This window comes from Anopheles stephensi, chromosome 3 (genome assembly GCF_013141755.1).
Source record: "Anopheles stephensi strain Indian chromosome 3, UCI_ANSTEP_V1.0, whole genome shotgun sequence".
NCBI classification, from domain to species: domain Eukaryota; kingdom Metazoa; phylum Arthropoda; class Insecta; order Diptera; family Culicidae; genus Anopheles; species Anopheles stephensi.
The window spans coordinates 62,254,620-62,534,012 of record NC_050203.1 but is presented as its reverse complement, the minus strand read 5'-3'; the positions used below and the strand labels follow the sequence as shown (position 1 = coordinate 62,534,012).

The 279,393-nt window shown below is 43.4% G+C and overlaps 2 protein-coding genes and 1 long non-coding RNA gene across 5 annotated transcripts; 1 reads left to right on the top strand and 2 right to left on the bottom strand.

Moving 5' to 3' along the window:
• The first annotated feature begins 101,629 nt into the window (after positions 1–101,629).
• LOC118509321 (protein tiptop) lies at positions 101,630–257,397 on the top strand. Of its 2 annotated transcripts, XM_036049784.1 has the most exons (6): positions 101,630–101,995; positions 104,128–104,154; positions 121,450–121,657; positions 190,705–190,773; positions 222,088–222,517; positions 252,683–257,397. In XM_036049784.1, the coding sequence occupies exons 3-6, from the start codon at positions 121,603–121,605 to the stop codon at positions 256,590–256,592; spliced, it is 4,464 nt and encodes a 1,487-aa protein (XP_035905677.1). In that variant the 5' UTR covers positions 101,630–101,995; positions 104,128–104,154; positions 121,450–121,602; the 3' UTR covers positions 256,593–257,397. The 2 variants fall into 2 exon arrangements, with proteins under 2 accessions (XP_035905677.1, XP_035905678.1); XM_036049785.1 differs by lacking the exons at positions 101,630–101,995; positions 104,128–104,154; positions 121,450–121,657; positions 190,705–190,773; positions 222,088–222,517 and adding an exon at positions 242,504–244,701.
• On the bottom strand, positions 182,699–184,698 carry LOC118509322 (protein Cep78 homolog). The gene is made up of 5 exons (XM_036049786.1): positions 184,309–184,698; positions 184,040–184,230; positions 183,382–183,959; positions 183,164–183,316; positions 182,699–183,102 (listed from the first exon to the last, which is right to left on the bottom strand). Exons 1-5 carry the CDS (start codon positions 184,592–184,594, stop codon positions 182,805–182,807), a joined length of 1,506 nt encoding a protein of 501 aa, XP_035905679.1. The 5' UTR covers positions 184,595–184,698; the 3' UTR covers positions 182,699–182,804.
• On the bottom strand, positions 223,627–226,903 carry LOC118509323. Of its 2 annotated transcripts, XR_004905862.1 has the most exons (4): positions 226,297–226,903; positions 226,127–226,227; positions 223,795–226,050; positions 223,627–223,723 (listed from the first exon to the last, which is right to left on the bottom strand). It is a non-coding gene; the product is annotated as an uncharacterized LOC118509323 (long non-coding RNA). The 2 variants fall into 2 exon arrangements; XR_004905861.1 differs by having other exon boundaries at positions 226,127–226,903.
• Positions 257,398–279,393: the final 21,996 nt, after the last annotated feature.

The window sequence follows — 279,393 nt, the reverse complement described above, 5'->3', positions numbered from 1 at the left end:
TCAGGCATGGTGCGGAGGCTTCCGGCATTTCAACCACAGGAAGCGTCGTTTGATACGGTGAAACAAGTGAGAAAGCAGTGGAAACACGTAAAAAAATGGCACACTGTACAATGTTCACTTGAAAATGGCCCGAACGTGCGGTGTTGCGTTGAGTTGTGACATGGACAACCTGCCAAGCGACAGTTATAGGCCGTCAAGGATCTATGTATGTCATTCGTGTTTCAAGCGTAGCTTTTTTTGCCGTTGCAATCGTGTACAGCACCAGTTCACTTGTGGTGTCGCGCACCACACAATCTTACTACAATACGGTTCCAGGGATATGGGTGGGGAGTGTTCGTTTTGTTCCCGGCGTTCGCTGCACGTAATGTTTCACACCACGTGTCAGCTGGTAGTTTCATTCACTCGATTCCCAGGCTCCTGTCGCTGACGATGTGGACCTCACCTACCCTGGCAAAGAAGTAAATAATGAAAGCCGTTTCGTGGCGTGGTTGCCTTGTTTTCATTTTTGATTTCGCTGCGTCTAGCCTCTCGGTGACATTTCGGTGTCGGTTGTTGAGCCGGCTCGGCTATGAACGATCTGTTTGTTTATGGCGTCAACGACGGTTGGCATGCTCCGGAGGGTGTGATGATGACGGAGGCTCGCTGCGGTCATAAACAGGACCTCGCGGTCCGTGGCTTATGGTGTGACAGGTAGCTTACCTTCCTATTAACCCCAGCGCTTACCTTGTTAAAGGTGAGGGGAACACAGCGGTAAACACGGCAACGCAACGTCCACGTGGTTGCTGGCAACGATTTATGTTAGCATGCTGGTGGTGATGCAAGGCAAAAAGGCTCATTGCACATGATTTACATCTCGGTGGATGACTTTAGTGAGTGAATGGCACGTTGTGAAGCTAAAGGTGTGCGCGATCAGCTGGGCACTACGATTCAGGAGCTGGCTGTAACTCAACAGTTGTCTGGGCGATGTTGGTTGTGTACAACGCAGTGCGATTGGTGGCTAAATTAAATTAATCACTTAAACATTTTAAACAGAAAACAAAATTGAAAAAAAGTCAGGAATGTGGTTTGTTTTCCACGAGACCTCATAATGTCTTTCAATCGCGCTTTGAACTATGTGGCGCTTTCTAAATAAAATCCTACGAACGTAATTTGCTCACGATAGACGTTTGGCTTGGCGTGATTTTGATTTATGATATACTTTCAGCCTGCCCACCTCAGCATTCGATTATTTGAATAAGTAACATTATCGAAGCGAAAAAAAAACTCCTTATCACAACCACGCTCAAGTGTCCATAAAATGCAGGTACGCTAGCTGTACGGGCATTAGAGACCTGAACTCTATAAATCTTTGACCCGTTTAATGTCCATTGGTTTTTTGAGGGCAAGTGAAGAAAAAAAAAGACAAAAAAGCGATAGAATCAAGCATCAGAAACCCGATTCGATAGCAGATGAAAACATTCGAACGGACCAATTCGTCATTCACCGCTCTAAAGGCGAAGAAGAAAAAACAGGGGAGATATTCTGCAGAAGGAAATCTCCAGCTAAAAACGGATCATTTTATGATCGTCTTTTATGTGCTCCGGCGCGGTCCTCTTGACATACATTCGCACGCGTCTCGGACTCTCGCCTATCATGCACTTTCCGTTTATCATTCAGCCGGACACACTTTCGTTCGCCGCTTTTGCCCACTGGAGATAGGTCAGGGCGCTATCACTTTCCTTGAAAATCGGCGAGGAATGCACCAACACCAACCCGTTCCGGCCATCGTCTTGGGGTAGGACGGGCAGTTACCGGCCGTTCGTGGAGGTGGTGGGTGCGTGGGTGGGTCATGATTTACGACGGTGCTGGATGCCGCACCATTCGTTATCGATCAAATTCTAGCGCGTGTCAGGCTGGCGAAGTTTTATTATCACATAATTAGTTTGTTTAGTGTGAGGAAATGATTTGCCGACGAGTCCCAGGGTATGCGATGTGAACACAGTCACACACACACCGGCCTGTGATCATTTCGTGACAGTGACAGTTAATGGCGCAGCCGGTACGGGTATGCGATTGACTTGATTTTCGAAGATATTGAAGCGAATGAGCTCATCAGGCAGGAGGTCCCACGCTGGAAATCGGACAGATTTATGGCGCTCGATCATAAATCAGAGGCAGCTAATATTAAACTCCGTCAAGTATATTGCCCTTGGCATTTTCCAACGTTCGGCAACGCGCTGTTTGGGGTTCACATTGTGCTCCCTCTGCTCCTGCTCGGCTCTCGGTCCAGTTGTGGTGCATTTTGGGAGGGTCGGTATTTTGGCGAGGGGCGCAGACCGACCGACCGGAGCTGACGAAGCCGAATCGATTACGATGAATAAAGAGTGATTTGTGTCTTCTTTACCGCACACAGCACAGCGTTACGCAGAAACTGGGCGACATTTTCTGAAATGGACCGGCCAGCCCCGGAGACGACAGTAAACAGTTGTTTCTCGTACGATTCTCGCATCCTACGCGTTCGCTGCGCTGATGGCATAAATTAGGTAACAAATTCTCGTACAAGATGTATCGTGAGGTACAGTTGCGGTCATGTGTTTTGCTCCGTAAATGTCTGCGAAACAGTTTGGAATGGCATGGCAAAATATTGGAAAATGATCAGTAGAAGACGAGTGCAGTTCACAAAAAGGTCGAGATGATGTTAGCAATATGAGTATTACATTTATTATAAATAGTTAAACATTATTACTATGTTTTTGCTATAATCAGAGGTGAGGTAAATCAAATGAAAAAAAAAATCCTCTGTGAGTCCTACCATCCAAATAATGCTGATATGAACTTAAAATATTTCTTTAGTGCTTTCACTGATCCAATGGACTTTGTAGCTGTTCAAGAATGGCTTCCAACATCTAGTTTTTGGGTCATATTTGCTGTTCCGAACCAGATATGCGCCACTCGGAGAAGGCACCCTAACATATTGAGACATGCTTTTCATGCCACTCCAGAGCGCTGTTTGCTAGTGAGGGTGGCCAATTAGTACGCTATTAGGTGATGATATCGAGCGTTATTGAGTTTCAAACAGATTCGAGAGCATACTCTTAATTATCGCCGCGTAATCACCGTGGTGAGTTGCAGCCTAGCCGAGCAGCAAACCGCACCAAGTCCAGAGGCGCTGACCTTCCGGTCCCAGTGCAAAGCTCCCGAACAGCTCGGGTGGACGGCGCGAATGGCAGCAATATATTAGGTCATACCGAGCGTCGTGGTTTGAAGCTTGTGCCCTACTCTGCATCCGATCGAAAGCCGCGGCTCGGTCGTAGTTGAAAAACGAGTTTAGCAACTTTTGTTTGGGTGCGGATCACCCGGGGCCCGAAGCTCTCCCATGCGCGCGGGGTTTTTGCATGCTGGCTCGCCTGCAATCGAACACTCTTCGAGCAGGTTTGAATCGTCATATTTTACCGTTTTCCTTACCGCAAACCGTGCACGGAAGGAAGAGGAAGCCACCTGTGCGCCTCCTCGACGGGTCTGTCCTAGTTCGCGTCGCACGCGGCAAACGCGAGATGGTAAGAAAGTGAAGTACCGTAACTACGTGTCAGTCTATCAATCATTTTAATTGACAATTTTATAAGATCGTCGCGCGCCTCTCGCCCGTCTTTTACGCCGCGTGACTCATTTTATTTCCGCTTTCCGATCGCTACCACAGTACGGGGAGCATCTGGTTCCTTACCAGGCGCGTGTACTTGACCGTTTCGGTGTGCCCACACGGCGAATCGGCCAAAGGATGACCCCTTTGGCGATCGTCCTTCCGTTCACGTCCTACTGAGCGGGCTCGTAAATTAAAAGCCACCTTCGCTTTCCCTCGAGGGGGTCGCAAAACATAAACGTCACAGCCACAAACTAATTACTGACAATCGATGATTTATACTGACCGTAAATTTAACCCTTCTAATCACTTCCCGCTACCGTCCCGCGAAGACAAGGTTTCCTTCGCACCGGGTGCGTCGGGAAGAAAGCAAAGAAAGTCACCAGGACCAGGCTTTCAGGCAGTGCGAAACCTCGCGCTCGGGACACGGGCGCTCCAGTGGTGCTTCGATTAAAAATGCACTGTTCCAGCGTATGCGCGGGTGAAGCTATTCTTAGCCGATGCTGATGATGATGCACCGACCCGAGGCACCCGCCCGTCGTTTAAATTGCTACCATGTGCTGGCGCGTACCACGGAACCATCGGGTGTTAATGGTCCGAGCCCGAGCGGCGAACGGTCCTAGCTGGGTATGCTTGTGTGGCCACGACGATGGGCCATAGTTTTTGAAGCGAATGTGAATTATTCTATCCATTGGCACAATAAATAATACGGCTGCAGTGCACGATATGAGTTTAAGTGCAGTATCGGTCGGAGCAACGCTTGGGCCGTAGTGAGGCTACGGTTCCTTTGGCCTTCTACGGAAGTGACAAGCTTTTAGCACCCTGCTAGTGTCGATAAATCATGCCGGTGTGATTCACTTTGGACGTGGCGGCCGCTGGGCTGATGTGGCCGTTACAAGGACCGTCTGCATTCGCGTGAGACCATGAAGCCATGATGATTGATGGGATACCAAATAGAGGCAGGCACACGATATTTTTGAGCCACCTTACGGGAATGGGAGTTGTGCAAATTTTCGTATTTTAAAACCCACCAAGGACGAAACGGTTATGAACGATTAATGTGGGCGATTCACAGTGTGCGGCTTGATTGGCTTAGTCGAAGGGTGGTGTGGGGCAAATTTTGAATAATATGATTAATTACATAAAAAAAGAGTTGAATTGGTTGGTTGATTGGTTGAATGTATCTCAGAACTTGTTGTAGGTTAGGAAATTAATCCTTACCTGTTTTGGTAAAGACCTTATTTTTAGGAGCATTTAAAATATTATCCTACTTCTGGTGCTGATGTCAACTAATGGACGCCCATGCGTGAACAAAACTACAGCCAACTTAGCGCAAGTTCCGCCTGGAGGATGGCCGATTCCATTAGGCTAATATTTATGATGATGGATTAGTGTCCACATTCGCTTCCCTTTATCCTGCCCAAATGGGTTCAATTAGTAGAATTCTAGATGGACCGATCCATAGCCACTACCGATAGCATCGTCGTTAGCAGTAGGCATTCGAAAATGAGTGGATCCTTCGAGTAATGGTAGGTTTGCATCGATTTTGATGCAATGCCTCGACCCAGGCTCGTTACTTCGGGACCATACGTGGGAGCTTCGGCAAACTTACCCATATCGATCGAAAGGCACCGGACGGCTAAGCTTACCATTCTTCAGCCGAAAAGCGGAGCACACAGAAGAATCCATCGGACCCTCGGTCCAAACAAATTGCCGTGAGCGGTGTACATTATCACGGTACATGCATGACTATATTATAAGCGCCAAGCATCCAGTAAATTATTATGATGCATGTATGGCCATACGCCACTACGTTGCGGCTGCTTGCATCGAAGTCGTTCGTGGACGATTCTTCGACAAGAGCCGCAGAAGTACACCACATTGTACGGATTCCTTTCCCCAATCGTTTGCCACTCTCGGTCAGTGCTTTCCACTGATGATTTTCACATCAGAAAGCTCTCGAGGGTGGTTTCAAGGTTTTTACTGCTGCTGCTGCTGCTGTGGTTGCTCCCGATGGGATGGGGCTTTGTTTTCTCATTTCGGGAAATCTTTACGTCCGGCTGCACGCTGTAAGAAACGTTGTATAAATCGTTGGCTTCTGATGTATCAATGGTAATAAATTTCAATGGCATCAAATGCCTCGTTGTGCTATGGCCGGCAAGCGGGAACAGGGAGCATTATTCCCTGGGCAATGTGCTACGATCCTGCCAATGAAAGATTGCAGTTCGACAATGCAGCTCGATGCAGCGCATTCAGTTTGCGCCGAAGCGGTAGATGTGAGGTGGTGGTGGTGGTGGCTGCGTTGGTGCAAATTTGACACAAATTGATCGTTTCGATGAAAGGTATTATTTAGCTTTCTTCGTCCCTTTCCAGCAGGCGCGCCGAAGCGGAAAGTGTTAGGGGTTTGTGTTTTGCATAGTGCTCACCGTACCCGCAAGGGTGACTATTAATAATAAAATGATTGTTGAGCTGTACCATTAGGGGCCCGTATACTCTTCGGGGCAAAAATCGATAAAACGAACAAATAATATTTCATTATACTTGAGATATTTTTCATTTCGCATATTATTATGGACCGAAGGTGTATTTTGACTTCCTTTCTATTGTTCGTTAACGAGCTTGTTTAGTGCGGATAGGGTTGATCAAATCAATTTGCAGTTTGCACCCTTATAACACTTTAAAGTATCAAATATGTAGGAGATAGTACTTAATGTCTTTGATCATAGGAGCAATCGGATAAACAGAAATTCTGAAGGAGTTTTCGGAGGGTGATTATTGACGAATAAGAGACGAGTGTTCCAGACAAGAGACAAGAGAGGTTTTCTATATCATAAAGCATTTACTATTCCTACTTATTCATAGTTTATTTTTTTGTATTCATATTTTTATCGAAGTAAATTCTAGATTTGGTTTAGATTCATTGCATAAATAAGCTGTGAATATTGGAAGTAATTGCCTAAGCTCGTACAACGCGTAAGCCGTTCGATAATCGATAATAATCACTTGCCCCAATAAATACAAGCTCACCACACACTTACACACACACGTCCTACCATTCCGTGGCAAAACATTAGATTTGTTTGCAGTAAATAGCAGCTCATTCCGATATTGCAAAACGAAAACTTATTACTATTACACACAATAAAGAATACATTTTCACCCCATAATCACCTGCAATTAGATTGGTCCATTAGGTTTTGCGTTTGCATCCGTGTGTTTTGCATAAATAATTTACGGTTTCCGATAGCTTGTCTGTTCCGAACGACTAACACCAGCAACCCCGGTAGCTTGCCGAAGTATCGTAAGGATACGGTGTTGTGGGAGCACTGGGCGGGCGGCCGGGGTACGTGTCAATCGAATGCAAATGCAAGCGAATCAACAACACCACAGGCCGTGCGTTCGGGACCGCTGCAGATTCCAATTGCGACGAAATGAAATGCATCATATCCTTCCGTTACGTGCCGTTTCGCTTGACCTTTTGCTGGCCCGGCGCAGCGTATCGTCAGGCGGTAGCCACGCTGTTTTTCCCGGCCACCAGCACTCGAGGAGCACTCGAGCATTTTTCCACCATGCGCGGCCGCATGTTTCACATCCTTTCGAGCGGGCGTGTGCGAAACGAAACGCGGCGTGTGAGATGTTTTCCGCCACCAGGCTGGCAGATATTTTCCCGAAAGTCCCGGAGAACCCGATAAGTTTTATTTATATGCGTTTATATGTGACAATGACAGTTAATTATTATTAAAACGACATCTATATGGACATGACATACAATCAGTACGCGATTCAATGCGTACTGGGAGAAGGACCGGGCGCACAACTACCCCCAAAAAACCCTGGACGAGGAAAAGGGTGAGAAAGGGGGTTCGAATGGTGGGTGTGACACGGGAAGGATGGGTACGAGCCACGGAAAAGCCATCCTTTGCCAGCGAGACGGTAGGAATAAAATTAGATACGGCTAGGTTTCACACCCCGGTTCAGGACATATCCCACCAATTCTTTACCCATAGTTTGTGGAAGTAGTGAAAACGGGGGGGACAATCGGTAAGGGGAAGATTGGCATGCATGTTCGGGCGTGCGGGAGATCCCCGAAAATGGGTTGTTTCGTGTGGCTACCCTTCCTGTGTGCTACCGCTGCTGAGATACACCTCCTCCCTTTTGGCGCTATCCTGCTGCTGCCATCTTTCATCGCTACCAAACAGCTATCTGTTTATGCTGATTTGGCAAACAGTGTTAGTGCGTCAAGCGGAGATTTGGTGCAGCGGAGAAGGTTGCATCCTCCGGGCATCACCATCGCGGGGGGGCTAAATTTTCCCATTTCGGAAAGCATTGGTCGGCTAAAGGGTTGCGATTTAGGGCAGGGTGCGCGGGCAGTTATGCTATTATAATGTTTTTCGGTCGACCAACCGCGGTGTTATTTTATAATGGACGACCGAATGAATGAATGAATGAATGAACGGATGGAATGTACGGTAGGTGGGATGGGTGCGGGAAGCAAGGCAGCATTATAAAATTGCTCGCTGGTAGCATTATTTGGATGGTGGGACTGGCCATCCGAGTGGAGCTAGAGCGCGCATTATATTTCATATCAAAAGCGTTCAGCTGTCGGAATTGTGATTTAAAAGATCAGTTGTGGTGAGCAGCAATGGTCGAGTGTGATTCTGTAGGCTCGCTCGCTACGTCCACTTCCATCCACCGAGGAGAGGTGTCCGTATGTCAGTGGCATAACCGCGATGATGAGTGGGTCGTCCAGCTGCATCCGCGCGCATTGGATCGAGCCTGGATCGCGAGCATGTTCTGCGGACGAGCCTTCGCGTGTTTTTGGAGGTTACGTTGAAGTGGCGTTTATTTTTGGCACATTTGGATGCTGTCCCGATTTGGCAAATGAGCTTTCGGGGCCCTGTCACCATCAACTGTTAAATAAATGAATGTACAAGCTTCCGAAACCCGGACAACGGTCTGTGTTTTTGGCGGGATATCTTGACACATTAGTGAATAGTGGACAGCTATTGCATGAAGAGGGTTTAGTTATTTTTCAGATTTCAGTCCTAGATGCCTGGTAGTCACAGTCTCCGCGAAAGGCAGGTTGTGAGTTATAACATTGGTTGTTAATTGGAAAATCGTTCAATTAATTGGATCTCGTCTAATTTCAGACAGCCTAGCGTAACTTTGCGAATAAATGGTTAGAAACGTACTTCGTAGTATAGAACTGTGGAAGCCTATTCCGTTATAACAATATTTTTGACGTTGAATTATATAAATATTATTCAATGGCATCAAAATTGTAATTAGAAGAGATGTTGATACACGGTTAAATCCCGCATGTCTCTACAGCGCCACAAAATACGAATAAAACCCGTAATGGTAATGCCAATCAATCAGCTCCGCTCATTAGTGTTAATTTTCTGACGTTCTATCACCGTCCTTCTCATTTCCATTACTAATACAGGTCTTCCTTCTTTTACGCTTTAATCAACTGTTTCCCCACATGCGGTTGTTCGGTTCGCGAGAGGCAGATGAAATATGTTGATGTTGTTGTACAAACAAACAATAATATTTTACAATAAATTAGAAGCCGTATCGCACACGAAGATCGTTTGAGCTAAGGTACAATCGAAACGCAAACGCCACGCGGTTAGGTGGGATCTGAAGACGATGTCAATTAGCTGAAAATGAAACGAGAATCGAAATTTCCCGTGGTTTGACAAATCATCCATAATTCACCATTATGATCTGATGGTGATGATTTAGTGACCGACCGTTTTGGACGAGCGACTTCAACCAGCACAATTAGGCGGAAGAGTTATTGGCAAGTGGTACTCGGTTCAGTTCGAATCAACCACCAAACGAACAACAAACTTGGTTATCTTGGAGCAACTTTCGGTATCTTTCAATCTATGGAATTACTGACGGTTGTACAAAAGGGAATAGGAGTTTCTGTTTTGTAATACTTTAGGCCGGGCGATCCGGTGACACCGTGGTAAAGGCATCAGTCTATCATAAGGCAGAATTTCGTATCGAATCTCCTCTGGCCCTTTCCTCCCTGAGTAGTGCAGACTATCCAGCTAAAAGTAAAATTAGGACATTGATCTACCATCTACCAGACCTTCAGTGTTAATGTAAGAAGTTTTATATCTCATCGATTTCGATTCAAAAGCTAAAACTAAGTTCAGTTTTAGCAGCATTACCTGAGAAATTGAGGAAAAAGATTCATAAACTTTTCGGCGTTGGTCTGGCCCAATTTATGTCGGTTTTTTTTTGCCTCGTAGCAGCTCCGTTTTCCAATCGGTTCCGTGCCTTGCTTCAAACCGCATTCTAGTTGAACGTACATCGGTATTCGTGGGCAGAGAAGCTCGCCAGATACCAACCATTTAGCGTTGGTTCAATTATTATGAGCAGGCCGATTGATGGCTGCACCATAAAGCCTTCGCACTTGATTAAACATAAATATAAGGCTACAAAACTCCTCACACCCGCTTTGGCCCGCTCCGGTCGGCGTTTGAATCATTCGATTAATCCACATAAAGGTATTGATTTATGGCAACAGGCGGTTGCGTACCATCTCGACCGGTGTGGATTTAATCACGGCCAGGCGCAAGGTTTCGCACTGTAAACGGCGCGCGAATGTCAAGGTTTCTGCAAACGGAGCGTGAGCCAGGTTTATGGCGTGGCAGGAAGCAAAGAAGCGTCGTGCATCGGAAGTGCAAAGGAAAGCCCGAAGGAATGCTACAGCTTTGTGTTGGTGTCGGTTGGTTGCGGTGGGGTGGCGTGCCAGAATCATGAGTTCAAAGACCTCACATTTGGCGGGGCAGGAATAGTGGTCATGCCTGATCAAACACGCGGCTTTCCGTGGGGCAAACTATGAACGGGCCAAGAAGTTTGTCACTCGACGAATGCAATTTTCTGCAACTCTGTGTGATGCGCGCCGGGACTACACGTTGAAAGTTGAAGATGACGGTGCTGCTATTATCGAAATGTGGGTCGTAAACTACGCGAAATGATTACCGATTTCTGCGGGATGCACTCACGGGCTCTGACTCGAGCTGATTGGAGCTGTTTCACCGCTTATTAAGTAATTATTTCCGATACAGATTGAGTTTTATTTCAGGATGTTTATCGAACGTTGCACATTGTTGAACAAGAGCAATTTATTGGCGGTGTGAAGCGTTTTATGGTGTGGCTAATGAAGTAATTAGTTTAACACGTGGGTTTGTTGCGATGTTCCTCGATCCAAATAGAAAGCGGTTTGAGTTGACACCAATCACCACAGAAGATTTATTTAAACTCATGCATGAATACATTTGGTGGTAAATATCGTGGCTGTTGGAAAAAAGCTCATATAAAAATGTTTCTTATTCAAATAAAAGCTCTTACTCTCTAACTCATTAAATTAACAAAATATGACGAATCGAAAGACAACGAGGAGCCTGCAAATGTGCTCGGAATCGCGGTCTCGAAGCCACTTTGCCGCCAATGCAAGAATGCAATGCAAGGAACGAAGTCAAAAAAAAAAGAAAACACAATGTCCAATAAATGCAATCATCAGTTTTTTCCCGTGTCAAAATTAAGACAAAGTCGAGCACTCTCGACAAACCGCCAAAAATGCGGCCATTTTTGTGGCCGTTATTATTTTTGGTTGAATGTCTTTCGCTGCATTTTGCCGTCCTTTATAGGCACATTCGGTTTTACATCCTACTCTCTAACCAGTTTGAGTCATAAAATTAACTGAAAAATTGCACCAATAACTTTAATCAATGTGTCAACGGGGATCCTTTTTGCATATTGAAGCCGGCATTATTTCATACCAAAATGAAGGTTTTGCGGAGTCCAGCTTAAAAGTGGGTTTCAGGTTTTTATTGTTTTAGGTTTCTGGTTAAATGTTCGCCGTAATTTACGCCGTGTGCTGTTGCAGAACCGTCGATCAAAGGTAATCGAGTTTAAGAATAACTCGCTGTCCGCTGTCGCTCGTAGAGTTGGGTTATCATTTATCGATATTTATAAACTTTAGCATAAAAGCGAGCACCTCCAGTTTGAAAGTTTCCAAGGTGTTACCCTGCAATCAGATGTTTGTGCTGCAATGTCAAACAGCGTACGTAATATGTATTTGCGAGCTATTTAACACGCGCGCCCGATGTGGCAAAGGATTGTCTCTCTGGTGGCAAATAAAGCGCACATTGAAACGGCGACACCGCTTTCCCGCGGGACCTGGTATGTCAACAAACGAAAAGAGGAAAAGCCTTTGCTTGAAAACGAACATAAATTATTCGCCAACTAATTCGCAAGATTGCTCCAGTTTGCTGTTTAGCCATTGCGAAGCCAACGAACCGTGCAGCGTAACTGTGCCGCGCATAAGGACGGCGAGGACACAAACTGTGCGACGGTGCAGCGGCATGAAGCGAGTGACCGTTTGGCGATTTACAATAGAAAACTGTCCGCATAAATGATGATTAAAATCGTACATTCAATAATTTATCAATATTATAATAATATTATTTAGTTTGCAATAAATACCGAAATTGCGTGAATAGAAATGAAATTTTGATGATTTATGGTGGTTCGCTACGGCCGAACCGGGCACACTCCGGGTGACTCCCGTGTCCGAGACGCCTCGATCACGTCGGTGTGCTGCAGCGTGAAGTTTGCCGTGGCGGTGGCCACGTTTGTACTGCAACATTTGAAATACGACGCTCGCCACTGCACTAATCATTCCCGCTCTGTGGAGGGCTCCGCGCTAATCGGGCGCGGTGAGCAAGGTGCAGCGAGAAATTGGTCAGCCTGGGATAGCGCTGTCGATGTGCATTTGGAAGTAAATCCTCCATCGATGTCGAACCAGGGCGGCGGATGGTACGATTTTTAACTCTGGGTCGGTGGTGAGGTCGGAGTGTTTTGTGCGACTAAACCGCTGCCGCTCATAAATATCAATAGCGGTGAAAACGGATGTATTCGAGAGGCGGAGAGTGTGTCCGCCAGGGACGCGGCTGGAGGGAGAGGGATTGAGCGCGTAAAAGCACAATCAATTCCAAAACTGGTGCTGTATGGCTGTAAAGCGTGTGGATATTAATAAAAAAAACGGGATACAGTACTGAGCAATTCTAGTTCTGCTGGGGGGTACGGATGGAGCGGGGTTTACGATTTGCAATTTTCCAACGATTGTAACTCAACCGTAACCAGAACAATCGTCATCGAAATGTTTTGATAATTCGTTTAGTTTTTGATTTCAGCTCGAACAGTTTCCGAACGGCTGAGTGGACGGTTCGAGGGTGGTAGGGTCCGGGTGTTTGGCGCATGAGGATGATATGCGTTTGGCCGAATGTGATCAGGTGGGAAACATTTTTATGTTCTCGATGTTGGACTAATAAAATTTCCCCCGCCTCAATGCCATCCCCGTGTTATCTTCCCAGTGGAAGTTCGGCAAAAGCGATTATAATCTCGCGAGGGAGTTGATTTACATCAGTGCAGTGCCATGTAACGAACAGCGCCAACTGCAATGTTATTAATATATTATTACGGCGTCAACTGTGCTTCCGGTTTTGAAGAGGTAACAATGGAATGCGAATTTGTGTACAACCTATTTAAACTATGGTAATAAATCGTCAGTTTATATCTGAAGTTAATCAACAAATTTGGTGAGTTTGCTTAGTTAAGTTTGCAAGAAACTATCCTCTATATTATTCTTAGTATGACTATCGTTTTTCAATATTACAATGACTGTTTTAAACGATGACTTGCCGTATTGTCTTAACTTAGGAGCGACAAACAATACTTTGAGAGACATTCCGGAAGCACAAAGCGAAGTTGAACTAAGAGTGACAATGAAGGTTTAGTCACGTTTCCAGGGAACAGGATACTCTAGGATGAAAGGATCGGGAAGGAACACATTCACAGGTAAAGGATATTAGGTCATCAGCGTCTGTAGATCCTATTCGTAAGCCACATAAAAATCAAACCTGAGTCACATGCCGGAAATTGGTGATTGAGCCAAGACCAAATAAAATTCGACATGATTCATACTTGCTTCCGTATGCTTCCGTAGGTGTGTGCCTTAAATCTTAGAGGAACCTTTGAAGTTAGAGGAACATCACACGTCCTAGACACACTCCAACATGGAGCAAACAAAACTGAAAAAATCTATAGAAAATTTAATGATCACTTAAAGGAAAGAAAACCAAATAAGGATTCGAAAGTAGTGAGTAGTCTCCAGAAGAAGAAAATAACACCTAAGATGATGAAGTCATCAGCATAGAGCAGATAGCTGCCAGGGGGTATGAAACTACCCACATCTTTCACTAACAAAACAAATAAGTTAAGGTTGAAAATTTCAAAAGTACTAGAAAAAATCTAAAAGACATGACGGCAAAGGTTTTACTTGGCTGGAATGATTAATCACATAATTGGATAAATCGATTATCAATTCACCATAGTATAAATATTGTTTAAAACCGGCTTAACAATTTTGACGAATTGTAGTATAAACAGACTCTTACATATGACCGCTATAGTTGTGAATAAGACATACTACATTTATTAAAAGTCCTTTCACAAAGCGAAACCTGTTTACACCGCGGTGCACCACCGATGTGATACCGATCGCGTGAATCACCGTAAAAAACCCATGCATTCCTCACTATCTTTCGGTGACACAACTGACCCATTCGCAAACGTGATGTGACAACGTTCAATCATCCGGCATTTCGCAATCCGGTTCGTCCCACTGCGCAGCGTGCACCCTGATGATGCTCACAATGATTTATACTGTCCATCATAAATCAATCAAACCTCGTGCGATTGTCGGCGCTATTCGGCGGGCGCGGTACGAACATGGGATGCATTTTTGTTTACTTTCTCATCGTTCGATCATCCCACACACTTCAATCGCCTTTGCCACAACAAAGAAATGTCTCCTTCATTATTTGATAAAAAAATAAATAAAATAACATTAATTTATCATGAATCTTAATGCAGCAATAAATCGCATCACCACCATCGGTTGACACATTCGCGTCGTGCTGCCTCGCCTGTGCTCGCCTGTGCGATAGCAATGATTGAAGGTTTGTGCGAAAAAAAAGAAGCAAGTGAACCGTGGGAGGGAGAGAGAGAGAAAGCCAAATGATCGCAAACGGGAAAATTATTGGTGAATGTTGATTTTGACATTTTTTCTTCACCACCATCGGCGACGGTAATCCATCAATCAGCTGGCACCTTTCGCGGTGCAAATGCATCCGTACTGGAATGCTGGACAAAAACAAGCGGACTTTATCGCACGCTGCCACCGAAGGGAAGAAAAATAGTGCCAGATAATGACTGCGGTCGGGCATGCCGTCAATCACTCGATGCGCCGATCTGTGACAACTGTGCTAAAGTGTCCATCCCGCACACAGCCTCCTGGCGCACGGTTTTCCTCCCCACTCCGAACGGGATCACGTTTCTCGCAACGGAGCAAGGGGCAGTGAGACAATGGGTGATCCTTACACCCTTGTCTGCCGGTTGTGTGGTTGCTTTTGATGGGGTCCCAATCTGTTTCGAAATGCTCCCAAAGGCAAAACGCACCTTTTTTTTGTTGGTTGCGAATTTCGAATTGCAAAAAACCCTTTTTTGCTGCTTTTCGGCATGAGATCAATTGTTTTCGGCTCGCTGTGGATCATTCGTTCGTTCGATGGTTCGAGGTTGTGTGTGTGTTCTGTTTTCTCGTGTACCTTGTCCAGTTGGACACTTGGCTGTCGTTAAGCGACGTGTGCCGGTTGTCCTGCAGGAGTCGTTTTCGTTCCATCAATGTTGGGAAAGCAGGAGCGTAGAATAATGATTCAATCAGTCTTTGACTTTGAGCTTCGTTTTATCAGATGTCTCATCGATAGTTTAGAGCTGACAGGATGCAATTTGTCGATGTGATTGAATGTTGATACCGGGGGTTTACAAAAGAGACGGTTTATGCTAATTTTATAGCTTTCATCAATGGAACCTATTTTAAATAAAATGTTATGCTGTTGTAATGTAATACAGGTTTGCATAAATATTAAATCATGTATTTTTAGCAATCATTTGTTCACGTAATAAGAAAGAAGAGAAATATGTGTGTGAATAAGTTTTGCATAACGAAACTCCCTGTTTGCTCAACATTCACAGCAGGCAGTCGAACCAAGCTACTTTTACCACACATGGTGACGGATGTCAATTCAAACTTTCACTTTCTTTCTTTCTTTTTTTTCGTTTTATGACGCATCCAACCGTACGGGTTCGGTCGTAAATCAGTGCTGCAAAACTAGTCCAATCAACCCAAAACTGGATGAATCAGCTCGACAAGCTGGTGGGCCTTTGGGTTGTAAATCGTGTGCAAAGGAGAAGTGACATTCCTAAGGCTACAATAACTGCAGACCGTTCGTTTGATGCTTTGACTGATGCCCAAAAAAGGGAACGAACAGAATCGGTGTACCTCGCGGCGGGCACACTTTTGTGTGCATCGGGGTAATGAAACGCCCAAATTAGCTTGTTTTGCAGGAAAACAAACTTTGGTTTGGCCATGCGTTCGGTAGAAAGTGTGACGTGTTGATGCTGTCCTGTGATGCTTCAAGGAAAGACCGTATCGACAGCGGTATCCAGCTACCCTTGTAGTAAGTGTGGATTGTCAGGAAAAGAATTTAAATTTATTGCTCACCATATATTACACACATGCGTGCGGTGTGGTCGAAATTTGCGAATGCAATTGCGGACATCGACCGTTTGTTTCGGTGCGAATGCGAAAGTTGGTCGGGTTTTGTCTTGGAGGCGTAGGAATCGATACAATTCTATGGAATTCAGTAGAGCGGCAAAAATTGTAACATTGCTTCCAGTGGGCTTCCTCTGCCGCACAGAGGACAATGTTGATGTTTTTGGTCATGCGTTAAGCCCTAGTTCCAAATCAAACTCGGCTGGAATCGGTACAAGTTGTAAGGAAAATGCTTCTTTTCTAACCAATTTAAGGGTCGGTAAGTGTGGTATGTCTGTACGTTGAATTTCGTTGTTTTGCCAAGCTTGCACCACCGCCTGAGGTAACCGATTCGTTCTAATACTCCCAAATCAGGGAACGATGTGAATGCATGCACGGTAAGTTCGTTGGTACTCGCCGATCGTACCAACGAGAAAGGATTTACCGAAGAATGGCGTGCCCCTGTCGAAGAGCTCGCTCATTGCGGTGCTCGTTGCAGAGTCAACGAGTGCCGATCGGGACGGCCGGTCCCGAAGGTGGTATCGAAAAACCGTTTGCGGTTGCACACTGGCAACTGGGGTGATACTACAAATTGATAGCGTTTAACAAGATTTGTGTTTAACATATTTAATTAATTTAAAAGTACACGATTGTCTTCTGCCAGACAACATGCACGGTGGCTAGTGTGCGCCCAGTGACTGGAAAGGTGCAACACATGGAACGCACTGAAGTCAAAAAAAAAGAGAAACATGAAAAAAAGAAACAAAAATGGAAATGAAAACAGTTCTCACTCCAGTTCTGCAGTAGCTGCTTCAGTAGTAGCTGCACAAGGAACAAGATCGAGGGACGGCCACTGAATTGGACATTGAAAGGGGAATACAATATTCTGTTAAACAATAATGAGTCCACAGGGCATTGAAGTTTTTGCTGCTGTGGTTTCGAATGTGTAAAACCTTAAAAAGAAAATAAAATGAACTATAGTTATCTTTTTAATGCTTAAAGTAGCAAAGAACACCAACACAAATGTATCCATCCGACTAACGATATCCTGATAGAAAATACCTAAACCTTCAATAAATCCTATCCTCATCAAAGTCAATGTTACGCACGATTTATGCCAAGGTGCAATAAATGAGCATAAAGTATTGCCAGCTCTATCAAATTGCATCATAAATATTGATCCCTTTAACTGTTTCGTGTGATTATCTAGTGTCACCTCACCGACCATCCGTCCAGCCCTGTAGAATGCAGATGCATCACTATCCGTCCTAACGATAGCACGATGCCCTAGCACCATCACATTCATTGCGAAAACAAACACAGCCTCTGGATGATACGGAACGAGCCAATGCATGTTGGAGTCATCAAATCTTACCTTCCCCAGAACTCCAGATACACGCCAAACGCACCGACTCTAATCTGCCCTAAAATTCATCAGTCTTGTTTAGTAGTGGCTCGTCCTTCTCGGCAGGCGGCTCATCCGTACCGGGGCAAAAACAATTCAATCTTCTGGGTCTTAAAACCACAATGATTATTTCATTGTTTCTGTTCCAGTGTGATTGTTTTACGATTGGTTTGGTGCGTGAGGTGGGCGAGCAATGCTCGAGAAATGCTTTCCTACCGAACCGAACGGACGATGGATGCGTGTAGCCATGGTCTGTTGGTGCATTTTTTTCTGTGTTGCTTCCTCCTTTCGATTTATTCCTGCTGCTTTGGAACACATTTCCGAATCGTGTCGTACATTGCATTGCGTTTTGCATTTTGCACTGCACGCCAAGCGGTCCCCCAATTGTTGTCATGTATGCGATCCGTCTAACAGCGGGTTAGTCGTATCAAAACAGCAGCCTAGGAAAAGGAAGCATCCGAAACGAGTGAGTTGACATCTTCGTCGGTGTAGGGCCGTTTGGCTGGGCCCCAGGACGAAGACAAACCCTTGGAGAAAACGGCCCCAGCCAGTCCGGCATTCGATCGTTCAACGTTTCCCAGGACATCGCTTTTTCCCCCGCGGGTACGGGCGTTTGGCATCCATCGAGGCTCGATGGATGGTGTTTAAACTGCATCAACAGGAATTATGTATTTGCATAAACGCACTACACAATCCCCCTTGCGCTTGCAAGCAAAATCCGGGCCGGAAAGACTGTATGTACCATGGCCGGAACACATCCGAGTCATTCAATTTGAAGTTGACCGTGAATGAGCGAAACAACAAGGCTGAATAGGCCGATGCAAGGGCGGTTGGGCGGATGGGGCGGTCCGGGTGCGGTCATCTATCTTTTGCCAAGCACGGTCAACGAGTGCCTTGATGCACCGAAAGAACTCCTACTCCGGTAGTGCCGGTATCGTGTCGTTAGTCTTTTTGGCGCGGTGTCGTTCGAAGTGCATCGTTCGCCTTGCCCCACGATAACGATGACGATAAAGATTTGTCTGACGAACGTGTACGGGCGGCTACGCACCACGACGACGACATCGGTTAAGAGGGACGGCAATGCTTTTTCCAGCTGTCAGTCAGTAGTTTTGGTTTGTCGCGTGCCCGGCCAGCGCGAACGGGCGAGCGGGTTTGGGAAAATAACAAAAGTGTCTGCAAATTGGCAGAGATTTCCGTAGCCGTGTCGAGTGGGAAAGAATGAGTGGCTAAAGTGGCGCACGCTGATATACGGCAATGTGCACCGTGCGAAAGACGCAGCCAGATGCAACGTGCCCGCACAATTTTGGAAGGCACTCGGTGGATTCCATTCATTAGACGCCTGGGAAATAAATCGCAAGACTGATGTTTCCCTGCTGTAGGCTCATCAGGATGTCCTGCTCTGGTGGGACTTTATGGATGCCGGTCTCGACTGGACGTTGATGCAATTGAGCTCAACACCGAAATGCACAATGTTCAATGTTCTTGTGCGTGTGTGCGTGCATCAAATGCAATAGATTCATGAGTATAGGCCGAAATGAATGGACAGACGGTCGAATGCTGACCGCACTGCGAACGGATTCGTCTGCATGTCCTTTTTTTGTGTTCAACGGACGAATGAACAGAATCCTGTGGCGATACGTTCAACACACGTTTGTAGACTACTGTTTGCTTTGCCCAGCCAAAAAGGGTTCAGGAAGGATTGGGCAAACGGGACCGTGCACAGGGAGCGGCACAAAATAATAAACCTTAATAGGACGTCTATTACTTGCCGTCCTGTTATTGGTTTCTATTATTGAAAGTGAAGTCGTTCATTGTCCTGAGCATGCCTACACCGGCTGTGGGGAACGCTATTAGGAGGCGTAGCGAGCGGTAAAGCAAGTGTTTAAGGATGCAGTTCTCGCTTCCGATGTACTCGTGTGGTGTGATCACTGGGACAAGCAGCCAGTAACTGTAGGAAGAAACGTGCAGGACGGGGGAGAAGTTCGAGCCGGTAGGATGTTTACTTATTTTGCCGCAAATGTGATGACTCTTCGGACCAACGCACTTCAGTTGTTGAGTTTTTGGAGTTGAAGAAGAACCTCTTTCCCAATGCTTCGTGCTCGTAGGATATGTTTCGTTTCAGTTTTTATGTCGAAAATAGTACTATTCGGTGGAAGCTTGCTGTGGTTGTGAGGATTGCCCCGTTATGTTAGGCTAACGGAGGGATACGAGTTGCTGCACGCAGTGAGAAGAATGACCGTATGTAGGCATTTAAAATGAAAAACACTTGTTGCATTCGTACAGTGCTCCTTCAAACCTATCGGCACAGCTCATTGGATTCATGTTCGTGTTTTCTAAAAGCTCGTTTCAACCTCAGTGCAGGTTTCCCATGTTTATCTTAAGTGAATGTTTAATGGTGTTTACATTGCTTGAAACCGCAGGGAAGCAATGGAAATGAAAAAAAAAAATGAAAAGCTAGATAGAACATCCTAAATATTTGGTCGAAATCTTTGAAGCCCTGTTGGAGCTTGTTACAATCGTATTAAAATAATGCAATTGTATAACACCAAACACTTCTTGACGATAAAATATTTCTTGTTGACAATCTAAATAAAATTGAGCACCACCCTGAGCTTGCGAAACTGACATGTGTGACATGAGCGTTTGTTTTTCGGATACTGTTTTCACAGTCAGCTTTTCTAGTTAAAGCCTTACAGAATGCATCCGGAATGATGCCTTACGATTTTTTTTCGAGGTTTCTGCCATTATTCAACAGCAATGCATTGTATCAGCATTTATCAGCTGACCTTCAAACGCATTTAAGCGCTCAGTTTTAATTATTTAAAAATAAATAAACGACCAAGTTATTTAAACGACGTTAGATAAACAAAGGCAAATAACTCGACCGGGCAGCATCGGGCCCGTTTCACACGCGTGACGTCAGATATTCTTGATGCTATCGCGTCCACGAATTCGGCAAGATTTATGCGTTGCCTTTATTGTTTAACCGTTCGCTTTTCGATAGTCCTTCTGCTGCCCGCACCGGCAGTTGATTACGGCAGCGCACTTACCCATGTCGAAAGGCAAAACAAATCCAGTGATTGGATTCCTCCGCTACACTCGGGCACTCGGGTTGCATCCGAGAAGGCGGCACGCTGCATAGCAGCATGTGACTGTTTTCCGCGCAGGACACATCGCAAGACGTGGTTTTTGCTGCATTCCTACCTGCCTCGGCGGGCGAGATTCGTGACGGTATCGGTAAATAGTATTAATCGCAAACATTGGGCCGAAGGATGGTAAACTTCAAGGCTCACGGATAAACAAAACTCGTCCACGAAACGGTCGGTCCGTGGACGGTTTTGGTGGTGTGGCAGGGCAGAACAAAAGGGATACATCGGACCGCGGTTCCCGCGATCTACCGGGATGCATGATCTTCTCAAGCAAAGGGTTGCGCGCGAGGATTTATGGTGAAGAGCCACGACAGGTGAGCTTGCGACAAGAGTATGCGAACCGGTGGTACGGTGGACACGCAGCCTTTCTTCGCATCAAACGGACGGCAGGCTTGCATATCACAGTGGGCCGAGGGTCTGTTTTTTTGTTGTTGTTGTCCTCTGCAAACCTCGCCGGCACACGAAGCGAAAGGAGAACGTCTTTCTCAGCATTTCGGGACATAGATTTACCATTATGGTGCTATGGTCTGGTGAAACAATCGATAATTTATTGAAAATGAAACAATACCGAAAAGCCAACTATCGGTAAAGTTGAAAAGGTTTCGTTTTCTGGAATAAAGAGTAGTGGACACAAAAAAAAAAAATCGACGCGAATCGGAAAGCTCTTATCTCGTGCATTGTGCGATCATGTGACGGGTTGACTCAACGGTGGAGGCGATGTGTTTGAGCGAATCTGTTTTTTCTTCGTGTGCTGTTAGTACGGCAGGCTGGCTCCATGATAAACAACATTTTGGAGGATTTCAAATTCTACGAAATGCACACGGTACTCATATCATGATGCACTGGTTCTTTTGGGAAAGCATTTGAATGGTTTCCTTACTGATGCATCAAAAATGTGTCTCGAAAATGCACCAAAAGCGGTCTTGTTTTAGTTGCTTTAAATGAGCTGTTCGAAACAATTGAAACCACGGCATCTTGGTAACGCTTTTACGGAGCATACCAAACAAAGCAAACAGACAAACGGTTTTGTTAGTTGCTGTCCTAATTCAATGCATTCTTAAACTTTGAAATAATAAATCGATCGTTTTGGGCGTTGAAGAACTTACTGCATCATCATTTCTACAAATTATCATAACGTTTGGATTGCGTGCCCATAAACACTTAATCTTGAGTGGTCGGTTCGCATAGGTAGTGAATCATGTGTGTCGGAATTCTATTTGCAGCAGCGCGGACAACGCTTGCACGCGTTTCCGCAAACGAGTTTTGCCTGTGCGTTTGCGATTGGCCGCAGATACTTGCCTGGAAGATGCATTTAATAAAGAAATTAATTTCAGATAGCGATTGATTTACGACAATTTATATGGCGATCGGCTGCAGGCGCGCTAAACCGCGCCAATGCTGTGTGCTGTGCAGACATGAGAAGTGCTTCTTGTTTTCGGTTAAGTGTGATCGTGTGGTTTTGAGTTAAGAAGCGGGAACCGATTGCTGTGTAAGTAGAGGAAAGATAGATTTAGTTACTGACAGGTGTCATCCATGGCTGACACGGTTCCGAGCGTGATTAAAAGAAATATCTGGTTTGGCTCGTATGGTACGGGATGAATGGATTGCTTTCGGCACATCGTGAGCGAATGCTGCGAGCGCTAGATGGATCGGTATGTGAAACAGTTTTACATTACGATCGGATCTGAATCAACTTAATGAGCGGGATTTGGGGGAAACATATTGATCGTTAGCTTTAACTATTATTGTTTCCTGTGTAAGAGAGCAAAAGCTTCGATGCGCCATGTTGGAAATAAATTCTACCCAGTGCAGCAGATTATTACTAAACAATTAACCCGTTTTATGGCAACCATGCTTCGCCACATTCGCGTCGCGTGCTTGACAAATGATCAAAAGAGCTATGAAATGTGAATGATAAATTTAATCTCATGATATACGTTGATGAGAACACAGGTGTCCCGCGATGTTAGGATGGCAGTAAGATGGGGTTATATACATTTTTCTGAAGTCTGGCATAAAGAATCTGGTCCGGAAATACTTTGGTGTCCGAACCGGTTATAGGAATCATGGTGCGAAGCTGTTAATGATCACTAATAGGCCATGATTAGAACGATACAACCGCTTCGAAGTTTTAAGGCGTTATTTGTTGTGCTATATTAATACATAAGGAATTGAATATAAAACGGCCAGCAAAAAAATCGTAAGAAATTGTTAATCAACTATAAAGCTTAAAGAATATTGATATGAAGTAAATTGTTTTGTATTGCAGTTTTCGTTTAATTTTTTTTTCATTTACATCAAATCAAAGAATTCTTATTTATAAATTTGTCTGTAAATTGCCATTGCTATCAGAAAGCAATCATCATCTTAATCATCTCCACTTCTAGTGCTGTAAAATTCCAATGCATCACTTCTACTGCAATTTTCCTTCAATGCTACAGCATTTCAAAGCCAGACTTGCCACAGCAAATAGTTCCGGGAGCGGAACATCAAAAACAATAGCAAACATGCAATACATCTCACACAAAGTTGGCCACTGCATTAATGATCATTAAGATGCAAACTTGGCGTGGTGAAAATTTACTGCCCCAAAGTTTATCGCTATATTTTAATCTACAGCAACATTTTCCGATTGTTACTTCCGCTCGATAAATTCCGAACAATACAAACCCTGCACTTGTGTGTCTGTGTGTGCAAGTGTGTTTTTTGTTTTAGTTTTTCTCACCCATTCATACGACAAGGTTCACTGTTTCACTCCACTCCCGCCTACTACACCTACACGATAAAAGGGTAATGTCAGACATCCTTCCGGCCGAACGTTCGAGGATAATTGCAAGTGTGTATTGCATAAATTTATGCAATCCATGTCCTGCTAGCACTGTGCCGCCACAGCCGAGCATAAGGTCACACAATTCTTAAACGAGTGGAAATGGACCGGAGCCCTCGGTAGGGCTCGTTCTCGTAGAAGCAATCTGCATTTTGCAACGCACACACATGCGCTACACGTCAAAAACAAGACTTCTTACCAGACCATGCTTACAGCGTACGCCATGAAGTAACATGAGTACTCGAAATCTCCCTCGTATTTGTGGACGTGAAGGCCTGGCGGTGGAGGCGGTGGAGGCTGTGGTGAAACTTCAAATATTTTAATTAAAAAATTCTACAGAAAATTAACCACTTAATGCAACTGATGACTTCTCTCGGATGGATTAATCTGCATGGGCTGCGAGCAACAGGCAGACTGGCAAGATGAAACCGAAGCAGACGATCATAAGGCGAAAACAAGAGCGACACAGCCACTCGTGCGCGCTTTTTTGTTCCATGCCGTTTCTGAATTCCGTCACGTCACAACCGCTGTCACTCAATCCATCACTTGTTGGGGTAGGATTATCCGTTTAAGATGTGTGTGTGTGTTTTTTTTTCTTAATAAACTCTCCTTGGTCTCTTGAAGGCTCTGGAGAGCAACAAAAAATCGAACAGCGTCTGGGATCATGTTTGACGATCGTGTTCGTACGTTTGCAGTTGCCTGATTTAAATCAGATTAGAGTTGGGTTTGATGGCAAAACAGTTGGCTAATCCATTTATGCTCCGTTATCTACAGTTTATATGATTCGTAAGGATTGTTACTGCAAATACCGTGAAGTAAGAAAACTGTATCTGGTGAACTGAAAAGGAAACTGATACTCTCCAAGGAACATGCTTAGTGCATTGGTTCTTTAGGTCAGCATTACAGACCGATGGCACCGTAAACTAGTTATGTAGTTTCATTTTCATTTACTACGACAAGGCATGGAAGGCGTTATGTTTCTCTTTTTACATGCCAATCTTCTTACTGCATGGATACAGTTATTTGTTTTATATGAAGTGCGCCTGCGGAATTGGCTTTTAAGTTTGTCTTCAACAATTTATTCATTGATGGACTCTGTATTCTATCTGCAGGAAATGAAAATTGACCTTGAAATGTGTGATGAAAGGTTCGCATGCTTGATAACCGCTCTATAAAATTGTGGTCCTCATCAACCCATCAGTTTGTCTGCATCCTCCTCAAAAAGGGATAGTGACCGCATCTGGTTCGTCTGATGTAGCGATGAACTTCTAATTCCATAACTAAAGTAGAACGAGCCCTCAGGTGCAAATATCATAATAATAAAAAACAGACCAGAATATCCCTTCTTGCAGCAGCATTCAAAGCGTGCTAAACGTGCATGGGTTCGTTTTTTTTGTTTTAAATATTTTCAAACAGTTTTTTGCAAGTCTTGTCACTCAGCTGTCCAGAAACTGTTTTCTTCCGTCAAAAACAGGCTTATTTGCAGTGAAGTGCATTGCGAGAAGGGTGTTGCTTGGAAAGGCTGAAGATGAGTGGTTTGCGCTGAGGCGGTTGTGGTTTGATAGACACGTTAAGCCGGACCGAGAGTCTCGGCTGGTCTGGGAAGACGTGCATGCAGCGAGCTGCAGGAGAGCTGCAATTCCGTCCGGTTGACGGTTTAAAAGTGATCTGACATGGATGTGATTTGCGAGAGTCGAAGCATTCCTTTCCGAAAGGGGCAGAAACGTCAGGTTTCGAATACCCGTTTCCAGTGTTTTGCCACCACAACGAGCCATCAACGTTCGTAGACAGATGTGCTGACCTTGTTTTTCGTGCCCGTGCCCGCACATCCAGTGAGTCACCGGCCGCCGTGGTGTTGAGGAATCTAATTAAAAATATGCACTGAATGCGCAGCACGCGAAAGGCTGTGGGTGCCAATTTGCATATGTTTTCCGCCTGATGTACCGTTGATGTCGAGAGACGACGGATGATGTGGTTTTTACATTCGGTTTAAATGCAACCACTCAATCAAAGTGTTGGATACGGTCGGGAGGTGGTCGATGCAAGCCGAACGAATTGAGATGAAAACGAGAGGGGTCGCTTCAAGTGTTACGGATCGGATCAAGTATCTACCGGCTAATGTTTGCACACAAACATATTAATGTCTGCGGTCAAGTGTTGCTCGTACAAATATCAAGTGCATTTAGAAAAATTGAGGGAAGAACTTTTTAACAACTTCAACTTTCATTATTTGCGACTAAAATTCATTTCAAAAGTAAGTGTGACAACCGAGCAACATTGAGCATCTTGTCCTTCCCTAGACATCTGCACCAGTATGGGGCAGCTCCTAAAAACAGGCTGCAATTAAACAAGCAATTTACCTCAAAAACGAACATAAATTGACGAATAAATTACTTACTCTAATTAGTCGCCGGTATACACGCGCATTACCCCGTTCGCTCATCGCGCTGTTGGCGGGAGTAATCCTCCTTAGTTCCGGCTGTCGGGCGGAAGAAAATTTGGCTTTGAAGATTTATATCTTCATTCCGATGGTCGCTGGGAGACTGTTAAAAAGTTCGGTACCGCTTCCGATTTCGCACACATTCCATCTGTCCGAGATTCCTTCGGTACGCTGTCACATACCGAGATCTGGCCGCGTCTGCCCGGCTTTTGGCATTTTAAACTAATCACTGTAAAGGGGCTAATTTTATAGCCCCCTCCTCACGACATCATCTCTTCGTGCCGCAAGTCGGCGCTACGGCGGAGGGAAAGCGCACGAGCAAATATCTTAAAGTTGGTTTTTCTTTCTAGGAGTGTTTTATGCTTCTCCAACTCCGGGGGGAATACTTAATTCGCGTGATTACAGTGGCCACGGTTCGTGCAGGTGCTTCAGTTTGGCTGCATAAATAAGGGTTCCGACATTTTGCACGTTAATGTGTGCATGACCATAATGCCAAGGTAAATGGTGCATAAAGAACGATCTGATTGAAGCAATAAAGTTTTAGCATTTAAGACCAAGAAAGAGGGTAGAATCGATTGATTGTGTAACGAAAATGGAGCAGTTATTAAATTATTACTTTGTTTGGGAATTCGTTGTTTGTACGATTTAGTGATATGGTTTTGGCTATGTTTTGCTACGTGCAGTTTTATTTAAACAATGGAGAAAACGATACGAAGAAAGCAATATTTGAAGAACTTCACATCTGCACAAAAGGATCCGTTACGCTGAGTACGCCAGAATTGGGAGGAGTCACGAAATGCACCATTCCGTCCATCCATCTAACACTAACAGATTGTATTGATGATAGTTTTTTCGTTCCACCAAGTTCGGTGATGCACGGGGCAAACATGAGAAAATGTGCATCAAACGCGACCATTCCACCAGCCATCACCGCTGGAGTTTGGCTGGAGTTTATTTCGCTCCAACAGAAGCGTTGGAAAAAGTGTACGTGTGCCTTTGCTGGCAAGCTATCTCTTTCTCTCTCGTCCTAGCCAAGCATTTTGGACGATGGAAGATGAAACGCGAAACGGATAGCAACAGGAAAGTGAAAAGGATCGACGGGTCAGGACATTTTCCGGACATGCCGGGGAAGAAAATTCTTATATACACAATATATTTGGATTTTCTGACAGTTACTGGTATCACTCTGGTAAAAGTGTCGGAAATTACAAAAAAAGACACAAGGAATAGTTTACACAACAACCAGCGGAGCAAAGAAACCGAATGAAAGACAACGATTAAAACTAGAAAGAGAAGGATTGGTTGCGACGGTTCAGGATTTATTGACACTGCTGAAAGCATGGTGCACTTTTTTGCTGCCTCCTGGCGGAGTCTTCCTTCGTAAGGAGCGCTGATGTTACTCGGCGCAATTGTAGAAAGTGTATTTCACGGGCGACCATTTTCTGGTGAACTGTCTCCGTTTTGGTGCTGTCGGAAAATAACGTCACCGGTGCAAGGCGGCGTGGCACACAGCTTCTTGAGCAACGGGAATGATGCGCTTGAAGGATGGCTATGGCTATTTGTCGTTTCGGAATGGGAAGCTTTGGGCCTGGGTAGATGGCGTTAGTTTGTCTCCAAAGAGCATGATCAGCATTTCTAGTTCCTCACGGATGGGCTACTGTTTACCAACTGGCAACATAAAGGAATGTTGCAATATCCGTAATGGCCGTTTCGAATTCTGGCTCCTGGTAGTGGTCGTGGTATATTTATGCATACAGCTCACTATTTACTGTCTACGGGCACCATCAATCATTTGGAAGAAACACAATACTTTGCATAAAATATAGCATAAACAAAAACAGAAAACATGAAACATTCGAGATTCATGCAATAACACGTCTATGCATAGATAAAAATCTTCAATCAGTTGTTAGATTCGATTGATTTAATTTCTTCCGAGAAAACAGTTTTTTTTCGAAAGTTTTGTTTGTAGTTTTTTTATCACTATTTGTTTAACTTTTTAACTTGAGTTTGTGAAAAATCATATCCCGTATCGGACTTGTCAGTTGCATCATTTTCTTTTACCGTATAGCTTAATTAGTTCATCCAGCACACGTGTGCTGTTCGTCTGTCATACGCAACAGAAGTACACGATTCCCGAACGCGGCTACATCAAACGCCGGCGCGCATGGTATGGTGAAAAGTTTTTCACAAAACAATTGCTGCAGCTGATGTTACCAAAAGTGGAAAGAAATTATGATTTCATTGGAATGTCTTCTCCTACTGCTTCGCGATACGTCACTGTTGCTACGCGTAAAAGTTGTACTTCTGTGTTGTGGTATGAGCATGAGCCGAAACCCAGCGCCCTGAAATATTCGATGAAAAGATGATCAAACGAAAATGGAAATCATTTCGGGGGCAAACTTTCATCCCGATATCTTAAGACGCAGCGCTACATTTGGCGAATATCTCTCTCTCTCTCTGAAAAATAACCTCCCAGAATGCCAAGCACAGGAGTTCATCTTGAGGAAAGCAACAACAAAAAAAAAAAACGAAAAAGAAATAGCATCAGACGCTCGCATATGGGCTGCTGTCACTTTTGGACTACAGGGAAAGCATTAGATTCGTTAAGGTGGGTGCGAGAGTACTTGTGGGCACGCGTTGTATCGGAAAAGTCTGGGGTAGGAGTTTAAACGAAGGATAGCAATGCTCCGGGGCAATGTTCCGTTAAAATCCTCTTAATACATTTGCTATCAACGGCCGTCGCCGGTGGCTGTCAATGCATAAGAAGATTTTCATTTGATTTTCGTTTCACTGGTGGTGAAAATGTCAACTCGCTTCGAGAAAGATATCAAACTCTCTTTGAAGTTTGTCTAGGGCGATTTGAAAATATTTTAGGAGTGTTTTATTATTTGTTTAGCAAAAAGTTTAGGGTTAAAGGATTTGATCTAATAGTCAGATATGAGTGATTTAACATGCATTAAAACATTGTAGTTCAAGTGCAGTATTCTTGCTATCTCTCTGTTTCTTAGCATTCGACCATGATGTTTTCCATGATCTGTCGGCTTCGATCTATTACATCGAAGCTGTCAAGGCGACTTCCTACCAACACCAATGCGTTCCTATACCTATTAAATCATCGTTTATAGTGGCCACATCGATTACGAATAATTAATAGCAGTACACATATTACTTTGATTGATTTATTGGATTTCTCATCGTCCGGTCAAGATCGGCTTGTGTTGTGCACGGTGCACTTCAAGACACTGAATTCCATAGACACACCGAGCACCGAAGCATACTGTTGACGAGCGAGTGAACCCTCAATCAACGCTGCACAATGGTAATGCGCTCCTGCACAAGACGGACGCTACACTGGTATTCTCGGGCTACATTGCTTCCCATAGCAATGTAATGCCCCGAATGTCGTCATAGTTCGGTTTGTCATCTTTATCGTGCATTAATAACTTTAATGATTAAGAATATGCACGTTGAGTGAGATTAATCCATTCAATTTATAACGCTTGTGGCCGTAAATCAGGTGACGGGTTGCACATTGTGTGTGCGTTCTCCACCGATCGATGGTTTGCTAAGGACGGACGGAGAACCCTAGCTCTAGGTTGGGGTTGGCGAAAAACAAGACAAAGCCGTAAGGCGGAAGCCTTCCGAACTGTACCTGGTAATTCATAGTTGCAACTAGCGCCGAAGCTTCAACAAGCTCCTTCAGAAGCTTCATTTGGGTCGCAAACGCCGAAAGACGCCACACAGACACACACACGAAAGATCGACGGGTGGCGTAGACCTTACGGAATTAGATGTTTATGCATAAAATTCAAATTAGACGCAGCGGACGAGGTGGCGCCGCGAAGAAGGTTCCCTCGCTACATAAATGTGGCGTTGAAAGGTGATTTCCGGTGGAAGCTGGACAGTGAAAAATGACCGGCAGTGTTGGGGGCAGTAGCCAGTCAACAATCGGTGGTTTGTCAAGATGGATGTCTCGGTGTACCTGGCGAACGATGTATCAACGTTTTACCACCCGTGGAATGGCTGATATACAAGAGTGGTGTAGGAGATACACATAGTTTTTCTTCGAGCAATTCAAGCGATGTTGTGTTTAGATGTTGTTTGTTTGACTCATACGTTCGAGAAGATGAATATCTTCACGGTTTAATCGGTGGATTCCATTTGCTTACGGTTATGTTTCTAGGGTAATTAATGTACTTCAACTACAAGCACGTCCAGCGCAGTGTGTTAGTGAAGAGTAATTGAAGGCATGATGTTGTAAACATATTTATTTCGTCCCGAAAACCTTGGGCGAACCATTGATAAAGGTTTTACTTTATGAATTTGAGGTAATCAATATGTTGACCCATAAATATTCTGATCATTTCATCAAAATTCAACAAAATAAACTATCGTTTGTTGCAATGTTATAAGCTCACCTTCCTCACAGCTCATAGCTCTCACATTTTACTAGAATTCCAGAATCAACATTGTTCGATTCATAGAAAACAGACCACGTTAGACAGATTGTTCCTGAGATGCTTTATCAACACCTACACAAATGCAAATATTATTAACACGCTTCCCGAGGTGGTCAATGTCAAAAGGTGTATGAAAAACTAGGCAGTATGGCAATATCCAACCCACCCTCTCCAGGGATGTAAAATAACACAGCAACGTGAAGATGATCACCCATGAAGGTGTCTATTGCAGCTAAATAAATTCACCACCGACGAGCAATGTTCTTATTGCACCTCAAGCAATTGGTCTGATCCGAACCGAAATGATGATGCAATAACATTTCTCGCTTGTCCATGTGCGAACGATATGCCGTCAAAGTTTATGAGAACCCATCGTTCGTCGAGCTGGCCAGCAACGTGGAGAGCCGAGCCGAGTCGGGTGTGTGTGTGTTAATGAGTGCAATTCACAAAGTGTGTTCAATCAAGCAAGTGGTAGCATTTCTATTTCACCCAGAATGACGGACCGTGTGCGAGGGTGCCAAGTGAAGAGAACCACTAATTCCTGCAAACTAATCTCAACCGAGCACGGGGCCCCAAGAACCCAACTGCTGAGAATGAGTTTGATTTATGGGATAGAAATAAGTATCATTTGGTGTGTCTTAATCGGCTGCAGAACGATCTTTATGCATACACCACGTAGCGGATCTGGCGAGTGGCCTCCCGCAAGCAAACCCCTGAACCAGCGTTCTGGGATAACCGCGAACGACGCAATCCGTTCGTCGAATGCTGCGACTCCGGTCTCACACGCTCCGGTTCGGGGATCTCAGGCGGGATCAGGAGCGTGTGAGAGTGAAAATTGAATTAGTTGATGGGTTAAATATTTATACATCGATTCGACAGTGAGCAAACAAACGCAAATTTGTTGGGGCACACCGAACGCGAGTACGCGTCTGGCGATACAGTTTCGGTACAATGCATATTATTTTTAGTATTTGACAGTGGCAATCGGTACGGTATAAATTGCACCCGTGGCCAATCGCTGGAGACGGATGTTGGTGGTTTCAAGGCCGGACAGGTGATATTATGCACCTTGAAAGTAGTGTGTGTGTGCGTGTTTGTAGAGTTGTGCAGAAGCAACCATCATCGGCGGAAGAGATAAATTTTGAACGAATTGTGGAGTTTGTTTTCGTTTAGATCTCTGGTAGAAATCGACCAAGCAAAAACTTTGTTGTGCGAAATGATGGCGTAAGTTTCTCTCTAAATCATACCTGTTTATCGATAATGAACTGTTGCAGGCGAATAGTCAGAACGATTCATCGCAAATATTTGCCTGAGAAATAGGAATATGTATCATCAATGTTCTGATTTAAAATCTGTTTTGTTAGAGCAGTTATTTAATGATGAACACCTTCAGAAAGCAAATCATTTATGAGCCAAAATTTTGTATCTTTAATTTAACATTCTTCTTCTTCTTCTTTGGCCTAACGACCTCTTAGGTAATGTCTGCCATTTCTGGCTAACTGGACTTAATGATACCAAGCAGTTGGGTAGTCAGCCCTCATAGCCACTACGGGGGAACGATCCGGATGGGATTGGAACCCCGGTCCTATCGTATGAAGACCAGCGACGTTGTCGCATCTACCACCGGGCCGCCATAATTTAAAATTATGGCCCATCAAATTGTTTAAAATATTTGAAAATATTAACGGATTGCAATTTTTGTTCAACAACGTTTAAACCCTTAATCATTATTTTATAATTTGTGATTTAATGTCACTATTTTAATTTTGAATTTAATCTGTCACAGATTTTGAAATATTAAAAAAAGAATCAGTTAAACTTGCTTTTTTGAAACTCATATCTTAATGTATATCACAAATTTTAATAAAAATATGTATAAAATAGAAAAAAAAGAGGCCCGACTGACTGATAAACAACTCTAACGCAATATTCCTTTGTGATGCCGTATACACAGTTTTTAGACAACCCATGGTCAAATCATTTTTTCAATCCATCCTAATGACAGACTATTGGGGTAAAACATGGAAAATAACAGAGCACCCAAAACTGCGATAATTTTCTACAACACAAGCCTCGGGAAGCATGGCCCATCACTAACCGGCTGGCTCCTTGTTGACGTTGCTGGGCTTATGATTAGTTTGGATAAAGAACTGCGCCCTCAGGGTGTGTCCGTCATCGGGAATCTGGCAACGTGGGGCACCATTCTGAGAATCTCTAATTTTCTCCGATGGTAGCTGCAAGCCCATGACGGCGTTGATGGCGATGGATTGGGCAGTAGCAAAACTATTTTGTGTGACGACTTTGCTACTTCTGAAGAGTATCTGAAGAATGGTTGAAGGCGTTGAAGGTGTCTTGCCCGTGCACCACAGCACGGTAGCACATAGCGAATGAATGGTGAGAAAATGGGGCGCAACTTTGTTGAACGAACGAAATCTGCACCACACCAAGTGGGAAAAGATCGCATCCCACCAAGAAGCGAACGGAAAAGATGGATCGCAGTGGCTTTAAGGTCACAACTGGTAGAAACGATAGGAACAGCTAATGGCAGTAAATTGGTCATAAAAATAATAACATAATTGCTTGGAACGGAATCGCCACATTTGAGCCTTCGGGTGGGTTTTGTTTATTTTGGGCATTTGTGCTATTTGGGCAGATGGATGTGTTCGCATGGTTGTTATTCATCAAATCATGTTAGGCGAACAACTAGTTTCTGACTTTGAGTAACGTGTGGACAACCGAAAGCTTAAGTATTACACTAGCAGTTTTAAATTAAGTTAAATAAATCCTGTTTTCCAGTTAAAAAGTATCGTCAATTTTTATTCCGTGATTGATTTGGTGCATGTTTCGTCCGTCTTGCTGTCTTTACTACAGTCTGCTTTGTTCATCTTGTGGCTCTTATATGAGTCAAGCCTTGTCGTAGCTAGCCCTACTACATGGCTCATTTTTTAATGGATCCCATTCTCCGTTAAGGTGAGGCCTTAAAACTCCCAGTAGCTACGGTACAAAGAAAAATTATGACGATAGAGTGTAAATGGTTTATTTTTCAACGCTTCTTGTCAGTCCGGCCGGTGGTGTGGCCGGGAAAGAAGTTGAAACAAAACATAATATCTAAAGCATCGGCGTTGTGGCTTAATTAACTGATTCTTTAAAGACAAATGCTTCGAGATAATGCAGTTGTTATTGCGTTTGTTTTCTTCTTCTACAGCTTTTTGGATAGCTCTCGACAGCGTTATGGCACACATTTCTGTCGGAGTACGAATGAAGTGAAGTGTAGCGAAGGAAAGACACATAAAGTTTGACTGTTTTGGGATAAATTAATGTACCGTGCATGATTGTGGGCTGGGTGAAAGCCCGGTGCAAAGCGTACTTGATGACTGATGATTAGACGGAGGTAAATGACGATTAATATGTATCTTGGGAAGAATGATCTACCATGTTTGATTTCCCTAATTGAGTAATGGTGGACGGAATAGAATCACATCATCATATTCTGGAACTGTAAACTGTGTTGTTTTCATCATAGTAAAGTTACTGTAAAAGTTCCATCTTTCTTAAAGTTCTATCAAACTTCTTGTATGTTTATTTGCCATTTACAATTTTTTTTGTCAAAAAATTGTTTGATTTAGATTTAAAACAGAAGACTAATAGCTTTCATGGTTACAGCAAAAATCACAAAATAAGTATTACAAACGCAGGAGCTTTGACCTAACTGTGGCTTGATTATTAGTTGAATTCATTGGTTCTTGGTTCTGGGATGGTTTAATATTTTTCAAAAAAAAAAATGTAACGCTTTTTCTTTCTTAAATTTTGCACTGTAACACCTGCTGTCACAGGATGAGAATATTATGGATTGTATAAAAAAGATAGTTATTCTTATTTTATTATTTTGCTGAAATATGAACACAAAATCAATATTTTCGTAAAATTTCTTTTGTATTTCGTTTATTTACTTAAAAAACTGTAAATCTAATTGTCAATTTTTCGTATAAGTAATTTATCAAAAAGCGTGCATGCTACAAAACTAAAAGACTCTTATTTTATTTATCATTAATATAATTTCTAATTTAAGAATGGGTGGTCCGGTGGCCCGCTCGACAGTGGCGCCGGTCCTCATTAGGCAGGACCGGGGTTCAAATCCTGTTCGGACCGCCTTCCCGTACGCAGGGTTGACTACCTTGCTACGGGTAAAATCCAGTCACAGAAAGCCAGGCCTTCCAAGGTTGTAAGGACACCGCAGAAGAAGAAGAATTTAAGCTTTTTGCTTGAAATATACATAAATAGAAGAAATTGTTAAACTCCTCTTATCACATTTGTTCTTTCGGTTCCTTATTTTCTTTTATATAGACTTTTTTTTACGTTAAATAATCATTGTTAATCTACACTCATTTTGAAGTAATTGATCATTGTTTCTCTTTCCGTTTAGTGTCCATTCACCGTTGACTATTCATTTAATACTCATTGCAAAGATTTATTTTATTTTCTGCCATGTTAAAATTTGATTTACAGCTCCTAATAAACGGCGTTTAGCCTGTATTTGAATCGGATGAAAATGCCGTCGGCATTTTGTACAGCTAAGGTTTATCGGCAAGAAACAGTATTTTGATCCTATTTAAATAAAATCCATGTCTGACGTTTAAATAGTGTCATTTGTGCTTAAAAAATCACTTACGTTTGCAATGGTAACACAATGTTTTGATTTGATTCAGTTAACTTATAGCTCCTACAATTTTTAACCCATTGATCCTCATCCTTGTGTTTTCCGTGGTATGTTTTCTAAGCTAATAAAACAAATTCCTCTTTAACGAAACAAATGATTTTCTACACCGAACTGCTGTTTTAGGTTTCGTGCAAAGCGGATGGGTTCGGGAACGCCGCCTGCGTGTGGGAACGGCACACCGGAAGCGCCACAAGGACGGACGAAACGGAACCATAATTCATTCATTTTTACAACCATCACTTAGGGCGCACGCTCCACTTTTTTCGTGCGGGCCCACGTACCCACGTTGATGTTTGGGTGATGAGAAAAGATCTACCAATACCCCTACACTGGCGGAGCGTCTGTACACAGCAACTCGCTGTTGGGAATGCTGGTGTGCACAAAATACATAACATAACTAGAAAACCCGCCTGCCGACGGTACTTTGCGACAGCGGTGGTTCGTCTTACTCATCGAATTTTGCCCACGAATAGACGTTTGACGAAGACGCGCTGTACTGAGCGCGATTGATTGAGGGTGAATCGTTCACTCACCATCGTTGTTTTTATTTTTCCTTCCTTTGTGACGATTAACCACTAAAATAGGGAAACAGCGTTCAATCCACACGGACTCTCGGACACGGGATACGTTCCTTCCAGTAGCTTTACGATCGTTGCTCGTGTCGTTGGGACTTCTGAAACGTCACAACGTAGGCGACCTTTATGCTTTGACGAACGAATGAGAGGGGCAACTGGGTATGTTAATAATCTTTTCTTTCTTCAGTGCCGCGTGCGTGTGGGTGTAATGTTGCATAGCTTTGGCAATGTTTTGTTCACCATTTCCCCTTTGAACACGCTGGAGGAGAAACATTTTTAGGTGCTGTTTGAATGAGTGTAAAGCTGTAGTAGTGTGTGTGTGTGTGTGTTTGTAGAGGCATAGCACGAACTTCCCCTTGCACGATGGTTTAGATTCGTGCCGAAGGGGAAAAATGGCCCAATACGTGTGTGTGTTGGTGCCGTCCGCTAGGGGTGAGTTACGGATGGAAAAGACACCCTCGTCACCTCGGCATCCCTTAGCGGACAGTCGCCGTGCCGTTTACTACTCCTCTTACTTACAAGTGCAGCACTCATTCAAGATGCGCAAAGGGGAAATGTTACCGGTTTCTTGGCCACGTTCTCGGTCTTTCTTAGCAATTGCAAAGAAACCAGAAACAGTCCTCACGGTTTCCAGTCCACCCAAACTGGTCAACTTGGGAAAGCACGGTGGTTGAGTGCTTTTTTTTTCTTTCTTCGACATGACCAGAAGACGACAGGAAGGAAGTATGCGCGGGGACGTATGTTTGCGTCCCAGCGCAACAAGACGGTTCGTTTCGCGATACGCCGGCTAATGAACGAAACGGGGGCTGGGTTGGGCTGGGCAGGGGTTGAAATTACGCGTGGTGAGAGTCATAAAAAGAAACACATGATTTATATCGTATCGTTCGTCAACTGTCTGATCAAGCACGACCACGGGACGGAGCAGTTTTAATGTGGTAATTGTGTTAATGTGTTTATGTATTTGTGTGTGTTTATGTACGCGTGTGTGTGTGTGACAAACATAAATTCGAACGAGTTTGCTAAGAGTTATTATCGATCCGTTACTGGTTGTAAAATAATGTTAAAGCAAAGAAGGGTTCTCTTATATTTCTGTTGTATTGTTAAACTTTAAACAACAATATTGTTTAGACATAACTGTGTTTTCAAATATCTTGAACCTCTTAGAAATTTCATCTAAAAACGGTAATATAGTTGTTTTGTATTTAAATTATTTTGTTTAGCAGAATGTACAAACAAAGTTATAAGATTTCCATAAAATAGTAAACAAGCGATACAAAACGAGCGCAAAACGAATAGAGTGATTCGTAGCAAGAGAATGAGTAAAACCCACCCAAACACACAGCTGACTTCAAAGTAGAAGTAAATCGAAGGAGGAGAGAGAGACCAACACTCAACCTCCCAACCTCCTAAAATCCCATAGAGAATCGATTAAGAGATGAAAGGAATGAAGGAAGAGGTGCAGAAGGTCGTTGCAGCCGTCGTCATCATCTCTACGCAGTAAAATGTAACTGCTGTGCGTATGCCGGGCTCACACCACGGCGGCTAGATGTCGAGAGTGTGTGTAGCGTTTCCTCTCTGCTCCCGAAGTGTTCAGCTTCACGGACTCTCGCGGAAAATCTACGTGGAAAACAATGTTTGATCGGAACGTGTGAATTTATGTTTATGTTTATTTTGTTTGTTTGTTTTTAATTGTAGTATTTGGCAACTCATTGGTACAAGCCGGTTGTGTTGAATTTCACGTCCTTTTGCAAACCATCGTGCCCTTTTCTTCTTACCAGGCCTAGCTTTGACAGTGCGTAATTTATTTATTTTTTTGATTTTGTGTTATCTGTACATCATCATATGTTTGTCCACAGAATAAAATTGATTAATTTTTAATGAAAAAGGATATTCGATTTTTATAATTAGAAAACAAACACAGTTTGACGTTTCAGAAAACATACATAACGAGTTTAATTTCTTATCCCGCCAATAGATGGCAGCACAGGTTATGACTCGGTATTTTTAAACAATTGTCGTCGATTCATCAGTACGAAAGCAACGATACGTTTTTATTATAAGGATATAAGGAAGGAGGTGTAACAATATTAGCCTTTATTATTTTTTTTAATCCAAAGGTAGTCTATTTTTGAATTGTGTTTATCAAATTGTGTATATAAGTCGCTTTATGTTGAACGAAAGCACAAGTGTTTCACTTGGATTATAAAAGAAAATGACGCACAAATAACCAAAAACAAAACTTATTACATCTCAACAAGGTAGAAAATACATTCGTCTCCAGCAACAATTCTTTGGTCATTGGCCAGCCACAATCGCTGCAGAAAGTCCGTCAAGAACGAGCGCCACATCACTTCATGCTATTTTACGAGCATGGAACCATAACAAATAACTTCAGCAGGAGCGCTAGAGCTAGAAAGAATGCGCCAGGGTGAAAGCATTTCAATCCGTCCCGTGGTGGATTTTCGTTGATGTAACGAATTAGCGGTGCCCTATTTCCATCATTTTGAGCCCGCTCGGCTCGTTTGTTCGTTCGTCAGTTCGGGCTATGAATTTATGAATATTTCTTGCGGTCAAACTTGACGACATGATTAGCTTGCGGTGTGTAGCCTTTTTCCCCCGCGGTATGGTGGTAGGCACTTGCGAGCCACAGCCCGAACCGCCAAAGCTGAAAGCGAGAAGGAATGTGCTGGAAAGGTGCCAACGTATGCAGAAGAATCATAAAGCAGCACGTGAATTACATGAAAGTTTGGAATGCATAAATTCTAGGTGAATAAAGCGCTGTCAGGTAAAACTGGGGGAAAGTAGAATGCGGCGGGACGTGAATTGTAATGGAGTTGGGTGAAGAAAAGGCAAAATTAACATTGAGAAATTATTAGAACGATTTTCCAAATTTATATCTCGTTGTATTGAACCTTTGAGTGAGTTGTGGAGCTTTGACTCTGAAAGCGGGAAACCTACTTTCTGTTACATAAGTTAGCTGGACATGACAGTCGGTTGAATCCTAACAAATAAAACAGGGGTTTAACGCCTCAAAAGAAACAAGAAAAACATTGCAAAATTAAATTCAACATATATTTTATAATACCTTGGTTTGTTTTGGTTTTTTTTTCAACTTTTTTGTGGTCACCTAATACATCGTATAACTGTCATAAAGTTCGAAAATCCTTACAACACCTCGACTGGAGGCTACCATTTCAGGGTGTCCTTGCAGTCCAATCGTTGCCACTGCTGATTATGATGCCTTCGCTAGGCTGGAATTCAGAGGAGCAACGAAATTAATTTATCAACACACTTTATACGCGTTGATCACGAACATTTCCCATTTCGGGTGTGCAGATGGCGGGAAGGGGGGGGGGGGGGGGATGGCCAGCAAATGGAGCGTGAGGTGGCAGTTTGTTGGTTTTTCCAGCTTCGTATTTACTGTGAAGGACTGTAAAGTGTTGAAAAATATGACCACCAGAATATTCTGATGAGGACAGATAGAAGAGCTCCTGCGGAACGAATAATTTGGTTGGGGTTTTCAATGTATCCTGGTTGGAAGAGAGTTTCCGCACTGCTCCAATCCGAGCAGTTTCCTTTCGCACAGTTCAGGTGAAACCTCATTTCATATTCTGCTGCTCACCAGTAATGCAACCAGGTCGACACCACCAGGGACCCCCTCGTCAGTTTTTGGGGGCAGTAATTATGATGGCTGCATAATGAAGTAAAAGTGTCTGAGGTAATCAGCTAGCAGGAATTATTTCAAGAGCGTTTCCATCCCCAACAGACGCGTCCAAGTGTTTACCGGTGGTACGTGACAGTACACGGGTTGATGTAAATATGGATTGATTTGGTACCGAAAATCTGACCCACGGCACAACCATAACCCTTGAGGAACCATAATTTGTCTGCATCAGATTGTTTAATTGTAACATGATTGTGGTTGCTTTTGTGACTGTTATGATTTTTGAAGCATTTTAATGGAATGATGTGAAAGCAAAGAACATCCAAATAGGATGCTATTGCTACACTTGCGATGAAAACTGTATTCTTTAAAGAAAATGAGGATTGAAATTCGTTTGTCCTGCAGTGCTCCCACCACCGGGACATTTGTTTGATCAATCCACCACAGTCGCTACATACGGTTCTCTTGAAACAAACCACGCACCAAAGTGAGCTACATTAAATGCTCATGAAGAATAATTCGATTGTGCTTTTTTCAATTAAAGCACACTTCCGCTTATTTAATTACAATATTTTTATCCATTCAGGGTCGAACATAAAGGATTTACATTTCCCATTTATTTACACCTTTATTTATGCACACGCTGGAGCTAAAAGGCCTTTTTTTGAATATTTAATTAAATGACTGCCATTAAAAAGTTGACTCAATAAAAACTGTGCTACAACGTTGTTTTTTTGTGAGTCGTGACAATAAATCAAATAAGTATTTTTGATATTTAATATAATAGAGATCAGCGAGAAGTATTATGTCTACAATATAGTAACGCGAGAAAACTTTTTTATCTGAATTGCGCATTTCATTTGAACCAACCCGCACGTAGCCGCTTTGAAAATGAATGTCAACAGCTACAAATAAGTCAGCAATGCGCTTGCAGGCCGGCCGGCGAAGACGAAACATATTGAAACACACAGCTAAGGCGTAGCGGAGCAGGTCCATAAATTTGCTTATCAACGTCGTCGATTCGATGCGCTTTTGAAGATCGGTGTCGTTTGAATGGAACCGCGCTGCTCTTGACCGTGTGAAATCGCTCGCACAGGTGAAAAGATTGATGGTGTCTTGAAGGCAGAAAGAGGGAAAAGTCTTCAGATTACTCCGATCATACTGGAGCCGTTTTGATGTTCCTTACTTCCCGTGGAATATAATTTACATTAGTGATCTTTGTTGTTGTTGTTGTTGTTGTTTCGCGATCGATTTGAGATTCGACGTGTCGTTTCATTTCGTTTCATATTGTTCCATTTCGTTTAATCCGTGTGGCAATTTCCTGTTTTTCGGTTTTCAGTGAAGACAATCTCGTTCCATCACCCGATCGTGATCGTGGATTGGATGTTTAAAGGGGAATTGTATGAGGAATTGATAACGATACCGCTTCAATAACAATAAATCCTGCGACGGACGCATCCTCTCAACATCTTTGCCGAGCGCTGGAAAGCACAGAAAGCAAAACAGGTTGATTGGATTGGTTTGGCAATCAAAGAAGAGCATGGATAAGATAGGCTCTTAATTTGTGATCATGGGTCGATCGGGCGACCATCAGAAACTGTCGGTTGGCGCTGAGGTTTTCTGCTGATGACGATGGAACAGTTCGATTGATGCGGGAATTGGAAGGGTCAGTGAACGTTTTATGCCAACGGCAAGGAATGGTATTTATTTATTTATTGAGTATTACGGTCCGATGCCGTATTGTCACCACCGCATGTGGTGACTGTGAATTATATTCACGCATAAAAAACAATTAACAAAATTAACTAGGCATTTCCTCCTAGTTATTTGCCATATCCCGGGCATGCTCGGTTGTGCAGGGAAAATGGGTGGTTGCTGTCCATTTCTATTATGAGGGTATGTGTGTGTGTTGTAAGTTTTTTTTGGTCCGGTTCTATTGCTGTGGCTATGGCTTCGATGGGGGTTGGTTCGCTCCGGTTGACTATTGAAGTGTGTGATGTGGGTCTGGACTGAAACAAACAAGCACAGTTATTTGGACAGTACAAACATGAATTTTTCTGCGTGCAATGTTCTCCAAGTAGCCCAGCCATGACACAGCCTATGATCGACCAAGTCAACATCGGACTCAAAAGCGATCGGCGGATTCCATCTCGCAACAGCTGGAGTGACTCCACTGTTTACGAGGCTGTACCCGCCGACCACTCCCGAGCCCAGCACCAACACAGGTGGACCCGCCGTATCAAAGCTGGGCTAACTTGCAGCACACTGCTACAGACGAAAAAGCCCGCCTCCTTTTACGGCAGTATGGACATCGCCCTCGAATTATACAGCCCGGTCAACGCAATACCCGTTGCACTACATAAAACTCTTACCACAAAGACAACACAACATATAACAAAAGGAGTGGCGGATGTGGATTGGAAGGATAATAGGGGGCAAGGAATGGTATGTTGGTTAAGTTTTTGTGAATTTAAATAAAGTTTGTTGAATTTTCCGAAAATTGTTTGAATAGCTTGAAAATATTCAATCCCCAATCAAACCTCACATCAAAACGATGAAAGGTCACTTTCTATAAAGGTAAAGTACAGTATTGTTGTAGTGTTCTATCGATGGTAAACTGTAGAAAAGACAATAAATCCTTCCTTCCTTGATGAAGGATCCTTGAAGTCCTTGATACATCATGGTATAAATATGAATCTCTTCGTGGCCTCCGACGTTTTAGGTCAAGCCTGCCAATTCTGGTTGACTAGACTTAATGATACCACGTAGTTGGGTAGTCAATCCTCATTACGGACTAACGATCCGGATGAGATTTTAACCCCGGCCCCGCCATATGAAGACCTATGAGTATTCGCCTCTACCTCCGGTGCGCGGTATAAACATGATTAACTTGAACCAGATTTTCTATAAATCAGACACTGCTATGCCATCATGAAGTGAGACCTTTATTGCACATATAATGTAAAATACGGATTACTAGCTTTCTGATTGATAAGTTTATTCCATTTTATTATTATAATGGTGTTAAGAAGGAAAGGGATTCATATAATAAGTAGGACTCACTCTCCTGCTAAAGGTAAATCAAGTCAAATAAGTCAGAAGGTGCAGGCCAAGCACTCTGTAGATCTCACAAATTCTGTCACTCTTATGGATGTGGATAAGCCAACGAGTTCATCCTTGACTCTATCACCCCAAGAATTGCCATTAGTTGATATCTGTTCCTGCGTACGGAGAGAAGGTCCGTTCAGAATTCGAAGACTTGCGACTCTGAAGGCTAGGTCACCGAAACGCCCTCTAACTAGTTAACTAGACAAATACCTGGTTAAAAATCACACAGTTTGTATTCCGCCAGTCGCTCAATTACATCCATGAATAAAAACTCTCAAGCATGGGTCGATCGGGCGACCATCAGTGTTTCGTTGTTCTGGTCAGTTATCAGTGATGAATAATTTCAACAGTTATTCTAAGCATTAGATGCATCTGGTCGATCCGAAGTGGTTCACGGTTCATTCATTGAGTCATGCGATCAGCGAACCACTGTCATCTGTCAATCAAAGTTGTTTTAATGATTAGCTCTTGGTTTGGTCTCTAAGCCACGATATTTAGTCACGTTTGAGTCAACAGTCCGTCTTCATCAAACAAAGCTGTCCTTTACTATCTCTCGAACGTATTCAAATACTGTCAATATGCATGGTACTATTGATGCACAAATCAATGATTCCAAAGTCGAGCGAGGTCGATGCGTGCAGTTCTCAGAGCGCGGAAGCCCAATCCATTTGTAACCACAATTTGCGTTTTATTGCCTCGTGTTCCTTCCCGGCGACTGTGATCCAAGCAAAAGTCGCTAGTCGTTAAGGGGCGTACGACCGACCTCCACCGTCGTGAGCAGCGCCTTCATCGAGCAACAGGTTGATTTTCGCGACTGTTCGCATGAGGGAATAGAGAGCCGGCTCGAATGTCCTGTTGACGTGAGAAAACTCCACCGTGCGTGCGGGGGTGCATGCGTGTCTGTGTCTTAAAAGCTTCACAAATATTTCGTATAATAAATGAGGGCTTTGTTTATAGATTCTACTTTATATTCACTGAGTTGCAGCATGTTACAACTTATATCTAAGTAATAGAAAAGAATTTGTAAATCTTCTCGTCTGTTCATTTAACTAATAAGCTCAAAGTGAATCAGCCGTTATTACGGTTGAAATGAAGTGTCTGGCGTTAAATCTATGATAACCTACAAGATATCGGTTTACTTGACTCACCCTACAGGACACCTTCGTTGGACTGTGCATCCAGCCAAACCACTCGACATTTTTGCGATTTGAGCGATCTGATAACCTGAGTAGCGTTTGTCGAATGACGCATTACTTTGAAAACAATTGGTTTTTTAAGATGTGGTATGATAGCTTTTCACACCTAAACCACTGACATAAGGACGTCCAGCTGAACGAGAAGCCAAGTTGACCTGCTTATAAATAGAGCTCACCATCGATGCAATAATGATCGATGCACTTGTGTGAAGGTTAGGGAAAACGAGCACAGTCGATAACAAGAATCCTTTTGTGTGTAGCTGCCCTGCTGTTGGTACTGCGGCTGACACACATGTCAACCAGGTTTACACGTGAAAGGATCAATATTGGCTCCTTCCATCGAGCGCTAATTGGTATGAAATTTGATGGCTAATGAAGCGCGTTTTCTAGCTGTTTTTGCACGAGATAATGAACGAGTTTGTCAAAGGTTATCGGTGTACATGAGCGTACCTGTAACGGTCAAACGGAACGATGCATCGGGCAATGCAGTCGACAAGCGGGCGGGGTGATTGCTGTAAAATTTATATAATGTACAATTAATCTCAATGTGACATAATGCAAGCCGACAACGCGTCTGTCTCTTTGACCTGATTCTGCTTGCGTTCATCTCCCGACACAAAATACACATCACAGCTCGTGTGCAGCTCGTGTGGGATAAAAATTGATGTTGACATTGACAAGAACTTTAATCATGATTGACATCTTGTTTTGCCAAGTGTGCAACCCATGGCGTGTCGTGCTTTCGTCGATGGTTTTCGGACGACTGCACTCGCCACGGGTTTCGTTCGATGCATGCTACGGATGCAGTAATCTATTGCAATATCGGTGCCCGGCCACGTCACATCAAGCGACGGTCACTCTAATGATTGTGTCCCGCGCTCCCCTTCCCTTCTCGTCTCAACTGCTGACCTTGTCGGTCGTTCCGGTCTGGAAGAAAACTGGAACTCGTCTCGCTGTCTCACCATCGATCTCAATCATACTCCTTGACAAGGCTTGCCAGAGACTCGCGCGTCAATCATACTGACATCCAATCACCGGGGGGAGGATTATAGCATCAAAGCGAAACGGAAATGGGAGAATGCCGACGAAAATGCTCCCTTTCGTTTCCCTGCGCCTCATGCTCGATGTACGGTGGATGCATGAAGATTCGAGGTGAAGGTTTAAAGCCAATATCCGATTTTTTCCCGACCCGCTCTGCTTCTCTGTCATCGGTTTTATATCGGTAAATATAAAAAGGACGTTTTTGTTCTTCGGTGCCCCGTGGCGTGTGCCTGGGATATATTTGATTTTTCTTTCGCGCTAACACCTACCAAAATCGTGGCCGGGTATAAATCACTTAGCGCCGGATCATTTGTCAAGTGGAAATGTTTTCACTTTCGATAAGTATCAAACTTCTTTGGCACGCTGCTGGGGGGAGGCATTCGAGTAAAGGCAAGAGGCTGGAAATGGTTCGGTGGCGTAAGGGGTAATACTTTTGTCAGCAGGGCTTGTCGTGTGGGACAAGTTATCGAATGATGTGATTCGTTTTTCCCTTGAGAACGTTAGCAAATGATGTTATAACACATCGTTGTGCTACATTGACAATTCATTGTTGCTTGATGTCATTTTTGTTGCATTATCATCTTGCTGTAACTAGTAAATATCAAACATTAACATAACAAATTATTCATTTATTGGTTATTTTAAATTCCTTATCGATCAGATTTGTCATGTAACCTGACCTTTTTTTTGGTTATCTTGACCACTATTACTCTTAAAAATAAATAAAGTATAATGAATAGTAAATATTGTCGATTTGCACAAAATACATGTTGTGAAGTTAATGCATGGTTTTAAAAAAAAATCATTTAAACGTAATGTTGCTCCGCCGGTTGGGACATATCCATACTGCCACTAAAATCGAATAGAAATGCTTCGTACACAAATGAACATCTGGCTGGTATGTGATTTGATTTATATTGAACTCTAGAAAATATAACGAGATTTGAACCATTTGAAGATCGTTAGGCTTTTAGCATTATCGAAACCTATTTGCTCTACTACTGGTGTGAGTCACGAAACCATTGGTCCTTTTGCTTGTGCATAACCGTTGCCCACCGTTCCCGCTACAATGATAGTAATTATAATTTATGTCTAGAAATTGTTCCGGTCATGCAGATTTTCCTAATCACTCACATCAGATGGTGCCAAAGCACCGGTACCGGCCGACCAGTCGGTAGCCTGGCCAGACTGGCACACGATCCGTATGGGTGGCAGTATTTATTGACAGACGAAAGGATGTAGCTAAATGCGTGCGGTGAAACGTTCTGCAACCATGCCGGTAAGGTTTGTGTTGGTTGGAGTTGGAGTGATGGGACTCGGCTATTCTCGATCCAATGCTATTATTGCAGTGCAATCAAGCAAACGCACATTATTATATGTACGTATAAATAATGGCAAATCACAGCGATTAGTGTGAGGCAAGTGTAGCTGGTACATCACTGGGTTCATTTTACCACATAATCACATTGCTGTACTTCATTGATTGCATTTTATTGATGCGTTTTGTTTACCATTTGTAACCACTCGGCTTAATTACTAAGCCTTCCGCCCTGTTAAGGTTGTCGCGCAATGTCAGGTATGGTAAAAGGTCTCTGTTTGGAAAGGAAAACAAAATACAAATAATTTTTAATAAGTTGTTAAAGCATCCCTGTCTCTTTTATTAAAATACCTTCAATTTAATGAATTGTGAACGAATTATGTCAACAAGAAAGATTTAATAAATATTCATATAGAAAATTAAATGTTGCAATGGGTAATATTTCATTAATTTATTTTCTACTACATACAATTGGTATTACCATCAGCTAGAAGTTCAGTCGTGCATTAGGTCTGTTTAGCACTGCTCGTGATTCACGTCACGTGATTCGTGCGAGAAGATCAGCACAAGCAAAAGCTGAGGTTGACAATACTTCGTGCTCAAACGATTATCCCATTTTAGAAAGTGGCAGCTGCAGCACCAGTAACGGGAAGCGACGTCGTCCCATGTCCGCGGACGAGCACATGTCCGTCACCGCAACGACAACCACGGGTCGCTTACTTCCGGCGACCATCAGAGTAGAAGATGAATAAAGCGCCGCAATAGAACAGAAGAAGCTGATTCAATGTACAGACCAGCGTATGGCAGAGGGTTCCAGATAAGTAAAGCCAGAGGTGCTTAGCCGCGAAAACACGCCGAAAAGTTGATATGCATTTTCTCCAATAAAACCTCGTGGATTCATAGATGAGGAATGCTTCCATTGTATAAACAGTAACCATTAAATAGCGCAATGGTTGACGATGGAGTAGAAATGTTTTCAACAAAGAAGACTTCGCTTCATTTAAGTGGTTTAGCAGGTGGTTTATTTATACTCTTGGCTAGACTTGAGTGTTGTTTGTTTTCTAGTGGCTGTACCCGGGGGAATGGTTTTGTTGTTCAGATCTCCAAAAATCTTCTTTGATATCATCACCACTGTTGAACGCGACTTGTGTAGAACAAAACATCTACTCTTTTCATCAGTCGGTAAGGATCGACCGGCTGGGTAAGCAGTGTGATGGAACTGAGTGATGGACAACTTCTTAAAACCATGACCAAGGTTTATCTTAAGTGGTTTTTCTTACTTTTTATTCCAGAACCGAATGATGTTCTAAACTTTCGCTGTTAAGAGTGCATGATTTTTTGGAATGAGTTAGGCACGTGATGAAGTTCGTGTGTCAAGTTTTGCTTGCTTGTCACAAAGGAATGATTTTTTTATTAATTGGTCTGTCAATACGTGCAGGATTTATTTATTCTGCCATCGGGTGATATCTGATGCTATCTTGAGTACCAACCGTGCATGTCTGAGTGACATCCTGAAAAGGTTTGAATGAGAATAGAAATAAGGAACCATCATTACGAGATGCAATTTGTCTTCGAAGCTAAAACAAAGGAACGACATTTGATTGAATGTGAGGAACAAAATTAAACTAAAGATAAAAATTATATGGATAATTGTTAAGAACACTACCAATCGAATAAATAAAACAAATTATTGATATAGTCATAAGATCAAGTTCAACAATTTTTTTTTGTTTATTAGTGACACAAGCAATTGCGACGCAACGTGGAACGCATTTAGCATGAGAGATTGGCCATATTTCATTTATTGATCTCGCATTAAAACTAAAGAACTAAACAATATACTAATGGATTACTTTTTAATAATATGTTTTTCTGCGAGCTAAAACCATGAAGAAATGAGTAAAACAACGCAAATATGGCTAACATAAACGTAGAAGGAACAGAAAGAAAAAATCTAGAAAGAAGGGTTTGATACGAAGGAGCAGCAGTCCGGAAAGGAACCGGATGGAAAATCAATAGAGGTGATTTTTATGCTTCAGAACACAGCAGAGTGGACGTCGATTTTGGATGGATCAGTCTCTTCCCTAGGAACTCTGCCTCGATCCCCATGTGTTGGTTCCACCGTTCCTCCAAGCAATCAGCGCATCTTTCTTGCCTTTTCTCGAACCATCCAACACGAGATGACGGTTTCGCCCACTGACACGACATTTGACCGGCACCGGCACAGAGTACCAGTGGTCGTCCGAGGAGTGTGAGAGATAATGGGTGGGTGGGCTATGCTTTATTTGTAGCTGTTTTATGCTGGACATCAATTGTTGTCGACATTACCCGCGTCGGACGCTCTTGTCGGACTAGCGTTCGAATGGGGTCTTATCCTTGGAGCACATGTATCGCTCGAAAGTGCTTCCAGATGATCGGTCCGGTGCGGGCTATACTACACATGGAGTGACACACACACAGTCTAATGCTAGGTGCAGCGTGAGCTGGAAAACAAAATAGGAGAAGATATGAAAATTAACGGTAACGACGATGGTTTGGCCAAAATAAGATGCGACACGTCAGAGTGGTGGGGTCACGCAAGAATAGCAAGGACGAAAAAAGCACCTCTAGTGTTGTTTTTTTTTTGCCTGAGCTTGATTTATTTGTTTCGTTAAAAATTGTGTACGTCTCAGAGTGGCGTCAACATATCCGTTTGTCAAAAATTTATCAACAAACAGGTTTATTTGTACTTCGTTCTGAAACATAAAATAAAACGAGCAAAACAGATGTGGATTGACCATCGATCGTTTGTAGCGTTTGTCATTATTCTGATGAAACAAAACTGATGGTCCTAAAAATCACTTTGGAAAAGTCTTCCCTCGTCTGTAATGGACGCAAACAGGCTTAGTGTTACACAATTTTACTGCCCAACAGTCAAACACAATTTCGTTAATTATTTTCAATGGCATCAAACTGCTGCTGCTTTGCCTGCCTGCCTTGGGTTGCGAAGCTTCACTGTGAGCCGCGTGTTAACGATTAAATATTTGTAATTAAATTATCCCGGCGATAGAGCCGCGATGCGAAACAGATAAACCGGTGTGGCAGGAACGGTCTGCAATACCATTGCAGATTGTGATAGGCACGTGCTGATTCTGCCTCAGCCATGCAAATGAAACATTTCGGCCTAGGCGTTTTCGATGAGGCATGCTGGCAGTTGATAGCATTTTGTCATCGCATCGTTCAAAATTGCCAGCCCAGCTTTGGAGCCCGTGCGCAAAAAAGCGTTTGACGCTTGGCCTAGCATCTTATCCATCTGATAAATGCTGTTTATTTCAAACTCTGGTCCAATTTCCGCACATCCACGCACAGTCGCTTAGGAAGGCGGTCGTCATTCGACAAATTATCATTCATAATGACAGTTATCGAATCGTGTTCTCGCATAAAAAGCACCTTGGTCTCGTTCAATTAAATTATCATTAAAAATTGCTTCCTGTCCAGTGCCGGTAATGCCATGGAGTAAGCTGAGCAACTGGAGCTGACATTCCCAAAAATTAATTTTCATTAACGATGTCAAACAACGATGTGACGCTCTTTTGTCCATCAACAGGCTATTTGATGGCGAGTTTAACGTGCACTTCAATGTTCGTTGGCTTCGTTTAATGTTACATTTTCTCGGAAAACTTTAATTAGACAGCTTATAGTAAGCGAAAAAGGCACAGAAACTTTGAAGCAACCAAACATATTACGGGCTATGACATTAATGTTTGTTGTTTTACGGGCTATGACAGGACAGCTTGTGGGAAATGAGTTTTATTTGAACATATTATCAACATTCAATCATGTCGATTGAGGAAATATTGCTTGTAAGTCTTTTCTTTTGTGGTAAAATATTCTCATGAGGCATTTAATCTTTAAACATACATCAAAAGGGCCATAAAAAGATGGCAAATATGTTGCACTTTATTGAACAGTAATTATGTTAAAGGGTTTACATTTTAAGGATGTACACGCATTTTGTTTGACGTAACATACACTCCGCTCATTCGTCTTTATGGTGCCCTTTTGTCGGCGAAGAATTTATCAAGCAAAAATATGTATATTCTCATCGCACTTCTTTCCGTATCGAATGGGAAGCAACATATCCGGCTTTATTATTAATTGATTCGTTAGCATTATTAATTATGGCGGCTCGAGAGTACGTAGGCGCTATATTTGCTCTACATGGGTATGATGTGAATAAATAATATCTTTTCCTTAAGCGGTTCATGCAGCAGGCAATGAACCATCGCCAAACGCGGTGCTTTGTGGCACGTGCGCTGCTCTGCTCAGAAGCCGCCGGGAGAACAAACTACGTACGAAACGCATTGGCAGTCTTGTACTGGAAAATATTTAGCATATCATAAATGGGTACAATTTTGCCTTGCGTTTCGCTTGGCTGCGAGCTTAACTGCTCATGGGGCGGTAACTTAAAAAAGAAACGCAACTGATCGTTCGATGCATATGCGATACCATTGCATCATTGTCACTCGCGCAGTAAGAGTGTGATATTTCCAGGTAGTCTTACGGCGCCTTGCAACTTCTCGCCGGGGTACGAATAACCTGGTGTCTAGATGGAAGTTAAATCGCATCACATTTTTCTACAGTCCAACAGTGTGGCATTATCAATCGATAATCAGATATGGCAAACGATGGCTTACCTGGTATCTGAATACCAATTGTAGCTTGCGTAATTTTTAATAATCTTGTTAACACGTACAGCAATATTATATTATAGCTCTCATTAATTGATACAGCAACAACCGGGTTAAAAAAACAGACTAATTACAATTCTAAAAGTATGGCAATAGATTGAATTGAATTGAAAGGTGAAGCTTGATGTTTTAGAGAGATCAACCGAAATGGAATGCAAAGCGTGTTCTCTGGTATGTGATTGCTATTGAAAATTCAATCACTGTCTTTTGTAGTGCGTTCAATAAAATTATATTCTTGGAAGAATGTTTGTCTTGTGATAGCATATGTAAGAGGCAATGTTGGATCAGTGAAACTGAATCATTTTTCTTGGAAACCCTGTGAGCTCAACGTAAGTTTGATTGAATATTGCAAGGTAATTATTTATTTTTTTCTCAAATCCGTAAATCTTCGATCTCTCTGACAAATGAAGATAGTTATTGCTTTATTTACATAGGCTATGATGTCATAAACACACTCTATTCCAGAATACGTTTGTTAAACGTCATGTACACAGTTTAATTTGCATTTATTTTCATTACAATATAATCACAAGCTATAACGTCATAACAGTAAGCATACAGTGAATCATAGATGAAATAGTTGAGCACTTCCTTGAATATATGCTTGGTTTGGTTAAATTAGTAAAAATTTTGTAAGAATTTTACCTTACATGAATTAATAATAGCCCTTTACAAATCTGGCATTCAAAATGTTTATGTTCTGGTCATTTCAAGTCCTTATAGCATTTTTTTAAATGAACATAATACTTTTTTGATGATGACATTGTCAAGAATAAAGATAAACCTTACGCATTGGACATAAGGATTAAAGCTCATGGAGTTTAAAATACGAGGCTTCAGAGTGGTAGTGTTTTTATCGAACAATTCCAAAGGTATTATTGAAACGTTTAAAATGCAAGTGCTCCATACTTCAACCAATTTTACGCTAGCAATGTGGAGTTCTAGTGCCGTAGGACAAACTTTCACATTGTCAGTCTCGTGGATCTTGTAATACCGGGACAGGTTAGTAAGAAAATTTTGAAGCGACGGATCTGCCACTGACATATGGAACTGTCCCGGGCAGGGTGGCCCGTCACGTTTGTCAGTCAAATGTGAAGGTAGAGTTGGTGCGTTTTTTCTTCTTTTCTATTCGGTTTGCTCCTTATATCCAACCAGTCACAAGATGCCACTACGTACACATACATCATCGTCATTCAGAGCTCGTCAGTGCGGTTGAGGTTCGTCCTTTTTGCAGCTCCAAATGCGACAAATATGTTGAATCCGCGTGCATTCGTCAAGCGTCACATGATTTCGTCGTGTGCGCTACGTTGCGGTTTGACGCATAAAGATACAGGAAAGCATGTACAGTCGAGTGACACCCAAAAAGTGCCAATCAGTGAACAAAAAAACTCTTCATAAAATAGGTAGTAGTTAATTTTATACTGACTGTAAACTGTCAAATTAACCTTGGGAAAAGCACCAAAGATTGTATTAAGCAACCCTAACCTACAGCCACTTCAATGCTCACCGCTCTCGATGACGCACTCGATCCGTTGCAGTGAACTTTGACAGAATCATAAAATATTTGGATATTCATTTCATGAATTATCATAATTATATTTTAATAACATAATTTATGTCATACGGTGTACTGTTGTTCTGTTTTGTTTGAAATTTATTATTTCCTACATATGCTGCTCTGCCTGCAGACATGTGTTGCCCTCGGTGTTCCCGCTGCCCACCACACCATCACATTTCAACAGTATACGCTTGGCTCACATTAACTAGTTGTGGGCCGGGCCCGCTGCTGGTAAGGTGTGGACGAACCGGAGTGGCACCGCGCTTTATAAACTCGTGGAAATGATGGTACGTTTTGATACCTTGCCCACCGGTTGGGGTTGTGCTGGCAGGTCAGCGCTTGTCGGTTGGTTGATCAGCGACATTCAACCTACCCGTGTCCATGCCGCACCTTCATCCCGCCGTTGATACCTTCATCGTGCGCAACAAATGTTAATTTGAGGTAGAGCCATACGGAGAAGAGTAGTTTTATAGAAAAGTTCAACATTCCTCCCATCAAATTCGCGCAATTTTGATGATCGATTGTTTGTGATCTTCGCTTCTTTTATTGTACGTCAGCAGGAAAATCGTGCAAAATATTTAAACCCAATGATCATTTGAGTTAAAGGTTAACATTAATCTCATTTCATTCATCATTTGATCATTTGAGGTACAATCTTAATTTTACCCGTAGTAAAGTAGTCAGGGGCGGTTCGGCGGCCGAGGCAATTACGGAACTGGTCTTCACACGGCAGGACGGGAGTTCAAATCCCATCCAAGACCGCCTCCCCGTACGTAAGGCTGACTACTTTACTACCAGGTTGTAGTAAGAGAGTTGTAGTGCCAAGGAAGAAGAAGAAAGTAGTCAGCCTTACGTCAAGGAAGGTGCCAAGGAAGAAGAAGAAGAAAGTAGTCATCCTTACGTACGGGGAGGCAGTCTGGATGGAATCGGTTAAGATAATTGAACAAAATTAGTTTTGCTTGATAAAAGTGAAAAGAATTTAAGATGATAACAGCAGTAGATTCCATAAAGAAACAATAAACGAATCCAAATGGAGACGCATGGTTCAAACTAAGCTTACCTTAAGTGACCATGACAGGATTGATGGATTAACGACAATATCTACATCATATAATACTTTATTCTACTTTATTGCCTCTTCTACATCATTTTTCCTAAGGCATTTACACTTCATAGAAGAGTGTAACAATCAATGTTATCAATGGACATCAACCTGCAAAGGATTACTAGTTGCAGATCGTAGAAGGTGTTCGGAACCGGAAGCATGAAATGAGTGCACGCAACCATTAATTGATCCACCCTGTTGAAATCTCTATTAAGCAATATTGGACCACAAAATATTAACCTACGATACCAGCTCTGCACAACGTCCACCGACGATCCACCGATCTCATTTCTTAACATTCTTGTCTCAACGGTGCTCGAGCACTCGCCCGTCTGCTCGCCTGTTTGGATGCCCACTGAATCCGAGCGAGATAATTATAACCGTATCAACTTTCCAAATGCCCATTCATCGCCCAGCGGGAAGCTTGGTGTTTCGTTTCGTCGCATCTGCACTACACCCGAACAACAACCAACACATCTCCAGACACCGATGATCAAATGGCGATCGGCGTATCGGAGCCAATGGCGCATACCTTGCTCCGAGCGCACCAGAGTACCGGAGCGTGATCAGGAAGCGCGGCTTAGAGCCACAGCGCACGAGATGGTGCGGTGACGCTGGCTAATGGCGGCGACGTTCAACGCTACCATCAACGCGGCCGTACGGTGGACCTCACGAAAGCTCCAAACATGACAGAACTCCATCGCTCGCAGCTCGCCGGCCCAGTCGCCGGTAGGGGTGACGGGTCCAGAAAATATCTCTCGCGACGTCGATTTATGACAAAGCTCGAAAGCTCCACGTTGTAGCACCGGCGCACATGGAGCCCACGTGGAGCAACGATCACCGAGGAGGCGGTGACGCAAACGCACTGAAATTGAAGGAGTCCGATTGCTGATGCTCGTAAATTAAAATGTCGGTCGTCATGTATTTTCATAATCTTGGGCCGTTCGGCTTCTGCAGGCTTCCAACCATTCGTTCCCTTAGTCGATTAGGGCATTCAAACACGTTCGGACCATTTCATCAGTCAGCCATTTTTCTTGATGCCTCTCCAATCACTCGGCCCCACCTGGTTCCCCACCATTTCCACCCGGGGAAGGGACGATCGATGGAAAAAGGCAAGTGGTTGGAATAAACTGTTCAATAACTGGATATGTAAAAGCCTTCGTAAATGATCAATGATTTTATTTAATCAATCACAGTTCTTATGTGATATATGATTACATAAAATAGTCCTTGACCAGTAAGATGGTAAAAAAATTCTTCTCCTTGTGTGTATTCTTCTCCATTTTCCAACTTGTCAATCCTCGAACTGTCGTAATTTTGCAATGGAGACGCATGGTCTTTTTAGCATAGCCTTTTAAAACTATGGTTTTGTCAGTTGTGACAGATGTGCATAGTTGAAATATTTGAAGAGAACAATAAACATTACTTCACTTTACTTCATGTCATGACCTATTCATATTCATGATTCATGGCTGAACTACGTGTTTTACGATGAGGTGCTTTCATTTTCAATTCCATGCTTAAGTTGGTAAACTTTTCTAGTATAAATATGAAAATGCTTAAGCTCCAACCTACGCCAATCACAACCCAGAACGGTGCGAGATCATTGAACTTCACGATATCACTTTCTTCGTTTTGCACATTATTCTTTGTCATTTTCTGCACAAGCATATGGCGCTGAGAAAACCAATGAAGAAAAAATCCCCCCTCGAAAATGTGATGGACATGTTTTTCAAATATTTCCTGTATCATAGATCGCCGAAAGAAGGTGAACCCCAAAGGGTGTGCAGACAGTGTTTCCTTGAGTATGTTGTACTTTTTACGATTCTTGGTGAAATCGTAATAGCCTGGCAAACTGATTAAGTTTACTGCAGAACGATGGTTGTGAAGCAAGGCGCCATCGCTTCTCATACCATCATACAAGGTAGAATTGATAACGTTCACTGAAACATTTTTATGCGCAAATAATGGGACGAAAAACTTCTCATCGTCTCGTTCATACATTATAACCGGAAGCTGTTTCTGCTTCAATTGCTCCAGCGTTTCAATGTTTGGATGATACGGAATGTCTGAGATCAGTGATATGATGATGGATTCGTATCCGCTTTGAATAAGAAAATAAAACACCATCAAACTGATGATGATAAGCTTTTCCAACAATCGCGTATCATTAAGATTGTAACGTTCAAGACCACAAAAGGGAAGGAGTATAAGATCGTTGCGGAAGTATTGATCACTGTTCCACATTACAAGGAAACTGATCGCGATGATCGATATCAATAGCGTCCAAGCGGCCGGCGTGAGTGGTCGTAAAAATATTTGTGGTATCGTGAGGGGTTGCCCGCATGGTGCAATAAGCACGTACTGTATTAGGTCAGGTATGGTAACAAAGTGTTTAAATATTTTCGACAGCCGAACACGATTCAACCAGATAACAGCTTTCATTGCTTGAGCTTTCTTGATGAACTGATCGATAGCTTTCTTAGGGTGGTAGAATACAACCACATTGAATTTTATGTTAGCCACATGGGCAAAGGTGGCTAGTAATAGAATATCAATTCCTTTCACTCTGTTATTTCGTATCGTGGAATCAATGAACGGAGAAGCTAGTGTGCACGATACGTTAACGCGTTTTCCATAGTAGTTTTGTTGATAGTTGGGATAGAATTCGTGTACATCATCGATTGAAAGGTTTCGATAAATGTTTAGTATTGGATGATAAGTTAGTGGCTGTATCAGTTGTTGCTGTCGGTTGACTATGAAGTACAATACACTGAAATATTCAAGCTTAGCAATAGCTTTCGCCACCAGAAGAATGTTTGACGTGTTTTCTTCTTCTATCACAAATATGATTTTCATTCTCATATAACGCCTTGCCAGTTCTGCCATCCATTTCAAAAATGGCGTTTTTGGTTCCTAGTGGACAAGAAAATATGCATTGTTGTAAACTGTTTCATACGTTATACGAAGTTACATACCTGAAATACAAATATGATCAAAACAATTGGCATTGGCAAATCGTCTAGAACGGCAGTGAGGAGCTTCGACTCAGGTGATTGGGTGAAGATGATTTTACTGGCGTTTGGGTACGACATTAATCGTTGAATTGGATTAACCCAATCAGTATGTTTTGGCCCACCGTTTGGTATGCTAAACCAGATGTCTGTTGCACTGATGGAACTAGTTTGCAATGATGAAATAGAATTTTCGACGTGTGACACGAGTTGGTCTACGACTGTCATGCCAACATTTTTGTGAAAGAAGAATAACACTAAAGGTTTGATAAGGTTCATGCTTGCACATGCACGCAGATTGAAATGCAAAGCTTTTATGAGAAGCAATATGCTCTGATGATGCACAGCCTATCTCATAAGCAACAGAAGTTCTTTGAAGCGTTTGAAATTGAAAATAAATTGTTCACATCATCAACAAATGAATTATTCAAATACATTCCAGACGTAAAGAGAAAATAATCAAGAATACTTTATACAAACATTAAACTTCATTTATAAATAACGTTTATTGACCTTTGTCATAAAAGTGTAAAGCAATCATTGAAATGCACCCAAAGTCTTTTGATTAAATATGAAGTGCACCAATTTGCCACTAATACTAGCGCTAAGTCATTATCATGCTAAATGTTGTATAGCCGGAATATGGAATAAATCATGAGTGATGTAGGGAATAATTCAAAACAAAGAACATACAGTTTGCCGTACAATACATTTATTCTAAGAAAATCAAAACATTTCTTTGATCATTATCAATCCGGGAAAATGCTCACTCCCAGCGGAATGGGATGATGAGATGAGTTATGGGTGCCATCTTGAGGAAAGATGTGCGGGTCCAGGATTTCTGGTCCCTTTCATCCATCAATCCCAAAGCGCAACAGCAGCCGAAGCGAAGGCGACGTTTCGTCCCCGAAATCACTCATTCAGCCGGCATCCATCACCTCCAGGTCCAGCAGCGCCAGCATCATCCAGTCACGCACGGTAGCGATGTTTTCGTCATATTAAATATTATGGTCTAGTTATTTTCCCGTCGTTTACACTCTGGCTCGCTGATGACGAGACGAACCGTGGCATTCATCATGCGAATGGTTTCTCCATTCGTCACCGTCCTGCTTGTCCGTGTGCTGTGCCACCGTTCCACAGCTTTTCCGGCCCCGGGAAAACTTTATTCGTCCATCATCGATTGCATTTGTGGGAGCTGGAGTTTTGGTCGTTATGTGTCTTTCGAGCCGGTCCTTCATTTCTCCCATCTGCCTAGGAGGTGTTGGTGGGGAATCAGGCATCGAAGCATCTCGTCCGTTTGGAGCGAGTCTTTGGGGAGCGTTGACGAATGAGCTCATTGAAACACATATACAGATACCGGTGAAAAGGGGAATCAGACCGTCGAAGCTCGGGCATGACAGTAGAAGCAAATCAATCAAAACTGTTTCTCTAATTTTCTTGATGTTTAATTTTACCTTTGAGAGATAGTGCCATATTGGCGACAGTTCTTTTGAGGTAGCTATTTGATTTTCGGTCGGTGGAATGTGTATGCTTGAGTCTCATGTTCACATGTAAATGTTGAGTCGAGGAAACTAAGAGCAATGTGGTTCCTAAAGTCAATTGTCAACAAAATTTCATGAATAGTTAAACTGCACCCAATTTTCAAGTTCAATACCTACATCACTAGTGACACTTTCACAAGAATCGATTGCATCAAATGAAAAATTGCAAGGATGATGAGATGATTTTTCAGAGTGACCAAGAAATGATTGCATGTGTTGGAATCATTGGAAGCAGCATTTTTCAGCTTGGTATGAGAAGCCAGACATTATCGATTTCAACTCACACTCTTCCTGGTTTGATTGATGCGTGCATCAAGGATGACTCTTTGAAAATAAAGGAGATAGAAAAGGAAAGCATTGGACGGCAACTTAAGCAGAATTTACTTAGCAAAATTTTGACAATTGTAAAATATGTTCTTTAAGTGTCATTCAATACTTCTTCTCATAAACAATCTGTTTATTTCATATCGTATGAAGATAATTGTATGAACTGAAATGTTCCCTGGGACTACAATATTCAAGATTTTAGTTCCATAATTTCTTCGAACAAAATGGCCCATTTGGCTCATTCAATATACTGCTCGTGATATTGGAAAGGTTCCGACGACTTGCATCGCTCGCATCCAACCATCTGCGATGATCATCTGTGTCCAACACGAAATAGCGATCGTGAAGGAACATTTTGCGTTGCGCGGAATTGATGCAATTGATTCATGAGCAAGAATAAAATCTTTTGGATTCTCCTCAGTTCAGGGCGAGTTACATCCAGCGGTGGAAACATGGCCGCCATCGAAAAAAACGAATGATCGTGTCAATGGCTTGAATAATGACTGACGACTGGCATGAAAAAGGTATCGTTCTTAAACAGGATAGATTGTTTCACAAGATGGACGAGTCAAAAAGCGATTACAGAGTCCACGATGGATTTAACAGGAACTGCTGTAGGGTTCAACCTTTACCAATGTGTGTGTGTTCACGGGAAAGTCAATTTTCTATCAATACACGGGTCGTTCTTCGTGACTTATTTCATTCCCTTTTTCTGCTCGTCTGGATCCGTAGGAGTTCTTCAGCAACATACGCCGCATCGTGAATGTAGGTACGCAACAAAGAACGCTTTGACCGTCCTTCCATTTTTTCTCTTGCACCCTTGCGCTCATGGGTGAGAAGATAAATTATCGCTATTAATTAAAGTCTATTTCCAGCGATATGAGTTAATAATACGCACACTTCAGCCATCCTTCTGCTATCCATCGTTACCTTTCGTAGCATCGATGGCGATAAACAACTTCTCCGAAGCTGGATTGTCGTTATAAAAGTATGATCGAGTGAGTAGGACGAGTAATACAATATATTTCGGGCCATACCTCACACCCGTCACTTTTTACAGGATGAGAAGTTTTGAGAGAAAATAGAATGTTTGAGCCCACCTTTCTGCAAGCGTTTGTTGCAGTTGGTGTTCGTGAGAATTAAGCAAACATTAAACACATACAAATCAGGAAGTGTTCATGCGTAGAAAATATAATAAGAATAAAATTTTAAACACAGTGAAGAGATGTTCGTATTAGTTCCTTTTGTAACATCTTCAGTCATAAGAAATAAGGAGAAGGAAGGACCAGCAGAAGGAGAGAAAGAGCTTCCTACCAAATCATCTTTCCGACCTTCGTTCTTGCCTCCTCACTTTCACCGCCTTCTGAACGATTCCCACAGTCCAGCATTGGCCGCTGTAGATTGAAAATCCCGCCAGCAGTGGCCCAAAGTCCATTGATATGAAACGTTGGCTTGATGCGGCTGCTGATGCTAAGAACTTCATCCCTGCACTCCTCAGACTCGCCCATCGATTGTATCGAACCTGCTCTCAGGCGGATATCCGAACAAGCCGTGGGGTAGTGCACGGCTATAAATCAAATAATCAGTACCTTTATATTGTTTAAATTTACATAACTCATATCGGTGTTTTCTGTCTCTCATGTTGCTTCGCATCTTTGCGTGTGGATGGGTATGGCGATCTGGCGGGCTGATTGCAACCAAACGCAATGACAATGATGAACACGAGTTGTAAGAACGCTTGGATCTTAATTCATTTACTTCAAACACGAGTGAATCATTATATCTACGAAAAGTGTTTATTTGAACATAAAATTACAAACTTTTCTGGTGCTAATAGGTAATTAGTGCTAATGAGGTATCATCCTAATAGTAAAACTTGATGTTGTTTAATAAGGGAAATATTTTCGGAGCACTAGAGCAGTTAAAATTTTAACATTTTTCTACGATTTATCTAGGCTTCTATTCTGGACAATTTAATCACTCGTGTGACATCAGCTAACTCCCCATACCCGATGTGACCAGCGCCTACAGTAAACGGTCAAATGTCCCTTGCTTCCAGGGCGTCAGTCATGGCGACAAACCGATCGGCCTGACGAAACCGGTCTTTTTGCACGTCGCCTCGCTTACCAGGTGGTAGCCAACGGAAGGAAGTTGCCTTGAGCAGCTATGTAAAGCGAGATGGAGGCGTTATGCCTTCGTGCCAACGACTGCATGCAACGATCAACCGATAGCACCGAATGCACTCTCTGAAACGCGTTCGTCCGTTCGAACAGTTCCAGCATGCACCTAAGCGAAACAGGGTGAGAACCAACGAAACGATGCACCATATTTCAACGCGCTGGCAAGCTCCAATTAATCAATAACTGAAGAATAATCAAGAAATGTTCAAATCGTTTAAAAAATTACACCGCTCCTCACTGGCCGCCAATGCCCTCACGCGCCATCGCACAGCGAGTCGTTTCGAGTGAAAATGGACCTTCGTCGGCCACTCTGTCCATCGCCAGGGCTTCTGTGGATGCTACGGGACAGCACACGGTCGGGCTGCAGGAGGGACATGGCACTGGGGCGCTCCACACCTAACTGCGGGTGATTCTTTTTGGCCAATCGTGTACGTGCTTGTACAGCTCGTGTACCTCGCAAGTGAGTGATGCGCGACGGGATGTCTGGATCGGGTCTCCAGATCGGGCCCACAAGCGTTATGGACGGAAGAAGAGTAATTTATGGGCCCAACCTTTTGCACATTTAATAACTCTTTTTTCCTCCGGTACTCACGGCTGCTTCCCGTTGATGGTTCCATTTCTTCAACACTTTTACATAAAACCAAAGCCACCGGTACCAGGTTGAATGAGGGCATGGCTGGGAGGCAGGGCGTCCCGATGTGAGCACCGCCATCGTTTCAAGAAAGAGCGCACCGTGAGCCATGAGTAGCTGTACGTAACTGATGGCCAGCGCAGCGCGAGCCGATTTCCGGAAAATGAATCTTCATCAATGCTGTATCGTGCAGTGCAGGGGATATTACGGCTGGTTAAGGTTTCCACCGTCAGTGGTCCCTCGATAACGACACCATGAATGTAAAATTTGATAAACCTCTTTGTGCTCGTTCGCTTTCCGATAGGATTTCATAGACAACTTTTTGCGATGAGATAGAGAGCTTCAATAAAATAAAATGAAATTGTTTTCCTATTAAAGAGTTGAAGTTGGTGACCTAAATTAAAGAAAGATCTGATTAATTGTTACCCGTTCCCTCTAATCTAGAAGAGTTATCGAATGAAAAATATCTATCTACACTCACTTACACATGTGACGGGCAAGATCACACATGGAAGTAGGAAGACATGCCTTGACGGTTGACAATCCAAACCAAAATCTTTGTTTATTTTCTGGCATTTCAAGCATAGCGATCATTTTAGGAAAGCCCAAGTTCTTCTGTTTTAATCGATGCCCAAATGTTGAATACCGATTTCCAATCGTCTTATTTCACATTTCAAACCAAACGTGTTTGATGGATTCATGACGGTCTTTTTGGTCTGGAAATCGATCGTCTCTCAGACCCAACATGGTAACACTGTTAGAACTGCGCCGGAAAGAAGAGCGATTCCGCTTGAGTTTCAATAAAGTTTTATCTGGAAGTAATAAATTACGTCCGGCCTGACACATCGAACAAGACACATCAAGCCAGAAAAGGGATAACAGAAAGAGCAGATGCCGTGTTGCTGGTGTCAGCCCGCGGCCCGTCGACGGTGATCATAAACATATCACCTGAGGTTAATGTACTAGTACTCTGTTTTGATAAGTTCCGACTTGAGAGTGACATTTAAGATAGTTGGCTCATTGTATAATTTTATTCATTCGGTATTTAGCAAACACTTAAAAAAAATCACACGGTGTCAATATGTTACACAATAGAGCAATTCGAGAGAAGTTTAAGAATTCAATGAAATGATGAATTCCAGAAGGTTTTTTAAACCTTATGTGGTTTTGCTTGCTTGAAATCTTGAAATATTTGATATTTTTGAATTAAATGGGCTTATATCACATCATTCAATAAATATCACCTGACTTTTTCTTGCACGGTTTGTTTTTTTCAAACAAGCTTCTTGAACTTCGTTAGACATTTCCTATCTTATCTGGAACAATAAATTTCCAGATTCATCCTTCTCCTTTTTTCTCAAGGATACTTATCCCCCACACATGGCATAAGCAGTCTGTGGTTATAAGTCCATCTGTACACTCTTGATGGCGCAGATGAATGAAATTCAATACCAGTTTTAGTGCTGTCAAAAACAAATTTTTATCAGTTTCACAAATGCTGGGTAACAGGTTGACATACTCAAAAACATGAAATTTGTGTCTTTGGTCCAGAGTGAACACATCGCAAGTCCGTCCATCAACATGCTTCTGGAAAATAGATTGTTGTAAAATAAAGCAAAGCCTAAACTACCTCTCACACACATGCCAACCCGAATGTTTAAATTCAATGACGAAATCACGCAGAAAATAAGCTTCTAATGAAACGCGTTTTAAGTCAGTGCTCCAGCGATGTGGCATTCCGCACATTTAAGAATGAATGAACAGAAGAAGCTGATTGAGATGTGATTTATGAGCTGTTTTGTTACCCAAGCAATAATTTATAGATTAAAATTATGAGACTTGATACCGGTCCGGGCACAGCGTCCTGTACTTGCTAGACAACGGGAGACCATTTTTAATACTGCTACCACCACACGTTTCCAGCGCCTTCTCTACAGTGCGCTCGTACAACAACCAATGCATCAACGAAACCGAGCTGGCAGTAAGGTCACAAACCTAAAATACATGTTTTTGAAGGTATACGGAGCAAGCACCCAGTTGAGCATCCTTTACATCGACTTTTCACTCATTAGACCGCTTTCCGTTCGCCGATACACGGAGCGATGTAGCGTTTATTAATTTTATTAAACACATAAATCGTAAAAATGTGTACCCTGGCTGGTGCACCCTATGTCAGTGATTCGCTTCGTTTCACCACATGAGAACATTGAACACATCAAATCGGGTATTTTGAGAAGGCTTGTGATTTTGTATCAAGAAGAACAATTATCTGTATCATAGAATATTATAGAACAAGTATGAAGAATAAAGTCAACTGATTTCTTATAGTTTGGATTGTTTGTAGAAGTATTTGAAACATTGCCTTAAAATGATTCATTTGAAAAAAAAAACGGAAACATAATACTGTGGTGCTAGCAAAAGATCAAACAAAGATAATAGCCACAGTTCAACGGTTGGTATGTTTGCTTGGCGCATCAACTGATAATCGATGCGACTCCCTGGTGAGACGCTGCAAGAAGTTGTAAGACTACCTGAAAATATCACACTCTTACTGCGAGAGTGACAATGATGCAACGGTATCGCATATGCATCGAACGTTCGATCTGTTTTCAAGTTGCCGCCCCAACAGTCCAACGCACCTGCATAATTACCACCATTCATGATATGGTTCTACGTTTCTGGCTCATGCACGAGTATATGGAAAAGTCTTTATCTTTCTACCGACACTTTGGTAGAAGCAAAGAAATTCCATACGCGTAAGAAATGGTTTTATTTATTAGCGTCATACTCATGGAGGGCAAATATAACGCCTACATAGTGCATTATTTACACCATAATTATTAACGCTAACGAATCAATTAATAATAAAGTCAGCGGTGCGGTATTTGACTTGCGCCGACCTTCTTTTAAAAGTTTTAAAGAGAAGTTATATAAACTGTGAAGATGCAAGCGTAATAATGCTTTCTACTACGAAATATCAGAACCCAACAGGAATATAGACTTACCATTGTCATTATTGATCCACCGATAAGATGGTCGCGGCTGCTGTTTGGACCTCATCTCTGCACTCAATGTACCGATAAGTATTGAACGTTGTTGATTTGCCAATTAAATACCATTTATTCACATCTTAAACAAACATTTAAATTGCAAATCATCAAAACTATTTTCAACGAAGTCTATCTGGCAACTGGTTGTTCGTGTATCTGACACCTGTAAGAGAAAATAGAGAGAAAAAAATGATAAAATGTCTGTAACTCCTCCATCCTATGAATGATTTTGAACAGGACGCCATTTCCGATCTATCTAACTAAGATGAAAATAGTAATTAAAATGCATATTTGATTCCTTTATCTCTTGATAAAAACACAATTAAATTGTCGAAATGCATCTACATTGTTTTTCAGCGGCTATATCGAAACATTATAGCCAACATTGATAACAACACCTGTTACACTTATAAACAGATTTTTTTCTAGAAACGATTGCATCCAAAACCAGCAAACGGACGGATGACTTCACACACAAGACTCCACCAGCTAATGAATCAAGCTCAGAGTGAAGAAAAATAGATTATGTCCTTTTCGTCCTTGCTATTCTTGCATGACCCCACCACTCTGACGTGTCGCATCTTATTTTGGCCAAACCATCGTCGTTACCGTTAATTTTCATATCTTCTCCTATTTTGTTTTCCAGCTCACGCTGCACCTAGCATTAGACTGTGTGTGTGTCACTCCATGTGTAGTATAGCCCGCACCGGACCGATCATCTGGAAGCACTTTCGAGCGATACATGTGCTCCAAGGATAAGACCCCATTCGAACGCTAGTCCGACAAGAGCGTCCGACGCGGGTAATGTCGACAACAATTGATGTCCAGCATAAAACAGCTACAAATAAAGCATAGCCCACCCACCCATTAGCTCTCACACTCTTCGGACGACCACTGGTACTCTGTGCCAGGGCCGGTCAAATGTCGTGTCAGTGGGCGAAACCGTCATCTCGTGTTGGATGGTTCGAGAAAAGGCAAGAAAGATGCGCTGATTGCTTGGAGGAACGGTGGAACCAACACATGGGGATCGAGGCAGAGTTCCTAGGGAAGAGACTGATCCATCCAAAATCGACGTCCACTCTGCTGTGTTCTGAAGCATAAAAATCACCTCTATTGATTTTCCATCCAGTTCTTTTCTGCCCGTCTACACCTTCGTTGGAGGGAAATCGTACCAAACCCTTCGGTGAGATGTTTTCATTCTTGTCTGCTCACGTTAGGTTTATGCAAGGCATAGTTTTACTCATTCCTTCTCGCTTGATGCCCTGTGAGTTTGAAGTACTTATCTCACACAGGAAGAAGTATAAGCTATCAATTTGATGTGTCGTTGAGTCATCTTCACAAATGTGGAGCAATAATTGATCGCACTTTTATTTATTGCACTAAGTTGGAGAAGTCAGACAATGAGTTGTGATTCAAAGGAACACATTATGCTAAACTTTCCATCTTACCTCTTGTCTTACAATTATTGTTGGTATTTTATGACAAAATGATATGAGCTCAGCTTTGTTTTCGTCTCCCTTAGCGCTACAAACTTGAAAGGGCTCGGCCTGCAATTTCTGGCTTTCTGTGACGTGACAAACGGAAAGGCGGTCTAGATGGGATTTGAGCCCCGGCCATGTCGTGTGAGGACCGGCGCTGGTCGGCCATCAGACCAACACTCAGCTCCGTTCAGTTCTCTTTGAATCAAAATTCGCATGAGTGATCTTTGCCAACTCCCAACAAACAAACAAAGCCAATCACGAATTGATCCCTGGTTTAATAGACAACTGTTACTTTCTCTGTCGTTACCAACATCATGATCGTCTTTTGATGAAACAAGCCCATTGATTGTCCGTTGCGTCAAAGTCTCGCATGATTTTCCATTTCAACCTGTCATCTGCTTTGGTCAGACACGCATACCTCACAATCACACAATGCCACAAGAGCAAAGAATACAATCGCACAGCCCCAAAAGTGATCCAAACAATATGCCTAACCTCAACATTTGACGTCTTAACCAAACTCTGATTAAGACTACGTCAGTATTGTTGTTCCGATTATTAAACCGATAAAGGGTTTTTTTTTCGCTCCCCTTGCCTGTTTTGATGAAGAAAGATTGAGGGTTCATCACGACATTTCCTATCACTCTACAATACGATTCGAATCTCGATAATTATGTTGTTAGCAACTTAAATCAACGTTTTCGAGCAACTTCATCCGATGTTTGATGCCTCCCATCGGGAATCACGGAGGACCGCGAGGGCGAGGATCTTTTGGCTACGATTTCTAAGCTGTCCGACCGCTGAGCTAGACAAATCTGATTGATTGATCTACGCTCGAGATCAGCTGTAGAAACCGGTGAGCAGAACAAGCGGCTCTGCCTAGTCACCGACGGCTTACAACTCATCGTACAGATTTTGATGACGGTGACGAATTTGTTTCACAGCTCATCGGACTAGCTGGCTCAACTAGACTGCACTAGACTAGTTCGGCTCGGTACTTGACACACCGATGCATATTTGCAGCGATCCGCTACATCACCAAATGCAGCCGGGATGACATTTGCATGAACCAGCAGAAGTTGCTTAGAGGCATCAGAGCGTCGAACACTGACACTGACGAGAAAGCGTTAGCTGTGACGAGTCGTAAATTTGTGACTCGTCATTTCTCTTGCCTGCTGTGTGTGGCATGTGTAAAGAGAGCAAACAGCTGCAAAATGATTAGCAGCGTCAATCACACCCAGCTTGTGTCTCGCGGCGACAAAAAGAGAGATGATGTCCCAGCAGTTATTTATACCTACGGCGTGACATATAAAGCACCGTCACCGCTAATAACAATCATTACCAGGGGCATTTAATTGCGAGCAACAAATAGGCGTCATTTAGCTGGGTGGATCATTTAGTTTTGGTTTGTGAGCAGTGTCAGAGTTAAGGAAATGAGGAACACTGATATTTCAGTCGGTGTTGTTGTTCAATGATAAAGACTTTTTTGGTTTTTGTTTTGTAGTTGGTTTATCATCGCTTTTAGTCCATTGGAATAGGTGCTAGATGCAGCCACCTTCACACGGCAGGACAAGTGTTCCAATCCCATCCGGACTCGTAGTTAGACCAGGCGTTCTATTTATGTGGTCATATTTCCTCTTGTAAGCCATTGCATGGGCAACATGACCACGCTGTTTGTTGATCCAAGGAGAAGAAGTTGTTCCAGGAAGTCATCAGTAAAATGTTTGAAATATCACACTTTTACATATTAAATTGTTAAGAGAATCAGATCTGGCAGGTACAACCTTAGAAGGTTGGCGTTTTTACAACATAGCGGTACTTCCTCAAAGACGCCTCAAAAAGTTAGCAAAAGTCCAAACGACACGAGACGACACGATCAAAGTGGGAATGCCTTCCTGACACCATCTGACACTCAAGGCCGTGATGCATGGCTCCAACGCACGCTCATGATGCGCTAGGTTCACGCTTAGATGAACGATGTGTCTCTGTCTCATCTTTGAGCGGCATGCGAGGCAGAAGATAGGTATTTGTAAAATTCGCTAATTGCGTATTGCGTTTTGGTTGTCGCTTGTCGGAGATGGTAAATTAATCTTGGGGACGACCACAACACTATGCTGTTTCTGCCACTCCTGCTGGATCGTGCCTACTGTCACACAACGAAATACTTTCATCTCTTTCGGAATTTTGATCGATGCAGGCGAGAGTCTTTCTTTGCGGCGAGATCATTTTACAATTGGTTTGAAAATAAACTTAGAGTTACTTCTTTAGTCAAAGCAAAGCATTGCAAATAAATGGAAAATGTTTTTCAGATATACCACGTAATTTTTTCGATCAATTAATAGATTAGATTGAAAAATGTTAGGATCACGACGATCACTCGAAGTAGGAAAGCAATGAATCATTAATGAAATTTTTCATCTTCTTTTGCTTATTATGCTTATACAATACACCAATCAACTCGAATGTAACAATAAACTTCCAAGTTCGAGTCCCAAAACCTTCCCTTGATAGATGTCATCGTGAACAATTCATCGTAAACACGCGAGATGTCTACTGAACTGCGTCACTATTTTCAATCGAATAGATACAGGCAGCATGCAATTCCAGAACCTGACAGTCATCCCGCAAATTTGATACATACGAGGTGTGAGATTAAACATTACCATTTCACAGTGCAACTTATTCGTTCAAATGATCCGGGTGGCTGATTATTTTTAGAACTCACATGCAAGGCGAAGGGAATAAAGCGGGAAAACAGGGACGAGAACGAATGCAACGAGCGAAATAATGTCACCGATGACAACAGTACCAAATGACAATATGTCAGTGTGAATCGTAAATCGTAAGTAATTTATTTTTCCATTTGCCACCCTGTTTGCGATTTAAACTGATACATTCCGTTTTTTCATGGATGGCTGCTGGTCACTAGCTGCGGGATTGATGAAATGCGAAAGAAAGGCAAGAGGTGCGGCTGGCAGCAATGATGGACATTTTGTATTTTATGATGTGCGAAGTATCGATTTGCGTGCAGTAACACGAGCATCGTGGACTAATAGCCAAGAGTAAACATTCCAATCAGTGATCCCGCCTCGCAAAACAACGATCTTTTGTAAAACTTAGCATATAGAAGTTCGCTTCCTAAACGAAACAAATTTCACGAGCGAAAACCAAAGCGAAATCTAAATATCAACATCAAACTAATGGCTCATGGACATGCAATACATACCATGAACAGTTTCAGTTTTTGAGCAGAAAAAAGGGAAGCTTTCGAACTTCTTTCAGTAGTCTACTAGTAGTTTTCTATTTCTTGGTTAGAGGCTAGCTGCTTTGCTTTCTTTTGTATGAAAATGTGGAACTCTGGTGTTATGTGGGTGGAGCATTGCATTATGCTTGCTTTAACTTCAGGCATAGCACTTGTTCATAACTAACATCTCAGTGGTTCTCCAGCTTGTTGCATTACTCTTCATTCATACATGGATTCATCATCACTCTTCTCAACGTCTTAAGGTGCTAAATGTCAGTCTATTCGCGATTGACGATTCGCTCCAAACATGGTAGGTTCAATGAACAGTGGTGCATGCTGCAAATGCGCTGCTTTGGTCGGTCGTCTCAGTTAGATTTCTTCCTCAAAACCTATTCCCCATCACGCGCAGTTGGTATTTCTGGTGGGTTTTCACACCCGCCATCCCACACAAGACTCCTCTGACGCGACAGTAACGGAAGATGCGCACGGAAAAGAAACATCCTTTCTTCGTCACGTAACGAACACATGCACCTCTACCAACATACGACCAGTGTTAGCTACAATGTGATGAATCTTCCGTTCCATGTGTTTGCAATAAATCAAATCAATCATTTCATCATCCAAGACACATACCAACCCACACTTCTGTTCTGGTTCTGTTGTGCCGATTTGTGTTGCGTTGAACCAATTTTCACGTGCCATCCGTCAGAAGCATTCACTGCTGCAAAATGTGATGTGATGTGTTGATGAGTATCTTTGTCAGTGTCTATAAGCAGAAGCCAATCAAGATTACAAAAATCGGGGAAATACAATGTTTAAAGCTTAACTTTAAGCAAAAACCTCACATTTTCAATTAGTATGTTAACAAACAATTTGATCAAATGACATAAATAGCTCAAGGAAACAGTTCAAATAATGACAAGTCTATTAAGTACCATATTCAACTATAATTTTTTCACACAATATTCCAAATTTAAAAAAAATTGAATCAAGGATCAATTCCAAGATTGTATAATATAATGAAACTGTTCATTTATTTTTAAAGGTCAATGAAAGTTTAAATTATTTTATTATGCACCGCTTGAGGCTGCGTCAATAAATCATTCACGAATTGACAGATCAATTAATAAAACATCATTCTTTTATGTGCAACACAACAAGACAATGGGTGAAACATCCAAACCGCCCCAAAAGTCTCACTACCACGAAAAAGATCTCACAAGAAGGTAAGCACTGACCGCACGAAGCTAGAACCTACGATAGGATTAGCAGCGTAAGAAACGGAAAAGATACCTCACCCGCCGGGTTGCTTCTCGCCTTGGTTTTTTTGATGTTTTCTATCACTCAGTCCGATCACACAGCTGTCCAGTCGGTTGATCCTTACCGACTGATGAAAAGAATAACAGCACTGTTCTACTTACGATACCGGCGGAGATGATGATGACGATAATGATGGAAATGATGATGGAAACTGACCGTCCTCGCATCCCGCTAGCCTGGTCCATGTCTGTGGCAAATTCGTCTTCGAAAACCCTTCACCCGAGCGAGCGGATTGATGTTTGATGGAGAGGCCTCTTTACCGTCGACTTCGATTCCGTTGGAGAGGTGCCTTCGAATCGACGAATGGCTCTCTATCTTCATCACAATCATAATCAACTACGCTTCATATCGATCCAATAACAACCGGCTCGGACGGAGCGGCGGGACAGATAAGCTGGCAAGCATCCCGTCACCTCTTCTTCAAACACAACTGACACATAGCGCACGAATCGCCAAATCCTTATCACTCCAGTCACAAAATACTTTTCCGCGTCAGAAATCATCATCCGAGCTGCTCCAGGAGGACCCACCTTCTCCCAGCGCAAGATGTGATGCGCACCGTTAGAAACTATCGAACTTGACAAAACGAATCAATCAATTCTTGGACTGAATGGACATGGAGTCGGAGTCGTGGTGGTGGACGTCGGTGGAGAAGGGCAGTGGAAACGGTTGGAACAAAAATTGTCTGCCGGTCTGGCACCGGACGAACCGTTCTTCTTCGATGGATTGATCCGTCGGACGGATGGAGATGGACGAATCGCATACCCATCATCCATCCAGCGCGGTGCTGGTCCGGTTTGATGCCAACAGAAATGAATGAGAATGACAGAGCATGTTTCTTAAGTTCTGGTTCTACACTATTCTTACCGATCAGATGAAATATTCTTCATGCTTGGCTCGTGACCGGACAGGAGTTGAGAAAACGCCGAATAAAACATATCAATTTGTCCGCTTGTCATACTCTGCGGCGAAATTAGTCGAATGGTTTCACTATTCATTTGAGGAAAATCTAAAGATAGCGTAACGGACAATGCAGAAAACTCAACATAAAACAATCACATTTACAGTATTCTTCATGTGACAGTGTATGAAAACAGGTTTGCTCACACGATACACCTGTCCTGCAGAGACGAGTCTGACGAAGAGGATGAACTGAAATGCATCAGTAAAATGCAATCCATGAAGTGCAGCAATTTGATTATGTGGTAAAACGCACCTACTGATGTGCAAGCGGCACTTCCACGGCTCTAATCGCCCTGATTTGCCATTATCTGTACATACATATAATAATTTACAAACGTACATGGATCCAGCACCGGAGCCAGCTAGTCTCATCAGAAACTCCAGCCGAGACTGGAAACTGCAATGCACCTTGCTGGAAGCAGCATGAAGGCAACGACATCCACGCAGTTCACCACATGCATTTGGGTAGTACTATTCGACTGTCAATAAATATTGCTTACCGCTACCGTAAAGCCCGAACGAACCAGCTTCGACGAGCTAGCCGACCGGACCTGGCACCGGCTGATGTGAGTGATTAGGAATTTCTCCAACGTCGGAACAATTTCTATACATAAATTATAATAACTATCGTTGGGCGCTCGGTTTGCTGCTCCGATTGTTCCCAAGCCAGAGGTTTTGGGCCAACAGGAGTTTTCGTTTGGGTTTGTTTACATCGTCAGCTGAAGGACATCCGCTTGAGCCAAGCTGCCTTCAATGGGTGAAATCTCGTTTAATTTTCTCGAATTCAATATAAATCAAATCCAATCCGTCCAGATGTCCATATTTTGAATTATTATGCAGCAGTGCAAGCTGCAGTCACATTGGCAGCATGCCGTGTAGCTTGACCTTAGAACTCACCTCTGTACACATGTGTGGTTGACTGTGTACGTTCATGAGGCATCTCCAGGGCGGCTAATCTCCATATGATTGGGTCATGCCAACAAACCTACCCTGCGTTGGTAGGCACTGACATCTGCATCCCTCGCTGGGCCATCGTCTTAGACTCTTTAATCCTTTTGATCTTCGCTTCACATTGACAATGATCATCCGGATAAGTTCATCAGTCGAATTGTTTACGGCTATCACTCTTATCAGTGCACGCACCGGTCGCAATGGTTCGGTGCCGACTGCATTGCTACTGCACCTTCCACATCGGCCAAATTCCATCCCGCATGCCGGTGGTCGATTTCCTCTTTATCAAATTGACTCCCCGTCCTTTACGCAGGTCCCAGCCATCCCACCGACTGGCACTGCATATCCCTCTCTATTGCAGAGAGTTTCTCGTTGGTGGCTATATGGTTGCTCCAAATAACCTTCCCGTACTGAGCCGAGATTTATGCTATCGATGAACAATCGCAACCATTATTGTTATCATAAATACGTAATAATCACTGTCATATGCATCATTCTTTCATGAAATCGTTTGACGTTTGCTGCATTCACGCCTGCATCACACTGGATGGAAGATGCAATGTCACACCCTGCTGGAGCTGACTGACGGCAAGTTGGCCGACGGTGCTATCATATTCCGCAGTGATATAGTGAACGTGTCACCGCGAATGCCATTTAATCCACTCGTTTGTGATTATTTGCCGGGGATCGCTGGTTTGTTATTTTGGCATCAATTGAACTAATCGCACATCGTTTCAGCAGGTTTCGGTGCCACCAGCACTGAGATACAATCATAAACCGGTCGGTCGCTATCAAATGGGACCGGAAACGAGGGGCAAATCGATCAGGATGAACGCATTTACTTCCAGTGGAATCCGGTTACAGGCGAGTGCAAGTGCAAGTGCAACGGCTCCAACCCACCGTCACATCCGTGACAACATCAGTCAGTGGAAATGCGTACAAATGCGGATGCCACTCATTCTCGCGCAACCGACTGACCATCAGAATTGCAAATAATTATTGTAATGCATCAATCAGAGGTCCGGTTGATGTACAGATTGGTTATAAATTTACGCACGCAACTCCTCCCGCAAGCGCCGAACAGGTCCGTCCCATCCTGCCCGCTTCTTAAAATTGGATAATAAAACAACATTCACCCATCACTGGTGCAGTGTCCGGTGCTCTGTTTGTGTTCTGTATCCGTAAATCCGTTCTCTCATAACATCGTTGGAACCCATCCGAGATGGGCTGTATTTGGACAATGCAGCGCTACAAGGCAAACTCCATGTACATTAAACTCATCGGAGCACAAATAAAACACATCGCCATTCGAATCGATGGATATAAATCTGTTTGATTAAATAATTATAAACGTGCGCTCGAACATTCGACTGTCATCGGGGCCATTCACCTATAGAAGGCTGCCTAGGGAGAGAAAATCAGAAGGAAAACAACAGTGTTTTCAAACTATTTAATTTCAAAAAGCAAAGTATAACTTTCACAAAAGAGCGGCAAGTAACAGTTGTCGTACGCTCTTCACAAAACTTGTGCCTTATGCAAAGAAGTCTCCGTAAAGGTTCCTTTTTGGAAGTTGTATGCCAGTATAATGTTTATTTACATGTGTGCCGAGCTCTGGTTCGTGTGTTCATTTTTATCATCGCAAAAAAATAAATGAATAACATCCATAAATTGATGGATCCAGCCAATTCTCCTATCGGTCAAGCCGAGGGCAACGGACAAAAACAACTTTTTGATGTCTTCTGACACACACGACGAATTCATTTCCACCCTCGGTCCATCGCAGCCCATCCCAGCGCGTGCCATTTACCTTTTGATCGATCTGATCTTCCTTCCCGTCCGACCGGATGCCATGTCACCCGTACGAGCACGCCGAGAAAGCTATCCGACACCCACCTCAGCACGGTCCGGCTCCAGCACACCCGACTGCAAAACGAGGTGGCAAATGGTTCAGCATTTGCATGCAACTCGATCGACAGCGAAATCAACGAGACAGCTCAAGTGCTGACGTTGATGGACGAGATTGGTCGGGATTCGAGCGCGGCTGAGCAAGCAAATGGACAGTTAAGCAAAAAATAACGCGCTACACACGCAAATAAAAACGCGCTGCCCTTCTCTTGCGCTAGCGGAAAGTGTGGAGAACCCTTATCAATCAAACAAATCATCACACGTTTGACATTTTAATGCTATTTTACCGCTCGAGCCAGAATGTGGTGCTGGTGCCGTGGTGGAAGTGTTAGCAGTGAATGAAGTTTTTCGATTACATACGGCTGAATACTGCAATTTGTGTGCACCGTGGAAGTCCAGTTTCTCTCAACGTTACAAGTCGCCAGTCGATGTGACATCAATGAATTGAAGCGCACGATGTGGCCCCAACTCTGGATGATGAAACGGAAGAAACGGAACGGGAACGAAGGAAAACGTCAAGCAATTCGAAACAAGATCAATGATGACGGATTAACTGTCCACCTCGGTACACGTTTTCCTGGGCAATGCATCATGTGCTCGGTTCGCTTCAAATCGACCTGATGCAAAACTGCTTGTCAATCAAAGCCCATGCCAGTGAACGCGTCAGCTGGTTGGATGTTGCTAAAGTTGTCACCGGGTACCGCTGCTCTGTATCAGCGATATCGCAGTTGTTCGTTGGAGGCTCGCGAGTAGGTCATCTCAAGTTAAAAAGTAATGCATAATCCTTGGTGTTCGTACGGTGGAGTACAGGGCTTTGAAATTACAAATAATCATTTCTTAGCCATATCTTGCTTTCTTCTCTTCTTATTTTACAAACTAGAAGAGAAACGGCTCACAATTAAAGCTGATTTATCTGCATGAAACACTTTAATGTTTCTGTATCAACGGTGATAACACCGTTTCACCTTATTTCATTTCGATTCTTCAATCATCCCTCAAGACGATATTAAACGTGGCGATGGAAGATGATGTCTGCTGCAGACAGTTCTTCAGTCTTGAGAAACATACCGCATCACAATCCATCCATCCACGCCTCTCAGCCGGAAGCAGGTCTCAAACGTGGAGTTATCTCTATCAAGCCAAACTACTCATATATTTACACACCATGATTTCGCTCTCGTGAGACGACAGCGTGCATCTTCCATTACGTGCTTGCGCCCATTTTAACGACAGCTCCATCCCCCCGTCTTAGCGAAGGAAGCACCGGATGGAAGTTTTACTTAGCCATAAAAGGAAAACATTTCAATCATCCTTAGATTGAGTGTGACTGACAGTTCGATATTGAGCACAGTGCAAAAATGAGACGAACTATACTGAAGTCACCGTTGAACCATGGGATGAAATGTATAAACGAGGGCATCGGTTTGACTGACTGTCACCTAATTTTCCATATTCTATGTGAAGCTAGCTTTCGCCCGTTGTCATACATTTCGTTTAGTCTGCTGGAACACCTTCTTAATCACTACAATGGTCTTTCGTGCAATACGGGATCGACCGTAGCATGTCGCATATTCTAATCTGTCGGAAGGTCCTTTGCTATTGATTCGTTTGTCATCAGTTCAGCTACTCACTCAGAACAGAAAACATCATCATCAGCATTCTTGAGTAGGTGTAAAATTGCACCATCAGCAAGTGACAATTTCATGCCACAGTTCATCTCATGGTTACTCAAGCACCGCTCTCTTTGCATTTTTTATCCTTTGCGGTAGTGAGATTATTCAAATTATGAACTTCACAAGAGCTCTTGAACAGTAGCCTTCAAAAGGCATGATCCACTCACTCAATAAAATTAGTAGGCATGTCAATAAATATGAGAATATAACGATTTGAAACTATTTTTAGCCAAATCGTAAAAAGATCCTTCAAATATCAGTGCATGATCATTTTTATGATATTTCTAACAAACCGTATTTCTACGTTTGACTAATCGTTCAAAACGTTTGAATAATCCGTTGACTTTTCAAACAACAATGATTTAAACCACAACAATCGTTACAATGATTCCGATGAACTTCCTCAACGTTACTTCACCTGATTCACAATCACGCACACGGTCACGTGCCGCAATTTAGTGAGTAATTTGCAACACATGTGTTACCGGAAGCAGCGCCCGTCTTCTATCCTTGCCCGTATATCATACTTCTCCCCGACAATGCGTTGAAAAATTCCCCAATAGACTGTTAGCCCAGGATCCATCATAAATAATTCATTCAAAATATGGTAAACAGTTTTGAAGCCATCCAGACACAGACACGCATGCACCCACGCACGCACAGCGGAGTTTTCTCGCGTCAACAGGACATTCGAGCCGGCTCTCTATTCCCTCATGCGAACAGTCTCAACCGTAGAAAGCGAAACTCGCAAAAATCAACCTGTTGCTCGACCAAGGCTCTGCTCACGACGGTGGAAGTCGGTCGCACGCCCCTTAACGACTAGCGACTTTTGCTTGGATCACAGTCGCCGGGAAGGAGCACGACGCAATAAAACGCAAATTGTGGTTACAAATGGACTGGGCTTCCGCGCTCTGAAAACTGCACGCATCGACCTCGCTCGACTTTGGAATCACTGATTTCGTGCATCAATAGTACATTGCATTTTGACAGCCTTGCAATACGTCCGAGAGGCTCTGAAGGCGAGGGGATGCATTTTGTTCCATGAAGACTGGCTGTTGTCCAGAGCGTGAATAACATTCCTGGCTTATTGACCGTATCCCAGGGATTGAACCGAGAGCTAATCATTAAAACAGGTCTGATTGACAGATGACAGTGGTTCGCTGATCGTACGATGGAATGAATCGGAAGAACTACTTCGGAGTCGGCAAGATGCAGGTGCAGGTCAGAACAACTTTTCACACTTGCAGCACCTGGAAACATGTTGCAAAATAATACGCGTGATGATCCATCACTTGTGCAACCATTGATGGAGTTTTGAAGGTTGAGTGGAGTTGTTAAAAGGTTTTACAATTATTCATAGCGATGTCCCTCATTATCCTAGTAGACAAACGATACCTCAATCATTTCAAATGGTTGATAATCCAATCATCTAGTCGTTGGCAAACATGTTCTAACATCATGTTTAATACTCTGTTGAGTATCCTTCATCGCTTCCTTCATTACTTTATTTCATATGCCCATCCAATCTCATCGCATCTTCTGGTTCCTGCCAAATCAATACACTACTGTTGTCCTTTTCTTGTCGGTCTTTGAAGAACTACTAGTTTTATGATTGGGGGAAATCTCTCTCCTCTTGTCTCAACTGAGTACATCACATCGGCATGCTCTGAGCGACTACAGTACGGTCACCTGTACCACCGGCATCGTCCGTTGTTACGTCAGTTCCAGCAATCACGCTTCGGGCCTTATCCTGCTGACATTTTAATCCGGAAATAATAAAATAAAACGTTTGATGTTTCGGCGTTCTTCTGCTCCCTGATATTTTCATAATTCCAGTAAACCATCCTCACACAAGGTCAAGATAGAGCCTGATGACACTGTACTGTCATAGCAGTTGTGTCTACAAGAACTGAATATGGTGAAATTGTTCCAAACATTCACTGGATTTTACCTGAAACCAACGGCGTTAGGCAATTGGAAGAATGCCCAGGGTGTAATGGGTTAATCAATCTCATAAATCTACTGCACTAACTTACGTAAGCTATGAAGAAATTACGATGGAATTGCACAGTTTTGTAATGAAACTCTTCATTCCAGAATAATTTTGTTAAGTTCCTTTATCGCTTACACAGAAAAAATATCGATGCTCAGAGAAAAAAAAACTTTTAAGAAAAATCCACCGTCAATACGTCCTTGATGGAAGATGAAGAATTGATTTTTCAAACAAACACATTTTCGTGATGTATTATTCCAATCTGATGGCTGACATAAATCAAAATCCTTCTCATTCTACATGAATCGATGGATCCATCAGCGTGGATCTCGTGGGTAAGGCAGCTCGCTGAGTCTCTGCTCGCATTGTGGTTTGAAGTAAGAGCTTCCTTTTGTCTATCCTTCCACCAGCACAGGACCAGAATGTTACATTGTTTGATAGCACGCGTTGGGTTTTCCAATATCCGTTTCTTACACTGTTTGACATGTCACCCACTGACTTTGAAGCCTTTTGATAGATCTTTGAACCATATGTGTAGGGTTTTGTTTTTTCAGCATTATCCAACCGGTTATGAGGGATGCCGTCTTATCTTTTATATAACCTCAATTGTTATTTAAAATATCTTTATGTAAGTGATGATGTAAACAGTAAGTTAGGAATTAAATGCATTTAAAAATTGTTTGTGTTCATTCACGTTTCATTAACGTTTTGGGCAACCAACAAAACCATCTTACTGTCCGAACAGCCTTTTCGTGTTATCAAAATTCGCAACACACAAATCGTATTATCTGAAACGTTAAAAATCATTCAATCATATGATTTTTATCCTCTCCTTAAAGGATAATCTCTTATTGCTGATTTGCATTTCGAATCTGCATAAGATAAACTCTCCAAATAATCACAACAATCGGAAGAGCAACACAGCACGTCCCACAATCCTAGCAGGTCAGCAGGAGACAGCATCGTCCCTCTACAACAACACATCACTGAGCTCAAAGGATTGAATCGGCACTCCAGAAATATGCTCTTCATCTGCTCAAAAATTTGACCACCTACAGCACAAGCAGCTCGTCCCTCCCAGGCCTGCTCCTCCTGTTAACATACGTTCACACAAGCACACACACACACAATCACTTATCTTTGTCCTAATTCTGCAACACTAACGTCCATCTCCTTAAAACAACCGATGCACTCTAACACGAGAGAGGCATTTGTCAGCCCTCCTTCTGGGGGGTTGTATCCGAAGAGACACACATTATTTGCCACAGGAGTGCTAAGCTTCATCAAAGCAAATGCTGCAGCAACAAATCTTATCCTCATCAAAGCAAAAAGCTCTTAATTCGATCGTCCTTAATACGTTTTCCATTCGTAACGACCGATTTCGGCTCTTCAATCTTTGGGCAGAAAGTGCAACTATCATGGGGAAGAAAGCGGAAACAAGATGTTTTCTGTTGTTGAGATTTACCACAACACGGATCAGGATTGGGTGGACACCCAAGACATGAACCAGCAGACGAGGGCGCTCCAATATCTCCTCGATCGAATGTCAAAGGATGTCTCCAATCGGATGTTATTGAAGGAAAAGATGCATCGAAGAAGAATCAGTTTGGGAGGTGTAATCACCAGCACTGCACTGATGAATGCTCCCCACATTACAGAACTGTATACACACCCAAACATTGAATATAATTTGCTTCAGAAAAAAAGCTCAGAGAAAATTCATCACAATTTCCAAACTCATCTCATCCAAGGTCATCTGTTCTCTGTCGACTGTCCTCCTTTTGTGAGGAACAGAATCAGTTTTGACTTCCCAGTTCCTCTTATACTCTCTTCTTTGAGATGCTTGTACATCACAAAAGCACCGACAACATGATAAAAATGACGATTCTTAAGCCCACAAATTATGTCGCTTACCACCCGATCATCCAATCTCTCGCCGCTCACCGTGCCAAGGCAGTATCGACAAACACCAGACTGCGTGCTACGCTACACGGCAGCCATGGTGGATATTAATGTTAATCAACATTTCATTGACCCACACTGCCATCTTTTCCATTTCCAAAGGGGAGGCGAACCAAGTTAACGATCCCAAGGCTCCATCGCCACATGCCATTCATCGCCCATTGGCTCGAACCATGCATTGGGCCAGGTGAACCATCGCGTATCAGGACCGACAATGATCAGTAGATGAGTTTCTGATGGGCTCGATCGAACCATGCTCACAAATTAAGAGCCCGTCTTATCCCTGTTTCTCGTCCATCCAATCTACCTGTTTTCCCGCCGCTTTCCAACAGTTCCACACGAGGAGAGAGGATGCGTCTGTCGGTGGATTTATTGTTATTGAATCGGTGTCGTTCTCAATACCTCTCTCGATTCCCATACTGCCAATGGAACCGACGATGATCGAATAGTGAGGCAGCGAGATTTTATGGGCTGAATATTGGCGGTTCCGAGGCAGGATATTAGTGCGCCGAAGCTGATTAAAACAACACGATCGACACACCAGATCACGGATCGTTTGCGGCAAAATCGTTTCCATTTCAGACCTCAGTTGGTCACTAATGTAAATTATAAGCCAGCAGATGAGAGTTCCATCAAAACGGTTCCATATGATTCGGGTGATCTTCTTTTCCCCCAGATCTGTTCGGACGCCATCAATCTTTTCACCTAGTACAACTGTTCCACACTAATGGGAACAGCGCGGCTTCATTCAAACGACATCGGTGTTCGAATGCGGATCGAATTGAAGCGTTGATAAGCAAATTTATACACCTGCTTCAGCTTAGCACTTTTATTGGTGCCGACAGCATTGGATCGAAGGAAGCTTCCTCTGCGGTGGCTTATTTGAACCCGTTGACATTCCTTTACTGGTCGAAAGTATCTTTTCGGACACAGATGAAGGTTTTATGTAAGTTTTACTGTTTCTATAAAACTTTTACAGTCGGTCGTTGGAGGCATAAAGACTTTTCATGAGAGAAGTGACACTTAAAATATCAATTATTTGTCATAAACCCAAACGACTCTGTTGCAATCAATATCTTTTTCTGAAAAGCTCAATTGAATATCTTTACAATGGGGTTTATAATTTATTTATCGCTTGCACTCTGGAAATTGTTTATATTCAATATTTACAATAAAGTTTTAACGCATCTTTAAAACAATTGAGCATTTCTGTTTGCAATATTCAACCATCAGCACCGTACAAGCCATGTCCCATTTGACTTGTCACTTGCAAAATAATGACGATGAGCAGCTCTAATTTCGGATTGCGTCATAAATTTTCCGATAACATTTCACCCATTTCGTCGTCCATCTTCCTTTGAACTCGCTTGGTACCATCTGACCAGAACTTCCTCCTACAAAGATGCAGTGATTTCGGTTCTCACATATGACGGACATAGACGCAGCAGAGCGGTCGCGCGAGGTGAAAAGGAAGGGCGAAATGCACCGGAACTCGTCTGCATTACAGAGCCGTGTGTGATGCACTGATTTATAGATGACAGTAATGTCCTGCGAAACGTGACGTTCCATTGATTAAACGGTTGCTCTTCCATTGCTCTGGCACTGGCCTGGGACCAGTCGGGTGATGTTGATCCGCACGTATACTAAATGCGTTGCATGTGTGTCAACTTTTCCATTCTACCGGAACGTTGATCTATTGTGGCCACTGATGAAAGCGAGACAAGTCGGTAATCCGTCATTCTTATCGTGATATTTTACACGCTTCCTCGTTCAATCCGTCCGCAATTCATTATTTATGAAAACAAAACAACTGTGGTGATTTAGTTTCGCAACACGACCAGACCAAGGAATCGATAGAAAGAGCACATCAACTTGTCAAGTTGGCCGGATTGTCAAGAACTATGCCAAATTTGTTTTGCTTTGAATTTAAAATTAATGGACACTTACCAATACGAATGACGTCGATCATCAAGCCTAGTGAAGAAAAAAACAAATAAAATGTCAATTCAACCCCAGCCCAGTTACCATACACTGATATAAAGTACAAGAAAGCGATTGTTAAGGGAATAATTACGATGCTGAATCGTTTTAATAGGATTTATAAAAACTCGTTTTGATTAATAATTTTCTCTTAATCAATCCGTCGTATTCGAATGTTATTAATTTATTTATTTATATTTTTAATATGACGGTTTGACGCCGTATTGTCAACACCGCATGTGTTGGCACAAGCTCACATTAATGAAAAAAGCATAACCTCCCTGTTTTATTGCCTTATCTTGGGCTTGGTGGGTTTCATTAGGATGTGCCATGCATAAAATACAAAATCAAACCATGAGTGGTCAAATTCATCCATCAAATTCATATCCTTCTGAAATTCGCAATTTTTTCGCTCGTCCATTCCTTTCCTTTTTGATGACACAGTATTGAAGCTAATTAATTGTCATTCAAATCGAAATTAAGCCTTCTTTGGTATAAAAACTAAATGAATATAAACGTCGCTTACGTGGAGTAGCTCAAAAAAAAAGTATATGAAAGTGAATTTTGTGATAAAAATGCTTATTGTGAGCCAACGGTTGAAAAAACGTTGGGGCAAAAACAAACGATAAATTACTCTACTTTGCATTTGAAATGCAATATGGGCACAGCCTTTGCTATCATCAGAAATGAATTATCTGATTCCTTAATTCTTTAGAGCCCTGCGGATACTTTTATAATGACCAATTGTATGAATAAAAACTGCTCTCAATACTCTGCATGTGCTCAGCCTTTCTACTCACTGCCTTTGGTAGCAGCATCAAAATGTTGACAAGATACCAAAAAAACACATTTGTAGTAAAATAATTGAAGGACGAAAGCAATACACAAAATTGGACAACAATGGACACAACTCATGAATACTTCATGATAATCTGAACAAATTTTCCTACCAACTTCCGAGTTTGTGTTACAACATTTTCCCTCATGCTTTGTGCTGCCATCTGGTGGTGAGGGATTAAAACCATTTCTTCAAACCCGGTTGCCTCAAACATTTTAACTTCTGGAACATTAACTGAATACGGATAGCAAAACTAATGCTTATCACTTCCAAGTAGACGAGATGTGATTGACCGAACGAAATAATACCGAAATACTTTCGAGGGTTTTGCAAACACACGCACACGACCACGAGCCACATCCCAACGAAACACGCCACGATGAGCCACGATTTGCAAAGACGAGGAAAAACGACATAAACATAAATCCACGCGTTCCGATCAAACTCCCCATCCAGTTTTTTTTTCACCCAGATTTTCCGAGGGCAAAACAGGGCCAGCTGTGGGACTGTCTGTGGCCAGAGAAGGAATGTTTTTACGCTAAGCACCCTTGTTGCTCGCCCGACCCCACCCGACGGCGTGTGTGGTGTGAGCCGGCTTACGCACACCAGTTACGTTTCAAACCGCGTAGAGATGACAGCGACTGCAATGACCTTCTTCTTCACTTGCCATTCATCCTCTGCCCTAATCCATTTTCCATGGCATTTATCCGGCTAACTTGGGGTTTTACTCTCCCGATTTGCTCTTCTTTTGAACTCCCGCCAGTGGTTGGGGTGGGTTTTACGCTCTCTATTTTCCGTACACCTTCCCACTTGTTTCGCGCTCGTTTTGCATTGTTGGTGTACTATTTTATGATTTGATTTTTTTTAATTTGGTTGTTGTTTCTGTTGCTTGTTGTTTGGTTGTTGTTGTTGTTTAATGGCGTGAATAACAAGAATACCTGTTGGAGGAAGTGATTTTCGTGTTTTAATTTATTTTCCTTTTAAAAAGTGCCTGTCTTCATTGTTCATGTTTCTTGTTCAGAGTCAGTTTAGAGTTTTTTTATGTTTTTTTTCTTTAGCTGTTTTAACTGTACTGAACGATTCAGGACCTATTAGTTTCTTTCGCCCTTTGAGCGTTTCAAACATCAAACTGGTTACTGACACAAACTGATATGACTTAATATGTTTCACTAAGATTTTCAAAAAGAAGTAATCAAAACCATTTTCTATTGCCATTCCTGAGTATGAAGTATGAGCGCGTGACTTTCAGAGGATCCTTTACCAGCTATATTTCCCTTTAGCCATTTAAACAGATGGCATCTAGAACACATATTACTTATAAGTAACACTCCATGCAACCCTGAAGCTTCCATGCCGGAAAATGTATCCCAACCATGTAAATACGTCACATTAGTGAAATAAAGCTTTCCTTTAAAAAAAATAGGAGAACAGCAAGTATAGGAAATGTTCACGTATCGTCAACATACTCATAAACCATCTGTATCGCCTTACGCGTTGGTTCAACCTCCTTTTGCCACTGATATTCAATCAAATCGTAACGGTGAACTCAAGAATGCGCTCAGAAAACTAACGTACAATATGTTTAAATTAAATTATTTCAGTTTAATTGACAAACAATCTTATACTTTATTGTAATATAACCTTTAAAATCCCGTTCAATATTCGAACATGTAATAACATCGGAAATCGAGCTATTACTCTACTTCTATTTAAAAAGACTATAAACATTTTAAGCATTGCATATCGATGATCATTTTAAAATAAATCTTACTGAAAATCGTAACCCCTTCCAATTATGTTTTCAAGTGCGTACAATCAGCTGATCGTAAAATAATCACCAGGAATCAGCACTTCACCAACAATCCATACCAAGATGAAACGAAATCCCGTGGTACTAAAATACAAACTGTATCGCGAATTATTTCTTAATAATCGCCCCATCGCCGAAAGTCATTTCTGCTTTCGACCGATCGCTGCACGGGGAGAACCTCTCAATCCGCTCGACTCGACGATCATTTCGCACTAATTTATGAGCCATGCCTTGATAATAGCTTTGCCCGCTTCATCTGTCGACGGTGGCCGGTGCACATCCTACCGTGCTGCGACTGCGTGCATTCAAAAGGTGACAAACTTCGCTAATCCACAGTTTGTCCCGTGAGTTGCCGCTAGTCACTGTCATCATTTTATCTCCCGCCGTCTCTACAACCGCCGTTGCTGCGGCGACAAGTATGAGGTTTTTGAACTCGCGACACATCACACCGTGCTGCACTAACACAAAACAACACTTGCCTACACTGCACTTTTGCAGTCAGACATCTAGTGAGCTCCTGTTCGTTGGGAGAACCTTGACATTGGCGAACAAGCATTCATTCTGAAGTCTTGCCGGGACCTCATTCTTTCGATAGGAATGGTGTTAAACACCTTTGGCTCGTACATCAAACCCTTAATGTGCATTATTGTAATTGATTCTCACACAAACTCTACAAAACCATAACAGTCTGCACAAATAGGAAGCCATCGCTACAATTGGAAGTATTATATTTTTGCGTAATCAAGTGTGAAAGCTCCGCGAGGCGGTCATCAATCGTGTGTACTTCACGGTAAGACCATGTACTACGTATGAAGCCAAGAGTGAAGCTACTTGATGGAACTTTCTGAACAGTTCTCCTCTTCAGAAGCATTGATACGGTGCAACGCTACCGGACTGACTTATGCATCCGAATGATCATACCGATCGGTCGAGGTAAAAAAGCTGCAGATGAAAACAAAATATGCAAATGCACTCTCATTGACCGTGTTGCCGTTTGCCAGATAAATTGCCCATCCTCGTAATTAACCATAATTTCCCATTATTCGTTTAAGTAGAGGGGCACAGTTTATATGATCATGAGCCACGATTCTTCCGATGAATGGGTTCTTGAACCTGTTCGTCTATTTGACGGTAATAGCTGAATGCGTTTTGTGCGTTATACCCGAGGAAACTTGTTTTTCGATAGCAGGAAGTTGTTCCATTAATGAATCGACACCTGTATGATTCGTTGGTATAGACGTCAGTTGCTTGGACACGTTTTTCACGAATTTTCATACAGGAAATGAAAAGCTTTGAAACTCAAGCTTTCAACTTTGAATCACAAGGCAAGGATAGATCTTTGAAATAGTGGATCTGATTAGTCAATCTTTACTATAACTCTGATTTATACATCTTTTCTATTCCGTCTTCTTTGGCAGTAACAACCTCGAAATGGCTTGAGCCTGCCATTTCTGCCTTTCCGTGTCCTTATTTTATCCGCAGCTGGATGGTCAGCCCAGAGTTCGGGACGATGGTCTGGATGAGATTTGAAAAATCATAAAATAAAGAATCTTTATATCGTCTTTTATTAAACCTTGGCCATCCTAGCTATTTCCTACGGTAGGAGGATCCGAGAACGTAACGAGGAAAAAATTAAAGATATTCAATTATGACACTTCTTAAGTAATTTGATCGCTAATATTTACTTTGTCTTTAACTTTAAATGTGGTTATTGTTTTGAGTACGATTTGTGTTACAGAAAAAACGAATGCATGTATTTTCAAGACAAAAATATTAATTGTAAATTAAAAGCATATTAGCAATCAATTTTGGTCAGTTAATCACCAAATTTTTCTGATGTTAGTGTCGTTTAGACACTGTATTGTGTGTGACCACAAAATCTTATGTTGATGTTCTTCATCCATTTTGCTCACGTGTTCCATACCTAACAAATTGGCGGAAATATCGCTTTAAAATTTGGCTATATACCACACTTTTCGTAGACATAATTCTCAATAGGTAAGCCATATCTATAAAAAGCTCGTCGCTTGCTCAAATATACTTTGCTGACAATACACAACGAGCATCATTTCACTGAGATATGCAATATCACACTTTACCACGTGTCATGAACGCCTCTCATAAAATTGAGTTATTTAGGCATAAAAAGTAAAACTAATTGATTAAACAATGAAAGATAAGCGCATAAAATGCATTCAATACAACTGCATATAAATTTTTCGATGCATCGTTATCTGAACGACCTTCGTTATTTTTGCGTCGCAGAATAATGTAGCTTCTCAATGTATCAAATGGAAGATTTTACATGATCATAGTTCTTATGCGCGTTTAACATTTATTTCTAGTTCCTATTTGTATTTCCTAATACTGATTCCAACTGTTAATATCACTAATTCTTTCAGGCGCAAACACTACTTTTGAAGAGTTTAATCCTTTATGAAAAAGGAATCTAGTTTATAATCTACTTGAAAGGGTCATTATAATTATTTCGTTTTCTATGAAACAAAAAAAAAACTTCTGGAACATTGAATCGAAAGTAATTGCTGTCTAAACTGAATAGTACAAACCCATAAAATGTTTCGAAAAACAAATTGATTAATGCAGATCTTAAATTTAAATTTTTTTTATGAATGTTTCAGAATACATTGTACATGTTTGAGAATACATGTAAGATCAGGAATACCAAGAATTTTTTCTTAACTTATAAAATGTTCTTCTTTCTCAGCTACCATAACCATACATTTAACTTAAACCACAGTAATCATACGTCTCCATTCAGCGGATAATAAACTCTACTCAGCAAAAGTAACTGTTACTGAAGACATGCTACAATGACGGAGCATAACAGGAGCTACTTATGGATCGACACCTGCGAAACCAGTGCACCCATTTCACACAATCGCGCTTGATGGGCTTGGTTTCACACATGATCCACATGACATGATCTTTTATTTACGACATCTCACTCATGCGCCACACTGTCCGCTCCATCATCGGATGACAAGCAAAGGGCGAACATGACCCACTGGCTTTGTATCAAATCACGAGCATGATCTGGCGCTTGAGGGATTTTTGCGGCCCATACACACACGTACACACACTCTGATCAATACAGGACTGACTGCCAGAGCGAAGATGCCAACAGGATGGTTCTTCGCCCCCAAAACATGGACGCACGTTGAGACACCATTTGTCATTCACCTTGCATCATTCTTTATAGGCAAATTATATAAACACATAAATACAATTCGCATCTACCTCAGACCTCATCTTGCCTCATCTCAAGCGCCTGCTGTTCCGCTCGTCTGCTTAAACAACTCTACTTTTACAGAGACATCCATCCACGTGATGACGTGTCTGGAAGAATACACAAGCGCCCTCCGAAGGCGAGCTACACCAGCTCACCAACATCAGCACCCGAAGCTTGACAGCTGTAAATCATTCAATCTTATATCAGAACGTTAATGTCACTTCGGGGCCCACAACGGGAATGTCGTCTTTGGCTGTGTACGTGTGTAAGTACTTAGAGTGTGATGGGACCCTGACAGCGAAACAGTCCCGGAGATTGGATGAAATTCACATTCATCGTTCACGACCTTGTTTTCACCCCCAGATTCAGGGCGAAAGAATGTTGCGTGTGGGTTGAAATGAATGTATTCTTCTCCTGTCCACTCGGTGACTTTATCACTTTTCTGTGCGCTGTGTGAATTCTTTAATCAACTCGTAGGACTAAAAACAACCAGTTTAAATATGGTACTTTATTCTGAAAGAACAAAATGTAGAGAAAAACTGCAATTTCAAACTTATTGTGGGTTTCTGGAAATATTGAAAACCCATTAAATATTTCTTGGTGTAACAAAGAACGCAGAGATAGTTCATTCAAAGTTTTGATAAATTGCCCAAAAACGACTGTAGGCCAAATACAATAAATTATTTTCGTCAGCTTCTTGGCATGGCAAATAAGATGAACTAGCACGTTATATTTCTGATGTGTTACAAATCCAACATGTGATAAATTGAAAAACCAACAGGATAATAAACTGTTGTTAACTTCTGCTTGATCACAGCAATTGCGAAAAGGTTTGTCTTGAAATTCTTCTCAATTCAAATTCTTTTACATTGATATTGTACAGTATAATAAACATTCTAACGCAGAACAAATTTTCTAACTCGTTAAGAGCGATTCGACTACTGTGGGTAAGTTTTACATGAGAGGTATAAATTGAAAGATTTATTTTCAACCAAATCTTTTTCATTCCATTTCGCTCTCTTAATGAATGATTTATATACAACCACAACAAAACAAAGGCATATGTAAGTGGGTGAGAGACGACTTCCCCATCAGTATGATTAACTGAACACATGACTCTGAAAGCTTCATTGGATATCGGTCTTCTTTTCTGTGTGTCTTCAATGGACTTCTCCTGTTGCAAGCGATCAACAACTATGACGAATGTCAATGACGAGTCAAAGATGGACTGCTGATGAGGGTTAGTCGACAGACTTGGTTTCTCGATACGTGGGAGGGAACAATCCTGGAATGGCACCATACAAATTCCACTTTTCCAAAAACGGCTTTCATACTGCTATGTGCACCACAATTGAATAAAAGAACTGAAAAGGCGCAATAGAAAACGTATTAATGATCCTATACGCCACGCCCAAGACAAATCTCATCAATCATTTTTAAACCCTGTGGGAAAGCAGCTAGTCCACACTATTGGTTTTCGTTTCAAAACGCAAAAAAATGTTCCTCTGTACTGAATCAAATTTGATCAACATCTCAAATATTCGCTCAAGAAGATTCTACCAAGAACACCGATCTCTACAAACGTATGGATTTGGTCCGATCGAAGCATTCTCCACCGTTTTGTGGGTATCGTACGACGATCGCCAGTTATTTATTTCCTGTCCATCTTTCATTCCACCATGTATTGCCTTTTTTGGTGTTGGTCCATGTGCTTAGCCGGAATCGACCTTCCTCACATAACGCAGACATACTTCATTCTGGGTTGTCATTGCCCGGAGATGCTTCATAATTCTCGCGATTCGCCTGGCACACGATTGTAGACCTGTCGATGGGCGGTACGTGTGACAGAACAGCATCAGTCGAGCTCGATGTGATCGGACTCGGCAAGTAAAACCCGTTCAGCATCGCTCTCGAGTGGTATGATACGAATGTTTTTCTTTCCGATCCGGCGATCATTTCCATTTCGAATCGAAGGGGTGTTGCTTTTCGGTAATTTAAAATCCTAACTCAAAAATGTATATGCTGTGCCTCTGCCCAACTTCGCCTTCTGGCTTCACCGCACCGAAGGAGCGCAACAGTACGCAGTGTGCGATAATTTATTAACCTCCACCGAAAGTGTGATCTGTCATGGGACCAAACGATCGATGCTGAATTGAGAAACGAAGATCACATCCGAGCACGGATGGAAATGCTAAATTATGACTGTAATCCCGTGCTGGATCCCTCGATCGTAAGATCGGAACACCCTAGGGAGATGTATGCCTATGTACGATGTGCTCTACGCCAGCAAACTCCCGCTTTATGATAGAAGGGAATCGGTCTTACAGCTACGGAAAGCGAAATACCTCACCATTATCATGGTGCCTTAGCCAGCCCTGCAGCTCCAGCTAACAAACAAAATTCGGGGAGTTTTTGTGTAATTAAAATGCGTAACCTGATCGGAAATTAGTCACAATGCTCAACGATATCAATCGAACATTCAGAAAACAGGACAACAGCACGGACCAATGAAGGATGTTGCTACAGACTGAAAGTCTCTCGGTAGTGGATTGATCAGGGATTGGGTAGGATCGATCAGGTAAACAGGCCTACGCGAGAGGTTTGCATCATTGCATGAGAGAAGGTTTGCATCATTGCATCTTTCATGCCATAGAAGATATTTCATTAGGCGCTTTGGACATTCATGTTTACCTGAACGATCCTTCCCAGTCCCTGATCAATCCACTACCGAGAGTCTTTCAGTCTGTAACAACATCCTTCATTGGTCCGTGCTCTTGTCCTGTTTTCTGAATGTTCGATTGATATCGTTGAGCATTTTGACTAATTTCCGATCAGGTTACGCATTTTAATTACACAAAAACTCCCCGAATTTTGTTTGTTAGCTGGAGCTGCAGGGCTGGCTAAGGCACCATGATAATGTTCAGGTATTTCGCTTTCCGTAGCTGTAAGACCGATTCCCTTCTATCATAAAGCGGGAGTTTGCTGGCGTAGAGCACATCGTACATAGGCATACATCTCCCTAGGGTGTTCCGATCTTACGATCGAGGGATCCAGCACGGGATTACAGTCATAATTTAGTATTTCCATCCGTGCTCGGATGTGATCTTCGTTTCTCAATTCAGCATCGATCGTTTGGTCCCATGACAGATCACACTTTCGGTGGAGGTTAATAAATTATCGCACACTGCGTACTGTTGCGCTCCTTCGGTGCGGTGAAGCCAGAAGGCGAAGTTGGGCAGAGGCACAGCATATACATTTTTGAGTTAGGATTTTAAATTACCGAAAAGCAACACCCCTTCGATTCGAAATGGAAATGATCGCCGGATCGGAAAGAAAAACATTCGTATCATACCAATCGAGAGCGATGCTGAACGGGTTTTACTTGCCGAGCCCGATCACATCGAGCTCGACTGATGCTGTTCTGTCACACGTACCGCCCATCGACAGGTCTACAATCGTGTGCCAGGCGAATCGCGAGAATTATGAAGCATCTCCGGGCAATGACAACCCAGAATGAAGTATGTCTGCGTTATGTGAGGAAGGTCGATTCCGGCTAAGCACATGGACCAACACCAAAAAAGGCAATACATGGTGGAATGAAAGATGGACAGGAAATAAATAACTGGCGATCGTCGTACGATACCCACAAAACGGTGGAGAATGCTTCGATCGGACCAAATCCATACGTTTGTAGAGATCGGTGTTCTTGGTAGAATCTTCTTGAGCGAATATTTGAGATGTTGATCAAATTTGATTCAGTACAGAGGAACATTTTTTTGCGTTTTGAAACGAAAACCAATAGTGTGGACTAGCTGCTTTCCCGCATGGTTTAAAAATGATTGATGAGATTTGTCTTGGGCGTGGCGTATAGGATCATTAATACGTTTTCTATTGCGCCTTTTCAGTTCTTTTATTCAATTGTGGTGCACATAGCAGTATGAAAGCCGTTTTTGGAAAAGTGGAATTTGTATGGTGCCATTCCAGGATTGTTCCCTCCCACGTATCGAGAAACCAAGTCTGTCGACTAACCCTCATCAGCAGTCCATCTTTGACTCGTCATTGACATTCGTCATAGTTGTTGATCGCTTGCAACAGGAGAAGTCCATTGAAGACACACAGAAAAGAAGACCGATATCCAATGAAGCTTTCAGAGTCATGTGTTCAGTTAATCATACTGATGGGGAAGTCGTCTCTCACCCACTTACATATGCCTTTGTTTTGTTGTGGTTGTATATAAATCATTCATTAAGAGAGCGAAATGGAATGAAAAAGATTTGGTTGAAAATAAATCTTTCAATTTATACCTCTCATGTAAAACTTACCCACAGTAGTCGAATCGCTCTTAACGAGTTAGAAAATTTGTTCTGCGTTAGAATGTTTATTATACTGTACAATATAAATGTAAAAGAATTTGAATTGAGAAGAATTTCAAGACAAACCTTTTCGCAATTGCTGTGATCAAGCAGAAGTTAACAACAGTTTATTATCCTGTTGGTTTTTCAATTTATCACATGTTGGATTTGTAACACATCAGAAATATAACGTGCTAGTTCATCTTATTTGCCATGCCAAGAAGCTGACGAAAATAATTTATTGTATTTGGCCTACAGTCGTTTTTGGGCAATTTATCAAAACTTTGAATGAACTATCTCTGCGTTCTTTGTTACACCAAGAAATATTTAATGGGTTTTCAATATTTCCAGAAACCCACAATAAGTTTGAAATTGCAGTTTTTCCCTACATTTTGTTCTTTCAGAATAAAGTACCTTATTTAAACTGGATGTTTTGAGACCTACGAGTTGATCAAAGAATTCACACAGCGCACAGAAAAGTGATAATGTCACCGAGTGGACAGGAGAAGAATACATTCATTTCAACCCACACGCAACATTCTTTCGCCCTGAATCTGGGGGTGAAAACAAGGTCGTGAACGATGAATGTGAATTTCATCCAATCTCCGGGACTGTTTCGCTGTCAGGGTCCCATCACACTCTAAGTACTTACACACGTACACAGCCAAAGACGACATTCCCGTTGTGGGCCCCGAAGTGACATTAACGTTCTGATATAAGATTGAATGATTTACAGCTGTCAAGCTTCGGGTGCTGATGTTGGTGAGCTGGTGTAGCTCGCCTTCGGAGGGCGCTTGTGTATTCTTCCAGACACGTCATCACGTGGATGGATGTCTCTGTAAAAGTAGAGTTGTTTAAGCAGACGAGCGGAACAGCAGGCGCTTGAGATGAGGCAAGATGAGGTCTGAGGTAGATGCGAATTGTATTTATGTGTTTATATAATTTGCCTATAAAGAATGGTGCAAGGTGAATGACAAATGGTGTCTCAACGTGCGTCCATGTTTTGGGGGCGAAGAACCATCCTGTTGGCATCTTCGCTCTGGCAGTCAGTCCTGTATTGATCAGAGTGTGTGTACGTGTGTGTATGGGCCGCAGAAATACCTCAAGCGCCAGATCATGCTCGTGATTTGATACAAAGCCAGTGGGTCATGTTCGCCCTTTGCTTGTCAACCGATGATGGAGCGGACAGTGTGGCGCATGAGTGAGATGTCGTAAATAAAAGATCATGTCATGTGTGAAACCAAGCACATCAAGCGCGATTGTGTGAAATGGGTGCACTAGTGTCACAGGTTTCGATGAATGAGTGGTTGATATTGCCTAGTTTACTCCACGTGTATGTTGTTTAAGTGAACCTGAGTTGTGAGTAAAAAACTTTTAATTTTATCCTATGAGGCCTGGACCCATCAATATAGCAATAATATATGTGCTTTTTAAAAATTATTGAATAGATTTTTTTGCAATAATAGCAATAAAAATTTAAATTCTTTAAGAGCCTGTTGAACTTTTTGACGGTTCCTTCTGAGATAGTTTGTATTGCATGATACCTCAGGCGTTCTATAAAGACCAGGCTGTTTTCAATAACCCTCATTTAACGATCGCTTTTATTAAAAGCCCTTCATTTAAGCCACTTAATACGAGGCTTTCAAAACAAGTATCCTGCCTTGCATTGAGATCTAATGTTGTCAAAACTTATTCATTAATTGCTAAACTTGCTTTGCACACTTTTGACTAAGTAATCTTTAATCAGGTGTTTTGCTATAAACATGAACAAATTTAAGGCTTTTCTATTCATTACTTCAAAACCACCCTTTGTACACCTCTGAAAAGCAAGATTCTTCACAAATAAATAAGCTATATCAACTCTGAATATTTTCGTAATGATATTGATCAATCAGCAAGTCTCATTAGTGTAGTAGATCGGAAAACGTATTCTTATTTTGTTGAGTGTTAATTGTGTTTCATTCCTATCATTTATTGCCATTTGCTCGTCTCTTTTTCAACATAAAACGATTCATGCAGAACTGATTGTGTTTTGAAGAGTTGAATGATTTATTAGATGTCCATGTGTGTAATGGTGAGCTCCAAATGTTATCTTCAAAGATGGCCATTTAATCTGAATGATTTGTAGCCGAAATCTTCGAGACAGCCGATGTCGTTATGTGAGGAATGGAATGAGAGTCGGAAATTCCTGTGGTTTGACAAATACTCTATGCATCATCATAATGATCGGATGGCGATGGAAAGTGGTAGACTGGTTTTGTACAGTCAATCAATGGACTTAATTGAATAACAGCATGTTGAGGTTTGTCTGTGAGGCTTCCTTTTCATATTTATGTGCCCAATAGAAATCAAGTTTTGTTCTGCTGTTTGTATTCATTGAGACTAATAAACTGCTGAAAAAAATCTTCAGCACATTATTCAATTCTGCTCAATTTCGGTCAGCGATTTAACAAGATTTTAACTCATTCATTTCGTTTTCTACTATAAGGCTAAGCAATGCAATACTTTTATGAAAACCAATGTGCAAAGAGATAAAACATTAAAGTTGATATTTTTTCATCATTATTATTGCTTACTCGTATAGACAAACTATCGTCAATACCAACGAATCATACAGGTGTCGATTCATTAATGGAACAACTACTTGCAATCGACAAGCAGGTTTCCTCGGGTGTAAGGCACAAAACGCATTCAGCTATTGCCGTCAAATAGACGGACAGGTTCAAGAACCCATTCATCGGAAGAATCGTGGCTCAGGATCATATAAACTGTGCCCCTCTACTTAAACGAATAATGGGAAATTATGGTTAATTACGAGGATGGGCAATTTATCTGGCAAACGGCAACACGGTCAATGAGAGTGCATTTGCATATTTTGTTTTCATCTGCAGCTTCTTTACCAAACAGGCCTCGACCGATCGGTGTGATCATTCGGCTGCATAAGTCAGTCCGGTAGCGTTGCACAGTAATGATGCTTCTGAAGAGGAGAACCGTTCAGAAAGTTCCATCAAGTAGCTTCACTCTTGGCTTCATACGTAGTACATGGTCTTACCGTGAAGTACACACGATTGATGACCGCCTCGCGGAGCTTTCACACTTGATTACGCAAAAATATAATACTTCCAATTGTAGCGATGGCTTCCTATTTGTGCAGACTGTTATGGTTTTGTAGAGTTTGTGTGAGAATCAATTACAATAATGCACATTAAGGGTTTGATGTACGAGCCAAAGGTGTTTAACACCATTCCTATCGAAAGAATGAGGTCCCGGCAAGACTTCAGAATGAATGCTTGTTCGCCAATGTCAAGGTTCTCCCAACGAACAGGAGCTCACTAGAAGTCTGACTGCAAAATGAATGCATACGAGTATAGGCAAATGTTGTTTTGTGTTAGTGCAGCACGGTGTGATGTGTCGCGAGTTCAAAAACCTCATACTTGTCGCCGCAGCAACGGCGGTTGTAGAGGCGGCGGGAGATAAAATGATGACAGTGACTAGCGGCAACTCACGGGACAAACTGTGGATTAGCGAAGTTTGTCACCTTTTGAATGCACGCAGTCGCAGCACGGTAGGATGTGCACCGGCCACCGTCGACAGATGAAGCGGGCAAAGCTATTATCAAGGCATGGCTCATAAATTAGTGCGAAATGATGGTCGATTCGAGCGGATTGAGAGGTTCTCCCCGTGCAGCGATCGGTCGAAAGCAGAAATGACTTTCGGCGATGGGGCGATTATTAAGAAATAATTCGCGATACAGTTTGTATTTTAGTACCACGGGATTTCGTTTCATCTTCGATGCTGGTTATTGATGAAATGTAATACTGATACGAAGCTTCTTGACCAGATACTTGTTTAGCAAAGGAAGATACTTTCACCTTTCATGTTGAATTAGGGAGGGGAATACTAATATGTGAAACTAAATGTTGTTTTTTTCTCTTCTAGTTCTGTAATTATAACAAAAATAGAAAAGTGTTTTTCTCTATTTAGATATTTAGGGCTTTTATTTGTATGTGTATTTACTAGTTGACAGTTCAGTATTGGTATTCAAAATTGTTCTTTTTTCCGAATGTCACAAGGTAAAGGTAATTGTTTTTTTTTTTTAATCAACACTTAATTCTCGCATGTTAGAAGCTACGTTTCGATGTGTCGAAACTTTCACTTTTTCCTTCTGTTGTTGCTTCTCATTAATCCATAAGTAAATCTAAACCGATCGTTATCCTCCTGAACTTATCGGTCACGTGGTAACATTAGTCTAATGTTACGCCTTTCAAAATAAAAAACAAGTAAACAAAATTTATGTTCTGAAATAACAGTGAGTTGAGATTTTCAGCTTATACAATTGTTTATTTTTATGTTTGATGCGCCCAGTATGAGGTACAAGAAATTAGCATGTTCATCATCTCATGTCCATTAGCAGCAAGGGAATCATAAGAAGGATGTTCTACCATAATCAAAGAAGTCTGGCCTTGAAGAGCAAACTGGTCAGGAGGAGGGTAATCTAACGTTCCCCTAGACACTATCGGTTCGCTCTGTTTCAATGGCACAGTGCAAAAACGATGACACCGTTAACTCCAGCTATCCAGTTTTTGTTGCATTTTTTTTTTGTATCGGCACTGCTCAACAGTTCTTCCCTTTGGAACTTGTTTGCGATTCAACGGTGTAGGGTTTCAAGTTTGTTTCGTTGATTCCAATTTCTGTGTTTACACCGCAGGAAATGGAATGTGACCGTATGGTGTGGGGCAAAGGTTTTACTTTCAGGATATCCGCCCATCAGCGCTATGCATTCATAACACGCACGTATCAAAACAGAAAGATATTCTCATAACTCCATAGTGGCAGCAGATTCGCTGTCCGGTTTTGCACCAAATTTGTAATTCTAGAGCAGACAGGAAAACGGAACGTCTTGTGTTGAACAAAAAAAAAAACGGTGCAAATATGTGCAAATTAAAACGCTTCGCCGTAAAACTGGGAAGGCTAAACGCGTATCAAAAGGTCCGGTGAGATTGTTAATAAATATTTTCAAACACTTTTTTAACTCTTGTCACTCAGCTGTCCAGAAACTGTTTTCTTCCGCCAGAGACAGACTTATTACAGTGAATCGGGTCTGATGGTGAGCTACAAGCTACAAGATGAGTGGATTGTGGGAGCGCATGCGTTGAGCGGTTGTTGTTTGATAGACACGTTAAGCCGGACCCGGTGTCTGGGATGGTTGGAAGATGCATGCAGGCAGCGAGCTGCAGGAGAACTGCAACTCGGTCCGGTTGACGGTTTAAAAGTGATCTGACGTGGATGTGATTTGCGAGAGTCGAAGCATTCCCTGTACGAAACACGTCAGGTTTGAATTCTTGTTTTTGGTGTTTTGCCACCACAACGAACCAACAGCGTTCGTAAACAGATATGCTGACCTTGTTTTTCGTGCCCGTACCGCCGTGGTGTTGAGGAATCTAATTAAAAATATGCATTTGATGTGGCAGAAGGCATTTGTGGATGCAAATTTGCACGTGTTTTCCGCTTGATGTACCGTTGATGTCGAGAGACGACGGTTGATGTTTTATTTTTGTTTTTTTTATCAGATACAATCATTCAATCAATGTTTTGGTTCCGCTTGAAAAGTGGATGTTTTGTGAAGAATGAGTGAAGGTTAAGTTATTTAATGTTATGGTTTTTTGTTATTGAAAAAAATATTTATTTTATTTATTTTTATTACGAAAATTGAAATTGAATTAGGTACAAAAACCTCAAGATAACCCTAAGATTACATCTACAAAATTCGCTAGTTAGATGTAGTAGAGCATTTTTCTACAACGAACTCGTCAGTGTCATTTTACTGTTCTTACCATAGAATGGTTTCTTATGTTTATGTTACGATCTTTCCTTAAATGCAATAAATCATCCTCATAATATAACACTAGAACTCTCCAACCTTGGCAAACCGGTAGCGAACAAATTCGTTGGGCCCGTGGTGGTTAGTTAAAATGCTCAGAGCCACATAACCGTACCACGTTCCACTCACCATAAATTACCACCATTAATGTCTGGAAAACCGTGCTCACCATCAATCTACCGTCCATCAGTGGCCAAAAGCTGTCCTACGTGGAATTAGCAGCGAATCCAAAGTCTTTCCATCGGTGGCGTGACACCAGCACTAAGCTAGACCGAAACGAAAGTACGATACGCGTGGCGTGAAAGGGACGCAAAGAGCAATAATTTTCACAAATTTTAAATTGGGAAACCCAGCAAGGTATTTACACTCTGGCACCTCACTGACGATCGTTAGTCTGATTGGGGGTTTTACGATAAAGATCTTTGCCCCTGGGGGTATGTACCGTCGACATCAGGCAGGCTAGAATGTGCCGAATGTGGAACCATTTTCCACAGTAGCTGCGAAAATCATCGGTGATGATAGCCGGGTTAACCAAGCAATAGCCATTCTTGGGGTAAACGTGACGATTTTATGAGTCTTAATTTTTTCTGAAGATTTCCAAAAGGCACAACCTTCCACACTTTCGGGATAAGGTTCTACATCAAACAAGCGTTGGTAACATCGCTGCAACACAATAGTGGTGCATCACAACTAGCACTCTGATGATGAAAACGTACGAAACGTGCCCAACAGCATTGGTCGACCCTACGCCGAAAGGAAGAACCTTGAAAGAGAGGGTAAGAGGGAGATGGAAAGTTAATTCTGTAGGCTTGAGTGATTTGCCGTTTAGTGCGGTTTTAAAGCTAATCGGGAAGCTGGTAGCGCATAATAGCTCCAAATTGGTCGTAAAAATAATAATATAATAGCTCAAACGAAAAGCCATTACGTTTTGTGCCTTCCAGTGTTAAGTTTGTGTATGCTATTTTAGTTGCTTTCATCGCATTTAAACTTAATTATATTTTTCAAATCGTTTTCAACGCAATGATGAGTTTACGTTCATGTGTGATTGTGTTTTTGAAGAGATGAATTGGATTTTTAGAAAAAATAAAAAAATAAGTTATTGGTCACTTGGTTTTTCGGGATCATCTCTTATGGTGCTACGTTTATGGTGGATTCAGTTTACCCGTAGTTGGATAGTCCTAGATCCTGAATAATTTATGAGGGGTATACTTTTCAAATGGAACAACTTCTTCTGAACTTATTTACAGGTTCTTCCTAAGAAGAACAAATTGTTTCAGCATTTTATCAGGTGAATTTTAAAGTTTCTAGTGCTTTAAATATGGATAAGGAGTTGGATGATCACCATGCTTATTAATCGCCAAATGTATTTTATAAAGGACATCTAGGCGATGGGTGCTGCCAGCCCTGAACTAGGTTGCCCTAACTAATAATCATATTTTCGTTGGTCCGCTTGAGGTTTCGACTCAATTAGTTAATTTCTTCAGAGTATTTTTTAGTAATAATAAAGATGTTTTTTCCGTTGCCACACTTAATATTATGCTTTCACTCTCATATAATGGATGGATTTCTGAGGGTCTGACGGTGGAAAACAGATAGCTGCATCGTTAGTGTATTATAATTGAAGTGCGGTGTAGTGGAAAGAACACATCTAATTATGAAATGTTTGTGATTAGCTAAGCTATGCGTAAGTACACAACTAGCAGATAAAATGCATGCTTCATTTTCTTTCCAGATTAAAGCGTGGTTAATTATTAGTTTGACCGGAAGTTATCTGCTAGTTATGGCTTACATTTTACTAATCTTATCATTTGAATTGGTATAGTGGCGTTAGCGTCGCTTATTTTCACACGGCGGAACCAGGCATCGAATTCCAGCCGGACCTTCGGACGCAAAATTGACTATAAAGTATAACTAAGTCAAGGAAAGTCATTGGAGGCTAAGACCCTGGAGAAGCCAATCTAAGGCTTGATGTCTTAGAGCCACAGAAGATGAAGATGAAAGTGGTTGAATTCGCAACTACCCTGGGCAATTTTTTTTAAATATACCTTGAGCGATAACACTATTTTTATAATTGCAAATAGCATTGGAACAGCGTGATTCAATATGCCGTCGGCATTTTCAAATTTTGAAATATGAAATGATGAATTTTTGTTATGAGTTGTTTTTCGATTAATTGTTGTGATTTGAATAAAAGTTATACCTTTTTTGGTCACTTTCATTCAGAACAAAACAAAAGGTTTTAATTGTTTTTTTTTCCACAAATTCAGCTACTTGTCAGTGCCAACCGATTGATAAACATAACCCTAGCATAGCAGTAGTCTGTAATTGCACCTTCAGGTGGTTGATCGCGCCGCGTAGACGGGTGCGAGACGTGATCAGGGGCAATAAAACGGTCACCGGAAGCGACGGACAGAAGTGTGGAGTAAAACCATAATTCATTCATTTTTACAACCGTCACTTAAAGCGCACGCTCCGTGTGGTGCGCGTTGCTTTTTTCCCTTTTTGCGCGATGACGAGGAAGGCGTCCTCGTGCTGCGTTTCTCCAGGGTGTGGAAGACAGTGAGGAAAGATCTACCAACACACTCGCACACCCCTGTCACACAAATGTATCGCTGTTGCTCGTATTTGTGTAAATATATAATATAGAGTTAGAGATCACGTTTGCCGTCGGCTTTTTGTAGCACATATGGTTGATGAAAACCTGGCTTCTAATTTGACTTCAGCCCGAGCAAAATTCTAAACTTATGCTAACTGAATCATCAAAACACTAGCCGTTTATCGATAGATGTAGCGAAATGAAAAAAAAAAACTACTGCACTACAAAATAGTTTCTCTTTCCATCGGGCTCAACGTCAACTGTACGAAGCGGGCAGCATATATTCCGGTAGCTTTACGATTGTTGTTCGTGTCACTTAAGGAGACAGTTTTGGAGCATCACGATGTAGGCGACTTTTAAGTATGGCCGAACAAACGAGAGAGGTGCCAAACGAATGCTAATCATGTTGGCTTCTCGTTCTTTCTACGGCGGCACGATTCCAATGTTTTGTTGCATTATTTACGTTTGTGTGTGTGTGTATGTGTGTGTTTTGACAGGAATTTTCTCCTATAGCTTGTGAAGGAGAAACACTTCAGGCTGCCAGAAGGGTGCTGCTAAGGGTGTGTTTGTGAAGCAAATGCACGAACCTCCCCTAAGCCCGTGCTGGTTCTTCGCAAAGGTAGGGGAAACCGACTTTGCAAGCCAGTGTTGGTTATATCGAGCACGGGGTGAGTTACACTCGGGTAACTCAGCATCCCTTACGAACACACATAACACAACCGTAACACCTTCCTCCGCCCCCGTGTTGCTCTCACTTCACCCACAACCACACATACAGGTGGTGGCAACGAACATCTTCTCCCCCAAAGATGGTCCAAGGGGCAAGTGTCACAGCCACCGTTCGTTGCCTCTCTCCACTCAACATCCCCTTTTTACCCCATACATCGCTTCATTTCCGATCGAACTGGTCAACCTGGTTATGCTGTCGGTGGGCACTAGGAAGGAGTGTTGCGGTTGAGGGGGAGGGAAGAACCACCACCAATGACTCCAAAATGCATCGTGCCACACCGAAGCACCATTCGGGGGTACATTTTCGCACAAACAACAAACCAACCAACGAACATTGTCCGGCAAACCGCGAGTTCAGTCGCTTTCGGACGCCGATCGGTTTTTGCATCCCTGCGCAACAAGAAAGTTTGGTCCCGGGATCCCCACCGGCTAATGGGTGTGCTGGACTGGGCAGAGGGTGGTCGCGCTGGTCGCCACGGGACGGACGGGGGCAGAGGTAACGCGTGGTGAGAGTCATAAAAAGAAACACATGATTTATGTCGTATCGTTCGTCGACTGTCTGATCAAGCACGACCACGGGACGGCCGGTTTTGGTGCGGTGAATGTGAGTTTGTGTTTGTGTGTGCTATTTTATTTTGGTTTTAAATGTGTGTGTGTGTGTGACTGTGTGTTTGTGTGAAATATAGAATATTTGCCGCATTCGTTTCGTGCCGAAACAGCAAGAAATAATCGATAGGTAAGAAATGCTCTTTCGTAAACTTATAGCTAGTCAATCAATAAATTCAAATCTTTTGCCCATGAGTTTACTATTGAAAAAAAAAAACTTGAAAATGAATCCACTTTAAAAGTAAGTTATCGACATACATCAGTGTTAAGGAGCGTTTTCTGCTCGAATCTTCTGCTGATGAGAACAGCAGCCAAAAATAATAATAAATGGCACGCGACAAATATCACGTTTAGCCGGCTTTAGTTGACGCACTTTGCCGGCTTTACTGAGCGTAGCAATGAATCCGTAGAATCACATGTTCCCGCCACACCCTCGCGTACAATGCGTAGCCTCACACCGCTGCTCCCGCATCCACCCTTTTTTGCAAACCATATGGTACGAGAATGGCTGTGTTTGTTGCGAGAAGCAACAGGAGCAGAAGAACACAGGGAAACACTACCCTACTCCCCTTACATAAATGTACCTTTCCACCAGTTTCTCGGGTGGTCGCATCCTATCGGCGAGTTTGTGGTTGTAAAAGTGTTTGATCTGTCTCGTTCAAACCAGTGCAGCAACAGAAACAACAACCAAAAAAAGTCGAATCATAAAATAGTACACCGGCAATACAAAACGAGCGCGAAACAAGTGGGAAGGTGTACGGAAAATAGAGAGCGTAAAACCCACCCCAACCACTGGCGGGAGTTCAAAAGAAGAGCAAATCGGGAGAGTAAAACCCCAAGTTAGCCGGATAAATGCCATGGAAAATGGATTAGGGCAGAGGATGAATGGCAAGTGAAGAAGGTCGTTGCAGTCACCGTCATCTCTACGCAGTTTGAAACGTAACTGGTGTGCGTAAGCCGACTCACACCACACACGCCGTCGGGTGGGGTCGGACGAGCGACGACGGTGCTTAGCGTAAAAACATTCCTTCTCTGGCCACAGACAGCCCCACAGCTGGCCCTGTTTTGCCCTCGGAAAATCTGGGAGGTAAAAAAACTGGATGGGGAGTTTGATCGGAACGCGTGGATTTATGTTTATGTTGTTTTTCCTCGTCTTTGCAAATCGTGGCTCATCGTGGCGTGTTTCGTTGGGATGTGGCTCGTGGTCGTGTGCGTGTGTTTGCAAAACCCTCGAAAGTATTTCGGTATTATTTCGTTCGGTCAATCACATCTCGTCTACTTGGAAGTGATAAGCATTAGTTTTGCTATCCGTATTCAGTTAATGTTCCAGAAGTTAAAATGTTTGAGGCAACCGGGTTTGAAGAAATGGTTTTAATCCCTCACCACCAGATGGCAGCACAAAGCATGAGGGAAAATGTTGTAACACAAACTCGGAAGTTGGTAGGAAAATTTGTTTGAGAATCACATTATCATGAAGTATTCATGAGTTGTGCCCATTGTTGTCCAATTTTGTGTATTGCTTTCGTCCTTCAATTATTTTACTACAAATGTGTATTTTGGTATCTTGTCAACATTTTGATGCTGCTACCAAAGGCAGTGAGTAGAAAGGCTGAGCACATGCAGAGTATTGAGAGCAGTTTTTATTCATACAATTGGTCATTATAAAAGTATCCGCAGGGCTCTAAAGAATTAAGGAATCAGATAATTCATTTCTGATGATAGCAAAGGCTGTGCCCATATTGCATTTCAAATGCAAAGTAAAGTAATTTATCGGTTGTTTTTGCCCCAACGTATTTTCAACCGTTGGCTCACAATAAGCATTTTTATCACAAAATTCACTTTAATATACTTTTTTTTTAGCTACTCCACGTAAGCAACGTTTATATTCATTTAGTTTTTATACCAAAGAAAGCTTAATTTCGATTTGAATGACAATTAATTAGCTTCAATACTGTGTCATCAAAAAGGAGAGGAATGGACGAGCGAAAAAATTGCGAATTTCAGAAGGATATGAATTTGATGGATGAATTTGGCCACTCATGGTTTGATTTTGAATTTTATGCATGGCACATCCTAATGAAACCCACCATGCCCAAGATAAGGCAATATAACAGGGAGGTTATGCTTTTTTCATTTATGTCCTATTAAAACGATTCAGCATCGTAATTATTCCCTTAACAATCGCTTTCTTGCACTTTATATTAGTGTATGGTAACTGGGCTGGGGTTGAATTGACATTTTATTTGTTTTTTTCTTCACTAGGCTTGATGATCGACGTCATTCGTTTTGGTAAGTGTCCAGTACTTTTAAATTCAAAGCAAAACAAATTTGGCATAGTTCTTGACAATCTGGCCAACTTGACAAGTTGATGTGCTCTTTCTATTGATTCCTTGGTCTGGTCGTAGTTGCGAAACTAAATCACCACAGTTGTTCTGTTTCCATAAATAATGAATTGCGGACGGATTGAACGAGGAATCGTGTAAAATATCACGATAAGAATGACGGATTACTGACTTGCCTCGCTTTCATCAGTGGCCACAATAGATCAACGCTCCGATTGAATGGAAAAGTTGACACACATGCAACGAATTTAGTATTCGTGCGGATCAACATCACCCGACTGGTACCAGGCACTGGAGCAATGGAAGAGCAACCGTTTAATCAATGGAACGTCACGTTTCGCAGGACATTACTGTCATCTATAAATCAGTGCATCACACACGGCTCTGTAATGCAGACGAGTTCCGGTGCAATTACGGTGTTATCTTCGCGCTTCCTTTCCACCTCGCGCGACTGCTCTGCTGCGTCTATGTCCGTCATATGTGAGAACTGAAATCACTGCATCTTTGTATGAGGAAGTTCTGGTCATATGGTACCAAGCGAGTTCAAAGGAAGATGGACGACGAAATGGGTGAAATGTTATCGGAAAATTTATGACGCAATCCGAAATTAGAGCTGCTAATCGTCATTATTTGCAAGTGACAAGTCAAATGGGACATGGCTTGTACGGTGCTGATGGTTGAATATTGCAAACAGAAATGCTCAATCGTTAAATAGATGCGTTGAAGCTTTATTGTAAATATTGAAAATAAATAATCTTCAGAGTGCAAGCGATAAATAAATTATAAACCCCATTGTAAAGAAATTCAATTGAGGTTTTCATAAAAAGATATTGATTGCAACAGAGTCGTTTGGGTTTATGACAAATAATTGATATTTTAGTGTCACTTCTCTCATGAAAAGTCTTTATGCCTCCAAAGACCGACCGTAAAAGTTTTATAGAAACAGTAAAACTTACATAAAACCTTCATCTGTGTCCGAAAAGATACTTTCGACCAGTAAAGGAATGTCAACGGGTTCAAATAAGCCACCGCAGAGGAGGCTTCCTTCGATCCAATGCTGTCGGCATCAATAAAAGTGCTAAGCTGAAGCAGGTCTATAAATTTGCTTATCAACGCTTCAATTCGATCCGCATTCGAACAACGATGTCGTTTGAATGAAGCCGCGCTGTTCCCATTAGTGTGGAACAGTTGTACTAGGTGAAAAGATTGATGGCGTCCGAACAGATCTGGGGGAAAAGAAGATCACCCGAATCATTTGGAACCGTTTTGATGGAACTCTCATCCGCTGGCTTATAATTTACATTAGTGAGCGACTGAGGTATGAAATGGAAACGATTTTGCCGCAACCGATCCGTGATCTGGTGTGTCGATCGTGTTGTTTTAATCAGCTTCGGTGCTCTAATATCCTGTCTCGGAACAGCCAATATTCAGCCCATAAAATCTCGCTGCCTCACTATTCGATCATCGTCGGTTCCATTGGCAGTATGGGAATCGAGAGAGGTATTGAGAACGACACCGATTCAATAACAATAAATCCACCGACAGACGCATCCTCTCTCCTCGTGTGGAACTGTTGGAAAGCTGCGGGTAACAGGTAGATTGGATGGACGAGAAACAGGGATAAGACGGGCTCTTAATTTGTGAGCATGGTTCGATCGAGCCCATCAGAAACTCATCTACTGATCATTGTCGGTCCTGGTCAGCGATGGTTCACCTGGCCCAATGCATGGTTCGAGCCAATGGGCGATGAATGGCATGTGGCGATGGAGCCTTGGGATCGTTAACTTGGTTCGCCTCCCCTTTGGAAATGGAAAAGATGGCAGTGTGGGTCAATGAAATGTTGATTAACATTAATATCCACCATGGCTGCCGTGTAGCGTAGCACGCAGTCTGGTGTTTGTCGATACTGCCTTGGCACGGTGAGCGGCGAGAGATTGGATGATCGGGTGGTAAGCGACATAATTTGTGGGCTTAAGAATCGTCATTTTTATCATGTTGTCGGTGCTTTTGTGATGTACAAGCATCTGGAAGAAGATAATATAAGAGAACCTGGGAAGTCAAAACTGATTCTGTTCCTCACAAAAGGAGGACAGTCGACAGAGAAAAGATGACCTTGGATGAGATGAGTTTGGAAATTGTGATGAATTTTCTCTGAGCTTTTTTTCTGAAGCAAATTATATTCAATGTTTGGGAGTGCATACAGTTCTGTAATGTGGGGAGCATTCATCAGTGCAGTGCTGGTGATTACGCCTCCCAAACTGATTCTTCTTCGATGCATCTTTTCCTTCAATAACATCCGATTGTAGACATCCTTTGACATTCGAACGAGGAGATATTGGAGCGCCTTCAGCTGCTGGTTCATGTCTTGGATGTCCACCCAATCCTGATCCGTGTTGTGGTAAAACTCACCATGCAACAGAAAACATCTTGTTTCCGCTTTCCTCCTCGTGATAGTTGCACTTTCTGCCCAAAGATTGAAGAGCCGAAATCGGTCGTTACGGATGGAAAACGTATTAAGGACGATCGAATTAAGAGCTTTTTGCTTTGATGAGGATAAGATTTGTTGCTGCAGCATTTGCTTTGATGAAGCTTAGCACTCCTGTGGCAAATAATGTGTGTCTCTTCGGGTACAACCACCCAGAAGGAGGGCTGACAAATGCCTCTCTCGTGTTAGAGTGCATCGGTTGTTTTAAGGAGATGGACGTTAGTTTTGCAGAATTAGGACAAAGATAAGTGATTGTGTGTGTGTGTGTGTGTGTGAACGTATGTTAACAGGAGGAGCAGGCCTGGGAGGGACGAGCTGCTTGTGCTGTAGGTGGTCAAATTTTTGAGCAGATGAAGAGCATATTTCTGGAGTGCCGATTCAATCCTTTGAGCTCAGTGATGTGTTGTCGTAGATGGACGATGCTGTCTCATGCTGACCTGCTAGGATTGTGGGCCGTTCTGTGTTGTTCTTCCGATTGTTGTGATTATTTGGAGAGTTTATCTTATGCAGATTCGAAATGCAAATCAGCAATGAGAGATTATCCTTTAAGGAGAGGATAAAAATCATATGATTGAATGACTTCTAAAGTTTCAGATAATACGATTTGTGTGTTGCGAATTTTGATAACACGAAAAGGCTGTTCGGACAGTAATATGGTTTTGTGGGTTGTCCAAAACGTAAATGAAACGTAAATGAACACAAACAATTTTTAAATGCATTTAATTCCTAACTTACTGTTTACATCATCACTTACAAAAAGATATTTTAAATAACAATTGAGGTTATATAAAAGATAAGACGGCATCCCTCATAACCGGTTGGATAATGCTGAAAAAACAAAACCCTACACATATGGTTCAAAGATCTATCAAAAAGCTTCAAAGTCAGTGGGTGACATGTCAAACAGTGTAAGAAACGGATATTGGAAAACCCAACGCGTGCTATCAAACAATGTAACATTCTGGTCCTGTGCTGGTGGAAGGATAAACAAAAGGAAGCTCTTACTTCAAACCACAATGCGAGCAGAGACTCAGCGAGCTGCCTTACCCACGAGATCCACGCTGATGGATCCATCGATTCATGTAGAATGAGAAGGATTTTGATTTATGTCAGCAATCAGATTGGAATAATACATCACGAAAATGTGTTTGTTTGAAAAATCAATTCTTCATCTTCCATCAAGGACGTATTGACGGTGGATTTTTCTTAAAAGTTTTTTTTTCTCTGAGCATCGATATTTTTTCTGTGTAAGCGATAAAGGAACTAAACAAAATTATTCTGGAATGAAGAGTTTCATTACAAAACTGTGCAATTCCATCATAATTTTTTCATAGCTTACGTAAGTTAGTGCAGTAGATTTATGAGATTGATTAACCCATTACACCCTGGGCATTCTTCCAATTGCCTAACGCCGTTGGTTTCAGGTGAAATCCAGTAAATGTTTGGAACGATTTCACCATATTCAGTTCTTGTAGACACAACTGCTATGACAGTACAGTGTCATCAGTCTCTATCTTGACCTTGTGTGAGGACGGTTTACTGGAATTATGAAAATATCAGGGAGCAGAAGAACGCCGAAACATCAAACGTTTTATTTTATTATTTCCGGATTAAAATGTCAGCAGGATAAGGCCCGAAGCGTGATTGCTGGAACTGACGTAACAGCAGACGATGCCGGTGGTACAGGTGACCGTACTGTAGTCACGCAGAGCATGCCGATGTGATGTACTCAGTTGAGACAAGAGGAGAGAGATTTCCCCCAATCATAAAACTAGTAGTTCTTCAAAGACCGACAAGAAAAGGACAACAGTAGTGTATTGATTTGGCAGGAACCAGAAGATGCGATGAGATTAGATGGGCATATGAAATAAAGTAATGAAGGAAGCGATGAAGGATACTCAACAGAGTATTAAACATGATGTTAGAACATGTTTGCCAACGACAAGATGGTTGGATTATCAACCATTTGAAATGATTGAGGTATCGTTTGTCTACTATGATAATGAGGAATATCGCTATGAATAATTGTAAAACCTTTTAAAAACTCCACTCAACCTTCAAAACTCCATCAATGGTTGCACAAGTGATGGATCATCTCGCGTATTATTTTGCAACATGTTTCCAGGTGCTGCAAGTGTGAAAAGTTGTTCTGACCTGCACCTGCATCTTGCCGACTCCGAAGTAGTTCTTCCGATTCATTCCATCGTACGATCAGTGAACCACTGTCATCTGTCAATCAGAGCTGTTTTAATGATTAACTCTCGGTTCAATCCCTGGGATACGGTCAATAAGCCAGGAATGTTATTCACGCTCTGGACAACAGCCAGTCTTCATGGAACAAAATGCATCCCCTCGCCTTCAGAGCCTCTCGGACGTATTGCAAGGCTGTCAAAATGCAATGTACTATTGATGCACGAAATCAATGATTCCAAAGTCGAGCGAGGTCGATGCGTGCAGTTTTCAGAGCGCGGAAGCCCAATCCATTTGTAACCACAATTTGCGTTTTATTGCGTCGTGCTCCTTCCCGGCGACTGTGATCCAAGCAAAAGTCGCTAGTCGTTAAGGGGCGTGCGACCGACTTCCACCGTCGTGAGCAGAGCCTTGGTCGAGCAACAGGTTGATTTTCGCGAGTTTCGCTTTCTACGGTTGAGACTGTTCGCATGAGGGAATAGAGAGCCGGCTCGAATGTCCTGTTGACGCGAGAAAACTCCGCTGTGCGTGCGTGGGTGCATGCGTGTCTGTGTCTGGATGGCTTCAAAACTGTTTACCATATTTTGAATGAATTATTTATGATGGATCCTGGGCTAACAGTCTATTGGGGAATTTTTCAACGCATTGTCGGGGAGAAGTATGATATACGGGCAAGGATTGAAGACGGGCACTGCTTCCGGTAACACATGTGTTGCAAATTACTCACTAAATTGTGGCACGTGACCGTGTGCGTGATTGTGCGTCAGGTCAAGTAACGTTGTGGAAGTTTAACGGAATCATTGTAACGATTGTTGTGGTTTAAATCATTGTTGTTTGAAAAGTCAACGGATTATTCAAACGTTTTTAACGATTAGTCAAACGTAGAAATACGGTTTGTTAGAAATATCATAAAACTTATCATGCACGGATATTTGAAGGATCTTTTTACGATTTGGCTAAAAATAGTTTCAAATTATTAAATTCTCATATTTATGGTCATGCCTACTAGTTGTATTGAGTGAGTGGATCATGCCTTTTGAAGGCTACTGTTCTATAGCTCTTGTGAAGTTCATAATTTGAATAATCTCACTACCGCAAAGGATAAAAAATGCAAAGAGAGCGGTGCTTGAGTAACCATGAGATGAACTGTGGCATGAAATTGTCACTTGCTGATGGTGCAATTTTACACCTACTCAAGAATGCTGATGATGATGTTTTCTGTTCTGAGTGAGTAGCTGAACTGATGACAAACGAATCAATAGCAAAGGACCTTCCGACAGATTAGAATATGCGACATGCTACGGTCGATCCCGTATTGCACGAAAGACCATTGTAGTGATTAAGAAGGTGTTCCAGCAGACTAAACGAAATGTATGACAACGGGCGAAAGCTAGCTTCACATAGAATATGGAAAATTAGGTGACAGTCAGTCAAACCGATGCCCTCGTTTATACATTTCATCCCATGGTTCAACGGTGACTTCAGTATAGTTCGTCTCATTTTTGCACTGTGCTCAATATCGAACTGTCAGTCACACTCAATCTAAGGATGATTGAAATGTTTTCCTTTTATGGCTAAGTAAAACTTCCATCCGGTGCTTCCTTCGCTAAGACGGGGGGATGGAGCTGTCGTTAAAATGGGCGCAAGCACGTAATGGAAGATGCACGCTGTCGTCTCACGAGAGCGAAATCATGGTGTGTAAATATATGAGTAGTTTGGCTTGATAGAGATAACTCCACGTTTGAGACCTGCTTCCGGCTGAGAGGCGTGGATGGATGGATTGTGATGCGGTATGTTTCTCAAGACTGAAGAACTGTCTGCAGCAGACATCATCTTCCATCGCCACGTTTAATATCGTCTTGAGGGATGATTGAAGAATCGAAATGAAATAAGGTGACACGGTGTTATCACCGTTGATACAGAAACATTAAAGTGTTTCATGCAGATTAATCAGCTTTAGTTGTGAGCCGTTTCTCTTCTAGTTTGTAAAGTAAGAATAGAAGAAAATAGGGAAAGCTAAGAAATGATTATTTGTAATTTCAAAGCCCTGTACTCCACCGTACGAACACCAAGGATTATGCTTTACTTTTTAACTAGAGATGACCTTCTCGCGAGCCTCCAACGAACAACTGCGATATCGCTGATACAGAGCAGCGGTACCTGGTGACAACTTTAGCAACATCAAACCAGTTGACGCGTTCACTGGCATGGGCTTTGATTGACAAGCAGTTTTGCATCAGGTCGATTTGAAGCGAACGGAGCACATGATGCATCGCCCAGGAAAACGTGTACCGAGGTGGACAGTTAATCCGTCATCATTGATCTTGTTTCGAATTGCTTGACGTTTTCCTTCGTTCCCGTTCCATTTCTTCCGTTTCATCATCCAGAGTTGGGGCCACATCGTGCGCTTCATTTCATTGATGTCACATCAACTGGCGACTTGTAACGTTGGGAGAAACTGGACTTCCACGGTGCACACAAATTGCAGTATTCAGCCGTATGTAATCGAAAAACTTCATTCACTGCTAACACTTCCACCACGGCACCAGCACCACATTCTGGCTCGAGCGGTAAAATAGCATTAAAATGTCAAACGTGTGATGATTTGTTTGATTGATAAGGGTTCTCCACACTTTCCGCTAGCACAGGAGAAGGGCAGCGCGTTTTTATTTGCGTGTGTAGCGCGTTATTTTTTGCTTAACTGTCCATTTGCTTGCTCAGCCGCGCTCGAATCCCGACCAATCTCGTCCATCAACGTCAGCACTTGAGCTGTCTCGTTGATTTCGCTGTCGATCGAGTTGCATGCAAATGCTGAACCATTTGCCACCTCGTTTTGCAGTCGGGTGTGCTGGAGCCGGACCGTGCTGAGGTGGGTGTCGGATAGCTTTCTCGGCGTGCTCGTACGGGTGACATGGCATCCGGTCGGACGGGAAGGAAGATCAGATCGATCAAAAGGTAAATGGCACGCGCTGGGATGGGCTGCGATGGACCGAGGGTGGAAATGAATTCGTCGTGTGTGTCAGAAGACATCAAAAAGTTGTTTTTGTCCGTTGCCCTCGGCTTGACCGATAGGAGAATTGGCTGGATCCATCAATTTATGGATGTTATTCATTTATTTTTTTGCGATGATAAAAATGAACACACGAACCAGAGCTCGGCACACATGTTAATAAACATTATACTGGCAAACAACTTCCAAAAAGGAACCTTTACGGAGACTTCTTTGCATAAGGCACAAGTTTTGTGAAGAGCGTACGACAACTGTTACTTGCCACTATTCTTGAAATAGTTGAACTTTACTTTTTGAAATTAAATAGTTTGAAAATTCTGTTGTTTTCCTTCTGATTTTCATTCCCGTTGCACTTCTCTATAGGTGAATGGCCCTGATAACAGTCGAATGTTCGAGCGCACGTTTATAATTATTTAATCAAACAGATTTATATCCTTCGATTCGAACGGCGATGTGTTTTATTTGTGCTCCGATGAGTTTAATGTACATGGAGTTTGCCTTGTAGCGCTGCATTGTCCAAATACAGCCCATCTCGGATGGGTTCCAACGATGTTATGAGAGAACGGATTTACGGATACAGAACACAAACGGAGCACCGAACACTGCACCAGTGATGGGTGAATGTTGTTTTATTATCCAATTTTAAGAAGCGGGCAGGATGGGACGGACCTGGTCGGCGCTTGCGGGAGGAGTTGCGTGCGTAAATTTATAACCAATCTGTACATCAACCGGACCTCTGATTGATGCATTATAATAATTATTTGCAATTCTGATGGTCAGTCGGTTGCGCGAGAATGAGTGGCATCCGCATTTGTACGCATTTCCACTAACTGATGTTGTCACGGATGTGACGGTGGGTTGGAGCCGTTGCACTTGCACTTGCACTCGCCTGTAACCGGATTCCGCTGGAAGTAAATGCGTTCATCCTGATCGATTTGCCCCTCGTCTCCGGTCCCATTTGATAGCGACCGACCGGTTTATGATTGTATCTCAGTGCTGGTGGCACCGAAACCTGCTGAAACGATGTGCGATTAGTTCAATTGATGCCAAAATAACAAACCAGCGATCCCCGGCAAATAATCACAAACGAGTGGATTAAATGGCCTTCGCGGTGACACGTTCACTATATCACTGCGGAATATGATAGCACCGTCGGCCAACTTGCCGTCAGTCAGCTCCAGCAGGGTGTGACATTGCATCTTCCATCCAGTGTGATGCAGGCGTGAATGCAGCAAACGTCAAACGATTTCATGAAAGAATGATGCATATGACAGTGATTATTACGTATTTATGATAACAATAATGGTTGCGATTGTTCATCGATAGCATAAATCTCGGCTCAGTACGGGAAGGTTATTTGGAGCAACCATATAGCCTCAGACGAGAAACTCTCTGCAATGGAGAGGGATAGGCAGTGCCAGTCGGTGGGATGGCTGGGACCTGCGTAAAGGACGGTGAGTCAATTTGATAAAGAGGAAATCGACCACCGGCATGCGGGATGGCATACGGCCGATGTGGAAGGTGCAGTAGCAATGCAGTCGGCACCGAACCATTGCGACCGGTGCGTGCACTGATAAGAGTGATAGCCGTAAACAATTCGACTGATGAACTTATCCGGATGATCATTGTCAATGTGAAGCGAAGATCAAAAGGATTAAAGAGTCTTAGACGATGGCCCAGCGAGGGATGCAGATGTCAGTGCCTACCGACGCAGGGTAGGTTTGTTGGCATGACCCAATCATATGGAGATTAGCCGCCCTGGAGATGCCTCATGAACGTACACAGTCAACCACACATGTGTACAGAGATGAGTTCTAAGGTCAAGCTACACGGCATGCTGCCAATGTGACTGCAGCTTGCACTGCTGCATAATAATTCAAAATATGGACATCTGGACGGATTGGATTTGATTTATATTGAATTCGAGAAAATTAAACGAGATTTCACCCATTGAAGGCAGCTTGGCTCAAGCGGATGTCCTTCAGCTGACGATGCGAACAAACCCAAACGCAAACTCCTGTTGGCCCAAAACCTCTGGCTTGGGAACAATCGGAGCAGCAAACCGAGCGCCCAACGATAGTTATTATAATTTATGTATAGAAATTGTTCCGACGTTGGAGAAATTCCTAATCACTCACATCAGCCGGTGCCAGGTCCGGTCGGCCAGCTCGTCGAAGCTGGTTCGTTTGGGCTTTACGGTAGCGGTAAGCAATATTTATTGACAGTCGAATAGTACCACCCAAATGCATGTGGTGAACTGCGTGGATGTCGTTGCCTTCATGCTGCTTCCAGCAAGGTGCATTGCAGTTTCCAGTCTCGGCTGGAGTTTCCGATGAGACTAGCTGGCTCCGGTGCTGGATCCATGTACGTTTGTAAATTATTATATGTATGTAGAGATAATGGCAAATCAGGGCGATTAGAGCCGTGGAAGTGCCGCTTGCACATCAGTAGGTGCGTTTTACCACATAATCAAATTGCTGCACTTCATGGATTGCATTTTACTGATGCATTTCAGTTCATCCTCTTCGTCAGACTCGTCTCTGCAGGACAGGTGTATCGTGGGAGCAAACCTGTTTTCATACACTGTCACATGAAGAATACTGTAAATGTGATTGTTTTATGTTGAGTTTTCTGCATTGTCCGTTTCGCTATCTTTAGATTTTCCTCAAATAAGCAGTGAAACCCTTCGACTAATTTCGCCGCAGAGTATGACAAGCGGACAAATTGATATGTTTTATTTGGCGTTTTCTGAACTCCTGTCCGGTCACGAGCCAAGCATGAAGAATATTTCATCTGATCGGTAAGAATAGTGTAGAACCAGAACTTAAGAAACATGCTCTGTCATTCTCGTTCATTTCTGTTGGCATCAAACCGGACCAGCACCGCGCTGGATGGATGATGGGTATGCGATTCGTCCATCTCCATCCGTCCGACGGATCAATCCATCGAAGAAGAACGGTTCGTCCGGTGCCAGACCGGCAGACAATTTTTGTTCCAACCGTTACCACTGCCCTTCTCCACCGACGTCCACCAGCACGACTCCGACTCCATGTCTATTCGGTTCAAGAATTGATTGATTCGTTTTGTCAAGTTCGATAGTTTCTAACGGTGCGCATCACATCATGCGCTGGGAGAAGGTGGATCCTCCTGGAGCAGCTCGGATGATGATTTCTGACGCGGAAAAGTATTTTGTGACTGGAGTGATAAGGATTTGGCGATTCGTGCGCTATGTGTCAGTTGTGTTTGAAGAAGAGGTGACGGGATGCTTGCCAGCATATCCGTCCCGCTGCTCCGTCCGAGCCGGTTGTTATTGGATCGATATGAAGCGTAGTTGATTATGATTGTGATGAAGATAGAGAGCCATTCGTCGATTCGAAGGCACCTCTCCAACGGAATCGAAGTCGACGGTAAAGAGGCCTCTCCATCAAACATCAATCCGCTCGCTCGGGTCAAGGGTTTTCGAAGACGAATTCGCCCCAACCATGGACCAGGCTAGCGGGATGCGGGGTCGGTCAGTGACGGAGTTTCCATCATCATTACCATCATTATCGTCATCATCATCTCCGCCGGTATCGTAAGTAGAACAGTGCTGTTATTCTTTTCATCAGTCGGTAAGGATCAACCGACTGGACAGCTGTGTGATCGGACTGAGTGATAGAAAACATCAAAAAACCAAGGCGAGAAGCAACCCGGCGGGTGAGGTATCTTTTCAGTTTCTGATGCTGCTAATCCTATCGTAGGTTCTAGCTTCGTGCGGTCAGTGCTTGCCTTCTTGTGAGATCTTTTTCGTGGTAGTGAGACTTTTGGGGCGGTTTGGATGTTTCACCCATTGTCTTGTTGTGTTGCACATAAAAGAATGATGTTTTATTAATTGATCTGTCAATTCGTGAATGATTTATTGACGCAGCCTCAAGCGGTGCATAATAAAATAATTTAAACTTTCATTGACAATTAAGAATGAATGAACAGTTTCATTATATTATACAATTTTGGAACTGAACCTTGATTAAAAAAATAAAAATTCGGAAGATTGTGTGAAAAATATAGTTGAATATGGTACTTAATACACTTGTTATTATTTGAACTGTTTCCTTGAGCTATTTATGTCATTTGATCAAATTGTTTGTTAACATATTAATTGAAAATGTGAGGTTTTTGCTTAAAGTTAAGCTTTAAACATTGTATTTCCCCGATTTTTGTAATCTTGATTGGCTTCTGCTTATAGACACTGACAAAGATACTCATCAACACATCACATCACATTTTGCAGCAGTGAATGCTTCTGACGGATGGCACGTGAAAATTGGTTCAACGCAACACAAATCGGCACAACAGAACCAGAACAGAAGTGTGGGTTGGTATGTGTCTTGGATGATGAAATGATTGATTTGATTTATTGCAAACACATGGAACGGAAGATTCATCACATTGTAGCCAACACTGGTCGTATGTTGGTAGAGGTGCATGTGTTCGTTACGTGACGAAGAAAGGTTGTTTCTTTTCCGTGTGCATCTTCCGTTACTGTCGCGTCAGAGGAGTCTTGTGTGGGATGCCGGGTGTGAAAACCCACCAGAAATACCAACTGCGCGTGATGGGGAATAGGTTTTGAGGAAGAAATCTAACTGAGACGACCGACCAAAGCAGCGCATTTGCAGCATGCACCACTGTTCATTGAACTTACCATGTTGGGAGAGAATCGTCAATCGCGAATAGACTGACATTTAGCACCTTAAGACGTTGAGAAGAGTGATGAATGTATGAATGAAGAGCAATGCAACAAGCTGGAGAACCACTGAGATGTTAGTTATGAACAAGTGCTGTATCTGAGGTTAAAGCAAGCATAATGCAATGCTCCATCCACATAACACCAGAGTTCCACATTTTCATACAGTAGAAAGCAAAGCAGCTAGCCACTTACCAATGTATAAAAAATTATTAGTAGACTACTGAAAGAAGTTTGAAAGCTTCCCTTTTTCTGCTCAAAAACTGAAACTGTTCATGGTATGTATTGCATGTCCATGGGCCATGAGTTTGATGTTGATATTTAGATTTCGCTTTGGTTTTCGCTCGTGAAATTTGTTTCGTTTAGGAAACGAACTTCTATATGCTTAGTTTTACAAAAGATCGTTGTTTTGAGAGGCGGGATCACTGATTGGAATGTTTACTCTTGGCTATTAGTCCACGATGCTCGTGCTACTGCACGCAAATCGATTCTTCGCACATCATAAAATACAAAATGTCTATCATTGCCTCCAGCCTCACCTCTTGCCTTTCTTTCGCATTTCATCAATCCCGCAACTAGTGACCACCAGCCATCCATGAAAAAACGGAATGTATCAGTTTAAATCGCAAACAGGGTGGCAAATGGAAAAATAAATTACTTACGATTTACGATTCACACTGACATATTGTCATTTGGTACTGTTGTCATCGGTGACATTATTTCGCTCGTTGCATTCGTTCTCGTCCCTGTTTTCCCGCTTTATTCCCTTCACCTTGCATGTGAGTTCTAAAAATAATCAGCCACCCGATCATTTGAACGAATAAGTTGCACTGTGAAATGGTAATGTTTAATCTCACACCTCGTATGTATCAAATTTGCGGGATGACTGTCAGGTTCTGGAATTGCATGCTGCCTGTATCTATTCGATTGAAAATAGTGACGCAGTTCAGTAGACATCTCGCGTGTTTACGATGAATTGTTCACGATGACATCTATCAAGGGAAGGTTTTGGGACTCGAACTTGGAAGTTTATTATTACATTCGAGTTGATTGGTGTATTGTATAAACATAATAAGCAAAAGGACATGAAAAATTTCATTAATGATTCATTGCTTTCTTACTTCGAGTGATCGTCGTGATCCTAACATTTTTCAATCTAATCTATTCATTGATCGAGAAAATTACGTGGTATATCTGAAAAACATTTTCCATTTATTTGCAATGCTTTGCTTTGACTACAGAAGTAACTCTACGTTTATTTTCAAACCAATTGTAAAATGATCTCGCCGCAACGAAAGACTCTCGCCTGCATCGATCAAAATTCCGAAAGAGATGAAAGTATTTCGTTGTGCGACAGTAGGCACGATCCAGTAGGAGTGGCAGAAACAGCATAGTGTTGTGGTTGTCCCCAAGATTAATTTACCATCTCCGACAGGCGACAACCAAAACGCAATACGCAATTAGCGAATTTTACAAATACCTATCTTCTGCCTCGCATGCCGCTCAAAGATGAGACAGAGACACATCGTTCATCTAAGCGTGAACCTAGCGCATCATAAGCGTGCGTTGGAGCCATGCATCACAGCCTTGAGTGTCAGATGGTGTCAGGAAAGCATTCTCACTTTGATCCTGTAGTCTCGTGTCGTTTGGACTTTTGCTAACTTCTTGAGGCGTCTTTGAGGAAGTACCGCTATGTTGTAAAAACGCCAACCTTCTAAGGTTGTACCTGCCAGATCTGATTCTCTTAACAATTTAATATGTAAAAGTGTGATATTTCAAACATTTTACTGATGACTTCCTGGAACAACTTCTTCTCCTTGGATCAACAAACAGCGTGGTCATGTTGCCCATGCAATGGCTAACAAGAGGAAATAAGACCACATAGATAGAACGCCTGGTCTAACTACGAGTCCGGATGGGATTGGAACACTTGTCCTGCCGTGTGAAGGTGGTTGTCTCTAGTGCCTATTCAAATGGACTAAAAGCGATGATAAACCAACTACAAAACAAAAACCATAAAAGTCTTTATCATTGAACAACAACACCGACTGATATTTCAGTGTCCCTCATTTCCTTAACTCTGACACTGCTCACAAAACAAAACTAAATGATCCACCCAGCTAAATGACCCTATTTGTTGCTCGCAATTAAATGTCCCTGGTAATGATTGTTATTAGCGGTGACGGTGCTTTATTTGTCACGCCGTAGGTATAAATAACTGCTGGGAAATCATCTCTCTTTTTGTCGACGCGAGACACAAGCTGGGTGTGATTGACGCTGCTAATCATTTTGCAGCTGTTTGCTCTCTTTACACATGCCACACACAGCAAGCAAGAGAAATGACGAGTCACAAATTTACGACTCGTCACAGCTAACGCTTTCTCGTCAGTGTCAGTGTTCGACGCTCTGATGCCTCTAAGCAACTTCTGCTGGTTCATGCAAATGTCATCCCGACTGCATTTGGTGATGTAGCGGATCGCTGCAAATATGCATCGGTGTGTCAAGTGCCGAGCCGAACTACGGTGGAATCTAGTTGAGCCAGCTAGTCCGATGAGCTGTGAAACAAATTCGTCACCGTCATCAAAATCTGTACGATGAGTTGTAAGCCGTCGGTGACTAGGCAGGGCCGCTTGTTCAGCTCACCGGTTTCTACAGCTGATCTCGAGCGTAGATCAATCAATCAGATTTGTCTAACTCAGCGGTCGGACAGCTTAGAAATCGTAGCCAAAAGATCCTCGCCCTCGCGGCCCTCCGTGATTCCCGATGGGAGGCATCAAACATCGGATGAAGTTGCTCGAAAACGTTGATTTAAGTTGTTAACAACATAATTATCGAGATTCGAATCGTATTGTAGAGTGATAGGAAATGTCGTGATGAACCCTCAATCTTTCTTCATCAAAACAGGCAAGTGGAGCGAAAAAACCCTTTATCGGTTTAATAATCGGAACAACAATACTGACGCAGTCTTAACCACAGTTTGGTAAAGACGTCAAATGTTGAGGTTAGGCATATTGTTTGGATCACTTTTGGGGCTATGCAATTGTATTCTTTGCTCTTTGTGAGGTATGCGTGTCTGACCTAAGTAGATGACAGGCTGAAATGGAATATCATGCGAGACTTTGACGCAACGGACGATCAATGGGCTTGTTTCATCAAAAGACGATCATGATGTTGGTAACGACAGAGAAAGTAACAGTTGTCGATTAATCCAGGGATCGATTCGTGATTGGCTTTATTTTTATGTTGGGAGTTGGCAAAGATCACTCATGCGAATTTTGATTCAAAGAGAACTGAACGGAGCTGAGTGTTGGTCTGATGGCCGACCTGCGCCGGTCCTCACACGACATGGCCGGGGCTCAAATCCCATCTAGACCGCCTTTCCGTTTGCAGGGCTGACTATTTTGCTACGAGTTAAAGTCACGTCACAGAAAGCCAGAAATAGCAGGCCGAGCCCTTTCAAGTTTGTAGCGCTAAGGGAGACGAAAAACAAAGCTGAGCTCATATCATTTTGTCATAAAATACCAACAATAATTGTAAGACAAGAGGTAAGATGGAAAGTTTAGCATAATGTGTTCCTTTGAATCGAAATTCATTGTCTGACCAAAGACATCTCCAACTTAGTGCAATAAATAAAAGTGCGATCAATTATTGCTCCACATTTGTGAAGGTGACTCAACGACACATCAAATTGATATCTTGCACTTCTTCCTGCGTGAGATAAATGCTCTAATTTCACTGTGCATCATTCGAGAAGGAATGAGTAAAACTTTGCCTTGCATAAACCTAACGTGAGCAGACAAGAATGAAAACATCTCACCGAAGGGTTTGGTACTATTTCCCTCCAACGAAGGTGTAGACGGGCAGAAAAGAACTGGATGGAAAATCAATAGAGGTGATTTTTATGCTTCAGAACACAGCAGAGTGGACGTTGATTTTGGATGGATCAGTCTCTTCCCTAGGAAAATCGTTCCCCATGTGTTGGTGCCACCGTTCCTCCAAGCAATCAGCGCATCTTTCTTGCCTTTTCTCAAACCACCCAACACGAGATGACGGTTTCGCCCACTGACACGACATTTGACCGGCACCGGCACAGAGTACCAGCGGTCGTCCGAGGAGTGTGAGAGCTAATGGGTGGGTGGGCTATGCTTTATTTGTAGCTGTTTTATGCTGGACATCAATTGTTGTCGACATTACCCGCGTCGGACGCTCTGGTCGGACTAGCGTTCGAATTGGGCCTTATCCTTGGAGCACATGTATCGCTCGAAAGTGCTTCCAGATGATCGGTCCGGTGTGGGCTATACTACACATGGAGTGACACACACACAGTCTAATGCTAGGTGCAGCGTGAGCTGGAAAACAAAATAGGAGAAGATATGAAAATTAACGGTAACGACGATGGTTTGGCCAAAATAAGAAGCGACACGTCAGAGTGGTGGGGTCATGCAAGAATAGCAAGGACGAAAAGGACATAATCTATTTTTCTTCACTCTGAGTTTGATTCATTAGCTGGTGGAGTCTTGTGTTTGGGGTAATCCGTCCGTTTGCTGGTTTTGGATGCAATTGTTTCTAGAAAAAAATCTGTTTATAAGTGTAACAAGTGTTGTTATCAATGTTGGCTATAATGTTTCGATATAGCCGCTGAAAAACAATGTAGATGCATTTCGACAATTTAATTGTGTTTTTATCTTGAGATCAAGGAATCAATTATGCATTTAAATTACTATTTTCATCTTAGTTAGATAGATCGGAAATGGCTTCCTGTTCAAAATCATTCATAGGATGGACGAGTTACAGACCTTTGATCATTTTTTTTTTCACTCTATTTCTCTTACAGGTGTCAGATACACTTACAGCCGGTTGCCAGAAAGACATTATTGAAAATAGTTTTGATGATTTGCAATTTAAGTGTGTTTTTAAGATGTGAATAAATGGTATTTAATTGGCAAATCAACAACGTTCAACACTTATCGGTACATTGAGTGCAGAGATGAGGTCTAAACAGCAGCCGCGACCATCTTATCGGTGGATCAACAACGACAATGGTAAGATTGAAGTCTTGTTGGGATCGGATATTTCATGGAAGAAAACATAATTACACTCGCACTTCTACAGTTTATAAAGCTACTCTTAAAAACATTCAAAAGAAGGTCGGAGCAAGTCAAATACCACACCGTTGACTTTATTATTAATTGATTCGTTAGCGTTAATAATTATGGTGTAAATAATGCACTATGTAGGCGTTATATTTGCCCTCCGTGAGTATGACGCTAATAAATAAAACCATTTCTTACGCGTATGGCATTTCTTTGCTTCTACCAAAGTGTCGGTAGAAAGATAAAGACTATTCCATGTACTCGTGCATGAGCCAGAAACGTTGAACCATATCATGAATGGTGGTAATTATGCAGGTGCGTTGGACTGTCGGGGCGGCAACTTGAAAACAGATCGAACGTTCGATGCATATGCGATACCGTTGCATCATAGTCACTCTCGCAGTAAGAGTGTGATATTTTCAGGTAGTCTTACAACTTCTTGCAGCGTCTCACCAGGGAGTCGCATCGATTATCAGTTGATGCGCCAGGCAAAAATACCAACCGTTGAATATGATTTTCTTGTGGCAATAATCTTTGTTTGAACTTTTGATAATGCCACAGTATTATGTTTCCGTTTTTATCAAATAAATCATTTTGAAAGCAAGTTTATAAATTTCTCTACAAACATTTTAGCTTTAAGCTTTAAGCTTTAAGAAATCATTTTAGAAAAAATCTTCTTACTTGTTTAGAGAAACAAATCATTATGGTACAGATAATTGTTTTCCTTGATACAAAATCACAAGCCGTCTCAAAATACCCGATTTGATGTGTTCAGTGTTCTCATGTGGCGAAACGAAGCGAATCACTGACATAGGGTGCACCAGCCAGGGTACACATTTTTACGATTTATGTGTTTAATAAAATTAATAAACGCCACATCGCTCCGTGTATCGGCGAACGGAAAGCGGTCTGATGAGTGAAAAGTCGATGTAAAGGATGCTCAACTGGGTTCTTGCTTCGTATACCTTCACGAACATTTATTTTAGGTTTGTGACCTTACTGGCAGCTCGCTTTCGTTGATGCATTGGTTATTGTACGAGCGCACTGTAGAGGAGGCGCTGGAAACGTGTGGTGGTAGCAGTATTAAAAATGGTCTCCCGTTGTCTAGCAAGTACAGGACGCTGTGCCCGGACCGTTATCAAGTCTCATAATTTTAATCTATAAATTATTGCTTGGGTAACAAAACAGCTCATAAATCACATCTCAATCAGCTTCTTCTGTTCATTCATTCTTAAATGTGCGGAATGCCACATCGCTGGAGCACTGACTTAAAACGCGTTTCATTAGGAGTTTTCTGCGTGATTTCGTCATTGAATTTAAACATTCGGGTTGGCATGTGTGTGAGAGGTAGCTTAGGCTTCGCTTTATTTTACAACAATCTATTTTCCAGAAGCATGTTGATGGACGGACTTGCGATGTGTTCACTCTGGACCAAAGATACAAATTTCATGTTTTTGAGTATGTCAACCTGTTACCCAGCATTTTTGAAACTGAAAAAGATTTGTTTTTGACAGCACTAAAACTGGTATTGAATTTCATTCATCTGCGCCATCAAGAGTGTACAGATGGACTTATAACCACAGACTGCTTATGCCATGTGTGGGGGATAAGTATCCTTGAGAATAAAGGAGAAGGATGAATCTGGAAATTTATTGTTCCAGATAAGATAGGAAATGTCTAACGAAGTTCATGAAGCTTGTTTGAAAAAAACAAACCGTGCAAGAAAAAGTCAGGTGATATTTATTGAATGATGTGATATAAGCCCATTTAATTCAAAAATATCAAATATTTCAAGATTTCAAGCAAGCAAAACCACATAAGGTTTAAAAAACCTTCTTGAATTCATCATTTCATTGAATTCTTAAACTTCTCTCGAATTGCTTTATTGTGGAACATATTGACACCGTGTGATTTTTTTTTTTAAGTGTTTGCTAAATACCGAATGAATAAAATTATACAATGAGCCAACTATCTTAAATGTCACTCTCAAGTCGGAACTTATCAAAACACAGTACTAGTACATCAACCTCAGGTGACATGTTTATGATCACCGTCGACGAGCCGCGGGTTGACACCAGCAACAAGGGATCTGCTCTTTCTGTTATCCCTTTTCTGGCTTGATGTGTCTTGTTCGATGTGTCAGGCCGGACGTAATTTATTACTTCCAGATAAAACTTTATTGAAACTCAAGCGGAATCGCTCTTCTTTCCGGCGCAGTTCTAACAGTGTTACCATGTTGGGTCTGAGAGACGATCGATTTCCAGACCAAAAAGACCGTCATGAATCCATCAAACACGTTTGGTTTGAAATGTGAAATAAGACGATTGGAAATCGGTATTCAACATTTGGGCATCGATTAAAACAGAAGAACTTGAGCTTACCTGAAATGATCGCTATGCTTGAAATGCCAGAAAATATACTACATTTTGGTTTGGAGTGACCAACCAACCGTCAAGGCATGTCTTCCTACTTCCATGTGTGATCTTGCCCGTCACATGTGTAAGTGAGTGTAGATAGATATTTTTCATTCGATAACTCTTCTAGATTAGAGAGAACGGGTAACAAATAATCAGATCTTTCTTTAATTTAGGTCACCAACTTCAACTCTTTAATAGGAAAACAATTTCATTTTATTTTATTGAAGCTCTCTATCTCATCGCAAAAAGTTGTCTATGAAATCCTATCGGCCAGCGAACGAGCATAAAGAGGTTTATCAAAATTCATGGTGTCGTTATCGAGGGACCACTGACGGTGGAAACCTTAACCAGCCGTAATATCCCCTGCACTGCACGATACAGCATTGATGTTGATTTATGAAGATTCATTTTCCGGAAATCGGCTCGCGCTGCGCTGGCCATCAGTTACGTACAGCTACTCATGGCTCACGGTACGCTCTTTCTTGAAACGATGGCGGTGCTCACATCGGGACGCCCTGCCTCCCAGCCATGCCCTCATTCAACCTGGTACCGGTGGCTTTGGTTTTATGTAAAAGTGTTGAAGAAATGGAACCATCAACGGGAAGCAGCCGTGAGTACCGGAGGAAAAAAGAGTTATTAAATGTGCAAAAGGTTGGGCCCATAAATTACTCTTCTTCCGTCCACCATAACGCTTGTGGGCCCGATCTGGAGACCCGATCCAGACGTCCCGTCGCGCATCACTCACTTGCGAGGTACACGAGCTGTACAAGCACGTACACGATTGGCCAAAAAGAATCACCCGCAGTTAGGTGTGGAACGCCCCAGTGCCATGTCCCTCCTGCAGCCCGACCGTGTGCTGTCCCGTAGCATCCACAGAAGCCCTGGCGATGGACAGAGTGGCCGACGAAGGTCCATTTTCACTCGAAGCGTCTCGCTGTGCGATGGCGCGTGGGGCGGTGTGTGAGGAGCGGTGTAATTTTTTAAACGATTTGAACATTTCTTGATTATTCTTCAGTTATTGATTAATTGGAGCTTGCCAACGCGTTGAAATATGGTGCATCGTTTCGTTGGTTCTCACCCTGTTTCGCTTAGGTGCATGCTGGAACTGTTCGAACGGACGAACGCGTTTCAGAGAGTGCATTCGGTGCTATCGGTTGATCGTTGCATGCAGTCGTTGGCACGAAGGCATAACGCCTCCATCTCGCTTTACATAGCTGCTCAAGGCAACTTCCTTCCGTTGGCTACCACCTGGTAAGCGAGGCGACGTGCAAAAAGACCGGTTTCGTCAGGCCGATCGGTTTGTCGCCATGACTGACGCCCTGGAAGCAAGGGACATTTGACCGTTTACTGTAGGTGCTGGTCACATCGGGTATGGGGAGTTAGCTGATGTCACACGAGTGATTAAATTGTCCTGAGTAGAAGCCTAGATAAATCATAGAAAAATGTTCGAATTTATACTGTTCCGGTGCTACGAAAATGATTCCCTTATTAAACAACATCAAGTGTTACAATTAGGTATCAAGCACCAGAATAGTTTGAATATTTACATTAAAATACACACTTTTCATAGTCTGAATGATTCGCTCGTGTTTGAGGTAAATGAATTAAGATCCAAGCGTTCTTACAACTCGTGTTCATCATTGTCATTGCGTTTGGTTGCAATCAGCCCGCCAGATCGCCATACCCATCCACACGCAAAGATGCGAAGCAACATGAGAGACAGAAAACACCGATATGAGTTATGTGAATTTAAACAATATAAAGGTACTGATTATTTGATTTATAGCCGTGCACTACCCCACGGCTTGTTCGGATATCCGCCTGTGAGCAGGTTCGATACAACCGATGGACGAGTCTGAGGAGTGCAGGGATGAAGTTCTTAACATCAGCAGCCGCATCAAGCCAGCGTTTCATATCAATGGACTTTGGGCCACTGCTGGCGGGATTTTCAATCTACAGCGGCCAATGCTGGACTGTGGGAAACGTTCAGAAGGCGGTGAAAGTGAGGAGGCAAGATCAAAGGTCGGAAAGATGATTTGGTAGGGAGCTCTTTCTCTCCTTCTGCTGGTCCTTCCTTCTCCTTATTTCTTATGACTGAAGATGTTAAAGAAGGAACTAATATGAACATCTCTTCACTGTGTTTCAAACTTTATTCTTATTATATTTTCTACGCATGAACACTTCCAGGTTTTTTTATGCATTTAATGTTTGCTTAATTCTCGCGAACACCAACTGCAATAAACGCTTTCAGAATTATAGGCTCAAACATTTAGTTCACTCGCAAAGATCATCATCTAGTGACGGGTGTGAGGTATGGCCAGAAATATATTGTATTACTCGTCCTGCTCACTCGATCATACTTTTATAACGACAATCCAGCTTCGGAGAAGTTGTTTATCGACATCGATGCTACGAAAGGTAACGATGGATAGCAGAAGGATGGCTGAAGTGTGCGTATTATTAACTCATATCGCTGGAAATAGACTTTAATTAATAGCGATAATTTATCTTCTCACCCATGTGCGCAAGGAGGCAAGAGAAAAAATGGAAGGACGGTCGAAGCGTTCTTTGTCGCGTACCTACATTCACGGTGCGGCGTATGTTGCTGAAGAACTCCTACGGATCCAGACGAGCAGAAAAAAGGGAATGAAATAAGTCACGAAGAACGACCCGTGTATTGATAGAAAATTGACTTTCCCGTGAACACACACATTGGTAAAGGTTGCACCCTACAGCAGTTCCTGTTAAATCCATCGTGGACTCTGTAATCGCTTTTTGACTCGTCCATCTTGTGAAACAACCTATCCTGTTTAAGAACGAAGCCTTTTTTATGCCAGTCGTCAGTCATTATTCAAGTCATTGACACGATCATTCGTTTGGTTCGATGGCGGCCATGTTTTCACCCTTGGATGTAACTCGCCCTGAACTGAGGAGAGTCCAAAAGATTTGCTTCTTGCTTATGAATCAATTGCATCAATTCCACGCAGCACAAATGCTTCTTCACGATCGCTGTTTCGTGTTGGACGCAGATGATCATCGCAGATGGTTTGATGCGAGCGATGCAAGTCGTCGGAACCTTTCCAATATCACGAGCAGTATATTGAATGAGACAAATGGGCCATTTTGTTCGAAAAAATTATGGAACTAAAATCTTGAATATTGTAGTCCCAGGGAACATTTCAGTTCATATAATTATCTTCATACGAAATGAAATAAACAGATTGTTTATGAGAAGAAGTATTGAATGACACCTAAAGAACATTTTTTACAAATGTCAAAATCTTACAAAGTAAATTCTCCTTAAGTTACCGATGCTTTCCTTTTTTATCTCCTTTATCCTTAAAGAGTCATCCTTGATGCAAGAATCAATCAAACCAGGAAGAGTGTGGATAGTAATCGATAATGTCTGGCTTCTCATACCAAGCTGAAAAATGCTGCTTCCAATGATTCCAACACATGCAATCATTTCTTGGTCACTCTGAAAAATCACCTCATCATCCTTGCAATTTTTCATTTGATGCAATCGATTTTTGAGAGAGTGTCACTAGTGATGTAGGTATTGAAGAGGAAAATTGGGAGCAGTTTAACTATTCATGAAATTTTGTTGACAATTGACGATAGGAACCACATTGCTCTTAGTTTCCTCGACTCAACATTTACATGTGAACATGAGACTCAAACATACACATTCCACCAACCGAAAATCAAATAGCTACCTCAAAAGAACTGTCGCCAATATGGCACTATCTCTCAAAGGTAAAATTAAACATCAAGAAAATTAGAGAAACAGTTTTGATTGATTTGCTTCTACTGTCATGCCCGAGCTTCGACGGTCTGATTCCCCTTTTCACCGCTTTCTGTATATGTGTTTCAATGAGCTCATTCGTCAACGCTCCCCAAAGACTCGCTCCAAACGGACGAGATGCTTCGATGCCTGGTTCCCCACCAACACCTCCTAGGCAGATGGAAGAAATGAAGGACCGGCTCGAAAGACACATAACGACCAAAACTCCAGCTCCCACAAATGCAATCGATGATGGACGAATAAAGTTTTCCCGGGGCCGGAAAAGCTGTGGAACGGTGGCACAGCAAACGGACAAGCAGGACGGTGACGAATGGAGAAACCATTCGCATGATGAATGCCACGGTTCGTCTCGTCATCAGCGAGCCAGAGTGTAAACGACGGGAAAATAACTAGACCATAATATTTAATATGACGAAAACATCGCTACCGTGCGTGACTGGATGATGCTGGCGCTGCTGGACCTGGAGGTGATGGATGCCGGCTGAATGAGTGATTTCGGGGACGAAACGTCGCCTTCGCTTCGGCTGCTGTTGCGCTTTGGGATTGATGGATGAAAGGGACCAGAAATCCTGGACCCGCACATCTTTCCTCACGATGGCACCCATAACTCATCTCATCATCCCATTCCGCTGGGAGTGAACTCCGTCCGGGGCCATTTGAACTACTCTCCTCGGTCAGAGATGAGCAATTTTTTTATCCGTTTCAACTGTGCTGCCTGGTTTTTTAGTTCATCGAAGGCGGTTTAAGATATTAACATTTTATAGTTATTGCACACAGTAGTGCAAGATTGACAATGATCAATTGAGCTAAGATTTGTGTTACTTATGCCATTCCAATTTGGATTGACTGGAGTCACGAAGGTTCAACTTCCCTGAATTGTAGTGTAAATAACAGCGTTCAAAACACGGCAACTGATGGTAACATCAAATCACATTTTGCACTGAAGATGACGGAAGAAGCGATATTTGTGATAAGACGTCGGAAAGGTGTCTTCCACAGCGCAACGGCACAGTAGTCGCCGTGCAGGATTCTGGCTTTTAGGTTTTAAGTGTTAAGTTGAAGTTGATCTTAAAGTTTGTTTATATGTCATTCACTGAATCGATTGCTGGAAATATTAAATAGTTTTTTTTAATGGTCATTCGGTTTATTTAACGAAAATTTAGGCCAATATATTTTTGACGGATTAACAAGTATTATAAATATTTTTTCCTTTGTCCAGTCTACGTCATCCTCAAACCGAGTGGACGTAAGACTGAAGGGAAAACTTTCAAGTTCCAGACGAAATGAGTGGCCTGGGGATTGAAAGTTAGCAATCCGGGAACCGTTTCTGACTGTCTTTGGTCTGCAGGGCCACCTCCTGCTCGGGACGGTGGACACCAACTACATAGTGTTCCGGGCTGCCCGAGGGAGAGCTAAAAGCACAGGAAAGTACAAAACGTGATACCTACTAGCAAAACTTCAACGCTCGTCCATCCCAGCGAACGCGGGCAGTACGATGCAAGGTCACCAGGGAGGGACCATCGCCTGTGCAGCCGACGCCTTTGCCCGGGACTGGCACGATGGCAATGATGATTCATGATTGATGTGAGGTGAAAGAAGACAGATTATTATACATTTTCACCATCCCGTGCGACCAGTGTGATTCACCCGCCCTCAGCTGGCCATAAGCTTTCAGTTCGCTCCGTAGTGTCACTGTGTTTCTTGCCATTTCTCTTGGACAGCATTTGCCACCGCTGCTGTCCTCTCGTCGTGCTGGTGAGCTTCCTTGTGTGGAGGAAGTGTGTTTTCTTGTTACTGGTCCGTGGCAAAGATTTCCTTCGGCTCCTGCCGTATACAGTGCGCCTTCGTCTTCGCCAGGCAGTCACCGTTGATATATAGTCGGATGACCATGATGATGCTGATAATGATGATGTGAAGAGTAAGGCAAGGTGGGAAAAATGATGGCGCAAGTTCGACAGAGGCGAACACCATCCGAGCTAGATGGAAACCTTTCACGTAGCTGTTCGGTGAAGAAATGTTGCACATTTTTCCTTTCCCCTTCGCTAACTACACCATCGTCCTTCGGCCCCGTTCCCGCCTGTTGTCCGAAAGAGATCCAAATGTATCCGTCCATCACACACACACACACAGGCACATACACACCCAGAGCGCTTGTTTTACGAAGAAATCATGCAATACTTCGAAGGCCAAAGTGAAACTAGCACTATTGAGATGGGCAATTGGAGGACGGCAGGAGCTTAAATCATCATGGTCAGTACAGTACGAATGAACCATTCGTCATAACGTAAGTCTGGATGATGAGATACAGAATTTGATGGAGCGTAAGACAGTGACCGAGCACGAAATAGTTGAGTTCTGACAAAGCATGTACAGCATGATGGATGCAGGAGCCGTTGTTTAAATACGCTGGTTTTGTGCTAAATTGGGAGCACCATTTAGCTCTCGGTAATAATTACTAGCCCAAGAGCAACGATACTGAACATGCTTTACTGGAACTTAAATTATCGTTTACTTTAATGCCGTGCTTGTAAACTGTGTGTTTTATGGTAAAAGTTTTTCATATTTAAATTTCATTAACCTCCAATCGAAAATCTATTGATTTTTATGTAGGAAGAAGTAAGCGGCAACATTTGTGCACATACTGCAAGAGGCTTGCGAAGGCAAAAAAAAGAACCGCTACACAGATTACACACATTATTTATATCTGCCATGCATTTATTACATTCGCTTTCTATACCCATTACGGTAAATAATGAACACCATATCCTTCATCAGCGATGCCTGTGTCCCTGTCGCTAGCCACTAAGCACGCTAGTGAACCAAAACGCTGTTAGTGCTGGGTGCATGGATACACTTTTTTATCCTTCTTCGGGTTGAAAGGGATGGGAACGGTAAGCTGGGCGTAATATAAATGACGGTGGGTCTTCCGGTTATATTGACTGCTAGCCTTTGCCATGACCGAGGCGACACATTGCTTTTCATTTGTTCTCCGGTTTGGTTGAGCGTTGAGTGAAGGCGATGCTGCTGTCCAGCGGGTTGACATGTTCTTTGTCACGAAGGGAACAAAGTGAACTGTGCAATCATTCAATCTATTGCAGCATAGTCTTTGCGCGACACCAGGATGCATTCGTTGTCAGTCTTTCGTGACTGTACAAACACGGTAGAACACAACGGGATAATACTGATATTTTTCAGCATCAACTTTTAAGATAAAACTTTTTAATGGTATAAGTCAGATGGACAATAAAAGATGACAGTAAGATATCGAAATTACGACAAAATACATCGGAACAAAGGTGGAAAGCAAAAATCGATACATAGACCTCCTTTCTCACACACATTTTTCAAAACAAAACAAAAAATTCACTGACAGGTGTCAATCATGATTTCCAAACTCGCCAGCAACAAGCAACGGTACTATTTATGTCACTCGCCGCGCCTGCCACCCGATGACACCCACAATTGGATTAAACGGTTTTGTCGCCTGTCAAAAACAGGCGGAAATGATTAGATTAGATGGCACTGAATCGGCGCCGGACCAACGACTCGGCACGGTCGACAAGTTGTTGACAGGCCAACAATCCAGCCAGCATGCTTAATATTACATTCCTAATATACCTTGTGATGTGTGAGCGTTTTTTCTTCTTTCATATAGGGAGAAAAATGGTTTAATACATTGGAGACGTTTAGCAAAGCTAAGGAAAGCATTTGCACAACAATTGAAAGCTATTTTTATCTTTTGTATAAGGCTATATAAATCTATTTTAATTAATTTTCTCAAACTTTATTTAGTTTTTGTCACTCGACAAATATAATCGACATAGAATCGAAAATATCAATGTGATTTATATCAACGATAAAGTTCCAACCGTTTAACGATTACATCCAAACGTTGGCTATGATTGGCATTACATCATTAAAGTCAATTTGGCGCTCAATAAAATAAGGTATGATTGATAGATTGTTTCACAGCTGTATCAGTCGATGGAGTAAGCAATCAAAAAAGGAACCATGATGGATGTTTTGTCAAATCACAATAAATGGTGTATAATTGAACATTATTATTCATGTTGCCAAGAAAAAAGACATTTAGCTGGATCAAACTTGATTCTTTAATCAAAAACCATCCAAGTACACGATACCATGCGTCTCCATCGGACACGTGATGCTTATTTGCTAGATATTTGTGGTAGTTGCGACAAAAGCATAGCATGGGAATTAGTTCTGAACACATTTAATTAATAATTTCAAAACTAGACAAAACTTTTCCACATTCTACCTTTCATTGGGTAATCCAATAAGAAAATGCATTTCTTCATTTAAAGCTAAAGTAAAATCAAATAATGGTCAGCAGGGCGAACAACAAAAAACAAACATCTCCTGCCCGGACGTTCGGATTCAATTTAATCATCTTACGATGCCAGACCGTACCTCGATTGATGCATGCCGTCAGCGATGCGATAGCAAGGTAAATGTGCCAGAGTGAAGTAACATGATTTTGAGCGAATGAAAAATGACATTGCATTCTCCCCTGGCTGAAACTTTACGCTGCTCCGAACCACGATGGCCGCGCTCGAAGTACGAGCCGGTTACCGGTTGACATGGTGAGATCTTCTTCTCACACAAACATCGTGCAAGAAAACTTTCTTACTGACACGTTCCGTTTGAGCGTTGAGCTTCATCCGTTGCAGCGAACGGTGGCAGGAGTAAGCAGCACCAGCAATCGATTGTCCTGGCCGACGGTCCAGCCGTGCCGGTCACATCACCCCAAGAAGACGTTGCTCGTCACCGTGCTCATGTGTACATGTCATTCGCCGAGCAGTCGTCGTTCAGTGCAGCGCAGGAAGACAAGAGACGGAGCTAAGAAAAATATCATGCCAATCATTCAATTCTTTTCCGTTTCTTTTGCCGAGACGAATGTCAGCTGGATGGATCGGTGTTTGGATGAGTGGACCTTTCGGATCCACGTAGTTTTTCCTCGCGGCGGGTAGCGGTGCGAGGTATTGAAAGGGTAAACTAAGGACGTACGGGAATTGAGTTTCCAGTATTGGCTATTTTTCTTTCCTACACCTCCACTGCCGCTCGTTCGAGTTAAGCCCGAGCGCAGCGTTCTAACGAACGGCACGTACTTTTGAGAAATCTATTTTCTCCCAGAACAGCAATGCACATGGCAGATGATGGATACTATTTTCTGGCGAATGAATTAGCACAAATTCATATCCAATTTCAAAAATGGATGCTTTCCACTGCCTTTAAGGTGATAAAGCTGGTTTGAAGAATTCTCGGTTTTGGAGATTTGATCACAAACATGTGTATTATATTTTTTATAATTTTTGTAAACTAATTAAAAACTATAGCAAAGCATTCAAACCACAAAAAAACTTCAAAAATCAAATCATATTTATAAAAAAATTATCAAAATAATATTGTTCTTCTTTAAAATATCTGGTACGATACAAACGAACCGTCTATATTCAAGCCCACTGTCAGCAAATCTGTTCGTTGCCTACAATCCTACCAATCGACTCAACCTCTTTTGCTTCTATCTAAATCCAAACAGTCAGCAAAATGACTGCCAAAACGATGAAACATCCAAAGCTATGCAAAGCAGTAAAAAAAAGAGAGAACCACTTTTGATGGCCTAAAAGCTCCTGTCCTGTACTCTAAATCCATTATGGTTGACCATTTCCAGCGCGATTGATGAATAATTCGATGAGCGATGAAATTTGCCATGTATCGATGTTTGCATATTCATGTTATGAACTTTGGAACCGTCCCGAACGGTCGCGACCAGGGCGGAAATGGCAGCTCGCGTGAAATGCTTTCGATTATCCTCCAATCCACGTCACGAATCTGCCGAATGTGGCGGTGGATGTGTCGCGAGGAATGGCATGCTCACCGATAGTACAGATGTCATTTCGATAGCGGCACACAAATGATCACTGGTTGTAATGTCGCCGGTGCACTTACGCGATTGGCATTTTTAGTGCATAAACGTACCGTATCGAGCCGTGCAACGGCAAAGATAGAAAATAAATTAACCATCGAAACATTTGCCGCGCTCCATCTCGCCGCTTGACAGCTTGTCTCTTTGAACGGGCAGCCATTAGTCGCGGAGTCGCGCATATATCTCTTCCACCGCCTTTTCGATGTGTCAAAAGGCACACTAGAGGCGGTGCCGCGCGTGAGGCTGTAACTGCGACTGGCATCGGTGGTGGTGGTGGTGGTGTCACAAAAACATAACGTAGAAAATTAAAACAAAATGTTTCCATCGGTTAAAGCTATGAAGCTGATTGAACGATCAGTAAAACTTTGGCAGATGTGGTGAGGAACAATGGTTGAACGGTGAAACGGTGTCCAATTGCGATTTTAGTTGATAGTTTGCTATGCACAACTTCATGACGACGTGTCGTTTGTTGTCCAATAATATTCCTAAACATAGTTGATTTGTATAAAGAGATTCTATGTAGATTTCAAATCAAAAACTCAACAATTGTGGGGTTATACAGGAGTTGTTTGACGCAGGCGAAAATTATGTACTCTGATGCTAGTTGACAAAAGAACCATGTCCTGCACGCAGAAATTGTATCGGGAAGTATCAAACTGTTTTACTTCACATATGCCACTCAAACACCAGTTAAGTATCTAGAGTTGAGAGCATTTTATAATAAACAGACATTTACATCAAAGCATCGTTTGACGCTGTTTCAAAGGTAGGTTATCAATTCCCTCTACCTGGTTGATCTCATCCATAACATTTTATGTCGTAGCCTACCCTAGTTGGTCTCTGCTGTTCCGGTGCTTCGCAACACCGCATTAGCATCTCTCAATCAAACGATATGCTTTTGACTAGCGTTTGTTCAGGCGTTGCTAGTTGTGGAGCACCAGCTACGTCCTACCAGCCTCACGCCGTTGGTCTTATAATTCTAAATTATTTGATTCCCGCTGACGTATATCATCCCGTGCTATCTTCATAATTTTGAAGGTATATAATTTATTGTGTTTCAAATTAGCGCTTCGCATTCAAATAACATAACTTCGTCCGTGCCATGCCATGTTTCTACCTTGATGTAGTGAAGAGAAGAAGAAGAAAAACTAATTTATGTCTTTGATAGAATAGTGGATGTGATGTCTGTGTAGAATGCTATCGTGGTTTAATATGTGGTTGGCTTTTGTGTTTGTCTCTTTGAAACTTGTTCTCCGTATCTGCGGCAGATATTAGGCATTTTTGGATATGCTTTATCGTTCTAGTTTATATAGCATTGTTTTTAAGGAGGCGAATTAATCAGGCTCCAATACTATTATTGTTATATTAACTAAAAATAAATAAAACATTGCTTTAAATACAATGTACTTTGAAGAAACGCTAAACATTTCTGCAGGTATGATTTAACGCATTATAAAATGGCATTAAAGAAGTATACTATTATTGCTTTATTTTTATCGAACCGCGTTTTACCTGCAAAAGTCGACAGTTTGTTCAACATCATGCGCCGGTAAACTAATGTCAGCAGAAGCAACAACCATTCCAATCGTTTGACAGGTTCACGACACCACTATCGTCATTCTTGTGTGAATAACTAATGCGACACCGAGCGACATTGAGGCAGCGAAGAAAGTCTGCTGAAAAAGGGGTTCAGTCTTCTGTTCCATCAGGAAAAACAAAAGACTTTTTGTACGGCGAACGACGACAAGTTCGAACCAAATGATGGTCGGAAAACAAACAAACCTGTAACCTCCGTGAACCTGCTGCCCTCATTTCAGCTTCTCGCTCGCCACGATTCGAGTGAAACCATTTTTGCAGCTTTTCACCGGATGTACAGTTCTTCATAAAACTGCTAGAGCAAGAGTTTTGCAGCTAGCAGATGCAGTGTCTAGAGTGGTTCGATGAGAATGACGAGCCTTTCCACGTTTTCTTCAGCGACCCCCGTAGCCTCGCTAGTCATTAAGTAAATGTTGCACGGCCGTCAATGTCTTTAGATAGGCGTTCCGATGGAAATTCTGGCTCATTGATCAGTGCAGCAAACCGCCATCCAGAGTTGTCTAGCATTGTCTCGTTTCTTCCCATCTCATCTCTCCATCATGCTGTGGTGTACAGTGAACATTCGCCTGGTCGGCAAGATGCAGCTGGTGCTAGAAAATGATAAACAATTCACAACACTTGCAGCTATTAAGCGTCAGCACTGAATGGAAAACAAAAATAGTACCATGAATGTCACTTCGGCGAACGGGCTTAGAATTTGGCTTTTGTTTCATTATTCCCTGCTGCTGACACCACATCTCTATCAAAAAGTTTGAAAGTTTTAAAACGCGTTTGATAGAGTAACGATTGGTTAAAACGATTGGTAGAGTCATCAAGCTTACAAATATTTCGAGAAAGTTTGCAACATACAACAGCCATTATGGAGCTGGAAGTAAATTTCGCTTTTACAAACAGGTTGTCTTGGTAAAAATATGTTATAACACATACAAAATCCAAGGGGAAAATATCAAACAATTTAACACGTTGATTCAATTTTGGATAGAAAACCTGAATGATGACAGTAGACACTAAGGATAAGAGTTGACACAACAGCTTGTGAACAGAATGAAAGGAAATGACTGTCACCGTTTTAGATTGTTACAACCAATTCGTACTCGTGCATGTAGCAGAACGGAGGGTTTTTAATGTCCGGAAGAGTTTAACGCCTGTCAAAATGTCTAACATTCTGTCAAATTGGGACAAGGCATACAGTATGTAACTGTAGGTAGTTAACGAGAATATCTGCAACACTATATTTCACTTACTACAGTACCCCAGCATATGGTCAGCACAGTTTACTGAAGTGATTGTTTGGACAAGTGGATATCCACAATTCAACTTATTCAGGGATTTTGAATTAAAATGTGTCCTTGTGTGGCTTAAACGTAAAATTACTTATTTGCATGTGTACGTAGAAGCATTCATGAGATTGTGTTCTGCATCATTAAGCTATTACGGAAAATGAGTTTCTGGAAAAAAATTAAAATAAATTTAACAATATTGTTCAACAACAGCAATTCTCTTTCTGAAAAATAGGCCAAAAGTAGTCGGTATGCTACATCCATAATTATTTTAAACTAAGTTTTCATTATAATTCTGGAAAAGTAAGTTATTACATTGTTGCAACATTTACTTTCCTCGAATATCATTATCATTACAATAACCAGGGGTTTATTTCTGATCATATACATATAAATTCAAAAGACTATCATCTAATCCACTGTCTAAGACGCTGAACGGGCTCAAGTAAGTCAAAGCATCTAGCAATGTAGGCCAAGGTCTTGTAAGATTTCCTAGAGCTTAGCTTTTCACTTTACTGAACACAATAATTAACATGCATAACATACAAATAAGCAGATTTAATATACATGTAGATTATCGCATCATATGGCTAATCTGGTAAAGACTATTCAAATACAATAATTGAACCTATTTTTCCTGTTATAATAAAGTTTAGGTAAACCACAGCATCATCAATACATTATTGAGCAGGAAAACAAATCTGGAGCATCTAACCTAAAACAAGAAAAGAATTCACAATTTGTCTGGACAGCCGAGACTGCCAATACAATTATCTACTACGCTTTGGCATTATATACTGAAGTACTTGAGCGTATGTAACATAAGCTTTGAGCGGTAAAACATTCTACCGTGTAATACGTTGTGCACGGGTGCCGATTTTCCGACATGGAGTGAACCGATGCTCATTAAACATTTATATGTGTCTCGTGTGTGCAGTAATATTTTTTGTGTTTCTACGCTAATGTGTTTATGCGTAACTTGATTATGGCCGGTTGGGAGCAAATAACGGGCTAATCAGTTGAACATCACAAATTAAATATCTGAATCAACTGGAAGCTGCACCAGGGCGTTTTGTTTTTAATTACTTCAACTCTCTCGCTCTCTCTCTCTCGCTCTATGTGCGTATAAACCACAGTAATGAAATGGATACATGACACAGCCAAACACTAGTTCGATTGCATTGAGCTGACTGGTAGTAGAAAGGATCATCATCGACGCTCCACTAGCGGGAAAGGTTTTCGATGGGAACAGAAACATGTTTTCCGAAGCCACCACAATCGAATCAACGGACGAAATATGGACAACAATCATCATAAAATAGGCGGTATTAGGGGAAACTGCACTGATTATAACCACAATCGTAGGCTTTGGCAAAGTGCAGGTGTTGGTCCCATGAATCGATCCCTGCCCTGGTAGCGCTATGAAGTAGTGTGTTTTATTTCTCCCTCGATGAGGATAGTAAAGTGTAAATGCCATCATTTTTAATAAAAAAAATTCCCAAGTGCTGTATAATTTCAATCTATTAAAAACTTATACTTCAAACACTTTGGACACTTGAAACAACTTTAGAGTTCGGAAAGTAAAACAAACATTTGAATAAGTAAAACGGATTTCAAACAATGCAAAACACATCAATTGCTTTGTAAAACAGCCTTGCAAATGTTCAATAAAGCATTAAACTTTGTATGTACAACACAAATTTGCTTGTAACGACGTTAAAAAAGACGATATTCAACAACTCTTCACCACCAAAACCGTTTTCCCCAACGAAACCTCCCATCGACCAACATGTTGAATTTTCATTGTATGATTGGATTGAACAATTCTAGTCAAATGAATCTTCATTTGTGCACGGTCGATTTGCGTGTTGTAAATGTTGACAAAAAACTGCATCAGATTCTCCAAATCCAATCGCATCGCTCCCGTTTGCGCCATCGCCAACATCGCAACAAACACCGCCAGCCAGCCATCGCTAGCGTGTTAGTTCGATGAGTCCTCATAACTTTTCATCTCCCGGTGGCACGAAATGCTGTGCAGTACGTGTCACAGGCCCGCGATATTCATCCCGCTCGGCAGTGTAGCATTCCAGCGCATGTACGCTTCAAATATAATCTAACTGAAATGAAATTGTACAAACGTGATTGTATATAAATTTATGATGTTAGAACGGTTTAGGGATCGGTTGAGATTAGACGCACACAGCATCGTATCCGCATCAAGGACTGTGGAGCACTATCGAGCGGGCTGATTGTTGCAAACCGTGAACTAGCGAGCTCCACACAGTGTCCCGGTGCGGAAAACGCTGCCTAGAAAACATACCGGAAAACTGTTGGACGGGTTTGCATCGTCCTTTGCCTGCGTTGTACACCACGGACTGAGCCAGATGCAGCGTGTACAATGTGATGTGGTTTTTCGGGACGACACTTTCGTTGCATTTGCCACCGGAGAGCGTTTCAATGTGTCACCGAATAATATGCGGCTAGGCATGGGTCGAGCGATGTTCTTTCATCTTGGCTCTGCCCTCGGTCTCCCCCGGTCAGCAGCTTTTAGTGCTGCTCCACAGGCAATGCGCCGGGCCAGCGCAGGAATTAACAAATGCAAAGTTATGATTATGACAAAACGCATAATCACATTATGTGTTAATGAAAAGGAAACGTGTATAGCAGAACAGGCCCATAAATTGTCTCATTTTGTGATATTTGGTTGTAAATTCTAAAATCCCGCTTATTAAACTCATGGTTTAGACGAGTTTCGAAATCTGAATCATAAATAAGTTGGATTGTGCTGAATGATTATCCCCTTCACAGTAGGTCCCAAGCGAAGTGCTTTGCTAAATTCCGGACTTGGATTAGATCCTGATTGAAGCCAAAGCTTTATCAGCCACAACATTACCTCACAACAACAAGCAAACAATTGAATCTATTTTGAGGAAAGTCAATTTCTTCTGAACTTCAGTGACCAACACTCAAGACCAAAAATAAAAAAAAAACGATCAAAGAAAATCTAAAATCAAGCCTTCAAAGAATCATTTTGTACATAATTGCTAATGAAAACATTCTTTTATTCATGGCACCACATAAAACCCTATCCCTTCGCAATCGTAGCCCACGACCATTTTGTCAAAATTGAATCACATTACCAATCTTCAATTTCATCTATACTGCACAGCCAGAGTTTCAATTTGCCAGGAAAATCCAATGATGATCAAGCTAACGCTCGTTTGATGGCTACAAATTTGCGATTGGACAAAGTTTTGTTAATTATTTGTCCCAACCATTTGACGTCTTTCCTGGCACCCGAGCGAGCAGAGTTTTTCTTCGGCAACATTTCAACCACCGTCCAGCCGCTTATCATGAGCGGGCTTCAGCGCGTGAAATGTTGTGCCATGGAAATGGCGCATAAAAATGCAATTCAGCTGTCCCTGCTAACTGCTCTACTTTTCCGGCAAAAAGAACTGAACGTCTCGGATTCAGTTAATTATGCCTCCGAAATCACCCCGGGGAATGTGTTTCAAAGTTCGAAATAATTAAATTTGTAGAAAAGCTTTCGGTACCACACAAAAACCCTGACTCCGGGGAAGGGAGCGATGGAAAAGAGAAAAGACAAAAATAAAGCCATCACAGCTTTGCAATTCAATGATAAGGCAGGCGAACCCGGCCATGCCAGTGGATCATTCATGGTGGGGAATCAGAATCTTTGCGAATGGAGAGAAACCATCATGGCATGGCTTTATTCATCGTGTCACTCCATGTCAGCTGCCAGCTACTGCCGGAGTGGTTACGGGATTCCGGACACAGCCATGGCGGACAAAGCGTACCCGAAAGGATTTGCTAGTGTGCATGAAACAATAGAAAGTGAAAGAACGAATAATACACCCATTAAGATTACTTCACCGCAAGCGAAACTAGCACCAGCACCAGAGGACATCTCTTTCGGTGGTTGACTCGGTCTCTAATCAAGAACAGAAGCGAGCTGCATGTATCACGAGCCTCCTGCTAGCGTCGACAGATGAATGTCTTCGATCCACGCTCTTCTGAGACACTGGGAAGTAACAGTTATCGTTAGTTGGCTTTCTAAACTGGAAAGCTTCTATAATTAATACTTTGATATGCTATGTACAGTATGTCATAATTGGGCAACATACTGATAATTATTATGTTAAAAACCTTACCTAACAAATCCATATATTAACTGTGTATTAGCTTAAGATTACATATTCTTAACAAACAGTGACAACTAATGAGTAACTGTTGACTGTTTCGGTTATTAAGGACACGCAGGCCATTTTCCAGATAAACCGGGTTATGCAGTTGTCACACTCTGCCAACTCTATTCGTGACACTTTTCACTGATTCCATTCGTGCACATTACTCCGGCATTAGCCTATCCCTCCACACTACCACCCAACTTCCCAGTAGTTTTAGAAAAGGCCAACTTTCTTTCCATTTTCCTGATGGATACTAATGAAACAGAACCGATGACCCAAAGGCATTGGGATGGTCTGCCTTAAATGGTCTTGACAGTGATAGAAACAACAGAAACCTTCCTCCAACATCAAGAACTTTGAAACTTCATACAACAGATGAAGATTATGTGTGTATCTTGTCGTCCGTACCCGTTGGACATGCAATGCTAGCTCGTGATGTGATGTTGTTAATTTGTAAAAGCTTTTCATTTACGTACGGTTAGCAGCATCGTTTACGAACATATGACAGTATCTACTCAGCTGTTGAGATTTTACTTAACCTATGAGGCATTCTATGCAATATTTATATCACGTTTGGCATTTTAACTCATCTGAAGTTTACGATGCATTGTTACAAAACTAAACCTAACTCTTTTTTATGATTAATTTTCAAATATAACTTGCTAAATAAATCACTGCAAATCAATTACTGATACAAGACATACTTGTTCAACATACACTTCAGACGCCAACTTCTGCCTCCCATTGCCATGGTCTCAACAAGCTTTACTCTTCACCACAAATCCTAATGCACCTTGTGCACACGCAGCAATCGTAACAATCGCAGTACCTCTGCCTACAACTTGCACAGCAGAGTAAACAACCGAATCTCAAATTGCCCGATTCCAGAAGATAAATGGCTCCTTCTTTACCGAAGGCAATCATCAGCACCATCATTCCGTATTCAGCAGAATCCTTTCATCTGGCAACATCATGCATCTAAAGCTGGCTGGCTCGCTGTCCTGGCAAGTTGATTCGCATTCGCCGGGTTTTTTTGCCCCGCTTTCGCAGCAACACTAGTCAACAACCACCGCTCGTTTGTGGTCCATCAGCGTCCCGAGTGAAACAACGCAAAGTGCACGGCGCAAAATAATATATCACACAGCGTTGCCGAAAAGGCGCAACACGTTGCACTGCCATCGCACGACCGTACTCCCGCAAAAAGATCGAGTGTGCTTTCCTTTGCTCGTCCAAAATCTGACAAATGAATGAGGTGTTTCGGTTTTAATTTACATTTATTCGCTTCATACCCGCTGCGAGGCTGGTACGGATGTTCTTTGCGGATGCGCATGTAAACGTACCGTATGCAACGGGTAAAAGAGAAACGCACACACACACACACACTCACAAATCACCGCAACTCCTGACAGGATGATGCCGTGCATCAGAGCTGCCTGCAAGGATGCTCTTGAACGCTACCGTATGAATCTCGTCATCGTCAGCATCAACACTTGCATCGTCAAATGGTACTGTAGAACTGCAGACAGAGGCGTACGATGCAATGTATCTTAACAAAAAAAAACTGAATGAAAAAACCCAAAAATCAACTGCAAAGAATGCAGAGCTGATGGAAAGAATCTGCGTTTATTGACTAAACTAGCAACAAGCACTATCATTTTTGTTCGTTTCACTTGCATCCGTGCGCCTTTGATAAAAATTCGTTTTGCCATTTAAAAGCCTGCCAGTAAGAATTCGTGTGAGTCTAAACCACGCCATGGATAAGAGATTATTATTCTTTGGATTAAACTACTAATGACGGAACAACTAAATGAAAGCAAAAACTAAAGGAATCGTTAATCTTGCAGGAGATTAATGATATAATGTTCCACAATAAATGCCTTTACTCTGTACAATTTAAACAAACGAATAAAGATGTTGAACTTATTTAAAAAAAATTTAACTCAGATATCATTAAGGTGTGAGTATGTGTGTTTGCGTTAAATATATTAAATCCAGATATCCATAGCTTTATTGAGCATATTCGCTTAATACTTGACTATTGAGTAAACCAATTGCTTAATTCAATCCAAAGGAAGCTCCACAGAAAAGATCTTCTACAAACCTTACATGATCGAAAATACCGCGGCCATAAACAAGATCATCACAACCATAAAAAGCCAAGAGCACAAGCTCGACACAACCCTGTTACACTGCTCACATACAACACACATACACACCAGCTAAAAATCAGCGTACCCCACCATCACGCGTCACGCTTCCAACGCGATCACCAATCATAATAACTGGCATGGGCTACATCCCGTCCACGGAAAGAAGATCGCGACAAAGCAAAACTGGACGATATTAACAACCCTAAAGTTATGATAAATTAAATGTTTTCAATCAAAGCAAAAGGTTAAGGCACAGGAAAAGACATATAGCGTTGTGCCTTCTTCACCATCTTGCCATGTATCCGCTCATTCCGTCGCTCTGGATGGTTAATTCCAACCACTCGCCTTTTTCCATCGATCGTTCCTTCCCCGGGTGGAAATGGTGGGGAACCAGGTGGGGCAGAGTGATTGGAGAGGCATCAAGAAAAATGGCTGACTGATGAAACGGACCGAACGTGTTTGAATGCCCGAAACAGGCCGGAGGGGAAAGGGAAACGGAACGAAGGCCGGAGAAGCCGAACGGCCCAAGATTATGAAAATACACGACGACCGACATTTTAATTTACGAGCATCAGCAATCGGACTCCTTCAATTTCAGTGCGTTTGCGTCACCGCCTCCTCGGTGATCGTTGCTCCACGTGCGCTCTATGTGCGCCGGTGCTACAACGTGGAGCTTTCGACCTTTGTCATAAATCGACGTCGCGAGAGATATTTTCTGAACCCGTCACCCCTACCGGCGACTGGGCCGGCGAGCTGCGAGCGATGGAGTTCTGTCATGTTTGGAGCTTTCGTGAGATCCACCGTCCGGCCGCGATGATGGTAGCGTTGAACGTCGCCGCCATTAGCCAGCGTCACCGCACCATCTCGTGCGCTGTGGCTCTAAGCCGCGCTTCCTGATCACGCTCCGGTACTCTGGTGCGCTCGGAGCAAGGTATGCGCCATTGGCTCCGATACGCCGATCGCCATTTGATCATCGGTGTCTGAAGATGTGTTGGTTGTTGTTCGGGTGTAGTGCAGATGCGACGAAACGAAACACCAAGCTTCCCGCTGGGCGATGAATGGGCATTTGGAAAGTTGATACGGTTATAATTATCTCGCTCGGATTCAGTGGGCATCCAAACAGGCGAGCAGACGGGCGAGTGCTCGAGCACCGTTGAGACAAGAATGTTAAGAAATGAGATTGGTGGATCGTCGGTGGACGTTGTGCAGAGCTGGTATCGTGGGTTAATATTTTGTGGTCCAATATTGCTTAATTGAGATTTCAACAGGGTGGATCAATTAATGGTTGCGTGCACTCATTTCATGCTTCCGATACTAACACTTCTCTCAGCCGATGAGACAACGTGAATGAAAAATTGCTGTTTCACTTCTTTTCTAGTAGTTAATTAAGTAAAGTTTCTGCAATTTTACAGGTTTCCATTGTTTCCTAAATGTTGTGTAATTTGAGAAAGTTTTTCTGTTAGTATGGAACATGTATCCTTTAATCCAAAAATCGATCACATCTTACGTCCACCTCAAGCATGTCAAATCTTTTAAAACGCTTTTCAATTTACCAATCAATGTTTGCTGACCATTCTTTGAAGTGCACATGCATCTGAAGGGTGTCAAGTGAAGTAACGTTTTTCAGCAAGAGACTTTCCGACCGGATGTGTGGTAGAACATATTCGTCAGTACAGCATCTCTGCTGCGTATGACTGCTTTATGCAGTGTGCTGGTATGTATGTATATACGAGTGAGTTTGCTATTAAGTCACCGGTCTGCATCTTGCCGGCAATGTGTCGTTCCATGATCACCTTCACTCAATCATGCATTCCCCAGCCGGCCAGTATCCTCACCCAGCCCAACGGAAGGTTCTGGAACAGGAAAATGAGTGCACGAGCGAAAAGCTCAATATATAATAACCATCACACCGAACCCGATGGTATTAAACGTTGACTGACCAACGAAGCGAAGGCAACAGTCTCCCAGGATCTGGTCACTGAGCTGTCAAGTGACAATGTGACAGCCTGTAACGCTCGGACGTGTGGGAGATTTTGTAACAGTTGGGACGCTATACTCCTTCTTCAAGAATCCTTTTTCGTTACTTTTACACACATGTTGGTGAGTTGCTAGAAGGGAAGAGTTTTCGTTAGTTTTTTTTTTTATAGTGGATTCATCGTCAAGTACTTGATAATTTGATTAGTCGTCTATTTAATCAATTAATAAAAAGTCCCTTAATCCTTGAGTTCGAATATTATCTCTCAACTCAACACCAATTTCTTCTAAGCTTTAGTAATTAAAACTATTAAGTATATTTCAATACAAAATAATAGTGCCATGCCAGTGATCGCTAATTACTAATAATTGACATCTTAAAAGCATTACTCAAACATGGTTTCCTGCATTTGATTACACGTGTGATACCTTTCCGCAATATACAATAGTTGAAAAAATTCAATATGATCTGTCATGTTTGACAACTGAGCGATCGAAAGTAAATTAAATGTCATTCCTCGGCAACTATACTGGACGAGCGGAAAACTTTCAATCATTAATTTTCATTTCAACGTAAAATATTGCTCCTGCTAAAAACATGACCATGACATCGGAACCACCTACATGTCTGTGAGCGTCAATTCTACCAACCAGTCAATCAAAATGGCTCTCCCGGCCCGTTGCGCACTACACATCACCGGAGCCGTACCTTTTTTCTAAGTACACGACGAAAACTTTTTCTCCTGCGGTAAGAAAGAAATGTTGCATGTGACAAGAAATAAAAGAAAAGAAAAGGTAAACCGTATGTGCCTCTACACGGGCGGATAAAAGCCCCCAGGGTAGCGGGTGCACGGGTGGGCACTGAGTGAAAGTGTTTGGCTTTCATGATTCTCGTGCCATTATCGAAACGTTCGGTGCTTTTTCCGACGCAGTTCGGCAACGATAGTTGGGCAGAAGCTGGTGGCCCAGCGCCGTCCTTTCCCCGGCTCCGTCCTGGAAGTGATGGGGAACCCCGGTGCCGTAAGACGAACTTTCACATTGCCAGTCTCGTGGTCCTTGTAATACCGTGACAGGTTAGTAAGAAAACTTTGAAGCGACGGATCTGCCACTGACATATGGAACTGTCCTGGGCAGGGTGGCCCGTCACGTTTGTCAGTCAAATGGGAAGGTAGAGTTGGTGCGTTTTTTCTTCTTTTCTATTCGGTTCGCTCCTTATTTCCAACCAGTCACAAGATGCCACTACGTACACATACATCATCGTCATTCAGAGCTCGTCAGTGCGGTTGAGGTTCGTCCTTTTTGCAGCTCCAAATGCGACAAATATGTTGAATCCGCGTGCATTCGTCAAGCGTCACATGATTTCGTGTGCGCTACGTTGCGGTTTGACGCATAAAGATACAGGAAAGCATGTGCTGTTGGGTATGCATTCACCGCACAATTGCCCAACAGAGGAAAGAAAAAATATTCACCAAAAGGGCAAATGTGGCACGGCGCACTGGTCTCTGCGGGACCTGAAGCATCCACTGTCCTCCGGAGCATGATAATGTGCTGACAAGAACATCATGAACCATCCTAGTGCGAGCATCCTGTTGAAGCAAACAGATGATATATGGACCGAAAAGGTAACAGCTGATATTATTTTAGGTTTGCATTGATAGACAACTGAGACGTATTATTTTACTGTTGCACTTAACACTTTCACAATTTGCAAAAAAAAGTTAAGTTGACTGTTTAATCTATGCTACCCAAAGCCACAAACAATAATCTCTCCAACATAATTCAAATTTTAATTCAATTCAGTTTCACTTAAAAAAACTCCCTGTCCTTTCGCATGAGGGGTTGCAAGTATGTAACAACCCTTTCACAATTCATAACCGACAGACTCACTCGTCGCTGACCTAAGACCCGAATGTCCCTGCTACTGACCCAAGCGAAAATTGTTCCTCACTTCCCGCACGATCTCTCTCTCTCTCTCTCTCTCTATCCCCCATCTTCTTGCGCAAAAAACACAACATCCGAGATTGTACCTCCAACAAACTCCGACACCCAACCCAACAGCTCACTGCAACGCTCACCACTCTCGACGACGCTCTCGATCCGTTGCAGCGAACTTTGACAGAATCATAAAATATCTGGATATACATTTCATGAATTATCATAATTATATTTTAATAACATAATTTATGTCATACAGTGTACTGTTGTTCTGTTTTGTTTAAAATTTATTATTTCCCACTTTTGCTGTTCTGCCTGCAGAACATGTTCATGTGCTGCCCTCGGTGTTCCCGCTGCCCACCACACCATCACATTTCAGCAGTACACGGTTGGCTCACATCAACTGGTTGTGGGCCGGGCCCGCTGCTGGTGAGGTGTAGACGAACCGGAGTGGCACCGCGCTTTATAAACTCGTGGAAATGATGGTACGTTTTGATACCTTGCCCACCGGTTGGGGTTGTGCTGGCAGGTCAGCGCTTGTCGGTTGGTTGATCAGCGACATTCAACCTACCCGTGTCCATCCCGCCGTTGATACCTTCACCTTGCCAGTAAGGGCTACAAATATTGGGTTGCAGTAGAGCGATATGGGGGTACATTGTTGATTCAGAAGCTTGGGAATGGAGGCTCTCGGGATGGCTGAACCGTTTTGCACTTCATATTTACTTTTATTTTATGTCATGTAAAAAGGACTTTGCCGCTTGACGATTTAAATTTACACTTCCACCATTATCGCGCCTCTTTTTTGGTGGCTGTCTTTTGATAAATTTATTTCTACTTCTCATGCAAAACTATGTGCCCGGACGGATCCGGTACCTCCGTGGTCAACTTTCACGCTGAAAGGATTATACGCCTCTGCTGTATCGAACGCTCGTCAGCAAGTCCTCGTGGAACTTGTAGACATTGCTGGCAAGCAGAAGGCGCACGGCTATCGATTACGATGTGCCCGGGCGATAACGAGACAGATGACAATGTTGGGATGATATCTGGGCTACTTTCTTGAAATCTTCCCTTACCTTGTGGACCAGAAGCAGAAGAGAAGGAAAACACACTACCCCTTTTCTTGGTGCGAAATTCCGAGAAAACAAACATGAAACGATTTACGAATCGGTTTAATACTATCATAGCGAAAAAAAACGAAAGAATTTGACGGCCTGTGGACAGTATCATTCCATCTGAAATTTAAGCTTTTAGACAAGGCGTTGTACGGTACTTACAGAATTTAGCAGAAAATTGCTATGCAAATGTGACAATTGGTAACCTTTCCTCCAACAAATGGTACACATTGATTTGCATTGATTGATTGACGCGGTTATTTTAATATTTACATGCCTTTAACAAAGAAAAACAGAGCTCTGTGAGCCAGATCATCAAATCCTCTAAAAAACTACAACAAGAACAAAGTTTCAGCTGGTTGGTTTAAACAGTGCTTTTCACATCATATGACTTCAATCAATTGACAAAAAATATTAATTTGACAAAACTTATCATTGCTCTACTAACATGCCTTGCCTCTGATTGAATTTTGAGCGCATTGCACTTTCCTTAAAAGGGATCGAAATTTATCAACCGTTTAAATAGAACAACTTTTTCCGACAGCGCTCATTTGCATAACCCCAAAATCTCGTATGCATTTGGCAGATGTGACGCCAGAACTAATCACGAAATCCTTAAGAGACAAGCCCGGCACAAGAAAAGTCACTCGGTCTGCAAAAATTAGACCCTGCCTAATCCCAAGTACGTCCAAATTGGTAAGGATTGGACAAGGAAAAGCTGTTATCAGTGCAGTATTAGCAGAATTGCATTTGCAATTGTTATGCTTTCTCGGATGCTGTGTCTTGAATTAGGCATTGTTTATTTTTCCACTCATTTGGAGTGGGCCAAAATAAAGCACTAGCGGCACTAGCACCGAAAAGCAGAAAACGGATATTGAGGATCAATATTTTGGCAGAACATTTCCTTAACAGCGTCCAACCGGGACGGACGGTGTCAGATGCGATTTGCATACGTGTATTCAACCAGGCAAGTGCCGGCGTTTGAATTGAAATTCTAAGAATGTGTTGAGAATATAGTTCATTTTTTTGTGTGCAAAATCTTTCCCATTGATTACGCTTGTCCGAAGTGCTTATTGCTTTCGAACCGTTCTGTCTTTCTATCCGGATCAGTCCATTTCTATTTTGGTTTAAGTCTTTTTTTGGTCACGATCGTGCTTTATATGAATATAGTTGATGATTTACGATTTCCTTGTATAGAAAAAAATTATATATCTTACTTTTGCAGATTTTTTTACCCGAAAAATATTTTTGATAAAAATTTTCAACACTTTTCACCAGATTTTAACCACAACATATTGGAATGTGAAAATAAAGGAAGCACAAAGCTTAGGCTTTAAACGTTGACAGCCATAGAAAAAACAATAGTATTGTTGGTGCTGGAGAGCATTAATACAAATTCGTCCCGAAAACAGGTCCATCAGTTTTGGGTCTGTCACTTCACTTCGAGAGAAAAAATGTAAAAAGCAAAAACAATAACCTAACCTTAACTACATAACCACCCAGTCTGCTAGTGCTGAGCAGGATGGAAACGACCGATAGGGAATGGAATGTTGTGACATTACCATCCATGTGTCCTACACTCCCGTCCCTACAGAAGAGTTCAATCTACTAGCACTCACTCTTTCCGTCAGCATCAAACCGACGATTCGAAACCAATATGGTAATCTTGGTGATTGAGTCAAAGTCGCCAGTCACTGTGCCTGTGTCCTCCGAAGTGGTTAGTTGATTTCCGTTGATCAACGACCGACTGGAATAGCAGTGCCGAAAAAATAACGATATAAAGCAAGCAGCAAAGGACGATATAAACATCGCCAACTTTGGTGTGTCAGTGGGCAACGACGGTGACCCATGTGCTCCATGTGCCCCAATATGCAGCGAACGGGTGAGCAAGTTCATCTAAATATTTCAACATATTCAATTGTTTGTTCTGTCGTTTGGAAATCCCTTTTGTGTTTGGTTGCTTCCGGCTCTTTCCCGGAGCGGGTGCTGTCAGTGGGGCGCTACACCAAACTGCCCAAGGAACAATATGGTTTGGGTTGCTTGATTTAAATATTTTGCCTAGCACATCAGCACGTTGATCGAAACTCCGAAAGAATGTTTCGCAGACAGATGCAAAGTAGCAAATGACACGAGAAAGGCACGATGCATAAATGCAAATCCGAGATTCAGGATTTATTTTCAAGCGTTCTATGAAAAATTAATTGGATTTGCACCATCTCGCAACGAAAACAAACATTGCTTTTTTCCTGCCTTCGATGATGCAGACCGTTCTGTGCGATTGGACAGCGTGCTTCAAACAACACACATTCGAAGCATTTGACAGTTTTAAAATCACCACCAGACACACATCAAAATTCAAACGCTTCCAATTGCAAATCACGAGTAATGGGTGCACTTCCACATAACTGATTAAACAAAGTCTAACATTTAATCCGATTGCAATTAAAAAATATTCCCTCGTTTCATCTCACCCGGAATCACTTATGCCGAACCATGCTGGCCCAGCTGCATACACAGCCGCTCGGTGTACGCAGAGCGCGCCACTTTTGCTCCGGGCGTATCACGAGATCAGTCCGATTGGATGGGGCAAATATCAATATCAAAGGCATCAGGGTCTCCCTCCCCCTAGAGAGCTCGGAGGACACGCATGGGTAACGGTAGCCGGGATAAGATTGGCTCTATTAGGGAATGTCATCTACATGCACGCAGCTCGCCAGCTGAAGCAGATGATTATGATGCGAATGACGATGATCCTCGTCTCGAGCGAATCACCGGCAAACTATCTATTGTTGGTCCGGTTGGCTCCTTGCTCTCAAAGCTATCGGTTTGCCTGCGAAACACCGACCAGCGTGTGTCCGGGTGTGTATGGGCCGGGCAATCAATTTTCCTTTTTCCATCAAGTGTTTTGTGCTCGAGACATGGCCTGGCCTGTGGCTGGCCAGGAGTCGCCTACCGTTCGTCAGTGTCCACCGGGTGTTATGCAGCGAGCCCGTGGCCCGTTTTCAGCCGAACGGAAGTCGACGGTGCGGTTAGTTGCAAGTATGCTGCACTACCGGTCGGTGAGGTAGTAGTGGTGATTCATATTCATTTATGCTTGGCTTTTCCGAGTGCGTCCGTATCAAGTGATTCGATGTGAAGCATGGCTGGAAAAATATGCCTCTACCGGCCGGAGACGCCTTTAGCCTAATGCCGTCTACGCTCGATCCGTGTCCGGGGTGGAAAGCCTTAATCGATCTCGAAAATATGAAACGAGTGCCACCGTAGCTTTTGATTCCAAGTCTCCTAATGGGTTCAGGTGAGAGATCAAATGCAGTTCCGTTCACTGTCTAGGGCGGAACTACGGGCAGGCCGGTAGTCACACGTCAAATCACTCAAAGTCGATAAAAATTTAAACGCCCCAGCGGTCACACACACACGCACGAACACACTCACATCATACGGAGCCGTAAGAAGAGTACAACACAGCTCGACAGTGCACAATAATCAATCTGTATAATCGTAAAAGATGGTCGCTTCTTCCGTCCCGTACCTGCATAGCAGCTAGTGCAGACTCTGAGCGGCAGTCTGAGTGTGGAGTGCCTGGCAAAGCAATCTGAATGTTTTAATATGCAACGTTTATTCCCTTTATTTGCCGTCTACAGGTTCACAATCGGAGCCACCTTCCAGCCGGTAATTGCCTTGGTAATCTCCCCGGCAGAGTTTATCAAAGGGGTTAGGATTTAGGTTTTTCATTTGTGGGACACCATCAGCAGGGCAATACAACTGGAATCGCCATTCGAGAGATTATTTGTGGGGTGCAAACTTTTCAACTTTGCAATCGTTTTGTGACTAAATTCAAAATTATGTTACTCAAATAAATATGAACAATGCTTGGTGCATTGGTCATTGGTGATTCTTTATCGTGTATTTCCTTAGTGACCGTTACAATAGTAGAGATTTTAAAATGGCAATTACAGTTTTTCCTTCTGATTCGAACCCAGTTCTATGAGTGTGGCAGAGATTAAAGTGTGTGGCATGATGATGCAGCAAATTAACTTTATTTTATATTGTGTCCGTTCATCTGTGTAACGAACTGTCCTTCTCCCTTCGGTCATGTTCTTCTTCGTTATTGCATCAAAAGTTGTGCTGCAAAACTGTCACTTAGTTCCGCACGTCCAGATCCGAATGCAGCTAAATTCCCAGATCTGGGACCTACTGCTTCAAGCACCATAGAGCGGCACACTGTTCGCTTCCCGTCACCGGCACCGGCATTCTCAGCTGGCCTCGACACTACGCTATCTGTGAACTCAAGATCAGATCCATCACAAATGTGTACGTCTCGTTGCCCTGACTGTCGCCCACCACACCCTCTCTAGTCTTCTTCCAGCGGAACCGTTGCACAAACTTTTTGCAAAAACCCTTTTTACTATCCCCAGCTTACCACCCGCGCTTCAGGTCCGGTTCGCTGTGATCGGACATCCGATGCTAAAACCCATCAGTCACTCATCCCGGTGTCCATCCAAAGTTCACCCAACGTCGTCGTCGTCGTCGTCGTTTTCTCCTTCTGCCGGTTGGAGACTTTTTCCAAGGAATCGGTCCAATCTTTCTTGCACTCCTCCGGCCGGCACTGCCCGGTGTTTGGAGGATGCGAGCAGAGACCGTGCACTACATGGACCGCCAGTCGGTCCTGAGTGAAAACCCCACTCACTTGTCAGACGTCTTTCTATTGTCACGATGGACAATGATGTTGGATGAGACTTAATTAAATTTTCCATTGGAGTTTTCCTCGTCTTCTCGCGCGTAAACCAATCCTTCGTGTTCTCCTGTTCTGCTGTTGCGAGCAGCTGACGAACCACTACATTTACAGTCACAGCCATGATGGACGCAGTGCCCAGTATGTTAAAGATTGTTTCTTGAATCCCTGGGAAACTGGACAGCTATCTCAACGAAACAGTGTCAGCTTGCTCCATATGAAGGATGGTCTTATGTGCTGTCCAAGGAAGCTTTGGGAATTGTTTATAAATTTCAGTTAAATTAAAAAACATCCACTAATACGCATTAATGTCCCTGAGTTCATGTTTCATTCTACTGTATTTTCTGCCATTTCTAAAACATTAACTTAAGTATTGCATTTAATTAAATTATTTTTCAAACTGCATTTTTCGTAATGTGCATTACTTTTAAAGATAAAATGAGCCATTCTGCACCACTAATGGAACAACCTTCGTCAGTTTTATAAATTATCATATCATTCTATTTCACCTAAAATCAGCATCACATTGAAATTACAGCAGCATTTGAGATACAACTGCCAGCCAACCAGCCATTCAACTTATTCACCCGGAAAGCCACAAGTCGCGCTGCACGTCGCACTGTAACCACGCAACTCCGCTACAAATCATGGCTGTCACCGTGCGCGATTAGTCGAACCGCAGGGGCATACATTATCATTATCGTATACTCAAAAATTTTATTGATAAATAATTCTTCCGAGCGAGGGTCAACCATTTTTCGGCTCTCTGGGCCATCAACGCTGCAGGCGCATCTTTTTGGCGGCCTCGGCAAGTGCAAAATAATATCGCGGATCGAACACCTCTGCAAGAAGAGGAACATGCACTCACGCTGCGTCCGTGCCAGGTTGTCGACTCGCAGCGCTAAACTGGAATTGTTTGCCGTGTCTGTGCGTCATCCCGCATCTCCGCGCAGACCTCGAAGCGTTGAATTTCGTGGCCGGCAACACAGGACAATGTCAGTGACAGTGTCACATTCGCCGGTGACACGGCTGGTAGGCTTGGAGGGAATGGGCGGCCGGCCTGCATTTTGGTATTTAATGAAATCGCATAAATTTAAGTCAATTTCTTTTTATACCTCACGAATTAAACATTTTAAAAGCTCTGCTTGTTTGTCATTGGTCAATTAGCATACGTGTGCATATCGGGACGCAGCCAAAGTGGAATCGCTCGATTGCGCTTTCGGTTGCAGCCCCCATCAGTTGCTGATGATGCCGCCTATCATTTGTGGCGATTGGTGCCGATCGCTGTCATTGCAGGAGTTTTTTTCCTCCCCGGCCGTAAGCTGGGGAAAGGAATGCGAACCGTTTGAATCAGTAATCACTTTGTTTTTGTAATATTTTTATACTTTATTCTTCATTTATTTTTCTTGCAATTTCGTTACATAAAAGACAGTACATTATCACTATTGTGAAATATTGTGAACTGTTGCCCAGTGATTTATAGCCATTATCTTAGAAAAAATACAGAAACTGCACACTGCACTGGCTGTAACAACTATGTATTGATTGATTGAAAACCCCTTCACATATCTTATGGTGTGTCCCAACGCTTTCTTACCAAACCCCTTTTTGACAATCGATTGATGGTTGTCGCGTTTCTATTTTATTTCCTATTTCCTCCACGGCGCTGGTGAATGATTATCGATAAAGGCTGAGTCTGAAGTTTGATATGTGTCTGTACGTCATGTTTTCGATACGTGATATAAGTATTCTGTGAACCACTCGAGAGGATTTGAGCAAACGAATGGTTTCGAGTAGCCAATGTGTCGTCCTACGGTCGTTGATTGGGTTTGTGCAAAAAAACGGTCTGACTAGCTCACAGCAGCTACAAAGCGAGATGGTCCCCGGTGATACAGGTATAAGGGTTGGATTTTCAATAAATTCAACTGGAAGCAAACTCTACGGACCCGTTCACACAATCAACTGTGCGGGACCGATTAAGAAGAAGGAAACGGGTGCATCCATTGTTCTTGTCCTTTCCTGTTCAAATCAATCCGTGGAAGGGATGGAAAACGAACCGAACGACCCGCACTACGGTGGGTGGGTGGCGTGCACACGGGCGGGTCCTTCGAAGTGTTTGGATGTCCTAGATCACATCTTACTCACCACTACAAATGATCCCCCACGAATGCACGAGGTTCAGCAGTGAGATAAGAGAAACGTAAAATAAGTTCCAATTCCTTTTTGCCCTTGATGAATGCTATATAAAATATAGTCCGTATGTCCCTCAACCTTCCAGCCTGTCCACCAACACCACAACAACAAATGGCGATTGAAGAATCGGAAGTAAAGGCACCCCTGGTCACACATAACCACCACCTTCTCTACCGACCGACTCCATCCATCGTATCGGACGATCGGTTCGGGCGGTCAAATCATGCCATCCTTCAGCATCCGTCTGTGGAGAACCGTTCACAACTGATCACTGAACATTTGCTTGTGTCAGGCCCCCGTGTCCTGGAGAAACGGTTTGTTTTTTTTTTCTACTTCTACTTCGCTCTCTTATTTCATTCGTATTTTCTAATATCTTCCGGATTTCGTCCTTTTGTGGGAGCTGCACAGAGCGCATCCACACATTTGCTTTGGGTCTATTCTTTCGAGATTTTTGGAGTTCAGCCGGATCCGTGGCATTTGGTACTCGGCATTCCCATTTCGATTGACGTCGTTCTTCTGCTGCTGACGATAGAGACGATGTGTCCTTCCACTCGATGCCTGAACTAGTTTGCTTCCTTCTCTTCTTGCGCTCCTGCTGCGGTGATTTTGTATGTATTTATGCCTTCACGAGTGAGCGAGGCTCAGGATAAGTGTGTTTGTGTGTGTGAGTGAGTATTTTATGTTCTTCCTTTGCCGAAGCATTGACCATACTGCAATCAAGATGGACAGTTGAATTTTCTTCCTGGGTTCATCTATTTATTTCACGTACGTGAGTATCGAAGCTGCTTCCTGGGGACATTTTTTTAAATACTACAGACAGTATGTCTCTGACATCGAGTTTGATTGCTGTGGGTCGGTGGTGAGGGTGAGAGAAAAAAGTCCAACCAAAAATTATGCACAGTCGCTGTGATGCGATGAATTGAAGGTGAACGATTTTTCTACGGTTGAAAACTGGAAGTAGCAAGAGTATGGAATATAATTAATAGAAAGGTTTTGTTAGCACTTTTTCTTACACGTTTGAATTACTCAGGAAAATTATTTAAAAATAATATTTTCATTTGCAATTTAGGAAACGCTACGATTAAATGAAGGGTTTAACATATAAATAAAAAAATATAAAATGTTATCGATTGCTTTCAAAATTGATAAAAAAAGTTTTCTTAACAAAAAATAGCATTGATCTGAACAGACGCTCAGCAGCTAAAAGCAAGGCAACAAGAACGCATCTTGATAACTCTCTTCAATCTCTTGTTTGGGTATTTCTTTTGTAAGATTTTTTTTCATATTTTTTTCAACCAAATATTTCAATATTTTACACACTGAACACATAACCAAGCCAAACTACAGATCGATGGTTCGTTCTTCCCTCAATATGTTTACACTATGGCACGCATATGTCAGCCGCTTTCAACAAGGATTTTGTGAGTGTAATGAATATGTTAATTGACATAAACACACAGAGAGGTAGCACCTTCAATGTATGCTGAACGCCAACATCAAACGTTCCAAATAATAGAAATATGCTAGTCAGCCTGAAAAATCTGTTAAAAACCATTTTAAGCAGCAACCGATTATGATTTTAAGTTTTGCTTCAACGGACTCCTGCTATATTTGAATTACGATTAATTATAAAGAATGGAAAATGTTAAATTACCTAATTATTTTAATTCAAATATATTTTTTTAAGGTTTCAATCCTTACTTACATTAAATATTTTTAAAAAGGTTGACCACCTCTCAGTTAACAAATGGAAGACAAAAGAATAATAAAATCAATACAGAGCCAAAACTCCCTCCACCCTCAGGTAGCATGGTTTCTTTTCAAAAATATAAATTAAAGATTCCGGTTCCTCAATGTCCAAATGAATCACTCTGTTCACTTTATGTTAGACTGAACTACTGAAATAGGTTCATATGGGAACATAAATTCTTCAAATAACGTACGGAGATCATCAATAAATCTATCATTTTGATTTCTCCACCAATCGGCCGTAACCAGAAGGAACGGAACGTAAAGTGAACGAACCCACCGGTTTGGCCCGGTGATACCGTTTGAGATGCTAGCGGGTAACCTAAGCCATGTTTTGATATCCACTTGGAAATTGGAAAGATAAACCCATATATTTTGTTTGCCCAACCTGTACAGAAGCGGGCAGGAAGCATACGGACAAACGCACCAAACAACAGAGATCGTTCGCCGTTTGACTGAAAGGCTGTCGATTTTGGCACCCATTAATATGTATGTACTTCCAGAAAGGGAGTGTTATTGTTATTATTGGTATCATGTCGTAACATTTTCCCGGATTTGCTGATTGAGGGTTGGTTGAGCTTCACTGCAACGCAGGGGCACGTGTAATGGCATTCGTTAATTTTTTCGACTTAAAGTAATCATTGGAAAACTTATTTTATTTTGTTTCAAAATAACTTTATGATGAATTTTTTTTCCTTGCAAAAAATCAAATTTGATTGTAAGATACATCCAATATTGCGAGCACTTTGCTTTCACATGTTCTTATCCATTTCTCTCAAAATTTAATTCAATGTGTTTCGATGCTCATAATTCACCAACTAGGCGGCAAAGGTTTACACGCTCGAAAGCCACCCAAAATCCCTAAGCACCAAGATTGAGCACAGCAAATTTGTCGGTGCTACAAATCGCCATCCCTCCCGCGACCTTCCCGAAGCATCCAACCGATACGCGGAAGCTTACGACAAACCGGGCTGTAACAGACGACCGTAGTCTGCACTGATGGGCACGGTTGTGCGTCCAACCCGTGTGCAACGCGATGACGTGGACAACTACTAAGGGTTTTCCGGCTGTCTTTCCGACGCATGAGTAGCGAACGTAACGTGGGCCCGGACGGACCAGTCCCGTTCGTGGTGCCACTGTTGATTTCTAATCTGATTAATGGAGCTACCGGTGGCGGTGAAAGCTGTTCATTATCATACATTTTGCATGGGCTGTGATATTGCGCGAAGTGATATGCACTCGAGACAAACGCGACACGATGTATGTCCGCGACAATCACAGTAAGTCAGTGTGCGGACAAAACGACAAAAACCGCAATACCAAGCAAATTTTAAGCATAACATTTTGCCGCTCTTTTAATGAAGTTTATCATGGTATGATTTCATTAGCTAAGATTAAAATTAACAATCACATAGCAAGAGCAAATGGCTGTTTAATAAACATATTAAACCAACTGATGTTCCCTTTAGGCGAGCACAGAGTTTCCGCCCAACATTCTCTTGCGGCAGATATTTCCATACCCGTCCAAAATCTGCTCGCGTCGTTTACTGTCCCTTGCGAGACGATTGAACAACTCGCGACATTTTCGCCTGTCGCGGCACATCAGCCGAGCGGTTGTAGACGGGTTACAAATTGCCGGAGTAAAAGGTAAGTAGAAAATGATACGGATCGCCGAACAGAAACCTGCAATATACTCCTGTCCCCCGAGCAGCGAATGGCGTTTTCAGCGTGTTCAACCTTTGTCCACCCATCCATCCATCCATCCGTTCATTCAGCCATCCATCCATCCATCCATCCAGACTGGTTTCCTGCTCCTAAGCGGCAAGCAGTACGGTTGGTACTTGCCACACACCTGTCAGCAGTTCTTCATCAAGTGTCTTAGGATGAAGTTGCACCGGCTTGACTTGGCGGCACTGCAGTTGTAATCCATCTTGTGCTCCAAACCCCTAAACGAGCTCGTACAACGAGCTACATCGCAACCGTTGTACACGGCCAGACTGACACTGATGCGTTCTCGTTGACGGTGATGAGATGCATCAAAGGCGCAACAGCGAATGGTGCGCGGTCGAAGTTTGCAAACCCCGAAAATTGAGCATAACTGTTCGCCGGTCCGTTTCTGGCTGCAGCGATGGTAGCGGTAGTGAAAATCACTGCCTCCCGACGAACGAGTTGGTTTCGCACCGCCTGCGAATGGTGATGGTGATAATGATCACGATGATGCAGTGAAGTGTAACAGCGAAGATACGCAGCGAAGGCGCGAGTGACAGCGACGACTTTTGGTGAAAAGTTCAAAACAAGTGCTAAACATTGACTTGACATCGTTCATCAACGACGGATGGTTGGTGAGATATTGTTCCTGCGCTGTGTCTTCTTGTATCGGGCCATATCATAGACTGTGTGTTACGTTCGTTGGCTGGTATGCAAATTTGGTATGACATTTACCGCAACATCACATCAAGACTGCTGGAATCAATGAGACATTAAGCAAATATGTAATTTGTGTTTTCAATGCTATGTTTTGTAGTTTTTCTTTACTATTTGTCGCATGTTTCGTTCTTTAACTTTTTATGAAAATTATTTGGATATCACGTCTTTTATTTAACTATATTCAGTTGATTAAAATTACATCATTCACCCGTCCCAGTATCGTAATGTTGCCAGGTCCACATAATTGAATGTCTTAAAGACATGCCCAAAGCATTAGATCTCCTCACCTTAAGTCTCCGAAATATATTATTCTTCCAATTGAATTCACCCTGAATATCGCACAGCTTCAAACCAATCAAAATCTAATTTTCCTTCGTATTCCATTATTTTAAACACGTCAAAAGATAGCGTAGTATGAGTTCGTCTGCCTACTTCAACTCCTCCTACCCCGAAAGACGCCTCCCGAAACATTTCTCGCCGCGACGATCTCAATCACAAGGCCGTGCATTATTTTTGATCGAAAACTTGGTTATTCATTCCCCGGTACGAACGTGTTCCGGATTGGCTCTTTTTCGAAATTGGTCCTTTAACATTTTCTAGCCATTGGTCATTCATCTGCATTTCGAAACCGGCCAAACCGACACGAAAGCACTGCTTGTGATTATCCCTTTTCCCCCCACCCATTATCTAGCGTTCTCCATCACACGGGCAAAGTTTGAGCACTAGCCGGACACTGGACACTTTCGTCTGCTAGCATTCGTTGTCTGGATTTGAGTTATAGACTCTAAGGACCACGTCCGGTGAAGCAATATCACACCCTTGGGAATCGTCGAATACCGCCCGAAAGGATAACAATACTATCACCCTTTGAAAGCCCAGCTTAATCCTCTCATCCTGTCTGCTGGTGTGTGTGTGTGCCAGTGGATGGATGGAGCACGAAAAAACATGCGATATTAGGCACAAGGAGGGAAGGCGAATGTGAAGAAAGTGTTTCTCGATTGGATATCGATGTGGTTTGCAAGAACAACAAACTGGACAATGCGCTCTGGTGAGGATAATGCTAACGCCCTCCCAAATGACAACAGTGACCAAGTTGAAGATGGTATTGGAAGAAAAATATCGCAATAGGACAAGCATAATCACTTGCCAGGCTTCTGCTGTTCGCCCAAGTACAGGAATGCTGATCAGCTTTGGGGAAAAGAGCACCCAGCTGTACAGTCCTTCAAACAACAAATACAAACGAATGAATCGCTATGAATTAGACCCGTCCGACACATGGAGCATTTGAAAACGATTGTTCAATGCAAGAAAAGAATTATCTTTTTGAGCATTTCAATCCTAAACTTTTCCACATGTTGTGAGATGTTTTTCATTTCCATGTAACACTTATGATTGACAAGCCAATCAAACAAACAAATTCGATTCACAAAATTGGCCGCCTCCAAAATATATCCACTGGAAACGCAGCAGCTACTGACGCAATAATCAATCTTTCCGCAAAAACCCCGGGCGAATTTTCCACACCAACTGCAATCGTTTGAAAATCAGGCAGCTCACGACCACGATCGTCCGTTGGGTGTGCACTGCTTGGTGGCGGTAGTAAGCGAGATGCGGAAACATCCCATCCACTATCCATAAGAGATGTGTCAATTTCATGTGGACCAAAGTCCCTCGCAAACGTTTGGAGACATAATTCCAATTACGAGCGTCCGTGCACCGGCAGCTCCGGAAGTAGCAGGCGGCAGCAGCATTACGTCAGAAACGAATGCTGCACCGAGCAACTGACCATCTGCACACGGACACGAACGCCGGCCACTCCGGTGACGGTGGGACGAACGTCAAGAAAATTGTCTTGATTCGACGCCAGACGACCGTCATCGTTGCAGTGTGAATTGATTGTGAAATCCCTTAGCTTTCAATCAAAACCGTCTGCTGCCAAGCCGGACGTTTCTTGTTGCCAAGGACAGCACTCGTCCGAGGCCAGATTCTGGGCGTCTAGACCGTGTGCACGAGTGTGCACGCTTTTCAGCAGGACTCCGGAGCGCCAGAGCGCTCCCCGGGTGGAAAGAAAAATGTTTGCCTCCGTAACTCCGACGTCGTCGTCGTCGAGCGGGTACGGAAAATCTTCACATTCGCCAAACGCGTTTCTTCCATTTGACGTTTCATGGAGCCCTGGAGGAAACTCAGTCGACGGAGACTGATGGAAGATGAGTGAAGAGTTGTCTTGTGCTATTTGAAGATTTATTAGAAATGGGACGATGCCGATGCAATTTCTGCTCACCTCGGCCACCCCCTTTCTGATCGGCCAGTACCAAATGGGATGTTCCCTCGGATCGCTAGGTATTCGATCGCCAACTCTATTGCAGTGGTGCGTTTCATGCAAATGACAGTGATTGATACTTTCGTCTTGCAGCGCTCCCAATCCAAACATGATGCATGATGGATCTAAGACGCTCTGTGCTAAAAAGACGGGAGCCACGTGATGTGTACCGGGTTGGCGTGTAAAGGAGTGGACGGACAGGATGGCAGTGTGGAGAATTTGAGTTATTGATTGAACTAAAATTGAGTATCGAATATATCACCATCCAGCCGGTCACAACGATTGGTGTGACATCGGCTCGTATAGCTTGAAATGAAATTCGCCTGTCTTACCTAGAGTTTGAAAATAAATTTTAGTAAAAGATGGTCAGATGTCTGCCTCTCTCTTCCTCTCTTCTTGGCCTAACGATCTCTGAGATCATGCCTGCCATTTTTGGCTTACCTCACCTAGGGTGAACGGTCCGGATGGGATTTGAATCCCCGTCCCATGGTTTTATACATGGTTCGATGAGTAAACTTTACAAATGGTCAAACGTATAAAATAAAATCATTTGTTTTGTAGAAAGCTTTTTGCAAAACATTTCTCTTTCACTCACACGTGCTTGTCAAAATGAAGTTTCCAAAAACCAAATGCGCTACACACCGAACCAATTCTTGGTTTCCCATAACCGGGCGCATACTGCACATGCTACACATGATCATTGCCGTCACTGCCGCTTTCGGGCAACGCCATAATAATAATAATAATACTTAAACTTTATTTAGCAACATACCTGGCGCCCTGCAGGTGGTTCTGTCGGTTGGGACTAAAATTTATAATATTCTCTCAAGATTTATGAAACTCTTGAAGCCACGCTTTAGACCGTTTCGTGGCGGGTTCTGACTTGCTCGCTTGCATCCCGCGATGGTTTCACTCCTTTTCCGTTTTGGACTCGATTCTGGCCCCGCTCACTTACCGGCAACCAGACGGGGGTGTAACCATTAAACTTAATTTTGCGCGTTTTTATCGCACACAAACCATCGCTTCACACCCACTGGGAAGATGAAATATGTGAGTGATAAAATTATAATGCTCATGTTTGTGTTTGTGTTGATGAAAAATTTCTTAATTTCAATCTTTGGAAATAACTACTCAGTGAACCCGGGACTTGCTTGCACCGTTTAACAATGTGCTTTCCTGAACCTGCACAATGCATCGGTTTCGGGGGACGCAAAAAGAAACGCTTCATGACAACCGCCATTTATTAAGCGTTGATTTATAAAACGCTCCCAAGCGTATGTTTCGCATTCACAACTCAAGGGCTCTACAAGATCTGGAAGGCATCGTTAGAAAGCTAGCCTGGACATTCGTCAGTAGCGGGTAGCTGTCACACGGTTAGCCGTGCTGTGCCGTATGTCACAAGAAAGAACTATGTCACATTATGGTAATACTGAGCAGACGGATTATCCTCATGTGGCAGCAAATCACCTTACTAAGTAGATGAACTGTGACAGATTGGTTGATTCCGACGGGCAGGCAGGCACGTTTCATTCCATTTTCCCACTTGCCCACACTGACCACACCACACGGTGGTTTGTGAAATGAAAATGTGCAATCTTGTTGCACCGCAGTCATTTGCTACGACGGCATCTACTACTGCTTGCTTTCTGGGTTCGAATGATGCAGGCCAGGACGTGTTGGTGGTGCCAGTTGGTAAGCCGGGAAATAAATAAAAATCGGCTGTACAAATAACGCTTGTTACGTCAGGAACGTTTTACATGTACTATTGTTTGTAATATAAAATTTTATTTAGCATATTAAATGCTTCATTCATTCATATTAAAATTGCATTTTTTATACCTTCTTTTTTATTCTTAAATTAAATTTTACATAAACTTCGTTTAACGACAAATTTTTGTTCGCACTGTTCAAACTTCATAATCAACCAACAATTAATGAAACTGTCATTAGCTTTGTTGCAATCCCATCCCAAACCCCCCCACCGATTCGTTAACAGCGGAAAATCAAGGTTTCCTTCGAAGACATACTGGCGATTCGTCCATGTCTGCATGTGCATGTCACTGGCTGACCACTTTACCTGTCAGCTTTCCCGGATTCTTTCCGGTTCACTTTTTCTTCTTCGTTGCTGGCTGTACACGGCCCAGCCAGCCAGCCAAAGCGGCCTTTTATCAGATTCCACTCGCTTTCCTGTGGTTGTGAGTGTGTGTGTGTGTGGATTGCTTCCTTGGTACGGCACTACGTCACGGGGAGCACAGGGAAGAAGTTACTCCTAATTGTCACCGTCCGAAAGTTTGTACCATTGCAATCGGTTCCGGTGCCGTACATTCAGCGCAGTCCGTCAGCCCGTCCGGCAAGGTCGAGGGTGAACAAGAACAGAACAGATTCATGGCGGTCGCATGTCAACGGAAGACACATTTCGCTTGGCTTGGCAATTTTTCGTCCACTTTGCCGTCCACTCTTTCTGGCAGCCGTACCGTGGGCCTTTCGTTCCTTAATGTGTGACGCTGATGTTTGTCTTTCGTCGTCCCACAGCCAGTGGGCCGTCGTCACACAGGACAACACGAGGCCCGAAAATCTATCAAACGACCACTTTGAGGTAAATTGGGATGTCTTACTTTGATTGAAACGCGTGAGGATGATCGGCCAATGGATGGGTCAATTGATTTCGGCGCAGTTTGGATGCATGGCAAGCTGCAGATGCATCTCGGGATGAATGTGAATGAATAGATCGCATCTCTCTCTCTCTTTCGCTGGTGCTTCCTAAGCTCAATAATTCAGCATCTGTCAATTGTCAACCGAAATGAACAGCTTCTGTGGCTAACGTTTGTCTCGTTTGCCGAATGTAGGTACCGACTTGCTGCTACTGCACGACAGTGCTTATGTATCCCATCTCGGTCTGTTTCGACCGGTACGCATCTGTCGCACTAAGAAGCACTTGTAGAGGTTTGATAACTTACACACGATGTACCATGCATACAAACTACTGTTCCGTTCCCTTTTTCCCAAACGCTCCATCCCAGGCGCTAGATGTAGTGGGGCCGTTCCAAAGCTACACTTGAACACCGGGTAGGTCTTGTGCTTTTGCAATGTCTTCGGCCAACAGTAGTGCCGATGGCAGCCCACCGATGTGCGCATTTGCATCCTTTTTCTTGTCGTGTACTCGTCAACCTAAATGGAGCATGGTGGTATTCAAATTGAGTTACAATTATTTACTACCAACTGCAAGTCAAACGAGAGTCCCCTCCCCTGGCATACATACGATGGGTAAGCGTCCGCTTTTTCTCATTCTCGTCTTTCGGTCAACTCTGTTTTAAGAAGTAACAAATCCTTCACTGTTCCATTCTCGGACATTTGTCACCTCTCGCATGCAGTGGTTGTCACACGTCGTGAATTTAGCTCGCTTTGTTTCTACCAAAATAGCATGTTGGAGAGTGAAATAATTTCTCTTACAATACGCCTCACATCAAGCTCATTGTGAAGTTTTTTCTTTGAAGTAAGTTTAAGTATAAATTAGACACATAAATAATCCACTAATTCTTTTGAAATTTCAACGATTCTTCGTGCAAAGCATTGAAACCGTTCGTCAGGCTGCTGATTAACCTTATCACCGTCAATCCTTTTTCTTCCTGCGACATTTTCGTGAGTCTAGTGCCACCGTGCCGAGACGGGTTCATTGCATGCGCCACTTAAATCAGGACCTTTGACTCCCATAAACCGTCGCCATTCACCGCCACAATCAGCCACGGCCCTGCTCAAGAAAGCTGACAGAAGAAACACCGTCGCTCCCGACAACACACGGTACGATGATTTGCAAGTGAGTAACGGGTTCGGTAAGCGAAAATAAACTACAGTCGAGCACGCAACCGGTGAGGTGAGCACCCAGCACAAGTTTTCGCTTTTCCGACGAGCGGGAAACAAATCCGTCCCGCGGTGACCGCGATGGAGGGCGATTGTTAGCACTGGAACTCGTTCGGAACCCCCTGTGCATGCATAAGCTCGCAAAAGGTGGTTTTAATTTTGCACCCAAACTTACAACGGGAGGAAACATAACTCTGTCTGAATATTCACCAACATTTCCAGTCTTCGTATTCGCACCGTACCGTTGCACATGCTGAAACAATAAATAACAATTTGTAGAAAGGATAAATTTTCTAATTTTGACGTTCATGATGGAGTCCTGTCGACACGAAACTCCTATGGATTGGATGGAGGCACAGTGTCACTCGCTTCACACCTTTCACCCATCCATTGCGCGCTTATTGCCGGTGTCTGGCGTTGAAAAGAGTATCGTTTTTTGCGGCTGCTAAACGTCACTACAGACCACTACTAGCGGGAAGGTTTAATGCGCTTCTGTGGGTGTTTTTTTGCGTGTCTTGGGTGTTGTCTGCCTTGTTAGGGGCTGTAAGTGTGTTGCGCCTCAAGAAGGCGAGAAGCAAACGTTGAACCTTGCCACTGGAATCAATCATCGTCAACCGTACAAATTAAACGATTCTTGGAGGTAAAGGCCGTTTTACTGTTGAAGCTGCTGCATTATGTTAAACAACGTTCGTTCGGCAAATCGTTTGATAAGCATAATTATGTGGAATAAAAATTTTTTCATACGTATCGTAAATTTAAATTAAAAAGAATAATTGTTCATTGGTTATTTGTACAGCAAAATTTGAACATATTTTAATACATCAAACAGAACTTTTAGAAATTTTCTTACACAAATCGACAAATCCGTTTTTGATAGAAATATTTCCCCATGACTCATTTGTCCATCCATTTGTGCTTGATGGAAAGCTTCAGTGATTTGCATACGAAGAAATGCAAAACTATTTAACAGTTCGTGTGTAATCATCGACCATCGAGCCTCCGAAACCGTTGTTAATACCTGATGTGCCGGATGAAGGAATCACTTGCCCGGTTCGCGATGAGTCTACCCTTTCAGCGTGAAGTATCAGCGTGACTCTACGCCTTGCTCATCCATCTCCGGAACTGCAGACTTCGAGTTTGGTTTCATTAAAACCTGCGTGATTGCGTGGCACTGGACTGGCACCAAAGAAGTGGTGGCTTCAGTGGCCATCAATGAACACACGGTTGTCGACCGTATGAAGAATGGGTCTTCTTTTTTCACAGCACGAATAGGAACCGGTGGGTCGGTCGGTTCGCGGAAGCGGAACGGAAAGAAGCTTAACTTTAATGCCACAGATTCCGGTACTGCCGGTCTCGTGGGATGCTTAGTGTTGGTTGAAAACTTAATAAATGCTCGCGGTATCGGTTGGTGCGTGTGAGTGAGCGCAAGCTGTGTGGGTGCTGGCAGTTCGGGCCGGGTGTTTTCAATCATCCCCGTGGAGCTGTGTGCTTTCGATGGCGTTGCTTAAAGCAGGAATTTCTTTGCTACGGAGATCTTCAGTACGCTGCACTCAAGGCTGGTTGCATGGCAATGGGGAGAAAGCAAAGGGAAAAGTGTATGATTTATACCGGTAACCATAACCTGTGTGAATGCCTGTTTTTTCAAACCACACTTTTTTATCAATCGATTTTCGGGTAATGCAAAACAACCACGTCAAGGGAGGAAGAAACGATGTTGTACCTAATTGACGTAGGATCGCGTTTGATAAATGGACTCTAGTCACATGCAGCAAAATGATTGGTTGCTTTGTGATTTGTATTCGGACGCGTTTGGGACTGCTTGCTACACAGTGTCCGAAATGTGGTCGATCTTTCGTGCGATCTTTTCAAACCTGCATGCATAATGAAACGCGCGCCATCCTTCAAATGGAGACGCATGGTATCGGGTTTATTGGGAACTCGAATGTGGTTAACAAACATTTGCATGGAAAATGTAAAAAAAAACAAAAATTATTCCATTTCCTTCAAATAGCAGGAGCAGTTTGGGTTTCTAAAGTCACCTCAATTTCATAACAGGCCTTCGAATTGCTACCTCAACAAACCCAGGTGACACATCGCGGCTTCTTGATTTATTTGCCACGAAGCACCGTCACCAGCTTTCTAGTGATACGAAAAAATAAATACACACACTCACATTATGAACGTCCCCCAAAAACAGCATTCAAACAGTGACAAAATGACATCGATGCCAGTAGCGCCAGTGTTGCGTTGTCACCGATCCCGATTGGATTGATTCGCTCGGTTCGCTGGGCCATCGGTGCTCAAATATTCGAATGCTAATGCTTCGCTTCACCAAGCACCCTGCTGGGCTGTGGGCAACCGGAATGACCGTAACGGTTACCGCGACCAAAATCTACCAACAACTCACGAATCGGGACATACGGGGCGATTTCTGGCCACAGACGGATCGAAACGGTTTCGTTTTGTCAGGAAGCAGCGATGGCAAAAGTGGAAAAGATTTACGCTGCTGCTCTTCATCTTTATGCTCGAGACAAGATGTTGGACCGTTTCGGAATATTTACTCAACGATCGCTACCAGTCCACTGGCCCTGCCAGCCGCGGCAGTTGACAGCGGCGATGGGTTTCGATCTAAATATGCATCACCGGTCTACCCATCACCGGAAGATTGGGATCATAATCGTTATTGTGATTTACGCTGCCCGAATTTAAAGCGGTCAGACCATGTTGGACACATCGATCGGTGGATCGACCAACAGCAGCAACAACAACAACAACAAATGACGGTGGGTTTTTTGGACGAATTTTAAAAGTAAGCATTTTTTAACCTTTCCTTTCCCCTATCCAACGGTCCGGTTGTCACCACGACGTAATGGGCCACTGCTCTGGATCACCTTTTATTTTGGGCGTGTGTGAGTGTTGTTAAAATGAACCATATATTTCGTCTTCGGTTTCTGTCCGCGGACCTGTTGTAGCACATCACTGTACACAGTCGAGCTGTCGAACGGTCGTTCGACTCCGTTTCATCCTCAAACTCTCATCATATTTTCGTATCCTACAAAGTGAATTCAATAAATCACCAACATTCCATTAACATTTTCAATCCGTCCACAACGTCTTAATGTCGCGCCAGGCAACGGCGCGACGTAACGAAATTTTGAGCTAAGGGTAAATCGCGACCGACATACTCAAGGAGAAACTGGCCGGACGACAGCGACGGACGATCGTTTTCGGGACGAAGGCTAATCGGAATTAATGGAATCGATTATCAATTCGCTAATTATGCAAATAATCCACAAAATATGAGCACACGCGCGGCGAGCGTATGTTCCGCACGGGACGGCATGGTGTGACGCGACCCAACCGACCACGGCTTACAATTTGGTCATAAAAATCTAGATTACTTATGGCAAACGCTTTTCGGGGAAAATATCACGCTGATTTTATGATGTTGTTTAATCGGTAGAAATGTTTTTGAATCGCTTTTAGTTTGAGCCTTGTTTTTGGAGTCTTTGAGATCCTTTTTTCAAATCCGTTTTTATCACAAATTAATTTGAGCACTTGCTCGAGTCATTTGCTGCAAAATACGGTACGGTTGTGCAATGACATCTCTAAGACGCACCTTTCTCTGTCGCTGTACGGAATCGAGCACTCGCTGTGGACCTCTCCATTGGCAGTGCATAACGGTGGCGTTTATTTCGTTCTACTTAATTACTCTAAACACATCCACATCCCGATGAAGTCGGCACCAAATCAAATCGATGCTACTCGATGCACCGTGCAAGGGGCTGCCCGAGAATGCATTCAAATTGTGCACTGGATAATTTATTGAGTCTGAGTGCAAGATTTCCGAGTTGCGTATCGCCCGCACATCCGACCACCGGGTCCGGTCATTTGCCACCGTTTCGAGCGGCCATAACCTATCGAACCGCTTGACGCTCTACGGACAATTCGATTCCGGTAGCGGATGCTGCACGACGACAACGACGACGACGGCGATTCGCTTCCCGATGGGCAACGTCCACTGGTCGAGGCCGATGAAGCTGTTCGACATAGTTACGTGATTACCGCTGGGCCTTGGTGATTAATCTAATTGAAAATCGGGAAGATTTACACGCTGAAAATACTAATTAGACGGTGGGCTCTTCCTGAAGCGCCGTTGCACCGTCGTCTGAGATTTATCACAGGCGTGCGATTGACAAGGCAAAGTTGACAATAATTCATGAATTAATTACGATTTCCTATGTCGTTCGGTGAGGTTTGGTGGATCCGGTACTCGGACCACATCACCCATGCGAAGAAATACAGTTTCGGTGTGTGTGAGTGAGTTTACTCAAGGAGCAATAAATATGATAAACAAATGGTCTATTTTATTGCATTACGTTGAATAATTAGGAAATGTAAAGAACTTTTTGATACTTTGGTACAAAAAACCTTTTTTTTAATTCAGAACATTAAAAAGAAACATCTTCGTCCGCAGCCTAATTAGACTATAACTCGTCTCGACCTTAAACCGAGTGAAACATTTTATAAAATCCTCCGTTTATCCCGCCCCAAACCGTTCGCAAATAAGTTTGTTATAAAATTTTATCACGGTGTTAAAAATATTTATTGCCATCACCATCGTCACTGGGTCGCTCCAAAAGTCTCCGTTTATTGCCGTTGAGCAGAGCAGACCCACCAGCCGACAGAAGAAAGTGAAATGCGCTTTGCCTTTGACGAGAGTTGACATCTTTGGACTGGATTGATCGTTCAAGTTTCCGAGCTTAAAAGTAAGCAGATTGTTCCAGCACACCTCAAAAAAAACAACAAACCTTGCTCGATCGTTTTATATGAAATGAGCCCACGAATCAGTGAGCTGGACGGGTAAGAAAACAGGAAGAAACGCGTTCAACGTACCAGATAATTGTCAGCTTATAGCGAAATTTATGAGCCTTTCGAGAACTGGATATGAAAAGTTGTTTCCCGCCCCTAGTTTTCTTATCTTGCACCATTATTCGCTACCTTTTCTCACACCTTCAGCTTGGTGTTGGTTTTAATACAAAATCTTTTCATATTTTCTGTATGCTCACCTGAAGGAGAATTTGGGCGTATCTTGCTCAACAATCACAAGCATTGGATGGACTCATTTGAGTATATCCTCTGGCACGATGCACTGAACCAGTTTTGCAGTCGAAATGTTATCCTTCGCTAAGACTCCCACTTCCATTTTTTTGAGTCATAATTCAGCTGATGCAAAGTTAAGAACGCATAATATGAAGAACAATTTCTATGGTACAAAACTATTAAGCAAAGGCTTTAGCTGAGCCGTCCCTTCCACACACAACTCGTGGCGATAAAATCACACAAGCAAATCACTTTGTTCATCAGTTACAGCAATCAATTGGCACAACAGTTTCAGAATTAATGACGGTTGCATGTCACCCGGCACTAAGTAACACGGTGTATCGCTGCCCGGTACACTGTACCGTACGGCTACAATCATGACCTACGTACAATCAATCACTCTTTCGATTGTACCAAGCAAACGGTGGAGCCCCATGCAAGACGCAATGCTCCACCTGAGTAATTTATGCTCGGGTTGTCAAACGTTCTGGTGAACCATAAATAATAACATTAATTAATTACCCCGTTTTTGGGGCGCTAGTTATGATACTGGAAACGTCTGGCTATGAGTGAAATAGCTTAAACCATTTCATCAGTTTTCTACAAGGTTTCCAATTTTTCGCAACAAGCAGTGTTTTGTCCATCAAATTAACCCATATCCTTATCGGACGCATGAGAACACAGCAATGTACTCATTTAATAATTAAATTAAACAGCATTCGAGGGATAATTTCTTACAACTTCCGCTTCTGTATGAGCACACTCCAGTACGCTCTCCCACCCGTACAGAGTAATCTAATTCTGAAAAGAAAAGATTGCTAGCCGCTGGCACGGACCCGATCACGTAACACGTTGCCACTGTTACAGGCGCCCGATCGGCGACGAACCAATATCCCGTGGCACATTGTTTCATCCCCCGAAAAAAAAGAAGCCTCATAAATCTCGCCTGTTTGTTTACGAATCGAATGAGTTATGGGGGCTGCGAGTCTTGCAAGCGAATTCCGCAACTCGTCCAGCTAAACAGCGACGAGCACCGACGAGCACCGACCGACGTCGTCCGACGGGAGTCTAATTATTCTTCATGGAAATGTAAATAAATACGTAAATCAAATATTGAATTCAACAATTAATTCGATGATCCGGATCAACCGCCACCGGTCCATGGGTAGCAGCAGCTAGCGCAGCCCCCTATACATTGTTGTTATGGTTCCCCCCGAACAATTCACACACGCACTTGCTGGATTGTTGGGGGGCTCCGTTTTTGTACAGCAATGGTGTACGGAGGAAGGAAAAAATAAGCTCGCTTCATTGCGCAACAGCGCAATGATTAACTCTCAAAATACCTTTTGAAGTTTTAGATCAAAAAGTGTGGAGGAGTTTTGGGCTGAAAAAATAAAGCATCTTACGATACGTTACCGCTGCTTCCCATTTAAGACCGCGAACGACGAACGCCTGGAACGAAACGAACACGGTGGCAATGAAGCATAAAACTACAAACAAATGCTCGCACACGAGTGTAAAGAATATGGGCAGCATCGTTGAATGAGTGTTGTCTTCCCGGCGACTACCTTTGGCGCAATCCGCGGGTGATGAAGTGTTGAGGACACAATGCCAATTGTGCGTCGTCGTCGTCGTACGACGTCACTCGACGACGGGGCCCACCGACGTGACGGGGCATCGTGTGTGGTCAGACAGCATTGATGCAGCAGCCGCAGTCGATTGCTTGCCGTGCTCAAACATTGGATCACCCTGCGCGGCTCCTCCAACTTCTCACACCACCCCTCCCGGACGAACAAGCGAGAAAGCTAGCACCTCGGGTCGGCCCGCACCGTCTTATACTCGATATTTCCGGCGCGATGTACGCTGAACTCAAAACCGGCGCGCGGTGTAAACATGTCAGAATGTTTGGACTGGACAAAGTGAGCGTGAAGCGACGACGATGGGCCTGCGATGCCGGGAGGCGCGAACACTGCTGCTGTAGTGAGTGGGCAATTTGCTTTATGAGAAACATTTCCCTACGATTCCCCCGATGCACCGTATTGCTATATTTACTTTGCCCGTTTGATGGTCGCTCGTCTGCTTGGACACGTTTGAGTCGATTAGCCGTATCGTCGTGTGCTTGGTTGACGGGCACAAAAAAACGAGTACCATTAGCGATTTTCGCTGACAGAAGTATACTATCTGACCCTGACTGTTTCTGGAAATCAAAACCGTTTGTGGAACTTGCCGGGAACAATTCAAATTTTGCAGATTTTCTAGAATTTTAAACAACTTACAAGCTAATCAATAATCGGACCTTCATCATCTCAATCACGCTTCCAACACGTGTACAGCTTCACCACTCTAACTGACATGTAACATTGTAAGTGTACACTCATTATTTCATGCAATTATGTTGCTCACGTCACTATGAGTACATAATTTTAATTGATTTTCAACCGATCGATCGAAAACTTATCCTCATCAACAAAACATCTGTTGAGCGGCGCCACACTTGACAAACCTGTTGCCTGGGTTCCGAATGCCATGGCTGTTGAGGCCGTCTTCACTCCGGACGTCACTTTCGATCGGCATGATTGCGAAAAAACAACCGACACTCAAACCTCCCGGCTAGCAATGGACAATGGCTAGTTTGTTGGAGTTCGATGCAGCCAAGCAGTCGATCAACGATTTCAGCTAACCTAGCCGCACGAAAAGTTGGTTCTCCATCGGCGGTTTCCAATTGCAATCTACCCGACCTACCCACGGGCAATGCCCGACCAACGACAACGGCTTATCGCAATGGACCGAAAATAGTGGCCTCGTAGATTCCACCTGGGGAAACTGGGGATTCAGCTCGCCGTGATTGACATCGATGGAGCCATACTTCAGCTTGAGTCCGGTCAATTGATGGACATGCGAGAATTGCAGAAGGACTTAATCGTGTCATGTATCCATAAGCGTACGCGCCATCGTTGTTCATCTTAACGTGCCGTTTCCCGCACATCAATCCTTTCTCACGACACGCGAAGGATGATGATGAGCTGCTGTCGTGTTTTGCGGCGCTATTTTGCGGTCCTCATTATCGTGCTGAGGCCAAACCGTTTATCGATGCCTGTTTGCCATGTATATTTAAACAGGTTGCAATTGAATCGAAAAATTTCGGGAATAAACATTCAGTACAATAATGCTCCGTATGCGCTCGTGGCTGAAGTCATATATGAAAGTAAGCAGCTATACATATCCGATCGTTCTAAATGATTATCCGCTTAGCTCTGATGTGCGAAAGTACACAAGATGAGGCACACGCTGAACCACCATTGGTGGGGAACGCTCGTGGACGTACTTCGTGACGCTGTCTCAATTAAAAACCCTCTGCTCTGGCAGCTGAACTCGCACGGTACGGTGAAATATTGTTCGGCTGTGAATAATTGACAAGATAACTCTCAGTCGTATTAGTATCAATCAATGTTATAGACCGCCGACGTACCGTCTGCTGGACCGCACGAACATCACACGCGCGCACGAAATCGACGGTGGTCCTCTGCTCGGCAGGCAGAATCATACGTGGACAGGCTTTACACTTTCGCTGGGACAGTGAAAGCTTTCCGGCGATTCGGGCGGCATGATAGACGCCTATAATAGATAAATGCTCAGCCTGACAGTTTGGTACTTGAGGCTTCAGGCTCGATGATGCTTCGGCTGTCTGCTGGGTCATCTATCACCCACTGGCAAGCGTGAATGACAATGACGCGCACGGTGTTATGAGCCGGTGTGTGATTCGCGCCTTGTAATAAATATGTTTACGGTCCCACCGCAGATGATTTTGCTGGTGTCTATAATAAGGTCGAGCAGACATTGAGTGGCATAGAGGAATTACGCCTTTGTTGAAGAACGATAAGAGGATGGGCACGACGAACCATAGTGTTTGGGCAAAATTTTTGCTTCTTTCCTTTAATAGACTTCCACCATTTCGCCATTTGCTAAAGCGATTTCTGAAATAAAACAAACATTTCTTTTTTGTGGACGAATAGTTTTCTTTCCAACCATGCGTGAAGTCAAGCAACATATTTGACATATTTGTCCACCCCATATAACCTGTTTTGCATCGTTCTATCGAAAGCCAATTAGCCACATTCGTACGACGTGCCGTCAATATGACGCTGACACTGTATGAGCGGAACGTGAAAAATCTTCGCCTCACCCGTTCCAGCGGGCCAGCGTTGATTAGTTCCGAAAGTTCCGAAACGACATTTTCACACTGCGTTTTCTCCCCGGTCGATGTCGTGTGGTACGGGTGGTACCTAACCAGTGATTAATTGTGCTCAATTAGGTCGATAGTTTTGGCGTCTTTCTTTCTTTTGTGGGGTGCGGGGTCGGTAGCTTGCAGACGCAACGATATCCGCAATACTGCAAAACCGAGCACCAACGTCACCCCTAAGGCGGGCAATAAATCAAATTTGTCTAGAACGAAACATTCATCAGTCACTGGCGAAACATACGTATTTATATCCTGAAGCCATTGCGCCTTCTTCTTCTTGTCGTCGTCTTCTTCTCGTCTTTTGGTTCGGCAGAGGACGCTCAGGGACGTGGCGAACATGCGGAATGAACCATAAAAATGACGAAAAGACGATTGACAACAATCACCAACTGCCGCCGTACTTGTTGCCGTCACCAGCATCATCATCTCACACGGAGACACACGCTGGCCCACCGAAAAGGGTCACCTCAGAGCGATGCAAGATCGATGGATCATCGTTCTTGTGGGGTGGGATGTCATAAGGCTGATAAAGATGTGAGCCTTTCAACCAGACAACAACGGCTCCGAAGTCCGTCCGACGCAGAACGGAGTGGGCAAACGCTCGGCAACGTTTGCTTATAATCGAATCGACTCTATATTGGGTGCGGCACAAGACACGGTCACAGTATCCGAGGGAGATGCAAAAAAAAACACACCCACTACCATCCGACCCCCCCCCCCCCATCCTGCCGCTGGGTCTTGGAAAATTTCTCCACAAAGACGACGCGGTGGAGATGATAAAACTGTGATCATAAGCGCAACTGGAGTGATTGACGATTTGGAGATTCTTGTGACACCGGGACACACTGTGTACGCCACATTCACCGTGTATCTGCGCCGGCCAGATAGATGGCAATCGATTTCCGCGATGCGATTAATGGAGGACTCGTTCGTTTCGTTCGCCCGCTTATCAAGATTAAGTGAAGGGGATCTGCGATGCAGTTTTGGTCATTGTCCTGTCCATCATATTTGCCATCAACTGCGCCGTTCTGTGTATTTTATGGTACGCGTCGCACGGTAATGCAATTGGATACTTTCAAATATCATATGACAGACAGGTTTTCAGAATCTTCTATTGATTTCTCCATTTCGTTAACAGCATACAGCTGTGCATTCTAACAAGATGTTACGGAACTGTTTTGCATGAAGTTTCACCGAAAAGTATCCGCTGATTATCACACAGACGGGCTGCAAAAAAAGACCACAAGCTGTGATCGTTCTTTAAAGAAATCCAGATAAGCTTTACCTTTCTTTCGTTCGGATTTAAAATTAAATTTACCCATTGACGCATTGTATAGCACACTACCAACGAGGGGTGCCATCAGCCCCAAGAGCAGTTCGTTCACAGTTCGTTCGTGTGAAAAGTGTCAACCACTAGCGGCAATGTCCATCATCCATCATTCGCGACGCTTGACCATCAATTTGTCAGATGAAAGAATGCTGAAGTGCTGTGTGTGTCTCGGTATAAATAATAAAATATATATGACGATGAATAAAAGTATAGTGCTGGTATGGTATATTTATCACCACTCGCCTTGTTAAAGAGTGTCTGCCAAGCCGTGGCGGTTGGTTGCGTTTGCTGCTGCCCAGCACACTGCGCCAAGTACTTCCGTGGGTATTATAGGTGGGTGACTGTCCACATATTTCCGAGCATGACGCGGCCTCGGGATCAACGGTGTAAATCACAATTTGTCAATCCTGGAATGCATCTCAGCAGCAGTGACAGCATCGTCACCGGGCCCGGTCTCTTCAATATTGCTAACCATGTACCCAATATATCTTGCTCTTCCTGCCACCGACACACCGCAACCGACTAGACCGCACTGTGCTGCACGATGACCGGGAGGGTTGCGTATACTTTCTCGCTCGTCGTTGATGACTTCACGCTTTCTTGGACAAGATTAATGATGCGCCCGGTGTATCCCTAAACCTACGGATTTCCTTTCTTTGCACTCTTGTTTTTGCAAATGCTCTTGAACACACATGATTTGTTTAAAGCATTTTCCAATTATGAAGCCAAAATTACCTTTTTTTGATTGTAAATATTCAGAGAATGAAAATTCCGCATAAAAAAGCTTCATAATTTACACACACACACATAAATTGAACCGTGTACTGCATTAACACGTCCTAATCGATTGTCTAGTGCAGGCTGCAAATAAATTATCACACATTAAAACGTGACATTTTGACCCGTTGCAAGAGTTCCGCGCGCGCTGGCACTCGGAACCCATAATGCAACGAAACAGAGTTCTGTATCACAATTAATGATTCGTTGGGGAATGATTTTACGCATCCAACCGCCCATAATTCAACGTATCAAATAGCGATCGACAGTTCATTGGGCCATCAGTTTCGGACAAGGCTTCCGGCCAGTACGCTTTACTGCTATACGTGTTTCAGCCGTAATCTTCCACCATTACTGCTACGCACATTCCGACGCCCGCCCACCGGTTGCAACCCGTTACACTTCAAACAGACCCCGGACCCCAAGCGGTTGCTGGACACAGGCGAACGTACATGCATTTCAACTTTATAATGAATCTGTGCGCTCACCGAACAGTATGCATCGTAGCGTAAAATATATTGTCAAAAAAGCCACCCGCGAAATCGATCGAACCGCCGGCCGCCATCGCATGCCCGCCGCCGCCGCGCTGTATGAATTGCATAAAAGCTGATAAGCTACCATTTTAAATTATAGCCCAGCGCCCAACCGTCCTGCCGGGGTCGTGATCGTTCTTACCAATTTGGAACCCCGGCAGCACCAGGGATCACCGGACAATGAATTAAAATTTTTAATGTACACATTCAATCACAGCTCTCACGATTCTATCGGCCTCGGGGCGCTCCCGTCGCCGTCCCCCTCTCGCCGTCCCACTTTTTTACCGCTTTCACCCGCGAGGCCAAATGGCACCATGATTGTTGGGTACACCTGTCGTTTGAAATTGCATACACCCGGCCGACACGTTGAATCGGCCACCGGCACGAAGCGAGCAAAGTGCGAGGCCCACCGGGAGGGACAACCGTGACAGCCAAATACTGCCATCATCGGGTAACACCCCCATCGGCTGCAAGAAGGCAAACAGTTTGGTGGGCGCTCAGCTGCCCCTGCGCTGGGCTGGGAGCACTGGCAGCGGCAACAATAACAGCAACATCAACGTACAGCGAATACAACAGTGTGTGACAGCAGCAATTACGGATTCACCGAAAATTTCAACGCGGACATTTAATCAATATCATTTTAATGCGCGAGATAAAAATAACACATAAATCAAATTAATCTTGAAATCAAAAATATTCAAATTAACACATGTTTTGGTGCACACGGGGCACCCTTCGAGGTGTGGATTTATTTACCGAATTGTGTAAAATGGTTACAGAGAACTTTTAAAAGTCTGTTAAAAACAGGAGTTACAGTGGACTGTACAATTACAAGAAGTTTTCACTACCATTTTATTATTTACAGGTTTATAAGAACCTTAATTGCAATAAGTTATAAATACAAGAACAAATCGAATGATGATTTTTGGAATTGAAGCTATTTATACTTTAAATCATACAGTTCAATTCCCATGTCTTCCAGTACTATCCGAACCCCAATTGTACAATTCTTATGCTCAGTGCTAGTGGCAGATTTCTGGAGGCCTGTTGTGGAATGACTTTGAGCTGAACTTTCTGATGTTTCTGGGTCCTGGGCTTAAAATGAACCTTTACATGACCAGACGCTTTAGACCATGAAGTTCTTCCGATGACTATGCCTTTGGATAGTTCGACTATAAAATCTCTAACATGAACGAAGTCTCTGAGACAACGCAATCTCTTGTTCCGATGACCGTTGAGAACATTTGGTCAACATTTTCCGATGACCGTTAAGCCTCAAAACCTATATTTCATAATCTGCATTTCAAACAGTAATTGAAAGAACCATGGCTGCAAGACGAACCCACCTAAGTAATTTAAGTGTAAACTTGGCTTATGGATGTCCAAAGTACCAGTGTTATGTATTTCTTTTTGCTTGACTATTTACCCATCAGTGGATTGCTGTGACATTCCAAGCATGTTGCCAAAAAAATAGAAAAACTCTCAATGTCATCTAAACAGCAGCCCATCATCCATGCCCCAAGTCCCAACTATAAACACCTTTCACTCAGTAGCACTGAACGATGACACCTTGCAAATCATACTACAACTGATCGGTGTCACGTTACCAATCGTTTACTCGTTTATGATTTCCAATACGGCTCCTCGCCTGTTTCGCAGCTCGGGACCTCTTCCCCCGCAAACCACCTCAACACACACCTGGAACATTGCTTAATAGTGAGCAACGTTGACAACATCGACATTGATGGCCATCATGAAATTGTGCTACTTTTCTCAGCTGCCTACACCGCTGTGCATTGATGGTGTCAGAATTATAAACCTTCAAGCTTCTTTCGTTTCGACAAAATTTCGACAAATTTTCGTTCGTTCTTAACGTAAACTGGAGTTTTTTTTTGTTTTGCTCTTTTCTTGTTTGCCTTTAACACGAAATTGGCGATGGTACCGAACGAATAGCACGGAAGGGGGCCACTTTCGCCCACCCTCCCTGATGGTGACAAAAACCTTCACCGTGAAATATTTAAGCTGAAAGCAGCAGCGTTTGTTTATCCACTACCGGAAGCAGTTCCAATCGGTCCCTTCCCGGTCCGCTGATAGGGGGGAAAAGGGCTGCGTGCCACGCTTCGGTCGACCGTGCCGTTATTGATGGAATGTGATAGACTCAATTAACCTATGCACCTGATGCGTTCGGTACACGGTTACGTTGTTTAAATGAATAAAGCACCCAGCAAACTAGCGGCCCTGCTAGTGCTAGGCCGATCGGTGTAGTGGAAAAGTGCAATGAAAATGGAAAACAAAAAGCGTTTTATGAATCGCAAAAAACAAAACAACGATAATCAAAGTATGTGCTCGGTGCACGGACACGGATATTGGGTCTAGCTTGTTGTTGCTGTTTGTTTTTTTTTTAGAGACAACATGAATCAGTTTAACGAGCAATGAAAATTGACGAGATCAAAATAAATTGAATTTTTGATCATGTTTACGGATCTACCATGTAAAACAGGTGGCCAATGCAGTGAGGTGGCCGGCGTTGTTTGATAGAAAATTGATTTAAATGGCACATTTGGCCAAAATTGTTTTAATTGTGATTTGTAGTAGTTGGGTTGCACATGAAAAATAATTGCAAATTGAAAGAAATAAAGTAAGAGCGAAAAAACGGGCGATAAAATGTAACTGGTAAAATGATACAATTGTTTCCAACTGCAACTATCATGATGCAAAAAAAACACACATACACATAAATTAAAATTCAAATTGGAATAAAATAAATCGTATCCAAAATATGCATTCCCCCCCTGACAAGCACACTCCATAATGGATAAACGTGTCATCAATGTAAATTCGAACCATCTCACCGCCAGCGCCCCTAAACTTACAGCGCTCACGTTACATCCGGTCGCTTTATCTCCCATATGCTGCGAGAAGCTGGGGCACCACATATTCATGGCGTGTAATGAATAATCCATCATTCATTTGTTTGATATTTTCGTGTCCCCGGACAATGAACGGGACGCAGATGTCCCTTGACGTGCTCGGTGCTGTAAATGTGCGTTCCATTCGGGCTGCCGAAAAACCGAAATCACACAATGAAGTGACCATTCGGCATCCTGATGGATGCAGGCATTGTCGCGAATGATGAATGCCACTCTCGGCCTCCCACACGGCCCAGCTGGCCACGGACGACCCAAAATCTATCGCACTGTCTGCGGTCAAGTCACTCAATCCTTCAATTGCACGCCAGAGTTTACCATTTCACCTCCACACGCCCTGCAGAACCGATGCTCGACGCTCTTCAACGCGATGTCAACCTGTCCCGCGTTAGTTCACTTTGGCAAGGTTTTTGATACTGGCCGGCCGCTTGCATGCGTACATACCGGAACCATATCAAGCGTGGCATAACTCAAAATGATTTGTTGATTTTTACACAACCCTGGTGACCAACGCAGGCAATGCCATGCTGGCGGCAGGACAAAGGTCCCCCACCATCGTGAGAGGGAGCGTTGGTTTAGGTTTAGCGGCATCTATTTTGCACACACGAGGTAAACTCTTGTGCTTTATATCCTGTCAGCACAAATGACCACATACATTGTACAGGGAGGATGGTGTAGCCACAAAACGGAGCTAAAGCGAAGGGCGATGTTAAACAGTGGTTCAGAGATTAAAAGCAGTTTAAAGAAGGACATCTTGCAGAGGATTTTTCTCGCTACAGGTGATCGCTGGTAAAGATAAAACATTTTAAAAGACAAAAATACTATTAGTTCAACTTCATGGTAATGTGCCATATATATGATATAAACTTAACAAAAAAATGAACCCTCAAAATCACTATAGCTCATCGCTAAAACCCCTCTGCACTCGTCGGGGTCAGTGCATCTTTATTGCGGCCATGACTGTGCAGCATGTGGTTCATTATATTCGCATTTCCTTTCGAAGGTCAGCACTTGTATTACTTTTGTGCTTTATGCGAACGATTATCTGTGCTGTGCTTACCACGTCAGCCCAAACAGCCCACCCTATCCGACCGACAGCGTGCAACAGCGTGCATGCGGTCATTTGATAGGATAGGCGAATCATCTCCCAGGTTAGCACCATGTTTGCATAAGCCATGATGCCGTGGCCGCTAGCTAGCGAGCCTGCACCTTGCAGCACCGCCAAGTGCAGCCTGACGAATCGAACGAGATCGTATGCAGACCACCCAAAAGACAAACGTAGAGCCCTTCATCGCTGGCAGAAAGCGTTCTGCTGCACGCCCCATCAGGACGTGCTCGAAACCAACACTCAGGTGTCATGTTGACTCGGAAAAACAAACAGACATCCTGACGCTGGACGCTCCAAAACGCATCCTTCGCTTAAACGCTACGGCCTTTTCGCACTTTTCACACCCCATCCGTTCGTCATAAATAGCGCCCTGACGAACGATGCAGCCAGCCAGCCAACCGACCGGCCGGCCAGATTCGACGAAACGCGTCAACAGAGAGACGCAATGCGCCGTGACGAATGCTTGTGGTCTTTCCGTTGGCTGGTTTGGCTCTCTTCGCATGCAACTATGCATCGGCGTTCGGTTGGCCCCGTTCCAATGCCACCGGTGTAGGAAGCACTGGCATCGAAAAATTAGCGACGTGTTGCAGGTCCTGCGTTTGCATAACACACGACTGGATGATGCACAGCATAAAGCTACTCAGGACTACTCACCCAACCCGCGCATCCGTCAGCCGGCTTGACGTAGTACCTGGCGAAGCAAATGGACAAAACAGCAAACGGCCGATGCGGAAGAGTGAAGCAGAGATCGCAAAAAATCCACCATCCCATAGACACGGCCTGACTGACAGTATGATAGTGGAGATTTCTGAGGTGGATGCATAGACTTCCAGCGCACGGGCGTACAGACACAAAAAAAATTGGATGAATCAGCTCGACGATAAAGAGGCCAACCGACAGTCGACTACGGCTTAGCCCAAGCTGCAGTACGCAACAGAAAACCGTTGATGGTGGTGCACGCACGACGCATCATGTATCATCGTCAATCTGTTTGTGTATGCAAGTTACTCACTACAATCTGCGTTCAAGTCATCTGTGCACGGTAGTGGCGTGAGTCGAGCCTCCTGTTGCTTCTGGCTTTGCTTGCAACAAACAAACGTTAAAGCGATTAGGATAAACATCAACAGCACTCATGCCCGATGATCTGATTGCGAGCTGGGAGAAATGAATCTGAAACAGGGACGGCAAACAAATGGAATCGGCTTTTTTGGAAATCTGTACAAGAATGTCATTATGTAGTGGGATGTCGGGAACTAATTAGAAGAATGAGAAGTATTTCATGTTAAGATGTATAAAAATATATATTTTCTGTTACAAATAGAGCATCCATTATAATTTTGATAAACATTGATAACACCAAGATAAGGACCAAAACTTAGAATTTCTCTGGCAAAGCTTCAGCCTCCTTCTCAACTCCATCGCCACCACCATCACCCATGGACCGTTCAATAATGCGATTAGCAAATGAAGCATGAGCGTGATGCGGATCCTTTTCTGCATTAACAACTATTTCAGACTTTGAAGCCATGACTGCTTCGCAAGCTGAAGCTCCTTGGCTCACTATTGCAAATGCGTCGCTTTGTGACTTTCGCAAAGGAGTGTAAGATCCTCCTTTCTTTGCCTTTACCGATTTAGTTTCAACCTTTCTCAACATTTCCAATACATCGTTGCGCCTGAGAACAGAACCAAGTTAGTGTATGAAAGTGTGAAACAAAAAGTTAACAATCAACATACGATTTTATCAATGCGTTCATCTCAAGCTGCAGCTCCTTCATCTGTACAGCATAGTCCCCAAGTTGCAGGTGCTGTTGCTCCAGCTTTGACTCCAAGTGGTTTCTTCTGTTGCGCTCGGTGTTCAGTTGCATTTCAAGGTACTCACAGCGTTCCCTGAAAAAAAAAAAACCAAATTCAGTTTGTAAGTATATTCCTCAGCCAAAGACTAATAGACAAACCTCAATCCTGCCATAGTCTTTGGATACTTTTTGGGTGTCGATCCGGAATCTGAACCATCGTCCTCCACCTTCACTCCTAACTTGACAAGGATCTCGTGACACGCCTCGTTGGAAATTTTGTTGTTGTCGCGGATGTCGAACTTTTCGATCGCAGCGTTCATATTCAAGCATTCAATTAGAAACTGTGCCCCGGTGTCGGTCAGCCCACAGTTGCACACATGAATCTGCCGGATCCAGGCATCGTCCTTCAGGACATCCGTTAGCTCAAGCAAACCGTAGTCCCCGATGGCCGGGTTATGGCTCAGGTACAGGTATCGCAAGCCCATTAGCTTATCCTCCTTAATGTCACCATAGCGCAACGATTGCTCCCAGCTTGTAGCGTAACGTTGCATCTTCTGAAACTTGATCACCTCCGCAATCGCTTGACATCCCTTAACCGTCAACTGGCACGCGGTCAGGTTCAGCACGAGCAGGTTGGGAAAAAACTTCATCTCGGTGCACAACGCTTTGCATCCTTCGTCGCCGATGGAGCATCTGGCAAGGTTCAGCTCGGTCAGCGAAGTGTTGTCCACGAGGCCCTGAGTCGGTGGCAGAGTGGTAAATCGCGATTTATTTACCGAGCGCGCTCGTACGCTGATGCTCCATACATTATGCTTACCGTTATAAGCGTGCACAAGCGCACACCTGCCAGCGGGAATCCTTCGAATGCGAAATACTTCACCACTTTGTTTGTCCGAAGAAAGATTGCCAGTGTGTCTACCAGCTGCTTGTACAGACGCTTGTCCAAAAAAATGGTTTTCTCCGTTCCCGGTCCTTCCAACGCGCTTGCTGGAATTAAACCGTCAGTACCTGAGGGTGTGGGGGAACGACAATAACAACTCAGACACCATTTTCGACGCAATTAACGTTGTAAAAACTAGCGCATACCTTCGGTATACGTTTTTCGTAAACGCAGTGCCAAATGGTTTATGGAATTATCCTCGCGTAAAGCATCCTCGATCAGCTGCCAATCGTACGCCTTGAACCGATCACCGTACACATCCAGAAACACTTGGTCCTTCTGCTTCGGTTTAACGATTTCCGGCAAGGGTTGAAAGTTCTTCGAGCGACACAGTGCCAGATAGCGGTGGTGGAAATTCTTATTGCGCTGGCGGTTACGGCGCTCGCTGCGGCCATTGGGCTTTGTGTTCGAGTTGTTCGTATTGCTGGACATTATGCCAGTGGTTTCGTGTCCTGTTCTTCAATTGTTTTTGTTGTGCTTTATCTTGTACTAGCAGCCGGTCTGGTGTACAATCGGAACGAAACTGATGATGAGATGGAAGACTAAAGGCTCCTTCGATTAACTCTAATGCTGCTAGGAATAAAATGTAGTTTCCCCATTTTAAAACAATTTTTAATTTATTTCAGATCATAGGACAATTATTGTTCGAAAACCTTTCTTAAAAAATAAATAGTCAGCGAAACAAAAAATCAACATGGCAAAACACCAAAATGGCCGAAAAAAAGAAGGAAAACCATAAAATACGCTTAATACACCCCGCATAGTCGGTAAAGTATCTCGGGCCGCTTCACTTTCTCGACCAAGAATCATTTTCTCACAAGAGCGACACTCATTTGTGACACATTAAAATAAAATCCTGCTCACCCGATGAGCGTGGCCGCATGAACGCGAAAAAACAGACTACCAAAAATATCGACCTACAACTATGCAGCACCACCATGAATCTGCTATATTTTCCACGTTTTCTGGTGGCCGGTCGCTTCTGCTATCTGTCACGGTTTAAACACTTCGAATCTTTCACTGCCCAAAACACCGACAAAAATACATGTCAAACATGCATTATTTCCATCCCTTCTCCGTCCACCATGATGGACGTGGCTTCGCAACAGTGCTTCGAAGATCCACAAACCATGATATTTCGTGTAGTTATTTCCCACTTAATTTGATGTGACCATGTCGGTATGCAGGCTAGCATCATTCATCAAAAAATATATTTACATTTATATTCACACTCTGCCTTGTTTATGCTGTAAGAAACACATTCGGATTGATGCTGTAAGGAGCGGTTTCGAAATTGCACGGATCAATCAAGCAAATCGTTTTGTGGACAAGAATGATACTCGAACTACTGCTCTTACTTATTTACATAATTATCTTTGTGTTAAGTTTTTATTGCAAAGTTTTTGTAAAACTAAAATCATTAAAGGGTCTAAGGATTTTCTACCAAAACGTCATTTGCCTCATCATTCTGTTTCTCTTCATCTTCACCATCTTCAGAAATTGGTTGCAAATCTTCCAAAAGCGTCCTAGGAGCAACTCCCAACCGTCGTAGACTGCGTTTATTCTCATAGCTCAACAAATGTTGCATATTTGTACCGACTTTCACGCACACCTTATCACGCCGATCCTTACTTTTCATCAACACGTCCACAAAACTTTCCATCGCAGGCAGATAATGCGCACGTAACACCTGCTCAGCTTCCGACTCTATTCGTTGATAGTCAGCAATGTCGCCTCGGTACTTGTTGATCTTCTCCTTCCGCTCGGACTCATCTACAATTGTGACTGATTTTTCCGCAGGACGCAATAGTTTGTGCACATATGTAAAATCACTCTTGGCAAGCGAAATGTTTGCCGCAATCGCTTCACGTTTTTCCGCATTATAAGCACGACGCTCCACCTCCGGGCGCATCTGCTGAGCCATGCGCTCGGGACTAACGTTTCGTCTTGCCATTAGCTTGCGCAGCAGTTGTTGGAAGTGTTTTGCTTGATATTTCTGTTCCAGACGGTCACTCAAAGGCATACGCTTCTCAAGCTCCAATATTTTCTTCGATTTGCCCGTATCGACTATGGTCGGTGCGTTGGATTTGGCCTCTTCCGCTTCCTGCTGTTTCTTTTCTCGGGCATCAATTTCGGCCTGAATTTTCGCCTCAATAATGGCCACATTTCGCTCAAAGTAACCCTTCTCCCATGCTGCTTGTCTAGCTTTCCGGGCAAGCTCGTGCTGAATCATGTCGCTGAATGTTGTTTCCTCATCTGGTAAGGGTTTCACAAATGCAGCGGCTATTTTGAAGATTCTTATATTGGCATTATGATCAGCAACTGCCAAACAGTCGCGAGCACTTGCTAGGCGATGCATCGAAATGGTCGTCAAGGACTCCGATCCTAAGTTCATACAAACCGTAGCACGGAATGTTTTTACTGCAAAATACAGAAAAAAATCGTTTTTTTCATCAAACAGCGCTAAGAAATTCTCATCATACTCACAACTCATATCCCATATCTCAAAGTCACCATTGCTCAATCCAACGAAGAAGACAGACACGCGATCAAGACTCCAGCGGCATGCCGTCACCTTTACGTTTTTCTTTCGCCAAAACACCGGTGAGCTGCTTTCCGCCTCACTCCAAATGGCAAGCACAGTGCCGCCAATCGAAAGGAAAACAGTGCGACAGATATGATTGCGTTCCAACGCCAATATTGGACCATCGTGAATGGGACTGAAGGCGTGCATTACCTTCACCAGCTCATCGTTCACCAATGCGCCCTGCTCGAAGTCATATCCTTCCCACGAGGCCTCAATCAGCTGGCCCGTAAACGACCCCAGCTTGATACGCATTTCACAGCCCGTGGCTACTGGCTGCTGCTGGTGTTTTATACGCCTCGTAAGTTCCGTCACACTTTCCTGAGGCATCGAAAGATAGATTGCTTCATCGATGACCGAAGCTAAAATGGGTATCTCACAAAGCAGTCTGAACGTTGGAAAGAAAAGATTGTTCACCCGCTGGTACATCGTTTTGTCAGCAAGCTGTGCAGTTTTCGAAGTGGCAATCATTTTCTGCAACGCAGGCATCGTAAACTCAAGATCCCAAAAGCACACACTACCATCCAGCGAGGTGGTCACCATAAAGCGGTAAAGCTTATCGGTATGGGGCTTCAAATGGCCGGTAGTTGTGCAGAAATAATTGCGCGGCAACCATTTTATGCAAGTTATGGCACCTCTCGACGAATGTTCCAGCGAACTCACGGCGGCAGGATTAACCTCCCGATCAATGCGCTCCACCACCGGATATTCCATCAGCTGGCGAATTTGTTTGCGATATTCGCTCGACCCTAGCGCAGCTTGCTTCGCTTGCTCCACCCGCTCTAATTCACCTGTCAAGTCCCACAGGACAATCTGTCCGTTCGACAGTCCCCCCACCAGCAGTTCGGCGTCGTACGGACAGAAGGAGACAGCCGTCACTTCACGGATTGTCTTAAGCTCCAGCAACGGTTCCAGGCTGTCCTCGAAGCTCCACAACAGTACGGTACATTTTTCAAACGTCATCCGATTCAGGGCGTCTCCGAAGGGTTGCTGCTCTGATTGATTGTGCTGCTTGTTAGCGTGTTTTGACAACGTCTCAAAGGTATACGACGCTACAAAAACGCCCGACAGCTCCGGATGCCAATCCATCGAGCAAACGCTGCGACCGATGCACAGCGAGCGGTTCATAAACGAGAGCACCTCGTCGATTTGCGGAGTTCGATAAGCCGGTACAAGCTTTTGTGCAATGCAATCGTATTCGTCTCTGTACAGCTCAATCAAGTTGAACCGTGCTTCCTGTGACAGCGACTCGGCAGCATTTAGCAACCATGTCGACGAAATCAACGACGGATCAATCTTGCTATCTGCGACATCGAGCAGATACTGCGTTGCTGCATGTGCCGGGAACGTTGGTTCGGTTTGCTGCAGGCGGCTGTAGGCTTGCGGTCGCACTTGGATGCCGCGATCGGTTATCTTTCGTGGGAAATTGATCGGTTTCCACTTAAATGGCACGAGCTCCACATACCCATCGCGTACATCCGACACGCCACGCGCGGACACCGTTTGATCGATCCGCCGAATCGGCAGGACACTTTGCGCTTCCGTATCCACGTTCGCTTCGCTTGGTATTCGTGTCCACTTTTCGATCTCCAGCTCAGCCCCTTGGGGATTCCATTTCTGACGTGGACGTTTTTCCGTGAGCAAATTAAGCTTTAATCGCTGAAACAGCTCAAGCTTGCGTACGATTTCGCTAGCCTCGTTTATTTCTGCCACATCTAAGTAGACCAAGAATGCGTCTTCCTGTGCTGTCGACTGATCGGGCAAATATTCAATCAGTAAAGATGAGCCTGGTTCCAGACGTTGAAGAAACTCCTGAAGTTTGGCATCTGTTGTTTGCACTCCAGAGCTGAGGTAGTTTTGAAATGTTTCCTTTTTGATTTCTTTCCACGGGTGTTCGTCGGTGATATTCTTCCCCAGCACTATTCCAAGCAATGCTTGCAGTTGGGAACTTGAAGACAGAAAAATAAATTATCCATTCAAACATGTTCAATACTACCCAGAGTTCCGAATCTATTTACCTGAGCATCACCTGCGTTGTGTTCGGGAGGGAATGTAACCGCGTCCAAGCTTCCTGATCGTCGAAACCAAAAATGACCTCAAACTCTTCATCGTCAAAGAACCCATCCTTCAGTGAGACATCCTCCGTAATCTTGCTCATTCTCTGACCAGTGTCCATCAATTCTTGGGGTTTATTTATTACCTACTCGGAAAACGGTCACACTTTCACTTCCAACGCAGGACTGCTTTGATCGGTTTCCATTTTCATGTGCAATTGAAACTAACCTATGAAAAAAAGATTTAAAACTCAGCGATATTGACTAACGATTTATTCAGTTTCGATCATATCTTCAAAAAACTGTTTGCCCCCGCCTGAATTCAAATTAAAAAGAGGTCAAATTAAAATGCCGATAAAAAAATCCACCACAGCTTCTTTGCGCATGTTCTTTCTCATTATACAAAATTGAGCTGAAAGCTTCATTACAATGCACCGCTTCTCATCATGGGCAGGTGCATTTGCCTAGCGGCACAATATCATGTTTTGATTGCCACCGCATATCAAAGTGCTATAAATTATACACGTTAAATTGATGTTTCAATTACACTCGCAGGAATCCGATTCAGACGGCATGAAATTTAATTAATGATATGTAGATTATTTATCTAATTGATTTGGCGACTTTAATGAGCCGTACCGACGAGAAGCCATGTGTTTGCAGCGAAATCAGGTTGATACCGCGGTGCACGGTCCAACCGTACGCCAATTTCATACATTGCACCACGTTTTGGTTTTTTTTTGTTTTTTCGTTTGCCATTTGTTTTCCTTTCTGTATTCGCGGGAACATGTGTATGCTGCACTCACTGCTGCTACCGCCAAGTGTTTCTGCTGCACCGCCACGACTTCCGCTCCCATGGTTCGCTCCACAGTGGCCGCACCGAATCTTTACGACCGATGCATTTTTATTATTTTTCCAATTGTTTTCCGATCGAACACGGTTTTCCATTTTTCTCATTTTATTTATGCACTTTGATATGAAACGCGCTGTCCGGTTTATGTTGTGGCAGCTCGGAAAATGAGTCACCGCACCGGCGACCCCGGATCGCTCCCGGTCGCCCGGACTCGGCGACCTGATCCGGTCGTGTCACGAAACGGCCGTTATCACAATTTGTCATCGAAAACGAGACTTCTGATAATTAACGAGATGGAATGAAGTGTCGTTTTCATGTGTTTTTATGATAATTAACCAGCACATGTCTTGTCACACGCTGCTGGCAACTGGCCAGTGAGCTTTTTGAAGGGTTCTCGAACGATTGATACTGAAACAAACGCAAAGCACGCCATTCACAAACGAGTACACTCCAATCGACATGTGCGCCGCTTCGTAACGGATTGTCACCACCGGCCGTGTGCGCTCCGCGTTCGCCGTCACACACCTGTACAGAAAGGTTCCAAATGAGCAAATAACTAGCCGTGCGACGAATGCGACAAAATTGCGCTTTTGGATACTCGTTTGAATGCTGGAAGACATATTCCGCGGCCCAGATGGCTGCCGGTACCACCGCTAACCGGTGGGTTGGGGTGAGTTAATTTATGATGCACCATAAACAACTACACAAAATTACAAAAGAATATCCCAATGCATGATGGTGGGTTAAAATGAGTATGAAAGCGTTACTGGCACAGGAACAGTGTAGTACAGTTCATGAAGGGAATTAGGAGGAATGTACAGATAACGATCAAATTTAAGGTTGATTCCCTTGGGTGAAAAAAATAATGCTAAGTTTTAGAAAATGATTTAAAAATATTTATTTTCTCATCAGCGCACAATTTAAAATTTTAAAAAGTGTTCTTACTAAATATGCCTTAATCATAATTACATTTTGAATATTTACCTAATTTTGTCACACGAATTCTAAATAACGCGCTAAAATGCATTTTTTTTCTCTTTCCCGGTTTCAGATCCATCAAAACCCTCCGATATCAACGTTCTCCAAGCAGACAATCTTGTCACAGATGATTTCCACCAAGGTACGCCTCCGTCCACAGTATCGGAGATAGAGTGTGGTGCGTGGTTTAACGTAACGACATCGAATGCTTCAACCACGCCACACATTGATTGAAATGTGATTCAAATGTCACGCACAGGAAAGGAACTGCTTCTCTTCAACCCTATTTAATTTATATCAACATCAAATTCATTCTCCACGATGGACAGTCGGGCACCGCCAGAAGGGCTTGCCGGTGCGAGACTCGTTCGTTTGATGATTTGACTAGTACGCGGTTTTCGTCCATTGGGACCGGCACCGGCGATGTGACTTGAGCCGTGCAGGCTGTCTGGCAACGTGTGGGATGTAGTTGTGCAGGGGAGGCAGCAGACAGTATCGCTGTTAGTGACGCTGACAGCAAGGACATCTTTGCTCTCGGGAGCGGGGTCGGAGGGACCGGGCGACAAAGGCTAGAGCGGAATCAATGGATCTCGGTTAATCTACACCATTATCCAGTGACTGAATGAAAGTGTATTTGTGTATGTGTGGCTGTACTTGGGTGCTCCAATATTCTACAGTTATGCACAAACACACTTCGAATCAGCATTAGGTTGATAAATGCATGGGATATATTTCTTGGGAAAACTTACGGCATTGAGCCTTTAAAAGACAGATATGCATAATTCACCATCCGCAGTAAAGCAGCAGCAATTATGTTTGAAATGAAAGTTTTTCAAAAACTTTTCCGACTGACCTTGCTTAATTTTCACTACTTCAACCTTTTATCAATCACTGTGCATATCTAACGAGCTTGTTTGCGTGACACTTGCTTCGGCTTTTGATACGACCGCACACAAGGATAACCTTCCATCATGGTTCCCCCATCAGACGGCTGACAATCGTAGCTGGAACGGGTGGGTCGGTCGGGAAACTTATTGTCGATGACATAAGCCTTAGGCGCTTAGCCCCCTCCCCGTACCCATCGCATCCACACCTACAAGCTCCTAATTCCTTACTACTGCACAGATCCACTCTTCGTCGGGCAAATCATCTTTATCTTCGAACGCTATCCCGCTTGCTATCCCGTTCTGAGCGATGCTGTTTTCTGTTTGTATGCGAGAGTCAAGACCAACCGGAAACCGATTGATGGCTATTAGTGAACCTACACGCCAACACGTACCGGTCGCTAATGCTATCACCCTCACACAGGACGAATAACAGCAACAGCGAGAGGAAAAAAAATCTTTGGCTCTGGAGGAGAATAAACATGTCACTGTCAGATCGCATCCGTCAATCCGCTTTCCTTACCATGACCGTCGCGGCGACATCCGTGTCGGCGACGGCTGTCCTTTGTTGGATGGGTGGCTGAGCAGGTCTAGGTGTAATTATGATACACGGGAGGGATTGTGATGGAAAAATGAAGCATAATCGAATTTCTACTAAGCGTTGTAGATGGGTTTTTTGAAGCAGTAATGGTGTATGAGAGGCGGTCCGGTGGCCAAGGCGATAACGGCGCACGCCTTCACACGGCAGAACCGGAATCAAATTCCATCCAGACCGCCTCGCCGTACGTATTGCTTGACTGCATTGCTACGGGTAAAATTCAGTCACAGAAAGCCAGAAATGGCAGGCTAAGACCTCTCTAGGTTGCAGCGCCAAAGAAGAATGATGTATTGTGATGAGTTATTATAATAATTGTAAAAAAATAAATATTATATATTTCTTGACAATACGGCATCTGTCCGTAATAATAAATAAATAAAAATAAAAATATATTTTTTCAATTAGTCGCTTGTTTGATCCTTGCAATACAAGGTAAATCAATTTAAAAAACAATCTAAGAATATCTTTTCGAATCCTGTTTTAAAACCTCTATTACGACAAAAGTTCCAGTCACCCACCGATAATACAATAACAACACCAAATGATACTCCACGGAGCAATGTTCCAAAATCATCAAGAAAGAATTGGTTGAGGGAGAGCCGTCACGTTGTTTGTAAGAGGACATCCTTGTGCGATGCGACTCTTCTTTGAAAATACGTAACGAACTCTGAAGTGGTGAGAGATATTTTATGCCTAATATATGCTTCTAACGAGTGTAATGTAAAACTCTCCCATCGCGCAGCCTGTTTCCTTCTGCACTTCACCTACAGCTATTCTGATCTGTTCGCAGGAAGTTCGGAAGTCATTCTGCGGTTTGGGCTGGATTCATTTACACTCTAAATTAATTTAATACAAACGAAGGGAACGCTAGGAAAGAACTGGCTAAAGTACAATTTGGGCTACCATACCAAGCGTACGGAAGCGATAATGAAAACGAACGAAGCTGAACATATGAATAGGTTCAACGGTTGAAAGCAGCGTACGGGTGATGTTGCTGCTCAGACCCACCCTCCAGAACGAATTTATCGAAAAAATTCAATACCATAGGCAAACAAACGTTCATGTTCACCCAAAACCCACAGTACATGCTTTGTGGCAGGTGTCGTTTCCAAACCCTTTTTCAGCAGTCTCAGCTCCACGTTTCCTTCGCGTGTAAATGTTCTGCGATGTTTGTATATATTTATGAGAGTACCGTTTTTCCGTCACCCAAAACAGCAACAGATTCAGACACACGTTTATGTCCTTTTTTTCAGCTCACAGCCCAATCACAAGCACTAAAGTTAAAAGGCAGCGAGTTAATGAAAAGTGAATAAGTAGAAACAATTTGACTGGTTTTGATCAAAGCAAAACACTCAGCGCCACATGTGTATCCCGAGGGCAAATTGGCAAACATTGGTAAAAGTTGTTGTAGGTAACGGAAAGGATTTTGAGAAAAATATTACGTTTTCTCCATAGCAGGGAGAGTTCTTTCCAATCACAATCACCCAGGTGATTATAATAATGAAAATCGTTATCTCGTTCATACACTACTATTCCAATACAACGGCCGGGCCATATTGCTTCATGGTTTATACACTTATATATAATTTTCAACGAGTTTTTCCTTATTTCTGAAAATCCTTAAAAGTTTTAAAAAGGTTCAGTTTTAATAAAAAAAATGTCGATTTTTGATATCATATTCATATTTTTAACGTTTAGACACTATATGAATAATCCATCAACACTTTTAACCAGACTGGGATATGAATATCCAAGAACTCTGAAAAGCAATATCCCAAGATCCTTATCCTCTGCTTCCAGATTATGCACACTCTGCGTGATAAACCATCCTCAAAAGCAAACTAGTTCCAAACCATACACTGCGCGCTGAGAAAAAGATTCTTAGAAGATTCTGAGCGCTCGAATGATATATGCGCGAGATCGTACCGTGAATGTGTATGCAAATAAGATATTAATGAGCCACTTCAGTTTTGAGAGCATAATTCCTCAACACAGCAGGAAAAATCTATCTCGCTTATGATGTAGAAGCGCGGCAATGCCCTTTTGTGATGTTGTTGTTTTTTTTCCGGTCCCCGTATGCTAACCATCGCCGAGCCCGAGCTCCGTCATTTGATGGAGCCAAATTCTTGCCTTTTCTCAGATTTATTTTCAACCATTTTTACTGGTTCCGTTGTTTCTTCAATTTTGGAGCCGATTTGTGGACTTACTAACAGCAAGTATTCACATCGCTATGCCTACCGAGCAAAACAACACAGTCACATCAATCGTGTCCAGGATCGATCCACAACCCGGGATAGGTCTGATCACATTTTAATGAATGATAAACGTGGCGCTCGATATAATGTGCCCTTTCGTAACGGCATCGCGCTGACGATACATCCGTGATGGCTGGCATACCACAGGCTGCCTTACGGACTATGAAATTCGGAGCAGGAGTCTGGCACGTCTATGGGTCTTTCTTCTCCACGACCCGTTTTCGTCACAATAAGCTCCGACGGTGGACGAGAGGTTGGATGCTGTGGCCCAACCGAAAATTGTCCCCGGCACAGCGAGTGGTTTATCAATTTCGAACAGGAAATAATATCCCGTGATTTATGGACGGGTTGAAGGTTTGTCACCAGTAAACCACTCCACTTCATCTTTTTCTTGTCGTTTTTGTCTCAAAAAAAAAAAACGAACGAACTCGATCCACACAAATGTCGTCCCAGCAGCACCGTATCGTCGCTCATTTCATTCCATTCGGTGAAAGATTTGATGATGTGCCCGGGCACACACCGATACCGGTCCGACATGTGCGATAATTTTTAAAAGTGTTTGCCCCATCTTTGATTCTTGCCTTGGGGACGTTGCGGCAAGACGGGGGAAGGCAGGTGCCGGGAGGCCTCCCAGCGATCGTCGTATCAGGATTTAGTAGAGTGGAGATGGATTTTTGATTAAGCCTGACCCGTTAATATTTAATTAAGGTGGCATGCTTGTCGGCCACTGACGCCAGTGAAAAGGCGTCGTCGTCTTTATTTTGTCATTTGGTTTTCTAGGTTTTTCCCCGTACGTCCGTGGTTTGTCTTGTTCCCCAAATGTTGCCGCGCATATACAGCCGTGCGCTGCGGTCTGCTTCGATTATCTTTCGGAACGAAGGTTGGCTTAATAGAAAGCATTCATTCATCGGCCGTTCGCCAGATCAATTTCCCACAGAATTCGTCTTCTGCTTCGGCCATAATTGCCTTTTTGACTTCGGGCCCCGTGATGAAGGAAGCGCCACCAGCCGTTTAATTCGTATGAGGCGACCGGGACAGAAATTAATTTTGGGTCTTGATATATTCACGAGCAAACACTTCACATTCGTCGTCGTTGTGATGACAGTCAACAACAGCAAAAAAAACAACGTACGTGATTTATGGACTTTGCTGCTCTATATGGAAACCCTATCTACCTTATGGCTTTTATTTAACGGGTCTATATCACCATTGTTACATACTTCATCTCGGTGACCTGTGTCTGCTACGGACGAGTTTTTTCTTCTATTTGTGATCTTGGATTATTTCTGTATAACATATGTTGCTACCAAATATCTTTACAATACTCCAATCTCGTCGCTTAAAATATTTACCTTCCCAGCTCCATTAGAGCTCTGAAGGACTCATCCTTCGGGCCACGCGCATGCAGTACGATTACTGCAAGGTCACATTCCTCAACAAGCTCTCGTGCACAAATCCCAAAAACCTAACCCCTCTCGGGCGAAAGATGTCTTGCCAAGAGGATGAACATTTCCACCACTTTACCTATGTGTAAGTCCGGTAGGGTTTGTGCACTGTTTTGTTGTCTACGAGCGGCAGAGTAAATTGCGGACGATTAATTGACAGATTGTCAAGGGCTAACTGTATCATTAGGATTTGCATCTTGCTTGTCATTTGTCAAAATGTAAATTTCCCCTTTCATTCGCATACAATCCAAGTGCAAGTGTGCGGCGGACACCGGGCGTCTCCGAAGCAGTGCACGGCAGCACTTGGGCTCGTCGCTGTCAATGTCGTCGATGTCGAGCTACCGTCGAGAGTTGTACAGAGAACGCCGTGTTCCGTGGCCGTGGCCCTGCTAAGGCCATCCATCGTCCCTGATCACCTAGCGGAACCGTACGTCGCTCACGGCCCGCTGGATGATGACGCTTTTATAGAGCTGCTCTGGCCTGTCTTAACTTTTCTGTGGCTCGTGTAAACCAGTACAACGTGGACGACCAATTTTCTCCGGCGATCCTAGACACACAGCGACACGGTGCAGTGTTTTGTTTCTGGCCGTCCGCAGACAACCCCGTGCTCTAATGTAATTTGTTTAGCATGTCAAAGATAGCACTCTCTCGCTCGCCGTTCCTTCTTTCACTTTCTGAAACAACATCAAGAGCACTTCGAAGACTAACCCTACGAATGACAATGCCTGCCAGACCATTCCGTGGGGCAAGGTTTTGTTTCTTGGCGAGCCGGCTGACAAGCTTAGAACACTCTTTTTTCCAACCCTTCACCGTGGTACATCGCGTTTTGCGACTAACAAGGGGTTGGAAAATTTTACCGACAAGCGATGTTGTGTGGAAAACCATACAGCACCAGCCCGGCAGCAAAGGTAATGGCATTGCTCGGGAATGCAAAACATTGTTCCAAATCAACACATCTATCAACACGGGTACGTTGAGCCGCCCGGGATCTCGGTCCATTGTGCATAAATTGTCTCTCACTTACGATGCCAGCTTATTGACGATGCCCGTCTAGTACCGGGACCAGATGACAGCAAAGCCATTTTTTGAACAATCTCGCTCTACGGTACAGCACAATAGGTCTTGGTAATGCTAATTTCTGACGTATTATGATGCACAGCAACAGTGATGCGACTTTGCACCTTTCATGTTTTGCTGTTCCTGCTGACAGATGATTAAATACCTGCCGGTGAAGTTAACATCTTGTAGCGTGCCAGCCAATGAAAAGGGGTTACACGTTAATTATAAATCAAATGCTTAATAATAGGTCTTAATTTCAGTAGGATTAAAGGGGAGAATCCTGAAGAGACATTTTACCGGCAATCATATTTGTGTGTTTATTTCAAACCCGATTTTTCCCAGGCTCAACCATTTAATGCGGCATAGATTACACTTATGCATTTAATAAATCACATAAAATTATATCTAATGTCAGATGATTTCAAATAAATGCTTTGCACAATTTTTAATTTTCCAAAATAAATTCTTTTCTTGATCAAAAATGTGTTGATTAAAACAAATTTAAAAAGGCACATGTATAAGTCTTGAAAGGCATTCCCTTTTATCGGGTTTCGCATAAACAGCGGTGGAATTCACCTTTCATGAAAATGATTCAATTACACCTTACGCCTTGCGATGGTTTTCCGTCCAGCCAACATTACCAATCAAGATCAAATCATATCACCTTCACATGTACTACCGAGAAAAGCTTCGGCACTTCTTCAAGTACACCTATCTGCTTGTTGCTCGATACAGTGTCGCGTCATCTGCTATCTATTACCCTTAATCAATGGATCCTGATTGGCCGATAAAATAGTGCGATAAAGACATGATTCCGTTCTCAACTCATTAGCTTATCTAAAGCTACCGATCGCCGGTAACTCTATACGATCGATTTTCATTCACTCCGAGCTTGTCAATAGCGTCCACCCTGTTTTCCGATAGGTCAGGACAGAATTCAACCTTACTTCGTTTACGATGAATTGCAAGTATGCTTGAGTGTATGTGTTAGAGAAAGGCATTTATAATGAAGCATATGTTCAATTATGCTGCACACTGGTCGAGTTCGATCAATGATTGTATGATTACATGATAGCAATTTTGCAATGCAAACAAGCTATCTTGCAATAGAAATAAAGGGTGTCAATACACATACCCGTAAAAATATATAGAAATGTTTTCCTTAACTTCTAGTTTCACATTATATATAAAAAATTTGCAAAACGAAAACCGCAATAAAAGTACGAAAAATAATAGCTTCATTAATTAGTTACTGTAAACAGTATGTTCCAGTAAATAAATTTGAGGACAGTGATACTAGCAACTTTTGCATGTGTTTAATACAAATTTTGTACTAAATTAATTTAACATAAAACCCGTCACTCCTATTACATTACGCCGCTGTCCATCGCTAGTAACGCAACTATTGCAACAGTGTCAGCTATTTGCGAGTTTCGGCTAACTGTTTTGATGGCATTCCCTGTACGTGGACAACCACAAAGATTTCCGCATTCACCCGGCGGACGCTCTATCTAATGCCAGCAGCATAAATTTTAGCTTCACACAACCCATTCATTCGCCGGATCGGGCGGAAGCGCCATCGCGTCATACTGTATAACCATAAAAGAATGTCAAATTCATATGGACAACGTTTCAGTCAAGGATGATGCTGCCCGTCGTCTTGTCCTACGATCGCTCTGCTCGATTTCCTTTCCGTTCAGTCATGTGCTAGTACCTTGTGTGTGTGTGTGTGTGTGTGTGTGTGTGTGGAATATAACGTAAATAAAGGAAATAAAATAAAATAAGTACAAATGTAATGTTTTTGTTATGTTCCTGTTTAGCAGCAGTTACTGTCGTCCTCTAGGTCGTTATCGTCAACGTATGCCGGGGTTCGGGTTGCTCCATACTCTATTTTCCACCCGGCACGTGCCACCCTCCACCCACTGCACGATCAAAACAATCCAGCATTTGCCTTCATGGTCATGACTGCAGCTTTCCTCGTTTGAGGTTTTCTCTACCGTGGCCTCGGTTGCGCTGAGTTCTTGCGGGCAATATTTAAAATAAATCTTAATGATACAACAGTGTTTATATTTGTCACACTGCGCTAGCCCACATGTCCGGTCCGGTAGGACTTCATTGGGAGTGAAACCCGTGGCGACCGAAACCGACATGGAACGGGGATCCGCTTCAAAATCCTGTGCAGGCCAGGCCTGACCCGAGGACGGCTACGACCCGCACACACACACACACAAACACACCGGACGAAATTCCTTCGAGCGTCAAGCTGTCTTGTCAGTGTTTGTTAGTTTGCCGCAGTTGAGATGAGAATCTATTATGCAGAAAACAGGACAACGGCGATCTCCGTCTCTGACAGCACTGGAAGCAATGATTCCCCCGCGTACCCCGATGTGTGTGTGTGTGTGTGTCACCCGCTTCGTTGTCTCCCACCCGTTTGCTTCCCTTTACACTAGATTTTTTGAGATACGAAAGCGACACAAGCACATCCAGTCACTCCAGAAATGTTTTCATTTCAACCATTCTCTGAATCAACTGACTTCACTGACATATGCAAGCTTTTTACGAGTTTTTCCCTGCTTGAGCAGTACGCTGAGGAATAGGGTTTTATCATCCTACAAAACACACACATACACGCCCGACGCACACACACACAGCAGTATGCCAGGACACTACACTAGCTGTGCTGCACTTTGCTGTGGTACAACTCATCAAAAACCGTGTTGTGTGTGCACTGTTGTGCGAACCACCAGCAGTAGTAGCAGCACGTCTTTGTAGGCACGAGCAGCAGAAAGGACATGACAACCGCTTTAAACCCATTCAACACATGTGCGCAGCCCCCATCAGTCCAGGACAACTTTTAGCCTTTGGGTAGCCGGCTAGAGCCAGCCTGACAGAAGCTAGAATGTGCTAAATTAAGAAGTGAAATGTGTAATACACACAATGCAGTGGTTGAACTACTGACAATATATTGTTTTCGTGAACCAATCGTTGCACATGCTGCTTGAGTCGTAAAAATTGTAGAACATTCCAATACGAAACAAAACAACAGAAAAGAAATAAATCGTTCAGGCCATATGTTATTGAGCAGAGTCGAGCCTTGTCTTGCCTGAATAGAGGCAAACTCAGATCACTGTTTAACGTTGGATCTTGCAATAGTATTTTAAATACATAAGGTAAATCTATTCCAACACTAAACCTTGTTTTATGTCCTGCCTGGCTGTATTTAATGGAAGGGAAGTCACCAGACAAGACTCAAACATCCGAATAATTCAATGTATCAAGCATACCTCAATAGTATATCATATTATTTCTTATTGTTCATTTATGTATTATTCTTGGTATGAACCTTCGTCTTAGCTGGAATTTTACTTTATTTATTTGTTTTTTTTTATCAAAGCAGACCTTACTGGCAGTTTGGCTACTTGCTTTGTTTTCATCGCCCAAAAATAGGGCTCAATAAATCTTTCGTAAGTCTCACCAAAATCTCCGCAACGTTAGCTCCCTACAACGATGGATCAATGAGCTTAGAATAATATTTATGTTTCTCTTTTGTCTGCTTTCATTTGGACATCACATCAACGATATGTAGTATGTTATGTTTATAAACAACAGTAAGGATTCGCAAGTAGCACACACTGTTCCAATATAAGTCTATCTCGGACTATCTTCAAACGAGGAGAAGCTGAGCAATTTTTTCGCCTTTTAATCTTTTTATCAACCAACCTCCTGTGATGGATCTGTCTGCACTAGGGTCATCTTTTCAAAATTACGATCGATCATCCGTGACGTAATGATCATGTTTATCTTCCAGCATCGTCCCAGAATTGCTTTCAAAAATCTCTTTTCACAAATGTAAGAACAATGCCACATACTGAATTAATTATTTGGCTAGGTAAATATTTTTGTTTTGCAGAAATAAAAATAATTCAACAAGTCAATCTCATTTGACAATAAGGCATCGGTCCGTTATCGTTAGTTAATAAATAATAAAAAAGTCAATCTCATTTGAAAGCAAGCTAAACATGTTTTATAATTATTATTTAATCACAATTCACATACATTAAGACATTCTTTTTTCGTGCCAAGGGCAGGATAAAAGAATGGTATCAATTTTTAGAAATTCTGGATAATTTATTGAATTTATTGCTACTAAAACATTTTTTCAAACCATTTACAAAAATCGATCTTTTCATTTAAACTCAACTAACGTAGTTTCGTTTTTGAGCACCTTTTTCCACCCATTTCCCAACCGATCCCGGGGTAGAAGATTGAGAACAGACGAAGAAGCGAAATAAATCAATGTCATGCAAAAACCTCAAACAGAAACAGAAATAATTAGTTCTTTTTTTCTTCCTTCCTCTTCACCTCGATTTAATTCTGGCCGAGGCCCTCCATTTTACTTTGGACAATCGCGACCGAACCACTACACAGCTCATATGGGTTTTTTCGGTAGGTAAACGACCCACCAAAACGGCGCAAGAATGATTTCCAAACGATCACATACGCTATCTGGTGGATCCTATCGTGCCTGCATAAATAAATCAAAAATTAATTAAAAATATGTATCGTACCGGGGCGATACCGATGAGCCAAACATGACCTAGACATTGGATTAGAAGTAGCAGTGGAGGAGTGGTGGGGGGAGGGGATGGAATGGGACGAGGAATACCGGGGAGGGAAGATATATTTTTCTGATATTTTTCACTGGAAGCTGAAATATCTTTCATCTTTACAGTTCGACTGACACCGAATCCAGTGCGGGGATTGAACGGATATTGATATTTTTATGATTTCGAAACGTTCGGGTCTTCTTTGTACGGTTGGCTTTCGGCAATCAAACATTATTGTTGTCCATTCGTCGAATGGATATTTCTTTAGATTGTATTTTTTACCCCACCCGAAACTTGTGCTCCACAAATTGATTAATTTAAGGACCAAATCCAAATTCGTCCACAAGCGCAAACGGGAACGGACAGCCGTAATCAGTCGAAACCCAATTATTGCTTAAGCTATTATGTGATTTCGCATAAATCTCCCAATGCATCAAACCGCTGCACCACAACATGACACAGGAGATTATGCAAAAACAAAGGCGTCCCCAAAATAAAGTAGCCTTCGCTTCATCTCCAATTCTCTCACGCCCGATTCTTCTCACATGGCTATCGCTAAATTTATTGTTTCAAAGCGATCGCCTGCTCACGTCACTTGGCGAGTGGTTGAGGGGCAGCCCCTTAGTGCATTCCCTAATGCCCCCTAGTGCTTTCCCTGTTGCCCTCATCTTCTTTATATTTTTTCGAGCTCCCGTGCCACCTTCGTGTGGTATGTAGTGTCCTCACGGGCAGGCCGGTACGGGAAAGCAATATACGTGTAGGAAGCAGTGCAATGAAAACACTGACGAACGTGCTTTTATTTTCCTTTCCCCACGACACATGCACATGGATTTTTGTTGAAGTGAAAACGAAACAAACACCACAACAACAACAAAAAACCCCAGCCAAAAGAAAAACAAAAGAAAAATTTACGGCGGAATCTTCAGACGCTGATAATGTCCAAAGATGGCATGTCACGGGGCCATGTGAATCGTCCGTCCACGGTTGGCTAGCATGAATGCTAAAAAAACACACACTCACACACACCACGTACGTACCCGGCGATGTATCGTGGTGCTCATACTACAGCCCGGCCTGTATCAACTAACGACGGGTATCAGTGTTTGGTTCATCAGCAGCTTCCAGCACCACCGGCAGCAGAAAGTTCATCTTATGCTGCGCCCGGGCTTAGATCAGAACTGCGCCCGGGGTACGAACGACCGGGGAACGACATGGACTGCATTAATTTATGGAAAAGACAAAGACATGGAATTGATTTTAGTTTGATGATAGTCGATAGTGATGGGTCTGGATTTTTCTTTATTCGAGGCGGGCGATAATCAATTTCTCGTGACTCCCCAGCGCACTACATTCGGTCGGCAGTCGGCCGCGACCAAGTCGCTCCGCCAAAACAAGGTAACCGGGGTAGGAGTGTCGAAGTGTGCAGTATGCTGGCAGGGAAGTTTGCAGTATGAAAAAGGCATCAATAAAGCGGAGCACTAACATCGGTCTTGTTGTCGCGTCTCGCAGCCTTTCAGGACATTATTTCAAATAGTTTTAGCGCTGATCGTATGGAATTAATTATATACACGGGATAAAGAATTCTTAATTATTGGGAAAATTATTACTAAGCGCATCGGTGCCTTTCAGGGATCATACTTTACTGCGATGCTTAGCTGGAAAGCGGTGAAACGTGTGCAACGGTTACACACCACAACATACCTGATTGGAGGGTTTTTATGATCCGCAAATGATGCAATTTAACGAGTTATAAATTTAAATATTATTCTTTAACTTAAAAGTCTTAAACTGTTGCTTCCCGATTAGCTTTCCATCAGCTTTCCACAACGCAATAAACTATCTAGCTGATTTATGTATGTATCTTCCGTCAAATGATTGCCTACCCGTTACGTGAATGACGCTCGATCAATTAGTAAAAAAATAAATACAATCACCTGAGTGCACATGATATCTTCATTTCGCTTTATCGGCCCGCAAAGCCTGAAAGCTTCTGCTCCAGCGACCGACAACCGATGTGCAATCTTTATAGCCCACAACACAGCGATGCCAGCGCGGTACACACGCATTCCCCGGCTGCAACCGTGAAAATGTCGCCGTGTCATTATCGACGGCTTGCCATCTCGGAAGATCTGCGGCAAACCAGCGTGACCGTAGTAGGACCGCGGCCGCATCCTGGCCGCGGGTTAGGATCAGAGGTAGTAATTATCACGTTCACTGCCGCCGTTTGTGGCGCGCTCGTAAATGTTTTGCGCGAAACGAGCGAAACGAGTGAAAACCGTCGCGTCTAGACAATCGCACCAACCGGTGTGGAATGTGTTCGCCAGCGATTGGCTTGAACGGTGGGAAGCAGCAGAGCACGGTAGGTGAACGGGTTTGCGGATTGCCATTTGCATCCTGCATTCTCAACCACAGGCAGCTGCGTTTATCAAGTTTATACCACACGGTCAGTTTAATTACCGTATTTCGCTCATCGATTCCCCGGTTCATCGTCATTCGTCATGAAGAACCTTATCCCGAATGATCCAAATCGTATTTTAATAAGAAAAAAATAGTGAAGAAGCTTTTAAGAAGTTGAATTGAGCAAATGTTCATTACACATCGTGAGTTTCTCAATCGCACAATGCCTCCAGACATTTTCCGAAGCCAACAAAGTACACACACTCTAATCAGGCAAATTATTATTATTATTATGCCACCATCCCTGTTGTCCGTGTTGTCAATGTTCAGCTTATTTATCTATCGCCAACAACTATGCGACGAGTAGACTAACACTGCTGATTGCTAACGTGAACAAAACCTTGCCAATTTTGGTACCGAAGCGTTAATGAAAAATGTTGGTCAGGCTGGTAAGATATGGAGCGTACGAAGCCACCGTATGGCAATGGAAGGTATCGCTTCCCATCACTATTTAGTAGAAGATTACAAAAATTGTCCTGCCACGTGGGTGGCTGATATTGATACAGCAGATGCTGTACGGTGCACCAATCCCAACCCTGCACCCGGTCACCATTCAAACGTTAACAGCATCACTATCAAACGATATCTTCACCCTTGCACGATAAGCGTGTGTGAGTATTCTTGTGCGCCCAACTTTCGGGGACTTTCAGCAGAAGCCATGTAAGCGCTGTGCCAAAAGGGTACCGAGGCAATTTATCCGAACTGCTGAACTCAGGTCCTAATTAAAAGCTGACCAAAATAGATACCTTCCTACACTGGCATCGGTTATGTGACGGTCATATCACGCCATGATGTCGTCCTCGTGAAATGGTGCAAGTTTCTCCGACGACTACCTCCTCTCCCATGCAAGACGAGGATCACACAGTTCTAACACACACACAACCCCCTTCATATCCCAATACAGCATCCCTCGTAAAACAGGAAAGACAAACTACTCATTATCACCGGGCTCTCATCCCTATTGCCCCGTTCGCGTCCTAGCTAGCACATTGTTGGCTCCGTTCTGATCAAGCGTTGATTTTTGTGTCAAAGATTCTTTGCCTTCACTTAACCAACGGCACCAATCGGCGTCCACAGCACAACGACTGGACAAACAATTTTTGCCACTTCGTTACGAGCAGCGTCAGATGTGATTTTTGTCAAACGCTAGCGGTCAACCGCTCCGTCCAAAAAATGGTTTCATACGCCCTTCGCTCCGTTGCCTTGCGCGTCATGCATCGCTCACGGTCTCGGGCCCCATCAAATCATAGAAAGAATATCTTCATACTAGCGCGAACGTGATTAAAGTCAACATCTTGTGCATGATGAAGTTTTGCACGCATTTGCTAGTTTCATTTCCGAACCGATTTCTGCAACCTCGTCAGAATACTTTCCCCAGACCGGCCCGGCTATTTTGCTGATTCCATCGCCACGCTCATTACTGGGACGGAGGTCCCGCCGTACCGTGAGCCTCTTGATTAGTACGCTTAGCGACACTTTTTCTATACCATCATGCCGTTTGCGCTGTCGATTACGTTCCACGGCTGAGCTCTGCGATTGATGGGACTTCTCTCATGTTTGCTGGTGGGTGGGGTGAGAAAAATTGGAATTGCAAGCACGCTGAAGCGATGATGAAGACATTAACGGCCAAGATGAGGAAAAGTATCGAGCCATCTTGTAGGAAAAAGTTTGTGGATAGTGGTATTTTCCGTCAGGATTTCCCTATAGCACCACAGTAGTTCCCGCAGGTTCCTCATTACCTGGGATTCATTACCTGTTAAGTATCATTATATGAGCTCTATTTTATAACAAAAAAACTGCAACAAGTCTTTTGATTATAAGCTTATGGCATCACCTCCAGTAACGCTACCACCAACAGAAATAGTCCAAAATTCACAAAACCACTTTATTACACACAGTCTTGCGTAGCTGAAAGAAAGGCATAACAACTAACTGACAGTTCAACAAACAGTGAGCAATATTTTTTAATTACCTACATATCACTCAATTAGCACCTTGCCTTTGTAAAGAACTCGCTCGTGAAGTGGCAATAAATTGTTGCCAATGCTCATGCATCAGCTCAATCATACAAGCAAGCAGCACACACGCACGTTAATCATCCGTGTTCGCAGTTGGTTTTTGTTTGTTGCGCTCTTTTTGCTTCGTTTTTCTGTACAATATCCGCCCCCCCCCCCCCCCCCCCCTCAACACTTATGTCGACCCTGTATCATTCCATCACAGCAGTAATTTTTCATACTTCATGCAAAGGACGTGCCAGATGATGACGGAGCAAAGAGAGTGCATGATTGCTTTCGGTATTGTGTCCCATCACTCGCTCAGCTGCCGTGTTACTTTTTTTTTTTTTGACCAACGTTACCAAGCGTACCCGCAGTCAAGCTGCTTGTTCAAACTATCCATCAATTATAATTATGTAAATGATTAAAATAATGAAAATAAATTTTAATTATCATAAATATCGATGTGATGCATTCGTTTTCCGTCAACTTGCTCCCGTGTTCCGAGAATCGAAAACATAAAGCCTTAACCAGGAGCAACATTCAACGTTGTTAAAGTGCATGGTGCAATAAATTGTTGATAAGGATATGTATGGTTTGAAGAGTGCACTTTTATCATTAAAACATTTTGTATCATTTATATGATGAACACAACTTTGTTGATCTTTTAGTACGCTGTGAAAGGTAGGATGAAATGTGGTTTGGTAAGCAAAGCTATGTTTCACGGCCTTGAAGACATTAAAGCTTAATAAATGGTTTTATATGTTGAATGGGCCGGAGGGCGCCCCGGATGTTGATGCGACAGTGGCACCGGTCTTCACACGGCATTACCGGGGTTCAAGTATCATCTGGGCCGTTCCCCCCATAGTGACGACTGACTATCCGACTATGCGGTAACAATAAGTCTAGTAGGCCAAAAATGGGAGGCATGAATAGCCTAAGAGGTCATCAGGTCAAGAAACAAGAAGAAAAGTTGAAATTGTTTTCAATTATGGTGCTGATTCCACCTTTAAAAAGATCTATTTAAAATTCTTTTTATCAATCTTCCTTGACACTGCAATCTCAAAAGATATCGGCATGCTATATCTAGCTTCCTGTGTCTTGAATTTATTAGAACCTGGTTAATCAGTCCTGCATAATTGGAGGTAGTCTGTTGAGGATTTGAAGGCTGGTCATGTTCGGGATAACCGGCATCACCGGACCGCCCCATTTTTTATCAATGTCAACCTTTCATCAAGATTTTTATCAATCAGTTAATGGTTTTCCGCATCAATTTGGCATTTCCATCTTTTTTAAATGTTTTTCAGCATATTTATAGCATAGTTTGTTCTTCAAAATGTAAGAAAAAAACATTATATCAAAACAAACAATTTAAGATCACAAGAAATCACTTTATATTCCGTGATATATGCTAAACACAAAATAATTGTCATACCCAACAAAACTCAATAAGATATGCGCAAAGGAAGACATGATGACATGCAATGTTTCCTGATAAAGAAACAAAAATAATGAAAGGACAACAGTTTGCACATAATTATGTTCAAAGAATCAACCCATCAACGCATATCTCCCATCCAAGCGCTTCCATATCGAACGCGCAGGCCTTACCTCGACCAGCTCATCGATGTGAACCTTGAATGTCGGATCGGTGGTTGTCGGTATCATTTTTTAGGGCTGAAAAATCTTATTTACTCTTCAATCTTTTATTTATTCCTATTGCCAGCCCATTTCACTGAAACGCGACGGACCGGCGACGAACGTGCAATGCCACCATAACAATTCTCAGCTGCTCCTCCAAGAATCGATACATCGCATCGCAGGGTTCGAGTTTTTTCGTTTTCGCAACTTTCCGACCATCACCGTGTAAAAGGCCAGCAAGTTGAGCGGATTAGCGCATAAAAATCGCTTTAAAACACTGTACACGCACTATAACCGACCGGTGAAGAAGCTCCACTGGACGCATAACGTCCACCGCGTGCAGTACGATCGACAACGTTGGTTCGGTAATGATCTCCTTTGTGTCTGATAATTTTGTTTTTTACTTTTTCATTGGCTTCATTCCCTTTTGTTTCACTGCAAGCGCATAAACCCGATCGTCAAGAAGCGCGTGGTAGTGGCAGCGCGGAGTCGCAGTTCAGAAGCTCCAATACGGTCAGATAATTCTCCCTCATTTCAGAACAAACTGCATTCTTTGTTCCATAAATAATGCTGGTAGCTTGTGCATCGCACCGTCCCAGTACCTGTACTACGTACTGTGGTCAGAATTTTACTGTAATTTAAGCACCCCGAAGTCGGTACGGGACCACCGTTCGGCAATCGGGATACCATCGATTCTGTTCGATCGCGCGACCACGGTTGCATGCACAGTTCTGGTTGGGTCTGTTGTCTGGCCCCAAACAGTGCTGCACGCTGCAGGATGTCCGCGGAATGGGAGCGTTGCGTTTGTTTTGCCTTGAAATACCGAAAATCGTGACACATCATTCTCCGCAAACCTGGCACCGTAAAATGTTGTTCTGCTGCTGCGCTTTTCATGGCCTTGCTGCGATCGACAATCGATTGGGTGGGTATTTTAAATATTCGCCAACAACCTTCCACCCGCGATCGGAGCCACCATCGCGGTACGGATGTCCTCGCCGTTCGGTTGACATTGTACATTTTGAGCGCTACAGGTATAGTGCGGTAGCACTCCAGCTTGATCAGAAAATCAGTTCAATACTGTATCGATGAGGGGAGCGAGAATCGATCTCCCCAGAGGTGCGGTGACGATAATTGAATAAAGTTTGGTAGCAAGAGGCTATAGAATTCCTCTAAATATCGGAGCTCAATAAACGATTCTTAAGCAAAATAAACCTTACAAAAATGTTGCAATAATATAAACGACACCAGCCAGATATCAATCTTTTCTTATTAAGCAGCGAGCTACGCTCTCATCTCATCCCAACCGACCATTGTTTGAATGTGGCCGCAACCGTTTGCCTGCTTCGCGTAGCCACACAACACTTCACGAGGGCGCGACAGCGGGACATGTAACATAAGAAAACGTTCGACTGATACAATTCATCGCGAAAGCCATTCACCACACGGCACAACGCTCCACACCGAGCCCGATCTCCATAGTGAGGCAGAAAGAAAATGGCATATCTGAGCCAGAGGGATGGCGATTTACCGATCGTATTGTTACGATAAACACGCATTTATGCTATTTATTGCAATTGATTCTCCATATTTGCCCCTTGCCAAGGGGACAAGCTTCACCAACACCCTTTCAAGTACGTGGTGATGCACTGCAGCGTTGAATGCAGATTTTGTTTCCCTCTTCGGCATCTCTTGCTGGAGCTCCCATGGAGCTTGACATTTCTTTAGGGGCCGATCTTGCCTGTCATCATTATCGTTGCTAGTAAACAATAAAACATGTCCACCGTTTACGCCATTAGCAAAACTTACTGCTGCAAAACTGGCAAAATCTATGACAAAGCATTATAAAGGCATCAGGCAAACATGTGTAATCATTTTAGACAAACACCAAATCTTCTTCTTGAGTAAAGCCGTGAAATGACGTTATGTCCACCAGGGCTACCATCGCGATCGACGTGCTCTTGGTGGATGTGTTTCTCCGACCATTCCTAGAATAGTCTCGATCGGTATTGAGCGACTAAAGCATCAACTTCAGCGTAAACCGTAAGAGAACCACACAGATCTCGGTCCAACTAAGATGTCGAGAAGCAGATGCAACCAATCGCAAGCAAACCTGTACCCACACCACAGCGGACACGGAACTTTTCTTGGGATGTCAACTTTCAGCTAGGCATTTCCATCGCTGCGAGCATTCCAACCAACCTAACCTGTCCCATTTGTCCCAATGCCTCCGGAACAGAGGGAAGAAAGATGCGAAAAAGATACGGTTGTTATTATAAAGCGATTCGGTGTTAATTCCAAACAACTTGATGGCACTCAACGTTGAAGCTCACATATTTTACCTCCGATCCCAATCGGTACGGGACGAAGCATTGGCATATTTGTACGTGTGCTAGCACCGTGTGTGTGTGTGTGTGTGTGTGTGTGTGTGTGTGTGTATTATGTGCCCGTTTGCTTCCACATATGCATAAATAGCTACATAAACACCGTAACGAAGCGAAGGACCACTCATGGCGGAAGGGGTGTTTTGTGCAAGTAAACTGAGAATCTTAGTTTTCTGTGCCAATAACAAGGGATGCGTTTGGTTTACGATACCACTTTCTGTGAGCTCACTCGGCGGACGACTGCTGTTGCCAGGGTGTGCACGTCCGAGGGGTGACAAATGTATGAAATTTCTTGGAAGCTAGCTACAGCGTCATGTACCTGTAAAGGAATCTTTCAATAGGTTATCGTGTCGTTCATCGATGGATGTAGTTCGATGACCTTGCTCAATACCTTTTTAGATAGGTTTTACAAAATGCTACCAACCTTTACAAGGACATGAAGGATATTTACTTCATTTCTTACTCATTTAAGCGCTTTTTGAAAGCTTGTATTTAACAGGAATAGTATCGTATACATCTTGAAAAGTATCACACGATTACTTAAAAATGATTTTCTAATTACATTGAAGAAAACACTCCGGAAATTCCCAAAAAACAATCCAGCTTTTCAACGTTTGCTAATAATTTTTTAATCAAGCCTCGATCAACCTGTGACAGGTTATGCAAATGATGCGATGCATTTCCTACGCGCCCGAAACCCGATGACCACAACTTCATCAACACGGAGGCACTTTTGTACAATCGCACTCGCTGCAACTAGAACAACAAATCGTTCCAAAACGACTTGCAGGCACGAATCATCCACACAGCACGGGAAGAAGCAGTGATGGGGGTGCGCGAAGGTATGACAGCAAACGATCGCCACTCTTCGTTCACGACCGGTTCGAACGGTGCGGGCTCGCGGACACGGACCCAAGAAGGCTCGCAAATCGTTCCAGTTGTATGCTGCAGTAGGCGGAGTATGTAACAGTGGATCAAATCAGCGTTTTATGCTCGAAACACCAATTGAAAGCGATGGTTGCAGAGTAAGGTAACAGCACGAAAACACAAACAACAACAGAAGAAGAAAAAAAGCTCACACACACACACACACACACACACACACACACACACACGAGAGCGGCCAAACGTGAAGAGCTTGGCAAACGTTTTTGAGCCGCATTTCAGCCGCTAGTCACTCCTTTTCGGAAGATTGAAATGATTGCGAGCGAGATTATGGGGCCAGGTTGAGCGTGGTGGTTGGCAGCAAGAAAAAGAAAAGCACCACACCAACTGTCGGAAGATGCCACACCGAACCTAACGTTGCGAATCCCTGGCTGCAGGGCATCGGTCGGTGCAAGTTGCATACGGTTGCACAAAGGCGTACGGTTGGCCTGCTTTCTCGCTTCTCCCTACATGCGTGCCGTGTACGAGTGTGTTGAGGGGCACTGTATCGTGTTTGGTATGTGCAAATGCCATGCTTTTATGCATTGGACTAGAGCATTGTTCATCATCGTCCGTGAATGGAGGAATCTGGTGTGTGTTGGAATGATGTATAAGGTGACATTTGTTTCGAATGTTTGTAGCAAACCACACGGCATGACCTCAGCATATCCATCTAATTTTTAAAGTATAGTCTACCGGATTCCATGACCCGAACCGGTGCATTGAGGATATCTGATGTCCTGGTTTCGTTTTATTGATTTTCGACAATCTGTTTTTAATTAAATCTAGCCAAACGTTTCTGTAATTACCGATCATCTATTCCATAATATTTTTAATGTCTTCAAAGGGAATTTTATTTATTGAATAACAATACTTTCAGACCATTTCTGATGAATAGAGAAAAAGCATTCATCTAATATTTAGAGGCACTGCAAAGTGGAAACTATTTTAAACATCCAAATACTTACTTTCCAAATTAGTAGTAAGGTTAATAGTTTTCATAATTATTTTCATCATTCACTATAAGTAATTTTGTACGAACAATATCAAGGTGTCTGACTAGTAGCAGCGTAAGTCTTTCACTAGGCAAGATCAGATTATGTCCTACCAGGAACGTTACATTGTACTAACGAATATCGGTCTGAGTAGTATAGAGAAGTAAAAAGGAGTTAGCCTTTTTAAGGCTAGCATGTCCTTGTTAAAAAGTTTTGAATGAGAAATTCATTCATTTCATTCTAACTTCTGAACTAGTTTGCATAATTTGTCACACGATGCCCAGAACAGATAACTGAAAATATCCATACATTATTTAACAACCTTGATTGTTTTGATTTTGAATTTAGATCGGATGATTCTGATTCGTTTTCATTAGCTCCACAGTGTCAAAATAAGTCAGCTGGCTTGCCATTACTGACTAGTCAAGTTTACCGATGGCTTTATAATCAGTCTTGCTTTCCTGAAGATACACAATCCAGACCACCCAAATGATAATACCCACTCTTATGTTGAAGTAGGCTCCAGACCGTTAATGGATCATATTTTTAAATGTCTCTCCTCCAATACCAATATTGACATCATTCAATTCCCATTTAAATCCACCAAAATGTGGGCGCTATGGGCAAGGATGTGAAAGCATTACAAATATTTCAGGTAGCATGCATACTGTCATCATTTAGGTGAGCAACAGCAAAGCGATACGAAAAAACACAGCTTTCCTTCTGTTATGCCCCCTTTTGTTTTGCATACCTGCATCTCTACATGCCCTTTCCAACTGTGCGGTGGCGCAAGTAGGATGGAGTGCATCAGTGCAAGCGTGCAACAATAAGCTGCGTATTGGAAGGCTCCAATGCGCGGGGGTGCATATATCAGTTGCATCCGAAAACGAAACTAATTACACTGATTTATGTTGCTATTGTGCATTGTTTTGCTGCACTCTTTTGGGGCCCCTGGCTGAGCGCTGAGGCTTTTGTTTGTCTCTCTTTCATTTCGCAGATTTTATAGATCCGAATGTTTTGTTTGTCTGTTTTGTTTTGAGCAAGTACATTTCGTGTGTACATGAAACTCTTTCTTTTCTCTCTCTTTCTCTCTCTATACTGGCTTGCCTTTTCTTTGCGTTTGGATTTAATTCTACGTACAAGCGTTAAGCGCTGACCTCGGGCCGCTCTCGCTCTCCAAATGCCAGTAGGGACCGTAAGGGGACGCCATCCGGGGATTAAAGGGGAGTACATGATAACAACCGGCAAGGACACAAGGAGACGCACAACATACACTCGTTGCAGAGTGAAGCATGAGATGCACGTCGTCCACCTTCGCGTCGAACGAGTCCATGATTTGGTGGACTGAGAGGGGGGGGGAGGAGGGGAGTGAGGGAAAGGGAGGTCAATTCAGAGGGTGTGGGGAGAGCCGGGGATATAATATATTCTTTTATGTTCCTAGCAGTGGAAAACAAAATTAATTCAGATTCACGTGACGCAACTCTTGCTTTCTTTGTTCCTCACAGCCTAGAGCCTGATGGCTATTATAGTATCCATCTTGCCATGCATCTGTACTGTTTTTTATTACGCTCACTGCTGCCGCGGTTTCTGTTGTTGCTGCTGCTGCTGATGCTCTGGTGCTTCGACTGGTGTGAGTTTCGCCCTGTGTTTGTGTGTGTCTCTTTTTTTCCTCCCGCCCCCCATCATGTACCGTTTATGCAGGCGTGCATTTTGTTGTCGTTCATGGGAAACGCTCAAAACGTTGCAATACTGACAAGCAAAGGATCGTGGAAGATTGAGAGCGAGCGCTAGTGGGAGCTATTTATGGTAACCATGATATAAATTCCTCTGCCAAAATGCCATTTACCAGCGAACGTTCGCTGCTCGAGGATCTGTTAACTGCCGTTGGGGAAGCAAGGCCAACGAGGCAGAGATCAGCCAATTCCGAGAGTAATGGGCATCCATTCTTCTATCCGATGGAGCCTCACGGTTGGCAGTCCGTAAAAGCACGCCCTCTTCAAGTGAGGCTACCAACGATGGCAGTCTTCAATGTGGCGAGCCTGCAACGATCACGACATCGACGAAGAATAACATTAAGGCCATTTTATTAAGAGCAGCAAACAGTGAGTGTACGGTCGCGCGGAACATTGTAACTGCCATTGTTCAGTTCACAGTTCATATGTTTAATGTTTCGGACTGCTTCTGGTGGAGCTTTACATAAAGGTTTTTAAAATATTTCCACTTATTTTATTAAAATTTCCTAGCTTGCTATCTTCTATACAACCTGCAAGTAGAAAGACGAGGTGGTAATCAGAGCTTAACTCTTCCAACACCTCCGGATTGCCGGCAACAGCCGAATAAAGTAGATTGCATTCGAAGTTTAACCCCATTTTTTGGATCTTCTGCAATCGTGATTAGCAATCCCCCATTCTGCAGCAATATCCCAAATTTCGTCAAAAACATTACCTGTCTCCGATAAACCAGCGCAGATAGTGCCCCGAGCAAACAATCCTCCATCAAAGGTGGCTCCTACAACGGACGGGGAGTTGCCATGGCTAGGTGCCATCAAAAGTTCTCCATCCTGTGCTGTAATTCGCAGGGACAAATGTAATTAAAATCCATCCGAACGACGGCACCGTCCGGATGGAGAAAAAAGGAGAGATTTTGTCTATCTTCGCCATCTTCGGGCTAATTTCAGCGTGACGCTAATTTTCTTTTCTTCTGTTTGTCCATTAAGCGCGAGTGTCCCTAGGCGGACACTACCATCACGCTGGAAGATGGTAGATTTCTAGTGCACAATCCTTTTTTCTTCGGTCCATTGTCTTAGACAGCTACTGGACGAGCTTTTCAATCCTACTTTCATGAGCACAGTGCGCTGGTGCGCGGACATTGTCGCAATGATATTTTTGTTTGAGTGGGGTTTTTTTCATCTTCTTACCACAGCCGGTATGATTTATCCGAGCATTACTAATGTAGGGCCTCTATTTCATCATCAACACATCTCTGTGTTTGGCTTTGATGATAAAATCAAAGACCTATCGGGAACATTTACTTAAATTTACACAGCGCCTTCTTTTGGCGCGTACTGCAAGAAATAGGCGCCCCTTCATGAGCAGCATTAAGAGTTTGCTTTAATATTACAAAATTGAACAAACTGCCGGTATCGATCCAGCGTTTCATTTCTTTTGGACGAATAAGCAGAACATTCCAATGAGTATGATCCAGTTCACCCAAATTTCAATACCATAGACACAGCAAAACTAACATTAAAGTTAATTGATTGGATTGAATAAACTTAATCAAAAACTTCAAGTCCCCTGTCAGTTAGTCTTTATAATCATGAATGTACGCACACATACGCATCGATAAACGTATACACCAACTGAACCCTGGTTCATCAGTATTTGACTTCGCTGCGTCGCTGTCGTCAGGTTCTCTACGAGACTTGATTTCCTCGGAGTATCCTCATTTTAATATCCTCGTTTTATAATTAGTGATTTTTTTTTTTTCTTTGCTGCTTCTTCTTGTCATCACGAAACACTCTCCCACACTACCACACTTTTTACGCCAGTTTTACTATCGATCGCAGCACAACAGTGCAAGCTCCCCGGAAAAATTGTCAAGCTATCTTCCCGCTGCAGGAGTTTTTATTTGCTTTTGTTTGTTTTAGCTCCATACGATGTTAAATTTATTTTATTTAACTTTTTTCCCCTTGTTCTCGGTTTTTTTGTCTTTATGATTTCTTTCCATTCTCGTGACGTGATGCCATCATGTCAGTGTCAATCATTTAAGTCTCTTTAATCACCTTTCACCCTCCGTCAAAGCGGCCGGCCTGCGAGGGTGTGCAGTGCCAAAGGAGCAAACGTGGACGAACGGGAGAAAAGCTAGCAAAACGCTACCGTCCCTGACCAGTCGATCAAAGCGTTAAAGACATCGAAGGCACAGGCGAACGTAGACGAAGAATGAGCTGATGACTTTTGGCTTAATTAACATCATAAGACCCCCGCATTGCTTGGGAATGGAGGGAATTAGCAGCGAGGGAAAGAGAACGGTGCAAAGTATGCTACAAAAATCCACAACGGTTTCACGTCACGTCATTGGCCAACTAGTGGGGCAAAGTTTTTCCACTATCGTTCAAAAAAACGCTTACAAAAGAATTCGACATCATTACATTACAGTATGGGAGCAAAATGTGCCCAAATTTAGCACAGGACATAAAACCCGCAAAGTCTGATACCGTCTGGCTGTCAGGATAGACCCGCACCAGAACAAGAAGCAGACGCTCACACTCAACGCATCGAATATTTTCAATCCGATTTGCTAGATAATAGTAAAGGCATGAAAATGTAGTCCGTTTTCATTTTTGCTGTCTTGCCTTGCCGAGCACTTGGGACGATGGTTTTGAGGTTTTGACTTCCGCATTTCCTTCGCTATCGGAGATGGTGCGAATTATTTCCGCGCGTTAATTGTCTTACTGTTGGCCGTAGGACATGCTGCGTTCAAAGTTTACAAAGGCTTAAACCCTTTTTTCGTTTCGATCGGTGCACAAGACTACCATAGCACGTTGGGAGCTGTGGGAGCTACGATTCTGCTTCTGACAACTCGTCTCATCTTATCCGGATTTGAGGAAATGGTTTCATTTTTTTGTTGCTTAGCGCCGTTTTCATCTTCAAAAGAAAAGTGGAAAAACAATGCCTGTTGGCATTCTACTTTTACTTGACTGTTGTGTTCGTTTAATGTGATATTTGTGACGGTGGAATGATGAATATATTCTCGTTAAAACATAATTAATTAAAAAGTAGGTTCAAAACATTGAACGATCGCCTGCTTATCGTAGTGATTTATGTTGTTCGATCATTCCAAACGATTTTTGAACTATAAATAAGCACTTCCTCACTATGGGGGAACGGCCCAGATGGGATTTGAACCCCGGTCCTTCTGTGTGCAGAACTGGACAGCTGTTGCATCTACTACCGGGCCGCCCCGGTAACTATCAGTTGGACTAAATGTGCATTTGGTGGAGCAATGTAATTTCAAACCAGTGTGCTGAATAGCTCTCGAAAATCACTACATTCTAAAGCACGAATGACTTGAACGTGGTCAGAAGAGATGTAATTACATTCATGTAAATCCCAAAGTATCAAAAGCTATATCTCTATCAAAAGCTGCTAAATAAGCATCTTCTTTTTCTACTTTTTTCGTTTTCCACTCCACAATGTACAGCAAGTTCATTTATTACTATCTCTTTATTCAGTCTTCATTTTTTCATTATCCTATGCTTTTTGTATGTGGCACAATCGTTTAGTTCCACTAATCGTCGGGTCCTACTAATAATGCAGCTACGCTCACGGAACCTTTACTCTGCACAGAACTTTTATCAAATTATTTACTCAAACTATTATACAAATGTACCAGTTGTGAACATTAAAAAAACACAAAACTTGGTATAAAAGCGATAAGAAACCGTAATTTATTTCACATGTCCTCAGCACGCGCATTTCTGCTTGCGCAACAGCATTGCAAACCCAGTGCATTCGTCCCGTCTTCCGCTTAAATAGAATCGTATCTCGAATTATTGATATCGCTTCTCAGCCACGATGATTGGAAAGTTCCACTCGATGCTGCATTATTGCAAAATAACAATCACCATCCAGAACGGTTCACGATACCGAACTTTTCCAGTTTGATACTTCCAGCCACTATTAGGGCGCAAAGCGCTACACTCCGCTCTAGCCATTCCGTGCAGCACGGCCCTTAAGCAAGCCACTCAGACACTTCTCAAGTGCAGCAGGACGCGAATCTGGCAGCGCGCAATGTAGATAAGCGGGTAGGAAAACAAACATAAAATCTATACCATTTAGTCTACTAAAATTGTCCAACTCTGAAGGTCCACTTCGCAGCGGAAGAAGCTCGGAGTTCGACAGTGGCCGTCCTGTCCACGGCAGCTGAAAGACATTCTCAAAACAAAAGTCTCATTCTTCGGTTCGTGATGATGCTGCTGCTAGAAATTGCTTCCGTATCGAGCTTCATAAGATTTTGAAAGCTTTTCTTTCAATCACCACCCGTTTTAAGCAGTGTGGACACGAGCAGTGTGACCTTAGACCAGAAAAAAGACCGGTGCACGTTAGCTACGGATGGATCAATGCTAGTGTTCGATTCGTACTTGCGCTGTCCCTCAGGGGAAAGGAACGGATGCAGTGAGTGAGTGAGTGGTGGTCGGAAAGTATTGCAATTAAACCACTAATTAGTAAAAGATAAGAAGTATCGAGCGAATCTGTCACCACCAGTCTGCTTGATTTGGTTTCCGTTCTGAGAAAAAAAGCTGAGAAGGATGATTTTCTTTTCGTCGGAAAGCTGGAGACAGTGAAAATAACAAGATCGATTGTTGCCGTTTGCCATTGGCTGTATATAAGAGAAAATAGCCGTATAATGATTTGATGAAGTGGAAGTAGACCATTGTTATTGCTTCCTGGAACTTGATGGCAGCTTATTTTTTAAAGTTACTCTCATAACACACAACAGATGAACATTATTCAAGTAATTCCAGGCTCCATCAAAGCAACGGCCACTGAATGCCTACTCGTTCCCCGTTCCTACTCATTAAGCTCGGCTCCAGTTAGCAAAATCCACCCTGAACCCGTCCGTCGCGATGACGTCCCAATCGATCAGCTGCAAATCAACAAACAATCCAACTTCTATCTGATTGACACCGTGTTATTAAACCAAACGTCGAAGTCATTTGTTTCATTTTCATTTCGTCACCGTGCTTTGCGGCTCACACGGTCCTCCGATACCCGACACACATCTTTTACAGCTCCAACCAACGTTTGATCCGACTGATGAACGCCAAACTGCCAAAGCTTTCCGATTTTCCCGAGATCCGATTTTCCCGAGAAAACGCCACCCACGGGTGGTGGAATGGGACGTGAGTGGTAAATTATCCAAAACCCAGCAGCGTAAAGACGCCGAAGACGACAACGAATGAGCTTCACTTTCCGATTTCGTTGCTTCCTGCTGATATGCGACACTTTCCACCACCTGAGCTCGGTGCACCCTCCCACCGGCGTTCTGTTTCCTTCACTTCGTTCACCATTAACGTTGCCGTCAAACTCGACAACTTTTTCTCCACCCCCTTCTCTCGCTCTTGCTCTCGTACACCTCCATACACCCCTCCCCCTCCCCCCTTTGTTCTGGGGCGACTGGAAAACCAAAACCTTCATTGGCGACAGAGCATTCCCGGGGCTCTTCATTGCCCGGGCTCGGGCCAACAGAAGAAAGAGTGCTGTACAGTTTTCTAATTAAAATCGATCAATCTCATTCTCTGCTCATGTAGATCTGTCTCGTTTTCATTCGTCCTGCTGCCGGGAACGTCACAGCCGGGCCCATCACACCGCGGCTTCCGTTAGGTGTCTGACCTCTTCCCGTTGGCCACGCATCGCATTCCCGCCACCCGCAACGGTTTGAGCTAAATTCAACCTCCATGCTCCGGTTGCTGCCTTACCAATGTTTACGCCGGTGGGGCCCCATGGGGACTGGGCGGGGCAAAAAATTGGGATGAGTGGTGGGGGAGGTGATTTTTCCAGACTCGTCCTGTCTATCATTCCGTACTTAGCTGTCGATATCGATAAACGTCTATTCCATTCCGAAAGAGTTCCGACTCCCGGTGCGCTCTCGGTGCACAAAGCACCAGGATCGGAAGCTGAAGCTTTGCCGAAGGTTTATGTGTCTCCCGAGCGTCAATCGGGAAAGCAAAAGCGGGAAGAAAGTGTGCAGCGCAACAGAGATGGTAGCACATTTATCGGATACTGCGGGGCGAAACCTCCACACAGGGAAGGAAAACTTTACCCTCTCATCAGTGGTGGTGGCGAATTTTGCTCGATGCTCTTGCTGGGAGAGGGGGATGAATGGGGAAGGGAAGGTGAAAGGACGTGGGGGGATAAGCCAAAAGGGGTGGTACAAGGGGTTGTGTTCATGTGACAGTTTCGATAGGACATCATCCGTATCTGTCCAACGGAAGACAACGATGGTCAGCTTATGTGACTAACGGTTCGGACAGGATTGGATTGAAGTCCCACCTTACAGGCACTCCCATTCCCCCTTGCCCACCCCGTCGGGCACCATCCCGACACAGGATCATCATCATCTTTTTCCGCTTCATACAACAATGAGACAGCAATCAAATGACGAATCATTCACACGATGGAAAGACAAAGGGACACAAAGTAGACTCTTTTGCTATATGGCACAATCGATGCAGTTCTTGCTCATGTCATAGGATGTTGTACTCTGACAAACAACACACACCCATACATACAACTAAAAATACACACACAAACGTACGCACACAGTCAAACACTAGCAGCAATCAATGGCATCGTGCTGGTGCATAAATTCGAGTTTATGTTTAATTACGCTGTCCACCCATTTCTTTCCATCATCTTCGATAAAAAAGAGAGGGGAGAGACATCGGAAACGATGCAATTATCCTTCGACATGGTGACATTTTATTGTTTTTACCTTCATTCATTTCTTTTTCTTATGCCTTCCCCTTTCGGACTTCCTTTATCGATCGGTTCGCTAGCATTCGCCTACAAAAAACGTACCGTGTATGCCTGCCGAGGACGAGCATTAATTGCGCGAGCACTTTTATGCTGCTTTTCGCAAACGTAAACGGTCTTGAATGCTTGACAGCCCATTTAATCAACACTACGATTGTTGTTATTAACCGGTGTCATCATTTTTTATGCCCCAGCCCACAGGGACACAAGAAGTTGACAATTTGAGCATCGAGCAAAGGCGTTGATTCAATCCGTGACCGTGCCGGGCATTGTGACATTAACCGGTTTAAAGCGAATCTGCACAGCTGCATCAAAACTCATCAAGAAATTATGAATTCATATTAATGTTTCTACCAAATCGTGTCACTCATTTCACCCCGATAAACGTTAATAAATGTTAATTCATTTTTACAACTTAACCAGTACCCTTTTCCCAGTCCCAGTTCCCGGATCGCAACTCCTCGGATTCCACACTGCTAAACTTCATCACAAAACAAACTGGCGTGCGGAAAATCGATCATCTGTACACCACCAATCACGTAGTAATGGTGAAAAATCACTGCTAGGAAATGTTACCCCTAGCCGTACGCCCAGCAAACCCTTGTTTCGGTCGAAAGTCTCGAAGTACGTGCTCTCGGAGCGCTCGGTCGGTTCTCCCCGGCTGTCCATTTGTGTTGCTGGCCATTCGGTAGTGTCGGTGAAAGCCCCTGTGAGAATTGAAATCTCCAACACATCGCTCAATCGTTCACTCCCACCGCTCAATTGATCTATATCCATTCTTTCACATTCCTCCCAGGAGGAGACTGACCTCGACACTCCGCTGCTCCCAGCACTCTGTTCGGCCAACCTCAAAATCTGACCATTCTCCCCGATTGCTGTTCAAACAGTGGCCAATTTTAACCATCTCCCTAAAGTACACCGCAAATACTTCACCATCAGTGCCACCCCATACCTGGCTTGGTGTCCGACATTCGGCGTCAGCATGGGCTAGGTAGGGGAGGAAATTTTATAATATTGATAAATTACAAACGAAATCTCGCCAGGCTTCGCTCGTCCCAACCGACTGCTTCCGGCATTGGCGAGGAGGGCCGGTCTGCTCACTGCTACAGACGGATTACCCATCGGAAAAATCACTCCACACCAATCGGGTTCGGGTTGGTGAACCCCGGATGTGTCTATGGAAGTGTGAGGGAGTTTATAGTATATGAAGACAAATTTTCGACAAAATTCCAACTGGCCGAGAAAACTATTTCCTACGAGACTTTGGACGCTCGCTCGCCAAATGTCGGCCCCAGCGTGATCGGGACGCCCATCATTCGGGCAAATGTTTGCAAGAGAAGTGCAGAGTTATAAGCTTGAGGAATGATAAGTTCAACAACATTCGTTCTGCCAACTCGCCCCCTACCCCCGTTCGATCGGATCAAGGCATCAAGGATCGTCGAATGAATTTTCATTCGTCCACCACTCGACAAGTTCGAGGTTCAATTTTTGTTTTCCTGTGTGCTCTGGCCAGAAGCAATTCGTCTTCCAAGCGCTGTAACTAGTTTCTAACTCCTCCTGCTCGCTCATGCTGCCCAGCCGCTGACGAGCATACGAGATTGCATCCGATGCAATTGCACACTTCTCAAATTTTTCTCAACCACTCCCATTCCTTCACTTTCTTTCCGGCTTTTTTGCAGATGAGCTCGAGCATGCTGGCGTTGAAAGACCGGACAGCAAAGATGTGTTATCCCCTGGATCGGTTAGTCCATCATCATCAACTCCGCCACCAGTTCCGGTGCGCCACGTTCCATCACCTTCTGCCACGCTCAAACCGGCCGTACATGAATGTGAGGAATTGCCAAGCGCAATAGCCCGATCGTCTTTGGCAATATCTTCAATTGCTTCTCAATCCTGCACACCACCTTCGACACACACGGAAATAACGAGAGTTTGGCCCGGAGCTCCGGGACGGCCAGACACCGGAATGCCGGAGGTCAACGAGAGGATACCCCGACCGTCAGCAATTCAGTCACAGTTGATTGATTCGCATGATGATGTGGAGCATAGCATTCCTGCCACGCTGATCCATGACCCGATGACTGGCCAGCCCGCACCCACTGAACCACGGTAAGTTCATGGTACTGGTGCACCTGTGCCCATTGCCCGAATACGTTTCGTTGGCGAAATATATATGGAACATTTTTGCACCTTCTCGTGCCCAGCACGCTCTCCCCCTCTCTCTCTCTCTCTCCCTCTCTCTCTCTCTCTCTCTCTCTGTCAAATTTTCGATCACACAATAGAGGACAGTTCGAACGGTTTACAATGAGTTTTACACGGTTCTGTTTTAGCCCTAGGATGGGAACACAAAACCTTTCTTAAGGTTTTGCTCTTTGCTCGCTCGTACAGTTCATCTCGCAAACCGGAACAGTTGTGAGAAATTGCATTCATTTCACATTTCCCTCCTGAGATTTATGTTTGTGTAACGCCGGTCTGCAGTTGCAGCGGGCGTGGTTGGGAATGTAAGTTTTTCTCATCTATTTCATCTGGCTTACGATTTGCCCCTTCGGTCAATACGAAGAGTGAAGTACACACACGCTAGAGGATTAGTTTTATCCATTTTTTCTCTCCCTCTCGCTCTCTTCCGATCAATCAAGCTTCTCAATCAATAGATCAATCGACTTATATGTCCTGCAAACGTCATTCTGTTGAAGATGTTGAAAAGTTTTCCAATATTCTACAATTATTCAGGGTCAGCATACTTATAGGAAATGAATTTGAATAATTTTACCAAGTTATTAGCTTTAGCTCATCCAGACATCTCAAACTTACATCAGCAGTAAACGTACGTTGCTGGTTAAAAACGTACACTGCAGCGAGGATGCATTCTGTGGTTAATCCAGCTTCCTTTCGTCTCTGCCACCACAGCCTCAAGTGTGTGCACCTGGTTGATATGGCTCACGGCAACCCGCAACTGTCAGCCCCGGGTTTCAAGTTTTCTAATTATGTGACACCCCGGCTAGCACGATTGAGGGCCAGGGGTATGTAGAAGTCGAGCGAAATGGGGGAAAAATCCCGAAGCAAAAATCCGTCATAAAAGCCATCACTTAGACGCATTTTATGACGATTTTCAAATTTCGACAGCTTTTCGCCCATTTCTTCCATTTCGCCCCCTGGCTGTTTCGCCGCGATTTCTTTCAGTGTGTGCGTGTCATCTAGCATGAATGTGGCATTGTGCGTGTGATTGTTACCCTTTATTGAAATTCACAGCTGAAAACATAAACATCGAGATTTCAAACCGCAAAGCAGCATTCAAATACAACTCAGCAGTTTCACCTGAAAAATAAATAAATAAAAGTAAGTAAGATTAAGTGCATGACAATGAATCAAATTATTATCATACTTACATAAAAAATAATAAAACGATTGATTATTTCAGCCAAAATATAATGTCGGAACCACCAAAGAAAGGGCGCCTTTTTGCACTGCAACAACTGCCTTCGGCTGTGTTATGCTCCACAGGAGCGATCGTCCGTGTTTTTGGACCGCGAACGTCATCAAGACCGACGCCGGAACCGTTTCTTGCCCCCGATGCTGGTTCCATGGATATCGCTACGCGACCGGCAGGATCGGTGGAACAAAAGCGAGGATCGCAGCCGTCCACTAGTGCGACGCCGGTACCGGCATTTGTTCCCGCTGCAGGTTCCATGCGTTTCATTCCGCGGCCGGCAGGATCGTCTGCGACGTCGGAATCTTCTACTGCTCTCACTGCTGGTTCCGTGGATATCGCTACGCGTCCGGCAGGATCGATGGCACAAAAGCGAGGATCGCAGCCCTCAACGAAAGCGATACGTGGGATGATTCTTGTGCCTGCTAGTTCCGTGCGTGTTGTTCCACTAGCGACCACAAGTGTGACGCCGAAATCGTCTGTTGCTTCAACTGCTGGTTCATGCGCGCATGACTTTGCGCGACCGGCAAAAACGACTGTCGTGCATCAAGGATTCCGTCAGCCGTCACCAAGCATGACACCGGAACCGTGTGTTTCATCATCACCGGGATCAACATTTCACGAAGAGCAGTCGTCAGCAAGCAGCATTCATCCGTCCACGGTATCTATTAATGTAAATAAGAACACAGAGTTAGTTCAAGCAAAAACAACTTGTCCTGGGCACGATTTTTGTTCACAATGTTTATTATTAAAACTGGATGCCCGAACTGCCCAAACGGCTGCGATAGTGAATGAAATTTCGGCCACAATACACCCGATGAAAGGCGTGCGACGCAATGCTCAAACCATCCCGATACAATATATAAGCAACGAAGAGTCACTGGACAGGTTTGAAGAGCATCTTACAGATGAAAATTTGTTTTACACCTTCATACAGCGTGCGGATGCTGAATTATCCAGCCAAAACGCGAAAAGCCGACTGCATGAAGTGTTGGATATAATGTTCGACAAACAATTTTTAGCCAAGTGTAGCTGGCTCGGATCGGGTGGAAGAAAAATAGCCTTCAAAAACTATGTACATACTATGCAATTTTTAAAAAATGTAGCCACAAACCACATGGGCGTAGAAGTAGGTATAAACTTCGTAGAAATGTACATAAAAAAAAAACTTGCATATGCTCCTAAAAGAGTAGCACTGCAAGGCATTAGAAAAACTTTCAGTCGCACAAGACGCACTATGTAAATTTATATTTAAGTTATTATTTAGTTTAAGTTTTATTTAGTTTTTATATTTCCTTTTGTAGTCTCTTAACGTTTTAATTTTTGTTTTTTTTTTAAATTAGAACGGCCTTTTTCATATTTACCAAACATAGGTTTAAGTAGTGTATATATTTAATTCTGACTATCTTAACTTTATTCATAGCTGCGTCCTGCGTATAGCAAAACGATCCAAATGGGATACGTTGTTCGATCCGGCCACGTGAAAGACTGCTGTCATATAAAATTATGACAAAAAATGTGATACGAAAGTAACACAAGCTGTGATAAATTAAACACTGACTAAAACCTGAAACAATCACGTAAACAACTAAGTCAATTATGTATGTGATAAAAGTAAATATTTAATATTGAAAGGTTCATCAGTATACTGATTGCCGCAAATACAATGTAATATACACCAGATTATATGTGATTATTATTTATTTTTTCGAAAACAATTACAATATTACTTTTTATTATAACATAACAATTGATAATTCAAAATATTACAGTTATTCATTCAACTAATGTCTGTATGAGAGGTACAAATACATAGTTCGTGTCGTCCGTTTTAATAGCTACTAATTTACACTTGATATCTGTTGGTGAAAAAACTATCGATTCAATGGTAAGGTCGCTTGTATTTGCCTCATATATGTCTTTCATCATAGGCGAACAAAAGAATGTATGAGTTTCTGTTATTTTGTTAAATGCTGTCCCATAAATGTTAATCGTTGATCCTATTTTTTCTGCCTTACAATATTTAGCAATATATAAATCCTTAGTTAAAAACCAATTATCTTGAGTACATGGATATAGACGCATATTATAATTTACATGCAATGTTACTCCACTACGTCGATATCCAGAAAATAGGAAACACGTGCCGCACTGTGATGTTTTCCTTCTACTGTACATTTTTGGCACCCATGTTTATGATTGAAGTATGCAACACCTAAAAGAAAAAAGATAATTAATATACTGTGCTAGTTATGCGAAAATTACATTATGTAAATGCTTCTCTAACTTACCTTTTATGAACGCACGCGCTGGTGAATCTGCGATGATAGCTCTAACGCGTATTTGGATGAGCTTATCGGCTATGACGAATGATGGCTAATTGGTTCCGGATCTGGAATGCAAAAGATGGATATTAATATTGCAATTAAATATGCTTTCATGTAGTCAATCTTGTTCTTACCTTCATACGTGGTTGCTGCAGGAATTATGTTAGCACCGAATGAACTGCTCTCGCCAAATAATTCTGCCTCTAGTTTAGCGTTATTAGCTTTGATAATCTTGCTGGTTTGGCCGGTTCGACGCATTCTTTTGACCGACATTGTTACACTTCGAACACTACTACAAGGAATGCACTTGAGAAATGTAAGCAATTTGCGTCACTTAATCGCAAACGTATGTAAGTTGCTTGATAGTTAACGCAAAGCTAGAACAAATTCTCTACACACTTGTTCACTATTTTTTTCACTCAGGAAGTTTGTAACACTGTCACGCGCGCAGATAAAGACACCGATTGTAGCGATAACTCGAACCGAATGAACACGAAAACGACATTTGCATATGTATATAACCAACGACCAACGAATAGAATAGTAGAATTTGGTATATGCTATCGTAGGTATCGGATGAAGAATTGTTTACATTTATTTGTTGTGTAATTTAGGTACATGATTTAGGTACATGTTTCCCTCCTTACCAATTGACATTATGGTAGGTAGAAGGAAAGTTCTACAACAACAAATGTTAGCAACAGCTAGTAACGCGTATATACATAGATATGAGTTGTATAATCTTACCTCTTCGATATGTATAATATATGTTGACCTAGCCGTGCAAGAAAGAAGACAGCCGAAACAAAATTGGTTGCTGGAAGCTATGGGTGGAGGTAGGAAAAAAATAGGTTAAACAAGGTGTAATATTAGCGCAAATGAAATAACAGTAGGCGTTGCTATGAACACAGTAGTATGGAAAACAATACGTTACCTTTTTCTGCCCGGTAATGTGCAATTCGAATGAAATATGATGATCACAAAACAGTAATACTCTTGGCGTTGTTTACACACATATTGGGAAGATGCTGGAGTATCAGCCACACACACAGCTTTTTTGAAGCAATTTTTGTTATTCCACGGCACTGCACATATCGGTAATAGCTTCGATGTGCTCAAAATAAAGAATATTTAGATTATTTCACGAATTTTTGCACATAACCAAGCGGATTGCGCATGTTTACTTTCTGAACTCCAACTGAGTTTGTTTACAAATTTTTTGACACAGCGGCGTTTAGCTCGCTTTTGACGCACGCACACATTCAAAGACAGCACAGCGAATGCGCTGCAACGAGCAAAACAGCTAGTTCGCCCGAGCGAGATTGCCCCCCCACGAGTTTCACCCATTTTCGCACGATTTCTACATACCCCTCACCTACAAACTGACCCGAATTGTTTGCCGGGACATGACAACCTCACATACATACACGTTCTATCAATCACTGTCATTTGCTGCTAGAAGCATTAGAACGGACATTGAAATACCGCACCACTGAGACACGCACACACACACACTAGGCGGAAGAGTGCAGACGCCGTTGTCGGTCCTGGTGAAATGAAAATAATTTACAACGCTGCATATCCACACACACACACCTTCCATCCAAACCCAGTTGGCAAATAATGTGAATGACAAAGTCATTGCGGTTTTGGGAAACACAGCACGGGAGGATGGGCGAGGTGTGCCCTTGCAGTATGCCCAAAACCCGGTGACACTGACCAAACATGGGCTAGCAAAATGAATTGTAATTTTCGGCAAATAATGTACAACCACTCGACCTCCATCACAATCTCCCACACCACCACGCACATACACCGGGTAGATGCGTTATAATCCTTTTCAAATAATTCTTCCTGCTGCCGGTCAACATTTTTCACGCTGACACATTGCCGAAAATCCATTACCACCTTCGATTCAAAGCCAGCCGCACTCTCACTCTCTCCCATCGGGCTCCACCCCGTTTCGGCACTAATCGGACAGGCCGTGATGGAATCTTTCAGGATTATTTGTCGCAATTGTCTGTCACACATTAAGTGAGCAACGGGGGTGAAAGTTCCTTAGTAATTCGGCATCCTCGACTCTTTGTCATTATGTATTATCAGCAACCAGTCATACGTGGGCTGCTGTAGAGGACTTCCATAAAATGAGCATATTGTGTTGGAAAATTAAAGAAGTCGAGAGGAGTACTTAGGAGTTCCGTGAAAATATTCCTTAAGGGGTCTAACAGCAGGGTTCATAATTTTGCTCTTATGTATTAAACTTTTAATTTTCTGTTCTCAAGGGTCCTTGACTGGTTTTAATTACTATTTAAATTTACAGAATGCCCCCACCGTATACTACTACACCTATCATATGTGTGCAAAGGCGAGTCCTATACAAAACCTTTCCATTCCCTAGCAATAACGATGGGTGCGTTTGTATGTGTGCATTTATTGATCTGCATCGAACACTGCGATGATGGATAGCGCTCTGTCAAGTGGTGAATGATTTAGCAAAACTATTCACCTGAGCGATCCTTTTTGCTTCCTTTCAATCCATTTGACTGTTGCACACACTTCAAGGAATCCTCCCCGTGACTTATTACTCTTCCGATGTTCAGATTGCTGTCGCTTGCACGGTCCCCTTAGCTTGCTGCTCACGATGACGAGCGTTCTAGGCCATTCTTTAGTTTGTTTTCAGCGCTCTGCGAAACGACGCGCAGCAGCGTTGATTCTCATAACCCCCCAATTCACGTGCTTTTAACTCACGGGGAAAAGCTTCGCACAATCGACTGACACACACACACACACACACACACACACACACACACACACACACACACACACACACACACACACACACACACACACACACACACACACACACACACACACACACACACACCGGACACAATCCATCCATCGCATCCGAGCGGGATGATCAATTACTACATTGATAAATATTTTCCGAACAAAATTGAAATCCTTTTCAGCGGATCAACGGTGTGCATTTTTGGTCGGTGGAAAATATCTTTCACCTTTTCCGCCCATTTTTGGACGGGATCGGACTTCCGCGCACGATGGATGGCCGCCGCCGTGGATCATGATGTGTCAAGTCATGGCCATATGTTGCCGGTGCCACCCATCAGCGAAGGCCTCTTAGTGAGCCGGCAGACAGCGAACGTGATAAGTGGATTTTGGATGAGTGACAATTTTGGGACACCTTTGGTTTTGGTGGTTTGCCTTTCCTCCGTCCACCGGGTGCTTAGTTCTAACATCATCAATATTCTCCTCTTGCTTTCCTTGCAGTTTCTTCCAATAGCTTTCTCGCAAGGTGTGAAGTGAATGGTGCAATTGATTGACTAATGAATACAAAATGTGATCATTTTTCTTTTTTTTTTTTCGCTTTCCGGGAAAATTTTTCGCTCAAATAATGGGCAACCGTTGACGAGCCAACTTTTGTCAATCTTTTCCATGATGATGCATGGAAAAAATGTTTAAATTAATCGTGGAAACTTTTTCCAAATCAAGATTGAATGATTTAATGATTTTGATAACTTTTATCTCTCCTATTATTTGAGCTTCTAAATTGTCTGGGAAGTTTAGAATTATTTTTGAGCTGTTTTGAATAAATTACGCGCCTGATCTAGCCTCAAATCGTAAGCACAAATATGACGAATATTACACACCAGAAATATCTGCATCCCATTAATCGAATATTCATGATTGAATACGTTCATACGTGCTAAATTGAGCCCTAATTATTCGTCATTACACTGTCCTAGAACTGTCCCCTCAAACTACGCTGCAGCCCCTATAAATCATTTCATCCACAACCCTCGCTAACCCTACGCAGGCTGCAACATGTTTGTGGCCGAAATGTAAACGTACGAACGAAAATCACCCACACCTCCGTGACCACGCCACATCGAACCCGTCCACCCACCGTGTACCCCGCTGCACGTGCACGCTCGAAATGCGAAATGATGGAGAAAAACGTCCGCCGTCCGTAAACTACCACAACGGCACAGGGCAAGGGCGCTGGATCGGGAAGGATAGTGTGGGCTGCACACAGAAAAAAAAGAAGAAGGTGATGCTTTTCAATTTGAGTTGATTGATAGGTCGATTGATTGATGGATCTGGACGGGCTGACTGACAGTGTTATTGAGTGCTAAACATTCTCAATCAAACACAGACCGATCTCCGCCCAAACGATCTCCGCCACGAACCGCCGTTTGAAACGCCGTATATGATGATGGTGCGTTTTTGTGTGTTTTTGCTTGGGCCAGTTTTTCTACACATTCACAGCCCTGCCATATGGTGTGCTAATTTTTTGGGCAATCTCTATACCAGTAGCGCACTGATGTCGAACGTCAGCGGGCACGGTACACGGTACTGGCCGCAAAAAGGGAACAGCATAAAAACAGTTATTGCCTCGATGCGGTCAGAGCGAAACAGGAAAGAAATAAATACTGATGCACATCGGCACCGAGCGGCCTTGAATGAAAGCGAACCTTTTGCCTGGTGAAATTTATATTGATGATGTTAGTTTTGCTTTCTTTTTTTCTTACTTTTGGGCTTTGCGTTGTTGAGATTGCAATGAATATTGCGTATTTTTAAATAATTTCATTCCTGTTCCGGCTGGAAAAGATATGCAACTCATCCGGAAGTTCTACGATGGCACTGATTTGTTTTCCGTTCTCACTGATCACTGATGTTTGAGTGATGAGTTTTTGTGTAGTTCCTACAGAAAAAAAGAGAAAAATGTTTATTTATGTTTATTATAATTTTTATAAATATGACAATTAAAAAATAAGTTCTTTACCATTGCTCTTAACTGAGGGCAGTCCCTTGCTAGATACGTACTTCAGTCAACTCTGGCACATAGAACAACTATGCTGCTTTAAGGCTATCTGATTGCTTGATTATATTTACATAGTTACTTATCAGGCGATACAACCGCTTTACGGTCTTAGCCTGCTGCAACAATTCTCGATACCGCTCACGGTTTAGCGCCGTCGGCTGCCAATCCGTTATCTCGGCCGTTCTGGTGGACGCATCAACTCAATACCTCCATTTCAATTTGGACTCTACCATGCATCCTCTGTCCGTGTGGACGGCCTAAACGGACTTTATGGGCTGGGTCGTCCGGTGTCATTCTCATGACGTAACCAGCCCACCGGTGCCTGGCGAGTCTAATTCGCTGCTCGATGGTAAGATCATAGTACAGATCGCAGAGCTCGTCTTTGTAACGGCTCCTCCATTGTCCTTCCATACATACGGGGCCAAAAATCCTTCTGAGCATCTTCCTCTCGCGGGTAAGAGGGTTTCGTCAGTTTTGGACAGTGTCCATGTCTCAGAGGCGTATGTGAGTGCAGGGAATATAAATGATCTGTACAGTCCCAGCTTCGTCCGTCGCGATAGGTATTTATAGTGGAGAAGTTTCATCAGGCTGTAGTTTGACCGATTGGCAGTCCGATTATATTTAAGCTAAGGTAATAATCGTTTGAACGGCATGAACTTAGAGCGGATACACTAACTACACTACTGAAGGAACTTAAGCATCTCGTTTATGTATTGCCCTGTGCTTATAGGAGTAAGAGGTTGGCAGAGGATTTATAGTAGGAGGTTGATCGAAGGATTTTCATTGTCCAAAGATCCTCTTCTTACGACGACTATTGCCATGCAGAAAGTTTCCTTGTCCAAAAAAACGAACCAATCAAACCAATAAACAATAAACAATTTCAATTAGCGCCGATCTCTTAAAGCTTTAATAAGTCACTAATAGACACAGATTTTTGAAGGACGTTAAGCTAGAAGTTGGGCGTTAACAGAATTAATCCTTTTTTATAAATAAGAAAATGAGGTTTTCATTAGTATGAATATGCTATAAATCTTGTACAAAATCATATTTCTAAAGGTTTTCCAGTTTCACGAACGGAGAAGTCGCATGTTTGACCAAAAAACCTTCTTCATTTTAGAACTTTCTTTTCCAACAAATACTTTTACAACAAAAACACATTTTTCATTTGTTCGTTAAATTAACGCAACATTATCGACCATCGAAAAGCTGATTGCATCCATCTGCAGACCGAGGAAACATGTTTCTGTGACCTTCGACAGTCTCCCAACGATGACACTTGATTTATGTGTCTCAAAAGGCCTACATTAGGACTTCGTTTGTCTGCAGCTTTGCCTACGGAGAAATGTTACGGAGCGAGTCCTTGCTTCAACGTTCCTTCTCTTCACACGCGCCTTGCGTCCCATCGCAAGGACATAACAGCGGTAGCAGCATCGGAAAACTGAAACATATACATCACACGACTTTAAACTGTGACGCAATCGGACGCCATCGAAGAATCATCCTCTGTCAGTCGAGCGAGAGAGATCGTAAATCATGAAGTGGCAAGCATGGTCAAATACATACACACAAAAAAAGAGAAAGTTGTCCCTGCTTTTGCCTGACCGTGCCCAGGCCCTTACCTTGCCCAGCGGGTGAAACAAATGACGAAAACAATGCACTTTCGGGGACAGTTTGCACCCTGTGAATGTTTGGAAAATTATTCACAGCAATTAATCTCACGCACAAATCGACCGAAAAAGAACGCAATAACTCATTGTTCGTATGCAAACGGACACCCAGCGCATACCTACTTGACGAGCAGGCCGGCTTGTACGCTGCAACACATCCGTCCGGAGTCTTAAGCCGGGTGATGTTTTCTAACTGCAGCGTTGCGTTTCTCAGTTGCAGCAAATAATAATTTACATACAAATCATGTATCCTTCGTTTAACTTGACAAGCGACCGACGAGCAGCCACCGTCCACCGGCCCAGCATTATTCACCCAAAATGCTAGAAATACTGCCACTGCCGTACAAGATGCAAATTTCAATTGCATTTACTCCTCAACTTCTACCCAGTCATCTGCCAGTGGCTCGATTGTCCTGCTGCACTAGCCTACTTTTCCATTCCAAGGAAGCGAAAGAGTCAGGAAGCTTCATTTTGTTCGCAAGTTTTGGGCCAAGACTTTCTTAATTCACGTTGACGTCTAACAGACAAAACATCTTCCGTCCATCATGTCGGCTATTGCGTTTTGCCATTTGCAATTCCATCTTATGCTGTTCCGTCGTCGGCGTCCGTCGTCGGCTTCCCACTCACCCTTTAGGAAAATAGTTTGCCATTGTTTTAATAGCTGCAGCCTGATCGTTTTGCATCTGCAGCTTTGTCACCTTCCTTCCGGCAGACCATCGGACACTCGACGGCGCTGGGCCGGCGGGTCAGCCGGTGAGTTTTGTAAGTTCTGGCTTGTGCAGATGGCGCTGCCTGTCTGTGCGATGTCTTATGTCGGTTGTCTTACAGCGTTTCAACGAGAGACAAACCTTGCCGGTCGACTTGACGGGTAAGATGAAGCATATCTTGCGGAATCCATTTCACGATGAACAGCAGCACACGATGAGTTGAAGTGAGCTCAGACATTGGCAGGGTATGGATTTGTGTTGCCATACCGTACCGGAAGTTACTTGCGCTAGTGCAGACAGAAGAAGTATTGCTCCACAGGATAAAATGATTTCCTTGTTCTGCTCGGACTCTTCTTGTCAAGGCGCCTTCGAGAAGATAAGAACACATCGATGGATTAACGGTGGACGAAGCAAAACCGGTGTTTTGATTTATATGCTAAGTAAAAGATATCAAAGCACATTATCAAATCCATATGATGAAATAAGGTTCTTGAAAATTGCAATAAAACAACCAGGGCTCTTTAACCTGATTCATTATTTACTACCAAATATTTCCTTTTGATATTCTTCATTCCATTTCAAAAGTACGTGATTATTGACGCCAAACGGACACTCGTTTCCTGAAAAATAAAAGCGTTGCAAGTTTTAATTGTGGATCTTCCCAAACAGGAGCACATGGCACATGTTTTAAGGACAATTACTCGGTTCATCATTCACATTTCAACCCTTTTTACTCAATTCCTACCTCATTTCTACTACCCACATCTGGTTGTGTGGTGAAGAGCTCAGCTGTAACTTGTTTGACAAATGGCAATACAGAAAAACATAGATGATTTACCCTCATCAACTCACATTCTTTCTACGTGCTTCATTCTGTATTCCAAAATGTCGAGTACGAGTATTGTAAGCGTTAATGGCAGTTTATATGTGCTGGGTTTCTAATAATCGAAACGTTCATAGAAAAATAAAGTAAACCGCGTCTGCAACTCAAAACATCAAATTATGCTCTCATCAACAATTTGCTTTTGAATATAGTTTTTTGCCAATATTCCAGACAACACTTTCCGGAGACATAGTTTCACTTCAATCGTCACGTTGATAACGGCGCACGACACTAACCGCACTCATGCCGGCGACGATGATGGAACCTTTTCCTCATGTTTCAAAACTTCATTTCATACTAATACAATTGCATTTTATTATCATAAATTCTTATTTTAGCATCTTTTAATTATAATTTATGGTGACCATAACTTACGATTAAAAACTCGTGGTCCAATTTTCCTTCCGTTTCGATTTCTTGTCCCGTTGTACACCTTCTCCGCCTTTCTTCGTAGCGTGTTCTGTATGTGTGTTCTGGGCTGCGTTGTAGCAAAACAGAGCCGGCATCTCGTGTCCCGTATGTCCGTACGTCCGACGATTGTTTCGTCTTCGTCCGTTTCGTCTATCCAACCGTGTCAGGAAACGGCTGTTTGTTATGACTCTATCACCCGCGTTGGCCAGCTATTCTTATACTGACGAATGCCTCCAGCCGATTCCACTGTGGCCCCGAGCATTATTTTGCACTGCACCGTTGGTTCTGGTAGGTTCGAGTTTATGTATTGTGGTTGTGTTTGGCAGGGGAAGCTAATAAGCTGTAGTAGGACAGTGTGCACATAAATTATTAATTTATCATTCATTCCGTATTGTGCACATATTGTGGATAATTTTAACAAAATTGTTGACTCTTGAAATTAAAGGCTTTGCTACGCATGAAGCATATCGTATGCGAGTGCTTTTAAAAGGCAATGATCCATCGAAAACTAATTAATTTGCACCGTGACTTTAAACTTTAAGCATGATTACTTTTAGCACGTTTAAATGAATGTTTTGTTGTAGACATAGGGTAAGTGCTGTAATGTGTTACCGCAATGGCATAAAACTACTACTTCCTTCCGCATCCAAAAATCCCCTCATGACATAAGCTTACATTGAGTACTTTCCCGTCGACAAGTACGCCTTCGACACCTCCGTCAGCTCTCTCTCTCTCTCTTGTGCTCGATAAAAGCCATTCAACTATTCGGAGAGCATAATATCACCCCTTAGAATCTTCTAAATATACGCCAATCTCCTGTCACCTGCCAAGCGACCCGTTGGCTCCAAAAAATCCGTTCCCTCCACGCGCCGCCCCTATACACTTGACGGTGCGTACGATGGGGATTTGAAGATTTCCTCCCTGCACGACTTATAGCAAAACCCCGGGCCCGCACTTAACGCACCGAACGGCACTGATTAAATCGGAAACTCATTCGTTTAACCCACAGCACCAGGGCTCATATTTTTCTCTCAAATTCTCTCCAGCGTCAAATTATCTGATAAAATTTATACATTTACCCTAAGCCTCAATCTTGCGTTCCCGGTGTCAATGCGCGGTGCCTCCGGGGAGAATGGGAAAGGAGAAAGCCTGCCGCCTCCAAATGTTACCGGCATATCGGCCCGATGTTTATAGCGACCCGGCGTACGTGTAAATCGTGCAAGCGGTGGAACCACGCGGAAGGTTACGCACAATTCGGCACCTTTCGATCGGTGTCGACTTGGGTGATATTTCGTCTCTCATTCCAGCTCATCTTCTCCGGGTTTGTATCGGCGTCAAATCAAGCTACAGTGCTGGACAAAACTATGTTACCTTACCGCACAAACCCTAAGCATCCGTTGGGGAACATTCGCCCGGCTTATGGGTGCTTGGTGTATCTCAGTGTGAACATCTAGCCTTAAAAGCTGAGAGCTAGAATTGGAAGATGAAACATGTCACCGTTCTACAGCTTTGTTGGCACACACTGTTCGGTTCACCGGTAGACCACGACAAAAAGTTTACAACCTTCACCTAACCACACAACGTTACCTACCGCACGCACCGTTACTCAAGCTTAAGGGATTAACCGTAAAGAAGTCTCCGCTTCTCGCTCACGTATTGGTTCACTCATTCGCATTCTGCACCTTCTTGTCACTGTGCCCGCGTGATGGAGTAGAAGGGCACCGGTAAGCACCACAACAACGCTTCGGAGGATCCTGTCTCCTTACACATTGCTACCCCACTACCCAAGGCACTCGAGTGTGTGTGTGCGAAAGGGGGTGGGTAGAATTCGGGGGGGTTAGTGAAGGTGTATTTTAGTCGTCATATTTTATGGATGATAACATCTTTACCACCAGCAAACCCGTCATTCAGAGTGCGGGTAACAATATTTGCTTGGTTATTTGGAGTTTGATCTTGTTCGGCCATCTACCGAAAAAGGTGTTGCCGCATCTACCTCGGCGAAAGTAGTGTCAGTTGCTGGTATTTGTTTTTTCTTCTTCGCTCTGGTGCGTGTGTTTGTGTGCCTTACCTGGTTCGGAAGATTGGTATATTTTTGGGAACCAATCACCTCTCCATTTTACCCTAATGTGTGCTAGTGCTCTGATGAGCTCGTTCAATAGGAGCAACTTTTCTTTCGCCCAGCCAGGTCGTAACATAAATACTTCCAATACCAATATGGGCTAGCAGCAGCAGCGGCAGTAGTAGTAAGTGCTCTGGGGTGAATAGTTACCATACCGCCTTATTATGTCAAAATAGCTTTCTAGCTTAAGACAGGACAGTTCTATGGCAATCTGCTGTATTGAATATTTGGTCACATGAATTAGTGCTGGAATGTGAGATATCTCTCACTAATATCTTTCACTAATTTTGCTATAAATTCTTATGAAGCAAGTTATCCAACATTATGATTTACCATGATGTTGGAAGTGTATTCTACTAAAGTACATAACATCTCCCCTTCGTCTATGGGACGTCACCGAAAAGACAGTCTACACAGGGGAGCAGATGAAATTCGATACTCAATCCTAAGGTGCGAAAGACAAACGCCACTACTACCAGATCACTAGACTTCCACCTATTATTAAGTAGCTTCTATTTTAACTTTGTTTTTAATGACAATTACAAAAAATTCAATTGCAGAGTAGTTTTTCAAGTTTAAAAAAGAATTTTTATTTATTTCAAGTAAGTCACAATATTCTGAAATATTTCAATAATAAAATAGAAGTTTTCTCATAAATGGGAGCTTCAAACGCTTTTAAACCTGTTATAATTTTTTTTTATTTTTTCGTTAAAATTTATGATAAATCATTTGACCTTATTTCCTTTTTGTATTTGAACCTATTTATTTTGTTTGTTTGTTCACAACGTAGTGATGCTCCCTGAAGTGTGTTTAGCTAACAATTTATTCCGACATTCCGTCCATCGGCCAACTGTCGGCCACCATCCACCTAAGCATCCTGTTGTAGTTCTATCTCTCTCTTTTTCTTCTCTCTTCATGCTGGATTTCATTTATTGAGAGAAAATCGTGCCCATCACCAGGAGAGAATTGGTTCCTTGCTCTATCGTTCCATATTACAACCGGAAGTAAGACCTTGTGTCTTCAATCCCAAAGGAGTGCTTTCCATTTAGTGCCTTTACGAACGGCTCGAAATTGTGTTCATATTTTGGGTTGAGTAGCAAGCTCGTACCGTATCGTACGAAAATGCGTGAGGAACAACGTACACCACGAAATTTACGACCGACCGTTCCAAACGTATGATTACCGTTCTTCTTTGGGCTACTTACTATGGAAGCCTGCTCCCAATGCCCCCTCCTTCTCTCTGGGTAACATATAGGAGAAAAAATGTTGGGCCCTGATCCCCAATAATCACAACAATAGATGAAATTCAATTTTTGACCCAACGCATCTTGGACTAATTTTTCCTTCGAGTCTAGCACATCACCCGGTCCGATGATGTTGTTGCTCCACTGCCCAACTGAACAGGTCGATGATGGGCCGTGGTTAGGTCGTGACCTTCGTGGTTGCTGCCCCAAAACGGAATTCCAGCTTGTGTGTTCTTTTCGAACACCAACCCTGCTCTAGCTGCCTTGCCGAGTTTTTGCACCAGTCTGTCACGACCAGAAGGTGACGAGCGAAAGAATGTTTTGCACTCCATTGTCACGGTGGCATCATTTTTGCAACACAGATTCAAAATCCCTGTTGTTTGATCTGATTTTATGCTGTTGTTTGATTCTTCAAGGCATGAATGCACTTTTGGCACTCTTGTCAGTAGTTAAAAAAATCGCCGTTTTATATTCGACGCTGTCTTGTCTGCGCCCATCACTCTGTGCACGGGACGAGTGTGCATTAGCTTAGGAAAACTAGGTTTCTTTTTTCTATTTTATTATTTTATGATAGTTGTTTATGCATTTCTGTAGCTGTGCTAGGCGAATGAACAGGTTAGCAGAGGATGGGGGCCCGAATGATGGGGGCAAAAAGCAAACATCAAACCGAAGTCGTCTCAATCAATGCCATCGGCAGCACCAAAAGTCGTCCGAATTCTTCTTCCAAAGGCAAAACAAAATTAACAATATGAATCGGTAGCTCCCTTTCCAGTTCTTCAAGTGGTGCATTTTTTGCTCCAACTTTATTTTAGAGGTTTAGATGGAAGCATAAAAATCTGACATACATCAATAAAACTGGCTCGATGTTTGATAGTACCATCCTTTGTGGTGCGCCTATTTTTTTTTGCCTTCGTTCCTCTACATTTCCGCCCATTTTGGCGCGCAGTTTCAGTTCCGACGACCGACACTAGTCTTACCAACTAGCTTCCGCCACCAGACATTCGTCGACGTGGTGGCGGTGCTGCTGCTGCTGCTGCACATTTTGCATAATCGTTCCATGAGTTTCGGTTAGCTTGGCCTCGGAAAATTGCAAATGCCGCTGTCTATCAGTTTCTTTTACTCCCTTGCAGTCATCATCGCAGTGTTTTTACCTTTTTTATTCGGCTCTTGCCCACCCTTCCTCCCGTTTAATTCTTACCCAACTTTCTCTTCCTCATCCACCATGCAGCCCCCACCCCTTTTTCCAAGCCGCAGACATTCTCTCGTCGGCCTTTTGTTTCTTTTGCCCGTTGTCCTTATGAGTCGACGTTATCAGTTTGCTGTTTGCTGGGTTTTCGAACGTATTGCTTTCTTTGCCTGCAAAAACCCACCGTTTTTCGCTGTCATTTCCGGCCACATCGAAGTCACATCGGTGGCCCATCAATTGCCTACTCGCAAATTCGTTCGCATTTTTTTTTTTTTTTTGTTGCTGTTGTAGCTTTGCTGTATGGAGTGTCTTTTTTCCCTTTTTTGTTGGCGATTGCATTCGCGCGACGTGCCGGCAGCGATACCTTTTCCATATCGCATCACTTTGCCGGTCGGAGAACCTTTGTCGTGCTGGTGACAAGACAAAAATGTAGGCCTGTCATCAATCAGGGGCCTGCAGTGTTTGGTACAATCGTTTGGTTCCGGGAGCCTTTGGTTAAAACTTTATGCCTTTTTTTAATTAATATTTCTTTCAATGCTACTGTTATCTCACTAACTTGACACCTTTATGCAAATGAGCAAAACGCTTGCGTTTTTTTCGTTTTTTATATTATTGATTTTATAATAGTGTCCAGTTGTATAATTCTGATTTTATAATAGTGTAAAAGTTGTACAATTCTTCCTGCTTTCAATTTAGAAAAAAAAAGAATTTTTATAGAAATTTCGATTCAATATTAAAATCTATTATTTATGCTGTCCTGCATGTAGTCTAGAGATCCCCAAAACATAAACTTTTTGTGTCACTATATACTATTGTTGACAGCTTCAGCCTAACTTTCTGTTCTGGTTGTGACAGGTGCCTTATGTCAACAATGTTGTAAAGACTGGGTAAAAATCTCCCACTTGAGGTTTTTATGCACGCCTGCAACACTAAGCAGCATCTTTACTTTGTGAGCTTTAAGTACTTCAAAAATTAGCATAACGACCACTAATTACTAACGATGTTCTGCCTACCACAGCAAATATTATTTTCCAGTCACACCTCAAGCATATTGCAATCCTTATCATCGCTTCACGTATTGTCTCGCCGATGTATTAGTTGGACACTATACACTTTTTCAAAACCCTTCATATTTTCTCTTTTTTCTTTCCTAAAACCACATACTTACCATTACAAACTTCACTGCTAATAATAAAACCAAGTGAGTTCTTTCAAATAAAGAAAGGGTGGAAAATAGGCTCATGAGATATTCACTACACGACTAAGATTAAAAAAAGAAAAAAAAAACTCTCAACTCACAGTGTCACATATGGATGCTTTAAACATCCATCGAATTTTATTAAATCTTATATTATCTAATGTAATGCTTCGTTAAACTACTTCCACAAAACACTCTCCGATCACATTGGAAGTTCTTCTAAAACCCCTTATTGCTTCCGCACCGTCACTGTTGAGCGCCTTACATACAAACCTTAGTTATCACAGCACTAGAAACCCACCATAACGATCTGAGCTTGTTAAGTATTTGTTCTTCTTGCATGGCTCAAGCATAATTTAAACTCCCTAGGCCCACTTGCCTACGTAATGTTTTGCAGACGTTATTTTTCACGCAAAGCCTTACAATGCCGTTCGTACGTGAAAAATTATGCCAGCCGAAAAAAAAACGAAATACATTTCCACATACGATGCAAGATATTGTTCGTCGTTTTGGATTTGATAATTGTGAAGCGAACGCATCGATATCTCGCGACAAAGGGGAGCAGCAGCAACAACACACACACACCGTGCTGTTCGCTTCGACAGAAAGCATTTGTCAAGAGCATTAGAAGTAAATTGCTCACGTTTATGGATGAACCCATAAACGTTTACGAGCGATCGCTTGCTCGGGCTGCTGACATCATAAAAAGCAACAGCAGCGTACACACACACGTACGCACGCACTCATTCACGCGCTTTCTTCCCACTCCCAAGGATTCGTCATCCTTGGAAGTTTTTGAAGCTCATCTAAATTCGTGACGAGTCGGGCTCGTCACTTTCGGCCAGGCAATTCCGACTGGGGGGATTAATGACATCCCACTATTTTGGCTCCCGTACCACAAAAGGACGCGCACACACACACGGTCTGCACAGTCTTCGAACAGGACGAAAACGAACCATCGATTCCAGTTGACGCGTTTCTCCGCAACAGGACTGTCACTTTTATTACCATCAACGCACGAGCACACTTCTAGGTTCCTTTTGGGCGTCCCGTCGAATCACCTCAAAAATAAAACCTTCCATCACCATACGTTAAACACAGTGGAACGCAACGCCGCAATGAAACTACCCACCCGTCCCGTATCGCAGTGCCGGAACGTAAAAAGTAATGCTCAATTATACGATTATCGGGGGGCTTTATGCTTTCCCGGATCGACACGCAAACACACACACGCACCCAAAAACATACAAACACACACAACACTGGACAGAGCGGAGTCCTGAAGCCTGGGCAGGATGACTGATTGACAAGCACGTTCGATTGAGTAGCACAAGCGATGATGATGACGATGATGACGATGATGACGGTGAAGCGATGATGACTTATGCACCGTACAGTACCAGGGAACACCGGACCGTTCCCCAGAATAGTCATCACGCGACACACATTGCGCGTTTGAAGCTCCACACTGGAATAATGTGTTCCGAAATGATCCCATAATTTACGTCCCATCGTTACGGCCGCTAGGCGGGGGTTTTCGTGGCCAACTTCGTGGCCGGCTCGCGCGTAAGTGTGTGCGTGTGCTCTCGCGTTTCCGAACTGGAACTCCGGTTCGGGAAATTCACCTTGCGCACGCACCACTTTTCCACAGCCCAGGCAACCTGTTTCGGTCGCTCCAACGACCGACCGGCAATCCTGCAAGCGAGAAGGCAACAATAACAATAAATTATGAAAACAACATGCAGCATGTCTGACAGGGCAGTTGCTGGCACGGTTGTGTTGGATTCTCCCCTAGGCACCGAGTGGTGCACTGGTGTTGGTGCACGGTTCGGGAACCGGTTTGACAGTCCGGTGCGACTGATGGAAACTTCCCCTATTTATCTCCGGCTTCGCTATGTACACGCCATCGGGTAGGGGTTGCAACATGGTCGTCCCTACCCCAAAAACCGTGGCCCTTTGGTGCTCACGAATCCCCTACCACGCTGTGCCATATGTGTGAGAGTGTGTGTGAGTCGTGTGCCGCTTGTCGATGTATGGCTGCCTGATTGCCCATTGCCCCACGGCGAACGGGCGAATTCTCACGATATTCAGTTCAACAAAAACAAGCAAGCGGTCTGGAAGCATACTCGCCGTGCTCGTGCTGTCGCTCCGTATCACGCGAGACCACTTTTCGGGAACACGGAACACACGTGTCGGCACTCCGATTTGGAAAATTCGAATTCGTTAACTGTATACGGAAAAGTGTTTATATTTGTGAGTCCACTGCGTATAGAAACATATGTCAGTGATATGTTGTCAGTGAGTCGCAAAAAAGCAACAAAAGTGAATTAGAAATTCACAGTCTACGAGTGACATCCCGTCGGTTTAAATCGCCCGTACCGGACACTCTGCAGTTCCGAAAGTTGTGCAAAGACGGACGTGCAGTCCCGAGCTGCATCCGTCATTCGGCGTGCAAGACGTCATCAAAGGAACTCGGTTGTCTCGTGTCACAGGCAAAAAGGAAAGGAGGACAAACCGTCAACGCGCGTTGTCGGTGTGAGTGACGGCTCGTCAAACGGTGTGCATCGGTGTGTGGCGCTAGTGCGAGAAAGAGCAAGCCGCGCGTTCGTGTTTATGTATGCGCAGCAGGAGAAAGAGGAGAGGAAACCCGAAGCTACACGAGCTCGTGTGAGTGTGTGTGTGTGTGTGCTCAAGTGAGTAGAGTGAAAGAGTGAGAAACAACCCGCCCCACGCGCGTGAGAAAGAAAGAGAACGCGACTGGCCGTGCGCATTCGCCTACTGCGCTAGTGTGCGTTCGTCCTTATGTGTCACTCGGTGTGATATCCACCACGAGATGTCACAGATGTGATAGGTGTTCGTTGCGTACACGGGACAGCAGCATAACCGCGTCGAAAGGCAGCCGTCTGTCTGTCCGCCGTCAGCTTCCGTCAGTCAAAAGTCGTCGGGTAGCGGAAACACAACACGACCGACAGCCCGAACATTTTGCTCTCCTTTCGGCCATAGCCGTATCCTATCGGCCCCGGGACACATTTCGAGCACGAGCTTTCGGAACCCGACTCGTCAGCATCCAGCATTTCGGAAACAACCAACGCTCCGTCAGTTGACACTAACGGCATCTCGGGACGGGAGCCCGCAACCAAACAACGCTTAGTTCAAACGGGGGTGTTGCGCGCGTGTTATGATATTTCATTCCGGAACAGTTTCTGGGTGACTTGTTTCCTATCATTTCGGCGAGACTGAATTGCGTGAGTTGGTAGTTTGTGATTGTGCAGTTTTCGTATGAGTGTACGCAATGCAACATACCACAAAACAATGGTGAAATGCAAATGGTAACAGTTTGCACCCCAGCGACGGTGCAACCGAAGCCGACACGGCAGCTGGTGTACGGATCGTCTCGATCGAGCCCACGCCGCCGCACGATCGAGGATGAGTTCGAGAAGACACAAACCCAACAACACCCAGAACGTTGTGCTAGCGAGGCGTGTGCAGACGGCACGCAGTGGTTCGGTGTGTGCGCGACCTAAGTGAAACGGCTCCCAGGTTACGCGGTGCCGAAGATGGCGAAAACATAAATAATGCACAACCATACGGCAACTATACGGCGCTATACGAATCTACCGGTTAGGCAAAGCATGAGTGAAACAAGTGTTTGTGATACGGCGTGATGCAAAGTGTCAGCAAAAATATACGAAGAGTACGAAGCAACATACATGATATACGCACGCAGATACCGCCACGATACGAATTATACGAAGAAACAAATGCATTGCATTCAAGCACATCTAGCATCATAGTCAATCGCAGTTCCGATGTTTTGAATCGATTGGAGAAGAGAATCGGCGACACTTTTGAAATTCGCGTTTCGCGTAAACCCACGTATACGGTATTTATTTGTTTTGATTTTTGTGTTACTTTGTGTGTGTGTGTCACACTCGCCCATGCCAACCCTGCGAGTGACTAGTGTAAAACCCAACCAATCGGTGTAATCGGTGTAATATCGGTGGTGATCGCGCGAAGAACCACCACATCTTTTGAAACAGTTTCGGACGTGTGAAAACCCTGTGTGTAACCCTGCGTGTGCTACCAACGAGCGTAGGGGCAACGACGACGATCACGCGCGCATATATCCTTTAGGGAAAATCATCGCCGGAAGCAGTACACCTGTTTCTGGTCGCACACCGTTTTAAGTAAAGTTTCAAAAATTGATAACCAAAATCTTCCATCGATGATGCTCCACGAGGCAGTGATGTTGGAAATCTACCGACAGGCCCTTCACGCTAGGTAATTGTTGAGCCGTTATGATATGTTTAAAGAGTGTCCTTTGTTCATTGTGGGTTGATCGTTAAGTTTTGTATCTCATAAAGTCTGGATGAACTTACCATCCTACCAACCATATGGGACTATAGTAGTCTTTCGTGTTGTAATACAGCATTTATCAGATCATAAAACAAGTGTCTCGTGGCTTAAAACAACACAAAGATGAAGATTGGGTAGATTATTCATTTTATAAAAATCGCCCATTGATTTCAATATTGTTTTATGATCAGAGAGACTCTATTACTAGTTCCTTATTGGAAATTGGAAAAGGTCTTGAGGATCTCTTAAAACATCTGTTATTGAAATCAGTCACCATTGTGAATTTATGTCCTTTTTGTCCTTGTAGATCATAAGGATCATTAAATGAAGTTTTCCTCAAATCGTTCATCATTCCAAAGAAAGTGATTTCAACAAAATCTCTGTAAAGTGTACTAATCACACACATCGTTGCACCGAGAAAGGTCCTCGTGTATGTGTGTGTGTGTGTGTGGAAGTGATTCCTGTCGTCAGTGGTTGCCTTCTGCCACCTGGCTTTTGATCAATCTCAAGCTCCCACCCTATGTGAGTCTATTTCGATCCACAACATGATAGATTGGATAAAGAGTTGCGTCTCGCGTTTACTACACTGACTACTGCGGCAAATGTACGCAAGTACAAATATCCTCCTTCAGCTAACTGGCTGAAAGCATTGCCCACAAACACACACACACACACACACACTGGAGGAGGTTATTTATTGTTCTAACGCTCGCTTTTAATTACCTCGTTAAAGACTCGGCGCACTCCCGGTACACGGTTGCACGTACATTGTAGCGAAATAGGCGGCAAATGAGCGGCTTCATAACGGGCCGCCACCTCTCTCTCTCTCTCTCTGTTCTCTATATGATCCAATTTTGGCGGTCAATGGTGCGTGGCGCTATATGGGCTGCGGGTGATGAAACATGCCTTCTCGTGGGGTAAACTCTCGTGTGCCGGTGCCGCCGATCATGTTTTTCCTTGCTGGTCTTCTACACCGCAGGCAATGTGCGAACACGCGCTTTTCCCGGCCAATTCGGACCGGTACGGAGCCTGTGTTCGGGGGCTGTTGTTTCACTCCGGTCGGTTCGGTCTTAACCTTCGGCTCTCCGCGGTGTACTACTGCTGTATGGGTGCGTTCGTTTTGCGGAACGAACGTGCACTGAACGTGTGCGAGATTGCGTTTTGGGAGGTTTGCTTGCGTTCTTTTTGTTGTTGCGTGTCCATGGTGTTATCGGCACTTGCCGTTTAGGACGTTTCCCGAAAACGGAAACCCGAAAACGATGTCCTGAACACACACACCACACACAAACACACACATACAGCAACACGTACAAGCTAGAGGACGTGAATGAAGAGTGGATTTACGAGTTGCTCTCGCTGCAGTCGTAAAATTTAATGTACTTTGGAGCCGCGACCATCCTAACAGATCCGGTACGGAGTCTTCCTCACAGGGGGAAGCTGCGAGTGACATTTCTCTGTGTGTGTGTGTTGTTGTCCAATTCGGCCCAACTGTCACCTTAGAAACGCTCCGCCTGTCACATAACGTCCACACGAAACGTGTGGAAGCTGGCATCACCGACATCGCTACCTGAACGTTGTATAATCATTTTTCAAATGCAGACTCCTTAATTTCTTGCTGTGCCATCCGTTTTCCGCTCAGGTAGCAAAAAAAAACCGATCGGTCAACCGTTCGAACCCCCTGACGAAGAGCTTCCGAAGCACGTTTGCTCGGTAGCAGTGGGCTAAAAGAAGACACACAACATCTCTCGCCACAAACTAGATCCGGACCTCGGAAGAAGACGGCACAAACAAAAAAAAAACACCAGAAGGCGACCACGGGAAAGCGAACCGAAGAAACAACCCGAAACAACCTCACTTAATTTATATCGCCCATATTCCGTTGGTTTTTCCGCTCGAGTCCCCCAAACCCATTATTTATCATGCCGCCATGATAGGTGCCCATACGGTTTCCAAAGGTTTTTCGACGACTCCCTCCCTTCCGCCCCCGTTCCGATTTCGAACGGTGAGGTCCCAATTAAACTGAATCATCTTCATCTGCCACCTTCGTGAGTTTGGTGAGCTGGCCATCAACCGGAAACTCGATAAACGATTACAGTGGTGCGTGTGACAAATGTCAATTATGAGGAGTAATAATTCATTTTAATAACATCCATCGGCCGAGTGACTGGCCGTACCGTAGTGTATGTGTGTGTGTTTTTTTTTCTCGTTTATTTTATTTTTAATTCACCAACGTCATGTGGTGATACTGTTGCTACCACTGCTACTACTACTGTCCGTGGCTTTCCGTTGTGTCAGATTGGATGTCATATATTTGTTTTGTACCGTGACTGTCTCGAGATAGCATGACGGTATGTATGTGTTCCGGTTCCGTTGCTCGGACACATCCGACAATGCAGTTGATTTGATGGGCAATCTATATTTTAACCGGAAATTACCGTACAAGACCTGTCCCTGTTAGGATCGGTACTGGAGGTGTATAACGCTTGATCCAACAAACCTTGACGTTTGACTTAAAAATGAAGTAATTAAATCGTTGGGAGCGAAACGGTTGATAGAACTGGCTTAAAGTTTTTTTTTATTGATTTTTGCACTTAAATAAATTCCAGTAAGTCTAAATAAATACTATATTTTCAAGAGCCTATTTTTCCATTTGACTTCAAATTTTCAAACAATTTTTAACAGTTTACAATTGAAACCAAACACACAAACAAAGGCATGAATCATACCGCATCGCGGTGAGCTCTAATTTTAAACTGAAAAACTAGTTTCTTTGTCGTCACGGTCAGAACAAATGCAGGCGACACATTTATCATTGCACGTTGCTTTCGTCTCGCGGGCGCAGCCAACATGTGGAGTTTGTGTTTTTGTCGTTGATGTTTCCGCCCCGGTATTCCGGCGCTTAGACGCTACCCAAGATGAAAAATTCAAATGGATCCCTTGAGACAGCTCACACTTGCATGTCAACCTTCAACAGAGGAACACAAACTCAAACAAAAAAAAAACATCCAGACCTACAGAGAACCGAACAGAACAGTAAACCATTGAAATCTCTCCCATAAGACGAATCACGCACGAATGAATGAAATATATATGAAATAATAAAACAGACACCACCTTTCATCGGCATTCGTCCTTTCGGCGAGTGCTTAAATGTCCTTCGCTTCATTCAGCCTTTTTTTTTTATTGCGTAAAACCATCAAAAATACTCATAAACCGAAGAGCGTTATCACAGCTCTGTGCAGCGTGCCGGGTTAGACCTCCTGGGATGTTTCACCATGTGTCCAACCATGGACGCACCTCACTCACAAACGCAACCCCCGGGGGGTTGGCGGTGGATGGCAGATATGCACACGCACACACACACACACTATCTAAATTAAAATTAATCCCTTTTTAACTGACAAAATTTAATTTATTACCTTTTATCTCCCTTGCGACCCTTTCCGAACGGGCGCAAGTATCGGCTCAGCTCCAGGAAAAAACCCAGGCCAGATTTTTGGCGGTGCCTTTCTCCGCCGAAGATATCGGAGACACCAGACACTGCTCTCGGGGTTTTGGGATTGAGTCACACCCGATAGCTTCTACGAGTGTGTGTGTGTGTGTGTGTGCGTGTTTATTATGCTTGAAGGAGACCCGAGCAATAGAAAAGAGTTTTTCTCAAACCCAAATGTCTGTCACTCACCCGGAGCAATCGGGAATGGGAACAGAATGGGAATGAACTAGAACAGACCCCCACGAGTCGAGTGTGCGTGTGTGGCCGGCAAAGCGTGTATATCTTGAAGAATTCACATAAATCGTTATTTGTATGCTACAGCATCTCGATCGTTCAACGCGGGCAACGCTTACTCAAAAAACCTAACGCACTTACCATGTGATAGATACCCCCGTGGGCCTCTCCAAACGTCATCCGCTCGATGACAGCTGAAGTAATTTTCTTTCCAAACTCTTTCTCCCACATTTCTTTTCGGGTTCCCGAATGATCCACATACATATTGATGCATTTCGCCTGCATGTGTTTGTGCTGGTGCTCCAGAGCTGCAGATACAATTGCAGTCAGCCAGTTGCTTTTGTGCTTCAGGTTTCTGTTGTCCTTCGAGACAATTCGATTCGCGCAGCCGGTTCCGTGTGCAGTTGCTGGCTGCACACGAAATGCATTTGCCACCATCGCGAACCACCAGCGAAACGGAGCGACCGAAACGGAACCGAGAACGAGATGAAAAAGCAGAACGCCCGGCAAATGCACGGGGCAGGCGTGGTTTGATGTTTATGTTTTATATTTCTTTCGCTCGCATTTAGCGGCATCTCCCTTTCGTCGTTCTTCGGTTTTGTTTTTTCCTCCTTTCTGCTGTGCGGGAGGCTGGTCATTTCGATTGGGGTTTTCGCTTCACTCGCGCCCAGTTTTGGAAGGTTGTTAATCATCCGGCCCGTCGTTCATCGGGACGAACGTTCGAAAGGTTGAGAGGATAATGATGAGCTTCGGTGTAGGTGTGTAGATGTCGCCGTACGCATTCCGACTGCCGTCGGCCAATCGAAAGCACGACCACACTGCTCGTGCCACAATCAACGTTTGTTTGCCCTGCGCGCCGAAACTGTGCCCCAGACTGTGGAGGTTTTTAAAAAACGAAATCTATGATATGTATGAAAAAACGACGTTGGAATGGATTCGGTTGGATTTTGGTCCGATTGGTCCTTCTTTGTTGGGGGGCCTCCAAATTGGCCCGTCGACGCGTCCTCGTTTTGGACATATTTTCTTCGGACGGCAGCACAAAAAATGTGAAACATCTGGTCATTAAGAAAGTATCGAAACAACAAAGTGATGTTGAACGATGATGAATGTCTGGCAGTGTGGTTTCCAATTCCTCACTCCGACGTGGTATATGTTTAACCATTTTTATTTTGCTATATAGCTACTCTCCCAGCTAAAACGGTCAGCAAACACGATTCACATATCGCCATCTGGCCATCTTCGATGTTGTGCAGGGATTATTTTCGTCACTTGTCCCGCTTGTCTGGCTGCCGGGCGCTGGACCGCCCGCTGGTCCAAACAAACTTTGCACATTTCAATACGCATACGCAAAAGGTAACGGCTGGCACCATCAATCGTGTGGAGTTTGCGATAAATGCAATTTATGACTAGATGATTTGCTGTTCGCTATCATGCATCGGTGCATTAATGAACCTTGCCCAAGCGGCCTCCACCAGCTACGAATCGCAACCGGAATCGAGCGATTGGCCACCGAGCTTTACAACCACTCCAGTACCACGCCACCGCTACACCGCGGTGCATGCAACACATCCAACATTTTCACTCGGTAGTGCACCATTAAGGTTGACATCTAATGCCCTGCGTACAAGCTCGTTTTTATGTGTTAGTTAATAACAATAATAGCAATAATGATGATGATAAACTCGTAATAAAACAATAACTGTAAATCAAGTCGAATTGACAATGACAGAATTATCCAATAATATCTAACTGTGCACATAACTATAAATCAATTTTCCATTCCACCGTGTGTCACTCTCGGGGGGGGGGGGAGGCTTCAGCCGCGAGACTCGTTTTCACCCTCCGGATTCTCCGCCCGCTCGCCTTTCGGCGGTGGCCACCGTCGAGGCGTCTATGTTTCACTCCCCTCGCACGGTATGCCGGCGAGTGCATCTGACGGTTATCCTACCGATCTAGCCATCCATCCATCCATCCATCCATCTAGCCCGTGATTGGACTGAACTCCACCACCAACACTGCCATCACTGTACACTTCACTCGGTTGGGTAGTACCTTTTTTCTTGTCGCTTTTTTATGTCCACAACATAAACCCCACCAACAACAGTCTCATTTGGGTTGGAACTGTGAGGGCTACACTTTGATGTACACTTTGTGCTGTTTCCCTCTCGCTCTCACTCTAGCTTGTTCTAGCTCGTGACTAGCTCGTTTATCGACCCACGAACGGTTATCGACGACGATGGTTGAATGCACGCACGAACGGGGTTTCTAGTTTTCCATCGTGGAAAACAGAACATTTCGAATGGAAAGAAAGCAGGCGGGCACCCTCCAACAGCAAAAAAACACACGCCACGTACCATCAATCCACAGCCAATTCGACGAAAGAGTGCTGCTCCATTGTGACCGAACCTTGAAGGCTACATAAATAATATTTGCATTTAGGGCAATCATAATCCACTCCAAAGGACTCAAACACACACTCACACACATACATACTCCTCGGGCTAGATGATGGCAAAAAGAAAGCCTGAAAGCAACTGTACGGACTCTGATGATGGATTGGCCTCACTGTTTCGGCGTTTTCTTCCGTGTGCTTTTTATTTTCTCTTTCTCTTCGCAGTTTGCCCGCATTTGAGTTTTGGTTTTCCCACATGGTTTCCAAAATGGCCCGGACTGGGTGACACTTTTTTCCTTTGTACTGTGACCATGGCCAGTAGAACATGGAAAATAGTTCGTTTTTGTTTTTCCTTTTTTCCGCTAGCATAGACCATATTCCCCAGGCATGTTTCCAAGTAGTGTTGTCTCTCCATTATGAGCATTTGTGTGAGAGTTTTTGGGGGAGTTTTTTTACTCATACACCACGAGGGAAATTTCGGGTTCGAAAATCCCCAGCGATCTATCTTTCTTCGGAGGCCAACCGTTCGAAAGTAACACACTCATCATAGTTTCATCAACCGCTGGCCATATTTAGACGCGATCGTTCTTCATCGCCTCCCTTGCCTCCTCACACATCCACCCCCTTTCGGTAGCTGAGGTCTTGAAGAGCGTTTCCCCCTGTGCCGTTTGCGGCGGGGAAGGCTGTCATCGTAAATCAAACACAAAAGCTGAAAATTGTTCCATTTACCCTATCGCTCTCGGGTAAGCTGCGCCAACGCCAACGCATGCGTTGATGCGCACCAGTAGCAATTGTGTGCCGTCTGCGCAGGAACTCAAACATGCGGCCATCGCGTTGTTGCTGTTGTGTGCCGCCCGGGATCGGTTTCGGAAAAGCTATGGCTATGCTCGCGCACTCGCTATCTTAATTCCAATTTCGGCGGACGGCTAGGAACGTATGTATGAGTGTTGTGGCCGTTTTTTTTTTGGAAGTTCCACAACCACAACTAATCTGGCGACGTTTGCGAAACCGTCGTACGCTGACGGTATGAGTGACGACGATCAGGGCCAATTCGGATGCGCTCGGGACCGACCGAAATTTTGAATGGTCCATAAATTATCGCACCGTGGTCGCTGGTAAAGCCGCCCGCGACTCGGCGCACGGCAAAGGTTTGTACCGCGAGCGCGCACAAGAAGAATCTGTGTCCCGCCCGCGGGGAGAACGCAATCTTGCACAAACGAACGCCAGCGCGATGAACCATAAACAGTTTAAGCTCATTTAATCCATTATTTGTAGCAGCAGCGCATCATTAGGTCATTAGATGGTTTAGCTATTGGAAGAGAGATTAATTCACACCGCTTTTTTGAATCAATCACCCGGGGAATAAGATTTGTAACAGATGTACGTTTTAAAGGTTGTGCTGGGGTTTTTTTTAAATGTGCCATTTGGAATTTCGTGCAAAGCATTTCTTAATTTACCTCAAAGACTTTAGGTGCGTTAATGTGCTGTTGACAGGAAGCGATTTTGAAAGGTGCTGATTGGCGTTTATTAGATTCTCAGGCATCAATTTTAAGGTTTAAGTTGTTGTTAAAACTCAATTCCAATGCCTGTTATAGTTAGTTCTGTGTTATAGTTATAGTCCTGTGTATCGGGGCTTTAATCGCATTTGTAATTTGGCTCCAAATTTGATAGAAATCAATTAGCTATTTATTTCAGCTTGTTCAATATGAACCCAAAGCAATTAAAAGAAATCCCTCCGTTGCCAAACCCTCACTTACAAATTGTTCTGTTCTCCCTTTCGTCCGCAGTGAAATGGCCAGCCCTAGATGCCAATCGAGGGAATCGTCGTCGGGTGGTGGGCGCTGTCCATCGGATGAGTCCATCCGCTCGGAGGGGGATCGTGAGGAGCAGGGCGCGGGTAACAACCTGAGCCCGGTTTCGATCACGCTTCCGCCGACGTTACCACCGGCCGCTGCAGCCGCCCTCCTGCCTCAGCATTCGGCCGCCATGGCGGCGTATCTCAACGCAGCAGTTGCAGCACAACAGAACCGGCTGCTGCTGAGTTCGCCGCTAGCCGCAGGTCTCGCCTCGGTTCGGAATGGCTCGCCACCCGTACTACCTCTACGGTCACCGACGGACGAGAACGACGACGCAACGGTGCTGGACTTTAGCAAGAAGCGAGGCTCCGGTGGCGGCGGTGGCGACGATGACGACGAGGACGACGACGAGGACGACGACGGCGGTGAAGGTGGTGGAGCAGGGGGAGCGGGAGGACGCGGCAGCCGTGGTGGAGAGGGTGACGGTGATGGAGACGGTGGTAGTGATTGCGGTGATGCGGTCAATCTCAGCCAAAAGTCAGGCATCGGTGACAACAGCCCGCTCGATCTGTCTGTAAGCCATCGGAAGCGGACAGGCGATGAGGAAGGAGCGTCACCACCGCCTCGCAAAACTACCCGTTCGCTCGACTACAAACCAGCCATCGTAACGCCCTGGAGCACTCCGGTCACTCCGCAGCTACCTTATCTGGCTGCGGCAGCAGTAGCAGCTGCTGGTCTTTCGCCGAAGAACAATCACCACCAGCATGCTATGCACGCGGACAGTTGGAACGGTAAGCACAAATCGGTCGCAGCTGCTGCAGCAGCCGCTGCGGCCGCTGCCGCCGTCACCAACGATGCGACGAAGGCGCTGGAAAAGATGTCGGAGCTGAGCCGTTTGGGCGGCGAGGACATCTATCGATCTCCGAGCACCGGCAATTCTGGTGGTGGAGGCGGTGGAGGTGGTGGTGGTGCGGGAGGAGGTGGCCGACACAGTGCCTGGCAGTCGCACTGGCTCAACAAGGGTGCCGACTCGGCGAAGGATGTGTTGAAGTGTGTTTGGTGCAAGCAGAGTTTCCCTTCGCTGGCCGCCATGACAACGCACATGAAGGAGACGAAGCACTGTGGCGTTAATGTGCCTCCTGGCGGTGGCGGAGGCGGCTCGGGTGGACACGCTCAACAACCGATTCCACCACCGGCCCAGGGTGGCAACAACATGGGTGGTTCGGGGGGACAGAGTGGTCAAGGGCACGGTACGGCGTCAAAGCCATCGCCAAGCGAACTCAACATGCTCATCAAAGAGACGATGCCACTGCCGCGGAAGTTGGTGCGCGGTCAGGACGTTTGGTTGGGCAAGGGTGCGGAACAGACGCGTCAGATCCTGAAGTGTATGTGGTGTGGTCAGAGCTTCCGCACGTTAGCTGAAATGACGGCGCACATGCAGCAAACCCAGCACTACACCAACATCATCTCACAGGAGCAGATCATCTCGTGGAAGTCATCCGATTCGGACAAGTCAAGTGGTGGTGGTGGTGGTGGGGCTGGAGGCGGTCCTGCTGGAGCTGCGGGAGGCGCAGGTCCGAGTGGTGGCGCAGGACCGAACGGTGGAGGAGCTGGAGGGGGTGGTCCGGGTGGTGCTGCGAACGCGGCCGCAGCTGCACAAACAAACAGTCACGTCAGCGCCGTGCTAACATGCAAAGTGTGTGATCAAGCGTTCTCCTCGCTGAAGGAACTCAGCAATCACATGGTGAAGAACGCACACTACAAAGAGCATATCATGCGATCGATCACCGAGAGTGGCAGTCGTCGGCGGCAGACTCGGGAAAAGCGCAAAAAGTCTTTGCCGGTACGGAAGCTGCTCGAGATGGAGCGTGCCCAGCACGACTACGGCAAGAACGGAGCAGATACTGGTCCGAACTCTGCCGCGGCCGCTGCAGCCGCTGTCGCAGCGGCCGTCAATGCCGCCAACAAACCGCTGCGAGATCTCGGTGCGGGTAAGATAAGCTGCGAGAAATGTAACGAGAAAATCGAAACCACCATGTTTGTCGATCACATTCGGCAGTGCATCGGCGGAACGGCTTTGCTGGCCGCTCAGCAACAGCGTGATAAGCTGAAGAGCGCTCTGCTCTCCAACACCATCATCCCACCCGACTCGATCTCACCCGTTACGCCGACTGGACGCGATGGTCGCAAGAGCGTTAGTGACGACTTAGCATCTCCACTGTCATCCCAGAAGTCACCGCTCGGTTCGGACCTACTGTCGCCGGTGTCAATGCTGACCAAGAAGGATGGTAATGGTGGCGGGGGAGGTGAAAAGAGTTCCTCCCCTTCGGTGCTGAACGCCATCGAGCAGTTGATCGAGAAAAGTTTCGATACGCGATCGCGCCACGGAGGTTCGAACTATTCCGGCAGTGGCGGTGGTGGAGGCGGTGGCCAAAGTTCAACGCCGCTTGGGTCCAGCATCCTGAAGCGGCTCGGCATTGACGAGAGTGTAGACTACACCAAACCGCTGGTCGATCCGCAGACAATGAATCTCCTGCGATCGTACCACCACCAACAGCAGCAGGCACAGTACGCTTCGCAACAGTTTGGTCGCCGCGAGCGTAGTGGCAGTGAGTCCAGCTCCATCTCAGAGCGCGGCAGCAGTCGCATGAATTCGTTGACGCCCGAGAAAAAGTTCGACACCCCGAGCCATTCCACACCGCGCGGAACACCGGACAAACCGTACTCGGAGCAGTCCGACCATCATCACCCAGATGGGTCCGATCTTCACGCGCAACCACCGATCAAACGAGAACTGCACAGTGACGACGAATCGCCGGAGGCTGAAACCAAACCGGCAGCCGAGCAAGGCAAGATCCGCATCAAGAAAGAGCTAATGCCAGAGGAGGGCGATGATCACGAAACCGATCACGAGATGCGGCCACCGAGCAAGGCCCAGCATCGGGATGATCGCGACGATCAAGAACCACCGAGACGGAGCAGTGTTGCATCGAGCCCTGCACCCAGTCCACGGCTCTCCACGGCCAGTGTACCGCTGAGTCCAGCAGCCAGCCCACTCAGTGACCATCATTCCATCGCTTCCCGGTCAACGCCGGGCGCCGGCGACTGTAGCTCGAAAAAGTCATCCAACGTCAGCAACAGTCTCGGTGCACTCTCGTCCATGTTCGACAGTTTGACCGGTGCGGGCAGTGGCTCAACCGGTGGCGGTGATGCTGCATCCTCCGGAGGTTCTGGAGGCAAAAAGTCGAGCGCCCATCCGTTGGCCGCCCTGCAGAAGCTTTGTGATAAGACGGAAACACCTTCGGCTGGCGGTGGAGGTCGTGGTAGTTCGAGCAGCTCTGCACTGCTCGCAGCCACTACCAACAGTTCCGGGTCGCGAACGGCTCCTGGGGCCATCCTGGCATTTAGCTGGGCCTGCAACGAAGCCGTCGTGTCGGAGGACGTTGCCGGCGGCACGATCAAGTGTGCGTACTGTGATACAACGTTCGGTTCGAAGGGAGCCTACCGGCACCATCTATCCAAAGCGCACTTCGTGAACGATGATGTCATTCCGGACCCGAAGGTTCCGGGTGGTGGGCCGGGCGCCCTATCTCTGGCCGCAACCAGTGGCGCACAGTCACTTAAGACACGTTCCTCACCCGCGCCGAACTCACCCAAATCGACCGGTTCGACTGCACCGCTGTCACTCGTGACCGGATCCTCGACGGGATCTTCATCCTCATCAGCCTCATCCACCGGTCGGGAGAGTGTGGAGCGCCGCGTTGGCCATGAGTCGGGAAATGGACCTTCGTCGGCCAAAAGCCCACCACCCTCACAGTCGCCCGCGTTCGATGAAAGTCCTCACTCCAAGTTCCTCAAGTACACTGAACTAGCGAAGCAACTTTCGTCCAAGTACGTCTGACACTCTTAAGGCTTTCGTGTCGATAAAGCCTTCCTCCGTGTGTGTGTGTGTGTGTGACGAGTGCGCGAAGCAGGAAGCAGAAAGTGCGAAATGAGATCAATCCGCGATCGAGTGCACGCGCGGAAGAAAAAACAAAATGGTGATCGTTCGGTGTTTCGTTCGACGATCGCCCGATCGCTTTCGTTACACCTTCTTCGTACTCCCGTGGAACGGACCACCCTTCACCGTAACCAGTGAGTGTGCTGGTGAATCTTTCGTCCCGTCTTATGCAGATTACTCATGAACAAGATCATACGCACACACCCATACACATATCCTTCGGGTGTTCACGTCGTCGGGTCAGCGGGGAAAAACATGGTGGCACGCGAGTAGCAGCTCGATTTGGTCAGTTGAAAAAAGGCAATTTAAAGGTAAACTATAGTCAACTTAAACAGCAACATGGTTATACGAAAGCAAAGAAATACGAAATATGATGAAACAGCCGTAGCGCTACGCTTGTAACACGCGAAAAGCAAATTCAATTTACTCTGAAATTTGGTATACGTAATTTACACAAACACACCCACACCCACACTCATACACATTGAAATGTTTACGACAAATTTAATATGCCCAAAATTGCATTTTGGGAAAACGAGACAAATTGTTGTTCAGCAAAAACAAAAGCCCCAATTCGTTTGAGTATACGGTAGAGGGAGGAAAACATATTATACGCAGAAGCTAAAGCTCTTGTTTCCCCCATTCAGAAACCCATAACAGCAAAGCAAAACAAAACACAAGCTAATATAAAACAAAATTTACAAAGCAACAATCTCAAAAATGCAAACAACAACAAAATGCAAATTTACAACAACAAAATGCAAACAAATCTCTACTGCTAACTGTGCACCGAATGGTTGGCAGAGTGGTTCAAACTAGAACGCTGTTACGAAATGATACGAAATGTAAAAACAAACAAAACAGACGTGCCAAAATTCAGTATACTAAACAAATGTTCGATCATTCAATTTACACATCGCAAGAATAGAGGCGATTTTTAGCATACGCACCCTGTAGAGAAAAACCACACACCATGGAACCGACCGATCGGAAGAGGATCATACGGCAGTTAAAAATCAAAATCTTGTTACCCATTTTGATTTTGCCAGTGTTGCAGTGCGCCACACAATGGAGATTTGTAAAGGTTACACTAGTGATTGCAAGTTTAATCATTTTTTGGTTCTCCTTGTTTGGGGTAACAAATCTTTGTGAGCTGATGATCGCTTTCAATCATAGCTTCTCCAGTCTTGTTTTGTACCTTTAACCACGCAAAGTTGTTGCCTGACATTGATCAATCTTAAATAGTGGACGACGACAAACCGTGCACCACTCAGGGGAGAGGGGGGATATCATCCTGGTGGGGCCGGTGCTGTAAATAGATCAATATCAACCCATACACTGATTAGCCTGTCTTCAAATTACGTTTACAAGAATAAGAGTGAGGTCGTGCGAGACTCCAGTAGTTCCATCCGCAAAACGTAAGCATCTAGTGTATACCCTTTTACTGAATTCCGTGCCTCGCGAGGCACTTGTACGCAAGCAAAAAAAAAACTAGCATTTCTAACGGCTGTCGGGGAAGGGGAAGCAGAAGCAAAACTAGAAATATAGAAATTAACAAACAAACGAACAAGAATCTAAACCTCTAAAGTATTTTCGCGCCTACCAGCTGTAGATAGAGGAAGACGCCAAGTATCATCGCTAGCAGGTAGCGTAGGAATTCGCATCCAGCGGCGTAACAGCATTAGGTCGACCCGGGATTAACCGATTGATGAAAACTTATTTATTGAGAGTGATTTACGTAACTTATAGGTTTACGAACTAAAGCGTAGTTCTACCCCTTCTTTCATAAACCCTCAACTACGAACGTTGCGGATAATGCCACGCCGCAACGGGGTTAAACGGGGGATGCGCGGTGCATTTGTAAAACTGGTGTGTGTGTGTACCCAGGTAAGCATTTAGCATTATACAACTAGAACTATGCACACTGAAAATACACAGTTCATACGATCGAAACTCTGTATACGCGGGCAAAATTGCAACAACAAAAAACATTGAATCAACGCAAAGCAGTCGAACTCACACATTGGTATACTGAGAGGAAAGAGGAATCTATCTCTATATATATATACATATAGAACTATGTACATTGTATATTGAAGAAACAGTTTGAATTATATTACTATAAAAATTATTATTATTATTATTCTAATTATAAAAACAAAAAAACCTACGACCGCGAATAACCGCAAAATCAAAGCCTGCAAATCTCAGCTGCGGCACGACTTCGCTCGACCAGCAGTGGCAGCTCTCACGGCCATTAATTGTGTACATCTACGGAACGGATGATGGTGCGGGGCGGGTAAAAGTAATTAAACTAAAAGCAACTATTTAAATGTTTGGAATCTTTAAACGAAACAAATTAAAAACGCATACACGACTTTCGGCTAAAAAAAAATTAACAGTGCTATGGAAGCGGAGTTGAGAACAACAGCAAACAAACAAACAAAAAACACGTATACGTAATTTGCCGCCAGAAAAGCGCTAGGGTAAAACAAAAAAAAAAACAACGCAAGAACGCGCCATATTAACAACAAAATCAAGTTAAATTTGCAATCTGAGACTGGTGCTTCGTCTGGACAGTGGGAATCGATGACAGAGTCTCGATCCTTTCGCTGAGTTACAGGACGAAAAGTGCATTGTGTGTTTTTTTTTTTGTGTTGTGAGCCAACAATCGAACCAAATAATGCAATTCTTGTAAAAAAAAAAAGTCACCCCAAATGACCATATGGGCAGTGGATAAAATTCCTTAATTTTGAGGTTCGGTCTGCAGCATGATAAAATAATAAAAAAACACTTTTGCACACAGTCTCAAAGGCATAAAAGGGGTGCGCTAGAAAGCAATTTGCTGCCCAGTGAAAATGATACGAAAGCAAAACTAAACCCTAAGCAAACCAACTCCACGTGGCAATCCCTTTAGATCTTTCTGCGCTGCGTACCGAAGACTTCCAAAAACTCCCAGTAGAAGAAGCATCAAGGGGCGTAAAGTGTGAGTGGTAGTTGAACGAACAAAACAACATAGTAAAAAATCTTGCTACTTCAATCAATGCTTTCCCAGTTGTGTTCAATCGGCCAGCAAAACAAAAAGAAGAGGAGAAAACGAAAGTGTAAAATATGTTGTTTTCGAAGTCTGCGTAAGGCGAGACGATATGAAGCCCATCCGAGTCCAAATTAAAAACAAGCAAACAAACAAACAAACAAAAAAACTATAAACTAGTCTACTTTGGAATATTAAAGAATGCGGTAGAGATAATAAACACTCACCAACAAAACAACACAGTCACACACACACACAGGCGCGCGCCCGCTCTAGAAATTAGGAAAACTCAATTTAACATACCAGAAGAAAAGCGAAAAACAAACACGAGAATCAAATTCGAATGATACGAAAGTGAACAACTGAACTGAGCATGTTGCAATTCATGTTGTAAGCCCGATCTATACCATCGCCAAGTATCGCCAAAATAAGAGAAAAGTTGTTAAAAAACAAAACGAGACACAAAACGATCGTAAGTCACGAGGCGAATATGGGGAAAAAATATGTAAAATTGGCGCAATGTGGATTAAACTCCTCATAGTGAGAGCATGCGAGGTGGAAGCAAATGAAACAGTAAAATAAAAATATGAATAATGGAAATGAGAAAACGCATCAAATCAATTATTATTTAAATGCAATTTTTTAACAAAACGTTTTTAAATCGGCCACTCCGTTGTACCACCGTGGTTTGGTAGCTGTGAATGGGTCGGTAGCTAAAGGAAAGAAAGCGGCTTCTAGAACAATGCGGAGCCAGCGTAATTCAATTTCAGAAAACATACTTAAACTACAGCGAAACCGCACACAGTCCACTGCAGCCAAATACAACAGCAAATGCGTGGGCTAAACCGCTCAACCGAACGTCGATGATGCTGAAGGGTGATGTAGCAGAATCAGTGACAGAAAAGTAATAAAATATAAAAAGAAAACCGACAAAATACAACAAACCTATGTATATGTTAAAATTTAAACTCGTTGCGTTACTGCCTTCATTTGCTGACTCGGTGCTTCCGTGCGGATCCGAAATGGTTTTTATTGATTTGTTTTGATTCGGTTCGAGTCCGCTTGCGTATTGGTTGGATAGCTTTAACCCTCCGGAGACGGCGACCCATTTCTAGAGGTATCTCAAGAGAGTGAGATTATGCATCCAAGGTTGCAGCGCACGGTGGTAGATTGCAGGATATTGCTCAGGAGACGTGCAAAAAGAAAAACAACGCTTGCAAGGACCTGTGTTTCACAATTCCCGGAGCATACGCGGAGCACGAATAATAACCTGCCTGCGGAATCGATACTCTCTTCTCGCTCTCCCGAAGCACCGGACGAACCATGTGGTCGCTGTGTGCGCACCCAGCCATCTCTTTCGCACAGGCTGCGCGGTGAGCGATGGACGATGTCCAGCAGCGAATGGTGGAGTGAAGGAAATCGCATCTTCGTCATGTCGCCATCATTTTACGTTCGCGAATGTCGATCTTACTCGCCTACCCTTTCGGTGATTGGACTCGGACAGGCTGCCCGCTCGACGGAGCGAGACAAACTGTTTGTTGACGAAAGGGTTCGCCTGGGTCGGCCTGTACGGAAAGAGCGAAACCCATCAACCGCTCGAGGTTTTGACGAGCGTGACGGGCAATAAAGCGATGCACCACAAAACAGATGTCCGATAAATGGCAAATCTTGTACCTTGCATTTTTTTTTTGGAGAAGGGGTTACACCTAGCAGGTTGGAATACAGCAGGTTGGAATCGACGGACAAAAAACAGCGAAATAACGATAAATCTATCTTTCTCACCGAACGCAACGACATTTGGTCTCTTTCGCTCACGGCGAAAGCAGGCTGGCTCTCTCTGTTTCATTGGGGGCGAGTTTTGAGAGAGTTGCACACCTCGCCGTGCAACGGATGATTGATGGCTCGCTCGGTGGTGGTGAACTTTTCCGAGCATTTTTCTCGATCACCCTGTTTCGCTTCAAAGTCACCACACCACACGGGGTGTCGGTGCAGGTTGGTGTTGTATTTCGTGATGGGACGAGTCTTGGAAGATTGGAATGCTTGCGCAAAAAATAACCTTTGAATTTGTTGAGGTGGCTGGGTATGATTCGTGAAGGTTTTTTTTCAAGGATATCACATTTTCAGATAAATGTCCATGCTGTCCAAATATTATGCTTAACATAATGAATTACAAAACTTTTGTAGTTGAATACTCTTTACATTATTTTAACCTTTCTATCGAGATATTATCAAATATCACGTTAAAATAGGTGTTGGTTGCAGTAAAATTCAAAACGAGATATCGTTATACTTGGTGCAATACAATCATTTTTTTAAAGACGTTGTATGACTATGAATAAATTTTATTCAAAATTATTTTTATAAATAGCTGAATAAAGTAAACATTTTTTTTATCGAAAAATTCGGCATGTCAAATATAGAAAGCCCCTCCGTTTTTCACGCAATTTCTATAAAATTTCATTTTTCGGTGGTCTGTTGTTGAATGTGTTATGTTTTTAGCTTGAAACATTGACAAATGAAAATTATCATGAATAGTTCAATCTTGTTCTTCATATTATTTGCCCATACAGCCTTGAAAGGGTTCGTTCTGCCATGTTTATCTTCCTACGATTGGTCCATATAGATCCATAGCTGGATAGTCGACCCTGTGTACGAGAAAGTTGGATGGGATTTGATCCTCCATTCTGCCGTGTGAAGGACCACTGGACCGACCTCGATCAACTTTAAGTAGTTCCTCAGATCAATTATTAATATAGTAGTTCCTTGCCTTATTTTTATTTTACTTCTCCGTATTGCCTTACTTCATAAAACATTTACAAATTAGACGAGCCAAAAAACGACTTTAAAGGCAAACATGTGTGTTTTCTGTGAAGGTACTATCATTGTTTATGAAAAAAATTGCCAAACATCAAGATATAAAATAGAAAATAAAAAACAGAACTTTCAACAAATTTAAATTATTTCTTCCTGTTAAATGATGTATAACATGTAAAAATTGCGTACAAAAATTATGTTATGTGTAGCCATCATAAAACTCTTAAAGTGTTTGAACTAGCCTTTCTATTGTGTATCAGCCATACCTTGAAGGTAGGCTTTGTACACCTTTTTCTCAAAAAAGGGTTTAAACGAGCAAAAACTCATTTTCTTCATACAGATGACCTCATTTCCACATTCAGTGATCATTTTCATCCTTCACTTGACAACTCCGTGAAAGATGTTTACAAACGCCAGTTTAACTATTTTTCAAAAGCTGCAAGATTGCAGCATTCAATAAAATTGCATCCAAACCCATTAAAAAGCCGCCACTTGCAGTAGAAAGTGCACCAAAGACGAAAGACGAATCAACACTTGTCATAAAAATGGCCTAGAGAAATGCACTTGAAGCAACCGATCCGTCCAACGATCACCAGGATCGGATCGGGGTCATCGTAGATTCGTTCACGAGGGGGGAAAACGAAAAGGAAATGCCTGGTGGCATTTCGGTCGTTTTGGCCCGTAACGACCGGGAACATGGGTGGCGCAGAACGTTGTAAATCTTTCATGCCCGATGCAATTTGCAGTGCAATAATAAAGGCATAAATCTTTTTTTAAATTATTTTTATAGCATCAATAGCGTGAGCTGTGAGAAGCAAACCGGAGGCAAACAGAAAACGGAATCACACCGCAACTGGGCGAAAGCGATTGGTGGGAGTTTTCGATCCATAGTTTTTACTACTAGTGCCGGCATCCCAGAAATGCATCACCGTTTTCTTTGCCAGCAGGAATCGGTGCACTAGTGCGGATCAAAGGTACGGTCGTGAAGTACAATTGCAATTCGAATACGTTTAGATAGCGCCAGAGCCCAAACCGGAACCTCAAGTGACCGTACGTGATTAATGCGATCAAGGAAAGATCGACCGGTGAGCGAAAACTGTAGAAGCAATAAAAAAAGCTTCCCTTTTGGAAAAGAATGAGCATTTCAAAAGTATTCTTTTGTGAACGCCGTTTACATTATGTTCGTCTTTTTAATCCTTTCCCGAAGACATTAGTTTGATTTGGCGAACGTTCTTACCAATTGTAACATTAATCGTTTTTCTCTGCCATTCAACGGAACTCATAAATTCAACAATTCTCTAAGCCTTCAGAAACAGAGAATTACAACTGTTTTTATGGCACAATTTTCTCCACCAATTTTATGACCTATTTTTACGATCACCGCAAGAGAATTGTAATTGCTTTACTTGTTGAACGTGAATGTGGAAAAATTCAACGGTGGTTGTAAAAGGGAAAGTTTAGCTGCAGAGCTGCTGCATAAAGCGTATCCTGTTCCTAAGGCAGGGCTTTAATCGCAGCCAACGTGGGCCTGAAGGCAGAGGCTCTTGGAGTTTTTCCTTTAAAGTCCAGGTTGCTCTTCCAACTCTTAATACCAATAAGAGTTTAACGAACAAAAGACAGGAAGTTAAAATATTAAACCATATATCTCAGTCCTTTCAGCGCTCGAGTAAGTGCGTGCAATATCAACGGCTACTATGGCAATATCATCTGAGGACAACACAATGAAAGGTATTTGATTTCCCTGCCATCTCAAGTCGTTTCCATTTTAACTAGCTTTGTTTGCCATTTCATTTAATAAGCCTGCCTTTAAAATATTATTGCCTTATCAACTGAAAACCCCTGTAAGCAATCTTCGGATGCCCTGAGCAAGTTGTGATGAGAAACTTCCTAACAAGCTAATATCACATTATCTATGTCTTGATCAACGCGGCCTCGACTGCTCAATCTTTGCACTCGATCTGTCATAACCTGGAGATGAGTGTCCTATGTCGGATCCTATCCTTAACTTAACTGAACGAATGAATGATCGCTGAGACCCCGTGGCTTCTCCACCAACAATTAACCAAGCGCTCGTTGTAGAACTCAATAAAGCTTCCTGTTTCTTATTTAGAATACTTCAAAATTGAAGTACCGACAAATTGATCCGATCCTGCTCCCAAACAACCACTGAACCGACGCGTGCATTCCACGCAATCGTGATATATTTCCCACATCCCGTGCCGAAAGGAACGGTGCGCCGATCGCTCACAACCCTTGCGGGTAGTATCATTATCACCTCGATTGAAAGTCGGCTGTGGGAAGTGTTTGCAACCGTTTTGTGTGATTAGTAAATATTATGATTAAAGCGCTCGCTGCCGACAGCCGCTTAAACCGCCGCCTAGCTGATAAACGAATGTTTGATCTTTCGGTGCGAGCAAGAAGCTCACACTTTGGCCCAAATTAAAAATCCCATACCGCCCCAGCGGAAGCGCACAATTAAGTTCACCCACGCGCGGTACATTTTAATCGCGGTTGCTGGGCTGCACAAGATTTGAGCACAAGATTAAACACCTTGCTAAGCAAAGTCATTAGTGAACCGGGCTTCTTTTTAGTGCTTTAAGACGTCCTGACACATTTTCCTTCCACACACAAAACCGTGCTGACGATCAACAAATATGCACTACTTTGCGGGTAGATTACTTAGAACGCGGCCTTTCCGTTGGCACATCGTTGCGGCCAACCGTATGCTCAAGATAAAGGTGCATCACCGCCCGGAATGGCGGTCGATGAAAACGGTGGCCATGTTTCATAATTTTATATGCTGCCCGAGTTCCGATACACGGGCTTTGATGTTCGCAAACAGCCGTGTTACTGTTTAAAGATCGTAAACGAGCAGATAAGTGAGTGGAAATTTGCTACAGTAGTTCGCTACTACAGCAAAGAGCAGGTGATGAGCATGAGTAAACATGGTTGTTCCAAATTTAAGTCCTTGTTTCTGCAAAATCGTAATCAATTCTTGCCTACCATTTCAATTGTTTATCACCGGCCTTAAGGAAGCGTTCCAAGCTGTGGCGCACAACCTCTTAATCATCATTCAAATATTTATCACTCCACTGTTTTCGTTCTAATTTACACATTGTGCAAACACTTCCAGTCCAACCGCTCTACCAGTCGAACCGTATAATCCACCCGTACTTGCCTTTGATCAACAATCAAGTTGGTGTGCTAATTAAGCGAAATAACGCGTTACATGCGACCGATCCACTCTATCGGTCTACCACCGAGCCATTTGTCCGCCAGGACGCTCTCGTAAGTAATTGAATGATTTAATTTGTTTCAATGTTTACTGGCAACTTTGCCCTAATCAGCACGTTTGATGATATAGAACATTTTGGAAAAATAAACAACACCTTCATCTGTAGAGGGCGATCTTGCAGCACGATCTCGTTCGTTCGATCAGCACCGATTCAGATAGAAGAAAGAATGTTAGTGTTGCTCACTGTTTACATAACCACTTGTCGGGTGATAGTTATCCCACAACTTTTGAAATATGTTTGGCCACATACGCTATGCTCTCGCTCTCTCACTCTCTAGCCCTAATCGTCTGTGAGTGAGTGGGTTTCGAGAAAGAAGCTCTGTACAACAAAAGAAAGCCGTAGATCGGTGCATCAAGTGGGTTTTTGGAATCGATGAACAAAACGGTGCATCCCTGTGCGAGCGCAGCACAAGCAAGGGCCATATCCGCGTATAATTTATAATGTAAATAAATAATAAAAACACGTGTATTTGATGATTCTCAGACTATGCCAGGCTGCCTGGCCTGGGAATGGTTGCGTCCGCAGCTACTGGCGCCACTGTAGTTGCACTCCCTCAGTTGAGTTGCATGCTGGTGGTGTTGCGCCGGGCAGACTCAGCTTCCGGTGCAGCTCTGAGCACCGATCGATCGATCTATTTCATTCAGCATCATAATTTCCCTTTTAATTTACGACCCACCAGCGGAGTACGATTGGAATGAAGCCCTTCGCCTTCCATTCACGGGATAGCGCCGGAGGATCTGGGCACCGACCGGAAGTTGCGGTATGGCTGCCACTGATTAAGTGCTATCGATATGCAATAAATGCAAACCGGTGCCGGTTGCTCTTGTCTGTGATCATACGACGATCGGTGTACCCTCCAGCACTCCAGGTTCCTACGCACCTTGCGACAGCGGCTTGTAATGGGTGGCGCTTCATGAAGCTGTGGAATTTATGAGTTTATGTTTCACCGATGCTGAGACTGCTGCTGGGAGTGTCTTTGAAATGACGCATGCGGTAGAAATTCCAATGATGGTGTAATAGGATTAGGAGATTGGGTACAGTTTTGGAACACATTCCCCTCAATGGTTAATACTTTTAACATTCAATAAAGTGCATAATTGATTGTTCCTACATCCAACAGACAGAATCGAAAATGATCTGAGCGTAGGCCAGGTACAGTAATCAAATGTTAACATAGTTTTATTTTTGATATACAAAACTATCATTAGTGTTTAAGCCAATGTGTATTTTATTTTCACATTAATCACATTTTTCTTAATATTTAAAGCGCTTGTCTAGTGGCCGAGAGCGGAGATTGTTCTAGGCGTACTAGAGTCCCTTTGCTTCATGATATCGACAGTGGCGGATCAACCTAGGAGCGGAAGGAGTGACCCCTCGGAGCCTCGTTGGTTAGGAGAGCCTCGTTGACGAAAGACATCCTATCAGTCTTGCTTTCAAACGAGTCACAATTAGAGGGGTCTCAATTACCATTCCGCTCGTGGTCTCTAAAAACCTTGATCCGACACTGGAAATCAAGCACTCGAGTCTAGCAGGTGCATCAAAGCCTTCATTTCATCGCAATAAGATCTTCCATGCCTCCTCTATCTATGTGAAAGACCGAAACGCTTAACAGTTCAGTTCAGTTTCGTTCCATTCTTGTGACATATCCTGCTATTCACAAGCTGACGAGTCGAAGCTATGCATCAAATAATATTGAGGTTAATTTACAGCTCATACAGTTCGTCATTGAAACTTCAGTACCATTAAATACATAGATTATAAATACTTCCAATCACTTCCCTTTTATATGTAGCCAGGGGAATTCCATAAGCTTTGGACAGAGATCTCGATTTCAGCGCCTTGCGTACATATTGGACTAATTTATTTTTTGTAAAATATCTTGTATTGGGTATGACCGATTGACTGCCAGCATTCTTACATTACAACAAGTAACAGACTAGACTCTTATATTTTAATTCTTCAACTCAAAAATGCAACCACCTTCTCACTCCTTTAGTATGGCGTTGCTTGAAAGGAGTGCCGCAAAACAACGATTTATTTACTATTACTTGATAGAAACAGAATTAAATCATGAACGATGGTTTTCGTTTTTGCTCTCAGAGTCTCTCAAATGGATGTCTACCACCATGTCAAACTAGAGATAGATGATTGATGGTGACCGAAGGTCAGCAGAGATTTCCACTCACCTGTACCTAGCCTGTAATTTTAAAGATAATTATTTTAGCATGCCTATAGAGTTTGGGGCGAAACGGTGACAGCAGGCTAAGTCTTCATACGGCAGGACCTGGGTTCAAATCCCATCCAGACCGCCTCTCTCCATACGAAGTGCTGACTACTTTGCCTACGCGTAAAATCAAGTCACAGAAAGCCAGAAATGGCAGGCTGAGACCTCTTCTTGTAGTACCAACTAATAAGAAGAGAAGTAAGTTGGCCAGGATGCTAATCGGTTCATTTCTTCAGAAAATTTTATTTGCTGCGGTGCTCCTCCATGATTTTCGCATGAACAATATCATTTTCAAATAACATTTTATCATTTTTCCGCATGGACAATATCATTTTTAAGTAACAGTTTACAATTTTCATTATCTTAGCTTTTTTCCCTTTGTGCGATACGTATGCATCCATTCATCATAAGTCAATTTGAAACATCAATGTAAAGTGTCACAAACAACAAGATCATTCAAATAAATAGTAACGAAGCCTCTAATACAATAAACCATCCGTGCACCAGATGCTTTTTACTATTGCCTGTTCACTGCAGTGCATGTTCGTTTCGGAGGCCCTTCATCATACATCACGCTCAAATGCTAATCCCAGCACTTGTTTGGAAGCTGATTTTCGGCACCTTTCGTCCTGGTACCATGTTCCGGCAAACCGTTTTCCTCAGTTCTCACCCTCACTGATCTCACCACCTAGCCTAGTGTCCTAGTGCACATCGATCGCGCCAAATTCACACATGACCGGGGGCCGCACATGAAAAGTTTCCACGACCGCGCGTTGGCTGATATTATTTAGTGTTTTTGTTTTGCAGTCATTAAAAGAATCTGCTACACGCATTTATGGAGAAATGATTTGTCGTCAGTTTAGTAATTTAATGGTTCGGCTCATCTCGTTCGGGGCCGGAAAAAGGGCTCGCACAGTGTTCGCTGGCACCGGGGCACATACTCGTGCGCTAGGATCCCTTCGCCAGCATCCCTTCAACCACGTAGTGCGTTTAAAGGACGCGCAGGAGATTCGCGAACCTCCGACCGGATAGGACCCCGATTGGTCGTGGTGGTGGTGCACCAAATGTGCGGTTATTTGTGTGTGTCTGTGTGACTCACTCATGGATGCTGACGATAAAGACGACACGGGCGGATTGGAACAGCACAGGAGAAACGGCACCCGGATAACGACCGGGTTGGTTTTTCGAATGCGCAGTACGGTTTGTACCAGCGTGTGACTATTGAAAACGGCTAACACACAAAATGCTTCTTTAATTGCCTTTTAGTGAATATTTATGATTTTCATTAAAAACGTGTATATGCGCCAGACTTAAATCACTGGACGGAGGATGTTTTAGACAATAGTATTAGCACTCGGCAACCCGGCACCACGGTAGATTGTCGTGCGATGCGATGTTCATCTACATCGTCTCCCGGATGGTTGGGATGCCCACGCGCGAGCCTCACGCCATGGAATATGGGGATATGTTTTTCATCGGTGGCGGAAGGGGATGTGCGAAAAAGGGTTGCTCACACACATACACGGTACTAGGAATGCAGCAATGAAAAAAAACGGCAGGAAGGTATATGAAGTTATTTAGGAAAGGCCATTAGTCTCGTTGCTGCCTCCGGCATCTGCGTTGAACGAGCGTCTAATTCTACGGCAGCACGTATCCTACGATTAAGCATACTTCGCGCGTATAATTAGGGAATGGTGATGTAGTTCAATAGATTTTCTGTTGTTTTTTTTCTCGGCAAACATAAAGCACCTGTTAATGTGAACATATAAGTAAGAAACAAAAACCCAAATCCATTATAAGGAAAATCGACTGACACAGAATTATCGGAAAAGACAAACTCTATTCTGCCATCACCAACTGGCACTCGTCATCATGGTCCAATCATTCCAATTTTAACTACGCTTTCAAATGTGCAATAAAACAAACCCCTTTCTGCAGTCCAGCAAAATGCATCGCACCTTTCTCCCTCACACACACAAATATATACAAGGGGTGATCGTACCGGATCTGTGGTAAAAACGGCAACAGCTGAACAACGCGCATTTTCCTCGCACCGCATGATTTATGGGAAGATATTAATGCCAAAACAACACACATTTGATAGATGACTGTCAATAAAATGCATACAATTCATCATTAGAGTGCGCTGCTCGGAAGGAACGCAGCAAGCCACACCACTGCAGCAGCAGCAGCAGCAGCCATAATGACGCAGCCATGGGCGACCCGAGAAAAGTCGTGGCTAATAAGAAGGAAGAGGAAAATTTATTTACGTAGCACGTATAATAAATGCCTAAATGCAAACGGTTGGCGTTCTAGCTTGCGGTGCAAATCTGACGTGTCGGCAGTGCCACAGCGGCCAGGCAGCTCGAGGTACGAATTATCGAACCTAGCGCGGGGAAGACCATTGCACATTGCGCTGGTAAGACTGCCATTTATTGCGATTATTATTTATTGCACCGAACCGACGACGATACCATGCCACGCAGGAGGCAGTTGTTAACGGACGCATTGTGTCCGTCCGAGGAGCGTGTAGGGTTTCGGGTTGGACGGTCGGGGCTGGTGCGCCAGCTGGTCTAGCTTGCGGTCCAGGCGTGCGATGAAGAGATCTAGTACGCATCGAATGCCGTGCTCGTTGCTCGGAAACAAGCAACCGGCCCGAAAACATGTGGATCGATCGACACAAACCGACCCGACCGTTTGACGAGAACGTGATTGATAAATGACAAGATTTGGTGCTCAGTTAATGCTTGTATGAAGCAATCAAACTTTATTTCCCTGTCCGTTTCGCATTTGTCGAAACTCGGGTTTTGTGTGTCCCCTGCTCACTCGGGGATAGGTAATATTTTATGTCATTGATGGTGCAATTTTTCATTACCACCCCAGACATGGAACGTGTATTGGGTCGGCTCCGATCGATTTGCCGACCTCGGAACCGAGGTCCCGGAGTGATTGGAGGTAATTTTTCTACCCGTCCGACACGGGGCACAATTTTTGGCATTCATGTAACGCGGCCACGTTGTTACATGGTGACGGCGTAAATCAAAACTGTCAACTTGATCGAATGTATCCTTTACGCCTAGATATTTGCCGTGCGAGGAATGAAATTGCAATCCCGGGACCTTTCGGGGGACTCGGTTGTCACCGGTCGTGTCGGGCGCGTGTTCTGCTCGCCTGTACTCCGTGACGGACGGAGCAAAGGACGGCAAAGTCAGCTCGTCTTCCGGTTTGCAAGGATAAGGCGACCGCTACTTGGCGCGATGGAGTTGGTGTGTTGCGTCTTGCCCCGTTAGTCGATACGCCAATATCCTGTCGTGCCTAGGCATCATCAATTTCTGCGCGGTAGCAGCGAACCCCGTTCGGAAGTCTACATTTTCCAGTGACTTAACCAGGTCGACAGGTGGGGTGATGGGTGATGGGGAGGGCTAACGGAGAGCCAAGGGAAAAGTGCAGATCGTCTAGCGTGAGCGTGAGTGATTCACGGTCAATGTGCAATTTATGCTGAATGCGGGATGTTTATAATGCCACTCGCTGTACTGAGGCGAAAACGTTCGGTGAAACGTTTGCGCCATTAATCACGATTTTGTCACAAACGTATCAGTTTTGATTGTCGCATTAGACGTACCAGTAAATTGTTGGAATAATGGGATATAAATTATAGCTGGCCGTCGTCTGCCGCCTGGTCCGTTCTCGCAAACCGGGGGCTAGCGGGGAAGAGAAAGAAATCGAACCGAAGCCGCTGTATGAAGCAGGAAGCAAGGAATGGCGAAGGTGCCGGTGACTCGGGTGACTTTGGGTGCTGCTCAGATACGGGGCGGGTAGGTGTGCGAGTGCGAGGACGAACCTATTTCCGAGCGGCGCGTTCGATAAAGGCAGCTGGTTTATTGAGGTTTTTGATTTATGGTCGCACCATTCGGTTTAACTTTGATTTACAGATTGGCAGACAAAAGGGCCAGGTGTTGACGACGCTATGTTGATTTAATTGAATAAGTCATAAAAACGCACATTCCAACTGCTGCCTGCGGGCTTCTCGGACGCATCAGTCGATTTCAGATTGCGGTCAAGGTGATTAGAAAATTTTGTCCATCACCATTAGGTGGATAGGTTTTTGTGGGAAGAATGTCACATGGTTGCAGGAGGATTTATTTTGTCTCCCTTTACTATACAAAACCAATATAATATTATAATCAATTACAAAAAAAAAGCTTTAGCTATCATCAATATACTCACTGCAGGAATTTGTTCAGCAGTAGTTTAGCGATACTAAACACTAGTTACCGTAATATCGCTGGCTTACGTTCATTTTTCTCCTCTCCAACAGTTGCCACTCCATTTCTCGCTCACTCACTTTAGATGCCATTAATTTTCCAAAGAAAAAAAAACAAGGTAAAGTAACAAACGGTAAAACCCCCCTATCCATCCGAAACTGTGCGTCTGAAATGAACGTGAAATCATTTCTGTAGCTTTCCATAAATAAATACACCATCCATCACTTTCCTCCGGCGAGCAATCGATACACCCGATGCCCACCGTGGGTAGCTTATTTGCAAGTATATTCTAAATACTTAGCGCGGAACGATTTGTTTACAACACTTCCACGGTCCTAAATCAGATCAGATGTTTCTAATCCATTCACGTGCTGCGTAATTCATCATCGCTGCGGCCGAGTCGTCGTCGTCGCCGCCGTTGCTGAAGGTGGCGACGACTGGACGACCCCATCGGTACCCACCGGTATGAAAGCTGGGAATGTTTATCATCGGGCTGGCGTCAAGCATTCCTAACAAACGGAACGATTTGCGCCCGAGCATCGGACGGGCAGGACGAGCGCGTGGCGTGGGCGAAAACTCGAATAAACACATCCCATTTTCCGGCACGCACTCGCCGGGCCAGCATAATAACAGCATAACAAAAGGAAAGAACAAACCCGTCAAAACATCGGGAGCGCAATATGTAAACCTTAAAATGTGTTTTCCACCACCACCCAATCTACCGATCTGCCCTTCCCGCAATAAAGCGGTGCATGCACGGCCCGTGGTAGCTGGGTAGCCCGTGATGATGGATGGAAGTCGTAAAACAATTCTGAAGAACACACCACACAAACCTGCCCGATGATACTTCGCGCAAGTGCGTCACCGTGAACAGTTGCAACATCACACGCACGGACAAGTTTTGAGTGGAAAGGTATGGCCGGATCCGCATTAGGATGGTTGATTCATTCATAGCACAGTGCAGTGCATGCAGTTGCGAGCGAGGACACACACCGTGGGAATTGCATGTGCAATGGACGGAGAGACAGTGATAGTTGGTTATTCAAAATTATTTCTAGCTTTTTTGATAAGCTTTTTTATGGTGTAAACTATACATAATTCTAGGTTTATAAACATTACACGCACTGTCCTACACACAAAGGTAAACTCTAAACTGCATGCATGTGAAGAACCCTCAGCCATTTCCATTTTTCCATCACACCAAAAATTCCGGAACCATTTCTTAATGACGAAACAACCCGAGAGTTGGTAACACAGTGAAATGTGTTTATCCTTTTTGCTGGATTGCCTTTGTTGTAATCTTTTGTGAGGAACACACTCGAGCCCGATAGTTCAGCAAGAAGTTGTTTGCCCTTAGCACGAAAGCAAAGTGCACACATTCAACCAAACGAAACAAAGTATGGCTCAGCATCGGCTAGACATAAAGAAAACATGCTTCACGTGGTGCTCTCGCCCAGTGCCAAGAAAACCATCTTTCCGACGCGAAAAGCCGGCCCCAACCTCCAAAAGGATCGAGACGCAGGAGCGTCGAAATTATTGTTTAAGTCCCGCTTTTCACGGTGACATTCATCATCGCAGGATATTCGGTACAAGGGCCGGTACCGTTCCGTGTGTCTAGCAGTGTCTTTACAGCTCGATCATCATCCCGCTGCCTTTGCTTAATCGCGCATCGCGTTCCCCCTGCTCGTAACTCTGCTGCCCAAGCTGGTTGGCGTGCCATACGTTTTTCGCAACGATACTTACAACTGTAACGTATCGGGTTGATATCCCTTCGAGCAGCGGAGCTGGCGCCCAGCCGGCCTTTATTTAAAAATAATTTTTAATTTACCAACCGTATCAAAAGCAGTTAGAGGTGAATTATTACCGTTTTTGTGTTTTTTTTTCTTCTATCGTGTGGATCAGGAGTTTTCGGAAGGGAAGCGGGTCCTTTCACTGGCTGCAATGCATCCTCGCGCACAGTCTCGATCGTGCTGGTCTTCGTTGCCTACCGAATACCGGGTGGTTTAGTTGCGTTAATTCCCTGTCCTTTTTTCTGGCTGATGACGGCACAACGGACAGACGTACGTTGGGCTGCTAAGGTAGCAGTCGTGGTATCCTGCCATTGATGCGCGTAACAACATAATTTTTATTGCATTTCTGCTGGCGAAATCGTTGCAACAATGCACGGTAGCTATTGATGGGATTATAGTCGGAAGATTATGATTTACTGGTGGCAGGTTCGTGTATTTTTCATTTATAAACAATTAAATAAAGGGATCTCGTTACACATTGGGTACGAAAATTTACCTATGTGCTAAAATTAGATAGCGTTCTATGAACAGATCAGTAAGGATGAATCATTTATTTTCATATTTCCTTTTTTGCTGACCAAAAAATTATCAATAAAACATCACCTACGATACATATCTAATTTTGTTTAATCATTTTTCCACTAAGCAGAGAGGTATTAAAGTAACATGTTAACAACAATAACTAGAAAAAAAATCCCGCCATGAAGGTTAAAGGTTTCCAGACTGCGAATATCAAAGCTTTCCATGACGGTTCGTAGAAATCTAATAACTTATTTAAAAGAACATTGAATAAAGTGGGAAATTTACTAAAAATAAGTCTAGGTCCAGCCATGATAAACATGAAACTTTCTTGATAAGTTAGTATAACTTAAGATAGCAATAAATTTTCTGACATTACATAATGACTCATACTTCTTCTTCTTCCTTAGCACTACGTCCCGAGCGATCTTGGCCTGCCATTTCTGGCTTTCTGTGACATGATTTTACTCGTAGCAAAGTAGTCAGCCATGCGTACGAGGAGACGATCTGGATGGGATTTGAACCTGCCGTGTGAAGGCCGGCGCCGTTTTTGCCTCGGCCAACGGAACGTCCCAATGAGTGATACTATTTATCAGCACAATAATTTAGATAACAAGTATTAGGGACAGCCCGGTGGTAGTTGCGACGTATCTACATACGGCAGGACCGAGGTTCAAATCTCATCCGTACCGTTCCCCCGTAGTGATGACTAACAATCCAACTACGTGGTATCTTTGAATCTAATAAGCCAGAAATAGCAAGCATGATCTAAGACGTCGTTAGGTCAAGAAAAGTTTGTAAGAGAGAGAGAGAGAGAGAGAGAGAGAGAGAGAGGGAGAGAAAGAGACAAGTATTAATAAGAAATAATTTGGCCTCTTCTACTTTAGCACTACAACCTGGAAAGGCATTGGTCTGCAATTCCTGACTTCCCGTCACTTGATGTTACCCGTAGCTGGATAGTCAGTCTCGGTCCGAATGGGATTTGGTATTTACGGTCCTGCCGTGTTACGAATGGCGCCGCTTTCGCTTCGGCCACCGTACCGCTCGTGGGGTAAGCAAGGCTTTGAAAGAATTAAGCAAGAAAAGAATTTTGCCAGTAAGTGTCTAAAATTATCTGAAAACAAGCACATAATTTGGAGAAAATTGCATACTAGAGTTCTCACAAATGATTGTTATACAAAACCTCGAATATTATAAAGAGAAATTGCTCAAATTAGAATCCAAAGCAAAGATCAATGAAAACTAGTTAAAATGGGGTTATTAAAATTCTTTACACTTTGACCCATCCACTTTCGATCATATTATTAACATGAATTAGAATATTGAAGAGCCTAGATCCAAACCTTGCAGTGAAAAGTATGTTTTGTATTCAAATTCAATAATAGCTCTATATATGGCTTACGATAATGTTTCAGGATATACGACATTGTCAAGAATACGTCTTCAATGTTTATTAAACAAAATGCATTGATTAAGCGGTTCACTTCGATTAGCAAGTAGCACGCTGTAATCCAACAGAGTTCTTCTCCAGCAAAAGTTTTTATTTTTCTAGCAACGTGCAACTCGGTCCCATAATTTTAACCACTTCCAGACATGGAGAGCCACTGCAAAACTGTTAACCCGACGCGACGGTGGTGGCCCAACATTGCTGTTGTCCTTCGAAAAGTTTACTAGCTGGCGACCAAGCTGATCTGTGTCTTACGTGCGCTGGTCCATAATTTATTCTGTCAGCTTTTCGCTGGTACAAAATTTTAGAGGAAACAAAAAAGCCATTAGTGTGCGAGCCCTCTGTCCTGAACAGTATTCCTTGATTTACCATGAACATAAAAATGATTTATATTTGACATTAAAATAATGCACACACACAACCGTGTGCAATGCGTACACACACACACACACACACACACACACACACACACGCCCAGGGGTGGCAGGCAACACGGACACAGCCACAGCACACGGGCCTGGCATGCGGTCTGCAGAAAAAGTGCACCAAGCAAAGGGCGATCGGGCAGGACAGTGAAGACGCGCGAATCAGTCACAAGGATATGGTTCCTTAGCTCACAGGAATACGTTTTGGATTTGCGCCGGTGAATGGTGAGCGCAACAGAGGAAGAGCAATTAAAATGTTTCCCTTTCTTTTACACACTTCTTGCTGTAAAGTGTTGTATTATTCTGGGACGTTGGCATGAAATATGCAAATAGGAATAGTTTAATTAAAAAACCCTGAGAACAATGATTTTTGAGAGAATTCTTGACCAATTTTTTGCAAGACTTTTCTATTATACCTTTATAGAAAATAAAACCTTATTTGGAACCAAATGCTGCACATCACCGTAATCAAGATGATAGAACCTTCCGGTACCTGTGTACCCGAAACTCGCCCGGTCGCACAATATTTCGTCAATCACTCAATTTTATCTCTTCGGGTCGTTTGGGACACGCGCTTTTTAATGACGATCCCTTTTGCTGAAACCTTTTCCGTGCCGTGAATGTGTATTATTAATCTGAAATTACGTTTATTGCCATCACATCCCTCAGTTGCTCGGGGCCGGCTTCGGTACCTATCAACGTGCGAGGTATGGTGATTCGTTCCGATACCGATTCCGCTGCTAGGAAGAGCGAGGGGAGCGAGAGGAGGGGGTCTTGCCAACTGACCTCTCAATGGATGGTATTTTTCACGCACACGGACAAAAGGGGGAAAGTTTTTTCCTTAAGATGATGGGATTAGCAAGTAAATGGTGGAAACATTTTAGAATCGCAGGTGTAAGCACCCCGTTAAACAATCGTTAGTGCTGTTTTGTCAATCACCATCATTACATCGTCCATTGGTGGATTCCGAGCAGCGTGGATGGTTCGTGGAAAGGTCGGTTTAATATTTCAACCAGTAATTCTTGCGTTAATTGCTATTAACGAGCGCTATGTACACAGGTGATTATTTAAACGCATTTTACCAGCACAGTTCACCTAAAAGAATCAGTTGGGTCCCATGCAAATGGAGTTAAAGAAAAGAACTCCGGCAAAAATATCACACACAACCCAAGTGCTCACTAATGGACTTCCCGTCTACGCGGCACATTATTTCGTAAACTTCCAAGCATTCAAATCTCCGCCCGTGATTTGAACGCATCGAACATGCCAGAACTGTACGATGAAGTGGTACGTATGATTTATGCTGTTCGTTAGTGCTAAGTGGGGAGAAAGCAACCAACAAGCAGGGAACTTTGGAAAGGAAAGACGACAGTGAAATATAAAATCCAGACTACCGACAAAAGGGCTTCACACAGGCTGCTAAGTAGCTTGTACCACGAGCGGCAGGCATATTTTGCTTTTCCGCTCGCTCGCCAAACATTCAAATCCGAGGTCCAAAATCAAATCTTCCTGCAGCATGGTGATGCTATTGGTGGTCTTGCAATACACAATATATGACACCATAAGGATGCCCCATGTCTGGCTATTCTCAGTTCTTTTCTCTCCATCCATCCACCACCGGCTGGGGTACGTACAGCGCTGGGGGGAAACTCCCACCAGAAAACCTTGGGAACCAGTTGAGCAGCATAATTCACCGCGGCACGTCATGATTATTTGGTCATTCGCAACATGACACTCCTCGCTCCTTGACACATCGGTTCGTCTTTCGGGCTTTCTTTTTCTCCACCAACTCCAAACAAATTTCGAATGAAGCACACACACAGACACAAAGACACAGCAGAACAAAACTACAGGATTGGTTCCGAAAAGCAATCTGGACCAACGTAGGGAAAGCTTTATGTCCTTACGGTTCCAATTTTTTTGACAACAAAATCGGGTCCTGCCCTGCACTACGGTCGTCTAGAGGAGTATGATTTATGGCGAGCCCTCATGCATGATGTTATTATTTTCATATTTCTGCTCAGGGTTTTGTGTATTCTTGTGCTTTTCTCCTATGATGTGTTCGTTTTTTGTTCGTTACGCTGTCGCCCTCTGTCTCACTGTTTTTTTTTTTTCTTTATTCCGTTCGGCTTCCGCAGTCGATTGCGATCGACATTGAATCGTTACAAATGTGCAATTTATTGATACGAACGCAACGGGGTGAAGGGAGCAAATGCACTATTCCCAAATCCGGTCACAATTCGAACCTTGCCCACCCTGATGTCCCTTTGATTCTTTGAGCCAGAGTTTTGTACCATTCTTTCCGTCCACTGGCGTATCACTTGCCCTGCAACTGTTCGTTGAGCGATCGTGGTCTCCTTCTCTCTCTCTCTCCTTGCTCTCGCTCGTTCCTACTCAAGCATTTTCCCATCGGTAACAGTTTTCTCCAATTTTTACTACACTCTTATAATGTGCAATAATTCATTGACACATGAAAGATGGGATTTGAGTGGAGTGTGAACGAAAAACAAAAAAAAACGCCCGAGAAAGTGAGTGATGGTGTGCGAATGGGTGACCGTGGAAAACGAGGACGAGGTTCGAAAGGACATCCTTCCACAGACATGTCGAGGCCACCACCACCACTAGCAGCCATTAGGTATGGCAACGTACGTGGAGTATTGTGGCTGCAGTTGGTGGAATGCGCGTGCTAATGCGAGAGTGTATGCGTGAAAAAAGAAAGTGCCAACAGACGCTGCCGCCGATGGTGGTGGATGAGTGCAAAAAAAAGAGTGGTAATAAATTATGAAAATGTTATAATTTATATCTTCTCGATTAATTCTATTTAAAAAGTTCCTTCGCCCGTTTTTGCTCCTCATCAAAACCCGCACGCCAATGCCAATTCAGAATTT

Bases quoted from the DNA above. Each gene is read 5' to 3' on its own strand.
- LOC118509321 (XM_036049784.1), top strand. From the start codon at position 121,603: ATGAGGTCTAAACAGCAGCCGCGACCATCTTATCGGTGGATCAACAAC. The intron at 121,658-190,704 runs GTAAGATTGAAG...TCCCGGTTTCAG, and splicing joins GTGGATCAACAACGACAATG to ATCCATCAAAACCCTCCGAT. The intron at 190,774-222,087 runs GTACGCCTCCGT...GCTTTTTTGCAG, and splicing joins CACAGATGATTTCCACCAAG to ATGAGCTCGAGCATGCTGGC.
- LOC118509322 (XM_036049786.1), bottom strand. From the start codon at position 184,594: ATGTCCAGCAATACGAACAACTCGAACACAAAGCCCAATGGCCGCAGC. The intron at 184,231-184,308 runs GTATGCGCTAGT...CCACACCCTCAG, and splicing joins ACGAAAAACGTATACCGAAG to GTACTGACGGTTTAATTCCA. The intron at 183,317-183,381 runs GTTTGTCTATTA...TTTTTTTTTCAG, and splicing joins AAGACTATGGCAGGATTGAG to GGAACGCTGTGAGTACCTTG.